Source organism: Cinclus cinclus, chromosome 4 (genome assembly GCF_963662255.1).
Source record: "Cinclus cinclus chromosome 4, bCinCin1.1, whole genome shotgun sequence".
NCBI classification, from domain to species: domain Eukaryota; kingdom Metazoa; phylum Chordata; class Aves; order Passeriformes; family Cinclidae; genus Cinclus; species Cinclus cinclus.
This window is the reverse complement of record NC_085049.1, coordinates 44,922,137-45,184,510: the sequence shown is the minus strand read 5'-3', so window position 1 is coordinate 45,184,510 and position 262,374 is coordinate 44,922,137. Positions and strand designations below refer to the sequence as shown.

Below are 262,374 nucleotides of genomic sequence, written 5' to 3'. Positions count from 1 at the left end.
AAAATTGTTTTTCTTTTTATTTCAGGTATGTGTGCTATAAACATGTTGAACTGAGGACTTTCAAACAGGAGTGCCGTCAAGCAGTGATTTATTTCAAACCAGCTTACTAAAAAGCCCAGTGTCAAACCAGCTGATATGGAATTCAATCCCTAAGGAACCCCCATCTGAGAAACAACCAACTTGCATCCATCTTTATATAAGACAACCTCTCAGTGAACTACAGTATCGTGTTTTATTAAGGTCTGTTTTCCGTTGCTCAGTAAAACTTCCAACAGGGGAATCATTCACAATACAAGTGAAAAGGAGCTGTGTGCACAATGCAGTTCACCGAAAAGAGAGAATTTACCAGCTGTAAATCTCTGCGGCCTTTGCAGTGCAACTATCAGCTGCCAAAAGGTCTGAGGAATCAGCAGGAAAGCTGGTTTGAAGAAGTAGAGAGCAAAGAGAAGGGAGCCCTATCAGTCTAAGATACAAAGCAGTACAGTATTGTATTAAATTTTATGTTTGGTGATGCAACCAAGTGTATTTTGGATGTGGATTCTCCTGACTTTACTTGGAAGCAAAGGTGCTGAGAAAACATGAAATACCTTTTGGCTGCAGGTTCAGTAAATTAGTGGATAATAGTAATAGTGGTAAATTAGTGATATACTAGAGTATAAACAGAAATAATATCCTATAAAACCTCACTTTTCAGTGGTGTGGTTTCTTTCTTTGCATCTAGAAAACTAAAGCGTGATACAAAAATAGTGCTAGCACCTTTCACTTCATTCTGGTATGTCATGTGTTTACACATTTGCATGAGAGTCTCCAGAACATAATTGCCTCTTGGTTTAACAAACATGAAGAAAAGCAAGATGATTGCATATCACTGATTACTCTACAAGGCTGTCCAGACTACAGCAGCACAATGAACATGGGCAGCAAAACTGTGAGCTGTGTGTCAACTGCACCTGTCCTAAGAGCTGGTTATGTCCCAGTCATGATACCAACATGGCTGAAAGACCTCTGAAAACTATTCTCTGTCTGATTTTACTTTGCTTGAACTGGGGGAACTCTCCCTCTGACTACCATCTGTCCTTTCAACATCCTCCAGTTATCTACAAAATGACAAGGTTTTCATGCCCGCTTCTGTCTCTGAGATTGCAATGTTAATGTACTGGGATATTTCATGTATGTGCATTGTACTGGAGCATTGGGATTTCTGTGTATGGAAATCTACAGCTTTGCATCCTTGCTCTGGCAGATGGGCACAAAATTCGACTTTGTGGCTTCTCTTTTGGTATGGAGGTATTTAAGATTAGGAGAAAGTACATTCAGTGGAGCAGAGTACAGAAAAAAAGCCTTCTGTTTGGCCATCCTGAACTCTGAAGCAAGATTTATACACTCTCAAAAAGTCTTCATTGTAGTTTGTATGTCTGTCTGTTTTCCTAAAACTGTATCTTTTTGAATGGCAAAGTTTTTTTCCTGAAACTTTACTGGTTTAGCTCTGAGTGTCCTTCCATTTTTATTCATACATAATATGATTTTGAGTGCTTGTAAACTCATAGATTGATTACAGTTACAGTGGAATATAAACGACAAATAAGCTCAAGAGAGAGAAATTTTAGAATAGATCTGGACTCTCTGTGTCTATTACTACAGTAGATGGCACTGTGACTTAAGTCAAATGAGTAAGTCCTCTGGATTGGGGATCTCACAAACCTCGAAATAGTATTCTTTAAGCAATTTTAAAGAACACTCCAACAAGGAGTAAGTATCAGGCTTTTGGCATGCATCTGTGCTGTGGCTGAATTCTGGTTTTAGATTTTTCAGGTCAAATTGTTTCCTTAGGAAAACTCTGAATCATACATTTACATAACAGTTTTTCCACCTGCTTGCATTTCTCAACTTGGAGAATTTTTTGTTACTTTTAATATTTCACCTGAAAACGCATGCATCTTGTTTTCGTTATTAATTTCTGTTACAATTTTGGGCTGTTTTCAGCAACATAAAACATAATGATTTAAATTTGCTGTCTTGTTATCACTAAATGAAACAGTCATGTCTTGCTGTTAATTGAGAGGATAACATCCTGGAAAGATACTTCAAGCACTTGGTATTTACACATTAATAGAACTTATCTGGTCTAGAGTTATATATCTGTCTCTATATGCCTAATATTGGAGCACCCCAAAATTGTTTACTGTTTGGGATCTCCTAATACCCCAGGAGGAAGGATAGCAGTGTTATTCATATTTCTAAATAGAAAATCAAAGAGGAGAGAGACCAAATAACTTCACCTCATTTACACAGGGACTGTGTTACAATGGAGACATGCATTATATATGGAATATATCTTTATCTCAGCTATACATAGAGCATGTTTTGATTCTTCATATCTCATTTGAAGAAAAGTGCACTTTTCTCTACACTATTATTTAGGTTATTCGGGTGTTTTACAGAATGAAGGCTTGGTGTAATGTGATTGTTGCTGTTAAGCCATATATACTTTGAAAAAGGCCTTAATGTTGGATATCCAAAATAAAGATGGTTAGACCAACCAAAGGCATTTGTAGCAGTTACTAAACTTCTTTATTGTTGCTAAACTTCTTTCTGGTGTATTGAGAAAAATCATAGAGCTGTAAATAAAGCAATTCTCTGGCTTAATATATATAATATATTATATGTAATATAATATATTTTAAATACAAGCTGAATCTCTTCAAGGGGCAGAGGATGAATTCCACAAGAAAGCATAGAAGATGTAAATCTTCCCATGATGTATCATTTTATTGTCCAGTGTGTACTGAAATACAGCTGTGGCAGCTGCTGCATTCCATCAGGGTCATCACCTTCTTCAAGATAATTTTAGTTATGTATGGACCTTTGTTTCTTCACTAATACACAGCCAAGATGAAACCAGACCTTGAGGTGTAAAGTTTTCTTCCTAGAGTTCAAAAAAAAAAAAAATCCAGAAAGGACTCTAGGATTCTTTACCATGTCTTGTTGGCATCTGTATGTCTATGTTCATCAAACCAATTATGCTCCTAGTAGTACTTCCTATAATGCAAGGACATGGTTTTTTCCAGTGTAACAAAAATAATTTTAAGACAACAACTAAATATGAAAGTCAGGGAGAACAACATATTTCTGTCTTAGGAATACTGTTAATTTGGCAAAGACTTCACAAAGCCTTTCCAAAAGCTAAATCTTCTGTGATTCATTTGCACTGGGGTACATGAGATTGCCAGAATTAAAAAGTGGAGAACACACTTTCATACGAAGAAGGAAAATCCTCAGAACTGCTATTCATAATGTATTTTTTTCTTATGACTGATTTGTTTTTTCTTACCTTGGCACTTAAACAATCATGTAGGAAACCTCCAATGAGCAACTATTCAAGATGCAATTTGACACTGTAAACAATTTGACTTGAATAAGATAAATAGCTGAAACAGTAAAAGAGTAAATCTAAATAAGTGCAAACTGCAGGCATGGATTTTATTCCAAAAAGAGCAGTTATCAAGGGCTATTTTAAAATAAAAAAATTGTAATTAAAATACTGAAGGAAAATATGTCCACTGTTGTTTTACAGGTGCTATTTACTTCATATTTAAACTCTTTGCATAATTATTGGTGATAGGCTTCTAAGCAAGATCTCCTGAGTTAATGTTCAGAGGAACCTTACCCACTCCATTAACAGGGGGCTCCAGAAATAGGTGCCTTAATTCAAACAGTGTGAATGTTCTCCTTGGGCTCCTATAATTTTTAAAATCTATTTCACTGAAACATTACATAAGTAACTTGTTTATCAGATGATACAGTTACATCATTAAACTACAAATATTCAATAAAAGTATAAAAATCCTTAGATCCAGGGTGCTGCTTTAACTCTGAACATTTATAGTTTATCATAAGCCATTTATATTCATAATTGAAAGAATAATCTTGAAGATTTATTTTTATAATAATGGTTATATTCATTTTATAGCCAGAATTGTTCTGTTCATCTGGACATAACAGAAACTAAAGCAAGCTTGCCATGTATGTACTCAATTTCTGTTTGATTCTACTCTGCCAGAACTTATATTAAGTTTTTTATTTCTTCCACAAGTCCTGTGAGGTTATGAAAAGACTTGAAAACAAATTATTTAGTATACCAACTCCATATGGGTAGACAGTGTAACTCTGCTTTTTACCCTTTGAAGATGCTGGGATGACTCAGACTAACAGTTCTGCTTATGGGAACATTCCTTTTAAATTGTTTATCTCACATTTTAAACACATTATTTGCATGTATTTTTTCTAGGCCCTCAAAACTCGCATTACAGTTGTCCTCCTAAAAAAAATAGATTAATCAAGAGATTAATGCCTATCACTGATCTTTACTTACGTCTTCAGCTTTCTCTTCATTTGAGGCTGGAAAAAAAATTGTCCTTTATATTTCTTTTGCGGGAATGGAACAACTATGAAAAACTGATGTAAAATTGAAGCCTTATGTTTTAAAATGTTTTCCAAGAGCTAAATTTGTGTACTGAGCAGCTATACACTCTGGCTCAGTTTTAATCTGATAATAAGTGAATTTTTTTATCTATATGTTTAGGGAAATGTGGCCTACAGATCAAAATGAAATTTTTTCTCTTTCCTATTATGGGGAAGAAACACATTTTCATATACAATCAAAGATGTTTCCTAATCTAGGATTTTTTTGTTTGCTTGTTTGTAAAGTAGAAGAAATGCTGAATGTTTTATACTGCATTTAGTGCACTTGCCATAAATAGTAATTTTACAATAATAATTCTTTGATTTCACATATTACCCGATATGTAACCATATTGACCATGACTGACATGGGAGTTACTGGCATTTTTTGTGAATTTTTCTTTAACTTTTACAGGAAATTCAACATTTAATTACTCAGTAGCTTACTGTTTTCTTGTAGGCATGTTGATATTACACCTGCTATGATGAATTTAACAGCCATAAGCCAGATGAAGCACATTCACTTAACAGAAAAGCTGAAGAAAGCAGCAGGGAAGACTTCAATGAAACACTTTCATTTGGAGATGGCAGTAATGGGCAGCCACATGGGGTATTTGCTATTGTAATGCTTGGTGCTGTGCCAAAGCTATCAGAGTTTTCAACTGTTTTTTTACCCAACTTCAAAAGCTTCTCCCAAATCCTCAGCAAACTCTTCAGCCTTAATTGGAAACAACTCATTGCCTGTATTTTCTGAAATGAGAGAAAAGATCAAAATATTTATCTTAGAGACAAAATATTGGATCAAACTGTGTCCTGTAGATAATTTGTTGGGACAATAGGAAGCTTGGCTGGAAAAGGGAGGCGATTATGTAAAAAAGATTTATGACTTACACAGTTCTCTGCACTGGAGTCAAATCTCCAAGTAAATGAACATTTCTTCAGGTTCTATCTTACACTGAGTCATTTTAGTGTCTGTGTGGATGAAGGTGAGAGGAACATCAGGGAGAAATATCCTGAAGAAACAGCAGACCTTTCTGTTTGTTTTCAGGTATTTTAGGTAATGCTTTACCAACATAAAAAATAGGTGTGAACTTTTAATAGTTAGCTGGATCTCAGAATAGGCTAAGCATGAGATAAGCAGATAGGGAATGTAAAGTACCCCTAGAAACTAATAAAATCGTTCTGGTGATTTAAATGCAGCAGCTTTTGAAATTCATGCAAACCTCAGGAAGCAAAAGAGCATACTGGTGTGATGATAGGCATTAATGGTTGATTAAATCTAACAGGGGAATAAAAGGCCACTTCTTTAGGAGATAGGCAATACTTCTCCCAGTTAGAGCAGAGTGCTTGAGTTTCTTAAATGAGCTTTTGTTGTGTTCATGCTCACAAGGGGAATGCTTAATGTAGATAATCTCTCTAATCACTGTGCAATCTGAAAGTTTATTTTTTCTGGAAAGGGCACTGCAAAAGCTCGTGAGAGAGGATGAAAAGGGTGTGAACTCTGAGTAGCTGTAAACTGAGGGGCGAGAAAAATGCTGTCCTTGCAGGGCTGTGGAAAAGAACAGAAGAAGGAAGGAATATTAACCTGAGAACAATGGGTAACACAGCAAACCTTACAAGAGGCATCGAATGCTTTGTAAGGGAATCAGTGGGAGTTGTATGCTGTGTCTATGGCTGGCAACAGAGACTCTCAGGACAGCAATGAACAGTATTGAACTGAGGGAAGACATGACCAGATGTTTTTTCTCCTCTCTTGCATTCATCATTCTTTTGTCTGTTCTGATTTCCCTTTGGCTTATAGCCTGTACTTTGACCCTTCTCTGTGTGAGCAGGTAGACCTCTAAAAGCATTCTTAGTCCTATATACTGGGAGCTTGGAATTATAATAACTGGAGAGACTGAAATGTTTTCTCTGTGCATTCCAGGGTGGGTGGGGAGGAGAGATAACTTTAATGTGTATCTGTAGAGATATTTCGCAAAAATATTTAAACTCTCTGCATTGTTATTTAGAATAGTTAAAATTAAAGCTGCAACTTCAAGGAAAACAAGGATATTGGATGGATTTCATGCGTTTACACAACCAGGACTTATAGCAGTGCGTAGATTATTTAATACTTATCCCCAAAGCCGTTGAAAAAAAATTTATATCTCTCTAACTATCCACTACATAGTCCTAGAATCCCAGGATTACCCAATAACTGAAACTGGAAGACACGTCAGGAAGTCTGCAGCCCAGGGGCTGCTCAAAGTAACATGAGCCATGAGTTCATAAAAGGTTGCTCATGGGTTGTTCCACTGGGTCTTGAAAACTTCAAAAGATGGAGGCTGCCCAGCATCTCTGGAAAATCTGTTCTGTTGCTTGACTTCCCTCAGTGTGAAAAATGTGTGTTCATATCCTGGTGTGCGTGGAGTTTGTGAGGCAATGTTTTGGTAGCAGGGGGGCTAAAGGAGTGACTTCTTTAAGGAACTGCCATAAGCTTCCTCCATGTCCAACAAGGTCGATGTCAGCCACGCCAGGATGGACTCAGTGCTGGCCAAGGCTGAGCCCATCAGTAAAAGCAGCTTTGACATAATGTGTTTAAGGAGGGGAAAGAAACAACTGCACAGGAGCAATTGCAGTCAGAGCAGAGAGGGGTTGGAATACATGAGAGAAACAGCTCTGCAGACACCAAGGTCAGAGAAGGAGGAGGAGGAGGTGCTCCAGGCAGAGAAGAAGATTCCCCTGCAGACCGTGATGCAGCCCAAGGATGAGAAAGGCTGTGGCCCTGCAGCCCATCGAGGGCCACCTGCAGCCTGTGGAGAGCCCACACCAAAGCAGCTGGATGCCCAAAGGAGCCTGTGAACACATGGGGATCCCATGCTGGAGCAGGGTCCTGGCAGGACCTGTGGCCCTGTGGGGGACCCATGCTGGATCAGTTTGTTCCTGAAGGAACAACCTGCTGCAATTCACAAAGAACTGCTGCCTGTGGGAAGGGCCAACAGCAGATAAATTAATGCAGGAATGTCTCCTGTGTGAGGGACCCTAAGTTGTAGCAGAGGAAGGGTGTGAGCAGTTTTCCTCCTGAGGAGTAAGGAGAAGCACAACCAGCATGTGATGAACTGACCACAGCCCCCATTCCCCATGTCCCTGCAATGTGGAGGAGGTAAAAAACTGGGAGTGGAACCGAGCCCTGGAAGAAGGGGGGATTTGCAGAAAAGTTTTAAGGTTTAGTTTTTGTTTCTCATTATCCTACTCTGATTGGATTGGTGATAAATTTAATAAATTTCCAAAAGTCAAGTCTGTTTTGCCTGTGAGAGTGATGAGTGAAGGCTCTCCCTTATCTTTTTCCATGAGCCTGAGAATGGGAATGATGAAGAGGCTTCAGTGGGCACCTGGCATCTAGCCAGGGTCAACCTAGCACATGGTGCATGCCAGTGAGCCAGTATTGTTTTCAGGAAGACACACAGGTCTGAAGTATACAAGGCTTCATGTCAATACTTCAAAATAGTCATACCAGAATTCCTGAATCATATCTTTTAGCTGTTCTGTATGTATGTAAGTATATATACTTGTGGAAGGATGAAGAGAAAGCAGAGGATTGCTGATTAAATAGAGTGCCTCAAAAATGTCCAGCTGGCTAACACCCAAACCAGATTAATGTCTAAAAAAGGCTATAATCTGTACATTCAGGTGAGTATTTTATGATATGTAATACAAGAAACCTCTGTGGCTCCAGCCAGCTTCTCATGAAAGGAAGTTCTGATTACAAAGCTGTCATAGCAGTCTAATGCTGATCTTTATACTTAATGGAAATTTCAAGTAGAGGGGAACACTGAACAGTTCTTACCCTCTGGAGGTGGGAAGTGATGTGAATTGCAGCTCTTCAAAACCCCAGAGACCCCAGAACGTGATGATTCATAAGAGTAGTTTAAAAATAGGGGGATTAAAAATAGTAAAAGTTCTTTTTGTTGGTATGCTAGTTTAAATCCATATAGTTCACATTTTCTGGCTACATAGGCCTGAAATATTTTGAAAAAAGCATCTACTTAAAAAGCATATAAATAGAAACTGAGGCCATTGTATAATCCCATAAAACTATGAACTTGGTTTTATACTGATGAACAGGGTTTTGACACTGAAAATGGGCCCTGGTAAGGGTCAGACTCAGGAGCTTTTTTCCACTCAGATCAATACCTTCTACAAGAGGGTGATAATTAAACCCACAAAAGCTAAGTTAGGCATGACTTTCTGCTTTTTATTAACAGGAATCTTGGCTGAGAGTAAAGCTGATGATTTAGTCTGAAACACTGAAGTCCTGATCCTGCTGTACAGATCATTCCTCTTTCCTAAGGCATGTAAAGGGGCCAGCGTGAGAAGATGGTCGGGTCTGACACAGACAGGCTTCTGCGTGCTACCCTGCACACCCTGAGAGCTTGGCTGACATCAGTGGTGTGTGCTACAACTCCAGTCTGTCCTTGAAATGCCCTCTGCACTGGGATTTGGTGGGGTTACTGGTAAATGGTCCTACAGCTGTTTTCTTGAGTGCCTGTCTGTGCTGCAGAAACCATCCCAGTTACAGAGTGTTTAGGACTCTTCCAAAATACTTTTCTTTCTTTCTTTTTCTTTTTTTTTTTCAGGGTGAAAAGGTTTTAGGGTGCCAGGGAAGATCTTGTGACAAAGCAAATCCTACCATCCTTCTTCAGATGTAATTTAGACTTGACCTAGTCAGAACTCCAACTGACTTCACTGAGCTATTTGAGATTTGGTGCTTGGACATTAGCACATTGCAATCAGCTATGAAAGCAGCAACAGAACTGAATCCCATAGAGTAACATCAGAGTAACATAGACTATTTCCATCCAAGTAAAAAGGTCTTCCATGACTTGCTTTTCTGGCCAAATCTAAATCTAAGCACATTATTCATCTGTGCACAAGTCTGTTTGCTTTCCAAGCCAAAACTCACTAGAAAAACAGGAAATAAGATATAAAACTAGGTTGCTCTGCTCTGTTAATTTGTCAAAGCCACAAAATGTGTTTTTCATTAGCTTTCAAGTACAGGGTGAAATGTTTAGTGCATCTGTCTACTCATCCATCCATCCATCCATTCTTGCATCTCATTTTTTCTGAGCAGAGCAAAAGTTCAGCACAGTTTTCAGCTATATTGCTTAGCATCTTTTGTTTAGAGAAATCAACTGACACCAAAATTTTGATTGTGTTTTGATCTTACAAAGCATTTGTCCTTGTGAAAGGGGAGCAAAACTGAGTCAAGAAACTCATGCTTAAATATGTGGATTTGTTGGTGACAATCTCAATGGTTCATTCAGGATGCACCGTCCTTCCTAAGAGCAGCTGAGAGCAAAGGAAATTAATCAGAAAAATGCCATCAATTTCCAAGTGCACTACCTCACTCCTTAGAAAACAGTGTTCACCATTTCCACACCCCTTAACTTGTAATCCCTTACCAAACCTCTATGCAGTAAGACACCCCTCTATCTCTTCATCTATTGACTGGGTTTTCAGAACTGAATGAAATTATTTGGTGACTGATGACTTTTGGTAGGTTCTTAGACAGGTTGTAAAGGTATGCGTACTGCATTTAAACCTTAGAAACTGGCAATTTTGGAAGTCTGTGCTGAAAATGGAACTCTGTAAATTCAAATTTGCTGTTTAATTTTGTAAACTCCAAAGTTGTATAGATGTGAGAAATGCTCATCACCAAGTCTCAATACACCCAAACACTCAAATTTTAAACAATTAATTTTATTAGAAATACGTGTTTCACTTGCACAACTATATTCACTGTGTTTTTAAGGACTACATATGAGAGATCAGAAAGTTCTATTTACTTGTAAGCATATTAATCCTAACTATAGACCTAGGCAACTCTAGGCAACTCAAGTTTTCCTCTTAATTTACTCAGCTGTGTGTTGCTAAATACCACACACTCCAAAGAGTGTCCAAAAGTCTTAAGCAATTCCACTATTCTTCACAGAAGCAGGGTTTCAAGATTGAACTCAGGAGCAAAGCCAAAATATGTCCCAAATTGTACCTAATTTTTGTTTCAGGAACATATTCTTTCAATTGTAATTGAGATGTGTTCAGATACAGTGTTGTACTTTGCCCTGGATTTTTCAAATCTGAACCATCATCTATTGAAGATCACATCTGTTCCTAAGGCTGGAAGACCAGATCATGTGAATAATTTTGATATTCACAGCGGACCATGAACACTCGCACCCAAAATTGTTACTCTTCAGACTAGGGCTGAGATATCACATCAGCTGGGAGGCCTCTGAAATCCTTGGCTTTTCAAAGGTTCTGAAGGTTCAGCCTCTGGACATTTGCAAAAAGACTTCAATTTTGACAGCACTTTGTTTTCTGTCTCATGCATGTACTGCTTGTACCTCACCAGAATTCAGAAACAAGAGTTTCTGTGCTGAGCTGGGTCTGGTGGTCTGCTCTCAAAGCCTCCTCTCTCACGCACCAGTAGGCACAGTATTGGCCACTGTTTCCACTTAAATCATGGTGACACCATCACCCCTTTTTCACAGGACTGCCCCAGAGTTGCAGTTCTCTCCTTTGCCTGGGAGCATTAATAAACTCCTATTTCACATCTCTTTTAGAAGCTGCCTAACCACTAATCCGTGGCTTACTCCATCTTCCAGTTGAGTCTGCGTCCCTGTGAATATAAGAATTAATAATTTCTGATGCTTAAGAGAATACTCAGACATAGCCTGGCTTTGTGGGCAGGATGCAACTTGTCTGTCTGTTGGCTGTACATGAGCAATACAGGAGCCATAATAAGGCCAGTATGGGAAGGGAACCTGCCCTAGAGGCAGCTCCTATGATACTGGAGAGAGACCAGTTCTCACCAGCTGCTGTTTCTCCAGACAGTGGCTGAGACTTGCCGCTGGCAGCAGTGGGACAGCTGGAGAAAGCTGGGAAGAAGGATACTGAGGGGGTGTGGGAGCATGGAGGGTGGGCACTAGCAGCAATTGGAGGCAACTGGAAGGAGCTATAAGGAGACAGAAAGTGTATCAGAAGTATGAGTGTGCCCACTTCCCTCCCCATCCTCTGCTCCTTGCAGACTTGGTGACAATCACAGCAGTGTGGCTGGACCTGCTGGCTAGGGAGGAAGGATATCAGAGTCTTGCACATCAAAGAAGGCAGAATCAGTGAAAGACACTGTGGCATTGGTTAAACCACAAACAGCTTTCTGGGAGCAGTTATTGGAGCTGAAGTGGATGCCAACCTGGACAGCACTCCCCCTTCCCACTGGTCTTTTGGCTACCTTTGGATGTTTCCTGCACCATTGGGTGCTGAGCACTCAGGTGGTGAGCACACTGTGCAGATACATCCACACTTCCCAGTCGTGGTCCATACCCGAGGATGTGTCTGGCCATTATGTTGTCTCTGTGATTTATAATTTTCCAGACTGAATACTTTCATCAACATCCTTGTGTTCCCAGTGAGATGTTATGTGCTGGGGGAGTAGGAGGCTTCATTGGAGTCTTCCTTCCACATTCTTCATAAGCAGGCAGCCTCTATCCTTCTGACAAACAAAGCAAAGGTTTAACTATCAGGGGAAAAATCTGGGATTAATTGTAAACTTTTGCAGGAAAAAGCATGGTCAATTAAGTCCAGTGACTGATTCTTTATTACAGACTTTTCACTCCAGGTTCATGCATGGGAGATCTGGAATAATATGGTGCATGAAACTGAGCAAAGGAGCACAGAGAATAAGAGATTAGACCAAAGGGAGGACAGGGTGGTGAAAACCATGGGAGGGGTGAAAGGGAAGAGCATGTGGGAAGAAAGAAGGGAGGAAGAAAGGGGAGATAGGAAGGTACAGGCAGTTGAAGAATAGAAATAGGTTAGTGGGTGATTGTACAGATGGTGTGAATCACCATGTGCTGATCTCTTCTTCCACTCTGTTGACTGCTGGAGCTATCATTTAACATTTTTTCATGATATCTTACTGAAAATAGAAGTAACTCACCTGTTTCCAGGAGGTGAGCTGTTGGAAGTTAAAGACTAGCAACCAGTGGCTTTTGGAAGAGATGCAGCTCCTCACTGATCTGAAAGTAGAGCTCAGCTGGAAACTTCATTAAGGAGTTTATGTCCTTGCCACCTGGCAGATTTTGTACTTTTTAAAGGGGTGATTACAGTCCCATAAAATATGTTTTGCTAAATTGCAGGAAATTATTATTTTTAATGTGGCATCCCCAAAATAATTATTTTGACTGAGCTGTATTTTTTCACTCTCATAGTTTGAGATGTGTAAATATCAGTACATGGTATTTGAAATTGGAGCCAGGTGCAGAGCTTTTCCTGATTTAAATTCATCATCTCCTAAGGCATTTGAGCACTTTTGTAAGGAACAGGAGGACAAGCTTCAAGGGTTTGTCTTTCCTTGTGGGCAGTGGGATTTGGCTAGTTCAGAGGATATATCTGTCTGAAGACTTTTCTGGATCTGGGCAGGGACCTCTTGTACTTCATTTTCCACCACAAATATCCCCCTTGAGGTTAATTCCTCTGTCCCAGTAGTGCTGCCAAGAAGAACTAATTGAAGTAACATCTAACAGCATTGTTGGACACTGTGATTTTAATTTCTAAAGTGACTACTGTAATTTTTTTCAGCTGGGCCTTGCTGCTCTTGTTGGAAGCCACCTTGTTTGAAATGATGACTCCTCAAATTTCTTGTTGGTGGTATTTTTAAGTCCTGAGGCACCAGCTGTTCTAGTTTGGAGGATTTAGATGAAATTTCTGGAGGTAAATGGGTATCCAGAGACATCTGGCCCTGGACCTGGAGCCCCTCCAGCTGTGCATTGAACAGAAGGTGGCTTTATTTTGCTTTGGCTGCCAAGTGTAGCAGCAGCCTAAAGGCAGGTTTTACTATGTGATTGTATAATTTCCTATACGTCATCATTTAGGGGAGGTTCTCTTGACCTCAGTTTTGCTGATGAACCACCAGAGTCACGTCAGCTATTACAGGGAAAAAAGCCCCATCAACTAGATCACCATGACTGTATCTGTAACACAACCATCTGTTAGAAGGAGCTATGTATGAACATTACAGGGGGATCACCAGGCAAAGCTCATGCACAAACCAAAACAAGTCAAGCCCACCCAGGTACTGCTGGTAAGGCAGAGCAGAAACAGCCTCCACAGTCTTTGTGTGTCAGATTTACCTCCGTGACTTTGGAATGAAGAGTTCTGGAAACCAAAGAGATGTGTGATCACAGAAGCACAGTTAATGGCATATTTCCAAATAAAACCAGAAGACTCATCATATTAGAGCATTTAAATTATTTATGTCTTCTTCATTAAGTTGATTTCTCTAAGAATGAATTTTATCTGTATCTCATTAAAAAGGATTAATACCTATAGTCATGACTGGATGGATAATGTTGCATGGGCAACATTCTCATGACTCCAATATCAACATGTAGAACTGCTGTAATCCAAACCTGGAACTGTTCACTAAACAAAAACTGACCCTGACTTTGCTCTTGGTATTTAAACCTGATTGCAAATCCCTTTCCCTGCCCCCCCCCCCCGAATGCTGTTCATCATTCCAGTAAGACTGGAAATCTTAATTAATCAGTTATAATTTATCTCCAGGGAACAGTTTCATGCTGTGAAATTTATTTCCAGGAACAGTTTCACAGTTATGCCTGCTGTCAGAATTTTTCAAACTGGAGATGTATTAACTAAAATGATATCATATGTTCCTCATAACTGTATGTGTTGTGACAAAAAGATAGAAGAGGAAGATTTATTGGAAGAAGATTGCCAGATGCTGTCCAGAGAGTAGAGAAAGCTCTGAACTTGGTGAGTCGCTGTTCTTTACAAAGCAAGTAAAATCCAGGCATTGGAACTAATGCTGAATGTGTATTTGAAGGTTTGAGAGGAAGACAATGAATAATAAAATATCTTAATTTGTTGGGAATAGAATTAGCTTCAAAAGTCAAAACATAATGGCTTGGGGGTTTTTGTCAAATTAAAGCACATCTCATTATATATATATAGACATAAAAAGATCTTCTGCATTCCAATTTTATATTAAAAATGTGTCTTTCATAATTTACAAAGGCTGTGAGTTTTAGAAATCTGTTTCCCATTTATCCCCTTGCTGCTGCTGGAATAAACTAAAACTTTGAGTTCCCAGGTAACAGCTAGGTAGCAATCACCTAGTGATCAGTGCAAGTAGTTCATATGAAGGATCAGGCTTGTTCCTGAGCTGACCAGGCTGCTGTCTCCCACTAAACACACAGACCTCTCAGGACAAGAAAGTAAATTTTCTACTCCCTGCTAGTGGAGTAAAAGGCACAAGAGAGACACCATGTGAGAAACTACCAACAGGAATACAGAAAGCTATACCAGCCTGGAGAAATATGAGCATGTAAAAGAAAACCTCCAGAGAAGGGAATTATCTAGAAATTATACAAAGAGTTTGCCTGGGGCCTTCACAGTAAAAATTTAATCACTGTTAAGTGTTCGCCATTCTAGTGGAATTTTGGGGTGAAAAGTGAACAAGAAGTTCTCGGAAGTTGCTGCATACTGGGATCTTCTTTTATTAGATGCCAGATATTGACTTATCCAGCAGGATGATGAAAAAATCTGGATACAATACATCTATTCTGGTCTCAAAAAAAAAAAAACCCAAACAAAAACAAAACAAAAAACACACACAAAAAAACCAACCAACCAAAAAAAAAAAAAAAAAAAAAAAAACCAACCCAAAAAAAAAAAATAAAAACAAACAAAAAAAACCCCAAAAAACACCACCCAGAAAGGAAGAGAACCATATACTTTTATTGGGGTCTTTTTTTAAATCTTTTCTTTTGCTGATTTATTTTTGCATTCATGGAATCTGTAACATGGCTTCCAAAAAGTTTTGGAAGAAAACGAGAGCAAAAAAGTTCCCCGTTGCTAGCAAATTTAAGGCAATTAAAATGAGGGGTTCAAAGTAAGCAAATCTGAAAGCTATCACACACATAAAAAATTGTTCAGGCTTAATGACAGTAGTGTTATGAAAATCAGTAATATTTTTTCAATTAAATATGTGAATACATGCATAAATGAGATCTGAGAGGAGTGTGTACATCAGCAGCACAATAGCCAGTGGAAGGAAAAGAAAGGCATTTAAAATGAGAACCCAAGTAAGTGCTGTTGATACTGAAGTGATTACTAGCTGAGTGAACTGTGGGGATAGCATTATGAAAAAGAAAAGATGAATCAGTTAATTATAGAAATGCTTGTTATGGTAAAAAGTACTTGGTGTAGCATCATGTGCAGTCTTGTAGCATTGAGGCTAAAAAAGAAAGTCACTTAGTACAGGGCTATATTGAGGATATTTTAAAATTTTTATGGGAGTGAACTGATGGAAAGGAAATAGATGATCAAAACACAGATGATGTGTGTTTTGGAAGGTTTTTTGGGGTTTTGGTTGGTTGATTGGGATCGTACAGATGAGAATCGACCTGCTTGCTCAGGGTGTGGTAGCCCAAAATACGTACTGTTTTAACCTTGTTGTTTATCTCTCAAGATGGATTAGAACAAGATAAAGTTTTATGGATAGTTTTAATATCCAGATATTGCTGTCTTAAATTGCAAATCTGTGTAGAATATCTGTCAAGTCCCATACCTACAGCTGTCAGATGATTGCTTGTATTTTAACTTAATAATATGTGGTTTTATAGATTGTTTAGAAATGGATGAGTAGTGTATGTCTATCTTTGAAATGCAAGAAGTGACAAAAATTTCTGTATTTGTTGTAAAGTCTCCATGAAGGATCATGATTACAGTTATGATAGGCATAGAAATTACCATCAAACTCCATCAGATAAAAGCAGTTTTTTGTTAACTTTATACTAATGCCTTTAGCCTACCTGCTAAACTACTGAGATACATGCTAAAACATCCTACCTTTACTGGATTCATCAGCTAGGTATCTTTCCAGAAATTACAGATTACTCATATTGCAGCCATGGTGGGAATCCCCATCCTCTCTCCTAATGGTGGATCCCACAGCTGCAGGCATTTTCAAATGGAGCTTTTTCTTTTACAGCTGTCATTTTAATTGTAATAAGGACTTTGTTAACTGTGTAAATTGTTTTGATGATAAAAATGAAATGCTTAGCAAAAGGAGTAGGTGATGGTGGTCCACCAAAGCTCTGTGTTCCAGGCCATCCACAGGTCAGTGGGACTGTCATTACAAGACAGGACCAAGTAGGAAATAGCACATAACTCCTAGGAGATCTTTTGCTTAGTCCTGATCAGAAACTTTTAGCTAAAATGATGCTTGCAATATCCTTTCTGTTCTTGTGTGTGACAAAGCTTACAGTTTGCAGACTACCAGAAGGGGAAGCTTTGGTTGCCCTTACTAACACTGTATATGAAATGTTAGAAATAATGCCTGCTGTCAGATAGGGGACAGCGATGTCATGGGTTGTCCCTGCAATGGTTTATCTTGTAGTCGCAGACTTCTCTGCTCATCCTTGCTTTTCAGAGCAGCAAGTTTGTGATGCAACAGGACAGATTTTGTAGAAATTTCCCTTCAAGTGGAAAAAAATATTCTAAGGCCAAATTCATGTGTACCATAATGGAAAGGCAGTGATGGTGGGAAACAGTGTCACAAAGCATATAGTCAGAGAAATGGAAACAAAACTGCAGTGTCCAAGACCTCAGAGCAGTCCAGATAGAATTAGTGAAAGGACAAGATTGGCTTAGAGTGATGTGCATCCCAGAAAGACAGGACAAAAGCCCCACTGTAGCTTATTTTGGAGTACAGAAGACTAACACAGTAACAGCCCGTACCAGAAGGCAATAGTGCTGTGTTAGTGGCTTACAGACAATGTTAAATCTTTCAGAACATAGACAAATACCCCTGCAAAGCAGGGTGATTTTGAAAAGGCTGCTAGTGAAGGGTAAGGGACCCTGATGTGTCAGTCTTCTCGGGAAATTTGTTCAAAAATCTGTCTAGAGAGTCTTTGTCATTAGAAAGATATGCAATACCTAGGATCAGCTTGAGGCAGCCCACAAAGCCACCACAGATAGAGATGGTTATTTTTTGATGAGTGACAACTGTTGGGTGATTGTTCACTCAATGTGTTCATTCTTCAGAATTATTTGCACCATAGTTTTCAAGAGCCTGGTGTTCCTAACTTATCCTCAGCAGTCTTAGCATGACAAGCAGTGGATTTAACAATCTGTTTCACAGGGGAATTGAAGGGTCACCTTAAACTTCTGCATCAGGGCCTTATCCTGTACTACTGGGCAAATAGACTTCTCAATTGTAACAACACTTTTTGGCAGCTGTAACAATATTTTCAGACTAGTGAATCCTCCCGAATAATATGTTCACACATCTTAAATCCCCTGTCTGCATTTTTCTTTCTCTGCCTTGCCTTACCATTTGTGGGGCTACAGGAACATCAGCAGAGCTGCAGCGTTTATTGCAGAATAAAGTGGTGTCTGTAAGAAAAGACCAAATTGAATATGCAGCAGTTTAGGCAAAACAGCAACATTTTAAGCACTCCATGCAGGGCTATAATAAACTTACTCTCTTTTTCAGGGCTGTTTTCAGGATGTAACCCCAGAGTCACTATATGCCTCTTATGTATTATAATTTAGTGTCTCATTTTGCCAAAGCATTGGGCAGAGCATTTTGAAATGTTTCTATAACTTGTGTTTTAAGCAAACAGAGAAATTTTGATCTTTGCTTAAATCTGCAAGTGGAAAGAGCCAAAGGTGAAACAAGACTGCTTCAAACTCTGTTCTGTGCCCTGGAGCAATCTTGCACTAGCAGAATAAGCAGTTTATTTGATGATTCAATTTGAAGTATTTTCTGAGTATAGTGAACTGACAGTATCATTTTGTGATAGGAGAGTTTGTTATAGGAAATTTTAATGAAAGGCTCTTTTGTTCTGCATTTACTATTTGTAAAATCTGTCAATTTATATCATGCACAGCCTAAGTGTTTTAACTAGAGATGAATCTAAGGTTTTCGTTTCAAATACTAATGTTTTTAGTATTTTTGGAGTAGGATGTATTGAGTTTGTTCGTTTTACAGAGAAAAGGATGAGTAAAGAAAGCTGGTTCCGAGAGTGCATTTGGTCTCAGGGTCTGAATTCCATGATTCAGCAAAAAATTTAGTCTATTTGCCTTGAGTTTTAATATTCTAATATTTTTCCATCATTAATAATTGAGTATTTTTATTTTAGTGTCCTTATAATGTCATTTCTCCACATACATCCAGCCATTCTTTATATTCTAATATTTAATATAAGTACTTTCTAATCCAAGTATCTCCTTCTTTATGAAACATATGCTTAATCTGTTTCAATTAACTTCAGGCCTTATGTAAGTGCATATATGTCTCAGGAACTTGAGGGTTCTTGCTTTCATTTATGAAAACTTGAATTTGACCAACTGGAAGGAAGGAATAAGTAAAAACAAGAAGCTTAGGTCATTAGTCATGAACCATGTCATCACAGAGTGACACTTCACAGGACAGAACATCTGTTCCTTGTTTAGGATTTTTTGTGTGGAAGATTAAAAGTCCCTTCACTAAAAGAGTATCATTGAAAACTGAAGTGCCCATGCAGCCTTTTCCTGGATTTTGCTTCACACTCCACAGGAGTCACCTCAAAGGTTTAGGATTTGTGGCCCTTTGCCAATTGCCTTGACAATGGCCCCTTCCTTAGAAGGTGATCCCAGGTGCTTGGTTTCCCTACCCTCTAATTCCAGGCTCCTAGCCCTGTTACCCAGCATCTGAGCAATCAGTTATCACCTGCTCACCTGGCTGATGGCTGAAATCTTTTGCATATCCCACAGCTCTCTCAGGGGTAGGGATTGAGTGCTTCCCTCTTGTTCTGCCTTTTCCTCCTGTTCTTGTGATGGCCCTGCTTTGTTCTCCTTTACTAAACAAGCACTCTTGTGCCCACTTCTTCTGGTGAAAAGGGGTGACTGACACTGCCAGGAGTTGGTGCTCTGGTTCATCTGCAGGGCCTGGGGCCAGGGTTGGAGTAGCTGCAGTGCCTGTCACTTTCTCCCTGGATTTGATGACATCCTTTTTCCTTGAGGGTCCTGAATAGTGTTGAACTGGGCTCGGTAGGGCTGGGCCAAGACCCAGCATATTGCAGTGATTTGTGTCTCTCTGGAATTGCCAGGCTGATGGCAACCTTTTCCCAAGTATTTTCCTAGTTTTTCTGGATCCTGCACTTGTTTAGGGGGAAATTCCAGAATGCTGGAAGTGCCCACTGTCCTAGGCACTTGCCTACACTATCCCATACCCCTGTCCACTCAGAGCCCCCTGTCCAATCTCAGCACAGATCTCTGGGTGGCTTTTTAAGTAGTTGTTCAACAAGACCTGGAACACAGTCAGGAGACACAGCAATAAAACCGTGCTGGTTTGAACATCCCAAGGATATTTGAAATTTGCAAGAGCTGTGGTAACTAGCCTGGTGGAGAAGGGAGGTGTCTTCCCCATGGATTATGTTCCCCCACAGTGGGAAGAAGAGGAGAATCGGTAAAAAGGTAAGACTTGTGCATTGAAGGAACAGTTTGGCAATTGCAATGAAGTAAAAGATGATGATGATTGATGATGATGAATAGGAAGATAAGAAGAGGGAGAGGAATAAATCCCAAGAAAGACAAGGGATGCATAATGCAATTTCTCACCACCCATTGACCAGTGCCCAGCAGTGATCAGCCCTGATTGACCAATTTCCCCCAGGTTATATACTGGGGGGGAATAACAAGACAATCTGTGGTATGGAATATCCCTTTGACCAGTTCAGGTCAGCTGTCCTGGCCATGCTCCCTCTGGCTTCTTGTGCATCTCTTCACTGGCAGAGCATGAAAAGCTGAAAAGTCCTTGACTTAAACTAGGTGCTGCTCAGAAACAGCTAAAACATCATTGTGGAATCAACAATATTCTCACACTAAATCTAAACCACAGCACTCTACCAGTTACTGCTTGGCTATGGTCTTTGCAGAATGCCAAATGATAGTAGACATATTCTCAGCAGCCCAATCAACAGATCACTGCCAAATGTATGGAAAATGCTGATTTATAACTTTTGCATACTCTTCAATTACTCCATATACATAAATGATAATATAGGACAATGCAAAACTGAGAGTTTTGGGAGTCTAGAATCTTGAATGGAGCAAAAGAAAAATCATTCCAAGTTCTTTAATTCTCAAAAAATGACTGGACCAAGATCTTTTTTTCGTGTTAACCAGCCCTGAATAGAACATAAACAGACAAAGGAAAAAATCTTAAAACACGATATCATATTTTAATCAGATAAAATGTTCCTTTGAGACAGCAAAAGTTCATAAATCTCTATTGGCCTAGCAACTCACAAACTTTTTGTTTCAAAAGAGTATGGGAGAAAATAATGATGATCACAAGATATTATAAGCCCAAATCATTAAAAGAAAACACAACAGAAATTATAGATACCTATGTCTATGGATCATCTCTGTTTTAATATAAAGCTATATAAACTCTAAAGGAGTTAGAACTCTACATTTCTGGAGCAGTAGAAGCCCCAGCTATGAAAGTTCCCAAGTCTATTCCATCTCCTACATGATAGTGCATATCATCTTAACTGTGACTGAAATCAAGACAACCTTAGCATAATTTTAAAGTTGTTGAACATATGGTTGTGTGATTACTGGCTCAGATTCTCTGTTTACAGCTGGGTAAAGGCTGGACAACACATAGAGATAAAGATCTTTTTTGTAATTCTAGATCTAGACAAAAGTACCTAAATTACCAAGGGTAATTAGGAAAAAACTGTCTGGAGAGGAAGAAATAAATTTTTGTCCTCTTATAAGGAATAATGTCCTAGATATAAATTTACACAAAGGACAATATATTTTGCAATTTCACATGAAGTGAAAAGAAATAATTCTTTGTTTAAAGATAAAGAGGTTGGATAAAGTGATCATACATTTTGGTTACATTTAGGCTACAAGGCCAAATTTAAAGGTCCAATCTCAAAAAATTATGAATCCAAGAGAACCAAGAAAAATTAATAAACTGAGTTTACATTAATATAACTTACGTCGTAGGATCAGGAGAAGATGCAAGTTCTGTTGACTCAGATTCTCCTTTACATTTAGTCCAGTCTTTAAAATTATTATAGATAAAACAAGAACTCTCTTCAGTTGACATGAGAACTGGCTAACATTCCAGTCCTGTAAAACATCTATCAGCCACCATGTATCTAAAGTCTGTGCCGTGACTCTGCAGAGCAGCAGTCACATCAGCCTTATATTGTAATACATTTGTAATTCTGATAGTGACTTTGAAATAATGCCAAATCCTGGAGCACAACAGATCTTTGGATTTTTTTAAATGATCAAATAACTATATCCATAGCAATCTATGGAAATGTTTGTAGTATACAATGGAATTTGAAGTATCAGCCCATATATTGATATTTTTAAATATCAAATACTTCTCTCAACAGTTCAGTAATTGATCAGACTCTCAAGAAGTTAGGCTTGCATGGGAGCAGTCATGCAAAGGAGAGGCTCAAAAAAGCTACTCTCTGTATAATGAAAAGAGTAGATCAAGGCTCCATAGATATCCATTAAAAACACTGTAGGATGAATAATAAGTAAAATTATATGGAAAACAATTGACTACCAAAATGGTTTTGGCAATCTATGCAGTTCATGCAATATTCAGCCTTGCTATCTGCTATAGGGATTTGAATACATGTTTTGAAATGAGGACATCTTTCAAGTTATCTTAATTTAGAGATATTCTTACCACAGGCTCTCTGGGGAATTAATGTTTTTCTTGCGTATTTTCAGGCTTCCTGTGTGTGAGACTGCCAACAAGGATTACTAATGCAAATGAGAAGAGGCTACCCTTTCTTAAACTCTTGAAATCCTCATTCCCAGGGGAGAATTTTATATTATATTTTCACAGCCATATATAACAAAAATAAAAATGAAGATATCAAACCCCATTGAAGATCTGTGTCTTTCTGTATCTGGTGCAGGAAATTGTTCCAGTCTGGGGCTTGCTCAGATGTCAGTTTGGTGCCTGATGACTCTGCTCAAGCCTGCTGTAATATATGTTGTTTTGAAACATACATAGTAAAGATGTGCCAAGAATGCTAAAGCATCCCTTATCCTATGTATCTTCTCTGCATGTGGATTTGAGAGGCAAAATTGCTGATGGGTTACTTTCAGGGAAGCATTGTTGTAAAAATGTTTATTTTTTCATTATCTAGTTTAAGTACAAAACATTTCAAAGCAAGAAAGCACTTAAAAGTACTTGTAAATAAATAACACTGGAAGTTCAATTGTATACAAACTCAGTGAACAATACAAAATTAAAGCTTACCTGGTCCTTCTTTCTTCAAATTCATATAAAATATTGCCTACTTTTATAGTTTTATAATAACTATGTAAAAGATTAACTAGCAGGGAAAAAATTCTCTGCTGTCAGCAAAACAACTTTTTTCATCCTGATTTTGGATTTTCTGATTAAGATACTCATGACCTCAAATAAACGACCTTCAGATCCTGGGTATTTAAAGATCCTTGCTGTACAGGTTTTGTCTTCATAAGAGCTTCTCTTTAGCCAGCCTCCATAACCCCCATGGGAGAAGCTTTTCTTTCACATACAAGCATTTGTGAATAAAAGTTATTATTTCCAGTGCCCTTTTATGCAGGCTGTTGCATTTGTAAATACTGGCTGTATCAAGATAACCTTAATATGGCTTCTGTCATGACAGTAGTCTTAGAAAGCTCATGTGGCTGGAAGAACTATTCATATATTTTCATCATTTTCTATACCAAACAAACAATGATATCAGACTAAGGGTAGAAGAAGTTTTCATATCTTTAAGAGGGTTCTGTTTCTCAAATTTCTGTTTAATTTGCATTACAAGACTGTTTGACAAGCACAATTAACCTATAGTTAAATTCAGCATTAATATTTGCATATCATTAGTGGGGGAGGAGAGTGACAGGACATAGTGTATCTTTAAGGGGCAAGCCATTGCCAGAGGAGAGGCAGAGCACCACAGTCTCTCTTATAAGCTCAGTTTATTCTTCCAAAGAGACTCTCTTTTGACCTGTGGCATCCTATATATGCCTCCTCTTAGCCAGCAGTTCACTCTCAGTTCACTCTCCTCTCCAGGAGCCATCTGGCTCTTCTGCTGCCCCAGCAAAAACCAGTGCCTACATGGATTAGGGAGGTGAGCCAGGTGAAAACAGATTCTTTGGATGGTTTGTGTGTGTGTGCAGATTAGCTTCCAGATGCACCGCTTCCCCAATCCAAGGGACCACACAGCTGTTTGAGTGCTCACACTGGCAAAAGGGAGGCAGCAAGGGTGGCCTCTCTCAGGGGCAGCTCAGTTTTAGGTTACTTTAAGCTGGTTAGAAAACCATACCCATATCTTCAGAGAAATGAAGCCTACACAGAGCCATATGGTTTAATAAATCACAGTCTAGCCAGTACAGACTAACCCAAGAAGTCTTGCCCCATCTGCTTTCACTCTGGTTAAACAAGTGGCATCTTTGTTTATTGCACCACTAAACATTCATTTTTAAACTGCCAACTAGCAAATTCACAGCTATTGTATATCTGGAAAGCTCCTTTTTATTTTTTTTTTCCCCAGGAGAAAAAGGTTAATGCAAAACATCAGAATATGTACTTTTCACTGATGGGAGATTTCAGTGCACACTGTTTACTCGGTTGTCTTTGTAGAGGCCCCCTATGCATAAATCAGTGCAGAGAAATAAAGGATTGTTTTGTTACACAATGAAAATTTCCAAAAAAATATATTAATTTCCTGTTCAAGAAATGGCACCATTGTTTACTTGAAACAGATATGCTAAGTGGCCTGGAGGAATTTTTTTCAGGAGACACACTTGCCACCATTGTGAGTAAGAGTGTTGCATTGTTCTTGAAAATCGAAACAAATTGTTATTTGAAGGTAATTAGCAAAAATGGCAAAACACTATTTCAAAGCTTGACAAATTTTCCAAATGGCTAAAGCTGAAATGAGTCCAGTTCCTGGGATAATTTTCAGATTGCTCAAAAGTATTGCTTAATATCAACAAGAAATCAGCTATGAAGAATCTCTCTAAATTCCTTGGTATTAACTGGAATGCATTTAATGTACAAATTACCAGACCTGACAAGATGCTATGTCAACATCTTAAATTCCTCCCATTTTGTTACCCCAAAGTCAGATTAGCAAGATGTTAGTGAGCAGAAAGACTACTCAGTCCTTTTCCCTATGAACTCACCTGCCAAATCTTCTCAATTGCTTTTTCTCTCAACCACAGTATCCATAGCCCTTCCACCTTCCAGGCCACTCTCACCTCCTAAAGACCTCTATGGACACTCCTCACCTTCCATTCTTCCCTGAGATGAATCTGTCCCTAGGCCACTGAACTTCCCACCAAATCTTTCTGGTTTTCCCTATTCTTAGTCCCATGCTCTTACCTACCCAGGGACATACATGTAAGTCTCAGATGCAAAATTAGGTTCTGCCATTCCAAGGACAATTTATTTTCAAATTACATCTAGTTCTGTCTGGACTGTTGAAAGGGCAAGTATAAGTCAATTTAAGAGAAGAAAAATAAAGCTGAAAAAACATTACAGTTGTATTACAATACCCAAGACACAACACTTAAGACCTTTGTCTTAAATGAGATCATGTTTCCAGTTTTCAACTCTGCGTGGAGCAGAACTGACCTGTTCTACCATAGCACATGACAACGTGTTGTCATACAGTAGCTCAAAATCTCTGCTGTATGCAGATCTTGCTGTTTGCAAGATGGGATGAGTAAGAGGATTTTCAGGCAGCTGGTTGTGGTTCCAGATTCTCCAGCTGAATCAGTGCTTGTCTGGACAGCTCTAAACAATACCAGCTGCTAATAGTTCCCCTTGGGATAATTTTCTAATTGCAGACTACCAGACACAGCAGGGCATCCCTTTCTTTTCCAGGGGTAGCTCTTCTGCTGGGATGGAGGGGAAGAGATTTATGAACTAGATATGAGGAGAGCTGTCAGTATGGTAGAGAAAACTAATCAGTTGGTGAATGTTTGAGAGATTTCAGATATTTTAGTGCTCTTTCTTACAGGGAATTTTTTTTTTTTTTTTGGCCATACTAATATCAGCCTGTTAAATCATCAGTGCAGATACTCTACACCAGAATGGCTTCCTTGATGTTTATTCAGGTGATTTTTATCTGGGTTTATGCTAATCCAGGACTGTGCTGTCCTATCAAGTTCATGTGTCTGTGTCATCACTTGTACTGAACTCACTTGTCTGGTCCATCTCACTTGAGAAATGCTTTATCTTGTGATTTCCCCCCAGAGGAATCTGATTGTCAGGTCCTTAACGTTACATCAAGGTAAAGAATATGTAGCTGTAGTCTGTATTCCTAGGACATGATTTCGGGTGAGAGTTTCAATAGCAGCGGTAATTCTTTAAAACTTAATCTTTGTTAGTGACCTCTTTTTGAATTTCTAGCCAAAATTATTTTGACACTTCAGTTATAATGTGGCGTGTCTATTTTTTCTTACTGATACTTGCAAAGATCATTCATTGCAGGAATCCTGCATGAAAGATAACAAAACACCAAAGCCATAAAATTTTCCAGAAGATCCTTTTGCTGCTGCTACCTATCTCATCTGCGTCCGTGAAGCGCCAGTCCTAGGGTGGTTCCTAACTACTGAGTGAAGAGTGAAGAGCTGCTCGTACCTGCTGCTGCTCGTGGCAGGAATTTCTGTGCCTGTCACTAGAGGGCAACGCAGCTTCTCTCAGCATCGCCCCGGTGAGCCCCAGCCAGCTCCCTGCTGACATCACGGATACGAAGCTCACATAAAGACTTGAGGGTTTTTCTCCACAAATCCCATGCTCAAGTGCCAGCCTAAGCAATTACCAGTTGAATACTTCTGAATGGACGTTCCGGAATAACGCTGAGAGGAGAGTAATTCTTCTTAGAGCAAGAGGAGTTGTCTTCTCTGTGCCTGTCGCTTCTCTTCTCGTAAGGATCACTGCCCACTGCAGTGCTGAGAACAACTGCAATCACTTTCGGACATGTAGCCCCTGATTTTGAGCTACTGATGCAAACGGGAGATTTACTGCCGGTTTAGTTTCCTGCAGGATTTGATCTTTGATACTTTTACCCACAACTGCATTTACCAGAATATTACTAGCCCAGGCTGGATTAAATGAACCTTATGAAAAGCAATTCAAGTTTATCTTTGAATTTTGTGCAGGCTGGGGAGGGGGAGGTTTTTGATTGTGTCACATGTAAATCAAATATTGCCAAACAGGCTGGCTTGTCTTAACTTGAAAGCACCTGGCATGGAAATGATCTATCATTTTGAACACTCCTATATGCAGTAATACTCTCATTTAACCATGACTATGCTGGTTACATTAGAGGGTGGTGTAATTTCCAAATGAGATAATGCTTCACTATCAAAGTCACCTTTGATACTGGGTAATCACCCACTATCAAAGGTGACTTTAGTTGTTTCACTAAGATTAAGTTTTTACACCCCTTGTGATTTTTACCGTGTTGCCAACACCCTACTCTGTCTTGAAGTCAGAGTTCTCTGATTTAATGTGATTAGCTTGGGAAGGTTTCCAGGTATGTTTATGTGGGATTACCACCTGAGTGTATTCTCTTCCCTGCTTACTCAAGTGGTGTGTCCAGATCATCTTTCTAGAAGTCTATAAGTATGTATATTGTAGCCAAATAAATTCAAATATGCAGCTCACATACTCGATTTCTTCCTCCTGCTTCTCTGGAGGTATATTTGCAACGTAACACCACAGTTTCTCTCCCATTTCACATAGCAGGGTACTACAACCAAAATCAACTATCAACTTTTTTTTTTTCCTCAGAATGTTAAAGACATCCACATTTAAGTTTCGCAAGAATTTTGTGAATAAGAGAGAAAAGGTCTTGTCAAGTTATAAGAGTTAAAATGAAGTGGAGTCAGTGTAGGGAGAAAGGCTACAGGTCTGTCCCCTCCCTTAGAATACCATGCTGAAAGGAACCCTATTCAACATAAATATATTATTACATAACTCTTTTATTCAAGCAAACATAATTTGCATACATCCCTTTGTTGTGTGTCATATATTATATGGAAGTCCCTCCCATGAACTAAGAGGAGTCTGGATGTAGACATCTTGCACTTTTAGATATATATGCCTCTGGTACATTGGGATAACACAGATAGGTACATTAAAATGTAATTTTAACATTTTTTTTTCCCTTAAAACATCATGGTTAAAAAAAGGACACTTTTTAAATTTAACAGTAACTTTTTGTTTAACAAGAACTTTTGCTAAATACAGTGTCTTTAATTGGAGTACAGGGCTTGTTATTTGAGATTAACTTATATGTTAATTTCCTTTAACATCCTTTTCTGACATTAATCAGCATAGTAAATTTCAGAAGAAAGCAGATGAAGTCCCACTGGTGCTTTTAACTTTTTTTTTCCTTAGTAAAATTATACAGAATTTACAAGTTGCTGTATTCTAACACCCAGATATATCCACATTCATATTTTAAATGAATAAAATTAATGCAGACACTCTCCTAATTTTTGTTGCTGGAAGCCAGCTTAAGTTTCTTTCCCTTCGCTCTTTTCAATCTTCAAGACAACAAAAGGTGATGAAAAAGTATTTGTGGTGAATCCCAAGACCAATATATCCCCAAGGCAATGTGGTTAGTGCAGAACCAAGAAAAGCACTTAATTCCGTAGATAGAATCCAGTCCCCTAAGTAAGAGAATACAAGCCTATTAAAAACTCATCTTCAAACAAAACAAGCCAAAGCAAAACCAGCAGCAGGTAGAGATTTTGTTGGAGCTGCAGGTAAATTCTCTCACGGCACATGCAGCAGGTTTTGTCTCCGGGGCCCAGGTGCTGCCGTCCTGATCACACGCCACGACCACACAGGTGCCGAGGAGGAGCTTGGTTTTTATTTAAGAGCCCTTCTTGCCAATCAAAACAACACCAAAAGTCAAAACGTGAGCGTTCGCACCCCTCTCCGGCTTGTCGTTTGGGGTTTTTTTTTAATCCCCACGGACCCCGCTCGCCCCCTCGGGTAAGGAAAAGGAGGAAAAAGCAGCAGCGACGGGAGCCGCGCCCGGCGCAGGTGAGAACTGGGGCGAGGAGGGAGGGAGGGGACAAGGGACAAGGGCAGGGCTGTCCCCGCCGAGCCCTGGGCGGGCCAGGGGAGCTGAGTGGATGTGTCCCGTGTCAGTCAGGGGCAGGGCCGGGCCGGGGCATGGGGACGGCGGCTCCCGCCCGGCGCGGCCCCGCAGTGCTGGAGCGGCGGCAGCGGCAGCATGCGGGCGGCGGCCGGGGTAGGGCGGGCAGCACCTGCTCCCGGCAGGGAGCGAGCGGGGAAAGGACGGAAAGGAAAGGAGGGAGGGCGAGAGCGAGAGAGAGCGAGAGAGAGAGAGAGAGAGCTCTCCGCGGGCTGGCCGCTGTCCCGGCGCTGCTGCGGCGCACGGCGACAAGCCCGCGGAGGGAGCTTCATCTGATTCTTTCTAGGGCGCGGTGGGCATCCTCATCCTCTGCCTGGTTTCTGCGGCGGCAGCGCTGGACTTTAAGTACCACCACAGCGAGGAGCTGGAGGAGTACCTGAGGGGGGTTCACGCCGCGTACCCCTCCCTCACCCACTTGCACAGCATCGGGCGATCGGTGGAAGGTAAGGGCGGCGGGACGAGGGGAGAGAGGCTTTTTGTTCTCATTAAACCGGGACAGGTGTGGGTGAAGGTGGCGTTTCGTGGGCGCTCGCTGGCTGCGGGGCTGCTCTAACAAACCTCTGTGAAGTTTCGTCTTCCTCTTGCTTAAGCGTGAATAACACACTCTGGCTGAAGCATCGTACGTGTTATCAGGGTAAAAGTTCTCCCAGCGCTTGTGTTTCTGACAACTGGAAACGTCCTGAGTGGCAATTTCAGAAAGAGGGCTGTGTTTATGGAGCGTAGAATTTTTGGACCCCTTTGCCGAGTGCCCGTTCTGGGTGGGACTACAATTCAAAACGTGTGTTTTCTAGCTTGTGGTTGTGTTAAAAATACCTTCTGGTACAAGGTCCTGTGCTGTAGATGAAGAATAGGATTTCAGTATCAAACCTTACAGGAAAATGTACTGAAACCAATAATCGCCTTTCTGACCTTATATTGATATTTTAATTTATCTCGCTATGATTGGTACTTTCTTACCGTAAATTTGGGGAGGGAAAGTAGCTAATTTTAAAAAAGATATTTAAATGTTAGTGTTTATTAGAGTATGGACTTTAATGTATATCTGGTTAATTTCAAGCAAAAAAAACCCCAACAAAAACAACCAAACTGCTTTATTAAATTTCAGTTCAAGAAACTAAGTCACTCTGAGAAGAGCTATAAAACTAAATAGAAAATCCCTTCTTTAGGAACACCATCTGTTCCTCTAATCTCATTTTGTACCACTGGAAGGAGACATTTGTGGCATCTATTATCAAATCCACGCTTGTGTTTAAAAAGCCAAAAATCTGCATTCTTCTTGGTAGACGATCACGAAGACATTTTCATACCTTTTCCTTTGCTTTACCATGTATCTCAAAGTAGACAAGGAATCACAAAATTATTTAAACTGTGTTGGTTTTGGTTTCATCAAAGACAGAATTAGATTGGGTTATGTTATTCATCCATGCAAGAGGTTAGTTCCTGTAAGTACAGTTCCCTCCAGTATAAACTAGCAATTATCCACATCCTCATTTTCATACCTTTAGAGAACTTAGCTAACGTTCTGATGCTAGGACTCGATTAGGACTTTTCTGCCAAGAACTCAGCTGGCTTATCTTTGTGGGGATAAGCAAAAACCTTTTATCCAACCCGAGAGATTGAAACTTTGGCTTTTACATACCTAGATTCCTGAAAGCTGATAACATGAGGTGTTCAACTTGTCTGAGTTCCATCAGTATGAAAACTGGAAAAGCATCATCTCTTGATTGAGCAATGCACTGAAACATCATTCAGATTTTGATATATTGCCTTCTGCTTTGCCAAACACTGAGAAGAGGTCTGTGTGGGCTCTCCTTGTTATTACTCTCAGTGCCATGTAAAGCAGAAGGGCAGTGAAAAATGTTAAGTGTTCCTCTATTCTTTCAGTTTTTTTCTAAATGTTAGGAGATTTCTACCTTTGTTGAGGAATGAGCTTTCAGCATCACCTGGAATATGGTAGGGGATGGTACTGAATTAGGATCTAATCTGGGGGATTTTTTGCTCATACTAAAATAAATTTTTTGTGACAACAGTGGTTATAGAATTTTGGTGAAAATGAAGCTTCAGTTTTGGTCTGCAGGTTGAAGTTCTGTTCCTTTGTTCTCAGTTAAGCTGACACAAGCAAGACTGTCTGTGCATGCACACACTTGTATGGGTTTACTAGTGTTGTCATCCTGCCAATTAGCTAAACCATGATAGCAAAATCTACTTCTTGATGATGAGAAAACAGAAGTTATTTTAAGTACTATAAAACTGAGATCAATGTGATGTAGTAAGTTGATACTTTGGATATGAACGCTCTTGATGATGAATATAGTACCCCATGGGTCAAAGTAACACCTATAAAACCAATGGACATTATTTTACTGTTATCACAAATGGCTCTTGTTCCTGTGTTATTTGTTAATCTATGTATTACTCCAATTTTATAAAATAATCTTGTATTTTATACTGCCATCTAGACTTGTATTATTAATAATGTGAAGTAAAGGCTTGACTTTTGGTAGGTGTGATTAGGTTCAGAGCTCTGCAAACTCTTAGAAGTTGTGGGGGGTGATAGGGACCTTTGTATTACCACTTGATTGTATGTAGCTCTTTAAAAGGAGTATCTAAACACTCTTCATGTCAGAAGCCTTGCCTACTTCAGGCAGATCATAAAGTAATTTAGGTCTGGAGGCTATCTAGTTTGAGTTCCTGTCCAAAGCCAGGCTCACTTGAAAGTTAATGATAATGCTCAGGGCCCTCTCCACGCTACTTCTGAATATCTGCAAGGGTGGAGGTTCTACAGAGTCTCTAGGTTCTTGAGCCACCTTCCAGCCCTTTGGCTGCACAGCTGCAGCTCAGCCAGTCTGTAGTCTATACCTGCATGGGGTTAGTTTTTCAAGCTGATAATCCAAATATGGGGCTTTTTTGTTCCAGCTGCAGGATTTTGCATTTATCTTGGTCAAACTCCATGAGTTTGCTGTCAAGAAATTCCTTCAGCTTATCAGGGGCCCTCTGAATGGCAGCCCTAGCCCTGATGAAGGTATTCAACAGCATCAGCCCCAGTACTGACTCTTGAGGAATGCTGCTAATAATTTGCTGTCTCTTGAACCGCCAGTCATTCAGTCCAGTCAGCTTCTGACCTTACTGTAGTCTGTCCCTCTAATCCATATGTTCCCAGCTTGTTTACAAAGACACCATTGGATTGACTAAACACTGGAACAGGTTGCTCAGAAAGCATCCTTGGAGTTATTCAAAAGCTATCTGAACACAGTCCTGGGCAGCTGGCTGTAGGTGGCCCTGCTTAAGGAGAGGAGTTGGGCCAGGTGACCTCCAGAGGTCCCATGCAATTCCTCAATCTGTTGTTCTGTTGAAAGCCTTGCTAAGGTCAAGACTAAAGAAATAGGGTGCTTTGCTCCATTTCACTGAGTCAGTCATTTCTGCATAAAACCCAGTCAAGTGTGATTTGTCATGGATATATCTGAGGTGATATTTACATAGTGCATTTATTTGATGCATGTAGACTGTAATAGTCATGTTCACAGCAGAATCTGTACCAAGATCCTTAGTGGAAAACAAATGAAAAGATGCCTGATTTGTTTTGTGGTGGTTTACATCGCCTGCCAGATTACTAGGAGCACCTCTGCCAAATTACTGGGCGCCATGTGTTCTGGACTGGCAATGGCCTGTTCAGTCTCCAGATCTGATTTGGAAGCTATGATATTTAATTATGTATCTCATCTGCTAAGCTATTATCCTTAAATGAGGGGCAAAAGGAGCTTAAAAGATGTTGGCTGACAAAACTGAGCGTTACCTTTTGGCCTAATTTAGTAGGTATCCTCACATCCCTCAAGATTTGTAGGTGACTTGTCTGTGAGAAATTAGCAGGTAGGCAGAGGTGTGTGATGGCCCAGAAAATACCTTAATTATTTTTTTTATTGTTTGTGTGTTGTTGAATAAAGTTATAAAAGCTTTTTATCAGGAGTTCAATTTTCTAATTTTGCCAAATATCCAACCTGAGACAGTGTGTGCACTCTATAATAATGGAGGAATCTGCAGAGCTGCATCAGTCTGGGATGGGAGAATGGGACTTGGTGTAATCATATTAACCCATCCTGCCTACTGCCACCCCAGTGAAAAACAGACTGACTCTTCAGCAAGAAGGTCTTAGAGTGCATTACCAAAGGGACAGTAGTCATAGTGTATGATCTATGGCTTTACATTGTTCAAGATGCAGAGCTGCTGTTATTCTTTGAAAAGAAAATGAAGGTGGTGGGAAGCCAACTTAAGGATTCTAACAGACCTGATGACTTCCTTAGGAGCACAAAAACAGCCAGGTATTGGAAGAGTGAAGTAACTTTTTTAGTAGATCCACACTCTAAAAAGTCTTTTCAGATACACTCTGGATTGAGATAAAGTGATAGCATGCTAATTACAGCTTGGTTTAGATCTAGATTTTATGGAGGCCAGTCTGCATTTTTGGAATTCCAGTCAACTTGGGGTAGTTGTAAACATCCTCAGGCCAAATTCTGCTCACTGAGGGAAAGGTTGTGTATGGTTAAAGTACCGTTGTCTTTACCTGATGAAGTTTCAAGGTTGACTTTATATATTAATATCCCTCTGCCAGATTTTATCACTGGAGAGACAAAAAGTAAAACAGCTGATCAGATTTCATTCTGGGTCCACTAGAAATTGTCAGAAATACCTTCCAAAGAGCTGTCCTGAAAGCTGTTTTGGTTGAGAACTATGTGGTTTAGTCATCCAATTCTGATGCTTAGTGAATGCCAATACTCAGTTGCTCTCTCTGTTGCCCTTAGACAAACACATTCTATCCATTATTCTTAAACACTTTGCTAACTTTGAAGGAAGTTTTTTTTGTTTTGTTTTCAAGTGGTGAGTCTTGCTTATTAGCATTTTGCTATCCCTACTCTGTAAATAAGAGTGGCTGAAATGTTCAGGGGATGTGTGTATGTTTGCTGTGGGTTTTATAGTTCGTGCAGGACTTGCCCATGTCTGCATGCATGGATTGTGCTATGGACTGTAGAGAAGGTGTGCTCAGCAGGGCTCCCAGGAGGCCAGGTTTCTCAGTGACTAGGAGCATATTATGTCTCCTTTCTGCTTGCATTCATGTGTTTTCCTCCTTGGAAGACAGGAGGGAATGAGCATGCCCAGGTTTCCATCTGATAAACAGCTGTGACTTCAGCAAAAGGATGTGCTAGGGATTAGGACTAAGGATTAGCAGTGCTGTGTGCAACATGCGCCTGGTAATGCAGTCAGTAGAAAACCTAGGCAATTAACCTAGGTGGTTAATCCATCATTCCTCACCAACATCAGTGGAATGTGTGCCCAAGGTGTGCCAGAGGTCAGCTTAAATACAGCTCGACTGATGCCTTCAGGCACTTATGGGTGGTAACTGAACAGGGGAGTACTGATCTAAGGTTCACTGCACTTCTGTGAAAATATTTAATAACAGAAGGCCAGGTATTGTACTTGTCTCATCTACACATTAATAGTCTGTGTATGTAGCTGGGAAATAATAGAAACTCATTTTAAGTTATTTATTGTGACACAGTATGGAAGGAGCCTGAGGTACTACTGTCAATAGTACATTGGAAATTTTACTGAATTGACATTACAGACTTTTATATTCTGGATGTTTTTACTTTGTTTAAAGTACTAGAAAATAAATTTTACTGCTGGAGAAAACAAAGCTGAAATAAGTTATCCAAAAAGTGTTTGTATTCCACTGGCATTATTATCGGGTTGGCTCTGGGGTTCTGGCACTGTGCAAAAATAGAATGAGAAGGTTATATACAGCCCACTGTATTTCGAGGTAAGTTTCTCAGTGTTACCCATTATTAAATGCTAGTACCAGTGTTTTTAAAAGAAGGAAGGAAAATGAAAGGTATTATACTTATTTTTGTCTTAAAATAAATTACCTAGACAAAAATCCATAGCAATTATGTTGCCTTTAAGGCTATATTGCAGTTATTTTTATGTGGTTACATTATGTGAGGTGTATTTGTGTAGAAGATTGTTACCTTAGGTTTGTTCATTTTAACTGCTGCAGATAACTTTCCTCCTGTCTCCAGGCCCTGATAATGTCTCTTCTTCCCTTCCCTCTTCCTTTCCCCCACCCCACAAACATCCTTACGGGCTCGTCATGCAAGTATGGTGTGAATAGATAATACAAGTGCTGAGGTTTTTTAAAGTTTGTTTTTAGAAATAAGAATGAATGAGCCATTTTCCACCCCGAGGGCCCCATGATGAAAATCCTACTAAATTTGCTTGGCTCCAGTCCAGAGTTCCATGTAAAAATGGGCATTCTAAAACTTACTGTGATAGTTAAATTTTTATCCATGCTTGCCCACTTCTGAATTTTTTTCCTGTAATGTGTTCACTTGCTCTTTTTTGTGTCTTTCCTCATAACTAACTTTGTTCTTGTCTTTGACAGTGTGTGGCATATAAATGTATGTTAACAAGATTCTAAGAAGGTTTGCATGTTCATTTTATTATTGAATTGGTGCTTGGGTTCACGGATGGGCTTGATATTAATAGTTTTGTAAACTCTCTTTGCAGCACATTATGTGAGTCCCTGTGATGGGAAGGGGAAATAAAACAGAGAAGGAATACTGGCTCCTTTGTGTTTTATCTAGTGAAAGCCAAACCATGACTTTAAAAACAAGAAGTATTAGCTTGTATTCTTAAGTCTTCAGCTCTCAGCTGAGCTTTGTTCTAATCATGTGTTTAAATAGAAGTCACCATTACTATATTAGCTCTAATTCCTATTTACTCTAACTGAAGCTAAAAGTTCTTTAAATGCCGAAATATAGATTCATATATTATCTGTCTGCATTCTCTAGTAGTTTGACTCCTGTGATGCAGCACAAGTAGTTTGTGTGCAGTTGTCCAATGGCCAAGTACTAAGATTTTATCTGATGATAGCAAGACTTAACTTTGCTTTCGTGTCAGTATAACTATGCTTTTTGCATGAATCATTTATAAAAAGTGTGTCATTTGGCCAGTGTCAGATGTTTAAAAGATTGATAAGGCTAGACATTAACTCTTGGAGATGATCACTGATTCTGAACACATTTCTGTTTTATTGCAGTGAAAGTCTTTTCTTCTTTACACTTGCTGTGAATTGGTCAATCTTTTTTGTCCTGCCTTCTATGATTTCTCCTACTTAAATACACTTCTTGCAGAAAATTTTGTGGGAAAGTTTGTTCATTGGTTTGGGTTTTTTTTTTTTTCCTGTGGAACATGCTGTATTAGAGATTTCTGTCCCAGGCTAAATAAATAAGTAAATAATTAAAAAAACTGAGGGGAACCTATCCTAAAAATGTAGATCAAATATTTCTCATACATAAACTGTTATCTAGTACGGAAATTTAAGTGTTGTAATTTCAAAGTGGAAAGATCTGATCTGTTTAGAAATAGTACACTGTTAATGTAAGTAGCATTTATTTAAAGCAGACTTGTGGGAAAGTTTTGTTCTCCTGCTTTCTCGCCATCTTTTGCTTTGTAGTTGTCTGGTTGTAGCATATATTTGTCAACCCATTTTTCAGAGCAATAGAGGTCTTAAGGCTGCAGTCATCCTGTTTTCCATCAGCAGCTTTCTGCTTGTTTAGAACTAGCCAGAATTGACTACAGGATATTATAATTCACACTGAAGAAGTTTGCAATGCTCTGGAACTTGTGTAACAGAATCACCAATTGCAGCTGGTGGATGCAGTATCCTTATCCTTTCATGGTGTTGAGGTAGTAAATATGTAGGAGACTTTATGTTTGGGGATTTAGTTTGTTTTAAAACTAACTGAAATACAGAGCTCAGGATACTAACAGTGGTGCACAATGGACATAAATGAATGTCTTTTTTTCTCCCTCACTCCTTGTAGGATTCTGCATTTAGAGCACTGTGCATACATTTTTAGCCCTGTAAATGAAATGTGATCCTAATCATAAACTTACTTAAAGAAATAAAAGTCTTATCTTGTGCCTCAGTTTTACCCAGATGATGAATTTGTCTGCATTCTCCTTTTAGCTTGAGGAGAACTTAGTAACACATCCCTCCTATCCCACTTCAGACAATGAGACTTTTTAGTGGAAAAGTGTTTCTAGCAGCTTTCCTTTCATTTCCCAAAAAAGAAGAGCAGTGTGCCCTGCATCCCTTCTGCCCAGCCTTTCTGCCTAGGACCTCTGGCTGTAGATCCTTGAACGAACCAGTCTTGCTTATTTTCAGGACTACATAATTAAAGGTTTGCTGTGTGTAGCTATGACATATTTTGTTCACTTAAGTACATGGAGACCTACTTGTAATACATTAATTAATTGTTTGCAAGACTTCTTATGTCAAAGTGTTTGATCCTTAGACAGTTGTTCTGTACATGCTTTTTTGTGTAGAAGAGATATCTAGATTGTTTTTAGGGCTGGGATATACATACGTATCTTTTTTTATGAAATCTGAATGTGCATGTGATTTCTAAAGTTTCTGAAAGTTCTGCCTTTGGAACTTTTTTATTATTTAGAAGATTAATTTTATGAAGTGAACAGAGAAAAAAGATAATGCATAGGACTGGCTATAGATCTTTTTTCCCTCACAGCTGAGAGAATACTCTCCCTGTAAAATTGTTCAGTCTTGTAAGCTATACAGTGGCTCAAATGTGAGAAAGAGGTTAGAGGATGTTTCTAAGCAGATGATTCTGCTTTTTGATATCTAGGACTTACTTGTAGTTATGGGAAAGGTCAGACCATGGCAGTCAGAGTTAGTTAATTAAATTACTGTAGCTGCTACATAACATGCTGAGCTCGCAGTGGATTTAGGACAGTTGAGTTACATTTCCTGTTTGTCCCTAGCCAGTATGTTCTACATCCATGGTCTTGCAGTTACCTGGGACATTTAAACAGAACTTGAGCACACCTAAAAACGTAACTCTTATCCTAAATCTAAAATAAAAGAGAATTCTGTTCTCAATAGGAAATGTAGTCCTACAGCTTCAGTTCAAAAGTTCAGTCTGGTCCATTATTCTGTTTTCCAAAGAACATGTAGAGAAAATTACAGGAATAAGGCATGCACTGCAAGCAATATGCAGCTAGGATAATTCTGATGAAGCATGTTTCCTGATCATGGTGTGCCTGAAGTAAAAAAACTCGCTTTGATACACAATTGTGTTGGGTTGATCTCAAAATCCCAAGAATAAACAAAGGCCACCAGAACATGTTTGTTCAAGAGACTAGAGACCAAATGACTCTACTTGTAGGTGGTAACACAGCCTGATTCTTAGTTGTTGCCTTGTGTCTTTTGTTACTTTTCCTGAAAGCCAGCTAATGTTTCTACAGAGACATTTTGTTACCTGTTTTAGGAGAGAATCTGGAAACCACTGGTCAGGCTAATGCACCTTGTTAACTAAAACAGAAACAGATGATCACAACGGAGACTGGATTATTTTTAAAAAGTTAATCTAGCCTCCATTCTTTCACCCTTAATTGAGTATAAAAAGGAAAAAAAATAGGGGTGGGGGAGAACCACTCAGTGTCTGGATTTGAAGGAGTCTGCTTGTCAGTGTTGACATGTGTATGGTTTTGAGCTTCCTATTCTTGAGGCACACGTTATGTCTCAGATCTGACAAGGATTTTTACAAGATAGGTGTAGCAAGTCTCTTGGTGAGGTACTTCAGTGAACTGAAATCCTCAAAGTGCACCATTAACTTCTGAGTCACCTATGGACCACGACCTCTGGTGCACTCCCTCTGTTACCTTCAAGTGGCAGGAATAGTTCTGACATCCTCTGCCGCTGGAGGTAAAAGTGTAGGCTAAGCAAAACTGTTGATTCTGGATAAATTGCACTTTAAAACAAACCATCCCTCTCCCTTATGGTCTGCTTGTGTTACAAGCAATCACTTTATTCATGATGATCCAATGGTACTGCTGTGAACGGGTAATATTTATTACTTCCATGTATACAATAGTTTTTCTGAAAATTACTAGATGCATACCAGTTTCACAGCTTTCTCAGAAAATGAAGTACACCTTTTTAGAACTAGGTTTAAAAACCATTTGTTAATAGAAATAAGAGTTGGTGAAAAGGGAAAATAGTCTATTTGGTTTCTGGGTGTAAGTATGAAACCAGTCAGTGTAAATAGTAGAAAAAGCCTGCTCAGGTTATTTCTACAGGTCTGTGGTGTTCTTATCTTCTCAGTGAGTAATGCTAAATAAAATTAGTATATCTTAATTTAAAATCAGTATTCCCTCTGGGTTGTTTTCCTTTGGCTTTTACAAATTTATTTTTATTACTTGATTTTTGTTCAAATAACCTATAAGGTACTATTGTAGAGACTGTTCTCTGCATTGGCAATTTTTTCATGGTTTTGTGTATAAAGAGTATATTCAACTTGATTATGAAAGCTGGAAATGGTACAGTGATGACTCACATGTACATAGGAAAGAAAGGGTTGCTGTTCTCCTAAGATACAAGTCTTGTGAAAGTGTCCAAAGCAGCTATGGATGTCCCAATCAACCAAAGATTTGTAAACCTTTAGGAAGATAAGCAAGCATGTGAACCATTAATTGTTTTGACTCCCTTCCTTTCTCAAGTGCTTTGGATGCAAATAAACAGTATCTATTGTTTTTTTTTTAGTCATTGTTTATTCTGTCAGTTCTACTTATATGGTGCTTACTCTTATTTAGAGGGACTGGTTTAAGCTCTTGGAGTAGATAGGAACTGATTAAATAGTGGGAAATTGATACTTCTATTTACGTTTTGCCGAGAGAGAGAGAGCGCCTTATGTTTGTAATAAGGGATCCGTGGGAAGAGGCCAAAAGTATTAAGCTGAGCAGTGGCCCCCACACAGTGACTCAGTGGCTGTGTTAGATCTGCAGCTGAATCTTTTGGCTTTCTTCTGCTTACCTAAGCACCATGCTGAATATTGCCAGATATGCCTGGTTGATGTATGTGATTGATTGTATCTCTTTATTCTTTAAAATACCTTGAAGACTTTCTTATATTTAAAGTGTCCTAGCTTTTCTTGGCATATCAACTTTGTTCATTACTAATGCCAGTGCTGCTACAGGCAAAGTCTTTAGATAATCCATTCTGTCTCAGTGGATCTTGGTATACCTGAAAGGAAGGATAAATGCTCACAAAAGAATGTGATGTACTGTTGTTCTTACAGATGTTTTTCTGATATCAACTTCAGGTATGCAGCTTATTTTAGGGGATGTTTTGCTCAGTCTGGCTAGATTAAAATCACATATTTGTTCATGCTTGTAAGGCTACTTCTGCAATACTGCTACACCAGTTATTCTAATTAACCATTTCTGGTTATACGAGTAATGTACTGGTACTTTCTGTTAGAATCTGAATGAATCCATGTGTGTTATTGGGCAGTCCCCTTGCAGAAGAAAAGTTCCAAAATGGCTTTAGGCTTTCTAGCTTCAATCGGTGGTGACAAATCAGAGTACCTCAGGGCATGGGTGCTGCTGGTGATAGTTTAGCAAAAGAATTACTCTTGAAGTCCTTCATTAGCTGTGGTAGTGTTTTGCTGGAAGACAATGTTGCCCTGAGGAGACTCATCTGCCTGGAGAAGAGAATGCTTAGGGGGGAATCTTATCATAGAATTCTAGTACTTGGAGAGTGGTTACAAAGAGGATGGATCCTTTCTCTTTGCAAGGAGCCACATGGAAAAAAACAAGGGGCAATGAGTTCAAGTTGCACAATGAGAGGTTTCATCTTTTCACCAAGTTTTTTACAGTGAGAATCATTCACTGGAATGACTTTCCCAGAAATTAGGTAGAGTCCTCCTCACTGGAGGTTTTAAAGATGCAATTGAACAAAGTGTTAAATAATCTTTTCTAGGTTTCCTTTCCCATGTAGGGTTGGACCAGATGATCTCTTAAGGTTCCTTCTAACCTGGGCTGTTCAATGTTTCTGAGATTGGTTCTATGATTCAATTGTTCTGGGACCTTGCATTCTAATGAGAGTTAATTTCTCTTCCTCTCTTCTGTTCTGCATCTTTCTAGGTGGGGACTGCTTTAATACTGCAGTTCCCACCCATGAAGCCAGTGTGTAACTCATGGCCAACCCAGGAGGACTGTAGCCAGTCTATTGCTTTTTCTTGGTCAAAGTGGTCCTCCCTGTGAACTCCTGAATCAGTACCCTAGCCTGACTGGTACTGACAGTGGGTCTGAGCCATTCCTCAGTCATCTGACTTTATTTCCTAGCCATAACCTTCTTTGAAATGACAAGTTTTTCATAAATGAAGCTGTAAAGAACAAAGTTGAAGAAAAGCAGGAATAAAATGCAGAACAAAAACAGGGAGCACAATCTAGACTCCCAATATCTACAGATTGATTTGCTTTCTTTCCCACTAGATCTGGAGATCAGTTTTAATTCTTCCTTTCAATTACTGATTTTTGTACATCTGTTTAGAATACTGACACCATGTTGTGAACTATTGGCAATGCTAAAAAACTTTTTAAAAAGTTAAAAAGGCTTCTTATTCTACTAGAAGCTGTGTGGTCTGGCTCTGCTCCAATGCAAGTCTTGTTACTTGTCCTGAGACAAACAGAACCACATCATCGGTGTCTTCATCACTTGAAATATAGTTCACTAATTAGTTGACGTCAGTTTTGGTTTGGCAATTTGGCAGTGAGAAATGGCTTTTCAAAGCATGAGAGGAAGCTTAGCTGTTCCCTTCAGGTACCAAACCAGAGTTATCTAGGCTCTGATGATTAAAGAAACCATCCATATGCTGAATCTTTTTATATGCAGTTAATTACAGTCGTATGAAAAGAAATCTTACATCATCCCTCATAGATACACTATCCAGTACTGCAGGCTGAGCAGACCCAGGAATGTATTTTAATTGTTAATGGAAGGGTTAGTACTTCTTACAAGCTGGAAATGCCAGGAAGTATTTGGTATCTCAGTTCATTGGAGTGTTTATTATGTAGATGGCCCTCACACAAACTAATCAGTCAGAACACTAATGTAGGAAAGACCAATTTACATCAGTATTTAATGTTAGTCTATACTTAGTTCTTCCTTATGTTTCCCATGAGTGCAATTCACATTAAGAGCAGCAGGAATAAGTACTGCTGATGGCAAGACACTGGAAGTATTATTTTACAATTTAAGATCAAAATACACTATTATTTGTAGAAAATCTTAAATGATTGAAACATCTAGAGCACTTTAGCTTTACTTGGACTCTTTGCTCAAGTAATATATTGTGAGTTGCATGTTGTAGGCTTGCAGTAGCCACCTTTATGTTTGGGCTGTGGTGAAAAGGCTGCAGTCACTGCTGCAAGCAGGGATATTCCTCTTGGTGCAGAAGTCCACATGGCAACTGACACCGAGGAGGGATGTCTGAACTTGCCTTCCAGTAGATGGAATGAGAGCTGGGAAGCAGGGCTTAGAGGGCATAAGGACAAAGAATCATAGGAGCATCCTGTAAGGACTCCCTTGGTAATTCATTGGAAGTTGCCCTAGGATACAACTAGAGAGAGAATGACACATTGCAGGGTTGGAAAGTAAGTTGAGGTTGTTGTCCACACTTGATTATGAAGGACAGTTTTTTCACTGCTAGGATTGTTTTCAGTTCCAAACATATGCTATTGCAGCAAGACTTGTCATCTGTTTTCACAGAGCGGCAGGATGGTTGAGATTAGAGGGGACCTCTGGAGGTTTTGGAGAGGAGAAGGGCTAGAGTGAGATGATTTGTGTGTTCTTTCTTTTCCTTTTGAAGAAGAATGTAATTAAAAGCTAGTACCTTTGGATTTTCCACTCTGCAACTTGTCTAGGCTTACAGAAAACAAGCTTTTTTTTTTTTTTTTTTTTTTTTTTTTTTAATGAAGCAGTGGCTCTGCATACAGCAAGGCCAAGTAACTAGTTTTTTTACCAAATCAGTTGCCAAAAAATTATTTCTAAAAGTATGAATTACTTGCTCATATGGTCCTTAACGAAAGAGTCAGTAGCATCATCTCACAGCTTTGTGCATAGCATGGTTACAGGGGTTGAACACCAATGTCTTCAAGAGCAACTGCAAAACCAGGGGATACTGGTTTCACTCTGAATCTGTCAGCTCTCAGCACTGTCTTGCTGCTTCTTGGTCCTAAGCCTAAGACTCTTGATTCTGTTAAAACTGAAGAAAAACTGAATTCTTAGTTATGTCTCTACAGCTATTTCAGTGCATCTTGCAGTGTTGCTTCAGTCCTCTTCAAGTTTTTCTCCCGTTCCCAAAGTCATGACCCTTGCGGTACCGCTGCTGAGAGTCACATAGCTAGAAAAGAAAACAGAAATGCTGTCGCATGTGTGTGACTACAGGGGTCATGCCTTCACAAATGGGAAGTTGATATGCTCCAGAGTTTGTTTACTGCAGATTTGATGACCCACAAAGATTTAGGAATAAGGCTTTTTATAGTACTGCATGTAGCTCTTTATAGCACTGCATGTTTCCTACAAGAAGCAGTGATGGCTGGGCTACTCTCAGACGGGTCGTGGGTCCCAACGAGCCCTGTGTAGAGCTGGGGACAGCTAGCACACTTGTGAGGTCTGGGCATTAGCAATCTATAACCTGTCACTGCTATTGTCAAAGAGCTGCTCCAGTTTCATTGCTGCCATCTACTGAAACTTGAGTATTTCATCTCACTGAGCAGACTAGTAGGAAGCACAGATTTGCAGATGAGGTCTGAAATGCCACAATATCACTAAAAATAATAACAAAAAATGTCCTTCCCTCCCCCCCTCCCCCCCTGCTTAAGTATGGACTTCCATAATGTATGTATCTATGTTTATTTTGTTATTTGAAGTTCAGCTTCTTGTGCACCTTTAGTGGTCCTAACTAATGCTCTTTCTGTAGCTATTAATTCTTTCCCTGCTGTTACATTTGAAATGTGTCTCTGATACAGCTCTTTCTGGTACATCCTGTTTTCTGAGCAGTAATGCATGAATGGGTTTAGCTTTTTTGTGTTGTCTTTAGTACAAAACCAGATGTTCTTTCTTTATAATCATAGAGACTTCTGTATATATTTCAGAAAAACTTTATGATTTAAAATTGGGTGGGGTTTGGGGGGGAAGAGTGGTCCTGTTTGCTAAATTTAATTTGAAAAGTATTTATTTAAAAAAAAAAAAAAAAGGAGCCTTCTTTTCTAGTCCCGCTTAAATGCTTTAGAAATTGCAGGGTTTATTACATACTTGGGCAGAAGGCAAAGCATATTTATTCCTACAACTAATATTGCAGATAGTCATGGAATAAAAGAACCCCACAGTCTACTTTGATATGTTATGTAAAGGACTGAGTGGGCACCAGAGAAATGTGAGAATTTGTACAATGGTCTTAAGGACCAACTCTTTTTGTTCTTCTAAGGCTTGTATGACTTTACACTTGTTTTATAAAATGTCTTTTCCCCTTCCCCTCTTAAAGGTAGAGACCTGTGGGTTCTTGTTCTGGGAAGGTTTCCAACCCATCATAAGATTGGCATTCCAGAGTTCAAGTATGTTGCTAATATGCATGGGGATGAGGTACGTTTCAATTTTTGCAATGTCATTTATACTAAATACACTTACCAAAGGTTTACAGTGAGCTTCTCTCAGGCATGTGCTTCTTATTATTGAGGTATGTGATAACTCAAGGAAGACAAAATGTGTGTATTTACTGAGGAATTTTCAGAATAAAGTTCCCTTGTTTTGGTGGAAGTGCCTTAGGAAACCTTACATCATGGTGAAGAGTCCTACTATTCCACATTCAAGACCTCTCTTAAGTAGAGAGCCTTTTCTTCTCCAAGTGAGTAAACCCAGAGGCTTTAAGTTTCCTGGCAATGAGTCAGATGCAGCAGTTTGCTTGTACATTGTTATTGCCTAGGTGTGAAATATGACTGATAGAACTCTCCAAATACATCCCAAGATTAAATAATAATTGTTGTGAAGCATCAAATTATTTATTGTAGGAAGAAAATTTATCTTGGGAACCTTAAGCTTGGAACAGCTAGATTATACCTGAACTAGGTGTAACTAGGAACACCTGAGATAACAGAGTACAAAAGAAAAAGGAATGCCAGAACAATAAACTGCTCTGGGAAGAATGCCCACTTCTTAATGATCAAGGAGAAATTATGATTATGAGCCTACCTTGTGCAGTATCTGAATCTGAAAAAAAATCAAAATTTCGCTGTTTTCTACAGTACTTTTTGCTTTATATTTCTTTTATTCTTTAGCATTACCTGATTATACGAGTCATCTTCAGGATAAGTTTAAAATGCACAATGTGTTTTTATGCAGTCTTTCATGTGAAGGTCAAATAATTTAACAGGAGTAGCAAGATATATATGTATTTTTATGTGCTAGACTATGAATTCCCAAAACTAAGAAAAATATAATGGAAAGTGTATCTTGTGCAAAGGGTAACGTGTCACAAGTTATTGCTGCTAACAATAGTGTGTATGAGCACTTGCATGCCTACAGGCACTTGTGACATTATGTGCCAAGAATTTTCCCGAAGTTAGACTAGTTTCACCTTGTTCCACACTGGCCTTGCTCAAAGTGCTGCTGGGACTTTGGCTGCTTGGGAGTTCTGCTGTGTGTGGGAGGAAGCTGATTCACGGTGTCAGATGGGTACGTTTGTTACTGGGTGCCCAAGATAGGGCTTGCAGCTCCTGGAACGCGGCGTGCGCCACCGAGGCCCCGTACTGCAGTCCCTGCAGGCTGCCGAAGGGGATTGCAAACCTGTGACTGTAAATTGCCCAGCTTTGATGGGGAGGAGGTGGAAGGCAGGATATGATTTCATCTGGACTGGGCTGGCTTGCAAAGCCAATATTGTTGGACTGCAAAAGGCCACACATCCTGAAGTCTCCACAAGGAAGCACCCCTGTCATTATCACTGCCCAGCTGGATACGCATAAGGAGCTTTGACCATAGAAACACACACTGTTTGCACATCCACAGGGCTGGGAGTTGATGGGGATTGGCAACTCGGACCACTGCCTAGGATCTCGGGGTTTTTATTGACTTCATGAGGAAATGAGGCAAGGTTTTCTTTTAAAGTCAGACACCGTGCCAGACAGTCTGAGCAGGGTTGACCCTTGAGCTGCCTAGCTAAGGCATCCTACATTCCAGTTGTTTGTCAGACCAAGCTCTCACCTAGGGAACATTCCAGAAATAGAACTATTCCTCCTTTTCAGGCCCTCGTGATGATTTTTGCCATATGGGTTCTTTTGTACATACAGGTAGCACACTGTTGGTCTTTGGTGTTTTTTTTATCTGCTCATAAATGTATTTCAGATGGCAGGAAATTAATTCCTCATATAGAGAAGAGTTGGAGAACTTGAATATTTTTTCCCATAATCTAAGATTCTACTGGACTAGTCACTGGGGATAGATTCAACTACCCCTGAAATATATTAAGCAGATAGGTTTTGCACAAATTATGCAACAAACTTCAACTTGTGTGCCAGAGTCTTTAGTAAATTGAAATTGCAGGATTATGGCAGTCGGGTTTTCTGTGCTTCTGTGACGTTTTCCACAAAAGATACAAAATGAGAAGTTCTGTTCTCAAGTGATGTTTGGTGATACTGTCCTTCTGATACTTTAACTTTGACTCATCTGGCCCACTGCTCCAGAAACATAGAAGTTGGGGTGGAGCCCGAATTACATGTGTGTGGGCTGTTCACACGTGCTGCTGGAAGAAAATCTAGGTTACTTGGAAAGCTGCCCAATAAGGAAGTTCTAATAAAGTAATGTGAGTACACAGTATCAGAAGAGGAGGTTTGTTTTTTTCAGAACTGAAGAAATTTATTTTTTTAAGCAAGTTCATTTTTCTTGATGCTCTAAGGCATAACCAGCCAAGATTTAAAAGACTTTAATTTGTGTTCACTGTTGCCAGATAGAGTGAACTTTTGCCCCAGGTCCACTGAGAGGCAACAAAAGACTTCTCCCACTCTGTGTGTTCTCTGTATGAAGCTGGACACCATTTTAGCAGTACTTTTTGTTTAACCTGAGCCAAATTAAAATGGATTTAAGCTGACTGTAATCAGGATAGCAGTAATTGACTGCACAAAATACATAAGCCTGTGAAATTATAGTAAAGTCTGTAGGGGGAAGGTGAGGGAGGGGTTGCCTGATCTTCTGGGACAACTCCCATTCTCAATTAGACAGCAGCCTGTCTTGTCTCAGCCTTGTACTCTTAAAAGATCTTTTTCTAAGTCATACATTCCTCCCTGGGGAACAACACCTCCTTAATATCGACCACAACCAAACCCCTAAATACTCCTAGGTCATAAATGGAGCAGAACTATCACCTTTGGACCCTCTGTACCAGTGACTGAAATCTGTTCCATACAGCTGAACAAATAGAATCTAATTGGAAGTCTGTTCCTAAACCATGTATATCACTTGTAGGGAAAAGCACATCTGAACAAACTGTAAACTTCCTGTGTGTTTCTGCTTTCCCCTTTTAATGTTTCGAGTATATGGCTTTAACTTTCTGCAGCTGTAGAAAGAAACTGGACCATCACAAGAAACTCAGGATGACAGTGCTGGTATCAGTCCTTTTCTCCTAAAGTGTCCACTTCTGATTGCTTTATTTTTTCAGTATATAAAATAACAATGCAAATAATATTAAATAATACAATAGTTAATTTAAATAAACAATTATTTATAGTAGTAAAACACTAATATAAATAATAATGTAGTAGTATAAAATATTATTTAAAATAGTAGTGTTTTTCCTCTTTCATTTTGTGAAACTGAGCTTGTACTGATAAGTCTGAACTAGCCTATGTGAAAGGATGTGTTTATCTGCTGCCTTATCTTGTGAAATAAGTTAAAGCAGCTCTACCCTATTTTCCATGTCATCATAGACATAGTCATATCCAGAGTAGGGTTTCCTGAAATAGTAGGGCTTAAGTCAATAAGGACTGGAGTAGAATTTTTTTGATAAATATGATGGGATCTTAAAAAAAACTAGTGAGTCTTGTGTAGAATTTCTTACTCTTAATCCTAAAAAATTAATGGAAGCTGCATTTACACTATCAAAATACCACTGTGGAAAAAAGGCTGTTTTTTTATCATCCATTTGCACAAAAAGAATGATGCATATACTGCACAACTTGCTATAAGGAATTGTAGGCCTGTATTCCTGTGTCCTTCGTGATATTTTATTGAAGTGATATGCAGGGAAACAGTATTTGCCTTAGGAAAAAAAACCCTATTGATAAAAAAATATTTATTGCATAGTGAACTATTTTCCACCTAGCTTCAGTATTAGCTGATATAATGTGAAAAATCCCAGAAGCACCAGAGATTTCAAAATTCAAAACAATCAAATCTTGATGCTATCAACAGACTTTGGAAAAAGCTGGATGTTGCTGAGGTCTGTTTCAGCACATTTTAACACTGTCTTGCTGCAGTTACTTTTTTCCTTATCTTCCTTCACACTTTTCTGAGTGGGAAAAGAAAAAGCTCTCCATCTCTCAGCCAGGTAAATGCGGGTGGTAACAACTTACACCAGCTCCCAGTTCAAAAGCAGGCTCTATGTGGCCGTCTCCTTCTGTGACAAATCAGAGAACTGCACTCCCCTGTCACACACGTGGCATTTTTCACACACCTGCAGCGATTGCTGCTGTGGAAATGAAGGGGTGTGTGCCAAACTACTCACGTGAACATCCACTTGAACGCTGGTGTGTTTTAGCCCAGAAGGACAGCCCCAGCGGGCTGTGTCCTAGCGGTGCGTAGTCATTAGTGTGTACAACTGTTAAAAATAACATCTTGCAACTGTGGTGTTCCAGTGGGAAACCAGGATGGCCTGCTGGTTGCTCTGCTTCCTTAGGTGGGTTGTGCCTGGTGTGCTGAACCTGGCCTGTGGAGCAGCCAGGGCTGCAGCAAGGAGATGGGCAGCGCTGTGTTGCCCTGAAACAGGTCCTACCTGATGGTTTGGATCTTCCTTTCAACATCGTTCAACTTTAAAACCAGGCCATGTTTAAGGAAAGAATTTTAATAATAGAAATGGACAGAGTCTATCCACCCATAGTCCCCTGGTGTTGTTAGGTCTCTGTCATGCGGTAACAGCACTGTTCTAAACCCAGGGCTGATGCAGGGCAGTGTTGCAGTGCAGGTGCAATTGGAGCTAACCTGGATCCCCTAACTGGGCTTCTTGAGCAATCCCTGTGGTGCCTGAGCAGGGTGCTGACACAGCCCTGCCAGCAGGCACTCAGGAGCTTTAAAGGATTTGTGTGCAGAGGGAGAAGTCACGCCCTTTTCTACAGCATTGATCCATGTCCTGACACACACACACTTCTTTATTCAAGGCTTCCCCTGAGGATCACTTGAAAGCCTTTCCTGCTGACTTTCTCCCTTTGGGGCACGGGAGGAAGCTGGCATCTGAAAGTGCACAGAGAACCTTAATGTCTAATTGTACCCCTAGAGGTGGGAGAAAGGGATTTCCTTTGCTTTTCTGTTACCCTTGGTGTGAAATACAGTAGCACAATTCACTTTGGCATCTCCCTTGGGATACTTCAATCAAAACTAAATGTTTATGTCCTCCCAAAGCCCCAGAACACATACATGCTGTCCCTTGTTCTTCTATCTTCATATTAAAACTGAGGCAGGTAAAAGTGTCTGTCCTTGACTTTACTGTCAGCAGCCTCCCTTCAGTGTGTCTAGAGCCTTTATTTGAAGCTCTAAAATAAAACAAAGTGACTCATAATTTTTATCCACAGACACACCTGACCTCTGTAGTGACAGGGTATAAAGTTTGACTGAACAACAGATGCTTTCCAAGGGCTTGGTCAAAACTTGACCTTGAACTTGAACTTTCCCAGAAACAAAAACTTCTTCTTAGATACTTGCAGATGTATTTTCCCAAGCAATGCAGGGTGCTCTGGACCAAAACAAAGCCACCCCTCTGTTATCACACCAAAACACTGGTAATAAGTATGCTCTTCCCTCCCTGTGCAATGACCCAAGTACCAGCACTCTTATGATAATCTGAATTGTCTAGTGTCCTGAGTACAACAACAGCTGTACCAGGAATCCTGTAAAATACTGTATGTGTAAATAAACCTGGGATTAACTTCACGTGGAAAGAATGTAATGTGTGAGGATCTGATCATCTTTCATTCTTTGTAAACATTGTTCTTTACTATCACATTCTTTTGTTAATTTTCCTTTTTCCCCTTTCTGCTCCTGCTTCTCTACCCTTTCTTTTTGGGATTTCTTTTGGTTAGGCACTGAGGAGAAATACAGTAGGAGAAGAGAACTTTCCCAATTTCTCCAGACAGCAGTCCAGTCTTGTCTGTAGTTTAGCTGTGTCTGTGGTAGAGTTATTCTTGCTGATTCTGAGTCTGGTAACTTCATCTCTCATGCCCAGGGCCATGATCCTCTCCTCTCCTCTCCTCTCCTCTCCTCTCCTCTCCTCTCCTCTCCTCTCCTCTCCTCTCCTCTCCTCTCCTCTCCTCTCCTCTCCTCTCCTCTCCTCTCCTCTCCTCTCCTCTCCTCTCCTTCAAGATGTCTATCACCCTTTTAAAGAGCGGCCTGTACAAGACAGGTCCTGTTGCATCCCTTCTTAAATTTCATAGAGTGTATTTATCAAACCTGCAGAGCAGTCTGTTTTCACATACTCAGGTGCTGATTTAGATCATATTGTGATATACCAGGCTTTGTTCTTGGAGATAAAGTAGAGATAAGTTATCTCTAGAACTCATCTACTTGCAAGTCTTGGTTTGTTCCCTTTCCAGAGAGGGTTTAGGAACCTAAAGCACCCTTGAGGTATGGGTCACAGTGCTGTGGAAAGTGCCCCTGGAAAATAAGGTCCACTGAACACTAGCAGTGGTTTCTGGGGTAGAATAGGATTGTCCTTAACTCTGGATCTGGTACTTGACACTATACTAAAATCTGATAGACTAAAGGGAGATGTCAGTTTTTATGCATTACACAAACTTATATGAACAAAACTACGTGTTTAGCTTTTTCTCTGCCACTGCTTCTCCTTGACCTAAAGCCCATATCCAAATGTCTTTCCATGTCTTTTTCTAAGGATTTATTTGTTTTCCCCAATGCACGTGTTCATGACATTAAAAATAGAGCAGTAACAGAAGTGTCTATGTGGCCTCTTTGATCTTATATTAATATTGCCTTCCTATAAAAGAGGATCAACAAGAAAAAATCCTGCTCGGTGGCATCCTGGAAAATGCGGAGGACTTGTCCTCCCTTCCTGCTGAAGCACTACTGCCAAGTGGTGCCACACAGTGCTGGTACTCATGTGCAGGGTTACTCGGGCACCAGCACAGAGATGGGACGCTGCAGTGGGTCTGAGAAAACACAGTGGGCTGTTCCCAAGCTCACATGATGTTTATCAGGCAGCTCTAGTTTTTGTTATAGCTGTTCCTTATCCATGCAAGATTTAAGCAGTGCATCTGATACAGTCAGTTTCCCATCATACAAAAAGGTCTGTTTGATCTGGGTTTAAAACCCTTGTGAAAACCCTCCAGTGATTCCTTTAATCTATTCAGTTGCTTTAAATGCATTTAAGGGAGAGCATAAAACAAAGTTGTGTTGATCAGTGTGCTCTCATATGCCTTGTATGTCTGTGTGGTCCACAAGAAAAACCTGGTAGTTCAAGGTGGTGGATCTTTATTTATTTTCTTCTTCTCCCATGTCAGACTTAAAGTAAAAATCTGCTTTTTTACACAGACTGTTGGGAGAGAAATCCTGCTCCATCTGATAGATTTGCTGGTGACCAGCTATGGACGTGACCCAGTTATTACCCGGTTACTCAATAATACCAGGATTCATATCATGCCAACGATGAATCCTGATGGATTTGAAGCTACAAAAGTGCCTGATTGTTACTACACACGAGGAAGGTAAGGGTGGCTTAGGAGGGTGGGAGAGGTAAAATAAATGGGTGGGGAATAATAATCACAGCTAGCCAGAAGACTGAATCATGCTTGGTGGAGAGCAGAGTCCACAGGATGTGCTAGGGCTAATTTTTGCCTGTGCTCTTCTGAAGACACATTGTTATGGCATAGAGTTTCTGGAAGACTGAGTCAGACTGGTGTTTATATGTGGTGTAGCCAGAAAAAATTGGTCAGAATGGCATAATGACCTCATATTTTAGGCAGGAGACCCAGATTGTGAACACAAGTACAATTTCCTATTTTGTAGCACCTTTAGAGTGCTACAAGAAAAGAAGGAAAATTCCACCCACAGGAATCTATTTCAGTTGGAGAATTCTGTAATGCTTCTTAATGAGAAAAGGTGTGTCTAAGCTCATTGAATGGACTTTAGCAATGTATTTAAAAATAATGTTGCATGTGGATTTAATAAGAAGGAGGAGTTGCACAAGCAGAGCTGGCTATAATGGGTTCTGTGCTAATAGTGATGGTAGGAAAAAAAACCTACACAGAGGAACATGCAACTCTGCATTGCATCCTGTGCTACTTTTGCATTCTTTATTGTGACTATTGCAGAAACCAAAAAGGGGATGAAAAGCTTAACAGGCTAGCAGAGGGAAAGTGACAGTGAGAAATGACAGAAGAAATGCCCAAAGGACAGATTTGGAATGTACAGAAAAAGCAAACCCATGAGCTAGAAGTTCTCTTGGATCACTGGCCTTGGCAACATCAGAAGCAAGTGAAAAGAAAGTTTGGGGAGTTTAGATGTTTAGGTGACCAGTGTAGGCCATCCTTTTTATTGAGAAAAAATGTATTCCTCAGCAAATAGATAGGACTTGTATGGAGGGGGTATTTTCTTTATTCCATCACTGTCAAATAGATAGTTTAACAGACTGAGTTCAAAAATTAACACAGTCAAGGGTGAATACCCTCTTTATTCCTGTACTGACCTGAGTGAAAAAACAGGAGCATTTGAACTGAGCTGGGCATTAAAGACTCAGGGAAAAGAAAATGCATCGTGTGTTTGACTCGATTTTTTCTGTCTGTTGAGAGTGACAATAGCCCAAGGGATACAGTGTTCAATAGTTACCTTAGTCTTCTATACAAGCAGGAAAAACAGATACAGGAGGAGGACAAAGTCCTTCTGATCTGGCTCTGGTTTCTCCAATTCACTTCTGAGTAGATGTACATTCTATGTGCATATAAATATTCTGTTTCCACTTAGAATTGTTTTATTGTGGCCTATGAAGATTCCAGTGCTGCCAGAAAGCACACTGAAGTCCATCACCATAATGCTTAATAAAAAATGGTCATCTTGCCTGTTCCCTGAAGATGCTAGCACACCACAGATGTGCTTGTATCTCCACAGGAGTGTAGTGGGAGCCTGGTGAAGTGGAAGTATCCACAGGCAAAACAGTAATGGGAATGTCTTCTTTCTTTCTAAGGTATAACAGGAATGGAGAAGATCTGAACAGAAATTTTCCTGATGCCTTTGAAAATAACAGTGCCAGCATTCAGCCAGAGACTCGAGCAGTAATGGACTGGATAAAAAATGAAACATTTGTTCTTTCAGCAAACTTGCATGGGGGTGCCCTGGTTGCCAGTTACACTTTTGATAATGGTAACCCAGGTAAGCTGGTGACAAACTGTTCTTCACAACTGACTGGGTTAAGGAATGTTGGCTGTACCAAAACAAAATTTATAACAAAAATTATTCCTGCTATGTTCGCTTAGTTTTTGAGCTGGAATGGGCAGAATTTGATAAACCCCATCAAAATTCACTGCCTAATATGGCCATTTGGGAGATGTGTATCATGCATGTAAGTAAGCCAACATTGTGTGTTTTACCCGTAATGAGAGTTGCACTATGGTTATCTTCACTCTGCAGTTACTGGCTCTTTGAAAGGCTATAGCAGATCTCCAGATGATGATGTCTTTATTCACCTGGCAAAAACATATTCTTCCAACCATGCCAGCATGTACAAAGGGACGGGGTGTGACAACAGACAAACCTTCCCAGAAGGCATTACCAATGGGTACTCTTGGTACCAGCTGGAAGGTAAGAATGTCAGCTGCTTCTGGTAAGATGTTCTCACTTTCTCCTGCCATCTCTGATGATGAAAGGGCAGTGATTTTAGTCAGAGTAGAGGGCTGATGAAGAGCGCAAGTCACCTTGTTCCTGCAGATCCTGTGAGCAGGACCTGGGTGTTTTCAGACTCTTCCAGACAGCAATTACACAAGTGAATGAGGCACTTGCTGCTGTTTGCCTGCTTCTGTGCCCTTGATTAAGGCCTGCAGTAGCTGTATACATTGTTCACATGAACACACACTACTTGGCATCAAGATCTTCTCCTTTCAGAAAGAATACCAATCTTCTATTCATATGTCATCCATTTTTTAATGTTTAACTACTGAAATAAATGTTTTCATTATTATGTGTAGTCAGATAGAATATGGGGCTTGTGCACTGTGTATGTTGCTTTCATCGTATTAATTCAAATACTTAAAAGGGTCTTGGAATGGCTTTGGCAGTGGCAAATCCTCTGCCAGCCTATCTGTCCCTTTATAGTTGGGAAAGCTTGAATGAATTTAAATCATAGACCCACCCTTTCTCAGCCACAATCATCATTTCCAAATGAAAACACACTAACTAGAGTAAATAATTAAGTTGGTTTTTCACAGGAGGCAGTAGATACAAGTGTGGCATTAAGGAATAATTTATTTTAATTACTTTTCTTACAGGTATGATGCAAGTACCAACTTTTAACTCTTCTATTTGTCTTTTAGTTTGGCCACAGTGTTTCTTTGCAGCTGAAAATCCTTTTATTTCACTTTTAAGGTGGAATGCAAGATTACAACTATGTCTGGGGACAGTGTTTTGAAATTACATTGGAGTTGTCATGCTGTAAATATCCTCCAGCAGACCAGCTGGAAAAGTTCTGGAGAGACAACAAAGTTGCTCTGATTGAGTATATCAAACAAGTGCACCTAGGTGGGTATGCAAATGTGGGCAGAGTGAAAACTGAGGCCCCCTTAGAGGGGACTCCTCAGCAGCCTGGGTCAGTGTCACAGCTCACAGGGGAGAGATCTGGTGTTAACCTGGAGCTTCTGAACACAGAGTGCTACAAAGCCAGGGATGGCTAAGGCAGGAGAACTTACAGTTGTGTCAGGCGAGGGGCGATGGGTGCTGCTACAGCTGTGCAAGGGGCTTAAAATGTGCTGGGGCAGGAGCAAGGGACAGGCTCTGGGGGTTGTCTGACCATGCACTCCCCCTCTCCCCTCATTTTCCTGAGCAGCCTTGGGACAATCATTAATTTCAGAGGCCTCTTAAGTGTATGTGTACCTCAGCACAGCAAATGTCATGGGTCTTCTCTGCTTGGATTTTGTAAATTTGAAAGGCTTCTCTAGGTGTGATCTGACTTCACATTTGGAAGAGAAGTGCTGCTTAGTGAAGCTGTGGTGCTTTATCATGAGTTGAAGGGTTTGCACAAACCTGTTGCTTATCTTGCATCTTGTTGCCCTAAAGATCTGACTGCTATTTTATGTCTGCTTAATGCCTGTGCTGCCTTGAGGATGGTGTGTGGGAATTGAGGGAAACTACTTCATAAGCAGACATTGTTGGTATTCTGCCTTTGGAAAGTACTAGACAAGAGGCAGACTTATTTTAAATCACAAAAAAGAAGGGTGTGTGTGTGTGTTTGTGTGCAAAAACTGCCAAACCCGTACTGAAGATCGAAGCCCTTCAGTAAAGGACATACAGTAAGTGTGTATGATGCCTTCAGCAAATGAGATTTAGAAGAGGAGATTACAATACTGCTTTCTAATCTAACACGAGGGTAAACTACTAACAACAACAGCCAAGGATTTTCTGGTTTAATTCCCTTGAGCAAGGCCAAAGGGACTAGTAATAATATTAGATGTGCTGGTGGTGAAATAGTCTTTGAGTGCATCCAGCAACAGTCTGCCTTTCTCAGAGGAGGCTCACCAGTTACAGTTCATGATCTTTCCCTCCTCTCCCTTTTCCATAGGTGTCAAAGGCCAAGTTACTGATAAGAATGGGAATCCTATTCCCAACGCCATTGTGGAAGCCAAAGGAAGGCCACACATCTGTCCCTACAGAACAAATGAACAAGGGGAATACTTTCTTCTCCTTTTGCCTGGGACATATGTGATCAATGTGAGTATGCAGCCTTACTGAAGTATTATTTCTAATTGCACTGAGTTCCTGAGCACAGTGAGACTCTACAGCCTTAGAGGTGGGTGAGCTGAACTGCTCAAGTCATGGATACGAGGTGTAAAGACTCTTCAGTGGTCTTTTAAAAAACTATATATTTAAATATTAGTCTGCAGAAAGGAAATTTTTTATACAGTCCTTAATGTCCAGAGATAAGAACTTGGACCTTGATGGTGGAGCCAGCTGGGCTGAGCATCTGGAACACAGCAACAGGAGCTTGAGATGTTTGAAACAAACCACAGAGCTCTTGCAGGGTGAGGGGGTGGAGGCTGGGATCTGCAGCACCAGGCTGACACCACCATCGTGATTGTCATTTCCTTGTGTAAAAATGGTTTCGCTGTGGAAGTCCAAAGAACATCCATGCCCTGTAGGCTCTGTCTGCTGCCAAAGGCTTATGCTTAAGCATCACTGCAGGATTCTGACTCTTATACAGCAAGAGTCTTCTTGCTATAACATGAAAACTTTACTCTTTTCCCATTCCACGTTCTTAAATGTATCTTTGCAACATTTTCCCCTGTACATTTGAAGTGTAAACAATGATTGTTTCACAGTTGAACTCAATGTTTCAAACAAAGAACACTTTCGTGTTTCCTCCTAGGCTACTGTACCAGGATTTAAATCGATGCTGAAGACAGTGGAAATACCTGACAATACTAGAAACTTCAGTGCTTTGAAACAGGACTTCTCTTTCCCAGAGGTCTCAGATCAGATCAGATCAAGAGTTGCTTCATGTCCCAAAACTCCCCTCTACCAAGAGCTCACACGGGCTTCAGCTGCAGTAAAACCAACCATACACATCTTGGTTTTAATGACCACTATGCTTGTAATTTTCAAATAAGGTCAGGAATGACAAAGGCAAAGGCAAAATCTTCCTGCACAAATGTGGCTTTTCAAAGAAGGAATTGTATATGCAAAAGAATGTATGTTTTTACAAACCAAATTCTCAGATTCACAATCATGTTTACTGTATTTTATAAAATACTGGCTTGACAATTCAATGTTTTACTTTCATTATAGTACACATATTTTTAATTGTAACAGACATATTTTTCTATGTATTTTACTCTGAACAAATTTTGTACAGCCTATGGAGGCAACAGTAGAATTTTGATGTAAAAAGTGCAAATACATTTTGAAGACTTTTCCCAAATTCAAAAAAACATTGGATTATACTGCAATGTTTCATGCAAGCTCAGGTTCTTCACTGAGCCAACAGCCCAGGTGCCACACAACTCTAAGTCAATCAGCTCAATACTAATTCCTCATAATAAAGACACTGTTATAAATGATGAATGGCATTTTTAGATATGCTCTTTCTTACCTGGACAGATGAGACTGCTCAGGACTCAAATGAGGTAATGACCAGTAACACAGGCATGTTTTAAGACAAGAAGATGAAAATGAAATGTGGTATCTGCTGAAGGTCATACTGTGGAAGCTGGATGATAATCTGCACCAGCAGGGAAAAGGGAGGAAGTGGTGGCTCTGAAAACAGTGTTCTCCTATGAGAGAGCTGCTGAAAACAATGTGCAAAGAATCACAGCTTTATACATTGTCCATTTTCAATTGAATTTGTTGTGGCACATAACCACGTACAATTTAGAATTCTTTGAATAGTTTTAGCAATGGCTTTATACTGTTTCACCAGCTTCACCGCCATGTTACTCCACTGCTGGGAGTGTTTAACTGCCATGGCAGGAGCTGGCAGGCACACTCAGCAAGGCAAAAGCCAGTTCCAGTTACGGAGGGTGGTTTCAGTGTTCCCCTGGCTGGGTTGTACAGCAAGGCAGGATTAGCAGATTCCTTTTGCCTGGCCAGTTGCAAGTCATTTTCAGGGCCCTTTGAAGCTGCCCAATAAAAAGAAAATTTATCAAGAAAAGCCAGTTAGTACCACCTCCTCTGTTTATTTAAAGCTTTATCTGCCAGTAATTTTCTTAAGCAATTTCAAAAGTAAGCCAGCAAATACTACCTTTGGAAACATCAATCTTTTCCTGTATACAGTAAATAAAAAAGCAGGAATGCAGTTAATCCTTTAATGCTTTTTTAAAATCTTTCCTGAGGCACTGCTGCCTGTCACACCAAGCCCTATGAGCTGGGCTGTGGAGCTTGGGCATCAGCCACTTGTCTGCCAGATGCCACATCCAGTGTGCAAATCCACTTCAGGACTTGAAACAGCAATGCCGATAGCAATGAGGGCTGTGTGTGCAAGAGACTGTTTGTTGAATGTCTTACTCACATCCATTTGCATTTTCTACCTTTTCTCACCCTCTGATCTGCTGTGGGTTGTTTACCACATAGAGAATTAATTATGCACTAAATCCCGTCACTGATCCTGCCACTTGTAGCAGGAAGAACGAAAGATTCCTTGAGTTAAAATTTCCCAAACCAAAGAAATCTGACAGAAGTCAGCTGTCCAGCAGCTGAGTGGGGGCAGAAAGAGCTGTGTGCTGGCTCACTAAAGTAAGAATCCGTGTGAAAACAAAGTACCAGAACTTGTAACAATCAAGTAATGAAAAAAAAGAGCACCATGGAGTAGATATACAAACCTTTATTTAAAGCTTTTAAATGGAACACAGTTCTCACTTTTCATCAGAAAAGGAAAAACTGAAAATTGAAAGATAAATGCAACATATGTGAAACTTCTCATACATGGGTCTACACTTTATGCAATTGGAATGGATACTTGCATTTTAATGGTTACTGACTGTGGTCATACATGCACTGGGCAGCTGGAAAGTAATGCACCCGGTCAAGCTCTTGAAAGCGTGTTGCATAGTTATTTAACATCACTATGAACTACTCTATTCAACAGTCATCCCAGCTATGTGTAGTCAGACAACAAAGATTCTGGTTTTAGAAAAGTTATTGGTATTTTAGGTGCTAAGTAATCATCATCCTGACAGCCACTACTATGGCTCAAGACCAAGAACTGTCCTTTAAAAGCAAAGTGTTAAGCTACAACATCTACCCAAAAGGGAAGCCACCACCTTTTTAAGTATCACTGACAAATTTCACACGTATAATATAGCTATGGATACACTAAAGAAGCATTCACTTGAAGCTTTTCAGTGGCCCTGTGCTTAAAAAAAAAAAAAAAACACTAGCAAAACCCCCACACTTTAGTTAAAAGCAACAATTTTTCACATTCGGTAAGTGCAATCCTTTGTTAAAACCTTAAGCTGGGTTTTGTGCTTTGCTTGTGCAACCTTTAAAGAACAAGACGTACCTTGGACTCTGGCATGGAGGACCTGGAAAGGCAGGGCAGGGCGGGTAATCCCCTAAAGAGGAGAGGGCTGATGCTCCAGCAGGGCTCTGCTGTGCTGTGGGAACAAGGCCACACTACAGCCCCTCCACGACAACGCTGCCTGTGCATGTCCCATGAACATGTCCAATATGCTCCTTCCCACAGGGAAGCTCCACAACAGCAAATGCCCCTTCTCAGGCCAGATGTTGCACAACAAAATGCCAGATCTTCCTGGAATAAAGGATAACTCCTGTCCCACCATGTGTGTGGCAAGTTAATATGCTGAATAAATTACCTGCTTCAAAATGATGAACTCTAACCTAAAGAAAGTGATGCTGTAACACAACAGCAGCCTTCGATTAAGATGGGGAAGAAAAAAATCTTCACCCTATTTTCATCTATTTATTTGGTTCATTCAGTTTCATTAGGCTCCTAATAATTTTCTAATCTGTTTTGTAAAATACAACTTTCTGAAACAATTATCCTTGTTGACACTTTCTGTAAGAACGAGGAATTTTCTCTTCCTCGTATTAGTCATAAAAGAAAAAAAAAAATCTGCCTCAAGTCCTGCAAGCACCTTCACACACAGACACTTCAGAGACAGTGACATTTGAACAAATGTACAGCAAACAGAACTCAGTGATAAAAATCGTACCACACTCTTAGAAGAAATGTAAGCTTTTTGCCAGTGAGCATTCTGAACCACTTTTACCCTTTTTAAAACACCTTCTAAGGGGAGAGGCACAGGATGGCACAGCCCATGATCCTGCCAGTGTGGGGTGAATTTCAAAACTAATATAATGTCAATACTAACAAATAGGTCAATAGTTCAAAACTTGTATTTAAACAAATAGGTTTATTGTACTTTCTAAAAACTAATAAATGCAAGTTCTTGCACTATTTGTACATAACTATTGTCTGCCTGATGTGCAAGAAGCAAGAGACTAATAAAATTACTGAAAATCACATACAATTGCATCCTGTGGGCTTCTGGCATCCCCTGCACCTTCTTGGTTGTGTGTCTAAAGGCAAAAGCCATTTCCACTTTTGCAAATTAACCTTAAAGCCTCTCATCACTGTCCTGCATCTCCCAGACCATCACCCTCAAAAGCAGTCTGTCAGCTCCTTGCCTGTATTGAGGGATGCAAAAACATTCCAAAGGAAAGCAAAACACCACCAAAACATTTTCACTATGCTAATGTTGCACCAGCACCATCCCTATTTAATAAATCTTGTTCAGGTTCAATGCAGAAGTTGTTTTAAGGAAAGGGAAAAGGGGAACATAGCCACAAACCTTTCTGTGCCATTCTCAATCTGAATATAATACAAGTATTTATCTGTATTTTAATGCTACATTTCTTAAAATACTTTTCTTGTGCCTGTGATTTACTAAATAAACATATTTATATAACCAGTAATTAATTCAATAAATTAGAGCTCAAAACATCAAGTGTGAGCACAAGGATATTTACAAAGAGCAATAAATTAGAGATTAAAATATGTGTGATATTAAATAAGGATCTCAAACACCTCACCAAGAAGGAACTTTTGTACCAAAATTTTGCCGATTTTTGTGCCAGAACAAGCAGGGTGCTCACCGCTCATGCCTACACGTGGAGCACGGCCAGGCTGGGAGCAGAGGCGGAGGCAGAGCCAAAGGCTCCGAGCCACAGGCGGGAGTCACCACGGAAGTCATTACAGGAGTCACTGTGACACACCCCCGGGCGCCGGGCCTGCACTTGCACTGCCTCCCAGCGTCCCCAACAGGAACAGGCGCCAATGCCCATCACTTCCTCTTGGAAGGCATGCACCCACACCAAATAAAGTTGTGCAAGAAGTCATTAAGAATAATATTAAGACATAAAATGTAACTCAAACCAAAACACTTGACACAGTGATTTGCAGATGGAGAAATTAAAACTCCCCATTTCCTCACCGTTGTAGCAAGTGGAAGGTATTTCCAGGGCTATTCTCTGCAACAGAAGGCACGTGACTGGAAAAGAATGCCAAGAGCGGGATGGTACAATTTTTCCCAACAGGAACTAGATAAGGACACCTGCTTCCCCAGCACTGCAGTTACACAGCCAGGGCAGCAACTGCAGAGAAGGCATCGTGCTGAGGGAGAGGAAGACATGGCAGACAATGCAGGGGACAAAGCTCCGTAAGAAGATGGAACCTTTTAGGTACAGTCCCCATGTTACTGATGCTTCTGCATATACACATCTAGTTCTCTCTCACCTACAAGTGCAATGAAAAGCCTCTGCAAGCCTCTCTGCAACTAAATTTATCAAATCAAAAATTAAAAAAAAAATTAAGTAAGGCAGATAGCCCTCTATTAGTATCCCTACTTGAAAAGATCAACAATCTGCTCAAAGGCCTTTTCTATCTCAGGCTGAAGGATTATCAAATCCTATAAAACCCGTGAAAGGTTTCTGCTGATCAAAAAACTTCAAAGAACTTCCAGCTACCCGCTGTCCCTTTATAAACTGCAGGAGGCAAGAGACTTGCAAGTAAGAATTTGGATGTATACAACTGGTGTGTATATTTAGCTTAGTTAAAATGAACATTGTTAGAACTTCAGGTACACCACTATCTTTTAGTGGTATTTTTAAAGAAATAGCTCAAATATATGAACAAAATATGAATGATCCAAATAATTCAGTATTTACCTACAAAGTAATTACTTTCGGTACATCCAGGCATTTGCAGCCCTGGAATTGAGAACAACAGAAGTCTCTGTTCCAGCACACAGTCATCAGCAATTTTATACTGCTGGTGTTAGGGAAGCTGTTGAGCCTCGGCCTGTAAAATAGTAACACAGCACAATTCCTGCACTTGGACTACATCTCCATTCGTGACTTTGTATGCCATTCCCTACTGGGCACACAATCAGCAACTACCTGTAAAAACAACAGGTGCTAAAAATATACAACTCCTCTTGTAACATAGTTTTCCAAAGGAATAAATATCACTGGGTACAGAAACTCCATGTGAAAAGCAGCTGAGTGACTTTACCACATCCTGGCTCCCACACTAGCTGAAGATCCCCAGAAGGGAGGCAGGCAGCAGACTTCCTGGGCACAGAACTGCTAAGTTTCACAAAGCTTTTGACAAAGTACAGTGAGGAGAGACAAGAGCTAGAAGCAGTAAAAGACAGGTCCAATGAGACAAAATTTGAGCTGGACAAACACTTTGCAAAAGATTTTCAGAATTCTTGTGATACAGGTAAGAACAGCGAGTTGGAAAGACTACCACACTTAAAGAATGTGAACTGGAACTGTATAGCTGAATGGTTTCTGCAGATGAAGGTGGTTTTGTTTTTTTTTCTACTTTTATTAAAGTGAATGTAGCAATGAAGCTGAATGTATTCTGCTAAGTCAGAAACAAGTGCAGAAAAAGAAAACAGCTGTCCCTAATAGTGCCTGACATGACAGCTCATAGCATATCCTTCATTTATCTTGTCTGCCTGAGACTTGTTTCATGCTGCTAAATTAATAATAATAATTGTCATCATAATTAGTACAGACCTCCAAACCAACAAATGCCAGTTTCTCAGGACATTTGAGAGGAACTGTATGACTGAGCTTGGATCAATGACTTCTCAGGGGACACACAGCCCTTATGTTTACAATGCACACTATAAAAATAAAAGACACACAATACCCTTTTCTGTTTCCAAAGTATTAACTATTTTTTACCACATCTTTCCCTACTCCCTTGTAAGACCTCCCATAGAATTTGGTTACTTGGAGGTATTTAAGAAAAGATTCTATTTATTCATTTTATTGACTTTTTCACAGGGGTCAGATTGAGCCTTACGTCTTCACCAGGCAACAAAAACTGGAACCTAGATAATCATCTATTTTCCTTAAATGAGGAACTTGCAGAAATAAACACTTCAACATATCTCTCCTCCAACAATCACTGAATTTGGTGTTTTAATGAATGTATTTAATTCAATAAAATGAATAACACTAACTAGCATGGAACATTAAACACTTGGAGAGGCAGGTGGTTTAGAGGACCTGGTTACTTCTACTGAGAAAAAAGATTTAAAATCTCCCAGATGACTTATGAATATTAGGCAAACCTCTTAGTAACTCCAGTGCATTTATGTCAGCAATTATTTTTCACACAGAATGCCAAGAGACACAAAATATTAATTTTTCAATAAGCATACAAAAATAATTTCTTACTCTCTTATCCAGTTCATGAATTCTTTTGCAGCTTTCCAGTCAATATGTATCTAACTAAAATAAGTTAGTACAATCATTTGTATGGGCTGCCTGCACACTGGGCAGGGTTTGTTCCTCTTCTTGAGCTTTTTTGCACACGTAAAACATGACATGAGGTGTCCTGTTTTGCCATGTACTATGCAGCCATTTTTAGGTCTGCTCTGACATATGACACAGGGCTCTATGCTGGTAACAGGCAGACTGGATTCTGTGCTTTCCTCTTTGTCTTGCATTTCTCTCTTCTCAGGTTCCTTAAAGTCCTCCTGACTACTACAGAACATGCTGCTTGACGTTGATGGCTGGGAATAACCTTCACTTTCTTGGGACTCACAAAGTTGTAATGCTTTATCCTCATTCTGATCAACAGCTGGTTCTTTATCTTCAGTCATTTTTGTTTTCTTGCAGTCAGGAACATCAAAACCTTCTCCAGACTCTGCAAGAAAGGAGGCTTCTAATTTGCTCTTTTCCAATTTCTCGCTCTTTTCCAATTTCTCGCTCTTTTCATCTGGAAGCCAGTCCTCACGAAGGGCCCAGCATCTATGGCAATGTCGTGGAAGTGGAGGATTCATTTCATTACATTCGGGACATTTCCAATAATCCTTTAGTGAATCAAAGGTTGGAACAGCATAAGCTACTTGGAGCACTTACAACTGAAGTATTCAGAGATTATAAACAATTTATTACTGCCAAAATAATTATTATGTTGAGCTATCAACTTGTTTACAATTTTAAAATTCCATTCAGTGGTTTTGGCCCCATTTTACAGTTCTGGATTAAAATGGCTCTTATTTTAAAAGGACTCTGGTTTTCCTTCGTTTTGCAGTAGGTTTGTGAATAGAACAATTAATTATTTCTTATGCAAAAACTGCAGAAACCAGACCACAAAATTCTACAGGGGCCCCCATGAAAAACGTGATTTCCCTTCTTTTCGACTATGGCCTTCTGCAACGGGAGCTACTCAAGACAGAGGGACCCTCCCTTCCCCTGCGGTTTGCTGAGCTGCTGGGGCACACAACGGCCGCGGGAGGGCCTCTGACACAGCTGCGGCAGAGAAAGCATCCAATGCAAAAACACACCGCAAGAGGTGGGGAGAGGGAAAAACATGAAGGGCAAAAAAGAGTGGAGCATCAGCCTCTTGGAGGTTACTCCATATACCACAGTGAGAATAAACCACTGTTTCTTTAAAAACATGTTTTGTTTTTAGGGACAGAGACCCTTCTTGGATGCAAGCTGTAGGGGAAATCAAATCATAACAGAAACAACCCAAAACTTATTTACACAAATCCTGAATAACATCAGTAAGATCAAAAGATTCTAAGACCAAATTTTAAATCCTAAACATAATGTGCTGGTCTCTTTTCCCACACATAAGCCCTGCTATGTTTTCAGAAGGTGGCCAGCCCTGTCTTTAACAAAGTCCCTCAGCCCTACAGACTATCAAGGGACTGGAACACCTCACCGTTCCAAAAAACAGCTTTAATTCAAGTGTCAAATGTGAAAAGCAAATATAAATAAGGAGACAGCACACACTAGAGTCAAAATGCAGTGTTTTTTCACAAACATCTCCATACTTTGCCTCAAGACTGTAAATTTCTTCCCACTCTTCAAGAACAGTCTCAAAGAATGCAGTCAAGGCCTCTTTCTCAGTAGGGCTCTGAGAAAAGGTTTGCCTTCCTCTGTATGTTACAGATACCTTCACTCAAGCTGGACAATAAAAGCAGGTATTCTGATTTACAGGAAGAATTTTTTAAACAGACATGACTAAGATTTTGTTTCCGTTTTGTGCAGAAAGTCAGATTTAGGCTCCAAATATTTTTCTTCCATTAAGTCGATGAAATGATAAATTAGTGTGGGATTGGGTTTATTTTTTTAACGGACTAGGAAGTCTATTAATAATTAAAAAAAAAAAAAAAACAAACCAAGATTCCTTAATAATCACATGTTCAGTAATCAAAATAATTGTATTGAAACCTTCACACATAGCAGAAAAAGTCAATTTAACTCTAAAAAAAAAATCACTGGTAGCAATAGAATTCATCCATACTTCATCTATTCTAAGTCAAGTTTACCCAATATATGATGCTTCACCAGACAAGTTTTTACTCACAGCTAGAGAAATCTCTGGATCTTCATCAAATGAATCACCATCACTATCTTCATCCTGGTAAATAGTCAGCTGATAAACCTGGTTTAAATTTAAAAAAAAAAAAAAACATGTAACTGGTTTTGGCATTTAATTAAAACCCTGAAGTATTTTTAACCTGGTAAGATTTTCAGATAGCAAGCTACTTGAGTCTCCAGGGATGGGCCATTAAGATTATTAACGGATTAGAGGAGCTCTCATGTGACAAAAGGCCGAAACAGCTGGGACTGTGCAGCCTGGAGAAGACTCAGGGCAGGAGGTGTCTGATTAATGTGGGCAAATACATGAAAGGATGGCATCATGAACATAGAGCTATGCTCTTTTCAATGGTGTCCAGTGGCAGGACAAGAGGCAACTAGCACAAAATAAACACAGGAGGCTCCCTCTGAATACCAGGAGACACCTTTTACTGTGAGGATGAAAGAGCACAGGCATGGGTTGCCCTGAGCATCTATGAAGCCTCCATCCCTGGAGATATTCAAAAGACATCTGGACATGGACCTGGGCAATCAGCTGTGCCTGAGCCAGGGCAGGTGGGTAAGACAAACCACGAGAGGCCCCTTTGAATACCTGTCATTCTGCAATTTCCAAAACTACTGTCTGGAGCGAGGGCACACCTCAATCCTTTCTTCCTCCAAATTACCATCCTCTCTCAGGGCGCAGCTCTGCACTACCCAAAAACTTGGTGTACATCAGTACAGTCAGCCCCATTCAGACTCTGAGGTACCACAATCCTGCATGTCCCTGGTGAATTCTGCCTCTTGTACTTACCCAATCTTGCCATGAGCTGATTAACCTCTCTAAAGTAACAGAAAACTAACCCAGAATGAAAACCTCACATACATGTCACTTCACCCCCAACATTCCAGAAATCTCTTGAAAATCCTGGCAATCCAAATTTTTCTGCCTTCTTGCCTACTAATAAAGATCTCTTAACTTTGGTTCAGCATCTCTGTGAAACACACTAACAGAGGCAAAAAACTTGGACACATCCTTTTGGAAATAGTTACTCAGAAACGTTTCCTTTGTTATCAAGTGTTGTAGAAGCTCAATACATACTTCTAGAATTAAAAACGCAGAAAGACTAAAGCACACATGCTGTCACAGACTCCAACAGCTGGTGAGAAAAGTTAAGCACCCAGACTTTCCTATCCAGACTGTTTCAGAGCCTGCAGAAAGCCTCAGCTCTCTTTCAGTCACCAGCTGGTAGGTTGTGTAAGGGTGACCCAACAGCACTGATGTGTTATTTGATTTAATGAGTAACTGGGTGCAGGTTGTGACACCAGCACATGCAGTTCACAAATATGCCTGAAGAGTTCTACTTAGAAACTTAAAGGAATTTTTCATGTTGAAATTACTTTTCCTTCTCATCCCCTCTCCCCAGGGTCAAACAAGAATAGCAGATAGTACCTCATCATCTTCATCTGTGAGCTCCTGCCCTTCTTCATTATGACTATAATCTTCTGAATAAATAGACTCAACTTCAAACTCGACACTGAACTGGTCTGATACAGAACTGTGGTCAAACCAATCAGAGTTTTCACTTAATGAACTAGCGTCAAGATCCTGAAAACAAAAAAAAAAAAAACAAAAACAAACAAAATGGCACACATTCCACCTCACCAGTCCATATACATAACATTACTGTTAAAACAACTCTCAGGATAAAACTACTACTCAGTATAATTAGCTATAGAAGAAAAAGGACCAGCTGCTGTGAGACAATTTATGAGATAAATTACAGGTGGGTAAAAATAAAGCTAGGTCTGGAAGCCTTTTGTTGGCTCTGTAATAAGAAACTGCACTCAGCCTACAGGTAGCTGAAAGGCTGCAGTTACTATTTCAGAAAGTCACTCTGAAAAAGTGAAAGAACAGATGCAAGAAGATGGTGTCTTCTGACTGCATGACATTATCTATTCTCAGAAACTTTGTTTAATCTGAGACCATGGTTTAACATATACAAAACAGGAAGACTGAAGATACATTATTAGTTCTGCCAATTTAGAATACAGTATGTGACTAGGAACACTGTTAGTTCAGCTCTTCATGACTTAATCTAACCACAAATAATTTGCCTTGGTGTTTGCTGAAAACAATACATAACTTCTAAGTAGTGGCATGGTAAATTAATACAATGCACCATCAGCACCCATTCCACTGGGTAGAGTTACCAAAGCTGTACCAGAACTAACACCTAACTGAATTATGAGATGTCTGTGATTTTTTTTGTCTCTTAGCATTCTAAGAAATACTTATTTTAAATAACACAAAATAGGTCTGACATTTTTCCCCACTGTGTCAATCAGTGAGCATCTTGGGTTTTTAAAGAATATTCAACATTAATATTTAAAATTTCACTTCAGCTTTGCCAGCAGATCTATGAAAAACCCCACTCCACCCACACACCTACTTTTCTTTCAACCTCTTTTCTTTCCTCAGACAACACTGAAGACACTGCTGCATTTAATTAAGAACACTGTGTTTTCAAATGCATGTTTGCACTTGTGGCATCTGCAAAATTTGTACCACAGAGATATTTTACATTTCTATTTTGACTTACAGGAATGGAAAGAGAATCTGTTGAATCACTGCTATTGCTTCTTTCACGGCACAGACCACTGACTACACACCATGAGAGACTTTCATCAAACGTCAACGAGATGCTGTCTGACTTGTGCCGCTTTCTTCTGTCACTGTGCTGATCATCTGAAGAATTTTCTTCTGGGCATAGTCAAGAATTTTTTATTACTCAAAAACATCTGCGCAATGTGCAGTTTTGAATATTCTTAACAGAAACTTAAAGTAAAATTTACTACAATAATATAATAAAGTAAAATATTTCAGTACTTTTTTATGGGGCAAAAAGGCACTAAGACTTATTTAAAAAGACAGAGTAACACTTATACCCATATAGTGGGAAACATTTCTGAAACCAGTATTTCAGGGGTAGGCTTTCCCCACTTGTCCCAACAGCAGAGTTTATGAATGGCAGTCTCCACATGGAAAAACAATTGCAAATTTGAAAGAATTTTTACTCCACACATGACATGGTAAACTCTTCCTAATTTTAAGAAATAGTTAGAATCTTACTCGTCCTCGCTCCCGCTACAGGCAACAGACAGAAAGGCACTTTCAGAGGGCTTGAGTCCATCCCAGAATTTGTAGGGAGATAGAGTAATTAGCTCCCAGGTCACATGCATACAGAACACCTTGTTCTAAGCAAGGTAAGTTCAGGTTCAAGTTTCAGACACCTCAACGTATTTATTGGTGAACAGTTGCACTATATGTAATTGTATTTACTCAACAAGATTTCTGTAACCAACTTTTAGAATTTCCATTACACCCTAGCAAGGAAATCTTCAAGACATACGATGCAAAAGCTGAACTCTGAAAGCATTGCTTTAAGCTCTGCTTACTAAGCATGCTTGGTTTGAAGGCAAAAAGACAATGCTCTGTAAATGCATCGTGTTTTGGGACAATCCCCTACAGCAGCAAAAGGACCTAAAGGCACAGTATTTTAGGGGTAAGTAAGTAAAAATTCAGCTCCATTGACTTCTAGAGCATTTAGTAAAAGACAACTTTATATAAAAATGTGTTGTAAATTCAGAATGTCAGTGCAGCGGAGTGAAAACCTCCCAAGATGCCAACAAGTTTTAGTTCAACAGGCCTCAGTATGAGCTGGGGCCCCCCCACAGGTGCCTCTTGCACCCACTCTCTGTTGCCCAGCTTCTCCCTGGCCTTGCAAATCACACTGTGACAATCCACAAGTCTTCAGTCTTGAATCTTTCATTGTAAAAAAAAATAAAAATAAAAAAGGAGAACAAAACACTTGTACATACTTTGAGACTTCTCTTACTCTCCCCTTGGTGCTTCTTGGCTCAGCCCCTTTATTTTCTTTTTTCCGCCCTGAGAGCCCCACCAAACTTGGTGCCCCCAGGCACAAAGGCTGCTCCTGTCCATCGTTGTCCTCATTTAGTTGTCATGGCTCCATGCCGTACTGATACTGATCACCACAAGGTCTCTATACACTATCAAGTGGCTCCAAAGGAGCCGCTATCATCCCAATTTAACAAGAATAGTAGTTTAAAGGGAAGATTTCCTATAAATTAGAAAAAAAGTGTATATAAAAACACTATATTAAAAGAACTCTTAAGGTTGTAACAAACTAATAAATGGATGCAAACCCAAGAGTTAATAATCAAACCTACAATAAGTAAGCACAGCACAGGACCTTACATGCTCTGTGTCATGCCTAAATATTACAGGTTGTGATGTTTAACCAAGACTTTCCATCCTTTCATCAGTTTTAGTTACAACATTAAAGTGTTCTTTTAATTTAGTGCAAACCGCTCAGAAACGCAGCACTGGTTTGAGACTGACTTAACGTAACAGTGGCCTATGAGGGACACAAAAAATACTACTTGAAAGCTGAGGAACTGAAAAATGTTCCTGAGCAAGTGAAGAAAAGGAGCAGTGCAGTGACAGGAAGTTATCACCGCCCAGGTAATTACAACTACCAAGTCATGAGGCAAGACAGTAAGTGAAGCAACAAACTAATGAAAGAAAACCCACAGAATTGTATTTTAGTAGAACTGTAGAGAATGCTTCCATTGAGAAACTTACTCAGGTTTCTGCTCACCAGATTGTTATTGCTACTGATGAGAAGGAACATTCTGTATTTTGAAAATGCATTTGCCAGTGATTATTGAATAACCACAGTAAAGATGAAGGGGAGGCAAATATGATGCTTAGGTCACCAGATGTTTTAACAAGTGCTAAATGAATGGTGAGGTGCCTGAATATATCCAAAAACCATCCTGTGTTACTACCATACCTTTGATGCCTCCCACCACTTGAAATCCAAAGAAAACTGGCTTTAGTGAACAAACAAAATGTCAAATTTTGTGGCTGTCTACAGAGGGAATTGAAATTAATTTGATGGTATCAGTCGACTAAAAACAGAAGTGTTTTCATCATGAAGATAACACTACGGATACAGCCCTACTGATGTGAAAAAGAGAACTGTGGAGCAAGTTATTCCATCATCTTACTAGCAATTCCAGAGATCCAAACTGTAATGTGACACTGGAGCAATGCAATGAATTGTGTTTTTCTTTCAGACTGAATATTTTGTTTTAGATAAGCAGAAAAACATGAATAGCATTTGTCAGCATCTTTCAAGTCAGCAAGGCACAAGAATGCAGCTTTTCCCCCTAAGTGGCCCTGCTACTGAAAGCTCTGCATCATAAATCTGTAGATACCAGATTCACTGTGTGTCCTCCTCCTAGAGGATGTAGTTGGTCGAGAAGTCACGTTTGATGAAGTCTGCTTCTCTTCCAACTCTTGCACAGACTCCTGATAACAGAAATACTGAGTAAGCCTGAGCATGAATATGAGGTAAACTGCTAAAATCAACTTACTACATTAAACCATTAACGCTACCATGCAAAACTGAATAGAATGTACAATTCAGAAAATTCATTCAAATAAAATAAAAATAGCACCTTAATAACATTTTCTTCATCAAGCTGAGATGTGGCATCATCCTCAGGTGTGTCACCAAGGGTAGAGTCTGAAACCAAACCAAAATAAAACCCGTAATACAATATAGCAAAAAAGTCCATTTCAAACTCAAAAAATAAACTCTAAGTAAAATCTAAAATCCAGACATTTTGCAACAATGGAATAAAACATACTGCTCCTTTGTTTTTCAGGTGTGTGCAGCACCTTCCTTGTAACAATACTGAAGTGGAAATGTGGGGAGAAAGAAGAAACGTCAACTGAAAGCAGCTCAGAATTCTATTATAAATGGCTTCAAATGAAGTCCGTGCATAAACTGTGGTTCTGCAGATATTAAAGAATATAGGCATGAAATGCAATTACTTTCTCCTCTCCAAAGTACTTTTTACTACTAATCATCTACGACAACCCTGAGTTAAAAAGACATACAATAGAAGAGAAATTAGCTGTTAATGATATATGCTTACTGACAGACAGACAATGAAGAATCTTTCATGAAAAAAAGAACTGAAAGATAAATTTGAGTTTGCAGACTTAACAATGAGGATGACAAAGAGAGCAAGTTTCCCATCTTTTCAGCAGCTGAACGCTTGCCTTTAAGAAAAATCAGAAACAAAGGGTGTCTTTATACAGATTTAGAGGCCAATTTACAAAATGGCTTCCATTGTTTAACTTCTGTTTCATACCCTGCATTAGAGAAAAATTACAGCTATATTGAGCATTTTTATACTGTGAGACTGTGTATAACAATTCTCCATTCAAGGAGTGGCTATTCACAGCATCACCACAAAGCTACTTTTTGAAAGAACACAGCCTGTTTAAAACAGTGCTGAGTATAGCTAAGAATGACCAGTTCTAAATGTTCTTCATGCTCAGTTTCAAAAATCAAAATAGAACATTAAAAAAAAGGAGCTTTTGCCCTGACTTCATTGCTGGCTTAAGTTTAAGAAGCTATTTTTTCATATTAAAACTTTATATGTTGTTGAGGGCTTTACCAGTAACAAATAAAAGCAAATGACTTGAGTTTGTAATTTAGTAGCCTTTTAGTTCAGCTCTGTGTTTTCTGGTTCTAGTCAATAAAGTCATCGAAATGCCCTGTTCAGAATTTTTTTCTCCTCCTGAAAAAACAAGTGTTTGCTTTGATTCACTCTTTGTGATTGCTCTGGACTATAGTGAGCAAAACCAAATAGCTAAAATTGGAGAGCTGGCTGTTTGTTATCTGATCACTACCGGCAAGATACAATATGTAAATTATATTCTCCCTACTGAAATAAATCAACCTCCTAAACTAGCTTACCTTGTTGATTGATTGCTATCAGATTTCTGGAAATCATTGAATATAGTCTCCTTAAACAGGGATAAAGAAAGAGATGATACAAGTTAGCTACATGTAACCATAAAAGAGAGCTTACCGCCTCTGAAGATGCGAAGAATTAAGAGAGACATATGCATTATGCTCTTCATCATTTCCCAAACAGACTCTCAGAAAAGAATCCCATTTTACCTGTGTTCTTTTACTGAAAAGCTTGTTACTCCAAATAAATCCCCCAGGAGATCATTTGCACAGTGTACAATATGCTGCTGTTTTTCATCATATAATTGCTTAGACATAATATATTGTCCAATATAGAATATTACCTGTGAAATGAACGAAATACATACGTTGAATACCCAGGTTGTTGCTTCAAGTGTAAAAGACAAAGCTTACTAAATACATTGAAATTTGCTCTTCAAACTCTACCTAAAACTCTCTTTGAGACAACAGATTTTCATCTATCATTCCAGAAGAACACTGCTACTAGACTGATCACCAGAAACTATTGTTCAGATTTTGGAGAAACTTGCTAAATATCCAGTTACAAGTCAGTAGAATAAACACAGTGTTTTATCTCAATTTCTAGACAAGCTATGAACAACACTGCCCTCCCCCCCCCACACCATTTACCCAACCCAAAACAATCTACCAGTACTCCATATAGTCTACTTTTAGTGATTAAAAGTTCTCACCTCCTTCATAGTAAAAGTATCCTTTTCAGCACCAGCTAACTTTAACAATTTCAACAATAGTGGCTTTGGCTTAACCTGTGTGTGGAAAGAGAAAAACAGTATGCACTAATTATTCACCAAAAAACCATTATTTATATAGGTTGTATACTTCCTTCTGTATTAATCTGATATGCAAACATATAACAGTATTTAAACTTCATTCAGCTTTTTCACTTTGCAAAGTTCAAACTTAAATGCAAATAATATTAACCAAACCATACTAAACTTCTCATACACCGTACTTCTTAGCTCAAAGCCCAGTCTTTCATTCTACCCTGGTTTCAGCTGGGATAGTTAATTTTCTTCCTAGTAGCTGTTAACAGTGCTGTGTTTTTGATTTAGCAGGAGAATAATGTCCAGAACACACTGATGTTTTTGCTGTTGCTACGTAGCTACACTAAATCAAGGACTTTTCAGTGTCACACACTCTGCCAGTGAGGAGGTGCACAACAAGCAATGAGGGAATGTGGGCAGCACAGCTGACCCCAACTGGCCAAAGGGATATTCCATACCACAGAATGTCAGGTTTAGTGTTATGAACAGGGAAATTGGCCAGGAGGTGCTGACTGATGCTTGGGCTGGGCATCCATCAGCACATGGTGAGCAACTGCATTGTGCAATACTTGTCTTCCTTGGATTTAACGCCCTTTTCTTTACTATTACTCTTATACTTTATTTCAGTTATTAAACCCACAGGTTTTGCCTTTGTTTCTGATTCTCCCATCCCACCACAGAGTTGGGGGGGCAGGGAACAAGGCGCTCCGTGCTACTTAGTTGGCAGCTGGGGTTAAACCTCAAGACACTGGTAAATACAATTTCCTTAACTGGAGCTACAGGACTTGTTTATTAGTTCCAAGTCCACGTCTGGATCCTGGGGAATTGAGCTTCACTCCTTTAACCATTACCACGACTCCCAAATGGGAGGGAGGATGGAAACAGACCTCTGTGACTGTCAGGTCCAGGGTGCAAGTCAGAAAGCAAAACACTAGTCCACCTCTTTTCTTAAGTCTCCTTCTGTGACAGTTTCTGGGGTTTTGGGTTTGCACTTGCCAGCTGGGCTGCTTTACCTCTGAAGACTTTTCTTAGCTGGGACAAGCACACCCTGTCCCTTCCATCATCCTTCACTCACTCCTAGCTCTGCAATGGCCTCCCACCCACTCACCGTGCCAGCAGTTTAATCTACAGTCAGTCTATGACAATTTTTGAGGCAGAGGACGGATAGTTAAATAAGAAAAATCACTTCCCCCATACATACAAACTGCACCATCCCACACAGTTGTGCCAGCACCAGTGCAGCAGACGAGAATAAACTGCAGGGAGAGCCACAACAGCAACGCCTGTGGAGTCACTGATGCTCCCAGCCCAGTATATTCTAGTGTCACCTCTCTCATCAGTGCAACCATTCTAAAAGCAGGCTAATGTTTAGCTATCCTGATACAATACATAAAATAAAATATAAAAGAAAAAACCCATAGAAAGTACAAACAACCCAAACCAACCAACCAACCAACCAAAAAAAAAAAACCCAAAAAAACCCAAACCAAACAAAAAAAACCTCACAAAACCAAAACAAAATAAAATGTAAAAACAAAACAAAATAAAACAAAAGAAAAAAAAAAAACCAAAACAGGGAAATTTGAATAAAATATCGTATATCGTGAGACAAGGAACAAATGTTTAAGGGAAGGGCGAAGGAAGAGAACTACCCTACATTCCATTCCAAAGATCTGCTAAAACCAACATTAAGTTTTAGTGAACTAACAAGATATTAACTGCAAGAATTACACATAATGAAAAAAATAACTAACTTCCTGGACAACCTCGGATGTCCATTAAATGTTGTCCATTCACCCCCTCCTAAGAATTGAATTATGTAGAACATGCAGCATATATTAGTTTCATAAAGGAAGCAAACAGCAACTTATTCAAGTACTACTGACAGCTAAGCATAGCAAGGCACACTTTCAGAACTCTGAATCCGCAACAAAGCCCAGTTTTACTCCCCAGCCTTCTCCTCCTGACTCGTCCAAGTATGAAGTTCTGCAGCCTTGCAGATCTGACAGCAGACAGTAATACCACAATATGATGACGTAAAAAAAATGGAAGACACAAATGAAAAAAAAAATCAATTTTGAACAGTCTGCTATTCTGTAACTTCACTTTTTTGAAGTTCTACTGTCAAGTCCACACTTTTAAGCTTTACCCTTGTACACAAGATAATCCAGTGCAACATCACTGTACATATGCAGTTTTTAAACCTGCATTTCAGGTGTAAAAGACTTCCATCCTCAGGAAAACTAAGGACAGAACAGCAGAATATCACTGTATCATGGAAAGCCTGGAAATGCAAAGCCATAAACACAAATGAAGACTCTTCTTACAACCTTCTTATGAATTCCGATAGAAGAGAAAGTAAAAAATCATCAGATTATTTAATCAACAGCATGTTCTGTACGATTGAGATTTTCCACAGCTCTTCAGCTATGATCTATTAACAATTTCCACCCGAAATATTTACCACGATCAAATCCGATCATAGGATCGTTTTTATTAAAGCAAAAAACATCAAATGTCTCCAGGAAACAGTTTAGACCTGTACCATCACCCTGTACTCTCAATTATTATTAAGAGTTGCTTACTACAGAACCAAAGAGAGACCACCCTTACTGGTTGGACTTCCTGGCTTTTCTCCAACCATCGTCCCTAAGCACAGTGATTCTTCTGAATTATCTGCTAAAAACATGCAAAAAAACCCCACACGCCCAACAGAGCTACTGACCAGCGCCTCTTGCTCCGAAGCGGTGACAGAGGCATCCGTAAGGGAGGACATCTTGGTATTGCACATTTGCCTGCAGTTAAGGGGAGAAAAACCTCAGAACGCGGCACTCAAAAGACACAACCCGGGCGGGCGGCAGCCGCCGCGCCGGCGGGGCCCACTCACCTCGGTGCCCCGTCCAGCCCACACGCTGGACTCCGGCGGCGGCGTCTGGGCCGGCTCGGGCAGGGCCGGGCCTTATATAGCGCTGCCAGGCGAGGGCAAGTCAGGGCTTAGCTCCCGCGCCGGCCCGGCCCGGCCCGACATGCCTGAGCATGACCCGCAGCGCCGCCGCCGAGCCACCGCGGGGGGCAGGCGGGCGCGACGGGCCCGGCGCTGACTCACCGTGCCCGCCGAACGCGGAGGGCTCTGGCGGCCTGGAGCAGACGGACCCCGGGGGAAGAGCGGCGTCCCCGCGATCCCCCCCCCCCCCCACACACACACCCGGCCGGCCCCGTTCCCCCAGCGGCGGCCCCTCCCCCAGCACCGAAGGCCGCACGAGCGACAAGCGAGAGCCCCGGCGCTCCCTCGGCCCCCGAGCGAGCCGCGACCGATCCCCACGCACCGCCAGCCACTCCCGCTCCGCTGCCCGGCCCGCGGCGGGCGGAAAGCCGGGACCGCCGGGGCCCTGCCCGGAGCCTCTACCGCAGCCCCGCCGCGCAACGCTCGCCGCCCGCCGCCATGTTGGTGCCCGCAGCGCCGCCTGGCGCGCCGAGCTGCGGAACCTCCGAGGGGAGAGGGGGCCGGAGGGGAGAGGGGCGCCGGAGGGGAGAGGGGCGCCGGAGGGGAGACGGGCCCCGAGGGGAGAGGGCGCCGGAGGGGAGAGGGCGCCGGAGGGGAGAGGGGCCCCGAGGGGAGAGGGGCCCCGAGGGGAGAGGGCGCCGGAGGGGAGAGGGCCCCGAGGGGAGAGGCTCCCCCGGCACCCGCGCCAGGGCAGGAGCGCTCGGACACAGGGGTGCTGCGGCCTCCGGGGACCATTTCCATTTCCTGCGGTCGCTCATGCCTTTTAAGTTTTTTGTTGTGTGTTTTGTTTTGTTTTGTTTTTTCAGATATATTGAAGTGATGACACTAGGAGAAAACTCTGCATCCAAAAATAACTGGATGTTGTCGTCCTGTGTTTCTATCATCTCCCGCTCTATAATTTTCTCTATCTTTTAAATGTGCGGTGTTTGGAAGTATGTTATTTAAACACGTAGTTATTAGTTACTACACTTGAACTGCTTAGTTTTTAGTCCAACTGCCTTTTCTAATTCCCAGGTTTTTTCTCTGCTCATGGTGACATTTTGAAATTATTTTTGAATGATGAAAAGCTTTGTCAGAGAACATGAGTGCTGCAGACAGTGTCTAAAGATAGGCTAAAGCAGAGTGTAATGCTACTTTTCCATGACAACTAACTTGTCCAAACAAGCAGTGGATAACTGCCTGGACTTGTCTGTTGGCCAAATACGGCTTCTCAGCAACCATAGCACCTTGTAAAAATTCCAGCAATGGTTTCAATCTAGATGTTTGTATGAGGATGGATTTTCAAGATGACCTTGTTATCCCTCTAGAGCATAAAATGCAGTCTAGTGAGGGACAACTGAGAATCTGCCAGAATTTTGCAAAGCCTGCTTATGTCCTTTCAGTGCTGGGATTTCAAGGCAAACAGAAATCTCTTTCAAGTCAACTCAGGAATATCCTGCAGCAGGCAAAGTCAGATAGCTGCTCTTTTCTACCCAACACCACAATTCACGAGATCCTTAGCTAGCTAATTTCATTGTTAGGAGAAAACTCCATCTACACAAAAATGCAAGAGGGTGGTAAGTGAATGGCTACTAAACAGCTCTGCTATTAATGCTCAATCTTGTCCTCATACAGAGGACACAAAAACTATTTAATTCCAACACAAAATTTATTTTACTGAACTGAAACCAAACCGTTTATGCAGTTCTCCCCAAGATAGCTCATTATTGATCCTAGTTTTAAGCACAGTATCATTTTGCTGTGGCTGTGTGGAAATTAAAGAGCTTTTAAAATTAGCAGTAAATTTTCTGAAGTCCAAGACTTGCCAGACTCATGACTTGACAAACTATTACTTCCTTTTTCCAGTTCTCTACCAATAAGCATCTTGTATTCAATAACTTTGAGACTGAGATTATTTAAATTTCCTTTACTGATTCATTAACTGATAAGGATAAAAAAACCCCAACTGTTTCTGTCTAGAATTTTTATCAGTCTTCAAGGACTATCTTATCTCTTTTTTCCAACAGACTAATCTTTAAGGGAGATGGCAAATAGGTAAAATATGCTGTCTGTGCTGTCTTAGAGAAAGAGTGGGATATTTTCTGATATGCAGTGCTGCAACACTTGTCACTAATACATTTAGCGTTGCTGTGTCATTAACATACATCATTATTTTCTTCTGCTTGATAATTCAGGACAAGTATAATCAAAAAGTTTTACTTGAAGAATGAGTAATAAACTTGTACAGTTATGAGAGCTGACTTCTTCACTATTTGAGGCTTGTAAAAAGAAAAGGAGATATCACCACATCTGTGTATTTTACTTATAATGTGCTACAGAGAATACCTGCAGCATTATAAGTAAATACTTGTAACACTCACTTTACATTGTGGTTAACTAACATTGTATGAGACCCTTTTTAATATAAATTCAGATTCTGTCTGTAGACATTTCACTGTTTAATGCTTAAAAGCTAAATTATTTCCTGAGATGCATCTGGTCTACCTATAGGCACATGTGCCAGAGGAAAGGCAGGCCTCTCTCCTGCAGGAGTGCCCAACTCAAGTGAATGGATGGACCATTAAAAGACTTCAATTTCTGATTTTTGTTCCTCGCTGTAATTTTTTCCCCCCAACATGTCCCACTTAACCCTTTCCTGGCAGCTGCCTATTCAGCAGCTGGCACATACACAGTATGGTCCTTGTCAGATGCTGATCAGAGGCATAGGTAGCCTGGGTTTGTCAGGTCTCCAAGCTATTTGCTCCTAATCAGATAGAATAATATCATACTATCTATGAACTGCTCCCAGACCAAAAAATAAATAAATTCAAAGCAATCCTCCAGGGTTTTGCACGGTGCTGATTAATCCTTTCTAAAGCCTTGGACTGCATCTCTATTACTGTAATATAGAAGGCATGTGTAGTATGCTGCAGATTGTCAGGCACCTCAAGGAAAAAGGACAAAAGAAGAAAGATACTGAAGTGCCCCCATGCAGCTGGGGCATGTGTTCCCTAATGTGGCTTTCTGCCAGGGCTGTGTGCTACAGCTGTGACCCCACGTGCCAGACAGTGAGTCAGTACAATTCTGTACAAATACAGGAGAAAGAGTTTTGTTGTTTTCTTGATACTCCTGTTGTGTGAGAAAAAGCACAGTGATAAGAAATCAAGCCAATAATAGCATATTTGATTCAGGGAAATTATATTTCACAATATAACACTTATCCCAATGGAGAGGTCTGTCAGCACCTCCACCAGAAATTCTTACTAGAAATGACAATCAGGTTCTACTAAGTGAAAAGCAGATGCAGCCTTCCTTCAAGTTTGAACAGACAAGCAGGAGTCAAGAGTATGGATCATAGCAGCAGTGGGAACCCAAAAACCACATGCAATACTACTGTAGCAGTTTAACAAGGAACATTAAACTCTCCTTGCTGTCCAGCTTGTATTTTCCTGGTATGCAGGAGCCACATTTGAGCTTCCCAGGGCTGCACTGCCCTTCCCACCTACTCCAGTTACTCTGCAGCCTGGATGGCACAGCAGGCATTCTACAGCTTCACCTGGGTGTACACCCTGGGCTGTGGTGTCTTATCACAGAATCACAAAATATTCTGATTTGGAAGGGAACCCAAAAGGATCATCAAAGTCCAACTCCTGGCTCTGCACAGGACACCTCCAAGAATCGCATCATGTGCCATGTGGGTGCTTTGGCTACGTGATTGTCAGTTTCCTACATTTCCATAACTTCTGATGTTTATTTTGAAAAACGTAAAATTACTTCAGGTGTTCTAGAAAAGAGGGTCTCAAAAATCTTTTTCTAGCAGTTGTTCTTGAGCTCTTACCTCCCTCCCACAGGCACTCAGTTCAGGTGTGTCTGCTCTAGAGCACATTAACTACAGCTGCCTCAAAACCACCTGGAGGTGGAATAACCCCACATCAGAAAAGAGCAGCTCTTCTGCTTTTGTTTAATTGGTATAATTATTCCTTCATCCATCTGGGAGACATTGGTAATCTGTCTGCCCAAATCTGATTCCTATTTAGGAGCAGTGAAGTCAGCCATAAGCACAATTAAACAAAATAATAGTGTATGCCTTCTGAAGGGAAGCCAACTGGCAAAAATATAAACCAATTATTTTGAACTTCTGCTCAATGTCTAACACACAATGAAAGGGTTGGGTGCCTTTTCCCCACTCTAATTTTCTGTTTATCTTCACTTTTTGAAAGAAGTTCATGGAACAATTCTAAAGAAGTGAAAGGGAGACATCTCAGGAAAATATTCCTCTTACTGTCAAATAGATTTTGTTAAGCACATCACAGTGAAGAAACATGCTTTTCTTCTTAAGCAGGGGTGAAATATGTGACTAGGTTATGACCATATCCTGCTTTACTAAACTGTGAAAAGTAAACAATACAGTGATCTCTCCTTTCCTAGAAGTACTTGATTGTATATAATTAGATCAGAAAAGCCCAAGTATAATCATGCTCATCTGCCTTATTTAATCAAACTAGGATGATGCCAATTCAGTTTAGAATTGTTCTTTTAATTCACTGCTCATTTGTCATTCAAAAGTGCTGTTCAGTCCAGCACAAAAAAAAAAAAAATCTCTGTTCAAGGGAATGGCCCAGAAGGGTGAGTGGGGTGTGCCCAGGCTAAGAGGACTCATGAGAAACACTGAGGTATCTTTCCGTCTGAAACTGAAATGTATTCAGGGATAATCTAGCTCCAGGAGAAGCTGAGAGCAAACACAGCATGCAATCCAAATCCAGTCTGTTTGGAATGCTGTGCATGGAGACAACTACAGCTGATGATGAGGTCAGGCCTGAAGTACTATTCAAGTCAGGCTGCAGTCTAGGTTACGGGAAGAAAAGACAAAAAATTTTTTTAAGTGTCCGGCTGTTACTTGAACTGTTTGTTTCTGACAACAAAACCCAGAAGGGATTTTATTACACAACTAGCTCCTTAAGTCAGACCCATTTTATGTACCTGATCATTTATCTCCCAGAATTGTCCCAGTCTTGCTGACCCAGTTGTTCACATCTCCTCTGCATGCTCTACACTTGCTTTCTAGCTGCCTGTTATACAAAGAATATATGCTTTGCTTTGGGTCACAGGATCTATAACACCCTTCCTTGCAGACCTTCTTACGGTCCACATTTAATGTTTGGTTCATGCAGTCTTACTGACTGGTATATGATTTTACTTGACACAGGATGAACCATCCATTCCTGAAAAAAGCCTCAGTCCTCTTCCTTTCCTGATGAATTACAAAGTCACCTTTCTGCTGGCTCTCTATCCTTGAGACCACAGCTTCCTCAGTACAACTTTTAGCATACAATTGTAGCACATGCAGTTAAACAACAGTGCAACAAAAAAAGGACTTTGGAGCATTTACTAGAGCCATTAGTGTTTGATGTAGCCTTGACCTTAAGCCCTCAAACCTAATTTGAGTAGTTTCCCTCCAAGAGTTCATTGCCATCACAAACAGGACTAACTTATCAACCTTGGATGTATATTCTGAAGCCCACTTTGGAAGCAGATTTGCTGCAAAGGGTTTCCTTGAGATTAAGTGTCCCCACAAATGAGGCATAGATCCATGTATCTCCTGAAATAGATATATCTTGCTAAGTCATCCTTCTGAAAAACTACATTGCTTACCCAGTGTCTTTTTTCTTTTGCTCCTATGCCCTCTCTTGATTCAGATGGATCCTGATCACAAGTCACCTCAGCACCCAGGAGCTGGTATGCAATAACTTCTTGTCAAGGGGGAGAATTTTTACAATGCCCAGTTGCCTGCCTGTGAGTTAATACCTGTTTAAACACAAACATGAAACAACGGCATGTAAGTAAGGAGCACATTAATGACACTGAAACTGAAACAGTTGTCTCTGTGGAGCAAGGGAATAGAAACCTCAGCACAGCACTCAGCAGAGAACTGGTGTAGAACTGGGTGTTCCTGGGAGGAGTTTTGTTACCCACAGAAATGCAGCACAGTTCCACTGCAACATCAGGGACGGTTTACCTGCTTGTTCCGAGCTGAGTTCCAAGGCCCTGGACCATGATAGTCACAGAAGTCAAGGGAAAATGTCATGTTTTCCCCCTGGGTCAAAGAAAAAGTTCTCACCCATGTTTTACATTCGCACATCTGCAGTAAGAAACACTAAGGAAGTGGAACTTTGGCATCCTGCAGTTCAGGTGCCAGACATTGTTTGGGATGACCAGCAGTGTCCTGAGCTTTTTTCACATTCACCTCTGATTTTCTCCACTTTGCCTCCAACAGTGTTTTCTTCCCAATACTTGCATAGTCCTGTATTCTCCTCCACGTAATTTCTTCTTTTCAGATTTTGTTAATATTTTCACAGTATATTTTATATATATATGCACATACACGCTCTAGAGATATAAAAAGTAGTTTCATACAAAGAGCTCACAAACTATTCTGCAATTTCTCTTATGTGTCCTGATTTATGGTAGTTATATGTGAAAATGTTTGTAGAATTGGATCAACAAATAAGCAAATAGCAAGAGGTTTTGCTCCTTTATAAAAGTGTTTTAATATCCATATATTTCACACTCTGCTTTTCTTCTTGTATTGTAGAGTTTTAATTTTTAATAGTTTCCACCTGAAACCCAGCTGGTAGCAGTTTCCAATAGTAACAGGTAGTTCTTGTCCAAGTCCATGACTTGGTTTTGTTACCAGAATATTTCTTTTTCTTTTGGTAGGGGTGGTGTTGGTTGGTGGTTTTTTTTTGTTGTTTGTTTGTTTGTTTGTTTGGGGTTTTTTGTGTTTTTTTTTTGTGGGGGGGGGTTTACTAAATATTAAACAATAAAGTTAAGGGAAATCTCCTACCCCAGCTGCAAATATTAAACAATACAGTTAAGGGAAATCCCCTACCCCAGCTGCCTCACAAATTGAAACCTCTTTCTAAGTACCAGTGGCAGATGAGGATAACATCCAGAGTCTTTATCAGGAAGGCAGTATTTGAAGAGAGGAGTATTAAGTCAAACGGTACATGAATTTTTGAAGGCTGTATGTGCCACTAAAGCCGGTCTGACAGTCACCACTGCAGTTTCGGAGCCTTTGGACTCAGAGCCCCCGCTCCGCGGGACTAGGCAGTAAATTCGCTGGTGATTGCGCCATCTGGTGCAGAAAAGGTTTTTTCCCACTCACAGCACCCAATAAAGGCTCTTGGATAAAAGTTGCACAAATCCATTGATGCCACTGGAAAAGCAGGACACAGACTAAGCTCTGACTGCAGATGATGAAGCCATCCAAAATACTATTCTATGCTTTGTTGGTTCCATGGAATCATTCATATCTCAGTTATCTCTTGCCTGCACAAAAAGCAAGCGCACCAACTTTTCAGTGTTCCTTCATTCAGCTGGTTTTGCAATATCCATCCTAGCATCTTAGTTCAAATCACCTTTGTAGTTTAAAAATAAATTGACAATTTCTTCGCATTTGTTTATTTGTTTGGAGAGATATACAGGCACTGGGCTTTAACATCTGACTTACCTTTTTTTATCTTAACTACTTGTTGTTCAGCTGTGAGCCAAGGCCAGAGGGTAGGACACCTTGAGAGAAATATACCATGTAGTGCTACTCACAAAGGAAAAATCACAAATCCACTGTTGTAGGACTGTAAGGTATTACTGCAGCATGCCTTTGCTGTCAGAGGACAGGCTGCAATTTGCTCACATAAGCAAAACAAGCCTCACACAAACATACCCTGAAGTGCACTGCAGTGAAACATCTGAGAGCACAGATCTGGTTTTCATGCCAAAATAGAGTTTCAAATAGATTCTCAAAAACACCTGTTTTGCCCCAAGTCTATCGAAAAGAGTCTGTTAAAATACAGACTATACTTTTTGGCAGACAATTGCCAATCCTGATATTTAACTCATTCAATGCAGAGGATATGACAATATCTAATTTCCTCTTTCTTATTAGATGGAGTATAGGTAGAGCTGCAGGGAGTCATTGACTTGGGCCTGTCTTACCCTCTCTTTGATCCTTAATCAGTAACGTTATCTGATCTGCTCAAGAAATACAGCAATTGTGAGGCTTACTTAGCTGCAGAGCCAAACTAAAGTGGTTGTGTTTAATGGCAAGATGATGAAGACTCAGCATGCATCTCTTTGTAAACGGGTTGGTAGCATGTTACTTCACAGAGATCTGTTCCCAGCCATTTCTTCCATTCTCTTGCTGCCCCTTCTGTTATTTGTGCACCTATGGTATAGAGTGGATAAAGTGACCTGGCACACCTGAGAAATAAAGTGATTTTTTTTCGCTGTAGATCAGTTCCCTGAGGTAGTCCTGAGCAGCTACACAGCAGCTGGCCCAGGACATCGCTGGAATAGCAGCACACAGGTAGGCTGGGAAAATGTAGGATCTGCTTCAGCTATCTTACATAGCGGCGTTACTGAAGAGGAAGATTACATTAAGCTTGGCTGATTTCAGGGCACACCACTGCGAGAGAGGTGTTCCATTCTTCTCCTTGTCTCCTCACTTACAGCTGCAAGCTGATGGTGAGAACGTTTTTGGAAGAAGTGTGGTGTTGATTGCCTCAACCTCCTTGTACTGTTTAGTGATGCAGCTGAGCCCATCAAGCCCATCAAATGCCTCACCAAAAGAATGTCCCAAGCTCATCTAATGCCCCGTTGAAACAATGGTCTTGCCAGGAGCTGTGCATTCCTAGTCAAGTATTTCTTTGAACTGGCTCTGGCTCCTCTGACCACAGATTTATCTGATTCAACAGCAGGATATTTACTTGTATTTGCTGCTAGTATGTCAGCTTGCTTTATCAAGAACACATAAGACATAATAAAGAAAGCAGCAGGGACACACAGCTGGAAGCAGAGAACTGGAGATGGAAATAGGGAAATAACTCCTCCTGAAGGCATTGAGCCCTTCAGTGGTCTTTTCCTTATCATCTAACCACACCTTGAATATTATCTCCTGTATAAGTCACTTGGGTTAATAAACCATTTAAAACTGGACCATATTCCTAGAAGTATCCCTCAGGTGTTACTCAGGGAGAAGCAAAGAGTGCATGATAGCACTGATGATTACTTTAGCTACCCAAAGCCAGCTTTTCCTGTGTTGCAAAGGTTTGCAAGATGAGTTATGCTGATACTACCAAAGGAGGCACTTATGATGGAAATTTGAAGGCCGTTGTGTTTTATAATTCATTTGCTCTGTACTTCAAACTGCAAGTGTTCTTTTCTGTGAAAGCTGTTTTAAAAATACAAGACGTCACTCCTTTCTGCTGTTGTTTGGACTTTGTGACAAAAGTTACTGCCTTTGCAACACAATTTAAGTTGGAGAGATTGTTGGAAATGATACAACTTCTAATATTTTTAATGTATCTTTAGTGAGGGATTTGCTCATCTTTGCCCAGGGGGAAGGAAATTGAAGTTTCTCTTCAAAAGACCTTGTTCACAGAGTGGGGTCAGCTGAGCTTAACATCTACAGACTGGGAGTAGCCAGAAGATGCACAGGAGATAAGCGAACATGAAAGAACATGATCCGCCCCGGTGTGGTAGGAGACACCGGGTCAGGGGAAAGATTGCTAGAACAACCGAAGAATGAGGACCAAATTAGCATTAAAGGCGAGGGGATCAATAACCAGTAGGAAACAGAATACTAAGATTTGTGTAATTTAAGACCAATGAATGTGAATTTCTTTGGGATTAGTCTGTATAAATATGTTAAATATGTGGTGAAAAACCATTTGTGATGGAATGATTTTCACTGCACAACCCAGGCATGTGTGGACGAAGTAATTTCTATTGCACATCCTGGCTGACATAACATCTTGGCCAGAATAAAGTACTGCCTTGATTCTCTAACAATGCAGAGATGTTGGAGAGTTTCTGTTTTTCCCTGCAGTCTCAGTGACAGGATCGCTACCCACATCTCAGTTCTCACTCTGGCATTTTAAACTGGTACTCCAAGGATTGTATCCAAGGGAGACCAGAGCATGGGTGCACATTCCTCTTTACTGATACAGACACGAAAAGGACAATGGTCTCTGGAAAAGCAGAAACCTGAAGTAGCTGGGGAGTAGTACTGATGCACACCACTGGCAACCTCTGCACATGGACTGGGTCCTTTTGCTTCATGCAGCCATACAATTATTTTATGCAACAGTAAAACGATGGGTGCACTAAACAAAGAAAACAGTGTGGTTGTATCTATGTTTTATATGTTGCATATCAGCTCTCCACTTTTACTAGATTCTGGTTCCAGTTTGCAATTGAAGCAAGCCCTCTTTAGAGCCCCGTGTCTCTGGCTTCTACTACAATCCAATCCTGCCAAACCACTTCTGCAGCAAAGTCTTTAAATAAATTTTTCTTCATCTCAGTCATTCTTAGCACCCCAAATTTAAATCTCATTAGACAAATAAGGACATCACATCATAAAGCAATTTCCTCAGACATCTTTGCATACACTGATTTACATTCATTTTTAAAAGGAGGCTCTGAATATGAGGGGACTTGTTTATCTTACTTTTACACTCAATGAAAATACTGAGAATACTTAATTTGAAGGCATTTAAATCCTGGCTTGCTTAGGGACAAGTAACTGATTGGAAAATTAACCAGCCTTTATACATAATATCTCTGTGATTTGTGTGATATCCAGTGAATTACTATAGGCTATCAAAGAAGCAGAAACAGATGATGTAGCACAGTCTGGTTCAGCTAAATAAAGCACACTGAAAAATAGGATCAACATACAACTTGTATTCCAAAGATCTTCCCTTTATACGGGGACAAGGGGAATAGAGAACTGCCAGTCCACAGGAGGCTGCAGAGGCTGGAAGCAAGCCACTGAGGCTCAGGGCCAGTCTCCCAAAGACTTCCAGACCACTTAAAGGCTCATCAGTATCTTGAGTGCTTAAGAAGCTCTTTGAGAGCTTCGGTCTGAGAGGCTGGTAGCCGTACATGAAAATAGTACTTTCTCACCATTTCGTGTATGTGTGACACTTCCTCCTTCAAAACCTGTCTTCTGATTGTGGGCGTGCGGCTGTTCCATCCGGACGGTGGAAGAGGCACCTCCCGCTCCGCCGCGTTTCCCCCGATGCTGTTCCTAGCCGTGTGGTGTCACCCTTCCCTCTTGTCCCACATGGACTCTTGCCTGCCTGCCTGCACTGCAAGGCTCTACAGCCAGTCGTGGCTATTCTGCCTAGCGGAGGGCATATAAACTTCCCAGTTCAGATAGATCAAGGGGCAGAAGCAAAACCCTAAGCTAGGTCCACAGGACTTAGGCCTTTAAGGAACATGACATTCTGCTGATGCTGCCCTCTCGTATAATCTGTGCTAGGAGTGTGTCTTCAACTACATCTGCTAATTTCTCAAAGTTTCTGAACTTACATTTCTGTCTTCAGTATCCAAGATGAGGTTTGAATGACATTCAAATACTGGACGATTTGCTTCTGTAAACTTGCATCTATTTCTATAAAACCAACTTGGTGCAGGTGCTCAGGCAATCCCAGCTCAGTGCCAACCTCCCACGTGTCTATTCATATGGCTGTCAGCTGGAACTCTTTGAGACTGTAGGTTTAGGGGTACAGAATGAAAGTTCATGTGTCCATCCCAATAGAGACAAAGTTATGAATGAACTGGAAAATGCTTTGTGGAAAAGTTTTGCTTAGGCTTTGTATGAGGAAAAAAAACCAAAAACCTACCACATCTCTGGGGAATTATACTAGCTGAAAAACATTGGTACATTGTTAATCCTGATCAGAAGAACCACCTTAACAGTCAGAAAAGCAAGACTCTATGTTTTCGGAAATGTATCATCATTTCCTGTAGGGCATATGATCACCACTGTTAGTTTCTTCCCTCAACTGGATTAACAAATAGGAAACCAGTTTCTGACTAACCACCACAAGAGATGCACTTAACAAGTAAAGTACTTTGAATCCCGGATTTTAATGCTGCTTTGACGCTCTGGAGAGAAGAATCTATTTCACAACTGTTGATGCTGTATAATAGGAGCTGGAGAGGCTTTTTTCATTCAGTTCAAAGACAGAAGCTCAGTTAAGATGATCTTAATCCAAGTTTTCAATACACAACTTCGGTGTATTGTAAAACAAAACACATTCAGTCACTCAGGCTAGAAAAGTGCACAAATTATTTCCCCAGAGTGTAAGGAGTATTAAAAACATTGTGGGCAGTGCAAGGAAACATAAGAAGGACTCAGTTTCTTGGTTGAGTAGGATACCTAATATAGTTGGAGATAAAAAAGGTCAAACTTGTCAATTATGCATCTTCTTTTCTGGAAATGCTGAGCCAGTGCCATTCTCTATCAAGTTCTCCTGAAAAGGAAGAAGTTCATATTGACAAATCTGGTACTTTTATTGAGCTAATTGTGGAGTTAAGCATCTAAACTTAGACCTTATAATTATAAACCTGCCTAGATGTGTATGTGCTGTTTACTCTTCCCAGTTGTTTCTTAATCCTTTGTCTCACTTTCTTTTTTTTCTTTAATTACAACCACTTCTATGGTCTCAGTATCTGTGATTATTTAATGTGCTTCAGAACACAGCTCCTCTAAACGAGTTTGCTTCTCAGTCTCTGCTTAGTAAGAAAGTAAAACAACATTTTTAGTGCCAAGATCATTAAAAATTACATTCTTGTGCTCTGCTTCAACCAGAGATCTCCTCCCTGCACTTCCTAGATGAGATATAGCCATCCACAGTTCTAAAATAATCCTGCTCTTTTCTGACACACTGCTTAGCCTACATGTGCATCCTGCATATGCATGTTGCCCCCACAGCCAACAGCCATGCTGGACTTCTTGGAGCTCCTTGAATATAACCACATGCCTTCAAATGAATGGCTTGTATTCATGCTCTAGCGAAGCCACAAACAGATCCAAAAGTATCTTTGCAATGCCAATCCTCCAAGCAGCCTTTGCATTGCTCCCCCTACTTGCTTCTAAATATGTAATTTATTTTAATTACATTATGTTTAATCTGCCCATGTCTGTTCCTGCTTATCCATTATAAAGGCAGCACATTGTGCCTGTTTGATACTAAGCAAGTGCAGCTGGGAAGGCACGTGCAACTCCTGAACTAACTACCTCTTAATTCAGGTTAACCTGACAACTCCTGTATTTTAAGCAAGTAATTTTTTCTGGACTGGAAGGCAGACAACGGCCCCCTATGTAAAAAAAAAAAAGCAGCAGCAGTGGGTGAGATCAATGTATTTATGTGAGCCATGATACAATTTCTGCCTCAATTCCAGAATTCCATAAACTATTATAACTATACAGAAAGGAGAGACTGGAACAGGAAAGGGAGCTTATGCACCTACTAAAGGGAAATGACAAAGACTAAAATTGGAAAGTGTTAGAAACTGCAAGGCAACTAAAACAATGAAAAGGGATCACATTTCCCCCTTCTTTAGTCCTTGTACTGTAGATTATAACTACGACCTCTTGGGCAAGGCTGGATTCCCTACTGCTGACTGGACACTGCAGCTACAAAAGGCAATCGAATATGTTCCACTCCCCAGGGTCACAGAATCATAGAACAGAATCGTTAGGTCCATTAGACCTTTCAGGTCGTTTTACACATATAAGGAAGACAAGGGAATGATCCACGTCAGTCAGATGAAAGCAGAAACAGCAGATTCAGTGAGGCAAGCCCCATAGGGAGAGGTGATATGCTTTCATTGGACCAACTGATACAGCTGAAAAAAAGTAGAGCTGCTTTCAGGAACACAAACCCTCCTTCACCAAGCCCAGCATCACTGGAGCAGGGGAGAGACAACAATAGCTCCCTTCTCTCAAGGAAGGTCAATCACTGCTGTGGAACAAGCTTGGCAAAGATCTTATACTGTCTGAATCCAGCTTTTTTATTTTTTCATGACATTTATATTTTCCATTTTATAGTATTAAAAATTACTTTATACTATTTGTATTTATATAAATTTATATATTTTATATATATAAATATTATAAATATCAAATATAAATATATAAAACATACAATATATTTTTATATTTATTTATTTTTTATATTTATACTATTAAATTTGTCAACTACTACAGCACAGTAAGAATGCAAACAATTAGGCTCTTGCATTCTTTGCAATACCTGCTTGGAGACTATACCCACACCTCTCTGGCTGCTGCTTAGCACAGGTCTGTTCTGTTTGGTATGACATCTCTATGTCTTACAGTAGGATTTCTCATCACCCAAGATTATACCAGCTCCCACTGACTGTCTTTTCCTTTGTGTTCTTAACCCTCTGCAGCTGACATCCCAATCATTTTTGCAAGAACCAACCTGTCAAATGGAAGGCTGAAACTGCTATCAGAGGGAGAGCACCTACAGGGAGGGAATGAATTTGTATGAAGCAGAAAAGCCAATGCTTCTTTTCATCTGCCCGATTGTAACAGCAGAAAAACAAAGAGCTGCATCTTCAAAATTAGAAGAGTGAAATTCTTTTGCAAAACAAAACACACTTTCACTATATATGCATAGTAGCCTTTCATTTATGAAAATATTTTTTGTTTTCTCATTAAACAGGGAATTTAGGTTTTGAAAGGCTAAAATAAAATTTTAAGAGAAAGAAACCCCATAACACAAATACCTGCAAGTCTTTAATCCAAACTCTGTATCTTTCATAATCTAGGTAAGACATAACTATTTAACTGGAAGCAAAACTGACATTTTAGAAGAAAAATCTTAAATGTGAACCTGCAAGCCTATTGTTAAAAGCAGGGACATAAAAAGCAGGAAGGTAAAAAGCTCTCACCAATCAGTGAACCTTTTTCCTTTCCCAAGTACATTGGTGAATTTCAGGCCAAATGTTTCTTAGTCACTGCTAAACACCTGAACAGTGTGCCAGTGTCCAGTTTTGCTCAAGAGCAGGCCTTTCCTCAGCAGCCCAACTGTACCAATATATACACCCAGCTATGAAATCCAGCTTATTTTGATAGATTTTGAAAATTTGACAAACTAGGTGTGGGTTAGACATTAGCTCAACTCCAAAATGTTAAAAACCACTATTCTGAAACTCTTTTATAATAAGACATTATAAAAAATGAGATTTTACCTTAATATTTAACCAGCATTGACTACCACTAATATTTTTTAAAAATTTCAATAGAAAACTATGGGTAGCGTAAACAAAGTTTTAATGCTGCTTTAGCCCCGGGCCATTGCTGAGCATTCATTTAATGAAATGAGACAGAGAGAGGATATAGTCCTGCTGAATTGCAGTTCTGTCCTGAACGTTGTAGACTTCCTGCAAGACAAAAATCCTTTTCATACGTGTAACAGCAGCAAACCTCGCTCCATCAACCTCAAGCCTGAGAGGGCAGCTGTTCACCCATCTACAGGAAAACTCCTCTGGCACTCTGCCCTGGAGCCTGCAAGAACTTAGCAAGTTGTACAAAACCTGACGCAAAAGCTGTCAAACAAGTGCCAAGTTACCAAAGTTAAAGGCAACACGAAGTTTTACACTGAGTATCACTTAAATGAAGACATACTTCCTATTGCTTATGGGAAAATGGGAAAACCTTGCGGATGTTGTTCTAAAGTGTTTTTGGGGAAAAGGCTAAGTGACTTACCACTAGTCACTCACATTTTAATCAGAATCATCTGCTCTCATTTTTAAATGCCATCTTGGTATCTACAGTTCCATTTCAACTACATCAATGGTAGCTTTTTAAAGAATGCTAATATAGCAGCAAAGCACTGCATGGCAGAAAAGGACCAAAGCCTATCCAATTACCAGAGTTTAGTCATATAAAGTATGAATATAAAGTAAAATTAAAAGCAGAAAGGAAACACTAGGGCATGTATGGTATGGCTTCAGTTGCAACAGCTCACACAGGGTGATGACTACACATTGCTGAAGATGGCAAGCCTCTGATTTCTCTTTCAGGAAAGCCAAAACTCATTGAAATATACACAGTTAACAGGAGAACACATTCAAGTGATGTAGTGAAAAATAGAATAAGCAAGTATCAGTGATTTTTATAAGACTCCGGTTTTACCTCGGGATTTAAAGTTTCCCTCATTTGAGTCACAAGTCCAAAAAGTTCAAACTCCGCACTGTATTCATGTGGACAGAAATCCATGTGGTAACATTTTGTCTTATACGCATCTAGACGCAAAAAGTTATGTAATTCAAAAGGAAGAAAAAAAACCACAACTCCTCTCTTCTGCAATAAGCAGGTATAAGACAAATGATTAAAAATTTATTCCCGCCCTACAAATGGTATCTAAAGAAACAATACAAACAAAGATCTATCTATCCCACAATTACACAAGCATCCTGGATTTAATATTTTGAACCATATTACAAAGTTCAATATACTTTATTTATTAGATACAACAAGTAAATCTTAAAAGAGATTCTTGAATGCATGAAAAAAAAAAAATCATCACATCACTTAAGCGACTCCCACACACACCTCCCAGCACCAGATTATATTTATAATGTAGTTTTTTAATGATGGTGTTAACTTTCTCTCGCAGATCTGCTCCTCTCCTTACAGAGTCTTTTGTATTTCTAGGCATGGTTCTTAAGTTAATTCTACCACTTTATATACATATTTACATTCATCTCATCTCAAATATTTTTTGTCATACAGGCATGTAATTCAGTTGTTTTCCAGCTGGTTTTTTTTTTGCAGTCTATCTACATCTCAAAAGAACTTGTGCACGGCACAAAATTAATGCAAATGGCTCTCTCAGTGTACATACTGAAGGATATGCATCCAGAGCTTGACATCTGAACACATCTTTCAGTAGTCCAGGCTGTATTTTTAAACTAATTATACAGATCTACAAAACTGTATTTAAAAAAAAATATTATTGGACCAGTACAATGTCCAAGAAACAGATGGTAAAGATGTAAAATTATTCAGGTATTTGTAGCTCTGAAATGATATAGAATGTTACTGTATAAACCTAGGTTACACAGAGGAATAACTTTTTCTTAAATCAAGAACTCTGTAACAGAATAAATATTTTACAAGCTTGAGAAAATTTGCATTGTTTCCAACAAAAAGACTTCTTACCTCTATTGTAAAAAACTTAGTGGAAGTAAATATTATTTCTGTCAGTGGCCGCACAACTTAAATACTTGGTTTTGTCCATACAATTCCCCTCTTTAAATCTGATAGAGGTAGATGAAGACAAAACAAACCCCAGTATGTAAGGATTAAGATACTGCAATTAAATTCTAACCCTGCAAATCTAGTCAACATATGTTCTCACCAGATTTACAGTTATTTTTTTCTTTCCTTTTTTAAACTAGAACAGCACTGAACTTCTTCCATCCACGTTGTCAAAATAAGTGCCTGATACTGTCATAAAATAATTTTCAAAAAATTTTTATTTAGAGCAGCAGGTCCCACCTCATACTCTTCAGTCATTCAGATACATTTCCCAGGACTGTCTGTTAAGGAAATGCTGCCTCACACCCAGCAATATCCAGACAGCCCATGGCCTCTCCCCTGAAATGATGACAACAGACAAACCTGCAGATACCACCTAAGGTAACTCCTGGGGAAAGGCATGGGAGCAAGGGAGGCAGTGCTGAAGCCATGAGAGAGAATTGGGCAACCTTCACACCCATTAAGGACAGTGACCTTTCCAAAGCCTTCTCAAAAATATATTTTAGCATGAGTGTCTGTGTGCAAAGGCTACAAAACTTTTGGTTACTACCACAAAACCAGAGCTTTTATTAGGCTCACAGCTATTTACAAGATCTTGTGTAAAGTATTGGTTTTGGCACCAAGAAAATTATAAAGCAGTAGCAACATTTTTCAAAATGTCAATTACTTCATTAATGTGCTGACAAAAGAAAAAATTAAGATGAACTGTTTAGATCTGATTTCCTACTTTTCCACAGCTTGGCCTGTGGCTTCAAGTTTTCTGCTTTCCCCATCACCTGTAATTTTATCTACTTTCTTAATCTAAAAATCTATCCCTGTGTTGAAGCTATAGATAAGAAAGCATATACAAGAAATAGAAATGAGTCTGGCAGCCTTTTTTTAAAATGACTGGACAAAGTATGTTTCCCTCTCCTTTGTTCATCAGACAAAAATGAGGAAGCCTCACTACGTACCAGAACATCTGCATAAAAGTGCCTCCAAGTTTCTTCACAACGGCAATACTGGCTTGATCACAGAGACAGGATTCTTTTTCTGTCTCTCTCTCCGTATTGTAACTGTAGCCATCATGATCTCATTTGGTTTGCAAAAAAATATAATTACTTCATTATGATTTCCACAGCAATTTGAAGCGTGCCTTTTTCTCTTTTAAGTGAAAGTTTTAGTTTAATGAAAATGATAAGACAGACTGAGATGGCAAAAGCCCAGCATTTTACATCCTTCAGTTTGTTTGGTTTAGTTACAGAATAACAATCCTGGCAGTTAAACTAAAACCATAGATCTAAGTGGATGAGGCAATTTTGTGCATTCTAAAAATCAATGCATATTTAAATACTTGTTTTCCTTCACAACAGTCTTCAGAAACTCTTGCTTTATGGACGTTGGACCAATTTACTCTTATTGCTTTCTTGCTCACTAAGCTTGAAGTGGGTGTAGGCTAAAATTCCAAACAGTGTGCACAGAATCCCAAGGCCTTGGTTAACAGACAGTGGATCCTTAAATAAGAGGCACCCTCCCAGGAGGGTGATGCAGAACTTGAAATGTCCGAACATGTTATACCTAGACATCTGTTAAGGATAATAGCCAATACCAGTATTATTTTTTTGTAAAAAGAAACACTTGGAATTTTCATTAGTTCCACCCAAAGCATGCAATAGTACACTGTGTTGACTCAACTCATACAGTTTTCCCAATCCCTGCAGCTGTTTTAACCTCCACCTAAAGCCTTCCACCCCTTTTCACTGCAGTCTGATGGACATGCCAATACTTCCTCAAGGCAGTCAAAGCGTGAGTTAACATTCCTTGCAGGTATGAAGGTCAGTGAGTGAACAGCCATTACCTACACAAATCCCAAACAAAGAAACAAAATACACTAAAACATGAACCTGCTTTTCCAGCTTTGGCATTTAAAATAAACCAGGAAGGTTATCAAACAATTTTCCCACATAAATCAGCCCAAATGAATTTCAACACAATTAATCTGGAAGCAGGAGAAATGACCAGTGCTACAAAGGATACGTGACAGGCGACGTATTTCCAATGATCCAATAAATAGACAAGTTTACCATAAAGGCTATTATTCCAGACAGCAGTACCATTATCTGTGGATTAATGGATACAGTCAGTAATCTGACTTGCTTTTGGCAATCTGCAGATACATTCCACATTATTTATTTAGTTTCATTTACTTTCAAATGCAAAGTATCAGGCAAGAAAAACATACGGAGAAGAAAAATAGAAACAGTTTCAAATCAGTACAGACACTGGTCATGTGTATAAGCAGCTCAGGGTATGAAATACATAAATATACATTGATAAAGTCACAGGCCTTTTCTCCTTTACTCTTGGTAAACATTTAAGAGTGATTTGGAAAATCCAGATACTCATTCACATAGAGGTTGTATTCCTTAACTTTGAGATAAAGTCTTATTTATGGCCACAACAAAAACTATTTTAGGAAAATATCTGATTTTATGACTGTGAATACTCACTATCCTGTTATTGCAATGCTGCAAGACATGACCCATGACCGAGGGACACAACCAGCAGTACTAAGAATATGCCACCAGCTCTTTTTTTGGACAGAAGGATACAGAGAGAAACTATAGTATTCTTGGTGAAAATAAACTACTAATTCTAGAGAACAACCAGTGTTGGCATCCTTCTGCAGAAGAGAAGTTGAGAGTGTCTCTTTCTCTGAGTGGACAGTCAGACCAAGAACTAGAGCACTTAATACACTAGGAGAAGCTTCTGGATTTTGATAGATTTTCCATTTGTTCAGATGCCCTCTAAACAGAAACAAGAATAAGGAGATAAGTCACTTGACAGACTTGCTCTTCTCAGAGGAAGAGGGGCAGACTCAACTTTTTGTCCTGCTTTTTGTCCTGTACATGCCCCTCTCATCTCCCCTTAGCTAACAGCTGTACAAAAGTCTGTTTCACAAAGAAAGAGACCTTACTATCAAATTTAACTGCATCAGTGATAATTATTTAAATAAAGTCAATAAAAGCCTTACCACAGCAGAAAGCGTCCAGGGCCCAAATATTCCCCCTTCTCCAAAGACTGGCTCGAAGAAGGGTATGATGAACAACAACATAGCTGAGGACATTGGTGCCTGATAGTATAACAGCTGCATAGAGTTTACCTGCAACTCATGCTGCTTAGCACCTACCCACTAAAACCAAAAGAGAAAACTGTTAAACATGAGGAAAACCAAACCAAACCAAACCAAAAAAAAACCCAACATAAATCAAAAAACCTGAGCAAAAGCAAACTGGCTACTAACAGAGAGGGAGTCACCTGTGGACAATACTACTTAAACAGGCTGCTGAGCCTCACCTTTGCCTCACTGAGGGCCCTATGTGTTTGTCTCTTCCAAGTGAAAAAGCCATGAGAGGAGAAAATCATATTCAGGGGCAGTAAAAAGATTGCTTAAACCTTCCTTTTCCCGTAGCCTGGGGGTAAAGTATCATGCTAGAGGAAGAACAAATAGCAGCTCCCCTTTATCATCATCACAAATTCCAGATCCTGCCTGCATTGGAGCTGAGTATCCTTGCCTAAGCAGGGACTGGATTCCATTTCTTTCTTCTCATTTTCCTGTACATACAAGCTAACAAAACCAGTACACATTTGTCCTTTGTCAGTTTATTCCAGATTTAATGGATTTAATTTCAATATTGATTATAATTGAATCTAACATCAAAAGGTTGCATGCTTTCACAAATATTACTTCTCTATGGCTATGCAAACAGATGTTACAGCCAAAAGGATGTGTCTTTGTGTTGTGCTGAAAACTGACATTTAATACTTACTTAATTCACATTAACTGGTAACATGGATTCCAGGCATATAAACTTGATCAGGCTTTTTTATCTATATAATTTTACCCGAGTACCATTATTTCTCCAGTACATACACCATTACTTGGTGCTATTATACAGCACCTCTTTCCTCCTCCTGCCCCCAAAACAGGTCAAGAGATCGTTATTTATCATCTTACACACTACGGGTCAAAGAACCTTACTTTTTTTTGAGGCACAGTACACCTCACACGAAGAAATTGACATGACAGGAGTTTCTAATTTAGGAGGCCCTTACAGTCATGGTCAATAACAAATCCGGTGAGCTACTAGTTCAATGTTACAGCAGAAAGGGCTGAGACAGTCCTTGGACATATGGATTTTTGAAATCATAATTATCCAGAGAGGTTGTATTGTGTGTTTATGTATTAATTCGCCCTCTACAAAACCACTTAAGAACGTGAATAGTCAAAACTGAAGAAGGATACTGTTAAAAGGTAAATAGCTCAAGGATAAACCACGGGATTGAAAGACTGGAAAATAGCCTTTCTAGGGAAAAAGCTCAAACACAAGGCACTCTCTTCAGCAAGGAAAACATCTTCTCCCTCTAGGAAAAAAAAATGAGTTTTACCGCTAAAGCAATCGCTGCCCCTTGAAAATAACGCTCACGTTAAAGATGACACCCCAATGTTTAGCAGCAAGGACGATCAACTCCTTAATTTATCAGGGGTTATGGTGGATTATGATAATTTGGTGGCGGTTCAAAAAAAGAAATAGCGGTGCACGGAAGTTTTCCTGGGCGGCTGGGTGCTACTTCAAGGCGATCAAAGCAAGGGGCAGCAGCGGGAGCCCAACCACCCCAACGCCCCCGGCCCCGCGCCGTTACCCACCACTTGATACAGCGAGGTCACCAGGACGCCCAGGGTGGCGAACGCCATCCCCAGAACGCTGAACTTCACGTCGTAGTAGGAGTTGAGGAAAACACCCAGCGTGATGGGGACCTGTGCAGGGGGACACGGCGGTTTTAGGCAGGGTCGCCGCCCTCAGCGTTGCCCCTCCCCGCTCCCCTCGGCCCCGCCGCCTCCTCACCAGGGTCAGCTTGATCCGCAGAGGGAAAGTCTTGCCGTAAGCCACGCTCTGGATGACCACGATGACCGGCGTGGTCATGGCCTTGGCCAGCTGGTAGGTCCCGATGGTGTTGCTCTGCAGGGAGAGGTTGGTGAAGACGACGAAGCCGCAGAAGCTGAGGGCCAGCGGCAGCACCTGCGCGGGCTGGAGGCTCTTGGGGGAGAAGGCTCCGAGCGCCTGGCACAGGTAGAGGCCGAGCCAGGTGATGGCGAAGTGCACCAGGGTGAGGCTGAGGTTGGGGAAGCCCAGCCGCACGTACAGCCATTTGTTCAGGAAGACGATGCAGATGGAGGCGGCCAGATTGACCAGCAGCCCTGCCGCCAGCCGGCCCTGCGCCGGCAGCCAGCCCATGGCTGAGGCAGCCCGGCGGCCGCCCGCCCACCGGCCGGGTCCGCCCGCCCCGCCCCGCCCCGCCGGGACACGTGGGCTCGCGCCTTCCGGTGGCCCCGCCCGCCCCGGGCGGCGTGGGTGGGTGTGTATGTGTTTGTATGTCTGTGTGTGTGTAGGTTTGCGTCTCTTTCTATGTCTGTGTGTCTCTGTGTGCGTGTGTGTGTGTGCGCGCCTGCCCCCACCTCCTGCCCAACAGCCCCCACGCGCACAAACGCACCTCGGCTCCACGCCGCAAGTACCTGTCCACAACTGGACTGGGCATTTCCCCGAACACAAACACGGCCTTTAACCTACAGATGGACAGCGCAAAGTACTGTGAGAGATGTTACACAGTGATTCGTGTCATTATGGAAACGCACCACGGGAGCAGTATAAGCAAGAATACTGAACTTGAAGCATGGGCACGAGACAAAGGAAAATAGAATTATTTCATTATATTCGTTTAAATCACTTTGCTGTGAATTGCTGGCTTTTGCTGTTATGTATTTTTCTTTTTTTTTTTTTTTTTTGCCACTATAATTATGAACTGTATCCATTTTTTATGTATAAAGAAAACGTGGGCTTGTTTGGACATGAGCAGGCTTGTCACTGCTGGCTGTTCCCTGCTTGCTAGGAGTGTAACCTGAAAACATGCTTGAGCCTTGTCCACACCTGGTGGGGTCTTGTAGCCACTGCTGCTTGAGTGCTAGCCAACATGTTCGGGCTCACTGGGACTTGTAGCCCAGCACAGGAGGCATGGCACAGCCCACCAAAGAGAGCCTGTAAAAGGGACAGTGACCAGGGGCGGGATGGATGTGTTGGTGGAGCGCAAACTCCCTGTGTCCCCAGTACTGCTTGCCTGCTCCTTATCAACGAATAAATTGCTTTATTGATTGACCAACTCGATTGTGCTGAATAACTTTTGACACCTGACAAAACATATTGTTACGAGACACTGACTTGGGTGAAGGAGCCAAAGTCCTTGCCTGACTGCACTCCTTGTCCTCTGCACTCCGTCTTGTTAAAGGGCAGCTAAACCTGTGCTTACACATCTAAATAGGGGCAGAACAAGCTTTCAAAATAAACTACAAAATCTCAAACGGAGTTTTCAACGTATAATCGTTTTTCTTCTGGTTTAGGATTTCATCAGCATTTTAGCAACGCCTTCATGTACAGGAGAACAGCACAAGCCATGGAGCAAGTCTGCCTTCTCTTCTGAAGGGCTGGAAGTAACTCCTCACTTTTATTTTTTGTTTTTCCTTTCCTTCACTCTGTCTGTTTTCTTCTCCCCAACTTTCTCCATGCACCTTCCAGCACTCTCACTTTTCTTCCCCCTGTATCTATGCACATTTTACTACTAAGTTTCTAGTCTATGGGCAGCTCTTTGTGGCATGTAGCAAATAGATTAAGGAGGTTCATACAATCACCAAATTTATATAATGACGTTTTAGATTAGAATGAACAAACATTTTCTTTTTTTCAAGCACTTTTATTAGGAAAAAAATGAAAAAGGTTGTATAACAAATAACATCTCTGAAGTTGGTCATACTTTTTCAAGTTTAAAATGAAATCTGAAGGTTGGGGTTTTTTACCCCACAAAAAGAGAACACTTTGTCCAAGTAATGATGCTGTTGGGTGTCTTTTGTTTGTTTTGTTAATAACCAGAATGTCCATGCTTGGAAGTTTTTGCAAATATCCACATGAAAACTTATGACTGAATTTCATATCCCAAAGGATCAAGATCCTGGTCCAGAAGTATCAGAGAAGATTCCCTCAGCTTCTGTAGAAGCTTTCGGAGTTCTTCTTTTGAAAATACCTAAGAATAAATAATGAAAAAACAAACATCATAAAGTTATACTTATTTGCAACGAATAGCACTGATACAGAAAAGTAAGTGGTGGTTAATTAAGTTACTATTTTTCTATTTGATTATTTATTTTTATTTAATATTGTGTGATCATCAGGCATTTCAGAAGTACATTTAGTAAGACAAAGGAGGTTAGTAGCAGCATCCAAAACCTGTAGGGAGGCTCAAGATAGCTCTGTCTCATTTTGGGGTTGTTTTTCAGGCTTTTGGAGGCAAAGACAGTCACAGGTAAAGCAAATGCTCTAAACCAAAACTTGCTTATATAGTGTTTGAAATGTAATGGAAATAAATCAATTACAATTCCACAGCTAAACTTAGAATCATAGAATCATCTAGGCTGGTAAAGACCTTTAAGATCACAAAGTTAAAATTCAGTAGCCCCCATACAAAAACTAGTAACTGCAGTAACCAGAACTGATTGTCAGAACACCAATCATTATCCTCAATGTTTCAAAGTTAACTCTTTCATTTTCCTTAAGTCATAACACATGGAAACCTTTTACAACTGCAGCGAATGGGAAGCGATAAAGAAACTTCTGATGTTAAGGAACATATGGTATCTTCCTCTCTATATAGAAGCTTTTTCCACAGCCAGCCCACAGAGCTTTTAATGTAAGCCAGGCTGCTTGCAGCCCTGCCTAGCTCACCGTGTACAGCTTGTGGCGCTCCGAGGCGACCATGTCAGCGAGGCGCAGGCACTCCTGGTGCTGCCCCGTGCTGTGCAGCACTGTGTGCAGCAAAAAGCACATCACTGGCAGACACAGCTTTCGCAGCAGGATCATCTGGTGTGTTCGCTCGGGGTCGTCCTCGGCATCCTTACCGGAGCAAAATAACATTGGAGTTGTGAAAATCTACCTATAACAGGCAACTCAGCATAACCACACAATTAGTACTGTCAGAGGCAGAAAACTGGCCTAAGCAGCCTGGAGTGGACTGTCAGATATGATCTGGGTGGCAACTAAGGGGAGCAAGCTCTAAATGCTCACAGCTAGGCCAGAGCCAATTCAACAGGAACACATGAAATTAAATTTCACAAAGGTACAACTACATGTGATCTGTGCTTTGTGGTCTGCGTCATGATATAAAAATTAATTTTACCTCTCTGACGTCAACCATCCATCCTCCATCAACAAACAGCAACACATTGTACATTTTTTCCTTAACATCAGCTGTAAGAGCATCCAAGAGGCCTTTCCAAATGCTATAATCCATCTGGCAAAGAAACAAAAAATAAACTACTGCAGAACAGGATAATTTCCAAGGCTATTTTAAAACAGACTGCAACAGGCAGTGCAGCTCTGATTCAAATCAGAATCTTCAGCCAGTGGCTAACACTTAAAAGCCTGCTGCTAACAGCTATTTCCATCCTTGCTTAATGTCCTGTGCAAAGAGTCAGACAGGTTGTTCAGAAGCAAAGCCACAAGAGGAAGAAAATTTTAAACAACCTATTCTGCCATGCTTATAAAATAAATGCTTATATTAACTGAATGTAGTATATTTTTACTGGCCAGACCTGCAAAAACAACTTCAGTCAAAACAAAACTGCAGCATCTTTTAGAAAACAAAAGGTGATAGTACTTAATAGAGTTAATAGCAAAGTCAAGTGCTCACATTTATTGATAGCACTGACAAACAACACATGATATTACATTACAGTATTACTACTACATTGCAATATTTTTATGTAAAGCTGAGTCATAAAAAACCCAGAATTTATTGTGCACTGGCCATATTATTCTACTGTCTCATACTCTCTCAACATAAAAATAATTTATAAGAGTCCTTAATATGAAATAGCAGTCTTCTACTCTTTTTCATTAAGCTAGACTGCCTCTAAAGCAAGAACATAAAAAATTACAGTAAATAAGGTGGACTTCCACCTACCTCATACTTCTTTTCTTTATGTTCATGGGCCACTTTTTCAGTGAAACTTGCTTGTGGTAACAAAGAAGGCTTCTGTGGAGCTGAGTTCATGTGTTTAAACCATTCATTAAAGGTTTCATGGGCTTCCTGGATTGCATTGGAAACAACGTTTGGGTATTTTTGACTCATCTAATAACAAGAATGTCATTACATGCACAGGTTTAATGCATCAAAGAATCAGAAGTTAAATCAAATGGACAAAGCTAAAGTTCCACCACCAAGGCAAAGCCACCAGTATTTCTAAACAATAACCTGGAATACTGCATATTTGAAACTCACCAAATATGCACGAATACATAAATGTTCTCGGATAGCATTGTCATCTTCAGCTGGAAGTGGAGAATCCATTCCCTGTTCTTCCCACTGGTTATATATTTCTGCTATAGAGTCTTGGGGAATCTTCACGAACACATCTTTTGCAGCTTCATGTTTCTTGGATGCTATGAGAATGCAAACTGGGTATCAGAGCTTTGCAAATTCCATACCTTATCTTCTTAAGCTGGCAAACCCATGCTTTTAAATAGACCAGATACAAAATTATATCAAATGTAGTGCCAAGAGCCAATGAGAACAAAACCAACACTTAAAAATAAGTCTACAATATTTGTGAAGCTTAGTACCCAAGAACTTCCTCATGATTGCATTGCTTTGCTTAAGTGCTTCTGCCCTCTGTGCAGGATCGAATACGAGCCAGTCAATTACATCTATTTTCAGCTGATCTGCCTGTAAAAAACAACACAGAGATTCATCACCATTTCAAGCACACAGCTGATGTAACACACATTAGATCTAGTTAAGGAAATACACAAGTTTGGAAAACATTACAACATAGTAACAAGGATCGCTTCAGTCAAAACTCAGAAATTCTCTGCCATGTGGAATAATAAAAAAAATAATTCCTAAGTGTTCCCAAGATGTTCAGAGCATCATCTCTCAACATTTTCTATGGATTATGATGCATTTCCTCCAATTTTAATATGAATACACTGTAGCAACATGTTTTATGGAGCTTTTGCTATAATCTTCAGGAGCACCATCAGCCTGCAACCATAGTTTTCCAATTCTTGTGGATAAACTATACCTTTTTGTCTTAGGGAGCTAAAACTTTGTAATGAACAGCAAAAACATTACCACAGATTTGAAAATGATCAGTTGCTTTCTAAACAGTACTTTTGAGCAGAGCCTATTAACATTACCTTGCTGACCCTAAAGCACTGATTTGGATCCAACCAATGCTCAATAGCAGTGACAAGGAAACTGTCAGCAAAGGCAATGTCTGCTGTAGCTAGAAATGCCAGCATCTTAAAAGGTGCATCTGAGATCCAAAGTATTAATCCTCATAAAGCGTAGAGGCTACAACAACATCCTACTCCCAGCTATAACATAGGGTGCTGCAGTCATTTCAAGGGCCTTATCTTCATGTTTGTATACAGGTAGGGCTGCTGATAAGCACACACCCAAAGAGAAAGGAGAAGTAGAAAAAGAGTTACATATTTGTGCAATATCACCCCTTGTCATGTGAAAATGCATTTCCCTCACAGGCTTTTTCAAGGCAATTTTCACCATTGTGGATACTAAAACATGGCTCATACATGCTCAAAGACTCCATAGTTGATTGCAAACTGGACTATCTGCTCTTCAAAGCACTCACCTCTGTTGTGCCTGTGTCTAGCATGTGGTCATGGTGGCTGAACTCCCCAGCGTCCTTCTTGCGGATGTTTTCAACAACAGTTTTTGTTATGGTTGCAACGTCCAGACCTGGGTTAAAAGAGAACTGTGTTAAAAACTATAATGAATTCAAACTTGACACAAACTGAATTTCAGACTCCAGTTGTTGATCTTATTCCTTACTAGTGGTAATTCTTATCAGACTGTTCACACACCCATCATCAGAATATATGATAAGCTTTTGTGCTATGTAATTTATTGCAGGTATTTTTACAAAAATGAAATCTGATGTAACAGAATATCAAATATCAGAATAAGGCTAGGTTTTTCAGTCTGTGCTGAATACAGCATATAGATATATCTGCTAAGATCACTGATTCCTACAATTCTGACAGCAAGACTATGATTTGACAGGAATGTACCAGGAAAAGCTCAGAACAGTTCTTTTACAGATGCTTAAGCAGGATGTTTTATTTTTGAAACCTTAGCTGAGTTTAAAAGAAAATTATTGGAAAATGACTGAAGAGATGATAATGAAATTTTCAGGAAATCTGCTTCTTTGTGTATTCTGAGTGGCACAGAGGCATTGTCAAGCAATGGACAGTGTGCTGCTTCATTGTAATCCCTTATAGTCTAATGTACAGGCCTGGAAGGAAGTTTACAATTAATGCAAGCATCCCACCACTGCTAAGAAAAAGCACTATAGATAAGACAAAAATTTAAGATACTTACAACCTTCCTAAATCCCTAAAGAAGTATATATAATTAATTCTCTGAAATAATATGATTCACATCAAGCTTCAGAACATATATTTGAGACAGGCAGTTGGCATTTACTTCCTGGTGTGTTTGGACATAACCCAGAAACAGTGATATTTAGTTTAAAAAATTCCAGGTTAATGAAAACACACCAATACACGTACGTGAAGACGTGATCAGCAAATTGATTTTATTTAACTGTAAAACAGAGACAGGGGAAGGAAAGAGTATCATATCCATAGCTAGCTTTTGGAGCAAAAACTACTGAAAGACAAAATAACCCGGGATATAAAGTGATAATTGGACTATCAGGGTCTCTCACCTGCTTCTTTTGCTAATTCAAGGCAGTGGTGGCGTTGTTCGCTCTCAGTGACATCTTCAAGAAATAAAGCATACTGAGCCACAGCCAGCTCTGGGGGCAGGTGGCTGACATAAAATGCTATTAAATCTGTGTGCTTCTCAGACACCAACCTCTGCACAGTATGAAGCAAACATACAGAATGAGAAGCAAAGATATAAGAATCAAATATAGAGAAGATATCCACTAATATATAAATATGTATAACAGATATGCACACTATATTCCTAAGTAAAAACATGTACTGGGTAAACCCAAAAACGTGTAACAAATTTCTGATTAATTTATTCTGATACAGGAAGATTCCACTCAGCTTCTAAACAAGGATCAATAAAACAGTCTCTCATTTAAGAACTGCTGACAGAGACTTTGTGTATTAGGCAAGTTTCCATGTATCTCTTGAGAAAAGAACATTAGCTGCATCATAGCTCTTATCATCCTGTAACCGTAAGACTGTTTTTCTTCCTCCTTTACATCTAAATTATATTAGAGAAAACAAACAGTATTTCTGAAAGCTTACCTGAATGTAGGTCTTTAGGACTTCAACAGAAACTTCCTCCTTATTACAAAAAAATATAAATTCAATTTTAAATCAGATAATGTGGAAAATAAAATAAAATATACTTGACAGGCTATCACTATTAAAACAGACACAAGGTTATTTGCCTATTCCTGCTTCAGTAATCTACACAAGCAGGCTCAACTGGAAGAACTGTTTCTCTTGGAGCATGGTTAAAAAAGCATGTCTTCTGATTCAAAGATTTAGTGTTCCAAGGATTTTGTTTTTCAGCAACTGAATAAATACAGTTTATAGTTGATATTATAGTTTATAGTCTAACTGGAATGTTACTTTTAACATGATTTTTAAATCTTTCCATTTTACCATAATTTTTAAAATTAATAAACAAAAATGTCAGGTATATAGATTACTATTGCAGTGTACTACATGCCCTGTTTTATTATAGAAAATGATAATGTAACAGGGTATAAATATCACCTAACTCATCTGGAATAGCCTGTACTAAACAACCACTATAGTCTGAGCACTCAAAACTGATTTAGCCAAGACTCATGTGTTTGTTGCTGTCAGGTATTACCATTTTAATTTTATATGTGTGAATTGAAGACCTTCATCTAAGCATATATCTATATAAACTGTATACAATCAATATACAATTAACATCGTAAGAGCTTGCACTTCTGCCTCTTCCCCACGAAGTCTACTGAGGGTTGATCCAGTAATCATACAATAAGTTCATCCACCCCAAAACTATAAAGGCAGAATCAACTGTTACAAATTCCCACAATGGATTTCATGTAGGAAATTGTACCTTTTTTATCCCCTCTATCAAACATATGCTTATGGCTAGTTCTACTGCACTTTAGCTTAAAGTCCTACTCCATAACATTTTGAGTCTGGCTAAAAAATTTGTATATATACATACATACATACATACATACATACATACATACACACAGACACACACACATGCAAAAGAGGCTACATTCAGAAACTAACTTGATTCATAACAGCTTCCAAATTTTAAAATAGTAGAAAAGGACTACTACCCAAACTACTTGTGACATTGTCAGAAATGAGTAATTATAGCTATGTGACTCATCTGGCTATTTAGCATAAATAGGCCAGGTAAGTAATAGGCTATACTTACTTTATACTTGGAGATAATAAAGTTTCAGCTGGTAATCATTACCTCAAGCAAAAGCATTTGTGAGCTTACAGCAGCAATAGGTACAGTTTCAGCAACTGTTTATAAGAACAGGTTATATTCAAGACATCTTGGCTGCTATGAATAAGCCTAACACTGAAGTTTGACCCCGGACCTTCTTAACAAAGGGCTTCTGAGTAAAATCCACCATCCTCAAAACCCAATTTTTAAGCTCAGCTGGAAGCTGAAGCTCTGAAGCTCTCCTTCAGGCCCCAAGATCAACAAATACACTATTCAAGCATGCAGCTCCTCCTCAGCCTGGTAGTAATTTACCATCACTCTATGCTGTCTACGTATTTTCACACAAGCATTTCTACTTCAAAGACTGGCTACTGCTATGACAGCAAATCAAATGTAAGTGAGCTGACCTTAGTCTGCATACCCAAAGTGCGGAAAAACAGAATAAGATGGGTCATGAAACGAAGGAGGTGTCCTGGGAGCACACTTCTGTCTTTGGAAAGCCACCTGCTGACTTCTTCCATCAAACCTATAACCACCAAGGAAATGTCTGCATTAGCCATACGGAGAAAAAGAAAAGAACACCTAAGAAATATTTCATAATTTTGCATTTATTCAACAAATAGAAGTCCAACAAAACAGGACAGCAACAATTTCAGAAAGATGTAGCTTTTTGGCTTAAAAATGTACTGTATGTATTCTGTAATTTCTCAGAGGTTATAGCTATAGTCTGGCATATATCCTGACACATTTACATGATTTCATTACTTCTTTGAGAACTACCTTTTAGGTAAAATTGAGCCTACAGTTCTTGATCAGAGCATAGCTTTAATGCATAGCTGGCCTACTGTGTGCTTCTAAAAATCCTGGAAAGGTCCCTCAAAGTAATGTAGTCCGTTGACAATAAAAAAATAATTTAGAGAAATGCTTACCATCCACATCTCCAAGTATAATGAATTTCTGAATCACATGATAATGCTCTTGATTCTCCTCTATAACCCTCTAGGGACAAAAAAAGAAAATTCAAACTTTGAATAAATCTTCTGGCATAATGTATGAAGAAAACAAACTTATATATAAAGCAGAAGTTCCTCAGGGGAAAAATGCTATCCTATTTCAAAGGGTAGTCTTCATAAAGAGCAAGAGAAAAGGCACTTCCTGTCTCCACATCAAATTACAAGAACATTGACAAACTGAAAGAAAGAACTGGAATATAGATCAGTCCAGTTAATACTTTCATGGAAGATATCCAACACTTAAGGGCTTTTTGCTCTGAGGAGGAGAATAAACAATGATGTTACAGATAAGATTTACAAAAATCACAGAAGCAACAATGTGTATAAAAAGAAAAGGCCTGTGAAAGTTACTTCAGGAAGGAATTCCACCATCTCCCCAGAGGAACTGATGCATTAATGCATGAAATGCAATCCAAACACATCTGTAAATTTGCTTTTTGGCAAGGATTGCACTATATTGCAATGGCAAATACAGCTGGGTATATCTGTAGCTGACTGCATGTCTTTGTTTTAGCAATATGATAACTGCTATGTGTCCATTCCATCAAATAAAAGTAAGTGTAGTTTCAATTTAATCACTGCAAAATTAACCTGCAAGTTATGTGTCCCCATCTTACATTGAGTATTTTGGGTGGTAAAAGCAACAAAGAATCACAGCCAAAAAGTAAATAAGTCTTTAAATTTTGAAAGGCCCATTCTGAAATATGCACACAAACCTCCTATGAAGAAAATCAATTATGAACATTTTACTGAAGCATCGAATAGCTGATTTACTCTGTCTGCTTTGTATGTCTGACAACATTTGACAGTCATCTGTTTCTTTAGCACACCCAGATAGTTTGGCAGACACAGGGCAGGGCACAAAACCTGTATCACTTTCACTGTTAAGAGGTAGTAGCATGAAGAAAAATCTATTTGAATTGGGAAATCGTACATTTTTGGGCATAGAAAATATGAAACAAATTAGTCATTGTGCATATTTGAGTATTTCATTAAAGAGTGCAGCAAAAAGTAGAATCTACTGAATAATTAAAAATGGTAAGCAGTGAGGAGAAACACTGCAATTATTACGTACCCTTTTGTCTGTTGCCTGAAGTTCTTCAAAAACTTTTTCTGAAGTCCAGCTTCAAAGCAAGATAGAAAAAACAAATAATGTTAACTTGAATATTCCACACAGATTCCATACAGGATGCTCTGTTGAGTGTGGCAGCATAATTTGACTTGAAACTTACTTTGTTTCTAAATAATCTCTAGGGAGCTCTTCCATCTCCTCTGCAGTTACTACTGAGGTTCGTATTTCCTGCTCGACTAGAGTGTCCACCATGACCCTGAAATATGCCCAAACAGTATCTTCCCAGGTATCACAAACTGGAAGAAGCTACATATTAGAAAAAACAGAGTAAAAATTACCAAGAGATGAAGAAAAATCAAAACTCAAATAGAGCAACTATGATTTAGACTTTCAGGCACCAAAGCAAAGTAGTAAACAGCAGCCTTCCCTTGACTGAAAAGTCTATCGTACATTTAATTAAGACATGTCAGTACTACAAAGAGCATGTCTACTAATAGCAATGTTTGCTATTGTCCTGTTAACTAGATCTTTAAAAGTATAGAAACCAGTAACTACAATATTTCTGATGATATCACTGTCACATATGAGAAAGGAAATACACAGCTACCAAACACTGCTTTACTAGGGGGCTTGACATACCTGTTTGAGGTTTCCACTCAGGGCTGCATAGATTGCTCTTTCATATCTATTAAACTGCTCCTAAAATAAACAGTAAAACCACACAAACTTTAAATGACAAAGCATTTAAGTTTTCTAGTCACTTTACATTTTATTAGAGATTAATCCATTGCAAAATGTTCCATCTAACAGATTCCAAGTACAGGTGGAAATCACAGAATACACAAGGAGCCAAAATAAGAATAGCAAGTGACTTTCCCTTCACTAGCATCCCCTTGTAACTTAACTGAAAAATTTACATTGACCTGGAAAGAAAGCTATGTTTTCTCTTTCCCATTCAATTAAGTCAAGATGAAAGTCAGTGCCAGTGGTTTTACTTTCAACCAGAAAAAAAGGCAGACGTTTCCTGAAAAAGTGGTGCTGATTATGTACATTTCTCACAATACATCAATATGGTATTTCAGAAGTCCTCTTAGAAGCATTAATTGTGAATCCTCTAAGCAGCAAACACAGTGGGTATGTTTACTTTAAATCCTATTTTTAGAAAAGTTCAAATTTATGTATTAATAGAAAGAAAAGAAGCATTGTCTTACCTCTTCAGCCATGCGCCAACAGCTTATTTTCCAAATGCACCTGTATGGATTGCCTTCAACAGGCTCTAGCTCTTTTCCTACATGCAAAGAATAATAAATAAAAAAAAAGAAGGGGAAAAGGAAAAAGAGAGAAAGTGTTATTAAAAAGAGGGAATCCAGGAAGATCTAAAAAACAGTAAAGTCTATTTTCTTTTCATAGCCCAATTTCAATCCCTTTAGAACTCTTCCTAAAGCATTTTGATGTTTTTGACTGGACAGCAAGATGGTTTTCTGGTTCATTTGGTGAATTTGCATCTGTAAATTATAGTCATTTAAAATCTTGGCTGCTATCTAGCTTTCTAAAAAATACTACTTTTGACTGTAACACATCTATAGTGTCTAAATTTGGAAAAAAAGAATTTTTATACTCAAATCAAAACTTCTTAAAAATGTCACTGCTTCAGTGCTGCTATTTTGCATGCATCTGCATGGGCATTTATACCTGTGAAAGAACAGCTGAGGTAGGCAGACTCAAAAAAAAAAAAAAAAAAAAAAAAAAAAAAAAAAAGCTAGGATTTTAGTATAGCATGCAGATAAAGGCAACATGCTGTCAGGATTTAAAAAGTAGGAAAGCATTAAGCTTTCCACACCCAGCTATAAACAACACTTAGACTCATTCTTAAATTCCTTGCTAAATTCTGCAATGTACTGAACAGAGGGAAGCAAGGTACTGTGTTATAATGGGGAAGAATGTGCAAGGAACCAAGAAGGAAGGTACTTTACAATTTTCAAGTATTTTAAAAACATCTTGTTCTCCTGCCTTTACATTTGCTGAACTCTAGTCCTATTACACCTTTTTAAAGCTGGGTATATAGCCCAATTTGAGTCTGTAAGCAACAAAATGTGCTAGGTGGCACAAGCCAGATGTTAAGAAAATACAGACCCAATTATTATATGGAGGTAGAGAAGAGCTGTAGAGAACTCTGAGACATCTATTTCCTAGTGATTACGTCTGACTTTAAGAAAGAAAGTGGCTTTAGCATGTGTAGATGGATTCAATGAACTCGCCTTCAACTAAAACAATTTCATGTTAGTTTTCACATGTTCAACAGACATGGTAAAATATTCCAGATACCAAAAAAGGCTCATCAGGTGAAAAGAAAGAACTATTTCTCTTTGCCACAAACAGGTCCTATGAGATCTTAGTATTTTTATGTCTGTCTCAAATGCACTTTGGAGCAGATACCTCCATTTATGTTAGGATCATGGTACAATTTCCAGCCTTCCAAAGTTGCAGCTCTCCAGGCCTGACCACATCGTTTGCATAAGCGCTGTGCCTGAAAAACAATGCAGTTTGTCAGCAACAGATTTCAAGGCAGGAAAACCTCCAGCTTCTTTAAAAATGCGAGTATTACTAAAATACTTAATTTGTGTAGAGATTCTACTATGTGGAAAATAAGCACTGAGGATCTCAAACACAAAACAACTGAAAGATTTAAAAGCAAATATTATTTCACAGAAATATTTAGTTTTTCAGTCAGTATTTACAGCAATGTAAGAAATGTGCTACAGCTCCATCTTTGTTAGCTAAACAGCTGTTATACATCATTCTTGTAAGTTAAGTGTAAAGTGTAGCCCTTCTGCTTAGATGTTTAATCATTGTCTTCATGCAGTCATCTAATTTCCCAGTTCACTTAGCCTTCCCAACCCCAAGTGAAGCTGCCAATTTCTACTCACATTGCCCTGCAGCAATATGCTCATGTTCCCATACCATCAGAAAATGAATATATGTGCACAATATTGGAACAGAATATGATCAAGTAACCACAGTCCTCAGTTAAGGTCTTTGGCAGGAGAATCTCAAATCCCCTTTCCTCCCCATTACTCAAATGTCATTATCTATACATGTCTGATAATCCAACAATGATTAGAGACACAATTAGGAAGCTCTTTAAAGCATTCTGTGTGTTTGTCTTGGTAGTATTCAGCATCAAAACACAACAGTGAAAAAATATTGTCAAACAACCCAAACACTCAAAACTGTGTTTTGTCTATAACATCTATTCTACATCCAAAATTACTCAACTAAAAGCAAGTTTGATTAAAATACTGGTTTGGCAGTCAGTACTGACAACAAATTGAAAACTGAATCACTACAAGCCAAACTTAAACACACATTGTAGTACACACCTTATTACCTTTAACAGTAATACATTTATGTTTACGTCATTAAAACTTGCACTACCTCATCTGTCATTCCTGCTCTGATTAGAGTGAAGAGATACTTCAATAACCTTGCATCATCTTCTTGGTCCAAGTCATCAAGTGGCAGTTTCTGTCGAATAGGAGCATCTGGATCCTGCAAGGAAAACATTATCACTTGTCAACACTTTATGTCTCTTCCAATAATGTCCTGCCCTGTTTTATCATTTGGAGTCACTTTTTCATGTTGGCACAACAATCAGTACAACCCATATAATATTGAGCACGATACTTCTGTTTTTCCCTTAATTTCTTTTATTCCTCTTCTGTCACTTCTATCAGAAGGAGTCAATGTAATTAATTTACTCCACTACCTTGTTATTTGGCCTAAATTTCTTATCTTCCAGCTCTTCTCACCTTCAAAAATCCTTTGTCCTTCTGTCTATCTGCCTACCAGACTGTTTCTTCTCCTCCACCTTCTATCTGAGAAGGTTTTTCACAACAGCTGCACTTGTTTCTATTTAATCCAAAGAGATTTTCTAAGGCCAATCAATACCTCAGATCACTCCCCAGGTTAATCAATCTTCTACGGATGCTTTGCTGTCACTGAGGCAGTTCATCACCCCGTTCTAATGGACAGGTCTTTCTTTCCTTGATTTCTTTCCTATTAGCTTTTATTGTAGAGCTATCAAAGTACTGTATTAGGACTTATTTTCATTGTACTAGTTACTGCATAAAGACAGCATTCCTTTATCTGCAAAGGCTCCCAAGGCTTCCAAGGCTTTTCTGGTTAGGAACATGAGTTTGTTTCAGACATAACAAGTCAACAAAGCCATTACTTTACCAAATAGATCACAAGTACCTGTGGGGGGGTAGGAGCATGGAAGTGATTGCTGAAAGAAAACAAGTCCACAGTGATCCTGAAAAGAATTTTTGAGGTGCTCTGCCTCACAATTTCTGTAGCAATTTTTAGATGCTACAAATACTTTTAGATAGCACAACTATCCGAGAACTGGTGGGAATCTGTGAAGAGAGCATATATACTCTCTCTAGCCCATTTTGAAGCCAACCTTTATTTTTATTTAATACTTACCAACTCTGTTACCAAAGGACGAGAACTTCCCATGTACGTACTTGACTGTCGCTGCTTCAGGGCATGCAGTGTGTTATCCCTGAAAGCAGTGAAATGTTCTATAGAAAAATGTTTTTTTTAGCAAGCATCTTTTAACAAGACAAATATTGAAAGATATATTTTGTCACATGGAGTACGTTTACAGAACGGACACTTGGTTTGGTTGATTTATCAATGGACTCTGCTAACGCTGTGAAAATGGAACATTTCACAACAAGTACAATATTAGAATTAATGCACCAGTATTTGACTTCTTCCAAAATCATACATTATTTCAGTCATTCATGTATTTAACTATTAACTGATTTCTGCATAAGCAAATTTTCCCATTAGCATTCACTACAAAGTCAGTCTAGGCCAGAAATGTAACTGAGAATAAAGACAAAATTCCAAAAGCCTGTATTGACCAGCCATCAAAAGTAGGTTTATTCAAGGCATCTAGCATGAAAGGTAGTCTTTTGTCCATTCTGCAGTAAAACCCATTAGTGTAATACAGGTGACAACAACAGCTTCTGGTGAAGGGTCAATGACACAAAATGATAAGAATTTAGGCAAAAACTAAAGCTGGACAGAGATTAAATTAAAATAAGTTTGATGGTTTTTCCCTTCATCTTTGCCTCCCAAAAGGCACTAATTGACTTCTGAGATTTACTTCAGTGGATGGCTAAGAAGTCTCAGTTTTTACTGAGAATTGTATGAATGTATGAATTTAAAGAAAATAAGTGAATGAAGAGAACAACCTAAAAGGACCACTTCTTTTCAAGAGTGATTCTGTGACTGTGAAACTTACACTTGATGGGAAAATGTACATAACCAAAGAAAGTCTGAACTCACCAATACACCGTTTTGGCATAAAACTCAATATTATCAGAGAAGTCCCCAATTTCATCCTTAGCAATGCTCTCTAGCCAATCCACCACCAACTGGAATGAAATTAAATTGCATTTTAAAACATGTAACAAATAATACTTTTACTGCCTTCCTCTCATCTCTAGATCCATTTGTTATCTAAACAGCAACCAAAAGGCTGACAAATCCAGAAGATTATTTCACTGGCATTTTAGGTATCCAACATGAAGGTGGCTGGCACTTGATCTCCCTTTTTCACTGGATACTGCAGTTTGATACATTGCTACTTAACAGCTTATCAATCACCACCAACAGTAACAGATGCTGCAAATGGGAACAGTTCTGAGCCTTTCATCCTCTGCAAAATAGCCTGAAAAACCTTTTTGCTCTTTATCAACTAGGGAGCATCCTTTTTATGCATACAATTAATACATTCTTGAGTGAATATTATGAATTCATAATATTCAAAATATTACGAATACTTTTAATATTAAAAAGTATTAGAAACAACCCCAAAAAGTGCATAGAGCATTAGTGTTATAAACATTTAATCTATTTTCATTCTCACATTATAAACTTTTCATCATACCTGACTTTGTCGAACAAGTGAATCTTTCTGAAACAAGTTTTCTACAGTCGTTTTTTCACTAGCAGTTAAAGCCTATTTAAGAAAAAGCTGATTATTACTTCATGGAAAAGAAAGCTTCCACAAAACCAGAAACATCAAATCGAACACATACTAATTCAGAGATTTGCTGCAAGTTCAGTATGCTATCTTTCCCCTCCCTCTTTTTAAAAAATACATGCCTTACATATGATTTTATTTGATCTTTTACATCCAGTTACTAAAAACTGTAAAAATCAGGCTTAGAATATAATTCAGAAATATATGAACACAGACAGAAAGATTCCACACAGTAGATTCACTGATTCCTTGACTGCCTGTATATTATCTTAAATCTCATTTGTTACTTTAAATTTAAAAAATAACATTTTTCAAGGTCATACACGCATTTAACATTAAAAAGTGTGAAAAACAAATCAAATGCCAACCCCAGAGCCCTGATCCTTCTAAGTGATCCCCTGCATTAATTTAGCTTTCATTAGACTTGCAATAAAAAGAGAACAGAAGATGCATTTTTGTAAAAAACACAGGTAGGAGGAAACTGGGTATTTTTTTGGCAGAACAGTGTTTAACACTGACAACTTAGCAGTGGGATTTGTACAGGAAGCTATTTTATGACTGAGAAGAAAGATCCACAATCAAATTTTACAAAGGCAGAGTCACTTTACTTATTGCTTTGTTCTCCTAAGCATATTCTGGCAGCAAAGGCTGGAAGCACTGTATTGACATAGACAAGATGACTACAGCTGAAACAGGAATGCTAGAAAATTTGGTTTTCTCTTGAGATAAACTGGAATCAGGGCTGCAAAGACTAGACAGTTTGAGACCATATGTTCTTCTTTTAAGCAAAGCAAAATTTTCTCTGACCTATGGGATTATCACAGCTACTGATGCAGCTTTTAAAAATAAAGAAGTAATTATTTCTAGTGAATTTAGTTTAGGGTTGTCTTGTGCACAGCGGGAGTAGGACTCAATGATCCCTGTGCAGCCCTTCCAACTCAGGATATTTAAGGAAACAAAACAAAGAATCGTTTACAAAAATATTACACTAACATAACTCTTTAGAACTGAATATTTGTATTTACTCTTCACAATAGATTAAATAATTTAATAATTGTCTTCATAAAAATCAGTCTCATTTTTCACTTTTGAATTTTGAGTGACTGCCACTTTGAGATTGTAAAAGTAAAATACAAGCATTTAGCCTACATTTAGCTTATTTATCTTCTTACATAACTTAAAAAAAAAGCCAAAAGAGTCCATGCTTACAGGGATATCAAATGCAGTTTCATCTTCCAGTGCAGACTGTATTCTGTCTCTACAAATAAAAAGTGCAGGACACTAAAGATTAAAACAAATACTGAGAAAATCTAGCAAAATGCATAAATATAAATGCATAAAAAAAACTTTACAAAAATATTCTTAAAAATACTAGAAGTTGCAAAGGTAATAAGAACACTCCTATTTACAACTTTCATTTTCATAAATAAATAATGAATAGACATATATATTAGAACATACCTCTATAAACAGCTTATTAATAGGTATTTAATTGCTTGACTCCCTATTTATAAACTCATAAAAAAATTATCCAAGAAAGTCTTCTCAGTACAAAAATGTAGTAGTGTGCTTTTCAAAGGAATTACCTATAAAGTGAGGACAGGAGTCTCCAAGTTACCATCTCCTGCTTGAGAAGCCACAAGACACTGGCAGTTTTGGAAAACTTTTGCTGTCCAGGAGTTGCCCGATAAACTATTTTCCCTAATATATTCACCTGAGAGAAATAATTTTATACAGAGTTAATATTGCCCATCAGTGCATTTTTTTTCCTAAACCATTACAGCAATTCTTTTATTATCCTGAATGTTTCTAAACAAACGGGTTTAATTACCATCTCTTCAAATGATGATTTTATTTATAAAATAATACAATGATTTAATTTACTTATATATGAGAGAAATAAGTACATTTTAATCCATCTTATTAATAAAAACATTTATACATCTGCTAATGTTTATTGCCACCTGACACGTTCAGTGAAACAGCAGCCAGATGCCAATTTTAGTATTCAGCAAGCTACACCATGGGTATTCTTGTGCCAAGGCAGTGTTTGAGGAAAGTGAGATATTAGTCCATGTTAGTGTTTAGTGACTCATAAGCTGGAAGATTTAAAGTATGTATGTTAAGCACTGTGACTTCACAGCAACACTGCTTTGGGAAGGGAAAGTAAAATAAAGTAAATAAAAAAACAAGTAACTACTTACTTGACTGTTACAAATATTTTCATACTCATCCACAAGATCAAAAATGGTAGTTGATGTATGCTTCAGAAAGGAATGCAGAAAGTCTGAGTACATGCTCATAGTAGCTAGGACAGATGCAAGAAGAAACAGCCATATTAGTGAGACATAACTTTGTAAAAAAGCCCCCACTGCACTACAAAAACATCCTTCTCATGAAAAGACATCTCATTTTTGCAAATTCCAATGAGTACAATGATGATATGAACCACCTCAGGAAGTCAGAAGTATTTATCAGCTAAGATAGTAAGATATACTGACGCTATGAGCTTCATAGCTCTGAGTTATATATATGAGCTATTTCATGTCAGTTATAAAACTTCTGTTGTATATAGGCCACCTGCAAGAATTTCAACAGCAAACTCATTTGTGTATCGCCACAAAATGAATCCAGTTTGCTTCCCACATCACTAGAGGATCACATTTTTTCCATCAGACCAGGTTCCATAGAAAGCACAAACTCACAAAATTCCAATAAACTGGAACAGCGTAGTTTTCAGAACTTTTAAAACTAGACTGTTTTTGACTAAGAAATACCAGCAAAAGAATACAGAAAATTTTTTTAAAGGACACATATATTTATACCCCACAAATCAGAACTGATCAATTATTAGTAAAACTTCAAATTGTCTCACCAGCTTCCCCAGGATCATCCTCACGCAACAACACAGCACTCATAGTGACATCTTCTGTCATGTTGGACGTGTCTGCATTTGCAAACATTCCTGTCTGCTGAGGCGAGAGTGCCATTGTCCAGCCACTTTCATCCAACTAAAGCCATAAGAACATAAAGAAAATATATTGTAATCTCAGTTATTACAAGCCTAGCTACACCTTCTTCCTTCTGTATGAATGCTATAAAAACAGAGAATCCTAAAAAACTAATAGTGAAATAACTGCCTTTAGATAAGGTGCAACTACGCCTTAAAAAGTTACCAGTGCTAAGAGTCCTGTATACACATTGATCAACTAGGCCCCAGAAGCTGATAATTTATGAAGAAACAAATGGCCTCTGTCAAACTACAGAAACAACTAAAAAGGAGAATTGATTGAGATGTAGATAGAAAAAAACACCTTAATGTCGAGTTAATTAAAAAATAAATGGAGATATGATACTTCAGAGTTCCCTACTGATAACTTTCCCAATCAGTGTTTTTCCAAAGACATTGCAGTAGAAAATAATCAACGTCATCTAAAAAGTCATCAGAATAGCTTGTTCTTTGAAGTCTAAACTTCAACACTCTAGTGAAGTCTAATACTGGAGAATGCTAAAATAACAAAAATCCCAAAGTTCTAAATTGCTAACAATTATCTTTCAAGAATTAGCAAACAAGCATAATCAGGATTTTTGTAGTCACAAACTGACATTATGAGGACTAGTTTAATACACATGGTGTATTTGCAAAGTCCTTGGAAACCTCTATTTTCCTCACTGCATCATGTCAAAGAACAACACAGTAATAAATATCAGCAATAAACAACAACAGCAGTAACTAGCAAGCTTGTACCACTCACAATTTGTCTTTGAAGTAAACAACACGGAAACACTAAATTTGTAGTTTCTTATGTTTCACAGGGACAAAAGATAAGAAGATGCTCTAACCGTCTTACCATTGACAGATTGCCAAAAAGTCCAGAAGTTGGTAGAATGAGAGGAGATTTCCCTCCTGTTCCCAGGATGGCAGACATATCTGATGGCTTTATGAAGCTGCGATGTAATGCAGTACCTGAAAGAGAAAGAGGCTTTTCTGAAAAGAAAAAGTATTTAAAACTACTCTGCTTTATCCAGAAATTCCAAAAGAATCCTTTAACAGAGACTGAAGTACTTAGGAAGTGTAGATAGAAGCCTGAAAGCAGGCTATATATATGCACCAAATAGGCAACATACCTTCAATTACTAGAGCTCATTGTAAATATACCCAAGCATAAAGAACAGTACCTCCCCACTCATTCTTTCTTGAAAACTGGTCTTCAAATCCTTAAAGCAAAAGGCAGCCCAAAGGTGTGTCAACTAGAAAAGATTGCTCAGGACCTTGTCCAGCTTTATTAATCTCCGAGGACAGAGATTCCATAGATTATCTGGGCAATCAGTTCTAGCATTCAAACACCCTCAGAGTAAAAAAGGGGGTGTTTTTTTTTTTTTTTTAATGTTTGAACACAATTCCTTGTGTATGCTGTGGTGTCTACTGCCTCTTGACTTTTCAGGCACCAAGAAAAACTTGGTTCTTTTTTTACTCCCTCCCATTATATATTAATACATATTTACAAGATCCCCCAACCTCTTTCCCAGGACAAACAATCCCAGCTCTTCTCAGTCTCTCCTCATATGTCAGATACTTAACCCACTAATCAACTCTGTGGGCCTTCACTGGATTACAGCACATCCAAGTCCTTCTAATGGATTGTTAATTATTAAGTACAAGCACATAAATCCTTTAACTAAATAGTAAACAAACAAGCAAGCAGTCTTACCTGGCTGGTGAAGTAATGAGTTAGGAGTTCGGGAGAGAAAATGGCTTTTGGGTGTCATGTTTCCAATAGTGTCATCCAGGGATGTAAGAACTGATTAATAAACAAGTTAAGAAACACTCTCCTAAACACACTTTTGGATCTTTTCTAAATGACTGTGACTACTTGGAAAGGAAAAATACTTTGTTATAACTCAAATGTTACGAAAACTATACATCTTGTCTTTCAGAGTAAGACAGAAAGTTTCATAAAATGTTTCATCAGAACCTTAAAGAGCTGTAGGATTAAAAGGAAAACCACAAAGTAAAGTTCAGAAACATGAACACAACAGGTCTGGGACCCCTCACAGCACCTCAGATCGAAGAAAGAATCCTTCTGCCCCATGAGGAGTTGCTTCATGCTACATCAACCATAACAAGAAAATCTGAGTCTGAATGCATTTTTTAAACCATTCCCTCTCTCGGTTCCAGGTGCTCTGTTGCTCTACTTTTCTTCTTCCTGTCAGCAACCAAGTTCAGTGCTCTAGGTATGATTTACCAAGAAGTAGTTGTATAAAAGTTTCAGTAGCTTGTGTTATTAGAATTCAGAAACATCTTGAATCTTAGGCACAATATAACCAGGGCAAATATCTCACTACCTTTATTTCAGATGCAAAACCCAGAAGAGCAAGCAAATGTACTGGATTCCTTTCCTATCACAACCATGAAAATACCCTTATCTTAGCTGTCAAACTACATGGTATGGGGAGGTTTCTTATTGTAAAAAAGCAGGGGAGAAAATTTCTATAGAAACTTAAATCTATGTCTGTGCACTACTCTTGCTATCACAGTGAATGGATACAGTGGATGAGGTACACTAGATCATCATAATACCCTGATACTACAATACCTGCAAATAAGCACAAAACCATAAAATACAGATATAACAAAGAAAACGTTTTTCTTCTCCAGAAGCTCAGAAATGGAGTCAGCTATGGCTCACATAGCTCTCTGGGTGGACAACCAGCTGAGTTAATACCCAGGAAAATCAAAGTAGTATTAAAAATATATACCTGGTGAACACAGACGTTAAAGACAAGAAGTCTTTACAGAAAAAGGATACTAGAAACTCTTTTCTGAGAGCCTTGCTTCCTTCCAGGTCTGACCATCTCTGGATCATGGGGGGATGGCATATCTTCAAAACCATTTCTACTAAACAGCAACACAGAAAGAAAAAAAAACAAGTGATTTCAAGCAGGACATCTAAGATCTTACTATCACGCCAAAGTAACTCCACAACCAGGAATCTTAAAGCGTTAAGTCATCTCCAATCTTACTACTTATTTCCAGCTTCCTCTGCAGAAATCTAGCACTGCTTATTAGCTCAGGGAAACAACTGAAAGAACGGCATGCTTTCACTACATGGTTGTTTCCTTCGGATAAAGCAATCACCACAGACCGGGGAAGCTCACGTGTCCTGCCAGAAGGGAGAATGTCCATTCCCAGGGAGCAGAGGGACCCGCTCCCGGTGGGCTGTGGGGGCAGCTCGGCCACGGCTCAGCAGGCCTGGCAAAGGCCGGGCCCCGCGACCCCTGAGCAACTCACAGCGCCCGGTTAATCCAAACGTGTTCTCAAGAGGCAACGGCCAGACTTAGAGCTCCGGGTGACAAAAAGCCTCCGCTAGGCTCAGAAGCCGCTGCAGGCCCCGCTGCGTTTCGCAGCCCGCACTGTGCGCCCCCGCTCCCCGCCGCCGGGGCTCGTCTCGCAGCGGGCGCGGCCCCGGGTCGGGGGCTCCGGCCGCCGCCGCCCCTCACCTGTCCATGGCGACGGCCCCGGCTCGGCCCGGCCCGGGCTCAGCGTTCCCGCCGCCGCCAGCGCCGGCCCCCGGCCCGGAAAGACTCGGGCGCTTCCGCCCGCGCCGCCCATGCGCCCCGCGCGGCCGAGCTGGGCCCCGCGCTGCTCCCCTCTGTCAGTGCGCGGGACCCCGCCTTCAGTCAGAGCCTAAAGAACTCTCCGTAGAGTAGAAGTGTCAGGTGCTATTGGAGTTATCTCGCCGCACAGGAAAGGGCTAATCAGACGCGCCAAGTGTTTCATACACTCGGCTGGCCTTTGCAATGATGAGTTTTTCACCGAGTAGCAAACGCGCGTCTGTTTCTTCCCCGCTTCTCCCAGTGTAACTCAATCTACTGGCACCAACGTTCAAGGGCAAAGTAAGCACCATGCGAGTGCTTACTTCAAGCTCCAACCTTAAGCATCAACCCTTCAAATCTGGACAAATTTAACAGAATTATGAAATCACCTCTCCCTTTCCTTCAGCAAATGAATTCTGCCTACTTTGTAACTACAGAAAAACTTGTTACTACTTTGTAAGTACAAACTAACGTGCAACTGACCTGGTTCGTTTAGCTGTGCTCTAGGACAAGGAAAACTGTCCTAACTGGATCTCTTACTGTAGATAGGCGAGTTCTGAAAAGCACTTGCATGTACTTGGGTATTTTTAGGGCTGTAGCTACAATGGGGTACTTCAAGCACATTGGACAGAAGGATACACCTGACAGCAGCTGCGAAAGGCAGAAGTGCAAGGCGTGGTCTGAAGTCCTCCAGCTTGCTTGAGATACTGATAAAATACACGATGCCCAAGCATAGGGTCTCACTGAAGCTGCCAGAGAGCATAACTTCAGAAGGCTTCATGAGAAGAAAGCTGATGAAGACTGGGTATGCAGAAACACAAGCAAGAGAGGACATAGAGAGAGTGGATTAGTCACTCAGGAAATGTAATTCTGGACTTTAAAAAAAAAAAAACTAACAAAGAAAGGTCCTTCTATCTTGAAGACTATCATGAAAGCACAAAGGCAACTTCATGATAGAAAACGAAGAGAGTGTTAAAGGAATTTTTACATCCTAGCTCAGTACTATATATTTAATAGAGCTTACCTCTCAACAAATCCTACTGAAACAGTGTAGTATTATAATCTCTAGTGCAGTGGGAAATGGAGAGTAATGCACAAATCAGTATCTGATTTAATCGTTTGCTAACAGCTCACACCCTCAGGCTAACCCTGCCTCAGGGCAGAGAGTAAACCAGACGTGTAATGACAGAGAAGATGCTTCCTTTGTGTGCCATCTCAAGTTTATTCAAAGCAGTGACAGATGAGAACAAAGGAAGTAAGTCTGAAGAGAAATTGAGAGGGCAGGATGCATACTTAAAAAAAAAAAAAAAAACCAAAACCAAAACAAAACCCAAACCAAACAAACCTGTAAATGTATATGAAAGACTGGGGCCTTTGAGAGAACGTGTCTTAGAATGTACAGCCTCTCAAGTGCGGACTGGGGAAGCACCTTAGAGGCTCCACTACGGAGACAAGGCAGAGGGAACTGGGTAAAATCTGGAGGTGCGTTTCATTAACTTTTTGACTGGTATCCCATTTCATATTTATCTACCAAGACAGAAATAAGGGAAAGAATGAAGAAAAAAATTAACTGAAAATACCATGAAAGCATCTTATGCTTCCAAGAAGCAAAAGGGAATGTTTTGGGGTTTTTTTCAGTCAGTGATAAAAAGGACTCTAAATTCAAATTTATAATTAAAATTCCTAAATCTTACAGTTTCACATATTTGCACCAGACACACTGATCTTAATTCCAGTTGTTACCATATCAAGGGAGGTAGCAATGCTCTTTACTTAGAGGCAGGACACCCAAAGATGACCCTGCAGCCAGCATAGCTAACACAGAAACCTGGCATATTTATTGCCAATGCCTAAGGTTCCACTGATCCCTACTACCTTTCTACAAAGGTAACAGCTTACAGGATGTGCTGGGTTAATTTCAATCTAGTAGATCCTGAGCTTAAAACAAGTAAACTAATTCGAAATTCCCATTACCCCTTACGAAACACGTTTAAAGACAGCTCATAGTTTTTCTTAATGCCCTGCTAAGCTACATACATGCCATCTACATATACAAAATTGTTAATTCAGAATTATCAAAAGCAAGAGCTTTTGCAATGTGTGACAGAAACAGAACTGTACCTAGTACAAAGAAAACTGGAGAGAGACTACACTATACCTTTCCTTTTTGTAAGAGAAGCAAAGTTGTTCATGTTTTAGCCCATCTTTTCTTAGCTGAAACACATTCGTGGAAGTGTGTAATTTTATTTTTATTTAACTAAATGGAAGCTTTTTAGAAACCACTCTCAATAATTTTAAGTGCTCATGCGATTGCTTAGTATTTAAAAACATGTTGTCTCTCTTTTCTCGGGTTCTTACCAAAACAAATCGATTCTCATGCTTTCTATTGAAGCAGCTTAGCTAAAACCATTTTTTTATTAAACAGGAAAAAGAAAGAGACAAATTTGTAACTTATTTTATTTGTGTCTGAAAATCATGACAGTACTGCCAAGGGTCTTTGTTGCTACTGGGTGCATTACAAGCAGTAAACCCAGCTGATAAGAGCTGGAATTTCACATGAAAAGATCTTTTTGTACTTAATATAGGAGTGAAGCTACTGAATTTGCTCCCTACTAAATTTGGAAGTTTAAAATGCCACATAGTATGAAAAAGTAAAGCAAAGTAACAAAAGAATGAACTGTAACACCCACTAGGATTTCACTCAGTATTCAAGGTTGCAGAAATGCCCCACACCTCCAAGTCCATGGTAAACAAAAGACATTACATAAATTAATTAGAAATTACAATGGTTCTCAATGAAGTTCACCCCAGTCACAACTTCAATGAAAAAAAATCCTGGTGGTAGTAAACTTTCTTAAAACAATGAAGCTGTAGTTTGTTGTTTGGCAGAATTAGGATCTCTTGAGACTGAAGTGAGTACAGTGGAACTGCAAAGAGATTATTTTATCCATTAACAAATCTCCACCTAAAGACAACTCTTAGAAAACAGGAAGTCACTCTCTGCTTGATGACTCAGACTTCTGAAAATAAACGCGTTGGAAGTTATTTAGAATGAACAAACAAACAAACAACTCCCCCCAAAATCCCAAACACATAAAACACAGCAAAATCCACATTTATGTTGTTTGAAGCCCAGATTTGAAACACTGTGAACAAAATCAAGACTACGAAACAACTTGGCTTGTCTTTTAGTTCAAGACTCAGAATGCAGTTTTCCACAAATAGAAGTGGCATTCCAGAGTTTATAAAATGGAAAAGGTAGATGAGGTTTTAGAAGTCATCAAGTTGTTCATAAGCCTGTGAAAGAAAAGTATAACATGCTTGAGATTCAGAAATAAAAACCTAATTTAATAACTCGTACTCTAATGCTACCTTAGAGAACAACTTAAAATTGCATTTGTTATATATTTAATCAACTTTTTATTTGTCTTTATCTTTCTCCCCACACACAGGCAAAATAAAAGCAATAAATTGAAATATAGCCTAATGCTGTTGGGACAGCATTTTAAAATTGAACAAAAAGCTTTTTGTCTACGCTTGGCTGCATCATCAGATTACAATTTAAAAAGTGCTACATAGCTGTACATAGACTATTTTTGACCACTCACACCTAGTGTAACTTTCTACTGTTGGTATGTCTAAACTGAAGTATATCTAGAACTAGTACAGTATTGTGGCCAAACTTCTTCCCTATTTTCAAAACTGGCAAAGTTTAGAAAACTTAGCAAAAAAATTAATGATGTATGATTCATCCAGCTTGTTGACAGCATTTTAAAAGAAAAATTCTCATCTTCACTCTTCATCCATAAGAGAACTGCAATTCTACTAACATTTTAATCCCAGTTTCAAACTCCTGCCACCTTTCATTTCTAGCATCTCAGAATCAGTACGCCTCATGAAACAACTGTAATATCTAACTCTACAATACTTTTCCAGAATTTAGGTCTCTTATGCAGGAGAGCAGTAGCAGTTTGAGCTTACACAGCTCATTTGGACATCTGAAAACATCTTGCCATGTCTCAAAATAGTCCTCTAAGATAGGCAAGTGACATTCATTTCACAGAATAATTTGAGAATGAAACAGGGTACTAGGATAAGGTAAGATATTGCAAGAAAAAAGTCCTAATAGGAAGAGTGCAATTCCATTAAATAATACTTCTGTATTTCAGGACATAAATACTACTTTTTCCATAAAAGGCTCAGACTTTAAATACTGACATATATCAGTTTCAGATTAGAGAGGAAAGGAAGCAGTGTGCACTGTAAGCATAGGCTAACTATACAAGCAGTAACATGTATTAACACCAAATTTGCAAAAACGCCTGCAATAATTCTCAAAATGTGAGTTATGCATGTTTTCATCCAAAGCTTTAAGAGAAGTGTTCCGTTTCTGTACAAGTACTTCAAGTGTGAACTTTTTAAGCATTGGTACATAATGGCATTGTCTTGAAGACAAGTTTGTTCAAAAATCTCAGTAGACAGGATACTTTTCTAGAATAGGTAACTGCTTACATTGTTCCAATTCCCATGGGGAACTGGGTGCTCACAAAGCTTTTTACACCACAATTATTTAGAGGTGAAGATAATTCTTAAGTGTTTTTCTTTACATTTCATCAGCAACATTTTTGTCAGGCATCTTCCCTTTAACAATATGGACACTGCTCCCTTCATGCTTGCCTGAATTTTCAAGTGTTACCCGGGTTACAAGGGGCTGGCTTCACACATCTGACATAAGTTCTAAACACGAGGCGGGGGGGGGGGGGGGGTGGGGGGTGTGGAACATATTTCCCTTCTTTAGCACAATCTTTAGATGCTAAGGCCTAGAGATTCTGTAATTTTACTTCCTTAAGGATTTGAGCCAACTGAATACCTCTAATGCTGAGGAACAGAACCACCAAGAATGTTTCAGTAAAGAGCTTTTCAGGACAAAGCCTAATCTTCCCTGTCAATAGTATTCTTTGGCTGGACATCAAGACCAGACCAAGGCCCTTTCTTATAATGTTCTCAAAGACGTTTTCTCTCACTCCTACCCAATGCCATCTGTACAGCTGCCTGGAAAAGAAACACATTAAAAAGACCAATAAAAGGACAGCTGGGACATGAAAATGTTACAAGACTTGGATAAGCAGAGGTTGGAAATGAAAATAAAAAAAAATTCTGATTAGCTCACCAAAGAAGGTAGGTACCTAGTGAAAAAAGAAGTAGGACATCTAGTGCTCCAGTCTCTTCTACTCTGGGGACCAAGCAGGATGGAGATCATCACATCTTAGAGTTTTTAATGATAAATTAAAAGGAATTTGAATCTTAAATCTGGCTCTGCACAGTAGAAGTATATTACCTCCATTAAACAATGGTGAAGACTGATGAAACTACCAGCAGGAAGGATCAGCTGGACTCCTTAATTCACTTTGGGCAACATAAACCATCTCAAAGCTTACCCGTATTAACTACCCTAATCTGTTTGAATTTGCAGGAATGAATTTGAACAAGCTCTCTGACAATTCTGTGCCAGAGAAACAGGAGGTACCAAGTATTTGGGTGTGACATTAATTTTCAGCAGCACAGCCAAGATCAGGAAATCATCTACAGTCCATGCATTCCAATTCCCAGTCCAACACTATTAACAGGTATTTCAAGTCTGCAAAATTCTACAGTCAATTCTGTAAGAATGCCCTTCTGCAGATTTCCTTGAAACCAAACAAAATTTGGTTCATGCAAAAATAATGCAGGAAAAGAAATCATTCTGTCATATTTTTTTTTTTTTGCTAGACTAAGTAAATTTTAATAATTAATTCTCCCTGGAAAGAAGGAAAATAGCAGGTGACATATTTTCAAGTTTCCAAAACAGCCACTGATAGTGTAACCTTTGAAGACAGGTATTTTTCTGTTAGACTGTTTCTTTTGTTAAAGCTTGGAGTATTCCAAGTCCAGAAATAAATGGAATTTCATTCAGTCAGAAATTCATTCACACTAACACATGGGATACCATTAGAAGAAATATCTATGGCATGTATTTTTCAGAAGACAAAGACACAGAGGTTCCTCTTCATCCTAAGATGTATGAATCTGCACTGTGCAAGAGATTTAAAAACCAATACTTACTAGCACTACTAAAACACAAAACATTCAAGTAGTATAACTGTAATGCAAGCCCTTGCATGGCAATCCAAATTTATTGAACTACTGATGCTAAGTCATACAAAATTGCACCACTTTAATTAAGGCTTTTAGTTTACATTTGGCCACCTCAAAGCAGTTGTAACATTAGGTTGGTCAATTTAAATACTGTGGCTCCCTGTTGGATATACACACAATCTTTACACCCAAACGTTAATGCATACAAAGCAACAAGGCATTGTTAAATAAATCAGCAAAAGTTAATTACTGCAACTTAGGCCCTGTGACCAATTACACATGATTAAAATTACTTCCCACATTCACATCCACAGTACTCTTCCACCATTTAACATCTCAACCAAAACGTTACACATGTAAAACAATCACTAACAGGCAAAAGTACTAAACCTGTATATTTGGTATTGCAAATACACTTATGCATGAGCAAGCAAGGGAATTCACAGTGAGAATCTACAGCTGCAGAAGCCCGAAAATGATTTACAAAAAATTGTTAAATCATTAAAAAATTGTTTTAAAATATACACTTCTTGTTGTAGACCCCCACTGTACACACAACTATAAACATTGTTCCCTATGTAAACAAGGAAAAGGAAACATACAATAAAAGGTTGAAAAGTCTGGACATTTCCTTCCCAACAGATATTAAAGGCCATGTCTTTAGTCAGACATTATACTGAAAGGACTCAAAGACTAGGTCACTGTCTCCACAGGTTTTTCCTAAAATTAAAAAACTATATAGCCATTGTGTTAATCAAAGCGCTTTTGTACAATAAGATGATGATGATGATGATCCTGTACTTCTTTAAAAAAGTTACAATAAGCTACAAATACCGATGAAGCAAAGTTATCTGGAGTAGTCTATATAGGAGCTCTTTGGACTTTCTTTTATTATGCTAAAATAGTGGTGCTTTTAGGATTTACATTATTGTACTCTCCAATAGAAAGTGGGGATTGTTGAAGTATACAGTACACAGTTTTCATACATGTACAACATTGGTGGATGAACAATGTCTCTTTATCAGTAATACTGGATGTAGGCTCTGGTTTTACCAGTTGCATACACAGAATATTTAGAAGTAAAAATCTCTCATGACACTGGAAAGTGATAGAATGTGCAAACTGATGTAGCTTTCATCCATTTCTTAAAGGGTACCACCACAGGAAAGTCCATTTAAGATGTTGGTAGGTTTAATAAAGTTGGAATGCTGGCACTGTTGAATTGGGCAACAGTTCTTCAGACCTGTAACAACAAAACAAGGCATTAGTACTAGTAACAACTATTTGTCCTCACTCTTTACTTAAAACAGTTACAGCAGGAACTAGCAAAGTTCAGAAAACACTTCTCTAATACACTTCCTACCGTACACGTACAAATAACAGGCTATCTCAATTACTATCCTAACTGGATTAGGATATGTAGAGAAATCCAGGCTGCACTGTGGAAGTAATATTTGACTGATGGGACTAGTTCTGCTAGTTTTACAGCCTGACAGTTCCCATGGCTTTAAAAACAAATGCAATTGAAAGATCAAAGCTCCTGAATCAAAAGTCCAGTTAAGGCAATGGAGCAACCATTTCTGCCACCCTCAGCTAATGCTTTTGGAACCATCTTACTTTTACTTTTAACTGATCAAAGTTGTTCAAACTGAGGAGGTTTTAATATACCAAAAGAAGAGTTACATATACCACTACCTGATTCTTAATAAAAGCCTACAATTTCTGACAGTGAGATGCCCTACTAGGATCCTTCAGTACATCTAATAGGTCTATTGGATCAAGAATGGATCACAGTACTGAAGTAACTGCACCACTGCACATTTACTAACACTGAAGGAAAGGGGCCTCCCTTTGGTAAGGGAGGCAACTTTGATGATGTCAGGCCAATCAAGACAGACCTCTGTCCATACTAAGGCTTGGAGATGGAAAAAGGTAAACAACCTGCCCAGAAACAGCAACAAAAAAAAATAATTTTTGCAGAAAAAAAATCCATGCCTCCTGACTAACTTCTGGAAAGGCTTGCTTAGAGAGCAGGCTGGAGTTTGCTTTATCCTTCAGCACCATTCTTTGTGCACATAGTAGGGCATGTAGAAATTCAGCCAACTGCGAACAAGAAATTGATCTACTAACCGATAGCTTCAGGTCAAATATTTGGAGTGTTACAATGATCACTTCACCTTTCTCATCCAAATATACTAATTACAATTTGGCCTCCAAAATATCCACAGCCTCAAGGAAGGAAACTATGACATCACACAAGCATATGCAGGAGTCCAAAACAGAAAGAGATGCCACTGTGCAAACTAAAATATTGTACTGTGTGCATTCCAGATAACTGAGCTCTTGCAGTACATTCTATCAGGCTTTAAAAGAGAAAACTGTTTCCAAAAGCTTTGAAATATCTGAGGAAACACTGTTAATTTGGAAAAAAAAAACAAACAAAAAAACCCAAAAAACCCCAGACTACTGTGTAAATCAGTAATTTTCAATGCTGTTCTGCATCAACAGTTACGACAGCTGTTTCAGTTTTTTTTTACTTGTTGCTTTGTTTGTTTTGAATAGCCATAATGAACAGGAAAGTTTAAAATGTTTACCTGGCTCAGAGCTACAGTACAGCTAAGCATTAAAGTAGCTGACATGATGACTTTTTGCGTGCTTTTCCAGGCACTGGAGTTTTTCTGTTAATTTGTCGCACAAGGTCATAAAAGATCTGAAAAGATAGAAATAAGTTGATGATAGATATTAGGAGGATATTCTCTTATAACCTTAAGCCTTGAATCTTCACACATATTATACTGACATACTCAAGAACCCCTGAAAATATTTAGTTCCCTCAAGCTATAAAGTTAAATTGTACACTTATTTAATAACTAGTTGTGCTTATTTTCTTGCTTAAGATAATTGTCTGCCAAGGGTTCGTTTCAATGAAGCAAACTGGAAAGGCATCTATAACCCAGAGCTATTTAATCTCTGGGTCAAACTCATATGAACTCACATGAAAAATGCCACAGTGATCAACTACTCTATGGTATTACTTTGCAGTTTAGCAGTAAGGTCAAGAAACAGGTCACAGCTTTCTTCTAACTCAAATCACTCTTAGGATATTATTTTAAAGAAAATTCTACTTTAAGTTTTAACTACACATTTTTCATGGTGACTCATATACACTACAAATTCAGTAACAGTCTCTCATATTTGAATTATATCATGCTTTTCCAGACAGTCAAAAAATACAGGTCTAAAGAACTAATTCCACCTCTCTAGACCTACAGCATGACAGCATAAAATTTCTTTAAAAAGTAAATTATGGGACTCTCACACTTCGAATATCCTAGAATTCTAACGAGAACATGATTTTTTTGAAAGGCTAATTTAAAACAAATCAACATACAACATTTCAACAGCATCTGTTTCATTAATAATTGACATTGCTCCAATTACTTCATCTTGAAAAATAAGGAAGCTCTCATGCTAAAGCCATCCTGGCATTTTCCTAAGCACTGGCTGCAGAGCAACTAAGGCTTACAGTATTTGCTGAAAGTTGCAGTTTATTGAATGTATGACTTTTATACAGTTACGGTGATTAATTCAAAATTTAAAAAAAGTCAACAGCTTCCAGAAAATTTCCAACTAATTAAACAAACATTACTTATTTTAAAAATCAGCTGTGTTAAAACAACCATATTGTTTCAATTACTTGCAAGTCTTGCACAAAAGCCCTTTCAACTTGACTGATGCTGCCAACAATGCTTTCCAGATGACCTAATGAACTGTAGGATTGATCATAAAATTCAAGCTGTTCAAGAAATGTAAATATTAACACAGCTTCTTTTTCTAAAATTTTTGTATCCCTTTCTTTATGCTGCCATGTCCCACTGGATAAAGAAGCATGCATTATGGCAAATCCCCAAAATGCATGCATTTGATTAATTGTCTATCTCTTGTTAAAAAAACAAGTAGATATATAGTAGAGAGGCTTTTGCATCCCTTCTACTTTACAGAAAGCTAATTTTAACTAAATTTTTAATAGTCTTTGTACTTACCATCTCAAATAGTGTTAACACCAAATAACTTAAACCAAATAGTTTTAGTGACTTAACTCCCTTAAAGGTCTTTAAAAACAGGTCTAGCAGTATAATCTCAATTGATGGAGATTATATCAACTAAGGAATGGAGCATGAGAGAAACATTTATCACAAATTCATACAAAGATAATTTGAAAATTACAGTAATTACACTAAAATCAATATAATTTGAAAAAAATCCCATGTCAAAGCTCAAGACAACCCTTAGCATAAACATCTCACAATAGCAGGGTACATTTTTGTCCATTATAGTGAATATTATTCATTATTTTGTTAGTTTTTTCCGTGACAAACATCAAATGGTTATCAGACAGTGTCCCATTCTTCTACCCTGATACTTCTCCCCACCACAGCTAATATGCCTTACCTCGTTAACATTTATCTTTGATTTTGCAGAAGACTCTAAGAATGCACAGTTATTCCATTGCCTTGCTAGGTTCTGACCTTGTTCCTTTCCCACAACTCTTTCATCTTCCAAGTCACACTTATTGCCAACCAGAATCATCGGCACCTAAAGAACAATTCAATGCCAGCAAAGAAAGAATTAAAATTTTATAATAGCACAGTGTAAATGCACACCTAAAAGCCACCTGATTCCTTAGAGGATCTGGATTTTCAGAATAATTAAGCTCTGGTATAACTGAAACTTAAGTTTACTGTTGTGTGATATTTCAATTTTCAAATGAAAGTGACTGCATTTTGGCTGGCTTTTGGCGGGCAATAGGGGGAATGGTCTGAGGATTCAGTACACTGCCAATTGAACAAATTTCATGGTTTTTTTAGATGACTTAATGGGATTTCATTTTTAGATGTTTGAGGCATCAAGAAGTCCACTGAAGAATTTACCAAAAAATTCTTACAAATTCCAAAATCCTGGAAACAGTGTCCTGTGCTGGGTACAATGAAGGATGCAAAAGCTCCTTTCACCATTCCTCTACTCTCAGCATATCACACAGTTCTTATTAGCAAGCTGCAGCATAGAGACAAAAGGAACATGCTATCTTACCAGCATTCCAACTACAGAAAATGGTGAACTGAACTTTGTAGCAAGAAAATGGTATAATTTATTTTTCCCCCCCTTCCTTTCCTTTACTAATTTAAGAACACAGCTGAAGTCCTCACAGATTCAAGTGATGAAAAAAAGTTTATGATATTTTGACCATTTAATTTCCTCCCGCCAAGAAAGCAAGTCATGCCTAGACTTTGGCATAAGAAAAGCTTTTTCTGTGAATTCTGATGGAAACTAAAGTTGCAATTAAAGATTATCTTTCCCCTGATACTATGGAATGCCTTTCAGGACTGAAGGGTGTCTTCTAAAAATACGATTCTAAGGAAATAGCTCCAAAATGACCCTAATCAGTGCAAGTATAACACAAAAGGTAAGATTTTAAACATCATCATATTTATCTTGATTTTATTGTACAAAACTAATTTTATGGTAAACAAGGCTATAACTTGGTAGGTTGTGGGTGGGAAAGGTCCACGCCACTTAAATATTAACCTTTTGAAATACATTTGTGACAATGGGTAATAAATTGCTTCAAGAAGAAATCCGCTGAACATAGGCAAGTGCTTATGGTCAAGGAAGTGCGAGGTGGTTTGTATTAAAAGAAGTCTTAATACACTTCCCTGAAACTGAAATGGTTAATATATTCTGTGTCTGCTGACAGCAGAAGCATATGCAGATGAATGCAGTAAGGAAGGTATCAAAGTTATCAAGCTTTGCATAAACACAGTTTAAGTGAGATGATCACGCTTAAAAACTGTTCATTGCTTATTTTTTTTCTTCATGAAGGTAGGTTTTTTCTGCCTGAAGGTTACAAGCTACAAGGCATTTCTGTTAAAAACACACTCTTACTGCTGATTTCATATTTGAAATATTTCTTTCCTTTATTAGGGGACCAAGCATTCACTTCCTCCAACTGCTGTAAGGTTCTTTTCATCATTAATAAAATATGTTTTAGCCTCACTTTATAGCTTTAATAATGCTAAGAGATGCATAATAGAAATTGTGTGGAAATAAGATAACTGAACTTAACTGTAAGCAGACAAAATGTAAAAGCTACATAATGTGCAAGTTTAAAGGTTACAACTTAAAATTTTATGCTTTTAAAATATCATAAATAATAGGGATATTGAGCAGAAAGTTTCACTGATAATAATTAAGGCAAAAATAGTTGTTTATAAATTTTTGTTGCAGTCTAATGAATAAGGTTATATGAGGTTTCAATTAAGATATTTTAAAGAAATAGATTAAACAATTCTCCATATAATACATGACAAGTTGCATTTCTCCAGTTTACCTTAAGAGTTGCATTTCTGTACTATGCATCTACTAGTTCATACATCTTAACTTAAAACTTGGAGACCACCTGACCATGTTGTACACTGCAACATGCTAATGAAAACTTTAAGTATTAGGAATTTTTGGAGATCTTACATCATCAGTGTCTTTGACTCGAAGAATCTGTTCTCTTAGATCCTGTAAATCATTAAATGTGGACTGAGCTGTGATGGAATATACTAATGCAAAACCTTGTCCATTTTTCATGTACAGATCTCTCATTGCTGTAAACTGTTCCTGTAATTAAAAAAAAAAAATACAGATGTTGCATTCAATTTGCATTTTACTTGCACAAACTGCTAGAAACTTTAGGTCTAGTTTAGAGAAACTAGAGTAATTTCACAGAAGAGAAGTACAGTAGAAGGTATACTGTAATCTGTAGATTACAGAAGCTAAACTCCTCCTGAATCTCTCCTAACACACCAACATTTTCTCCATATCCTGATAGTTCCTTAAAATGGAGGTAAATAAGTAAATAAAGTAAATAAGTAAATAAAGTAAATTCATCCCTTTTCAACCAATTTTGTCATCTAGGCAATTTCCTACGATAAATTCTACATTAATCTTCAAGGAGATGGACTAGAGGATGGAGACACTCAATAGACTTGTCACATTTCCATGACTTCAGTGACAACTGGTATTGCATATAAAGACTCGTTGGTGCACTCTTACCAGTACAACTGTAGGATGGCATGTGCCTCTCGCATTGGTGACTTGGCTATCTGGGGCCTGATCAATCACTCCCTGTCCCTTGCTGTATGTCAGATGAAAAGTGCAATTTATTTCTAGATAACAGCCACTCCATCTTCCTGTATATTTACAGAGTATTAATCTAATAGGGAATTTAAATAAGTTATTATTGGACCAGATTACCGCCACACTTCAGAGAACACATGTTAAACTCCAAGATTCTTTTAAACTTACTGGAATCAATAAAGGAAATTACTGGTTTCAGTAATTTTGGAACTTGTCAGAGAAAAACCTGACCAAAGGGTCAGCATAACCCTTGTGCTTTGAGCTCCTATAAGCTGATGAAAGCAACACTATTTTTATCCCAATGTCACAGTACATCTCACACACAAAAAGGACATGAGAAGAAAGCACGTATTCTCTACAGTAACACAAATCAAATCTCAGTGGCCAGTGGGTCCTGATTTTTTTCTGGGCAACAAACTTAAAACAAGAGCACAATCTCTTTTTAAATGCTCTATTTCTTTCCTGTTACAGAATATGAGCTCATGGGAAACTTTCAATTAATTTTATGCTGCAATACTCAAGTGTTTTGGTTTTTTTTAAATACGCTGTATATCACTATTTAGAAAAGTTTTTTACTTACCGTTCCTGCAGTATCTAAGATTTCAAGCATACACTGTTGTGCATCTACTTCAACTTGCTGTCAAGAGAGAAAGATAGGGTTATAATTTTTCCCCTTGCAACTCTCCTCTCCAAAGACATCAGAAATGGTGTGATTTTTTTATAAGCAAATTCATAATGCATAAAGCAATGTAATGACTTAAGAAGATTGTATGGATATACACTTTGAAAACAGCAGGAAGAAGCCTTTCAAAGAGTCCCAGTGACATTTTCAAATGCAGTGTCAGCAGCCAAGTACCATTTTGCAAAGTGATTAGGGATTTTTGATTATTTAAAAGGAGGCTGCTAAATTTGTAATGATGGTTATCAGCAACTAGCACAACTAATTTCCACTTGTTTTAGGGATCATCACATATTGAAAGAGAAGTACAAATGAAATAGAGAAAACTAGATTGGCATACTAAGGCTCATTTAATAAGTAATTTACATCTACAAGAGAGTAAGAAGTACACAGCAAATGATTAAACAGCCGCCACTGAAAGTCATTCCCCAAAACAAGCCTTTAGGAACACTAATTAGAAAAACTGACCCAGCTTAGAAAAGTCTGCAAAAAACAGAAGGTTTAAGAAGACTGAACAATTTCTGTATTCATTCCAGAGTTCTTCTATCTAGTGGAAGTACCTTAAGGAAGGGCCCTGAGGGTTTCAAAGGACATGGAAGGACAGAGGACATGCCCTCAAGGTGACAGCCCAAATTTAAACTTTCTTTTTCCTTCAAACTATTGACAAACTTCCCTCATTTCCATTTGCACGTGAAATTCCTAATTAACAGATTACCTCTTCTCCATTTATGCACTGTCACTAGTTTAATTTGCAGCTTTTCTTCTATAACTAGAATTGAGCTGGGGACAGGGAAGGGAAGTATTTCCCCTCCTCTCACACCTCTCCCATGTCTCCTATGGATTGTGATTCCTTAAAAATAATCACTACTTTAACATGCATTGTTGCTGAAGTTATTCAGCTAGTTAAGCAGCATTTATTCACTTTATGAAGAAATATTTACGGAGTAAACCAAGGCTTAAGGTTTCAAGACTTCAAGCTCAATTATTTAGACAAACAAGTCACATCCTCTCAATTTTAAATAGTATAAAATTACATTAACATAAATAACATAGAATTTCAACTGACAAACCAATATATTTTGAAGTCAAGAAGCAAGTTAGAATTGTAACTAACAGTGAGAAGGTGAAAATGACTACATAAAGTGTTGTCCAGACTTTTGCAAGACTTGAACAATCTGGCTGATTTGAAAAGAAGGATACCCACAATTATTACCAGTTATTTCAGGAACAAACCTGAAAGGAATATTATAAATCTTTATTAGGAGCAACAACAAAATAATGTAGTTAGCAAGCGGCAAAATTTCTTAAGATGTCATTACTATTTAGGCTCCATGAAAGCAGTCTTTGGAAAAATTCACCCAACAAGCATGATTCTACTATGGCCTAAAAAATGCAAATATATAACAAAGGAAACACTTCACTTTAGATCACCCTGTGAATGTTTTTTGGAGTCATTTACTGGGCCTGACCCAGCAAACTCCTGCATCAAACACTGAGACATGGTGAAAAATTCCTGCTTTTCTAATATAGACGTAGTCAACATAGAATTTGATTCTCCTATTGTGTGTTTAGTAAGAGCTCTAGCTTTGACTGAAAGTGCACATACCTAAGACAGACTTGGGTTTTTCCAACATACAGTTTATATGAGGTCAAAGAAAAGAGGTATGAAATTATTATTTTGCTCTCACTAATTCCTCCTCTGTTCAGAAGAGATTCTGGTGACTATAGGCTGCAACAGTTCATAATGCACCACCTGGGTTCCAATACATATGTAGCTCAGTGCTGAAAGAGGAGTTAGCCCATTCCCAGCTAGGGTTTGTGCATTTTGCTTCCCTTGTACAGACACCAACATTTTTGTGACCACATGATGAGCAACATCAGAGTACCAATGTATAGGAAAGTAATTGAGCTAAAAAAGACAGAAAGATTAAGAAACTGACACAGCCAAGAACTTATCTCTTGCATCAAATGGTTAATGGTAGAAGCTAGGATATAAATTATCTTAGTCTGGAATCTTAATCCTGGTCTCAGGTGAAACTGAAGAGTGAGCAATATGGAGATTCAAGATGATGGAAACAGAATTAGACCTTTCAGCCTGTCATGCTGAAGACAGGAAGAAACTAACAGGCCACTTGCTGTAAATGCTTGTTCATTTATGACAGGTTTATGTTAACTTATTAATAAAACAACAACCCATCTAATGGAAGTATATCTAGCTATCATTTAAATTCTTATGGGTACAGTATGACAGATGCCTCCAGTGTTCTAAGGGTGTGAAGTTGTTTTCAGCTATTTTCTAGCAGCAAAACAGCTTAGTAGCTCCAAGTCCAAATCTACCTGCAAATAGTAGCACACAAACAAACTAATAATAAATATTATAAAACTGAAAAGTGGTAATGTTTTTTGCATTTTTTTTTCAATCCATATTCCCAACTCTGACAATAAAATAACTATTTTTTACTGACTAGCTAACAAGGTATTATGCTTAAATGTTAAAAAGTTAGTCTTGAATTATTCCTTTTAAACAAACTTTAGGAAAACATTTATATTTCAAACTTGCTATCTGGTTTAATATGGCATTACAAGGCATATCCATTTTCAAGCACTAACTCAAATATTTGACAATATATATTACAGCTTTGTTTCTGTAACACTAGAGTCTTTTGTATATACCTTTCTGTAGGAATCTTCTATCGTAGGATCGTATTTTTCAACAAATATTCCTTGAACAAACTGCACAGTCTGCAACACAAAAGTTTTTGTTAGATCCTCTTGCATAGCAACATTTTGTAAACATTGTACACAAATCACTGTTTTAGGTATATACTATGTTATCCATAGCATTTTTAAAGCAAATCAAATGACTCTGATAATAATTTTAAGAAACTACAGCAAATTAGACGTGCATGCCTATTAAACTATTTAACCATTAGATGAAGCAATGCTACACTTTCCTTTATCCACTGTCACATGGAGGGCAAGAAGTAAAGCATGCATTGATTTAAGGTTTGCCTAACTCTTAGGATCAGAATTAGTTTCTAGTTGACCAGGATACAATACAGCTGTACAGCTTCTACACCTGTATTTAGAACTACATCTTCTGCTACCTATCTGCCGGCACAGAAATTAGTCAAAAAACAACTGCCAGTTTTAACTACACTCAGTAGGCTGTTCCTGTGTACTTAGCACAAAGGATGTTTTTAACACAACTCAAATGGAACTTAAGACACAATGGTCAAGTCAGAGCAGGCACATTCAAAACCAGAAATGCTGCAGTGAGATAAAGAATTCAGAAGTGAACAAAAATCTTCTTTCACAATCCAACACGATTTGTCATTTAAGTTTTTCATTATGAACCACTGTGTTAGAGAATACTTCTTACTCAACAGAGTGGGTAATCTCTGGAGCTTTCTTTACAGTAAGGTACACAATTACATGGAAAGATGCAAAGTTCTTAGGTGGGCTAAGAACATAGTATTTTGTGAATTTTTTTCAATTCTACTCTTGGTCAGACTAAACCATTCTGTAATCATTTAATTGTAAATAAAAGAACTCATGCATTTTAATAATCTACCTGTCACAGTTATACACCTACTCTCATAGAAAGGATACAGCAAACACATTAAACTTCCCACCAACAGGCAAATCTGTATTTCTATCTGCATAAAACTACTAGTGCTAAAGACACTGCTATCAAACATTAAGCAAATAGCAGCCTGAAGACCTTTCTAGAGACAGGATTTACAGGGGCAAGCTAGTTCATATTCTTTGAGAGATTCACAAAGGAGCCTGATTTCCCACAGACTGATAGCTGGTTTATCTGTCAAAGCCAGACACCCCCATAATGCTGCAGCTCTGCACTTCACTGCATGAGACTGATCAAGCACCATCAAGCAAACCCATAAGAAAACAGCAGCGTGTGAGAATGCACCAATGGATGCAGATGCACCCAGTAAAGGATCTACCTACTAGCCATAACTGGGCATTACTAACACCCATATTTATTAGTGCACACTTACATAAAGAATCTCTCCTTTAGGAGACAGTGTATTAGAGAAAAAAAAATACAATAAACTTAGAAAAAATGTACTTGAACTGCCTCATACTTACCAGAGCAGACTTTCCAACACCTCCAGAACCAAGAACCACTAGCTTGTATTCACGCATGATGCAAGAGATAAATCACCCTCAATACCTAAAACACATGAAACAACAGACTGATTAAAACTTAATCTATATGCAGGAAGTATAATAATGACTCCACAAACCAGTTCACTAAGCAGGGTTTGATAAAAATTCCTTAGTTAACTTCTTTAATACAGCAGATATTTTCTAACCATCAACTCTTAATGCAGCTATAATAAAATACTGCAAAACATCAGATATAGCATTTGCTCTACCTCATTACTGGTTCTCCCATAAATATTGACTAAACCCTACTATACTAAAGCTAACAGCTCCTATTCATAAAAAGTAATTATCTAAAAGGAGATAGCATGTATTGTATCATTCTGAAACACTTAAGCACTAAATAAAGAATCACAGAGACTTTTACCAAAAAAATTAAGTCTCCTCTTCCCAGCAAACAAATACTTCTTAAAAAGAACAGCAGGACCCCAGAAATCATTTTTCAAAAAAAATCCCTTCCTTAGTCTGAAAACTGTTTAATGTTCCACTAGATCTATTATGACTCATTTAATGAACAAATGGAAGCAACTAAAATAGTATTTTGAGACTGTACCTCTTCTACAAGCTAGATCTGCTTCTCTATTCTACACTAGTTATTGTGGCTACCAACAGCAAACTATGAGATCTGCTTGCTCATCTTTGTTGGAAACTGACTCATCAAACCAAAACAAGGCCACAGATTTTGGGACATGTCTTTGGGTCATACTGCTCAAAAACCCCACACCCCCTTCTCACAGTTCTGCTGGCAACTGAGCTAGCAGGACTATTACTGCTTCCCCAAGAAGAAGTTCTCAGTTCCTTTTCTGCAGGGACTCTAGCACTAGGCAGATTGAGTTACCCTTTTTCTCCCCTCTCCACCCTCAAAGAAAGATGAAACCCTCCCCAAGTAATAAATAATCTACAGGCCAGGGAAAAGGGAAAGTGCAAGGATCCAACACAGGTGCTTATAAAAGGTTAAGCAGGGAGTAAAAGGAAAGTAAGGTAAGAAAGACCCTTCTTACCAGCAGTAATTTGACAGCATCTCTGAAGCCTCAAACACCATCTGTTAGGTGTTGAGCACAAAATGCTAAGATGATTTATGCAGAAATTAAACCACCATGGTACAGTCCCGCCTTTACCATCACTGATTAAATCTAGCGATTGTCAGAAGACAGAAATCAAGAGACCAGGTCCTATGTCTTCTTGCAAATGCATAATATTTCAATTTATCTAAACTGTCCCTCACAAAAGGAACACTAAGAGAAAGCCTTAAGAAAATAATTGATGAGATGTCCAGCAAGAGATGACTCCACAGGCTTCCATTACCAATATATTTTGAGACTAGTGATTTTCTCACCTCATAGGATATCTTTTCACTCCTGACTTAAAACCTCTTTCCTTCCCTACAAAATTTTTGCAAACATAGATCATGAGAACTATTCACACTGCAAGTTTTATCTATTTGGCACCACTGTAAATGTTGTTAGATCCACAAATCTGTAAATTGTCTAGTCTTTCTATAAACAGGATTTTTTCTAACTGTCCTAAAAGGCACCTCTCAAACTCATGACAAGGTACTACATTACTGTCATTTCTTTAAAACAAACATTCAGTTATCATTTTATTTTTAAAAGGGTATCACTAGAACAACATAAACATAGTGGATGTAGTGGAAATCCCAGTACAGTAATCTGGGTGAACTGCAGCAATTTCACTGTCTTTACAAGAGAAGTTTAAGCTAAATTTTCCAGTCCTCAGACTGAAGTTAGCAACTAAATATGGAGATATCAATTATGAAGGCTGACAGTAGTTTCAAAGTAACAGAACTTCAGCAGCAGGTACCACATACCTGTTTTAAGTTATTTCTGACTTATTCAATTATCTACAATTCCAAAGAAAATTCCAAATCCTGAAATAAACTAACTTGGTTTTAGTGAGAGACTGCCAGTTTCATTTTTGGCTCTGGAACAGCAATTCAGGAATTTCATGCCAGCTGAAGTTTCTTTCAGCATCCAGATCTGGAAGTTCAACCCTAAATATCCAATCACTCTACAACATTCTGGAGCTGATTTTCCTACTTTAAGTGGTGGCACACAATTAAAGCATATATATATATACATATATACACACAGTATTACAGCTTGGTTAGGCAATCTTCTTCATCAGTGACCACCTAAGCAAAAATGCTTTTTAAGATCTTTGAGGACAAAGCCAGATTACAGTAGAGGTTAAACATTTCTCCGAAATGTTTAACATTGTCCATTGCCAAACTCAGGCAATGGACAATACAAGTACTAACTTCTTTCACCATTACATATTTTTGTCATTTGTACAGTTACTCTAACTCATCAAGAACACAGAGTAATGCTTTATATATGCACACACGCATATAGCATAGAGGTATCTTGGCATCCCTGTACTGATGTTATCATCTGGCCATTACACCTTGGAATGGAACACAAGCAAATGTGTCCTCTAAAACACTTTTAAGAAAGTTAACCTGGACATCCCTAACACAGCAGACAGCAGAAGCACCATCCACAGTCTTCTGCCACTTACATCTACCACCCCACTGCCTTTGAGCAATAGTACTCATGTCACTTCACCTTTCTCTTACTGTTTTGTAAGAGAAAAGAAAACCTCAACTCCTAGCTAAAAGGGCTTTCCTGAGAAAATTTTCCTGCTTTGCCTCCTCATCCATGAAACCATTGGATCATGGAGGACACTGCCATCTGCTACACTATTTGACATTGCTAAAGCCTAGCACACACTTTTTCACTGACCAGTATGCCTGATAGCTGCAAGCATGCCTCAGACTGAGCTTTGGCTCTGATCTGTCCTGAGCTTGACTTTCCAGTGATTCCCAGATAACCTGGCCTGGCTCTGCTCTTGATCAAACCTATTTTTCCGTATCAGATCTTGTAGAAAATGCTTGCATCTCAATCACACTCTTACTTTATTTTTCAGTTGACACAATGCTTGACTCTGGAACTAATAATGTATCCAGATTTCATCTAGTGCCAACATAATTTCCTTTTTATTCATTAATGACAAGGGAGTGGGAGAAAAGGCAGAAGACAAAGTCTATAAGAGGAGGTGTTATGCCATAACACACTGTACCTGGCTGGCATTTCTAAAATAAGTTAGGGTCAAGTCCAACAACAGTATCTGTCTGTAGTCCCCCTATCACTTCAGGGACACAAAATGAGTATACTTGAACAGGCACAACAGAAATGAAGATACTAAAATATGCGAGCAAAAGATAAGCAAGACATTCCCAAATTTATTGGACACTTGGGAAATATCTACCTAACTACCCAACAATTACATACAAGTAAATTTAAACTTAATCCTAGTGAATATACCAAGCAACTTATTTGAATCCCCCTTTTCATTTAAAGTAGTTTATTTTAAGGAGGAATTTTGCTTTAAACATTCTCTACCTATAAGGTGACTGATCTGCAAAAAGTGGGCACAATGCCAACTTTCCTTTCTTTTTTTATTTCTCCATTCCCCTATCTTTAGGCAGGAAAATACTGTCAACTACGGCCCATATGCAGAGACTAAAGTGGAAGAAGATAGGAAGCATGCAAAAAAATAAGACTTCTTTTTTCCATTTCAGTTGGAGCAGGCACTGCCTTTTAACAGCTGAGTCTTTATATGCACAGATATATCTGAAATAACTGAACTGTAGAGACACCTAATGTAATATTTAGCTAGAAAAAATGAGGGAAGCTACTCTTTAAAAAACAGCACTATCACAAACTTGATTCTAATGCTGTCTCAACTACACAATCTCTCAAAAGTACAGAGCTCAATTCTAGATTGCCTCCATTGCACTCCACTGCCAGTGACACCCCAGGAACTGCCTTACACACTTCTCAAGATGCAACTGTCCATAAGATCACCACGTCTGTGCAACCTCCCTCACTAGTCTGTTTGTATTACTTTTTGTGCTTAGTGCATTAGTGCAGTGTATTAAGTTAACAGCTTAATTCTACTTCTTCATGGCATACTTAATAAACTAGAAGAGTACATGCACATACTTGATATGCACATGGACACTCTTCTAAATAAAGATTCTTTCTGAAGGATGAGCAGCACATCTTTGAATAGGCCCATTAGAACAGAAGAAAGAAAGGTTAACCAGGACAAGTCACTAAAAATGCAGCATTTCAAAAGTTTCACATCTGACAAGGACTATGAATGTGGAACTTGCTTTCTGCTTCTGTCCTTCTCAAACAAATCAGGAAAAGTGCCTCCTGGGCATCTTCTTCGGTAGTTTCTGAAGCATGTCTCCAGAAAAATGCAAACCAAAGATGATGCTAAGGAAGTTGAGGAACAAATAACCTTACTATAGAGGTGAATGGAAAAAACTGCACATTTACTTGTAAATGCTTGTAAAGCTTTTCTAAAAAGCAACCACGTAATGAAGAATTCAAGGAAATTCACATATCACTGGTAATTGGACTTGATGTGATAGTTGTGAAAGTGGGCGGGTTTTTAAATTTCGTTTTCTTTCAACTCCTTCAGTTTCAAATTTTGGGTTCTGACTGAACTTTGTTATCTAAGGGACAGGAACAATAATAATCCTATTTTTTCAGGTGATATTAATCCATATGAAGCTGTAACTCGAGCTCAGCCCCAGGCCAAAGGCATGAACTAAGTACAGTCACTAACCTGAAGATATCCCCAAGGCTTGCTTACATCTTACATGAACTAGTTGTTCAGGTATGGAATCGAATAAACTGGCCCTCCCAGAAGCCTTATCATTTTCAGAAGGGATCATGATTATTTAACACTTCATAGACACTGTGATTCTTGTTCAGACCCTGACATCTTGGTTGCACTGCATTCACTAAAATTTTCCTAATACTTTTGCCTCAGAACATTTACCTCTCTGGAAAAAAAGACTTTGTTAGAATCAGCTTGAGAACAGCACTCCTAAATTAATCCCAACTATTTGCATTAAAAAAAAAAATTAAAAAAGCAAAAAAAAAAAAAAAGGACTAGATTGACAGATAAAACAAACAAACTGTCTGGTTTGCCTTTGCCTGCCTACAATTAGCAGTGGTAGGAAAAAAAATCCAAACTTTTTCTCAGAAAGGGCATACTAGCCCTGAGAAGAAACAAGATAGCAATGGTCAGACATTTGGAAAAATATCGCTAGTTCAGCCACAAGACCAGCCAAGCTTAGAGGATTATGTCTTTCCAGACTTGTTTCCCTATTCTGATACTGGAGTAGTCTTAGACGGCCAAACCATCCAGATTCCACTATGTTTTGAATCTCCAGGTTTAGAACCTTCTCCTCAGGTAAACAACTAATTAAGAGATAATGTGTGCTGTTCTTAATATTCCCCAAATACTTACATGTGAGATGTCCTAAATTCTTATCTCTCAACTCTGAGGAAGGCTCCCCCCCTTCCTGAATAATTTCAGTGCATAAGCAGAACTTTGAAAACATAGCCCAAAGTGGAAGCCTGTTCATTTCCACCTACTTCTAGAGGCTTTAAAAATTAAAGCAATTCAGATAACCCTTACTCAACATGGTAAGCTTACCTCTTATAAAAGAGAAATTAAAATACTCCTGAGCTGACTTCGATACATTTATTAAAAATATTATTCAGAAATCAATTCTGAAAAGCTGATTGAGGTCTAATAAAGACTTTCATACTTTCATCCCATAAGTACAGCTATTTCATTACTAATGCAGACTCTCTGGAAGCAAATCAACTGTTCAGTAAACAAAGCTTCAGAAGCAATTTTTATTTCTAGTTTTTACCTGCTTTTCATAGTTTTTGATCTTGACAAACATGTATTTCATCAGTTGAACAGCTAGTTCTTCTGGGCAATAATACTGTAGTTTTTCTTGGACAAAAACAGCTCTTCAATTATGTTCAAGTATTTTAACTGATGTCAGACAATCTTCAGAGGATTTTCAAAAAGCTGTCTGGGTGGTTAAGCTTATTCAGTGGCATGAAATCATGCTAACCACCTGAGAAACAGCCAGAGACCTGTGAACAAGCTACTGCAGCACAAACACGGCACCAAGGTTTAACCTGCCCTTTGAACCGTCCACTGGGACACTTACACAGAAAAGGCTTAACCAAGTTTTCCTCCTCCCACTGAAGGGAGCTACCTTGATTAATACTGCACAAAGGGACCATTTCTGCAAAGCAGCTAACAGCACCTGGCCTTGTGAGACTAGTTCCACTGTCTATAATTAGTATAGCTGAATAAAATCTAATTTTTCTTTTCTTAAGTCAAAGTTTAGTCCCAGCTAAATGTTAAATTTAAGCATAAATTTAATGGATGTTGTAAGGGGAAAAACTGCCTACTTAAAGACACTGGTATGTCAAGATTAAAGTTTCCTGATGTGAGAGACTAGCAATCATGTGCAACTTGTAGTAGATTCACACAAAATGTAAAAAGCATTTTCAAAGCAACTAATGTAATGAACGTTCTTACGCTACTAAGAATATGCTATGCGTCAACACTTACTGAGTTCAAGTTTCAATTTAGTGCAAAAATTCTAATGTGTCAATTCAAATGTGGAGTACCTTATAAAGCCTATGCTATAGAATCTATTTAAGCTCCAAATGGAATTGGTAACATTTATCAGATATATTCTTAATTTTTTTGTGTCTGTTTGCCATGATTTTTCGTTTTCTCACTATTCCCGTCAAATAGTCACCGTGCCCAGGAAAGTTGTTTGTGAATGTCCTACGAGTCAGACTTACAGTTATAATTGTAACCTCAGAATTCCTGAAGAAACTGAACTGCAAATAGTTTTTATTCTTGCAAAGAAAATCCAGGCAGGTAATAAACAGAAACAACATATTTTTAAAAATACTACAAGTATTTGAAATTCAGAGAATGTATAATTACCATGTTACAATATCTGGCTATGCATAAGCTAGATACTCAACCATAAAGCAAGTTTTGAGAACTGAGCCAGCAATTTGATGCTGTGAATTTGGCTCTCTTGTCATTACAGAGAAGTATCAGTATTTAGCTGTACAATTTTTCCAAGTTAACGGATTGCCACATCATAGTATACACAACATGCTTTACCTGATATGCATCCTTATGATTAAAAGCAAATGTAAGTATTTGTTTGTCTCTATAATTACTACACTAAATTTTATCTTTCAAGCTTCAAAACAAGGTAAAACCCAGCAGGACTACAAGTAAGGCATGGAAGTTTTCTGAGTTAAGGTATTTCTTTTATAAGTGCAGTTTGGACATAACTTTAGGCTTGCCAGCTGGCTTAAGATACTCTTCTTTGGAAAAAAAGGCATCTTAGTTTCTCTCTCAGAAGCAAGACCTAGTCTCAAATTCCAACTGGTATCTGCTTAATATCTGGCAATCCTAGCTCTACTTTGATTGTGACACTGGCTGCTGAAGTAGTAAAGCCTTGTATCATGTTTCCTTCTACAGATGTAAGCCAATGCTGGGTTTAACTGCAATTCCAGGATTACCTTTTGTCTCTCCTGGCTATTTTTCTCCATAACCTATACATCATACACACCCCTGGCAACACCAGAGCTTGCATGCCAATACAGCATTACTTGTACTGTCTTCACTATAAGAAGTTTAGGTTTTATGCAGGCTTGTTTAGATTACTAACACATCATCAAGCCACAGATATAAACCTTTCCTCCATCATTATATGATGTTTTGCTACTGGCCATTTAAATGCAGCTAGTGTAGTCCTTTTATGTACAAAGTACCCTTCTACAGAACAATTTACAGTAATTCTATTACCAATCAGTTTGGTAGCCAGAGAGAATTCTTACAAATTCCCATACATCATTTCAATTAAGATTAGGAGTTTTATCTGTTGAAAAGACACCGATTCTGTGCAAATTGAGACTACTCACTACTAATATTCATTAACAGGAATAAAATTAGCTCTTTCATGATAACTGAACCATACCAGCAAAGTCCCAAGTAATTGCAACTCATGTTAAAACTCTGTTTTGACTCTCAATCGACACTTTGCTAATAGACACACAGTATTTGAACATAAGCAACAAACCTCACTCAAAGTCACCGAAATTATACCTAATTTCACCAGTGGTTCTTTTGTTACAGCTTCAGACATCTGCCCTGAAGGTAACTGACACCCAGCAACAGCTACTATTTTCTGCCAGATGGTTTTGCTACTTGTGCAATGATGGAGGTGCAATGTTAACAGCTTCTTTTCACAATTAACTCAATTAGCTGAATCCATGGACAAACATGAGTTTCTAAAAGGCATGACATGCTTAACTGAAGAGGGTGAAACTTGGGCAAAATATTCTGTACTGTTTCTAGCAGCAAGGCAGTAGCACTTTGAACCTAGGGATGGTTGCTCTGCAGACAATGTCCAACCCACAAGCAAACCTTGACTAGAAGGTGACAACTGCAGATGTTGACCTTCACCCATCTCTGCCTATATGGAGATGCACAGACAACTTGGTTGTTCCTTAGGCAATTAAGTTGCCACAAGCTTCAGAAGAGGGTACTTAAGAAAAGCCCCAAACACAAAAAAAAACCCTCAACTGACTAAAACTAAACCCCACAGAAGAAAACCCCACCCACTTAATTCCCCATCCCATGTCCACCCCTCCCCCCCAAAAAAAACAACAAAAAACAAACAAAAAAACCCCACCAAAACACAAACAAACAGCCCCCATAAAAAACAAAGTCTAGCTAATATTTGCATGCAAAGCTACGAGCTGCCATAGCTCTGCATCTGCTCTGTGAGCAGCCGATGCACCTTAGCTCCCCAGAGTTCTCATTTAATGGGTTACAAATTTTCAAGAGGTAAAAGATCTGTAAGTTAGGAGCATAACCCCAAAGGTAATCAATTCACACTTGCAAGCCTGAGCTCATGTCCTCTCCCATGAGGACACCTACACAAAAAGCTGAATAATTTTAACCAAGTGAATTTGAATCACACTCATCCCCACACCGCTTTCAACTACATGGACTAGATCTTTAGTACAGAATTACCAAATTAATGAGGGTTAAGCTTGTTTAATCAAGTCTCCACAAGATTCTATTTGAATCTTCTTAAGATCACTCTAGTTCATGTTTAGACCATAATTCTTGGTTCTTCTGCATCTTCAAAGCTTGCCATTTTCTGGAGAAACCTGTCAAACCTCAAGATTCACTTTGCTAGAAGTCAAATTTTATTTGGTAATGTTTTGTTAGTTAGGTGGCTTCTGTGCAAAGCTGCCAGAAGCTTCCCCCATGTCCAACGCCAGATGGGCTCCAGGACAGACCCACTGCAGGCCAAGGCTTGAGTCTATTAGCAACAGTAGCACCTCTGGAACAACATATTTAAGAAACCGGTTAGAGGGGTGAACTGGCAGAGGAACAACAGCAGCAGAGAAAGGAGTGAGAATATGCAAGAGCAACAATTCTGCAAACCCCAAAGTGAAGTGAAGAAGGAGGGGGAGGAGGTGCTGCAGGTGCCGGTGCACAGATTCCCCTTCAGCCCATGGTGAGACAGGCTGTCCCCTGCAGCCCATGGAAGTGCACAGGGAAGCAGAGATCCATTGGCAGCCCACAGAACACCTCAGGCAAGAGTAGATAAAGGGCTGAAGGAAGCTGTAACAATATGGGAATGACATGCTGGAGCAGTTTGCTCCCAAGGACTGTACCCACAGAAGAGACTGCTACTGGAGAAGTTTGTGAAGGACTATCTCCCATGGGAGAGACTCCACACTGGAGTAGAGGAAGAGTGTGTGGAGTGCTCCTACTGAGGAAGGAGGAGAAGCAGAAGCAGCATGTACATTACCAACTGTAGCCCCCATTCCCTACCCTACTATGCCTCTAAGGGAGAAGTGGTAGAAAATGTAGGAGCAAAGTTCCCAAAGCCTGGGAAGAAGGTGTTCTTAAGATTTGGGTTTATGTCTCATTAGACTACTCTGATATGATTCATAATAAATTAAACTGATTTTCCCAAGGTAAGTCTATTTTATCCCCATTACAACAACTGGCAAGTGGTCTTCCCTGTCCTTATCTTGGCCCTCAAGTCTTGCTCCGTATTTTTTCTATCTGTAGTGAGTTGACCTTGGCTGGATGTCAGGCACCCACCAAAGATTCTTTATCACTACGCTCCGGCCTGGACAAAGGAGAGAAAATATAATGATGAGTCAAGGTAAGGACCAGAAGAGATCACTCACCCAATGCAGTCAGAGGCCAAACAGGCTGAAATTAGAGATATTAACTGAATTTATTACTAACAAATTCTGAGCAGGATAATGAGAAGTAAAGTAAGACCTTAAAACACCTTTACCACACCTGTTCCTCCTTCCTAAGCTCTACCTCCTTCCCCAGCAGCACAGGGAGAAGGGAATGGGAGTTATGGTCAGTTCATCACAGGTTGTTTCTCCCATTGCTCAGGGAGAGACCTTCCCCAGCTCCAGTGTGGGGTCCCTCCCACAGGAGGTAGTTTACTATTAATTTCTCCAATGTGAGTCCATCTCACAAACAGTTCTCCACAAATGGCTGCACTATAAGTCCATTCCGTGGGCAACAGATGCCCTCAAACTGCTGCAGCAAGGATCACTCTTCCATGGGGTGCAGTCCTTCAAGGACACGCTGCTCCAGCATTGGTCCCCCACAGAGTCAAAGGACCAGGACACTTCTTCTCCACTGTGGGCTCCTCTTTCCATCAGTCTGCAAGTCCCTGCCAGGAGCCTGCTCCAGTGTGGGCCTCCCACGGGTTCACAGTCTCCTCTCAGGCATCTGCCTGCTCTGGTGTGGGTCTCCTCCACATGCTGCAGGTGGATCTCTGCATCTTCATGCTCCTCCTTGGGCTGCGGGGGCACAGCAGCATCACCATGGGCTGCACCACAGGCTGCAGAAGAATCCCAGATTTGGTACGTGGAGTACCTCTTGCCCCTCCTTCTCTACTGACCTTGGTGTTTGCAGAGTTATTCCTCTCACATATTCTAACCCTGCTCTTCTCTGGCTACAATTATGACTGTACAATAACTTATTTTTTCTTTCTTCTTCCTAAATCTGTTATCACAGAGGCATTTACTACCATTTCTAATTGGCCAAGTTTTGACTAGTGGCATGTTCATCTTTGGAACTACCAGGGAATGGCTCTGCCAGACATGGAAGAAGCTTCTAGCAGCTTCTCACTGAAGATAAGGCCATACAGGGTACATGCTACCAAACCTTGGCCATGCAAACTACCCCATGTAGATGAGGAGGGTAGTGATAAAGCAGCTGCGGTGGGCACCTGATGTCCTCCCAGGGTCAACCCAGAACAAACCAAACACACTGATAAGGTAACAAAAGATGTCCAAAGCTTACTGAAATGTAAAGTTGACTACAGAGTTTTGGATGGGCAGACCTTTCTAAATAAAATCTGCATGTTTGTCTTCTAAGAGTCATCTATTATTTGGACTACGACAATCACAATCACCACAACATTTGAATGCACATCACCACTACATCCTAAATTTGAATTCTGAGCAAAGCCCAAGCTGAAGACCCTGACTGTTCCAGCGAAGTAAGTTTATCCTTCAGGAAACCAGTCTTTCATTCTCACATTGCTCAAGGTGCCTGCAGTTTACCTAATGTTTACTCTGTTTAGGTTCTTGTGATCTATGACTTTAACCTTCTGTAGGCAAGTCTGTGAACAGTTCCTTATTTTCACTTCTACCACAGCAGATTCAGCATTCACCTCAGAAGAAAGGCTTCAGCTTTTTTCTCTGCGAAACTTATAGCACCGAATTTAATTTAAAAAGTAGTCTAACAAGAAGATTAAATATTACTTGTAAATGCAGTACCTGTAAATGCAAGTATGTTTAAATTGATGTATTTTTCTTTGAAAAACATTTTTGCAAACTACATCTTAAGATCTTGCCTTTGGCTAGAAGAACTACTTAGTAAGGTTGCACATTGTTTGAAATATTGGTTACACCAGTTTAATTATGTTCAAACTAATGTGCGCTTAATGTTGCTTTTCCACCGATCTCCTCGCTAAACAGGACTCAGATTTTTAGCAGAAAAGGAGAACTTCAGGACATTTTTGTTCTTCAAGCATAAAACTGGACAACCTACTACAGCTTTCTTTTCCAGGCTCCACATGAAATATTCTTTTGTGACTCTAATTTTTACTTACACTGATATAGCACTTTTCTTCTGAGATTACTCTTAAGAGTTTGATGAAAAGTAACACACAGATCAAAAGGATGCCAAAAACAAGCACATACAGTGGCCTAAAGCATTTGATTGTAAAACCTCATTTTCAACTCCTCAGTCTTTGCAGAATTTGAGCTATCACACTTAAGTTTTCGATGCAACATTTCTGGCCAAACCTCAATTTAGCTTTGGGCAGTTCCTGAAATAAAAGGTTTAGGGAGATCAGGAAAAAAAAAAACAGTATCATTAAAAATATAAACAAATATTAAAATTTAAGCTCAAATATAAAGAAAGATGAAAAGGTAACAATAAAATAAGGGCATACAATAAGTACAGGTATACATAGCTATGACTGAGAAATGTTTGCTTCCCTCTCTAGTATTCAGATTCAGAAGCAAGTAGAAAATTGCACACAAAAGTAAGAACATTTGAAGACCAAGCATCCAGATAAAAAACTAGTTATGAGTGCTTGCTTATTATAGTATTACAGCTTCTCTCTATTCATCTCCAAACTTACTCAATGCCCACAGAGATTAAGTGCCAGGGTGTCTCTTCTTTGGTGAAGTCCCATCTAATCTGCTACTAAATCAAAAAAGACGTATCAGAAAAACAGAAGAGTTATATTCTCCAGCATGACAGTCAGCCCCTACAGTGCTCCTCGATGCCACAGGACTACTACAGTCTCTTTGAGTCCACCAAGTGACAATTTGATGACAATTTGGCATCAGTTTCTAAAGCATAGCACACTCTTATCTTGGTAGAGGTTGGATTTTTGAATGTAACATTTCACAGCACACAAAGAACACAATTCCAAGGCATCTCGAACTGTATACTTGCTGATATAAAACTACCTTGGAAATTCATCTATGGATTGGTATTATATTTGTAAGAATTCTGAAGGTGAGTTCACACTTGCCACATACTTGTTTTTGATGCTCCTCATTATAAAACCATGAAAACACATAGCATTTTCTGTATACTTCTACCAATATAAAAAACAGACAGTAAATAACAAAAGGACTATTCCCTGAACGGGAAATCTACTGCCCATCAAATCTCCATTTTAAACAAGTCAGAAGGGTCACAAAAAGACAGTATGATATATCCTTATTCATACTAACTATAGAAATATAACTCCAGAAGTGCAAGAGTGAAGATTTTGCAAGCTGTATTAATTTATACACTCTCCCAAACCAAAAGAAAATCCTTCAGCAGTATTTTATGCAAAAAGCAATCACATGAAGCCAAGTAGGTGACATTTATGGGTCAACTTGTACATCAAGCTTTCAGAATGTTACCTTGTAGGTAGCTTCACCGTGAAAGATGACTGGAGGGTTACTGATCCCATCTTACAAACTCTAACAATCCCCCATAACTGCTTCACATTTAAAAGACCAGTAAGAGGGTCCTGTACATTGGCGGGCCACCCTCAGACATACCTGGACACAGCCACACACACAGAATGGCTTGAGCAGAAAGAGATGTAAAAGGTGGCATAGTTCCACCAGCCACAGACAGGGATACCACCTAGACCAGGTCACTCAGGGCCCCATCCAGCCTTACTTTCAACATTTCCAGCAGTCAGGCATCCACAACTCGGTATCAACAGCAAATGTCACCCATATAAATAAATCTAGTCCTAAACACTGCATTGCAGAGAGGTAAGTAACTTCCACTTCAATCTCCACTGGAGATTACTTCCAGTCCATATTCCAGTTTACCCTTCTGAAACAGTTCACAACTTTCTACTAGCCTTCTAACAAATCACTTCTACAGGAGGTATTAGACAAGATGATATAGAAGTTTGATTAACTGCAAACAAGGATTATACAGTTTCACAACTTAACTATGGCTATTATCTGGGTTCTGATGCAGTCCAACTACTGTTCAGCATGCTATCTTCATCTCAAATAAAAAATACTGACCACACATGAAGCCTCTAAAAAAACGCAAAGTAGCTGGTCTGACTCTGCAGTTACCAAAAACGCTTTCACTACAGAAGTGAAAGTGTTTTTGAAAGCTTAAGTGCCACTCCTAGTAACAGGTCCTCCTATCTCCTGTACCTCCCTTTTGGAACTCCACATAGATACCTCACAAGTGTCTATGGCTTATCCTTGACAGAGATGTGGTGGTACTGTTTTTCTTTTTTTCTTTTTCTTACTCCTGATAAATAAGCATGCTTTTAAGAAACTTTTCTTGACTGCAGACATAAAATAAAAAGTGAAGGCACAATTGGTTAGGTTTCAGAAACAGAGACTGTGAGTGGGAAAAATAGGACAAGACTTCAAAAGCTAAGACAACTAATGCAGAGAAAGAAAAAGAAACAGTTGCATGGATCTGTGTTCACAAATTATTTCAGATTAATTGAGTATGAGGTTAGACTACATACATTATCTCGGCAATAGTTAAGAAGGTTATTTAAGTAAAAACTTCTGCCATCTAATGTCACAAAAAAAAGTTATAGAGTAAGCCATACTAATGGAAACGCTGAATTATGTATTTTCCTTTAAACCAGATTACCTACTTAAATTAGGTAATAATAACTGCTATAATTACAGCAAGTAAGAGTCACTTCAATGTCAACAAACCTTGGTGCATTGAACACATTCTCCTGAGTTTCTATGAAAAAAAAATTAACTACAGAGCCTTGCTTTGCCTTCAGTCATGAAAATAAACTCTTCCCCTTTTCCAGGTCTTCAAGAATGTCCAAAAATTTAATGATTTCTCACAGCTCTACAATTAGGGTTACATTGAAAATTATTTCATGAATGAGTAACAGTGGCACACAGTATCTTTTCTGCAGAAGACCTGGTCAAGTCATTTAGATTTAGGCCAGCTTCCTGTGTTGCAACAGCTGCAGGAATGATACCAAGTGATCTAAGACAGTACAGATTTCCTGAAGAGAATTTCAAGCTGGGGAGAAACACGAGATGTTGCTTGTCTGCCACAGGATGCAAACACCAATCCACTAGAAGGGCTAGGCTGTTCTACTCCGGCACTATGGTTTAGCCTTCCTCCCTTGGACAGGAATGAACTAACCATGTGGACTTACTTGGCAGTCTCTTTTCGTAGTTGCATAGCAGGGATTTACTTCAAATAATATCAAGTCCTTGGATTAATAACTATAGAGTGCTGCCTGGGACAGTGTACAAGATATTGTCAAACGCCTCTCCTTCCTGGTTCACCTCTAAAAAGTTTCTGTAATTCTGTAACACACATTCCTCTAGGGTCTTATAGTGACTTTCACTCTACTGCTTCAGTAGTAAAAATCACTATTAAAACATTGTTCTTGAAAAAGAGGCATCCTGAATAGCTAGAGGGTCCCCAAATAATTTTATATTTCAAAAGTTGCCCAATAGGCAGATTTCCAACCTGGTGTTTACAGCCTTCCTCCCTTTCCTTAATGCTAGAAGAGAGGAACATGCAGTATGTCAGGAGCTCACAACAGCATGCATGAGCAGGCAGCACACATAATAAAAAACTTTTTCACTTTTAGTTGCCCAGCATTTCTTCACACATTCTAAAGCCTGAGAGATAAGAGTTTCAAGCCATAACCTACTGCTACTTTTGAAGGTAACTGCATTCAACTGCTTCATGAAGAAACAGTCTGTACCAGCAGACAAGGACTTTGACTTTCTCCAAATAGCATTTGCCTACTGCAAGCAAACTGCCATAACTTCATCGTCTTACTTCTACTATGTCTGTCTCATCCAGCTGCCTCATGGATGACAGGCCTTAAGGAAAAAGCCATACATTAGATGCTCTAAGGTACTAAAGAACTACTACACTCACTGTTAAACAACTTTGAAAACTCAGTCAACTTGAAAACAGGTCTATTAATGGCATTCAAGTACAAAAGCACTTTTTTTTTCCCCTGCTTTATGCAAGAAGAATAGAAACAGACCATCTTAACCACATCTGAGCAGGAAAACAAAGTTTGCCTTGAAATATGAAGGTGTAGTTACTGTAGATATTACTTTAATCTCTCTGAACAAGGAGGGTGTCTAAAATATTCCTCTACCTGACCTAGATGCAACAGAACACAGCAGAAGCTTGCCCCAACTCAGCAGGGATTCAGCACACTGACACCACACGGTGCACTTCGGTCTGCTTTTTGATTTGTTCTGAGGTAAAGGAGTAGCAGCATTCACAACCACAGATTCCTGTCACACAGCTTATGCTGAGGGATCTGTTTTACTAAGAGAGCAATTTTGATTAAAACTCACAACTAGAGCCTAACCTGACACTCTCAAATGTCAGCTAGATATCTGAAAGTCATCTAAGCATTATTTAAAAAGGCCAGTTCATACAGGAACTGCCCACCCTCTAAGTATACATCCAAGGACAAGAGGACCTCTGTTTATTGGTAAGATATTCTTCTCCTTAAGAGCACCTTTCTGCACCTAACCCTGAGTAGCTAGCAGAGCTCTGTGCACGACAGGATTGGCACGGTAGAAGTAAGCATCAAGTACTCAAGTACTTCTGTGACTCTTGCACTTCCCACACCCCAGACGATAGGTGGACAACTGTTTATTTTAGTTCCCTGCCACATTTACTGACTGTGAGATCACAAGCTACAATGCAGCCTTCAGCAACTTCCTTCCTCAGCCATAGAAGCAATTTCTTTCTCCTTTTGTAGGCCCTCACCTAGATTCCCATCTGTTTGCCTCTGCTCCAGAAAGCCTCTCAATTAAAAAGACAGTCAGTTTTACTCTGCAAAAACTGGCACAGCACAAAAAGAACTGTCATGGCTCACTTCAGATTTATTTTTGATCTACTGTCCTACAGGAGAGCTTTGGAACAAAATAGCACAATTTAAATTCCACTCAAAAAACTTATCTGGTGCACATATATAGTTATGGAAGCACAGGTACAGACAGTAAAAAGACTATTGGGCTTTTCTCCCCATATAGAAGTTCTAGTTTTACTTTTCTTTTGGTCTTTCAACTCTGTTTTGCAGATTATTTCACCCCCAGGCAGACAGGTGCTCCAAGTATGATCACCTTTGCTGCAAAAAAGATACATGGCACTTATACTGCAAAGTGTAATTCCAAACTCAGTTACTTGGGTACAGATAATAATACAGTTTTACACTACATCTCTAAGTTAAACCTGAAGCAGCTCATATCACTACAAGAAGCACCCCTGAAAACACACAGGTACCAAAGGAATAAAACATCACATCTAATTAGTTAAAGTTTATTTCTGCAAAGCCTTTAACATGAATAGTACAAGTATCCCCTACTACTCACTCAGTTCATTCTTATCTAGAATGAAGTCTACAGGATAGATTTTGAGCAAGAGTAAAAAAATATGCAGTGAATAGTAAAAAGACTCAACTCCACCAAGTTTGGTTGGGTTTTTTCCCCTCCCAAAAGCTTGTGATTTTAATGTAGAGGCAAGTAATCCAAAAGATAATAACTTACATAATGTTCAAAGTTTTTGATAGAGGTAAGAGACTCATTCCAAAGGGAAATACACTTGTTTTTGAATGGTTATTCTTAAAGGCAACGTGACTGCCTCATTGCCTTTTAATTATAATTCATGGAAAGGAAGAGTGTCATTTGTCTCCTTTGCTTATAACAGTAATTTCAACATATACTTCACTGTGAAAGAGTACTGAAAAGTCTTTGTCATACACTGTCTACACATCTCCCCTGGGGTAAGACGTAGCTGTTTTATGCGGAAATTTACAATTACACTAACCAAAACATCTAAATGCAAGAACTCATACACAACCTATATGCTTTTCAGGATGGGCATCTGTGACATACCCTCTCTCTTGGAACTGCACTACCTTACTATCGTAGCCCAAAGCAGTATAGAGAAAGACCTTCCTTTTTTTTGTTTCGTTTACCCTGAGCACTATAACCCATGCCTTCAAGATGGAAACAGGAGTAAGCACGTTATTCTTTTTTCCACAGGAAATCTTGGTTTTCTCATTCTCTTTTGTAATCTAGAGCCAATGCGACAACAGTCAGATGTGGTTTTGTTCTCCCATCTGCAAACTTTGTCTTCCTTCCACCACTTCTTCACCAACGCACGTAGAAGGGTGCAAGGATCTCAGGCTCATTAGACGGGTTTGGCGCAGGAAGTGTCAGTCGAATTCTTCCATTTGCTTTGACACGGGTGATGGTGGGGTGTTTAAACGAGGCGAACATCCCTGTCATTTCATTTTGGGATAAGCAGGAAGGGAACTCGCAGGCCACCGCGCCGTCTATTCGTCCCACTCCGTGGCCACCCCAGGCACAAGCCCTTGCGGGCTGCCCCGGCCGGCCGCGCCCGGCCTGACCCCCCCGCCTCGCCCCCACACACCGGCCGGAAAGAGCGAGCGGCTTCTCTCCCGCGGCCGGACTAGGTGGGGCTCGGCTCGGACTTCCCGCTGACAACGCGGGCGGCCGCCGGGCACCATCCCCTTCCCCGCCCGCGGCGGGGCCGAGCCGGGCGTCACCCGCCCCTCCCCGCGGCCGTCCGGGCCCCACGTCGCGGCCCCGACCCGCGGGGTTACAACTTTCCGCTTCCGCTCCAACTTCTGCTCCGAGGACCGGAGGGCGGGGGGGCCGGCGGCGAACGGCAGGCCCGAGCCCTGGGCCCGGCTGCCCCTCAGCGCCCCGCTCCCCCCACCCCTCGGGGTCCCACCACGCCTGAGGCCGGACGAGGCGGCGGCCCCGGTTCCACTTCCGCCATGTTCCAGGCTGGTGCCCCTTCCCTCCGAGCGCGCCGCTCCCCGCCGTCGCGGCCGCCACCTCCCTCTCGCCGCCGCCCCCACCCACCCCGCCCCGCCACCTGTACCAGAGACGCCGCGCCGCTCCCCGCCACAGCGGCCCGGCCCACGCTACCCGCCGCTACCCACCGGACAGCGACAGCGCCTCCGCTCCCCGCCGACCGCGCGCCGCCGCCTCGCCGGCCGATCCCGCTGCGCTGCGCTGAGCCCGCCGCGCTCCGCTCGGCTTCGCTCGCCGCCTGTGCCGGGGCGCGGCTCGGGGCCGTCGCCGTGACGCCGCACGCCCAGCCTCGCTCTGGCGCTGCGGGGGCGGAGGGAGGGGCGGGCGCGGGGAGGGCTGACCCCGCGCGCCGCCCCCTGCGCAGGCGCGCGGCCGCCCCGCCCCACCCCGGCCCGGTGCTGTGGGGGGCGCCGGGGCTGGCGCTGCTTGGGGGAGCGGGGTCCTTTGCCCGAGCTCTTGTGAGCTCCAGGTGCGGGCTGACGCTGGGTTACTGCTCTAAGGGTCGCCAAAAGCAAGTTAAGGTTGCCTGAAGCTAATTAAGAACGTAAAGAGCTGGAAAAGTGAATCCCAGAGCAGCATTTCTTGCGTTTCTAAAAGGGTGTTGGGAGCCACTGGTGAAGGGTGTTTCGGAGATGCCGCGTTCTGCTGGTGTTACGTGGATCGCTGTGCCTCTGGATGTGAACGGTCTATCGTTAGTCTTGCTGCATTCACACAGCAGCATTCCCAAAGCCTGCGAAAAACTACTGTATTAGCTTTTCTGTTATTTTAGTCCTAAAAAATATAGGTAAATCGCCTTTTTTCCTCCTCTGAGTGTCACTCGCATTTTGCAGTTACGAAGGGTTTAGCTGATAAAGATTAAAAATAAATGAGCATTTGTGTTTCCAGGAAACATTTAGTAAGTAAGTAGTTAACGTGGTGCTTTCAGATAAAACTTGTTCTCAGGAAGTCCACGGCACTTCCACACTTACACAAGCGTGTATAAAACTGACAGGAAGTTGCAGTGAGGCTTCTGGCAAGGAGAGTGGGTGTGGAGGAAGCAGAGGCTTTCTGTTTGTGGGACAGAGAGAGAAAAAGGGAGACCATCGGACTTCGAGCGAATCTGTGGGAGATGCTAAAGCTCAGAGCAGAGTCAAAGGATGACCAGTGAAATGAACTGACCTTGGTAGGGAAGATTTTATCAAGATACAGGGCATCCAGAAAGCGATGCACTTCAAAAAGTATTTTCCTTTTACAGTGTTGCTCCCAAATCCTGAACGTCATAAAATCTCTTCCAAAGTCCAGACAAATCTCTTGGTGTTTTACAGCTTAAACCCGTGTGCAGTCCTTTGATAATGAATCCCTGTAAATGATGGCTAATACAAGAGAGCTCTGGTTGTGAGAAATCAAGTCCATAGAAACCAGTCCTTTCTCAGCAAGGCATCCTATGCAGGACAAAAATCATTAATGAGAGGAAGAGGTGAAAAACAGCCTTTCAAGTGAAAGTCAGGAGAGCATTTTGTGCAATTATTAGCTGTGTAGCATATTAGCTCACCAGACAGAAAATACTTGTGTTCTTATCTTTTTTCTGTCAATATATATTATTATCAGCACCCAGAAATATTCAGAGGAAAAGAACAAAGATATATATCCTCAGCCCCCACAACTTTCTTCAGTGAGCTAGTTTAATTACAAAAAACTTGCAGTGTTCCAGGAACAGATACAAAGCATTAATGTAATAGTATTTTACAGTGTACCTTTAATTGTTCTGTGTTTTATGGGCTCTGGGGCAAATCCTCCTCTTTGCTATACTATAAGAAAGGAGGAAGGTGGCCTCTGAGAGTCTTGAGTAAATCTCTGTGAGCGGATCCTGGTGTTTTGAGTTTCATATAGGGCTATCTGGAACTTAGTATTTTACAAGAAGTGTGTATACACATATATAAACATCTGGTTTGCTTATTATGGACATCTTTGGAGATTGATCACTATAACCAGAAGAAATAGGCGATTAGGATTCATTCTAAGCAAGAGACCAAGTGTTCCCCCTCCCTAACTCTCTCAGTCACATAGTTTGAATGCAAATTGGGCCCTTAATTTTGGATTTTCCTATGACTCATCCAGCTAATCCTCAGCACAATTCTTAAACCAGCTTTATTCATATCAGTATGACTGGCAAGTAGCAATTGGTGTCCTTGTTAAGCACACTCACCTGGTACCTCACAGGGCTTGTTCTGCTCAGTTTGCTCTGAGTTTCTGTGTGCCTAATCACTGATGGTCACTGAAGCAGCTGAACAAGTGCTGAGGTTTCCCTATGATAGAGCAACTCCCCGGAGAACCAGGAATATGGGTGATATTAGGGGCATATGGCTACACTGCTGTTGTGTTGAATAGGAACAACACAGACACATCAGCTTGCTTTAGTGGGCCTGGCTGTGCCCAGCATTGATCTGGAATTTTTAAAAGAAGAAGGTAGAATACTCAGCTGCCTGTTTACTCAACAAAAAGCAGTACAGACCAGCTTATGCACATGAATCTTAAAATCAAAGAGATGTTTCTTCTTCACCTTTCTAAAGCACTGTATCACTTGTCCTTTGTGCTATAATCTGTCCACCAATTTACCAGTTGCCTGCATGTACTTCAAAACTCTTCTATTTCAATGACCAGTGCTTAGCTGGAGGTAGTTCAATCTGCTTATCACTAACACAGTAAACCATCTGATAATGTCATGGCTCTTGTGAGGAAGGAGAAGATAGAATATCCCCTCTAAAGGAAGATGAGGAGGAAAATACTGACAATTTCATGGAATTGGTGGGGGTTGATAGATTATTTGTGGAAAACAAAGTAATATTTTTTTAAGTGATTCTTTAATAAAAGCTTGGCAGGACAGCCTTTGGTCTCCTCCATGTAATTTTTCTAACTTTGCCTGCATTGTTTTCATTGGGACTGCATGGGTGTTGGAGTGAAGAATGTGGCACTATGTGTATTGCAGTTTCATTACTGCTGAAACACAGCCATCTCTGGGACAGAATGCAGAGCTGGCTTGTGCCAGCAAAGTCTAAAGTTAAATGGGTATGTGGTGCCAGGGACTATAGTGCTGCCTGCATGCCAGCTAGCTATGAGCTTTTCTAGAAATTTGTCGTGAAGGGAAAAGAAGCACCATTTGGTAAATCCTAAGAGGATACTTTGCTTTCAGAGGGGAAGCAAATTTCTCATCTTTTAAGGGGAATGGATTGAAAGGGATCAGTTCTTAGTTCTACAACTTGGCTGTTCCAGCAAGAGAATGGTTACTAGTTCAGAATGTGCTTTGGATCATGACAGCAATAAAGAGAAAACTTCTTCAACACTAAAGAAAAATAGCATATTCTTGAGACACAGGTATGAGACTCAATGCAATTTCTCTGTGTCTTCATGTTGATACGGCTCCAGCCTGAGGTTTTTCACCTGATAATTATCAGTTCTACTCCTCCATCATTTTCCCTTCAGACATAGCTTCCATTATGCAGTTCTTAATGTCTCTTCATTGCATCTTCTTGATATATTGAAGTTTGCTAATCAAAGTTGTTTAAACATTGGTTTAATCACAAGCTCTGACTGAAACTTAATATGAAGGTCTTTTTCTCAACCTTATATTTTTTGCTTTCTATAAGTTTACGTCACTGTTGAGGAAAATTCTGCCACTAGCTCCTCTTCCTCCTCTAAAATATCTTTAGTTAATGTTTTTTCTTATCTCTGAGTGATCCTCCATGAGTCTTCAATTTATTGTCCAAAATCTCTTGCTGAGCTAGCCTTTTTCCTTATCCTTGGCCAAAATCCTATTATTTGTTCATACAATAGTCCTCCCTTTATCTTGTGATTTGTCTCCTTCCCTACCCTGTGATAACTACTTTGAGGAGCAAAATCTACCTTTGTGTTTTTAAGCTGGGAAAGAATAGGCAATGGACGCTACTGTAATTTAAATTGTAAATGTCAGCAATTATTTACAAAGGTCCAATATTTTAATCGATTTTCTTCTGTCTTTGAGAGAATACTTTTATATCACTGCAGTTACTTCAGATAAAGCAATGGATAGCTGTTTCACAACATAGCTGTTGTGAAAGCACAGTCCTCTGAATTTCAGAGGAATTCAAGAAAATGCCCTGAGCTCTGGAATTTAAACTCTTAAAAATAAGGATTTATTTAGTAAAAGGAAAAGCCTACTTTATTTTATCCTCTGTGGAAAAGATCTTTCAAATTGCTTTGGACAACCAACTCATCAGATAAGGAACAAGACTGTCACAGCAACTTAAATGCTTTAAAAGTGTAAATGAGGAATAATGTATGTACTTTAAATCAGAGAAGGAATGTAATTACCTGGAGGACAATCTGTCCAGGATATGGGTGACTGTTTCTCTCAAAAAAAAAAAAGCCAAAAGTCACACACATATTTTCACAGTTTCAAAGCTTCAGAAACTTTTTTCCTCTCTTCTCCAGGAGAACACTTCTAGCAGCACTCGATGCAGTAAGGAGGTTACTATCTTTTGAATCAACAGCTGCTGTGATACCTGGATAGTTCTTCAAAGTCTTCCAGAAAAGGGCTGGGTGCAATGGCATTGTGAGGACTGATCACAATGTGTCAGTATAAAGTTTTAAACTAACAGTTTCCTCATATGTAATTCCACACTATTCCCAAGAATGTCCTTCTTCACCCTATTACCAGATATTTTAGAATAATGCATTGAGCAAAATAGAACAGCCTGATCAAAGATAGCACTGGGTCCATAGTGGTAGTGCTATCAAGTACAGGGAAAGTGGGTACTTTTCACTCAGCTTTAAGAGAACATGAAAGTACAGAATTTTTACTTGGTAAAAACATGTTTATAATTATAATTTAATGCCAGTAATGACATTTTAACTGTTGTATCCTTCTTTTCTTCTTTGTTTTTTTTTTTCCTTTTTCATTGCTACTTGTTTTTAGCATACTCATTTATAACCAGATTCTGACTACTGGAAATGGAAGAAAGGTTCCTGTTGATTTTAGTGAGCTTTCTACCAAGACCTAAATTCAGCCCTTGAAAGATGTGCAACATTTAGTAATACTTGCACTTAAAATATATGTTCACTTCTGATTCATGTCAATATTAAGATAGGAGCAAATATATTTAACAATGACAGGCCTAAAAATACTCTGTGTTTTTGTTCTGCTTTCCCTACCAGTGAAATTATATCCCAATTAGTACAGCAATTTACACTGACATATAGATATGGAAGTGACTTTTCATTGCTTCTTTTTGTTTCTGTTCACTTCAGAATCAAGCCTTAATGAACACAATGGGTATTGTGAATGGCAAAAAGCATTCATGGTAAAATAATTGTTTACGTTAGTAATTCATTAGTTTTGGTACTCAATTTGGTTAGAAAAACAAAATGTACAGCACAGAAAGGAGAATTTATTTCATAACTTTGCTAGATAATTTTCTTCTTAGCTTTCTCTGTATGTGTGGCCTTGTTCCTGCTAAATCTTTCCTCTGGCCATGGAAACTGTTGCTGAAACTACAATGATGAGAGAGTTCTTAATTAGTATAGTTAAAGTCTACACCAAGGAATAAACATATTCCTTGACTTTAAAGCTAGCCAAAAAGCAGGTTAATTTTTTTCCTGCTTTTTTTTCTTCTTCAATATGAATGTGTTGTGGCTTTTTTAAATGATAAAAATTTCTTTGTTTTACTCCTTTCTTAAAAAGTCCCTAAATTGCAAACCTCTGAAATAGTAATTTCATTAAAGTGTTTACCACTAATCCAATGGTATCTATTATAGTTAGAAGAAAATATTTTAGTGAATTTTTTTATCCTCTAAATAACAAGTGTAAAAATAAGGAAATGTTGATTTTGAGTAAGTGCATATATTCAAACAATCTCCAGGTAAGATGTTACATCCAGCACAGGCCATGGTTCACAGTCTGATCTGGAAAAGTTTGGATGTTTTTTCGTGTTGTATGGGTGCAGTGATAATCAATGGCTTCAGACCTGTGCAGAGATGTTGTGATGCCCCACTCTGCTTCCTCTTGCTTGCTCCCTCTCATACTGTGCAGCTTGTTTGCTTCACCTTATCCTGACTTTCAGGGTGATTTATCAGCTAGTAGGCCTATAACCTATTTGCCCCTTTCTGCTGAGACCTTTAGAAGGACTCAGGGTTTAAAATCCCTTCTTGTTCTTTAACTGTCCTGAAAGACTGAATACTGCAATAGATTTATTTTATGAATAATTTCATTTTACTTCTGCTGTACTATGCAGTTTTGTTGAACTTCAAATTGAAGATTTCATAATATCATATTCACATGAGATATCTTTGTTGTTATATTCACTTTTTAGCAATTGAAACATGCATTTGAAATTAAAATGCTATCCTCTCCCTTTCTTAGAAATTCAGAAGACCCAAGACTTTTTTGTTGCCTCTGCACTGCACAGAATCTTCTGTTTCAACCTCAAGCAGCATAAAATTTGGACTCCAGATAGGATTTTAATGTTCAGAGAAGGCTGGTGAAGAAGAGGCCTGTGAATCACTACCAAAGATAGGGACAGAATGGAAGCTGTTGCCCTGGTGTTGCATTTCCTTCTATGAAAAAGATACTCCTGTTGCCCTGGTGCTGTGTTTCACATGCTAAGGTGATACTGCATGGGCCATGCTAGTTGTGCAGCCTGTTTGTGTGTCCCGTTTGGCATTTCCAAATTCAATTCAAATTGAAGAAGACACAGGGCCATGATTTTAATGAAGTGACATAAAATAAAAAATTTAATTTGTTTTAATGTTGTTGCCACCTGAATTGTTAGTTTTCCTCCCTGCTTTTCCTAATTTTCGTTGTTTTCTACGTTTTTCCTTTTCCATTCTTCCTTAAAAAATCATCAAATTATATGTGTTTCAGACCCCAGAGAGGCCATAATGAATTGAAGTAATGGGTTTCATGCTGTCTTTCTCTAACTCCTATAATTGTGTCTGTCCTTTATTCTACAGAATCCTATTATTTTATAAAATAGCAAATTTTCCTTTCCCCCTTCTTCTCTTTATCTTTTTTCTCCCTTTTTTTGCTTTTACACAGTAGTTAAAGACTTCAAGTTAGTACTAGGGTGGAGTTGTGTGATATAATCAACTTCAAAATTGTATTTCAATTTCCTTTCATTCACTACAATACTGAAATTTATGCTCAGAGATCATCATTTACTCTTACTGTATTTTTTTTATGCTCCTTCAGTGTTATAAAGAGTGGAGCGTAGTTTTTTTGCTTGAAAACACTCTTAGATTAGTACCTTGTAATTTAACGATTCTGGTACATAACAGTAGATTCAGGGAAAGAACAGTGCCTTGTAGATAACAGTCATTTTATAGCCAGTTCTTGTGAATAGCTTTTTATCATTTAAGTGATTTTTTTTTTTCCTATCTCTGACATTCAGTAATGGAGGAAAAGTCCTCAGGGGGTAATCCTTCCCTTTATCAAAGAAATTCTAAGGTGCTTCAGGCCTTCCCAAGTTAGCTCATTTTCTACTCTCCCTGTACCTGCCCTGTTTCAGGCATAACATTGTATTTTAGTTCCCAGAAATATTCAGTGCATGGTTTAGGCTGTTCATGAAGGCACATGGACTCCAGAAAGCGAACGCAATTGCCCACTGTACTTAAGGTACAGAGAACACTGAGTGTCAATAAGTCACAGGGCCAGTAATTCTCAGAATTTTCCATACAGAGGATTTTTGCTCATCTAGCCAAAATGTGATTAGATGGCTCTCTCAGATGACGATGTAGGAAGGCCAGTCAGTCATGACTCTTTGCCTTGTATGTGCCACCCATGATAAAAAGCTGAGCATGTACTTGTCCAAGTTACACTCTGGGGATATATTTTTTTAACGCTCTATTATAATCTACCTATGCACAACAGAGTAATGGACAATTCTGTCATAGAGATGTCTGTCAGCTTGTTACAGCTTGTTCCAGGTTTGCTAGTATATGTCCAAGGCAGCGTAGTCCATAATTAGGAAACCTAAACACAGCTAATAAATCTCAGCCCCATTTTCTTTCAGAGTATATCAGTGACAAAAAGCTTGCCAGCTGAACCTGTATAGAAATTACAGTTTCCCTAAAAGCCAATTACAAACATATATACTTGGTGTCCTGTCGTTTGGTACCAGTATCACATACAACAGGTTCCATGTAGTTACATGGAATTTGTAAGATGGACAGATGAACTCTAGTTCTGACCTTCCATATAAGGAAAAGCATAATATGTAAGTGAATAACAAAATTCAAAGAATATTTTTAAATGCATTTCCAAAGTTAAATTGATTTGGTTATTTGCTTACCCACGCACTTCATAAACATATACATGTAGGCAAAAGAGCAAATCCACAATTTCGATACATCAGTTTCCTAATAATTTGTCTGCAGTCTAATGGATTTTCAGTGACAACATAATAATATTTGGGATAATGCACTCTACCTATATACATGTAAACATTTAGTTAGAATTGCTCTGGGAATCCTATTTTTGAATTTTCACCCTTCTTTGCAATGCAATGTTTGACCTTCATGATGTATTAACATAGAGGGTTTTTTTTAATTTAATATACCGATGAAATTGGGGCAGAGAACACAGATGACTGCCTCTGAGCCCTCAGGCTCCTGATTATCTCAGGATAACTGTGCCTTCCTGGAGTTGCTCAACTGCTGCATTAACAGTCTTTACTGTGAAGAAAGCAGTGTTAGATAAACATCATTCAGAAGGGTATCTCTAATTGTTTGAGCCCGTGGAAATAATGTGCCCCAAGCATCAGCAGTAGATAGGTGTGGTTTTCAGATCATCAAGAAATATCTTTGGCTAGTATCAGCTCAGTGCTGTGTCATCCTCCTGTTTTAATTGACGCTGAGTGTGTCACTTGCTCATTCTAATGTATTTACACGTCTTGATTAAGTCACAATAGTTAAATGTCAATATATTCATAGCTGCTCTATAGGCTAGGTAGTTACCTGCCCTTTTTTGTGTTTGAATACCTCATGCAGAGACAGTAAAAGACATTTATTTATGCCTGAGTATTGGCTAGTTCCAGCAGCAGCTGCCAGCAGCTGAGGGTGGCACCAGGAAGTTGCAACACTCAACAGAGGCATCCCAATGGGTATTGTCACTCCCCTCCCCAGCTGAGCAGCTTTTCAAAGCCACCATCCCTGTGCTTGCAGTCATTACAGCCAACAAATCCAGGGAGTGAGGAACTTCCGAGCCATTCAGGGCCACCACATGGATCTGAAACTGGACGATAATTTCTCTGGAGCTGGGGACCTTGTGGTTACCCTCTCTGTGTGTTATTGATAGGGAGTGTTTTGAAGATTACCGTTTTTGCCTCTTGTATCTTCAGTATGTTTGTTCATTTTTACACATTCACCATTTTCTCCTCCTTGGGTATGTCACCCCAATCTTTTCATAAATATCCTTCAATTCTCCTTGCTCAAGTGCAGAGGCTGTGTACCCTGTGCCACTACACCTGCAGTTCACAGCTCATGTAACTCCAGCACAGAAAATAGATATATATATACCCGACAGTAAACTTGGTGAAATGAAAGTGTTGGGGTGATTGGAAACTCCAACTGGAAGGTCTGTATCACATAAATGAGGCCACTATTCCAGTAAATTGCATCTATTTCTGCTGCGTAAAACTAGGGAAATGTGGTTTCTTGGGACCTTGCCATCCTTCCGGATTAATTGCATCCAAATTAAATTGAAGGTGCTGATATTATACTACCAATATCAGATGGTCTTGTTTCATTTACTGAATATACATATATAAGTTCTGTTACATCTCCCCATGAATGACAAGTGGTCTTGTGACAGTTCCTGAATAGGTTGGAATCTACCTGAATACAGTGAAAATCAAAGTTATTCTAAGGGTGAAGGAAAAGAAAATATAGATTGATTGTTGATTACCGTTTTCTTTTTTTGTCTTCTTATTTTTATTTTTTTTGTGTAGTTTTATCCTAACTTGTCCTTGAAAATCTTTTAAAAATTTGGATATTAGTAGAATATCTTTACCATAGCTCCTTTTTCTTATTTCTCAATTTTTTATTCATTTGTGCCTCAAACTGTGATACTGTGTCAAAGTACCCATCACTGCCTCGTGCATATATGTATCAAATAATGTATATACTAATGTTTGCTATTTACTTATACAACACTTTGTATACATGAATACATTATTACATAATACATTATTGCAACAACATCATGCATATACTAACACATACCTGTACCGTATGTAATTATTATACAGAGCCATGCAATAATAATAATTACAATTGTGTATAAATTGTACATGATGAGAAAGATCATAAAAGGATCATATCAACATCCTAGCTATTGCTAGTGGTACTTATTTACAAGGAGAAAAATAATTAAAATAATTGAAGTGGATTATGTGTGCCTGGAAAAGTAGTTTGGAATTGGCATATTTTGCTTTAATCCAGAGAAATGTTATGAGGTACAGACACCTCCTTATTATTATTAATAGCTTCCCCACAAGTCGTAAAATGGATGTAGTGAACATTTATCTGCCGACTTCTGACAAAGACAACACAGAACCACAGAAAGGCGTTAACACTTCAGCTCTAACACTGTGGTTTGTGAACACTGGTGGCTTTTGAAGCCTCTCCTCTTTCCAGGGCAAACGCTCACAAATCTTCTGTAAGAAGAGATAAATACTAGACTTCAATCCTAGCCTGTTTCCACTCCTCCGAATGGCTCATCCAGTAGCACTCGGCTTTACAGACATTTTATCCTGAGGGCTTTTATCGCTGAAAGGAAGTGGGGACTTGATTTCCCTGTTCCCACTGCCAACTCTCCAGTTGCACACCGATCTGCTGCTACAGTAGGCTGTAGTCATGTTTCAGCAGCAGGCATGAAACAGGCCATAGGTACAACAAACAGAGAAAGAGGAATAATAATGACAGCCTTCTCAAGCTGACATAGATCCACCAAGCGTTGCTGGTATTTTGGTTGCAAGATGATGATACATGAACTTGTTAAAATGATACAAAGTAATCCCCTATAATTTTACTGATTAAAATGGGAAGGATGCAGACCAGGCACTCTTGCATCATAGATATTGTTTGTGAAGTTTTAATGTTTGAAAATAATTTGTTCTATCTCAAAAAAAGAGTTTCTATCAGTGCAAAGTTTAGCAGTTCAATGATACTTTCATTCTATGAAACACATAGTCCTCTATTTAAACACATCAAGGGTCTGATCACATATTTACGACCAAGCTACAACTTTCAGAGCTCAGAGTGCACAAGGAATGTATAAACAGATTTTGGGAGACTCAGTTCTACAGCTCACAGCTGCCTTGAGTATCCCTTAACAATATGTATTCCTAAGGCTTTCTCCCAGCTCAGATGGAGTGGAAAAGATATTAATTAAGGGTGCTATGCCAGTTCATACCAGACTGAGATCCAACCTAATACTTACAGTCCACAATAGAAACAAGAGTCTTGATGGAGATCACCAAGATACAGATGCTAATTACCCTGAAGATAATTACTGGGTGCAGTGGTAGAGCATGATGAGTACTCTTTACTCACAGGAACCTGTAGGCCAAATGTAAATTGGTGCTGGCTCCTTTCCTATGTCTGGTAAAGTATAACAATCACAGACACTCAGCAATGCTAAGGAAAAATCCATGTATGAAAACTGCATATACATTAACCAGCAACTCTTTGGAGCAGAGCAGGAATGTTCATATTTATATTGGTAGTCAAAGTGGGTGCAAGAAACTGGCTGCTGAATTCTAAGTAGTGAAAACTTTATCCCTTTTTCCTGCCATGTCACAGAAATCTGATCGGTTTTCTGTGTTTCTTCAGTCCTTGGGTTCTATATTGTGCTCACAAGGTTTTCTCTTGCAATCAGAGATGTCAATCTGCTGGAAGGATTCCTCTAAATGTTAATGTAAATTGGAACCTTATTTTATGAACTGAACTGCTGAAAACATATCTCCTTCTCTACCATGCACATTTAAAGAGTTCTGGCAAAAAGTAAAATATCACATCCAGAATACTTTCTGCTCCCCAGGGGTCATACAGCACCTCCAAAGTATCTTTTGCTGTCATTCTCCCAATCTGTTTCGTACTTCTGTTGAACAGAGCTTGTACCTTGGAGCAGTTCTTCCAGAATGCTACATGACACCTATAGGTTCTCCTGTTGTTTTGTTTGTCTTGAACTTAGCGCTCCAGGGACATAAACAGATTTGCCATTATGAGTATATGCAGTAGAAGGTGATATAAGTACAATGGCAGGAAAAATTAGAAATAATTCTACATTGTAAGAGAAATGAAGCTGTTAATTATTTAGATTTCATCACCTGCATTGGACAGTAGAGCTTTGTGACATATTAAAAAGTTAATTTTATTTTGTATTTTGTTTCCAACTTAAACAATTATTTCCACCACCCCTATAGGCCTTTCAGCCCCACATTCTGTGCACTGCTCTGCCCTGCAGGCACAGTTTCAGGGAAAACCACAATCCTTTTATAAGCTATATATTATTGAAAGATAAGCCTACACCATGAGCTATGCTCTTCATAGTTTTGCTGTGTGCGGGGAAAATGCCAATGCTCTCAGCTTTTCAGTATCTCCTCCATTGCAGAGGGAAGTTAGACCTGAGTCCTTGTTTTCTCCCCAGTGAGGGAGCTGCTTCATGCACTAAAAAGAAATACTCCCTGTACGAGACCTTCCTTTAATTTTTTACTAGGGTATCACGGGAAGGTCAGATGAAATCTGGCCCTACAGCATTTAATCTGACTCATTTTTTTGTACAGCTTATTTCATGTAAACAGTACATTAAAACACTTTGCAGAACAAAGGAGTATTTGAGAGGCCTGCTAAAGATGTTGGGTTCATTAGATTCACATAAGGCCAAATTCTGTTCTCCAGGACACACCTTTCATTAGGAGTTAGATCATGCATCTGGGGAATGGAAATTATCTTTTAATGCAGTCATATCAAAGAGATTCCATTTGACAGTTTTTTCATTTCTTTCCACAATTAGAAATGCTAGCAAAAGCCCTAGAACAACTTCATTTTTCCTTTGATTTATTCTATGTCTCAAGCCTGTTGCTTAATTTTTTAATAATTCTGTATGACTGTAGGAGAGCCCTGTTTCTGTTGGCAACTTGCAAATGGCTAATTTTCCTCTCCTGCCTTTGCCCTTCCACAGAAACCAGTTCTTCAGTTTCAAACTATTTCTTGGAAGAAGAAATGTTGCAGAGCAAGAAGGAAGACATTGTTCTGGGAAGGGACCCACATGCTCTCATTCATGGCTCAAGGTCAGTCTCTGAGTCAGCTGGGCCTTCCTTGTCAAGATGATGGAGATGGGAAGGCACTGTTGTGTTACACAAGGGATATGAGAGGTTGGGAAGGTGGACTATATCAGCAGGACAAAAAGAGGTGGGGCAGATTTACGCATAAAAATGTCACTAAACTTGCTAACAGCACCAGGCAATGCACCATCAGGTGTGCTACAACAGCAATTCTCTTGTTGGGAGATGTAAAAGAATGGGAGGCAGGAAGTGTCTAGACTCACATGCCCACCATGAAGAACATCTTCCCCTGAAGACATCTTCCACTGGACACATAGTACTGAAGAGCATGTATCATTAGTTTGACTTATTGGGACATTTCTGGTGTTTTTAATTAGGACCAGATATTTGAAATAATTATTGTTTTTCAGTGAAATTTTAATTTACTCGGATTGTAATAACCATCAGGAATCAAATTAAATAACCAAAAGTTGTGTTTGTCCTAGTTTTCATTGCCACAGGATGTGTTTCTGTCTTGTAGGTGCTTTTTATTCTTCATTTACAGCACGTCATATAACAACTATAGAAGCCTCAGTCTATATTTCAGGGGTGGGGGAGCGGTGCATCTAAAAGCCACGGCTTGATGGAGAAGAAGGGAGAGTGAGAGAGCAGAAGAGAGATAATGTACCAGATGTGGGCTCTTTCTTGTAAAATCCAAAATTTCTATTCAAATTTAAAAGAAAATCTATGTTTTCTTCCAGGTAGAGCGTGATCTAGTCTGACACACTGAGTTTTTTCTGACTCATCTTCTGTTATCAATTTGATTTACCTCGCTTAATCCCTTTGGAAACTGTATCTGACCTAATTTTTTTCTGCAGTGACTCTTACGGCAAGAACAAATAATAGGGGTGACTCTGTGCATTCCTGCCATATCTCTTTCTCTGTAATGTGGATCACTCCAATTTCAATTCACATTTGTCTATGAAGAGACAGATCAAAGTCAAAGATCAGTTCAAAGCAGCTGATACATTCTTGCAAAGTCACATTTGGCAGAGCTCTAAGTGGGTAAATATTGCCAACATGTATTGATTGCTTCTTCTGCTTCAGCCAACAGACCCAAAGTTATCTGCCAAATATATTGTTGTTTTGCAAATGACACCTCATATTGCCTGATGTTGCATGAGCTGTATCAATTTACTCTGAACCTCACCTGCTCTGAGAGTGTTGCCTCTGCAGAGGATTCTTTTTTGACAACAGATTTTGTGATTTCCTCTTTAAGACAAATTTAGCAGAGAAACAGTCTGCTAGTAGTGAGACTTCCAATTATGGCCATTTGCCACATTTTAGGAAGCTGTCTGTCTTGGAATTTGCTACGGCACTTGAAAGTGGAAACATTATAAATTACTTCTATCTCTCTTGGGTGCTCTTTTGGGCCACTTTTACTTTTCCTGTGTGTGTATGTGCACTTGTGTTTGTCTGTGGGTGTACTTGTGTGTATGTGTGTATCTGATAAGATGCCCTAAAGTCTGTTCTGTTAATGGGCCTTCTGTGTTGCTCCTGCTGCAGCCAGCAGCCAAGCTGCCCTCACTGCTTGTGGTGGGTGATGGAGAATGGTTAGAATGCAACTAGTGTCTGCTGGCTCAGCTGCTTTTTTATCCATGACAAAAGCAGGCTGGCAGTGCAGAGGAAAGTGTGCTGTGCTCCAAGGAGCAATATTCTAGGCTGCTGGTGGTGTTGACGGAGAGGCTTTCTTGGATTCAATGACAGACAGGGAAAAAAAATGTTCTCCCAAAGAAGTTCCTTCTCTTTGCCAGAAACAGGTCTGCTTAATGAAAGAACTGTGGAGCTGGATGCTGTTGCATCACCAGATGTGGAAGCTGAGAAATATTTTTATGCAGTTATATTGTACTTATAAGGATTATAAAATAATTACTCCTTCTACTATAATGAGGTCTAATAGGTCCAATATCAATATCCTAGATATTACAGAGACATGGCAGAGACATAACCTGTTTTAAGAAAAACACAGGCTGTTTCAAGAAGATGTAGAAATCCATTGCTGCTGATTTTGACCTGACATTAGTGGTTATTGTGAAGACCTATGTGAATAAACAGTCAATAATGCATTGAGAATACCCCCCTTTAACAGCAACCGTTGCATAAAGTAGTTTATTTCAGAATGCTTTGCCGAACTGGAAGGTATACAGTGACTTATAAATACTTTCACTGCTGGTTCTTTTTCTGCAATGATCATTAATCAACTAAAAGTCTCATTTGGCTGTTATGAGGAGAATTATGCCTCTTGTATTGCAATAGCTACAGCTTGATGGGGGAACTTCAAACTGTTCCTTCTCTCAGCAAAGTCTTCCTCAGTGCCTCTGTTCAGTGACTTAGTAGCTCCTGGCCCAGAGAGTATTACTTCCTTTAGTTAGTGGTACTGAGAATTACCCATCTGGGATGTCAATTGGAAAAGGCTTGAAAAACACCCCTTCACCTCACCCCACAATGTTTTGGTTCCCTATTCCCAAACTATGGGCTTGAATTAGGAGCAGTTTAATTCTATAATGAGATTCCTATTGATTGGATCAGTCTCTCAAACAGAAGAAATATCATCTTCAAATTTAAAATATTTGTGGTACTAAATTCCTGGGTTTTATTTTGTTTTTAAATGAAATGAAATGGAGGCAGAAAGGAACAGCAGCATGAGGGACAGAAGTTCAAGACTTCAGTAGAGTGGTGCTCCCTTCATTTTTATGCAGTGGGATGTGGAGGTCCTCATGTGGGGTCCTTGTGATAGGATGGATAGTGCAAGATGCTGATTGACTGTTTTGAACAGGCTTACATGTCTGCAGTTGGAGGGCTAATGGTAAGGAATTATTACCTGCTCTTGGATCTCAATTATGCAATTTTTTTCTCTGGTCTTCTGTGAAGCAAGAAAATTGAAGAAGAAATGAAATTTATTAGCTGCTTTATGAATGTGGTAAATGCTGATGTCTTATTGCAAATGAGGCATTTGCTAAATAGAAATGCTTTTAAAAGAGTATAATCCTTCACTGTCCCTCCAGGACAAACAACTGGAGAGCAGTGATTGCAGAAATCATTTAGGTCATGCAAATCAAACTCCAGCAGCAGTGTTACATGCAGTGAGAAGGGAAAGCTAGACTGTCTTATTAAGAACCCTTGTAATGATAAACATTATTAAAATATCTTAGGAGAAATTACCAAGTGGGGGTTGAAAAGGGCTAAAATGGGCAAGCTGATCATGACAATGTGTTTTTAAGTGGACTAATTCCAAAGAAGTATGTTTATCATAGTCAGACATAAATGGCTGAACAATAATCACACCAAAAAGATGTAAAAATCATAGCCCTTACAAGGTCTGAGGGTAGTTTAGTAGCTTTTTATAGACAAAGCTGATTTACATCAAGTGACATAGGGGCCTAAAATTCTCACGTAATGTTTTCACAATGATGACAATCAAAGCTTTCTTCTGGACTTAAATTTAAATGTCACTTGGAGGAATATCAAGTTACCCAGTATTGTATGGTGTAAGCAGAATGTAACAAAAGGTACTGCAGCTAATACTGCTGTAGTAAGCTGTATTGTACAGGGGCCAGCTCTGTCATTTGGATATCCTGAATTCCCTTTACAGTGGTTCTGGCCTGCCAGTACAGCTGAATGAAGACAGTAATTTTTTTCTTTAATGAGGCTAAGTAATCTGGGGTAGTTTTTATGTGTGGTAGTACCTGGAGGAAATGTACCATCAACCAAACACTCTCTTTGGTTACAACAGGTTGTGCATAGACCCTTTGCAACTTAGAGAGCACTGAATCCTCAGTGTCACTGCACAGCAGAGCTGGGAGGGACCTCTTTATAGGCTAATGGTTATAAGCCAGATTGAACAGCAAGCTGTCTCTTGGCAAGCACGGAGGAACATCTCTGTTTCTCCTCCTGCCTCCTTTCCAGCCACCCCTTATTTCACTTCTCAGAATTATTTCTATTTCTGTCTTTCAGAAGTTTTGGTCCTGTGGGCCCAAGGGTGGTTCTGGTGTATGCAACTCCCTGAAGTCAGTGGCACCAGCCTGAAATCACACATGCGCACAACTGCTGAAGCTCAGCTTCAGACTTGCCAGCTCCAAACTAGGTTTTGAGGAATGCAAATTTTTGATGAGTTACCAAAGCAGGAAGCTGGCTGGCTCTTAGCTGCTTTCCAGTCTTCCTCATTGAAGACATGTAAGAAGGGTTTAGGAGGACAATGGTGACTGCTAGCACAAAGGGAAAGGGACAGCCAAGGCTTTGTCCTTGGTCTGGCCATGGAGCTGTAGCAGGGAAATTGAGAGGCCAGTTAGATCTCTACCCCAAAAGGATGATGAGGAGTACCCCAGCTAATTACGTGGAGTTACTGTGACAACCTGGGAGGCGGCAGCACACTGAAAACAAAGTATGGAAGTGTAAAGCTGAAACCAGGGAAGGGAGAAAAGGGAAAACAAAAAAAAATGGAAGGAGAAAAGAAGTACAATAGAAACAAGAGCAAATGAAAAGGTCAAAATACATTTTTAAAGGATAGCAGAAAAAGAAAGTAGGTAGGTAGTGAGGGGGGCACCAAGAGAGGTGCATGATCAGAAGAGAAGTGTCTGATAACCCAGCTGACAAACAAGATGCCAGGATGTAGTATCTTCACACCAAAGTCTCAGAGATGTTTTTGGACTGGGTTTTTTAATCTGACTTTAACCATCTCAAAGTTAGATGTTCAGCCTGAGGAGGTTTCCTAGGCTCTATCAAGCAGTTTGCAGAGAGAAACAAGTACCAGGGGAGGTTCAGTCATTCTGCAGACAGTGTAGATGTGGTGGCTCCACAGATGTTTGCTGTCAGCTACGGCTTTAATTAAATCACAGCTCTTTTGTCTTCCTGCCTTCTTCCTCCTCTGCCCTGCTGTATGACTGGTGAAGTTGTTGTTGAGGGACGCAGTGAATTATGTTGGGAAATCAAGAGAACTCTTGTTAGTTCATGTTGGTTGTTCAATCTGGTGGTCACAGAGTAGCACAGAGTTTCACTGAACTGCTGGAGTCTTGTGGAGCCACAAATGAGTGCCTAAAAGAAATGGTGAGACCTGGTTATGGTGTCACTACCAGTGGAAAATCTGACCACTTGCTGACAATAGTGGCTTGCTTGCTGGAGGTGTGCCAATAAGGAGAGCTCCTGTGGCTAGTCTGGGCTGGCAGCCTCGCTGCTCTGCGGCCCTACTCTGTAGCCGGTGCTTTCAGTCAATTACTCATTGCAATAATGGTCTATCTGGACTGCTATGTGTATGGCAGCAAAGTTAGCCTTGTGACAGAGGGGGCCAGGAGAGTATGAGGTAGCTGCTCCCAAGGAGTATTGGTGGGTTGTGGTGGACCACGGCATTGCTCACCAGGGAGGTGTTGCACACCATGTGATTGCTGCATGGCTCTGATCAAAACCATCGCATGCCGCTTCATATTGCAGGAGTTCACTGGTCTCAGTCTTCCATATTCCTCCCTGCTCATTTTCCTACTGGGCTAGTCACTTTGGCAGCACCAGTACAGAGACCACCAGTGTCAGCTACCTTTCACATTTAAACGCTCTTCATAGATACAAATTTGCCAGTTACTAATTACAGAAAGGAAACTCTGATGCAGCAGCTGTCAGACAGCAGTGAAAATTAATGGGAACTAGCTCAGAAAAAAACAGCTTCCACTTGAAACAGTTAAAATGCTCTGTGGATTTAAGTGTCTGGCCATGCTGGAGTAAGTAATCTGCGCTGGGCACAGACCTTCAGCAGTCACTGGGCTGCTAATGAGAAACAATTCTCTTATTATAAAATCATTATCAGTCAATAAAATGGGCTCACACCACAAAATAGGAGCAAAGTTCAGGGTTCTAAGAATTCATAATTTAGCCCCATCAGTGAAAATGTCAGGAAGTTAAAAGAAGCTTTATGTAAGTCTCCACAGTGGAACCCAACGCACAAAAACAATTCCTGAGTGCGTGGCAGCTCTTATGGGCTCTTCTGAAACAAACTGCTGTTTCTAAGGTGAAAGAATGAGGCCTTAATCTTTGCTCCCAGCTCTCCATGTCCACCTTCATCCCATCAGTATGGCTCATGCAGCTGCTAATGCAGGCAGGGAAGACAGAGGTCAATGCTTGGCTTGAAGGAAGAAGAGCAATGTGGTACCTAAATTATGTCTTAAAGGCATACAAGAAGAGAAAACTATAAGCTAGCATTATGCCTACAGGTGGGCACAGTTCCCCCTGAAGGGCCCCCACTGCCTCTAGACCTGACCTGGGCTTGTGCAGAGCTGTCTCATGAATTACCAAGAGCAGGATGAATAATGATAATTAGTGATGGCCAATTGAGACCTGACTCTTATTGAAGTTTACGGTGAAAGTGCTTGGTGATTTTTCTCAACAAAGGTTATATTGGAAGAAGAGTTTATTACATTACAGCTCTCCTTTGATTAGGATCTGTTTCCCAGGACTTGGCCTGACTGATGTTTATTCAGCACCTTCTTTCCCTTCAATTTTTTCAAAGGAAAGAGGTCACTTTTAGGCAGCTTCAACAGCTGCATACTGTGTTTGTTCTGATCCCTGCTTCTCAGGTGACCCTTGGTCTGCCTGGTTCTGCTTCCTGATATTGTGGCTTTCTGGTTGCCTGGAGTACCATCAGGCAGGCCATTGTGTTAAACACAGACTATTTGCAGCCACAGAAGGCATTGCTGCGCTGGTTGATGATGGCATCAGCTTCAAGGTTACCTTTCTTGACCATCAGGAGAGGAGCAGGTATCAGGGCAATTCAGGGTCTAAACCAGAGTCCCAAAAAGGGAATCCTTGCAAATTCTAGAGCATGTCAACAGAAAATATTGAAAATGTTTTCATAAAGCACAAAAATCCATATAAAGTACTAGTAAAAAGAGAGGAAATCTATGAATCATAGAAGGTAGAGAGATAGGGAGACAGATAGAGAGAGAGATTTGAAACACAGCAATTGAGTTACTTAGAATAATGGTACTTAACTCTGCTGTACAACTCTTTTATTTGTAGTTTTTAAAATTCTTTATAGACATTAGGGAGGGAAATGTACTTTTGTTTTGCATGTTACAGATATCAGGGGGATTGAATCACAAAGAAGCTTAATGACTAACTCATGGAGAAACAGAGTTTTTGTCTGTTTGGGCCTAGCCTGGACCTTTTTGTATGCCAAAAATTATCTTCATCTGTAGGTTTATTGGAACCTGATGTATGTCAGAGACTACTGTAAGAAAGCCTTGGGTCTCTTGTACATTGCCAAGGCTGTAGTCTCAGACATAACATATTTAGGATGCCTCACAAATGGGCTAAACTTGTAATAGATACTTACAAACTCAGTAGCTAGGAAACAAAAAAAAAATCCTAAAAAACCTCTCAGGTGATCATCAAATTTGTCTTAGGAAACCCTTGTCCTGCTGTGCAACTAAAACCAAGAGATGGTCTTGCAACATAATTGCATTTTATCCTAAATTAAATTGTCTCATAATTCATATATCTGTGTTATCCAAGTTTTACTCAGAACTATCAATCTGCATCAGAGAGCCAAAATGCTAATTTTCATAGCATTTTGCCTCTTGTTATTAAATAACTCTGTTATCTATATAGTAAAGCAATCTGGTCTAAGCAGACACATTTTATTTCATTGCATCTGACTTCTCTATTGTTAATGAATGAAAGCTAAACGAGTAAGCATAGTTCTGGGCTTTTTCTGTTTTTATGTATTTCACTTTGTAGATCCCAAGAGTCATTTGGATTTACTGTTTTGAATATCCATGGTAAGACACAGATCACTTGTAGTGACTGCAGTCCTTGTCAGAAAGGTTCTGCAGAGGAACCTTTGCTTACTTCCACCCACCAAGCTAACCCCTAGTTACTACCTGCTATTCTGAGTCCCAGTGACCTTCAAGAAGTTTACATGAAGCAGATGTTGTGATGCAATGCAGTGGATGAGCTCTCACAGAAAACTCAAGAAATCCAAAGCCAAATTTCTTACATATATTTACAAACAAGCCACAACAAGACACATAAAGTAGTAAGGTATCTTTTTTAAACCTACATATCCCAATACTAGGAAATAATAGCTATTTGGCTGTTGGAATGATGACATTGAAGATTGAGCAGAAAAGTCAGGTTCAAAATATAATTAAATGCTCTGAACTGAACTGAACTGAAGATGATAAAGGCCATAAATAACATAATTATCTGACATAGTAAATTATCAATTTTGATGATACCTATATAGCTTTAAAAAAGAAAAAAATCACAGTATAGTGTAAGAAACCACTTCAAGAATATTGTAAAGAAATGGAGCAGTGTTTACATAGACTCATCTGTTTCTGCAGAGGGTTGAAATACCTCCTCAGGGAACAATTCCTAGGCAGAAGTGCCAGTGTGAGATGCTCAGTGTGACTGGAGCCAGGACTAAAAATCAGGCCTTTCTTTCTGGATATATCTGAAGTAACATGTGAGCAGTTCAGGAATCTATATGTCTTTCCAGAAAGAGATTAGTGATTACCTGTTTTCCAGTGGTTTGTTTCTTACAGCCAGGCTGTGTGGAGCAACTCTTATGTGTTACATCCTGAAAGGTTTGCTATTTGCAAAACATTTTACCATTTTCCACTTCAGAAGTGTCTAAATTTAGTAATGGTGCATAGCTCTGTCTCCCCAGGGACCTGCAGTTCAAAAGTCCATCTCTGTTTTGAATGTAAGTTTAGAGCAAACAGCACAGCATGATGTAGTGGATGAAGAACAACCCGTGTCTGTTCCTCGGTGCAAAATCTTTAACCGCTCAACCTGAGAATGCAGGAACCCAGGTGGGGTACTTGGGGGTGAGACAATTGAAGGCATTTTTTCTTCACAGACACATGGGATGTTCTGTTCTCCCTCTGAACAGCTGTGGCCCTATGCCTTCTTGCAGCTCCCACCTCTCGTCTTGCCAAGAAGCAGTCGGTGACGAACAACAGCCCTATGGTCTAATCGCCCACTCTTCCCCTGCAAAATCCTGCTTGCTGGGCTGGTATGCATGGAGTCATTCTGTCCCCTCTCCTCCTTATACCCGCACTGTTCACTGTCCCATGGCTTCTGAAGCCTTTGTGTCCTTGGAAGGAAACAGAAAGCAGATCTTGCCCTCCTTGAACTGCAAAAGCAGAATCTATTAACCTGCACTGCAGCAAAGAGCAATACACTGGAGAGATGGACTTCTGTAAAGGGGAATATACTTATACGTGTTAGTGCAAAGTCAAAAGTATGACCGTTTGACCCTTTCATTTATTATTATATTTTTTGACCCAGATCTTCAGAGAAATATTTTGGAAATTATAAAGGATTTTGGATTGCTTCCAGTCACTTTCTGTTCCTAGTTAGTCCCATGCTGGGTCATATCATATTGAATGTCTGCCATCATACTAATTTCTATTTCTGCTCCTTCCAGCTCCTTTTTCTCTTCCAAGTTACTGCACAGATTCCATGGGAAAATTCTCACTGGTCTTCCCTTCTTCTTGTCTGCCTTTGACCCAACACAATTTCATCCACCTACACAAAATCAGGTGACAACCCTGTGGGTATCTTGGACTTCCACCTCTTTGCCAGAGCTTTCTGTCCAAATCTCAGCACCTCACTCTGTAGCAATTCCTGGACAATGTCAGGTAAAACTGGGTATGCCAGCAGAGTGCAGTGCCTATTGCCAGCTAGGCTGTCCAAAGCCATCTCAGTGCTTCAGTGTTTCCTCTGTTTCAGACTTTTTTAACATAGTACAAAATCCTAAATGCTTTAGAAAACTTCTTTTTTCTTTCAGTCTTCTCAGCAGTGGAACAATTTTCCGAGGAAAAAAATTAGAATTATGAACTCTGGATTTAAACAAGGAGCATTTTTATTAAGTAGAAAATAGAAGGCCTTTGTTTGAACACAACAATTAGAACTAAAGAAAATACAGATGTATGCGTGGCCAAAATTTTCACCTTCGTATTCTGTCAATAAGCTATTGGTAAAAGAATTTTTCTTGCTGAGCTTAAAGCTTGTGCTGTATGATTTTAGATACGCTTCATTACCTAATGGCACAAAGGATTTGTTTTTCTCAGTATACAATAGAATTCATGCTTCTGTTGTGAATTCCTTTGAATATTATGAGGAATGGCACAGGGAACTGCGTCCTTTGGAAAGAAAAAATGGTGGAAAACAGGAAATTCTGGTTATGAAATTCCATGGGAGTGAGTCTGTCTAGCCATACTGCAGCATAAATTCAGTTCAATACTTAATCAAAAAGCAATATATCTGCACAGTCCCACTATGCAGCCAAGTTCAGATTACTTTTTGATAAGTTTTCTAATGGATTCAACTGTGCATGACAAAAAGCTTGCACCTGAAACCAGATTCAAGTACTTTCACTGTTAAAAGATATGCGACTGTTTGGTTTAGTTATGGTAGTTTTTTTGTTTCTATAAAGGCAGAGGTACATTTGTCTGATCTTCTGAAGGGGAATCATATCTGTTTCCACCTCAAGGTCAAAGATCAACCTTCATTTGTCAATTCTTGAAATATTTCCTGAAATATCTTCTTAGTATATTAAAGCCAAAAACCTTAAGTAACAACATAGAGGAGAAAATGCTGAGGATGTGACCCCCCTCACCACAAAATGCTGTAGATGAGTAAAATTACATGGGTTCCAGAGTGACTGGACAACTTAATGAAAGATGAATCCATTGGGGGCTATTAAATGCAAAATCACCGTGTCTGGTTCAGGAGTCCTCTGAACCACAAATTACTGTGTGCTCAGTAGATATTCTGGGAACAGCATGATGCACTTGCTCTGTTCCTAATTCTTTTCTATGCATTTGCTGCTGCCCAGTGCTAGAGCCTGGTCTGCACTGATGTTGCTGGAATTGGCGTCCCTGTTTCTACATTTTGAAGTGTTTCTGTGGATTATTTCACATTTCTTCACAGGAAAGGTGGGAAGAAGAGAGGAATCAAATGATAATTCAGAAAGGAAGGTGAATAGAGGTAACGAAATTGAAAGAGAAGTTGTAAATATTGTCATACTTTTCAACTCCCTTCTACAACACAGTTAAGATGTGGGGAGAGGCAAAGCCACTTTTGGATACATTGTGTGTAGCCTGATGATTCTTAGAAGAGCAAAGAGCTTGTTGGGAGTTCTGATCCTCTCCCAGTCCAAACAGAGTCTCCCAGCCTGCTTCAGAGTCAAAAGAAAACAATGTGGTCAATCTCTCTTGCTCTCTTCACATTTGCTAGTGCTGCTAAATGGGTTATTTAAAAAGGCACATGTAATTCTAGTCAGTCATGCTTTAATTAATTAATATAGGAATGGAGTACCTGTCCCCTGCTTTCCAACTTTCAAATAACTTTCTTTTCTTGATAATTTTTGTGATATCCCTGTGTGGTCATGAAAGCTGAATATTTTGGTCCCTATTAACTCAGACCTGTTGTTTCTGCTCTTCGTCTGCTAAACCATCATTCTTTCAATTCTATTTCATTAGTTATGAGTTCCTCACCCTGCTGTTCCCTCAACTGGTGAAAGTAAAGACAGAAACTGTAGCCTTGTTTTCACAGATTAGTGTGGAGTAAGACCTAAAGTTTGGAAAACAGTTGAGTTAGTTGGCAGCTATTGACTGCTTACTGACATGCAAGGAAAATCATATCCTGATTACAAAAACAATTGGGTCTGACCAGACTCAGTAGTTTGGTTTGTGTTAGGAGTAGTTTGGTCAGTTAGATAGCTATACCATATCTAAAGCAAGTTTGTCACTGAAGCAGCTCAGCCAATTTTGTACATTCTGTACACTGAACTACTTAATCCCATCAGAATGAAACTTTCTCTGAACAGAGGCAACTTGGGTGTCCCATGGTCCAATGTGGATTTGCACCAAGCCAGCTTCAGTTTAGCAAGTCTGGCACTAAGTTTGAGGTAATAAGTCCAGCTGGATCTGAGCTAACTCCTGCAGAGCCCTGAGTACTGCACTGTGCTTCTCAGCCAGCTCTGAGCATCCCTGCAATGTGGGACATGGACAAAAGGCCCCATCTGTGTGGTCCTGAAGGAATCAACATGAACCAGAAGGGCATATTAGCACTAATATGGCACCAGCCATCCTGGCTGACTTCACAGCAAACCATTCAAAGGCCTTGGCACCAAGTTGCTCTATACCATATTGCCTGCAATTTTCATTAGCTAGGTTATTTCAGGCCTTTATTCCTGCTCTTCTCTCCCCCTCAGCTCTGGATACTGGCAAGTTGGCCACAGCATGAAAGCAATGATTTTGTATGTATTATCAGACCCTGTAACTTTTATGGCTATTGAATGCAGTCTTTCCATTTTTGTCCACCCTTTTTGGCTAGGCAGATTGCATTTCAGGACCTTAGCCATGGAGCACAATGAAATTACTGGTTAACTCGTCCCTGTAATAAGCTGTACTTACAAGTCCTGTCTGTGGAATATGTGGAAGGGATGGGCTAGAGAGCTGGAAATAGGACTTCACTGCATACAGAGAACCACAACAACGAGCACAATGTTGCTGTTTAGACAGTTAAACTCTGTAGCATGCACACAAAATGAAAAGCAGAAGTTACCAGTTTTGATAAAGATGGTTCCCACCAAAACATGTAGTTAATTATGTGTAGGAATTTTTTCCTAAAAGAAATATCAAGACTAAACATTGTTTTCAGAAAAAAGATGTAATTGTAAAGTAATACATTAAAAGTAAAACCAGTGAAATGAATAAATATTAATTTAAAAATTTGTTTTCCTTTTTCTACGCTGAATCAGATCTGAAAAGTGGCCAGCACTGTGTTCTTCCTTTTAGATGGTACAGTATCTTGGCAGCATTTCCTGAAGGCTTTTCGTGACCTCCTACCATAATTGCTTTGAAACCTACAGCAATCTCTGTAGAGTCTTCTTAAAAGAAAGTTAGTAATGCAACTATTTTTCATAGATTTAAAGATGAAAGGATCATATTTTCTGATGTTTATGAGAGTAAGATATCTGCTTTTTAGATCTACCTAATTTTCCTCTTTGTTTTTTTTTTAATTCTTTCTTTAAAACATAATAGGTACACAAAATTGCACAACTATATCAATATTTCAAAAGCTACCAAATCTTGCACATGCAAAAAAGGAAGCTTAACAATCTTTGCTAATCTCTAATGCAAGATGCATCCATTATTTATGAAGGCCACAGACAAAGGGGAACTGCTCTTGAATGGAATCTGAAATGCTACACAAGAGAAGCCCACAGCACAAAATTCCCTGCTATAAAGTTACTGACCAGTCTCTCTGGAGGTTAACTATGAAACTTACTCTCCCAAAAATTTTATACTGGTTGTCTATGAGCTGGAATGATATTTGTAAAAGATGGAAAGAATGAAGATAGAATCCTGCTGTCTAAGCATCATTTTGTACCAACATTGACTGAGTTACAGCAGGTCAGCAATTTTTTCCCTCTCATCTCAGATTTTCTGCTTATTTTTTTGTGTGTGTGTGTGTGTGTGTGTGTGTGAGGAAGGCAAATGACCCTTAGTGGTGGAACACTATGGTGGAGATCTTGACATGGCAGTTAGGGAAGGTCTGGATCCCACAGCACCTATAATTTTTCTTACTTCAGGGTGGGTATTCACTTAAACTGGTGTGTCTGGTACTAACCTTAATGCCTATTAATGCTTACAAATGGCACAATGAGGCTGAATTGCTATTTCCTGAAAGCTGAGCTTAATAGATCTTTGAATACTGTTTGTTTCTGCCATGGCTGTTGAAGGTTTTCCGTATCGGTATTCCATATTGAGTTGAAGAGGAAAGGTTTGACATGGGTGGGATCTTTATCTCATCCATACAGAATCCATTTTGGGATATTCCACTTCAGAAAAGGCAGAATTAAGGGCAGATTTTCATGAGATGAACAACAAGAATGACCAGTGCTCAAGAAGTAATGAGGGCACAGACTCTGAGGAAAGGCAGGTTATTTTCTGTGGAGAAATGAAGAGGGAGGAGTGACATGATGTCAGCCTTCAAATGTCTTTTTTTTCAGACACATTGAGGCCTGCCGGGGAGAGGACAGGAAATTGCCTGACCTCTATGTACACGTTGGATAAAACCAGAAAAACTGTGCTAAGGGGGATAGTGCACATGCATCACACAGTTTGGACGTTAGTGAAGGTTTTTAATGGTAAGGATAGTGAAGTATTAGAGTATATGTCCTAGGAAGCAGATCTCTAAGAGGAAGCTGGAGAAGCATCTGTGGGAAGTGGCATAAGTAAGGTTTATCCTGCTATAGGTAACAGGACGGATTAGAGGACCTCCCAAGTCCCTTCCTGCCTGCTATTTGTGACTCTACTGCTATATATAAACATTTCCAGGATATTTCAGATGGAAACATATTAAAATACCTCTGGGACATAACTGAAACTACTCTTCTTAGCTCTTTTTTGTGATGAATTTTCTTCCACAGTCCACACAACAGGAAAAAAACCCCTACAAAACTCTGGAACACCTGGATGGGAGCCCAATGTGAGGACAGCAAGAAGTACGATGCCACACCACTGAAAATGATGGGAAACCTTTAAAACTTTTTGAGAGGAGACTGGTGTCCGCCAACTCAAGAGCTCAGTTATGGATCTGAATTAGTTCTTAATTTCCTTCTTGCTGTATTATGTTCAGCAAAAATAATAAAAAATAAAAAATACCAGGAAGAAAAGCACAAATGTAACAGAAAATGCTTTCATCTCCCTAAGGTTTTGAAATGTTCAAACTTTTTAACAACTGGGGAATAGTTCTCAGGGAAACTGTTTTCACCATTTTCCCTTTGTCTCATTTGCTAAAAAAATTTGGTGCTTTGAACTTAAAAGGAATCACATAGAAATGATGGGTTTATGAACATGAGAAGGAGAATGGTGTCCGACATGTTTTTTCCCTTAGAAGTATGTTCTGGTTTTCTCTTTGTGAATTTAGACATGCTAAATTTTCCATTCCTTGTTTTAACCATGTACTAAAAACACTGCCTTTATAGATTATATCAACATTAAGTATAAGCCTGATCTTTGTGCTCTGAGCAGAATAATTCTCTATGTCAGAGCCTTACAAGGAGTTTAACTTCAGGGGAGCAAGTTCTTAAAGGAAAATTACAAAGCACAGAGTGCTTTTGTGCCATGTAGTGAGCTAAAGGGTGGGATGTACACTGAAGGGTGGGATGTACACTGTATTCTGGGGGGCATTTAAGAAGCCATGGGATAATTCTGTAAGTCTTTTTTCCTCCTTTCCTCACCTTCTGCTCTTTTCTCCTCCTTCCCCACTATGCTTTCTCCCCATTTTGTGACCTCCCACAGTTGCCCTGTGCAAGTGCTGCATGGTCTGACTGGGGTTCACCTTCAAACAATTACTGAAAGGGAGTTTCAAATGGTCTTGAGCATTTTGGCTTGAAATCTAAAATCTCTTTTGAAAAAATATGAGTACATTAGTTTTATTGCTAAACCAACCCATATTTTCAAATACACTGGACTTTCCTTCAGTGTTATTTTTGTTGTTGCTTCTAATTTGCATATCTTTGTCCTTACCTTTAGATTAGAAGACCAAAGATGGCACAAAGACTTAGAATCATAAAACAGCTGAAGATGTTGGCTTGTATTCTCCCTTTTTTCCTTTTTTTTCCACCTTAGGTTGATAGCACTACATCAACTTAGTGTCTTACTTATTATTGTGTGAAAAATTCAAATTAAGGAAATCAGACAGTTGTAAATTGCTGGCATATGTAGTAGTAAATTAAAGAGCAGTCATCAACAGAAATAAAAGCCTGAAATGAATTTGAGTTCTGAGGATGCACTGAGAAACTGAAGAAAGACATCAAAGCCAGCAGGAAAAAAAATTAACAACTTAGCAAGGAGAACTGGCTTTTAAGAAAAGACATTGGATTCAGCAAAGTGGTGCATGGCCCAGAGAGGATAAAAATAATGAAGAAGAACAGCAGGGACTGCAATAAAAATGGTTGGAAATGAATACACCCTGGAAAGTAGTTTGTACAGTCTTTGCCAACAAAACTCATAGCAATTTAGCAATTATAAATGCTCAGGAATTGTCTGAAGATGAGATGATTTGCTATTTAATATTGTTAGAATGTTGCTTACATGTCAGGGAACAACTGGCCTTTTAAACCAGACAGATCATGAGATTCATGAACTGGCTTCAGAGAGAAATCACAAGGGATCCCCCAAAAGTTTTTAATAGTTGTATGATGGCCTAGAGAGTAAAAATAAAAAGAGTGTAAGGCATTAGTAAAATTATGTCAGGGATTTATCTTGTAACCCTTACCTGTGCTTTTAGTCTCATTGCCATTATGGGTTGCACATATTAATTGTACATTTGAGAGACTCTCACACATCCTATGGTAAAGCAAAACGTGTTTTCCAGGCTGTAGATCATTTTGTTGTATGCTCTTCCATGTGGATTTGGGCTCCTCTTAAATTCTGAGAGCTGTTATTTTCACCCTGATGGCGAAGAATTACATGGGAGTTCACTCCAAAATACATGTATGACCAGCAGCACCTATAACATCCTTGTACAAGTTTGTGAGCCTAATTCTGATCCCACTTAGCCTAGTTTTATGCCAGGGAGCTTCAACAGAATGACTCTTAGTTTGCTGCCGTATAAGGGAGATCAGACCCAATGTGACTCAGCCCATCACTTGCCAGTCTATTCTAAGCAAGACTATAATAAGAATTTCCACAAAGGAAGCTTAGTTTGCTAATATGCAAAAGAGAAAAAAAGAGTAGCAAAGGAGTGCCTTTATAGACATTTGTTCCACATTTTTATGGCTTTTGAACTGGATATGTCTACATAGACTATAAATATTTGCTCAAGACAGATATGGCATACTTATGAGCTACCTGTGTTAATTTTAATATACTTCATGCAGTGGTAAGGATATAATAGCAGAGTCTGGCTACTGGAGTAGAAGTATCCTGGGCACACATAGCTGTTGCTTGTCCATGCCACCACTTTTTCTTCACTTGCTATGTTAACACTAGTCTGGATGTTATAAAATCACTTTTCCTGAAGAGGCCTGGGGCGTGTAGAAACCCTCCTGAAGATAATGTTTTGGTAGGAAGGGTGCAATTGTCAAGTTCTCGGAGTCACTGAAATCCAGTTGTTTCCTAATGGACCCCTAATCAGGACAAAGAATGAGCTTGTGCTTGAGGAAAGCACTCCTGGTGCACAGCTAACCTGACATTATGCCTCTGAGAAACATTACTTTGTTACCTCAGATTTTATAACAAAGGCAAAAGTGTTTGTTTATTAATGGAAAAGCTTATTAACTCAGTTGGAAAGACAGGTTATAAAACAATTTCCACGATGGCTGCAGCTATGGGGCTATAGCCAGCAAATGCCTTAGGCATGCAGCTTTACCCACTTGGGGCTGTTTTGTTCAGGTGACTGTTGATACTGCATGTGCTCTACAGCAGTAGCCCTGTCACCTCTACAAGGTCATGCTATTTGCCTTGAATGCTGCTTTTAGCACAAAACCACTTTGAATGTTAGAGGATGCTCAGCTACTCACGTAAGAGGTCATTCTGAAAGCAGTATGTTATCCTGTAGAATATAAATCAAGTTATATGCATGTATATTTTGCTCATCTGAGAAGATTATTGCAGCTATTGCCTTAAGGAGTCACCAAGGTCACTGCTCCCTTTGCTCAAATTCCTTGTTGAAATGTACATCTTTTAGAAGGCCAGTAAGAAGCCAGAATATGCATAATAGGCAAGTAAAAGAGATTTGGAGAATGTGTAGATGACCAGCAATTTACATAAATCAGAAGTTTATACTTCTCTTCATCTATTGCTTCCCTTTTTTGAGCAGCTGAACCATGAGTAAACACTGGCTTCGGTGAATAAAGATTTTTTAAAAAATTAAAATATATGGGCAGTTTTTACTGGATCTTTTCGGTCAGCCATAGGAAAAATGGCAAATGCACCATGATGATTCGTTAAAACTTAGAGAAGAACAGAATGCACTTCTAGCCTCAGGCTTCCGATCTGAGCCATGGGTCAGAAAACGGGTAGTTTTATAGGGTTGCCTTTAGAGGCCTTATTTTATCTGTGCTTCTGTGGCTTTTTAATTTGCTTTGTGGACAAACAAAGAATTTCAAAATTATTTCCTTCTCATTTAGCATTTACAATCTCTGCTCTGTTTTTTGGTTAAGGTCTTCTTTTGAGCCTCTTACAATAACATCCCAGAGTCAGATTCCTGGGATGAAGGTGCAAAAGTTTACTTAATTTGCAATTTCTCCTCCAGGACTTTAAGCTTTGCTCCTAGAAAAAAATGTAGGACTGAAAGTTTTTCCCCATCTCCTTACACCCAGTGGTGTAGGATCCTCTGTGTGTGCTCGTAGGTGCTTCTCAAAGCAGCACTGGCAGTAACTATCCCAACAGGGATGTGAAGGGTGGGAGGATACGTAGAAAGCTACTAAAGTGTGAGGAATTTGTGAGGAAGTAGTGACTCTGGAGGCTGGCAGTGAGTCTTTACTTGAGGTACCTCCCCAGGCTGATGGTGAAGCTCTTGGTGACCTTGAATGTGATATATGGCATGACTAGCCAAGTTCATTGCTTACCATGTGTAGAAAGGGATAATTGATAGTTCACCAACAGACTGCCCTGGTTCCTGGCAGACCTTAGGGGGAAAGGCATTGCATTTATCTCTGGCTATTTTGGAGCTAAATAAAAATAGATTTGTGTCATATAATATCCTGGTATTTATATTTCAGGAAGCAGAACCTAATTTCTTAATTAATCTGAGTAAATAATTAAAATTCTCCCAAACACTCCAAGAGAAAAAACATTAAAATATCTTAGGGTATATTACATAAAAAACCCCATAAGCAGCTACTCATGCATTGCCATTTGTTGCTATTGCTGCCTTGTCTCCCTTGTTAAGTGAAAGGAACATTTTCCCTTCTTCTAAGCCTATCTTGTTTTATGTTTATTATATCTTGTCACCTTGTGGCATATCCAGCTAGATTTGTTAGAATTGGATGTTGATATTAATAATTACTTGTCTGAACTAAATGAAAGTGCTAATTAAGTCAAGGCCCCTCTAGGGGTAAGGTCTGGGCTTCCAGTACTATGAAGGTGTAGGATTTTTATGAAGAAAGCTTGCATTATCTCCCCAAAAACACTTCTCTCAAGTGATAATACACCATATAATCTCCCTTAGCAAACAGTAACAAGTGCTACAGAGCAGAAAGAGATTTTTGAACATTAAGGAGGAAAAATAAAATTGCCGCAAACTACCCAAAAGCTATGGAGCTTAACTCAGCATGTGGCTGAGCTGAAGGCAGTTCTATTTTAAATAATTGATAGTGTTGTAAATGTTCATGATGTGGTACAGGAAGAGGTCAGTGCCTAACATGTAGCAAGCCCTTGCCCCGAAGGGTTTGTAGCTTGATAGTGCAAGTGCAGGAGAGCTCTGGTGCCTCATCAGAGGAAGGGGCACAGCCCTTGGAACCCAGATGTCTGAAGGAGCGTGGGGGTGCCAATTCAGAGATGAGGCCAGCAGCTAGAAACGAGCAAGGGGTGCCAGCACAAAGTCAGATGCAGCTTGGAGGAGGCAATCAGACAATTCAGTGCTGTGCCATTTTAAGCAGGCTGACTAAGACACACTGGTGATTCAGCAGCAATGCTGGCATGCCAGCAGAGCCTTGGGAGCTTGTGTGAAACGAGACCAGATCCTCTGAACCAAAGGTCTGGTGTGATTGGTGCAGATGGAGAATCCTGCAGCTGAGACCTCCTCAGCTCAGACGTAAGGTGGTCAAGGCAGTGGGTGGAGGGCTCTGAAGATGACACTCCTTATCTGAAATATTAGGATGTAGGGAGTATTACACCACAGGGGTGAGAAAATTAGTTGATATTTCTCACCACATTACCCCTGGACAAGGTATAGTTTGACCCGTGTTGCTTAGTCCAGAGGGAAACGGTGACACCCAGAAAGCTTTTACAAGATAGACTCAACCTTATGGGGCTGTGCAAATGTGCCCTCCGCAGACCTCTCTTGTGCTGTCTCTCAGAGTGTGGGACACCTACTGACTATATCGAAGCCTCAGGGGGCAGGGAGAGCGCTGCCAGTGAGACAGCTGGTTGCCATTACATTATTTACTCCTTACCCTGGAACATAAAAATAATAATGAAATTAATGTTACTTGAAAGAGGGAGAAATCAGCAAGCAAACAAGATTTTTTTTTAGATCTGACAGGTTCAGCTCTAACACATTTGCATCTTAAACATCAGTCTATGTGTAAAGAATTTTCAAGCATTTGGATGCACAGAATCAAATCCACTTCAGTGCCATACTCAACAGCTGCTATAAGCATTTTCTGATACAAATAACTCATAGTTGTTAAGTAATTTACCAATATTTTAAGAAGAGGTGCTTTTGATAAAAACACCCTTCTTCTCTTCCCTATTTAGCAGAGATTTTTTGAGGACAGTTTTGAACACCGTTTTTTAAACAGAGTTCCCCATTGCTCTCCATAGAGTCCCAGTTCTGAAGAGTGGCGTGGTACCACCATATGTCAGTTTCTCAAAAACGCCGTATTTAACCAAGCAACAAGAAGTCAGTTTTGTGATACAGAACAAATGTAAAAACATATGGTGAGTAGACCTGCTGGGGGAATACCAAACTTTCTGGTATACAGAACAAAAATATCTCAGTATTTTTACTGTCTACTGCCTAGCCTGCTTCCAAGAGAGCCTGTAGAAGCAAAAAGACATATGGGGCAGAATACATCTCACCCAACTTGAGTCATCTACAATACAAAGATCTATGTCTGAACTTGGGCTGTGTTTACTATCAATAGAGACAGGCACTTTGAAAATGCTTGATGTATCTATTTTTTAGATGTCCGTGGTAAGATAAGATTAAAACTTTTTTCAGAAGAAAGTTTTAAATTTTTTTTTTCTCACATTTGAATTGGTTATGCAGAAACTTTAGGTCACTAATTCAGATGAAAACGTTCCCATAGTACACATGAATGTTCAGAACAATCCCACTATGCATGAGATTTTTGGACCTAGAGGATGCTGAAAGTGTCCAGAAGTGCAGATGCATGGTATGATATCCACAGAATACAGAAGAATCATTCTTGTAGGAAAAATCATGCCCTGATCATTGAAAATATTTTCTGAAAATTTTAACTGAAATATTTTATTGAATTTTTGTTTTCTCAATATCCTCTCTCTTAAAAAAAGCCCCATCAACCAAGAAATAGGTGAATTTGATGCAGCTCTACAGTGTTTGGTAGAATTTGCTGCTCTGATGGAATACAGGCCCCTGTGTGTTTCTCTAACATTGTACTCTGCCATGTGAAGCCTCACTGTTTCAGAAACATTCATATTGCTTCTTGAACTTTGCAAGATATCCTAATGACAAGATGAAATATATATAGCATGAGCTGACTTTGGGAAAGCTTGGAAAACATACATGAAAAAATGTCTTTGCAAAGTATTGCTTTGCAAAGAATAACATTTTATGACATAAACTCAGTCACCAAATTGGAAACCCTCTTTATTCTGTTAAAAAATAGCCGAACAATTTCTATCTTTGAGCTTCATTCTTCAGAGCATTCCCAGACATGCACATTGTTTTGCTGCCACTGTTCTTGTGATGGTGACGGAAATTTAGCATTCTTGGTAAAGAGAACTCGTCTGGAGCCAAAAATAACTAATGAGGAAGCAAGGAGGAGGTTGATAATACCTACCCCCTGCATGGAAGTAGCACAGGCACTACTGTGGCTTAAGCTGATATCCTTTGCTTTTAAAACTGCTTAATTCTACTAGTTCTCCTCACCCTCTCTTCTTTAAGGCCCACCAAATCATATTTTACGTTTTCCAAAGAGTGAGGAGACGTTAGGAACTCTGTGCCTCCCTCCCCACGAACAGCCATGTGTTCTGCATTTCTGAAATTGTATTTCAGCAGATCAAGGAGGAAGAGGCCACAATATTGATTTGGAAAACTGCATTACATTAATGGTTTTTGGTTTAATTATCAAAAGCAATCATGAATACAGATCTGTTCTTGTATCTGTGGAAAACTGAAACTTCACTGAAAGCAAAATTTAAGCTCTCATTGCTTAGGCAGTCAATGAAATATCCATTTACATCTACATTTCTTGTAGCAAGAGTAAGGAATCCTATAAATAAATGAAAGTACAAAATGTTACACTTTCAAATAGAGAATGGATCAACAAATATTAATAGGTCAGTACAAAAGCATCAGGGAAACAAAAGCCTCTGCAGGTGGGAAAAGAGAGGTGATGTGTGGAAGGCACAAAGATAAGGCCCACACCTGCCTTCTTTGCACAGGAGTTTCCTGCTGCCCTGGCAGGATTTTGTCATGAGGACTGTGGTTGAGGTGTTTAGACTGTGTGTGTTCCCTGAACTGCACTTTCTTGTACGTAACTTTATGTAAATAGACTATGCACTTTGGTTTTCTCCCTTCATGGGATCCCTGAGAGCATCAGTAAACTCTCAACATCAAGAATGTCTGGTCTAATCACCTTAGAATCAGAGGCATGAAAACCTGTACTGTGTAAATTCAGTAGAATAGCCCATTTACATCATTTAACATCCCCTTTTCAAATTCTAGATGAAACTTCAGTTTTGAAGTCAGAAAATCAATCCACAGTCTATCTACACATTGCATATACTACCACATAAACTAAACCAACATCAGGAAATGACAAAACAACAGCTCTTCAACATATGGGTAGAATGATTAGCTAGGAGGATATTTTTAAATAAAAAGCCCCCTTTATCTGTCCTTAAAGTTCCCAGTTGTTTAGAGGATCATTTTCTGATGCTGCTGTCTTTCTTCTGAAGCTGTCTGTGCACACTTCTGGACCATCCATGCAACATTCAGAAATGTATACACCTGCCTAATTAAGTTGCCTGCTGACTATTTCTGACACACACAATTCTTCAACATAGCAAATTCAGCAATAAAAATACATCAAAGGAAGTAAAAATCACAGAATGAACTCTTAACCCCAAATATGAATCAATCAGATTTAATTGGGAAAAGAGCACATTTAATTTTTTCCCATAGGATCAACCACAAATAAAACACAAATGTAAATATTTGTTTGAAAAATGGTGTCTCTGCTAGCAGCTAAGGCTAAATGCAGGGAAAATTTTGCTTTTAGTTTGCAGCAAAACTACTGCTGAAGTCAGAAGGAGTACTACAGGTGATAAAAAGGGTCTTTCAATCTAGAAATTGTTGTGTGCAAGGCTGCACCCCACTGAAGCTGGAGGGTATGAGAGAGAACTTTAAAAATGAGAGCCTCTATAAAAAATCCAGGAGATCATAATCTATAAGGAAGGCCTAGATAAAGTCTCTGACAGCCTACAGGATGACACTTTTGCAAGTCAAGTGTGTTTCAGAGATAGAAGTAACAGTGACCCTCTCCTGGCCTGCCAACAGAGGGACAGAGATGGTGACAGCACAACTGAAAGGACAATGCTTGAACAAGCTTTGAGAAGAGCCTAGCGAAAGATCTGCTCTTTGATTCACAGGCAGCAGAATGATGACTTTTTTGGAAAAATCCCTTAGTATAAATATCTAACTTTTAAAGATGTTTGGAAGTAAAGAAAGACCTAGGACCTTCTCCAAGGCTTCTTATCAAATCAGCAGACGTCTCACTTCGGGTAATGGCTCAGTTCAAGAAGTCATAAGCAGAATCAATCAGATTATTGCTTAATATTTCAGTGAAGATCTCCTCACACAATATTGGCCAGCAATAATGCAATGCATGCTCAGAGCTCCTGTCATCAAGGTATCAAAATTACTTTCTTAGAAATGATACCAGCTTCATCAGCAGATGATGGACGTGGCAATGTGCATGTATGCTTAGACAATGATACAATTAAACAGCCATTTAAAGATAGAACCAGGACATAGCCCAGCCTTTCTGACTCTCAGTCTCCTTTCAACACCATCTGGATAATTTTCTTCTGTATTATTTGAAATAAACAATTCAGCTGATTGTCAATACTGTATGGCAGTTGTTTCCAAAATTTGTGGATAAGATACTGTGATGGATCTCCAGCAAATAGGATAAAAATGCCATAGACCTGGGGGCACTCACCTTTTTGTACACCTTCAGTGGTAGGTACTGGATTTTCAAAGGTACTGCAGCTTAAACACAACTGAGAGCCACACTTGCTTTTCATTCCCTCACCAGCCCCCTTCCTAGCATTCTTCTAGGACAGTATTGGCACAAGTGTACAGGTTTTACTACTGTCTTCAGCAGCGCTTTACTCAAAGGAGTACTTGCTGCTGCCAGTTCTGTGGATTTTTTTCTGTGTTGTCAACACCTCATAAAGGGACTGAAGGTGAAGAATCTTACCACCACATACTTTTGGCTCATGCATTTTCTCCTCTTGCATATTTGTAGGTTATACATTAAAGTATAGTCAATAGGTCGAAGAAACATGGAGTGACTAAGCCATTTTTAAATACTACTCCTTGAAATGTCTCCTTTAGTTGAAGCAATGCTAGCTAAATATAAGTATTTAGACAGAGAATGATGAGAGTGGGCTTCCTTTTTGAGCCTTTGCATGTACACTCCTCAGATAGTTCATACAATCCATTAATGGTAAACTAATGGGACAGAGCCTTTGGTGCCCAGCTTCCTGACCTACACACTGCCCCTGCTTCCTGAAGGCCATGACACCACAATTAGATACAAGGACTTTTTTTTAAAAAAAGAACTGTGGTACTTTAATCTACATAATATTTTTAGCAGAGGACAAACACACTGTTGATACAGGGGACTTATTAAAAACACTCACATTGCATGTGATTGACCCAAATAGCACAAATACAGATTCTGACTGAAATGTACTAAACTGCATGTTTCTGGTCCACCACTACAGTTTACAATTGAATAAAAATATCCCTTCACTGTGCAGATGGTAGAGATCATTTAGTCCAAAAGAGTAATGAAGAAACAAATTTTAACGGTAACATGGGATTATTTTTTTGCTTGTATGTTCCAATAGTTTTATAAGGTGACTATAACGAAGAGAATTAGGAGAAAAAAGTGCCGATAATTTTTGTGTGGATGGTAATGCTGTAGTCAGGACGGCTGTCAATTTTTTTTTTTGATCCATCTGTGCCTGAACTTTAAGAGAACTTTTTTCAGGACAGCATCCTGCCAGAACCTCAGCCCTGCACAGCAGCTCCTCAGAGGAAACACAGACCTTTTTGGTGTCAGGGAGAAGAATACCTCCATTTCTGCAAGATGAGTGAAAATACACACTGAACGTGGGGTCCCTAGTGTGACACGGTAAAGTTGTTGCTTCCTTGCAACTCTAGTTCCCTCCTGCTTGCACTTTCAATGATCTGGGCTGTGCTTTGACCTGGACATCTGGCAAACACATGGATAATCCGACTAACAAGGTCAAATCCAGGCATCTATCTGGCCTGACTTCAGGGTTGTTTCTAGAGCTGGAAGAATGTGGAATAGTGATGACTCTGACACAAATTTTCCCTTATAAAGGACAATAGAGATAATAATCAGAACAATTATGCAAAACTCACTAAAACTTTCAGGAATTTACAAGTAGGTGCTGGTAAATATTGAAGTAGCAATTGGTAGGATTGCAAGAGCAAGTCCTTCTTTTTTAATCCAAACAAAGCAGAGAACAAACACCAAGGGACCATGCAAAAAGTGGCTACACTGATACAAAAAAAAAAGTGCAGCTGAAGCAGGAAATGGTTGTTGAATGTTAGAAAATCCAGTGTGGTAAGGAAGATCTATGAAAATAAGTACCAACAAACAACAAAAGGATAAATGGGGAAATAAAATTCTCAAGTTGTAGTTAAATCTTTAAAAACATCAGAAGGTAGATCCAGTACCTTCTTATTGAATTGTAGGCAGAGAAAAAGCTGGTTTAGAAACACTGGAAGACTTTGTGTTTATACTGCTTTTACGGAGTCCTTTTCCTCAGCAGTTATTTGTCCATCTGTTTCCATTTCAGTTTTATAGCTATTTTTGACTCACAGCAGGTCAAAACTAAGGGGGGCTGTTTCGTTGTTAACAGACAGTGTTTGCAATGCTCTAAGGGATTGTCTCTGTCTGTACCTTCCTCCTGTGCCTGGCTGGGGGTCAGGGAGAAGCATGGCCAAACCTCAACCTATCTACCACCTCCTTCAGGACTGAGAAGCCCATCTGTGTCTTTGTCTGTGCCAATACCCATGGCCTCCTGCTAGCTTTCCTGACACATGCCTCCATGCTCTGTCTCTGGCTGTCCCAAACACTCAAGAGAAGTTCTTCCTGAAACAGCTGCATAGCTGCCTCATAATGTCTCTTCAGTTCTCCTTTAAAAATATCCTTCTTTTCATATTATCTCCATGAGTTTGCATGAGACTGATTAGACTAACAAATATTTGTTTTATCACTTCCTTGAACTTGTTCTCATCTTCTTTTCTGCCTATCTACTGAGTCTCTTCCTAGCTTTAAACTGTCGAGTGTTGAGAGACAGTGCTGTTTTCTCATGTTCTACTTAAAGAGGATCTGGTATAAAGACTGTCATTCCTGGCATGAACACCTCTTGTCTCTCTGGCATACTACAGATCAGATGTGGTAGTGGTCAATATATTAAATATTTTTTTCTGGATTTAGATCTCCCCATAGAGACATCCTTATGATGAGAATCAGGGTTTAACAGACTACTGAGGTCCTGAGAAATGAACCATGGTTTGATGTACTTGTAACACCTGGATGATGCAGGAGGCATGTCTGTCCTGCAGAGAATCTTCCCCATCACTTTCACACTTTAGAATAAGTTTAGTGTCAAATCCATGTCATACATCCCTGTGGGCAGGCCATTATCTAAGAAACATCTAAGGGCTAGACCCTTAAGGGCATTTAAGTTCCTAATACCTATTTAAGTGACTAATATACCCCAATTCCAATAGGAAAGGAGGTTTCCATATATGAGTTGTTTTTTTTTTAAACTGGTTCTCTCTTGTTACTCAGACATTGTACAGTCAAACAGTAAATTGAAGACTTGGAAAATGTTCATTTTCCTGAAAGATCACAAAAGTTTCTAGTTACATTACAGCCCTGGTGCTAAAAGGGCTCGCTTTCCCTTCTTCTCAGGGTTGCATTAGAAGACATCTGTGGAGGAATCCAAAACAGCGACTGTCATTGCCTCAGCAGTTTTTTGCAATCCGGTTTTGCATTCAGAAATGCATTTGAGTCACAAAAATCAATTGTTACAGAAACTGTGGTGCCTTGTGGGAAGGACACAACAGTGAAACAGTATTGTGGGTGAGGTTGGGTGGGAGGTTAGAAGCAGAATACTATCAGTGGGAAATGGATTCTCTGGGTCCTCACTAAGCAATGCGCAGGTTTTTGTGGATGGATGATGTTGCCATTAACACCACAGACTCTAACCCCATTTTGCACCCTTGCTTATCAGATCCTGCATGCTAATGCAAGATAACTGTCCTTACACCAAACAGACACAGATGAGCAGCTCTGCTAAAAAAAGAGATCCAGCTGGAGCAGTTTTCTTCTGAATTATGGCACAGTGGTGGCGAAGAGCTTCAAACATTTTTAATAAGAAAACCTGTGAACCTCTTCCCTAGTGATCCACCTATGAACACGGACATAATGGATCTGTGAAACCAGTCAATTAAAAATCTATTGGCCATATTTATTGACCTGCCCGATCAGATCTCAGGTTCACTTTAGAGGCACAGCGCACACTGCTACAGCTGTCAGCAGCACCTGCAGCCCAGCCCTGCTGAGGACGAGCCTGGGGTCAGATTTCCTAGGTTAAAACAAAGACCCCTTGCAGCGCTGGTGCACTTTGTTTTTGTGTGCACAAATTCACCACTGAAACCCGACCCTTGAAATGTTACTGTTTATTAGAACCTGAAGGGCTTGCTCTTAGGTAAACACAACTAAGACTTACGTACCTGAGACTGTTTGACCCCTGCCAATATTTCTCTGGATTGTGTTAAACTTTGTGAGCATAATCAGCTACTTTTCCTCCAGGATAAACCTAAAAAATGCCACCAGCTCTGGAAAGGAAGGCACCTACACCCCTACTGAAGTCACAGTGGAGCTGGAGTGGGAATGCCCAAGGGTGTGCTGATGCAAGAGGACTGTGCAGGAGATAACCTCTTTTGTGCATCTATGTGCCTACAGGGGCTTCAGCAAGAAAGATTACAGAAATGCTGGAAAGACAGGGAAGACATGAAGACCACAGGAAAAGCCCCAGGTCCTTAAGGAGAGCAGAATAAGCAAGGTTTCCTGACTGACAAGCATCGTGGGTGCACTAACAGCCTTACTGTCCCTGCCCTGCCTCTCCAGGGACCAGACCTGTACCCGCGGGCCCCATTTCAGCCCGTGCTTTTAGACTTCCCTCTGAGCTGTGATGCTGCTCTACAGCTATGCCTGGTCATGAACCCTCTTGACCCTCATGGACCCTGACCTTTAGACTGGCTTGCCCTTAGACCTGCCCCTCCACCATGAGGTGCCAGTGATCTGGACTCTTGGTGGAACCCAGCTGTCCCTGCTGTCCCGCTCCCAGCCTGGGGTGCAGTCCTGCTCCACCATCCCCTGGTGAGACCCTGCAAGCCCTGGCCCCCAGGAAGGTGCTGGCCCAGCAGCATGCTGGGGAAGCCCTGGCAGGACCATGGACCACAACTCCCCATCTTGATTGCAGCCGTGCTCAGGGAAGCATTGTGTAGGATCTCTGTAAACAGGGGACCTCCTGCATCTGGAAATGTCTGCTTTTGTCAGTAATGTCTCAGATAATGCACAGAATCCTGAATGTTATGTAATTCAGAGTAGAAAAACAGAGGGTTGTGGTGCCACCATGGTGCTGTATGTGTATGCTGACGAGAATGTGAGAGGTGCATGTTTTAATGGGAGCCCTTATTCTTTGTCTCACAATGTTCTTACTTTGGTCTGTCCTTGCTGAAGAAATGTAGACCCCCAGTTCTTCAGCCTAACATGGCTAATAGCTGGTTAACAACTCCTGTTAAAGAAGTGGCATCTGTTTCTCAGTAAGGTCTTAAATAGTATGAAACACAGGAAGACACCAATCTTTAGGCTGGTCCCTCACTGTTTCCTTTCACAGTTTGGTTAAATTAGCAAACCAGCAGAAGACATACCTCCTTTAGCTCACATTTTTTCATTTTGAAGTTCATGGTACTTTGCAAAACATTGGTAATATTTTTGCATTACCTTGTAGAAAAAGAAGGGGTTTTTCCCTTTTTTCTTTTTTTAAATAAACACTTCTTTTCCCTTTTTATCTAGTTAGAAGTGATCTTTAGATTTTCGTGTTCATTACAAACTCCCACAGCACTGAGGGTCTTCTCAGAGGGATTTGATAGTGCTGATACTTACTTATTGGTGCAAACTGCATTGGTTTCTTGATGTCTTCTCCTTACTACTTTATGTTTGGTAAATGAACTTTTTAAAAATTACGTTAGGAGTGTTTTTAAAAGCTGCTTGGAGCTGTGAAAAGAGTGTGTCAGCAGTAAGGAGTAGTGATGTAAATGACAATGCTTGTGCCAGGCAGTTCTCAGATACAAACAAGATGGTAACAGCAGTCCCCTGAATACTTGGAGCCATGGAAGTTGAGAGAAGGGGGGGCAGATGGGCAGAAGGTGAAAGAGATGGTCAGAGCTGTTCAGTCAATTCAGAACAGAAAAGCAAAATGAGAATGTTGTCACTTCACTGCTGGTGTCTAGAGCATTTCATGTCCCCTGACATGGTGGGTAAAATCTGCTGAGCTGCTGCTGGGCAATTCTTGAAAATTCTTTAGTGTGCACTCTGTTGCTTTCAGCTGGATTAAGGCATTTAGACAGAGATCAGTATGGTGCCTTTGTCAGAAGGCCTGTAAATAAAAGGGTTTAGATATATGGATACTAGCTCTAGAGGAACTGGTTTCTGCAATTTTTGTCAGGGCAAATGGCCATAATTCTAAGGGAGAATTTTGCTTACTGCCTTAGGACGTGTTTTGAAAGGTATTTAGGTGCTGAAAGATAGTTTTAAATTTCTATTAAGACTTCCAGAAATATTGCCTGCTTCATAAAATCTTACTTGGCATTCATCTGGTTTGTTTGGTACTTAAATATTCTGGAAATCCAGCAATGTGCATGTAATAAATGCAGAAAAATAATGGGAGTTCAGATTAAAGAATAGCAATTTTTTTACAGTATTAGGATTGGTACACTGTTCAAGTGTTAATACAAATAAGTCAGGATCTCTTACAAGGTGCATGGAACTAAAAAGTAAAGATAAGAATGGACACCTAAAAAATAAAGATAATTAAGAGAATGGATAAAATGCAAAAAGTCTATAAAGACCTTATCATGCAGATTCAAATGATTTACTTTTGCCTTTTTTTTTCAATCATTTCTCTTGGGAATTATTAGACGAATGTAGAATTTTAAATTGAGTATACAGTTCTTTGTACATTTGGAGAATGAGAGATCTGAAATCACATAATCAACATTCTTCAGATTGGTAGTTTGGACAGTTACTTGTTCAAGAAAGTTAAATATATCCTGTAATAGTGAAGAAATCAAACTGAGGTGTTCTAATCATGAGTAAAACCCTCCAGTTTAGTTGACTTTCTTTTTTTTTTTCTTTCAAGGGTAAGAAATAGCATGGTTCTTGAATATGTAGATCAGTATAATTTAATTAGCTTTTATGACCAGGAATCCTCAGAGATAACCATAAAAGTCAATTAGACTGTATTAAAATGCAGTGATTTTCCTGAAGGGCTGTGAAACAGCCCTTACTTATTCAAGAAAATTATAAAAGTCTAGATATCTAAATATGATATAAAGAATAGCCACTTAGAAAGACATGGCTGTTATTGTTTATAATATAACTGACTTCTTTCTTCACTATCCCAGTGAAATGCATTGCAAGGTACATATCATACCTCAAGTTAATGCTGTCCTGGCCAGCCAGGGTTACAGTATGATCTCACAGTCTGTTTTAAATTGGATTTGAGGAAGATTTTAGCAAAGTGTAGTGCCTCAGGGCAAAAGCTGATTATCTGCAGAAATCAGAAAGGACCATGTCCCAGCTGTACTCCCCGTCCCAGATGTTACACACACAGCTGGCTGAGCACACAGGAAGATGTGCAATACCTAACCACACAGTCAGATGATCACATCTTAATTGATGCCTTCTTTCCTCACCCTTGTCCCTCTGTATTGTAATCAGTTTTCTTCTATGCTGAGTTTAAAAGCAGTGCTGAGGTGGCATTCAGTGACCATCCAGCTTGGTCTGTGTCCACCCACCCTCCCACGTGGCCAGTTAGTCTCTGCATGATGGCTCTCTGCCTCAAGATGAAGTTGCCTCCTATGAGTTTCCAGTGCACCCAAAATTTCAGGTTTCTGCTGAAGTGGAGGCTTTTGAAGGCAGGAATCACAATTGCATTTTGGTGTCTCTAATGAACATCACACACATATATGTCTACATAACAGAGTATTCAACATTTAGTTTTTCAGTTTGTACTTTTTCCTCTGAACAATATATTCTGGCCATTCCAAAGAGCATGATTCTACTTTTAAATGTCCTGATGAGGAACACACTCGCATAAATATTAGTAAACCTAATAATGACAGGAATTATTTATATTATTATATATTACTATTATTCCTGCAGGTATGGATTACCCAAAGCAGACGTGGGGAGGGGTCAGCAGCCCAAAGCTTGCCCACAGTATCTTGCCCACCAGAAGTTTGGTCTTTAGAGAAGGAATGGCAAAGCAGCTGGGCAGCTTCCCCATCGCTGCCACACACATCTGACCCTAAATTCCAGCTCAGCCTTATTTATTTCAATTAGCTCATTAGATGTTTCAAGCCTCCATGCTTATCTCAAAATTAAATATTTGCTGTACAGCACGTCACACTACCCAGTATTATGTTCTCAGCATAAAGAAAATCTTTGCAAAACACACCACAAAGAGCTTGTTTTAAATCCATTATGAGAATCTTCAGCCTGTCTTTGCCTGATTTTATAAGATTAAAGTCTCAAAATTGACGCTGCATTTGTGTGGTGTTTCTGTGGAAATTATTGCATTTCATAATTATGTGCTCAAGTTCAAAAGGAGAGAGACAAGTGAGAAGTAAACAGAACTCTTACCAAATTTGCAGCACATAAGAACAAGCATTGTCCCAAAATCTCAAGTTCTTCTCTCCTTTTTTAAGGCATAAGGAAAAATATTTGAGAGTTAGAAACCATGGCACTGTGTTGATGTTCCTTTGCATTGATGTAGTTAATCTATCAGCAGTTCCATCAGCAAACCTATTTTTCAGACCTGTTAACTGTGGTCTGAAAATCAATTCCAGACTTAATCATGGACAAAGGGGAGCATTCCATATTCTTCATGCCAGCGATACACATATATCACTTGGAGAATATATTCCAAGGTCTCAGACCATAAGAAATTAAATGCTTACAATATTTATGACAGAATAGCACCATTGTGCTAAAGAGTGTGGAAAAGTAGACAGAATAAGCGATTCAAATGCAAAATAGTTTGAGCGTCTGTTTAAAATTCCCTGGCCTTCGTCCTTATGGTACAATCCAAGGCACGTAAAAATTGTGCTGAAATTTGCCTCTTGTCATATTTCATTGCTTAATTATTAAACATGCTTGGTATGGCACAGTTGCTCTATAATGAAGTCTGTCATTACCTGAACAAACAAAATTCCTTGTGCTATTGCCCTCATAGGTAGTCAATACCTGATAAGGGCCAGGGCTGCAGCTCCACTGTGTGAAATGGCATCACTGGGGCAGTGCTGGCACTCACAGAGCTACCAGGCACTGCATTTTCAACTCCTTATTGTTTTCTTCATGAAGGAGCAAATCCTGCAGCTTTCTGTCCTGCTGGACAGACCAGGAGAAGAGGACAGGACAGTGATCCTTTGGCAAAACAAATGCCAAAGCCTTTGGAGCAAGGGGCTGGAGATAAAACTGGCAGTGATAGCAGGTCAGACACCAAAATTACTGAGGGTCCTGCACTTCTCAGTACACTCAGGGGAGCAGACAGAAGAGCAGAGCTTAAAGGACATACTGCATGAGTAGGGAAAGAACACCCTTTCTCCTCTATCCCTGCTTGCCCAAACCCAGTTTCTCAGGATGGGTGTGAAAAAAAATCTGTCTGAGGCACATACGTGAAGCACTTCTGAACCTGGTTATTTTTAGGCTTTCCACTTGACTTTAACCAAGGACCCTCCAAACTAGGATCAGTGAAACAGACAATGACAAAAATTTTCATGTCTGTAAGCCCTAGGCTTAGCACCCGTGCAGCCCCTATCAGACACAGCCTCCTTCAGTTTTGCCATCACCACTAGCTTTGTGTACCCCTACTTTTTGTTTCCAAATTTTGGTTTGCTTGCCTGTTTTCCCAGATAGGGTTTGTGAGGCACCACTCTTCCACTGATGCTTGTTGGAATGGTGCCAGCTCCTGGCCATGAGTATCAGTCACAGTCCAGCACCTCTTTGTGGGTACCCAAAAATTGAGACAAGATATATCGAAATTAATGGCTTTTCACTTCATCAGTTTCACCATTTTCTGTGTGAGTGCAAAACAGCCCCTTTACTTAGAAAGGGAGTGAAAGAGGTGTGAGGCTCAAATGCTGATGAGAGACACACTCTCTGTCCACCCCTTCCTTGGCCCCAGCCACAAGGTGTGAGCCCCCCCACGAGAATGTGCAGCCCAGCACAGGGCCAGGCAGTAACCCTAAAGCTGTACAATGAAGTGCCACGAATGTATCGCGACCTCAGGTCCCTGCAGCACCTTTTCCAAGGTGCCTTTAGCTGCAGGGATAACAAACCCATGGGAGCTCTGCTCTGGTGCAGCAACGGGATTGGCTCAGGGACATGCTGAGCTGCGGCAGCATCGCCGAGTTCTTTATGAAATGCAGGGTTTTCCTAAACAGAAAATTGCATCTGGGGGCTGCCTGGGAATGTCTGTAGGGTGCTTAATTTTACTTTTGCTCCTGGGTGAGCCTGGGGAGCAAGGCAGTATGGCATCCTGGGAAGCTGAGAAAGTGGGCTGATGCTGTGGGCACTTCTGTGGATGTGATGCTGATAATTTATCTTCTTCCGTGGTTTGTTTTATGCAGCATCCAGCAAACTGGGGCAGCTGAGGTGCAGGCAGACCCTCTCAGCCATGAGAGCAGTTCCCTCCAGTGCAGAACCAATGATGGCAGCTGGGAATGGTGACTGTGCTGGTTGAGCAGCCTGCCCTGCCTTACAATGGGGTCCTTCCTGCTCCTGGCTCAGCTCCCTTGAGGCTTCTCCCACTCCTCACAGCCACTGTGGGCCCCTCAGGGCTGCTGGCAGCTGCAATCACCACTGGGTGAGCTCCATCCACGCTGCCTCCGCTCCCAGGACTGCAGGCATGGGTTCCTAACCACCTCTGCCACAGAAGTGGCAAATTTTGGCAGAGGGCAAGGCAAAAAGCTGGAGGGAGCTTTTATGTTGGGGTCTTATTGATGGGGATACAATTTTTCCAAGGCAGTCAAAAACCGTATCCAGGAATTCTACAGTTCTGTCTCATCTCTAGTGCAAGTTGTGCACAGCAATGCCATAGCTTTACAACCATATAATCTAGCAGTATTTTCTAAAGAGACAGACTGGGAGTATTTAAAAAAAAAAAAATCTTAGAAGTTAATTTCTTTTGAAGCCAACTAACTGAGCACTTGCAAACCTAACTTTATAAAAAGAGCTGTATGCTTGACCATGGGACATCCCACCCCACAAAGCTTTTAAATGATCTGGAAATTATTTCTCTTCAATGTCTTGACCTCAGGGCTCAAAGGGGCCTCTCTCAGCAGCTACATACAAAAGCCCAGGTGGGAAACATTTAATTTCCCAAGATTTTCTCCCATGGTATTCATGAAGAGGAATTGCATCAGATATTGCAAGTTGAGTTTTTTGAATCATGAAGCTTTGCCAAAGTAGGGGTGAAATACAAACAAACAAGTAAATAAGTAAATACGTCTCTCCTTTATCATGCACTTGGAGGGTAGTATGGACAAAAATAAAGGTCCTATACAAAAAAGTTGATGTGAAAGCCTATTTGAGAAGATCCTTTAGTTTTATCACAGAATTTTGTCCAAACACTAAAGGTCTGTGTAAGTCCTGGCTGTGTTTGCTGTGTGCAGGAGCCCTGTGTTTGCAGGGGGAAGGGAGGGTCTAACCTGCATTGCCTGGAGTGGGAGCACACACTGCTGCAGCCCACAGCCTGACACTCCCCTGCCTCCTGTGCAAATACATTAACTCTTGGGCTCATCTGTGACCTCTTGAGATATTCTGTCTTTACCATTTATGCTTTGCCCATCCCTATCCTCGGAGGAAACCATGAGCTTTTCCCATTGTGAATTAAATGAATAGTAAAATAATCTAGGGAAAACTGGCTGTTCTTTGGCTGATTACCTTTAGTTATCCTCCTAGCCATGTTCGGGTTCAGCACTACTGAAAGAATGATCAGTAATCTAATTAATATGCTTAGTGTACTAGACTAGAATCTAAAGACATATTCAGCTTGCCACAGCATGCACTTTTAAATTTTTTACTCGGCAGTAGCATTAAAACAGCCAGACTTTCAGCCCTGCAAACTGTGGATAATGAATTTATTTCATCCCAAACAATTTACTCCCCAGTGTATTAAAACACTTAACCAGTTCAGTTGTATTTTTACCAATGCATGCTCTTACTTGTAGAGCAATAGAAAAAATGAACAGTGTGCAGTAATGATTATTTACTTGGTAATTTTTTTTCCTTAAAATTATAGGAAAAAAGTCACATATTTCTCAGTCACGAGTGAACACTGTTTACACAACCAACATGAATAATGATAACAAGTATATTCCCTGCTGCCCTCACTCTCTTTGGATGCTATCCAGCATTGACTGAAGTCAGGGAGAGCTCTCTGTTGACTTCTCTGGAGCAAGATGGGATTTGCTGCCTGCAGTCGGCATTCCCCTCAAACAAGCATAGCTCTCAAAATGCAGTGCAGATGGAAAAATCCCGTGGACATGGCAGAGCTCATCGTACTCAGGGTTAGTAGGTTCACCCTCTAGGCCCCAAAACAGGGTCAAAGTCAGGAGGAAGGGGAAAAAAAAAGAGTTTTAAAATAAAAGTTTGCATGCTTTTTTCCCTGCCATTCTAGTTTCTGAGGCATTTAGCTATATTTGGTTGTACTTTTAGGCTCTGTTCCAAGAGCAGATTGAAGAACCAAAAACTTTATGAAATGAAAGTTAGGATTTCTGCGTGATCACTACACTTCAAAAGCTTATGCTCAGAAAGAAATCCCCCGCCCTGCCACACTTGTTAAAGTACAAATGTTTTGTACAAATGCAATTTTAAGCTAGCCACATGAATCTGATTTCAAGAATATAATTCTCTGCTTTTAAAATTTGATACAACAGCACGGAAATGACATGGTAAGGAGCCCATCCTTTCATCATGAGTGTTTTGGGGTTCAGTTCCATGCTCTTTTGCAAACATGCATGGGATTAGGGTTCAGTTACAATGCACATGCACAGTTTGTTGAAGCAACTCCCAGAAATGCAGTTAATCATTCCAGCAAATTGGAATTTAGGGACAAGCCTTCTGTCCTTAAGAGAAATGAAGAGGAGCAGGGTTTGGCCTGTGGGGGTGGGATTCATCCTGGGTGAGGCGTGATGTGGACTTGAAACAGGCCCAGGTTGTCAGCCTTTGACTGTAGTGGTAGCTCTTAGCAAGCAAGAGCTCACGTGAACTTTTCATTTGTGCATCTATAAGGGAAGAGATTTGGTTTTGGCTGCCAGCCTCTTCAGTCCTTTGGGCTCTCTGGGGTGGTTCCTCTTGATTTCAAAGTGTGTCAGCTGGGGGCTTTTCATGCAGTTGTAAAAACAATGTGGGTTGATGAGAGTCACTCCCCATGAGGTGACCCCTGGAAAACCTGCTCAGTCAATGGCAAGAATTTTTATCCCATTTTGGCTGGAGAGAGATTAAATCATTAGACTTTTTCCCATCATCAGCATCATTGTTGTGGAAACGGAGCAGTCAATTTTTATTGTGGTTCAGCAGGGCTGTCCTCAGCACTCCGTATTTCCTTCTTGGCATCCACCTTCCTCGCTTTTAAAGTTCATTACTGGTAATCTGCTGTGAAAGAGAATATTGAACCTGTATGTGTTGACCACCCAGGTCTATACATTCCTACTGTCAGATCTATATACTTCTGCTGTAATAAAAGCACTGGAGAGCAGAGCATAGGATAAAGTGCTCCTGAGCAGATCACTGAATCTTAATCTTTGTCTTACACCTTGTTTAGCACTATTTCTTCTGAAGCTGTGCAAATATCTGTGCAGCTGTATATTTTCAGCACATGCCACTGCAAAATAAATTATTCAGGATTGTTAGATTACTTATAAGTTACACCAATCAATTAACACCACAGCCAGCAGTCTTTGGGGCTTTTGTCACAGGCCAGGATGGTACAGCTCTCGACTCCACATTTCCCAGTCTGAAGGATTATGGTAATGACAGCTTATTTTCATTGAATTTTAAATTGATGAGTAGTATCTCTGGTTTAACTGTGCTCACATTAAGTCTAGGGAGAATTAATCTCTTGAAGGAGAGCATGATACAAGCAGAGCTGCCCTTCCGCAAACAAAAAGTCTCATTTACACGAGGCATGAAGCAACCAAGTGAGTTTGCTGCTGTCAGTTGTCAGAGTCTTTCACAGTCCTTTGCAATGAAGATTTGTGCCTTTTCCTTACACAGGGCTGCAAGGCCTTTGAGGACACCACACACTGACATGTGCTTCGGTGCTGCCCTGAAACAAGGTGAAGAAAGTAGGGTGGCTCCAGATCATGTGGAACAAAATGAGCAGCAGCCTCTATTGATCCCTGGGCTGAAGATGCCACGATTCTTTGTTTGTGGGCTGGAAAAGCCCCAGGTCCCCTTCTTCTGCATCACTGACTTTTCCAGTGTTTCTGCTGGTACTACCAGCACGGCCACTGGAGAGCAAGGTCTACAGCCCTCTGACACAGAAACAAACCCTAATGCTGGCTACAAAGCCACAGAGCCATGAAATAAAATGTTTGCTTCCCTTTCTGGAACAAATAAACCTGGGATCCCTTTGTCCTTCCAAAATACCCAGCTGTTGGCCAGATTGTGTTGGTGTGTGCTCATGGTGGGGGTAAAGGGTGACCCATGCAGAGAGCTGCACCTAAATGCTGGTAAAGAATAACAGACGATTGGTGTTATCCATGTTGCTTTAAGGAGCAGTGAAGCTTCATGATGATGGATAAATACTATTATCACGCATTAAACATGTGTGGCTAAAGAACAGAGAGTAGTCCAACACCAAGTTTTTCAATACAGGTTGAACATGTCATTGAACTGTTTGTTTTATATTCAAATCTTCCTATCCCCACTGAAATGAGGCTGTTCAGAGTTCAACTGATTTAACTTATCAAAGACACTGAGAATAGTTAAAAATTATACATTGTATGCTGACATGGATTAATTCATTAAGGGTGATGGTAGAGCCTGAATTCGAAGGTGCAGTGAAGACGATGATAAATTTTAATGTGGCCAGTGGCTACTGTTCAGCAGATATGAAATTGGAAATCAATGCTAGCTATTAAATACAAATGGATGCTTTACATCTGAAGCAGTCTTCCATTCCTAATCTTTCAGTGTGCCAGAGGGATGCTGGAATGAAGAAAGGAAGCCCAGCCTTGCAAGGCTCTGCCAGTGCTGCTACCTGTACTTTCTGTTTGTAACTGGAGTACATCTCACCCTCTGTGAAATGGATCCATAGCAAATGCTCCCAACTGCCCCCATGCTGGATGTGGAGGCTCTACTGGGTCTAAATCTGTCTCTCTTTCTGGAAGCTGCATGGTTGCATCTGAACAGAAGCTCATGCATATCTCTAGATCTCATGGTCAGAAGGCAAATCTGTGAAGGGCAATGACGCCATAATGGATGCAATGATGCCTGAGCCCGCTGGCACCCGGAAGATTAACCCAAGGCAAATTACAGTGCAAACTCTAAAAGCCAAGAGTAACTGCACTGATGCTGGAAGGTGTTGCTGGAGGAGTATGACATCTCAGGCCACCCTACCCTGGCTCAGGAAAATGCTGTTGGATGTCCCCATGGGTGCTAGCATGGTGCCAGAAGTGGGTGGTAGGTAAGTCTCTGCCTGCTAGAGAAGAAAACTCCCCTGCCAGTGCAGCTCTGTGTAGCAGTGGCGACACTATATGTCCTTGGGAGAGCAGAGAAAGCCGCAGGGAACTCTGTGTTGTATTCTGCCTAGGACATAAATTTACTATAATCCAGCTGTGTTGCCATATAATGCTGAGACAAGGTGTTTTATCTTCCTGTTGCCTTGCTTTCTACCATCCCTCTTTTCAACACACGCATGGACAATTGAAATAACTTGGCTTTTTTGCTTCATTATAAAATGCTAAATGGAAAGACAGACCCGAAATTGTCTTCTCCCCCTACAGTAAAGCAATGAAGAAATAAGCATGTCAATTTCATTTAAATATTTGCTGGCTCTTTTGATACTGGAGCATTGAGCTAAGTCCCTAATTAAATGAGAAAACAAAAAACACAGCTAGTAAACTGGTTTTCAAACAGTGTCTAACAAAATGAGCGCTGTATTTTAAGTGTTCACCCGCTAGATCTCTCAGGCCTAATCAGCGATGTTTTACATGTCCTTTATGAAAACAATGTTTCCTTCTCTCATGCAGGAGCAAAAGGGAGAGAAGCTGTTCCTAGGATGTGGACCACAGATTGTACCTGTGCCCTGGAAACAAACAGATTCTCCTGTGTGAGCATGACAGTGGTATTGGCGTAACAAATTGGTCTTCTTGGGAAAGCTAGCACAACAACTGGATCTAATTCCCAGTGAAGGGTCTGGGTGACATGCCCACCCAACACAGGAAAGTCAGAGAGGTAAGAACAGGATTACAGGATCTTCCAGCCCAGAGACTGGCTTTTAGCATCAGCCAGCACGGCCTTTTGCATTAAGTCCACAGACAAGCCCCAGCCAACACAACTGGTTCACAGAGCTCAGACACCAGCTCTAGTAAGGAGGGACAGCTGCACTACCTTATTTTTTCCCCTGTGTCAAAACTTGTCTGACTCCTGAGAAACATCTCCCATTATGTACTATAATTTTACCTAGCATGTCATCCTTAACCTGTGATGGCACAACACATCTATCTCTCCTTGTGTATAGCTAATGTGTATAAATTTAGCTGGTAAGGTATTAGTGATTTGCAGCCATTTTGGATGACATTTTTATACTATGAGAGGCAGATTTCAGTTTGATGTTCATTGGAGCTGGTGCTCAAAAAGCAGGGAAGGGCAGAAGTGTGGCTAAAGCATCTTCAGGAAGCATCCATTTTGTGAACATCTGAGATTTTTTGTTGTTTGTTTGTTTTAATTGATATTTGACATTTCAGCCAAGCCTGAAACCTCCAGGATTTAATTGCAGTAAAATCAATGATACACCAGGAGTAATGAGGTGTACCTGAATTATCCCAAAATAGATATAATTGCTGTGTAACTCACCCAGCAGGTCCCACTTTCCCCAGCCACAGTCAGTATCTCATTGTTTTCCAAGTGAAAAATGTCAGTGGGGTAGAGCATAATCTGTCAGGGTGCTCTTGCTGTTTTGCTTCTGAATATCATGTAGCAAACAGCATTTGAGAATAGGAAAGGGTGCTGGAAGAAGATGATGGTTACCTGGCACCCTGAGGGTGCTTCACACTCAAGTGGTGGGGAAGATGACTGTGGAAGTGATGCCAGAGTGGAGCAAGCACTGGTGCAGAGGACTTCATTCAGCTGGGAGGTCTGCATAGATATGAATGGTGTTCTCATTAGAACTGAGTTTTGACTTTCACTGCAGTACAGAAAAATCCTTGCTACAGGCCAGGATGAAATGCTTTGTAAATTATCAGGTGTCACCTACTGGAGTCACAGCTCTGAGCCATGGTAGTCCATGGATATGAGGGACAATAAGATACCTGGCCAAGAGAGCTATAAAAGTTACTGCAGCTAGGGAGGCTGTTCTCCTAGGGGATGTTACATAGGGGTACATACATCTCTGTTCAGGAATTCTTGCAGCCAGATCTCTGCTTCCTTTCTTTCTCCTGAAGAGAAACATTCCTAAGATGTGGTGAACCCAGGCTGGATGTTTTCTGCTGCCTGAGGATGCTTGACACATCCTCTGCTGGAGACCTGCAACACACCAGGTTTCAACTTCTTTTACTGCACTGCCTCTTCTACTGCAGAGGTTTCCTTACACACAGAGTAACTCTGCCTTAATTAGGGCACTCAGCTGGGAAGGCAGGATATGCAGCCTGAAGGTGTGATTTGGTGTGGGCCTTCGTATTGCTGCAGCCACTGAGCTACAGAGGGAGCCTCCATGGCCCCTCAGAGTTATGTTAGATTGTCAATGAAACTTACTTCATTTTTGAAAGACAAATAATTTGGTAATTTAAGACTTTTATTTTTTTTGAAAGCTCAAGGAGATGTAATGGGAATACAGAGTCATCTGGACTTCTACAAAAAATAATACGAGATAAATTTACCTAATGAGTTCAGCGTGCATATATATCTTAATAGCCTTCCCCTGGTAATTTTATACTGGCTTCTATCATACATCAATGTTTCTTTCAACACATGTAAATAACACACAGGGCACAATTCAAGTTCCCATAGAAAGCAACTTGCATTTAGTCACAAACAGAAATAAGTCCAGCAGCAATTACAGAGATGCATTCAGGCAATAGATCAAAAACTGGGCCAAATTCTGCGCCTTTTGCTCACAAAAATAATCCCTGCTGATTTCCTAATGTTGCTGTGATAAACTGGACTAGATTTTATGAAAGAATTTATGTTGCAATATATTTCATATCAGGTCCCAATGCCAAAGGCATTTTTAAGACCTTCCATATGCCTAACTGAAACACAGTGGATGTGTTTCCTACACTAATAGAGAACACAACCAAACAACTAGTATAAAGACTCTCTCTCCAAAAGCCTTAGTCATACATCATCTAACTGAAATGCTGCAACTGCTAGACTTTCAAAATAGCCTATTATTTGTCAACAATGAGAAGATTTTAATGCAAGTACCCTGTATCCATCAGTGTAGCTTAGATGAGCCGTTTGGATAAAAATTTGAGGTGTAAATTTAAATATGCTATATGCCTCTGCATGGTGAGCTGGGCTCAATCTTTGAACTTTATTTAATTATTAACTTTATTTATTTATTCCTATGTTGCTCAAAGAAGCAGAGCAAAGTGTGTCCCACAAGGCCACGTGCAATGTTCACTTCTTGCAGTGCCCATCTTAATTCACAAGTGTCACTGGGAACCACAAACACAACAGCCTCCACACCACAACTTAATGCTAATTTAAACCTGAGCTTTTACTGTGGTCATGTTTGCAAGCTGGACTTGCAAAAGTGTGTGAAGAAAATAATTTTCAGGTAGACCACCTTGAATACCAGTGTCCAAGGTGGCAAGGGTAGCAATAACAGCACAAGTCTTTGTTTCTGCCTTGAGATCTAAGCAATTAAGCTGTGATACATTTTCATTTTTTTCACTCTGTTTTCTGTTTCTGTAGTGATGTCCCACTTTCTTATCAGGAAATCAGGAATGAGCTTGTAGGGGTAATGTGTGAGAAACAGATATTTTCTGTCTGATCCTTTGTAACAGCATGGCTTCTTCCAAAGTATTTTTATCTGGACAAAGCACTATACACAGTTTACTAGCAGAAAAGGGCTTTCAGTATGAAAGTGTGAAGCAGAAGTAGTATACGATTATCTCCTTCACCTTGGTCTTAATCTGTATCTTCAAGGTTTGATCTTGTGCACATGAAGATTCTGCTGTTGACTTCTGTGGAATCAAGTACTGGAAACACACAGAAGGAATGATACAAGAAAGTGCTTTATAGCCAGTCCGCATGGAAGGAATTAGAAATACCAGGTTCAAGTTCAGGGAGAAGAAAGATGCAGATGTTGCATTTTCTCCATTTAGAAACAGGCATCCAAAAATCAATGTTTTTTTTACATAGTCCTGAAATATGCTGCCTAAGGTGACTTGGACACTACAGTGATGTGTGTCCTCGAAATCAGATCAATACAAACATCTGCTCCAAAGCTCTGCCTTAGTCATAACAAGTGCAATTACTGACTCCTCAGGACATGGGCAGCTCCTGCAGAAAGTAAGCACAGACATGGTCAAGTGTGTTTTTTGGGGATAACACTTCAGGTACAGTTTGCTTACTAATTTACTCATTATGGGAATTCCAGCAGAGATCAGACATACTTTGGAGATATTCTGTAAGAAGTAGAAAAAAATATAGTCAATGCAGCAAATTTTGATGATAAATATATGCTGTATTGTTTCATTCAAATGTATACACTTGTTCTTTTTCTTCTCAAAATCTAAATTAATTGTGCAGGCATATGTAACAAATGTACCAAATTAACAAGGTATCTTTCCTAGTACCTCTTTTTTTTAACATGGCCTGACAAAATTTTCAAATTGAAAAATGATGGGAAGCAGCGAGGCAGAGTTTTCAGATCAGCTGTTTTAAGGGCAATGGAAAATTTCTCAGGCACTGCCAAAAATATCTCCATAGTCAAAGGAATTCCTTCTATCTTGAAGTGAATATTGTTCCAGAACATTTGCCATTTTATGACACTCTTATTCATGTTCTGCCAACCACCAGCTTTCCTAGGAAACCCATGCTTAACACTTAAGGTTGGATTTGTATACCTGTAGAAATCATGGAGACTGAACCTGTAGGAGTACACACACCTGTAAAACCTTTCTGGCCTTTTGTGTTTCAGGTGAGGTGAACTAATAGAGATTTTGTTCTTTTCTACACCAAGGAAAGAAAAATTTGCCAGAAATTCACATACTTCACACAATAGAGAAAAACAGAAGAGGAATTTCATAACCCACTCCCAATCCCAACTGGTAGCACACAGACCCTAATTATTTCTACAGTAATGCATAGACAGTCTCACATCAGCAAATTCCAGGCTTCAGTAGGGAATGGCTACTTAAAGGAGACCATTTTGTTATAAAATATGTTTTTAGAGGCCAGTTAAATGGCATGTCCAAAAGCACCATTCAAATGTGGCATGATGCCACCTAATACTTTTATATAATACACCAGCAAGATGGTATAGTTTGAAAGGATTATCTGCTACGTTAAAGTCATTTTGCTCTCAGGAACTAAGGCACATTGCATTTGTTTTACTAAAATGGTTACCCTTAATGAGCCTGCAAGGAATCTATTTCTGAGAGGGGCATATTTGAGCCCAGCACTATTATTTCTAAGAAATTAGTCATATTGCATCACCAACACAAAACAATGAAACTAAAGGGCCAGGGCCATAATTTGCTCTCACGCATACTGGTGTAACTCCACTGGGTCTGATTTTTGGGCACACCCGAGCTGAGTAGGGATGTGTCAGAAAAGCCAGTTATAGCCCAAAGGCTGCTCTGCTCTCCTGAGGAGTGAGTGTCCCGCTAGACTGGATGACAGATGGGATGGTAGCACCATAGGCTTGGCCATCTCCCTCCCTGCCTTTCCCCTTCTGATGCACCAAGGGTACGTGGCAGCTTGGTGCTGGACGAGAGCTCCCCAGAGAGAGGGCAGTCAGGTCAGGAGACTGGCTGTTTCCCACCTTCCTTTGTCCTGTGGGGCTGATGCAAAGCATTCAAATATTGGATCAGACAGAATCACTCCCCTTTCCTGGCATAGAACAATTGCAGAAGCCCATGGTTTCTTATGCCTGTGGAAAAGTAAGAAAGAAATCAGTATATTGTGGTAAACTTTGGAGACAGATGCCTTCTTTGTAGTATTTGTAGTTCAAATACTGTAATACTACAATGGTCTGTGTCCTGATTGACCTTTGCAGTATTAACATTTTTAAAACATATTTTTAAATTTAAATGGGGTGGAACAAATTTCCATTCTTGGTTCTGGATTGAGTACTTTGATTCACACTACTCTCAGTGAGGTTTCCAACAAAACATTCGACCAAGTGTGGAGCTACTTCAGATTTCCATTCAGAGAATTAAGATCAAGATCTACCTTTGACATGTGAGCCTTCCTCCAGTTTAGATCAGGAGTTTTGACACTGGTCCATGTTTAACACTAGAATCTCATTCTGTTTTTACTATCAAAAACCCCTCTCCTGTGCTCTTTTAGTAACTCTACAACTTTATGCTTGTGAATATTCTGCAGAGAGAAAAGCTGAAACTAGTAACTAAAATAGCAGGAACACAATCTACTAAACAGTATCATCTAAACACTTCTCTCCCCTTCCCCCACACACCAGCTTGTTCTCAAGTATTTAATCACATTGGGAAGGCTGCCCTACAAAGGAGCACCTGAGGAAAGCAGCTGTAGTATGCTAGGGCCACTTACATCCCTACGTGTGTACTCGGAACTGTGACTTGATGAGGGTGAGAAAGCTACGTGGGCAGGGAAGTAATTAGAAGTAATCACAAAACAGACTTGCATAAGTGAAATGATGCATACAAGTAGTCTTTGGAGATTAAAGATATTTGGGTTGGGAGAGGAGCTTTAATTGGAATTGACCTTGTAAAACATGCTGCCTTATGTTCAGGCTTATAATCATGGGTGGGCCATCTGATCTATTTATAAATGCCTGGTTCACATTAACCACCCAGGTTTTAGAGACAGTTTTTAGATGCTTGGTGATATCACAGAGAACAAATTACTGTGTTTGAATATTGATCCAGTGCACTCGCAGTTAATGGAAATGAGTACAGATGTTTAGTGTAGCACCTTAAACAGCACTATCATGCAATGTTTTGACCTAAGAAAACACTTTCCTTCAGGAATATAAAATACTAAGGATCCTAATGCTTCTTCTAGGACAGCAGACTGCCAGTTGCTGATCTCTAGATAGATTTTTAGCTGTAACAGACAGAAATATCTAATAAGCGCAGCAATTGTCCTAGGAAGATTTGGTCAAAATGAGTTCCTTTGATCTGTAACACCGATCCAAATATAATAGGGCCAACACTAACAAACACGCCATTTTGTTCGGGAAAGCTGAGCAAAAAAGAAATGCTGTATCTTTGAGCACTCTGGGTTGGGCCATATGAAGGGTGGGGCTGGAAAAGGGAAAAGCAGATTTTTATGCGGAAGTCCAGGGCTGCACTTTCCAGGGTCTGGATGCAATGACTGCCTCTCTCTTTTGATCTCAAAAATAGCACACACCAATTGTCTGTGAAACAGCCCAAATTCCCACCCCTCTTTAGAAAGGAAGAGTGTGAATAGTGGATGTTTTGAATTTGCAGAGTTTTGATTGTGCATCCCTGATGTGGACTGGCAGGTTTTTTTGTTTGTTTGCTTGTTTTAATTTATTTGGCAAATACTGAGTCCCAGCAATTCACTCTGCAAGAACTGTTTCAGGTCTGTTCCCTGGGCTGTTTCCTACCCCCGTAAATGCCATGGGACCAGGGAAGCCAGCTGTCTCACAAAGGCTGGGTACTTCCAATGGGAACTAGGGTGAGACCAAGTTCTGCTCCATAGACACGGGAATAGGATGGTGAAACAACTCTGCTTGAGCTGAAAGCCTGCTAGAAACAAAGGTCCTTGTGCAAACTCCTGCCCTGTACAAGCTTCAAGATTCAGGGTTTTTAAGTGTCCATGATATGCCTGTTGCTAAATGGCATATAATTGACAACTGCGTGTAAATTGTAGTCCTTCTCGGACTTGCAGTGTGAGAAGACACAAAATGCCTTAGAATTAATTGAGAATTGGTGACTGAAGTTTGTATTAATGTAAAATCAGGTTTTAGCAAAATGAAGTTTTTTCTCAGAAATAGTTTGCTTTCGTCTATGTTATATATAAAAGAGTATTTCCCCCCTTTCTTATGTCATTGGTCAAAATTGAGAATTTACTCTGTTTTCTGCCAAAAAAATCAAGTTTCCTGTAAGGAACTCTTTCCTTCTTACCCCCGCAGTTTCTGACTGGTGCATAACCTCCTTGACTGTAATGTCTGGGTGTAGCATCACACTTCCAGGAAACCAAACCAAATTGACATTTGACACAAATGACTCAGGAACTTAGAATAATATATTAAAGTATGCTGTCTATGTAAGAAATGGGAACTGTTAAACCTATTTTTAAAGGAATAGTCTCTGATCTTTTTTCTTCCTGCAACCTCAGACTTCCTTAAAATATTTTGACATGCCTCAATTTTTTTTCAGTCCTCTGTTGCTAACCTCTCTGCAGGCTTTCAAGTGGATGCTGTCCAGAAATCCTATTACAATAAATTTACTGTATTAAAAAATCTGAGGAGGAAATAAGATATGGTCATATTATTAAGTCTGACTGCTCACCACTGCCAGCTTTTCATCCAGCCCTTTGTTTATTGTCATCTTATCCTGCACTTAATCTCATTTAAAGCATAGGTGCTTTAGAGCAAGGATCTTCCATTTTCTTTATTTTGAGTGCCTTCTGCATATATGATACCACATCTAAAGAAGATATTCTCTGTCTTTAAAGTGCTTTCTACATTTATGGTACCATAGAAATAAATTGTTACAAAAGCTTAATCAAGACTAGCAAACCTAATCAGAATGTATTTCTGTGGCTCTTGGTCTCCGTTGTTGTAAATAGCAGGGACAGCTTTCCTGTACTTTAGGAGAGCTCAATTACCATATTTATCTAGAAATGCTGCTTAAAGGAATGTATTAGATACTACCAAACCTGAGTAAGAAATCAGTAGTATACTAGAGTGCATATCCCTAAAGAAATCTTGAGGATCACTTGTTTAACTTGAATTATCTTGGGATCTCTAATACCTATTTAGAGAGCCGTAATGTGGAGTCTTCCAGGCTGACAGTCTGCTCAGAGGACACCATGGGCGCAGCTCTCCCCAGAGCTGCAGTGCAGGGTCAGTGCAGACCTGGAGGCAAAGTGCTGCTGAGATACTTCACTTTAAACCCTGGGGCCTAAACGCTGAGTGAGCTCTGTGGCCACAGCCAAAGGGAATGGGACCACAACAGCAGCCAGCTAACCTTATTTTATGATGTGGTCCTAGCTGTCCACATCACTGCAGCTCCAAGTGGGGGGGGGGGGGGGGGGGGGGGGGTGGGTGGAAGAGTATGCTTGAAATACTTTAAATGCTGCAGAAACAGAAAAAACCCTTACTTATTAGCTATGGATTTTTCATTTGCTTGGGGGGAGGAGGCAACACTGAGGTTCTGTTCCAAACACGTCGTCCTTCCCCCATTGCTCGGAAGACATTCCGAATGAAGCGGGCTCTGCAGACGAGCCCTGCGCCCATGGCCAGCGCGGTGCCGGGGCTGTGCTGCTCCTTCCCCCGGCTGGATGCAGCTGCCCGGCAGCGCACGGAGCGTCCCGCATTTCTGGAGACGCTTTCTGCTGCATCAGGTTCCTGCCACCTAGTGGTGACAGTCCCACCCTCTCGGGCCCCTTCGGCAAGGCGGAAAGCGGTTTTCACATCTTTTCATGAAAACAGCGACAGAAAAATCGGAGTATACTTTCTAAAGCACAGTGTCCTAGGTTATTAATCAGCACACTGGATCCTCCGGTAGGTTTTGTCTTTCATCTCCAAACCACACATCAGCCCTTAGAAGACTGCAAATGATATCCTTGACTTCGGAGAAAGAAAATGCCAAAGTCATGCGTTAACATCTGTAAATTTGACTGCCCGCTCCAGCTGGCTCTGCCTGTGTGTTGAAGCCAGAGGCAATGCAGTAATAAAACAGAAGAATAGAGGAGCACTTCACTCGGGCAATTCTCACTCATTGCCATTCCTTCATCTGCCCAAGTCATCATACAGTTATCAACAGTCCATGCGTTGCCTACAAGCCCTGGGAGGTGTAACGAAAAAATAAAGCTTTCTAAGCAGCTTTATTTAACTGGTCTTGTCTTTCTTTGATTTGTGATTATTGTCTTAACCCAGAATAAATAGATGTAACAATCAGTTGTCAGCAGTAAATTTTAAATTAAAATTCTTCAATTTGTCCGTGTTCAATGACATTTTCAGCCTTGCTTAAGCAAAGTACTTATGAACACTTCTCATCTTTTTGGTTAGACAATTTAATTCAGGGAAAAAATAAAAAATACAGCACCTATCCACATTGCAGCACTGGAGTTGTACCAGGAATGAATCTGGAGCAGCAGATTTATTGACTAAAACACAACAGAAGAAATTATTGACTTCAATCTTTCTGCACTGATTGAGCCACAGAACAGACTTCAGTGGAAATTTTCTAGTATTGTGCATTCATTGTACAGTTTAATGGATCCAGGCCAATACTGAAAAGAAAGCACACAGATCTTTAGAGAAACTGTCACGCCATAAAGTCTGCATTCTTCCCACTCAGAGACCAAAGATTCCACTTGCCCTGGTGAAGAAATAGGAAGAAATCTGAAACCCTGAATTGCTTTACTTCCAAGGAACATGGAAAAATGTGGCACTTCTGCCACTCTTTTCTGGAAACTTTTAGATTAACTTTAAAATAATAGCGGATCATCTATGAGTTCTTCTGATAAGAAATGTTGATAAAACCTCTTGCTAACATGTAACCTTTTAATATGTAACTCTGGAACCTCAGTAGATGGTCCTGCTATCTATGTGATGTGTGGGCCCTGGTCTTGTTTTCAGCCATGCATCCTTCTTCCAATAAGCCTTTCTGCCACTGGGATTACCCAAAGTACCCAGGAAGAAAAGAAAACTTCTGAATGTAGCAGAAATTATAGTATGTCAATAAAAGCTTTTTAGTCGGTGCTCCTTAAATAATCCAATTCAAAACACAATGAGAATTATGTTTGAGAGATGAGCCATGCATCTTAAGGAATGTAAGAAATGGATTAGAAAAGCATAATTTATTGAAGATTAAATATTTTATACACAGTAAAAAATGTGATAAATACGACTTCTTTAAACTTTCTTAATACAATGCTTTCAGTGTTCAGTGAGCACTGGGGGTGGAGCAAAAATGCAGATATAAATTAGGAGGAAAATTACCTGGAAGAGCTTCTGCATTAGAATTACATTTTAAAGTTGTAGTCAGGATAGATGCAGCATGTTATGACAGAAACTGATATAGCAGCTTCTTTAACAGCAATTGTTTATTTGAAGATGACTATGTCTGGGAGGGAGAAGAGGGGAAAAAACAAACACTAAATCTCAAATATTTTTTCTAAGTTCGAAAAGGCAACAACTTCACAGAGGCTGCCAGCATGACCCACACTTGAAGGACAGACTGAAAAATGGAGAAAACCCCAAAAATATCATTCTATAACCTAAGAATAATGTATCAGCTGTGATAATGCAGTCAAGCTGAATTGACTTCTTGGATCCTGTTGGTAGTATTCAATTAACATGCCAAATGATTCTCAGACATCTTCCTGGTATTATTTTTACAAAGTTTAATTTCTGATAAGACCAGAGCAGACTGAAACTCTCCTGGTTTTGTTTCTTTTTTCAACAAAAATGTAAAATATTTAGAAAATTTGATACTTTTCAATTGGAAAATTTAGATTTGCTTGTCATCAGGTTATTGCATATGAAATATTTAACGTCCAGATATTTTCCACCAGAGAAAATACTCTACGAGAAGTTAATGCCACACTGGAGGCTTGCCCTGGACACTTTTATCCCAATATAAGGTGGGAGATAGTTTTCTGCTTGCCTTAGTGGACCCAGAAGTCCTGCAAATGGGTGTTAATTAGCCACAAACAGTCTGTCTTTACCATGCTGCTACACTGGACACTGTGTAGTCAGAGAGATATTTACCCATTAAAAAAAAAAAAAGTTAAAAATTAGGACCACTGGGATATTCTGAAAATGTTAATTCTGCTTCTCTGTATATGCAAATCCAAACCCAGATGCAAATTTGCAGCATACATCAGCCAAAAGAAAGAGGTTTTTCCTACACATTTCTCTTTTACAATGGACATTTGGAAACCTACCTACTACTAACATGGCTTCTCTCCTGCAATTTTACATCCTGGTACAGATGAAGGACTGCTTTGTCTGCTAAGATAATTTCAACTTGGCTATGGTAGTAGAAGTGGTAGAACACCTGCCTGAAGTAACCTTTAAAAACAATTAAGTACCATGACATTAAAACCATGTTGGTTTTAGTTCACTGTGACATTGCTCTTTAGGTTAATGTTTTCACCATTCTTCCTTCAGAAAAAGATAATTTTTCTCCTTCTCTTGAGATTATCAGGAATGTTGGTCCTTACATCAACAGAACTTTCAGGATATGATCGTTTATTTCCTCACCTGATATTCTCATTGAGGGTCAGATTCTGACAGCTCATTGCAACTGATGATGATAACACCCAGAACATCTGCAGGTGGAGATTTTAATCACAAAACCTTTTTCTGCCATTCCAGATTAAAAATCAACAAAGTTTCTTAAGATTTTGCCAAAACTGACAACTGATGGCTCTCATGAATGACATCAAACCACCAATCACATGGTCAGGTTCAAGCCACTGACTAGAAAATAAGAGATTTTAAGACATACTCCTTTTTAGATCTCTTAACAGAGATGATCAGCCAATGGCCCTATATTTAGATTTGGTCTGTGGAAAGGGATACCTTCAGCAGACTGTACCTCTGAGTTTGCTCCACTGATTTCTGTGGGAGCCACCCAGGTGAAGAAAGTTTCAGCATTTTGTTCCCAGGTACTGTTACAGAAAGAAAAACCCTAATGAAATTATCTTTGGAAGTGTACCATAGCAAGTCAGGTATTTTGAAATTAGTCCAAAGTATCATATTTAATTGCAGATATTTTCTGAAAGCTGTTAAGCACACAAAGCTCTGGATTATCTGAAATTGAAAAGGCATCCAAGACTAAATTGATTGAAACTTAAATTTTGGGTACTGAGACTGAGCAGCTGCGATAAGGACCAGTTGCTGGTCGAGGGGCATGTTCCTGTTCAAGTGGTATTGGAAACTTTATATTTAGACACAGATTGAAAGAAAATACTAGAAACCATCTTATTTGTGCAGACCAGCTGTAAAAACAGTGCCCATTTTATAAAGGTCCCGAAGGCTCCCACCACCCGGAGGTCTGGCTGCCAGGGCTTGGGTATGATGCAGAGTCAGTGCAGCCAAGGCAGAGGTCCCCAGGCAGTGCCATGGGGAAGCTACAGCTGGGACCCAGCCCTGTCCTGGGGGAGCTGCTGCCAGGCGAGTCTTTATCTGAGAGACAGTGCTGCTGCCTGGCCTCAGCCCATCCCAAGTGGTGGTTTTCCTCTGGCTGGAAACGTGTGGAGTCAGGACCAACTGTGCAGGTCTTGCATTCAGCAAATCTCATTAACAAGTCCCCAGAGAGCAGCAGGGACCACTGGGCCTCTCCCTGGGACCACCGGGGGTAGGGCCAGGCTCAGCCTGTAACTCCACACCTGTGTCCCCTGCAGCCAACACAAAGACATTCTGTCTTCAGCCAGAGATGAGTAAGGCCCTGCAGGAAAATCCTCAGCTTGTTCAGTTTCCCTGGTGAACATTACCTGGAGGAAATAATTTTTTGAAGACACTCAAGATATATGTGTCACAGTGACATTGCATCTGCTGTAGAAGGGACTTCAGGATTTTTGCCAACTGCTGTTTACACAAGACATTATTAGAACGGTGTCCCTGGGGGACTGCAGATGGAGAAAGAGGTAGAAAACAGCTGTGGTAGTAAATATTAGATTTCTTTGTGCTCATATGTGTGTCAGACAGAAGTGAAGCTCAGACAATTAAGGAATTACATCTTTAGTAAGGACATGCTGACAGGATCATTAAGATTTGATTTGTGTGGCACTGAATCACCTACCAGGCAGGAGCACATGATGGCACTTCTGGTGAATTATCCAGAGTACAGAGTTTGTAATTTATACTGGCTTTATATGTCTGGGGGGGAACTGGTATGGTATGGATAAAACATGCTCAAAACCAATAAAAACTGGGACTCTCTTTTATCACATTCAAATCATGTGCCTGCAGCACTTTGCGCCATAAGGGTGCAGCGTTTCGATGCAGTATTCAGTGCCCTAAAATATTGCCTGTGTATTGCCTAACATAATTTCAACTGTAAAGCTGATCTGCAGTAACCAAAGGCTTATACAGAATGTTCAGAAGCTCTTGTCCTTGTGAACAGCCACAACCATGTGTCAGAACCAGCTACACAGTCAAGCAGATTTCTTGCAATACATAAATACAGGGAAGAAATGTGTACACCAGTTGATGTGTGAGTGCCTAGGACATACAAAAGCCAGGAGAACAAGATTTTCATTCTGTCCTACAGGGCTGTTGAAGTAGACTTCTGTCTGTCCACCTCCTGAAGGATGCTGCCAAGACCAGCAGGGAAGAGGATAGCCGCTCCCATCCTGATTCCAAAACATAAAGAACAATCTCCTTTGGACAGCATGGCTAATTTGCACTCCCTTAATGAGTCTTCCCTTCTAAATGGCTATGAGTCAGCATCATGGAAATGTAATTTCTTACTGATGTATGCATATAGCACCAATAGTGTGATAACTGATTACTGTTACAAATGGCTTGCAGAGCAAAGTAAGAAATGAAAAATGACAAAAATAAAGCTCAGTATGTCTCTTACCAAAGGTTTTCTTAATACAACAAAGGGAATTCTGTCTGTCTAACAGATGGTCCTCTGCAGTGACTATCACCTTATTTGCCTTCCCTTTTGAGCTTGAGCTGCATTCCTTTGCCAACCCAGCAGAGCCTGCCCACCAAAGCCATGGTACTTGAGGCCCATCTCATCATTGTTACAGTGCAGTTACCAATCCATCAGCTCATCCCGGGGTAATACTCACACATCCTGTCTACAGGAGTTACTCCCTGAGGGCTTGTCAGAACAGATTATTTATGCCAGCATTGCACAATTTTGCTACTGCAGTGCACAAATTTATGTACCTTTAAAAACCAAAAGGAGATTATTTCTATAGTATGAACAGTCATGTTGACTGGTAATGACTGAGCTCATAGAGCTGCACATATATTACAAATTAATGCCCTATGCTCCCTACAAAAAGAGAGATCACTGTATACAAAGTGGGTGCAAGCTCCCTTGCTGAAGATGAGCAGCTTTGGCTTCTCTGTGCTCTTCAGGAAAACATTAGATCAAAATGATACATGCTCTCCTACTTTCTTTTTTTTTCATCTAATATAAAAAATGAAGTTGGCCATGGTTGCCCTTGCATCATCTATACACATTTGAGATACATTGTTCTGCTTCTGAACCAGAATTCTACACTTGTAGAAAAAAACTGCCTTGTGCTTTTATTAAAAAAACAACTCTCATGATTGGCAGATATCAAGCCATAGTTAGAAATCCCATTATTCTCACTTTAAAGAGGGTGGAATCATGGGCTAAGGATGCTGATTTCCAAAATGGTCTGATCTAAGACATTTTAAAGATCCAAGACCACCTTGGGTTGCCATGGAGGTTGGCAGCCCTTGGTTATGGAAAGCCCTGCTGTATGTGTCTGGCCCTGGGGGTTACAGTTCTCAAAGGCAGCCATCACTTTTGACAGTGTTTTGCCCTAAGAACATACAATGCACACATTAGTAGATGGTAGGTTGAGAGCTGTATCTGTCTATCCATATTTCATGTTTATGACCTCTTCTACCAGTATAAAGAAGAACTATATAAGCTTTTTTGCTTTTCAGAATGCAATTGTACCAGAGATGCATGATAAGATGGTAAGAGTTAATGCTCTTGCCAAGATCAGGGACATGAAGCCAAGATATCTTCAAATCCAGACCCCTGTAAGCAACAAAACACTGCCCTTTAATGACTACTGGATCAGCTCTGTCACTTGAAAAAGGGATTGAAATGAGTTCCAAAATTAAAGTAGTTTTAACACTGCAGTTTCTAAATGGGTTGCAAAATAAGCTGGGACAAGTTCGCACAAGCAACATTTGCTCTTATGAGGAAAAACCATGGAACTTAAGCCAGGCCAGCTGTGCTACCACTCCTCCTTTACTCCTGTATCAGTGAGTATAGCTACAGGCTACAGACTCTGGAGGTAGAGAACGCATTTCATTGCTCTTGTTTGATCCCCTTTAGGCTGACACATGGAGTAGAGTTGTCAGGCTTCATGGCAAGCTGCGTCTAGCCTTTTTTGGCTGCAGGTAGGGCTGCTGATACATCATGCTCTGAGTTTTGGCAAGAGACACCACGAGTGTTAAACCAAAAAAAAAGAAACTTCAGGTTACCAGCTCCCTAAAGGAGGGTTGTGGCAGTATCCGAGTTTACAAGCAGTGAGAGAAACAGGTCATGGGAAGGTCCCTATTTAGTTAGATGTAATAATTAGCTGTTCACAGGCTGAAGTTCAAGTGAAAGTTGCTCAAGTCTTGAAATCAAGACTCAAGAGTACGGGTGTCAAGAAACAGAAAAGGTCAAACATTAGGTCTGGATGTGTAGCAAGATGTGGTGATGCTAATGGGAAAACAAACTGAAAAGAAAAAAAATATGGGTCACAAATTACTCATCTGAAATTATACACATAAAAATCAGAAGAATTTTTGTATGTGGTTTATCAAAAGACATTGCATCTTTTGATTAATCTGAAGAATGGCAAAAAGATAATTTATATCTGGAGTAAGACTCAGCAAGGCAAATTAAAATATTTGTATTTGCTTTATAGGAAACAAAGGAAGAAGACTGTAAACCTCTCAAGTGTTACAGAAATGTGAAGTGACTTGAACTCAAAACTACTTAGATATCTAATGTAGCAACACAAGCTTTAAATGCTTATTTGTTTAAACAATAGGATCCAATAAATTATACAGACCAGTTACTGACGGATACATCATTCTCTGCAAATTTATGTTCCAGAAAACGGGAAACAATCCTTTCCTCCTTTTCCAGACTGTGAATTTGTGAATGCAGTGCAACCTTTTCTATACACAGATCCATGTTTATGTTTTCATTATTCATTTATCAATTTATTTATTCAACCTTCATATGGAAATACTGGTACTTGCCTAAGCATCTTAGCATTCTTACATCATATTGCCTTGAATACCTATATGTTCAGTAATGTGTATACATTGGACCTGAAGCGGCCGGTATACATCAGCAGTGATAAAAAAAACATGAGGTAAAGACACTAGTAGCTCAATAGTTGACATATTTATTAAAGTCGTATTCCTATCTCATAGCCAGAAGAACATCTAAATGTGACTTAAATCAATCAGTGCATAACGAGGAATGTGAATTTCATTGTTTCAGAATAATTTATTGTGTTTTATCTTGAAAAAAATAAAGGGACATGATGAAATATAAAAATCTGCGTATCAGGATGGTATGGCGTCCTACTATGTTTCTGCACTAAAGTACCAAACCCATCTCCAAATTCAGACAGCCCCAAACCATTTATAAATGCATCACTGTAGATTGGTAAATGAAAAACATCCTAAAAACATACGGAAATTATGTTTGGCCTAGTTTCCATACATATCAAAGAGGAAAGATTCCTGGCAAACCTGGAATATGCATTTTGAACATTGTTTTTTTTTTTTGCCAGCTGGCTTTGCACATTCTGTAGCAAGTTTGCACATTACTTTAGAAAATGAACTGAAGTAGACCTGATTGAACATTATGAAATAAATCACTGTAGTAACAGAACAAACAACTTTTTATGGTGGACCTAGCAGTTCAAGTGTAATCGGCAAGTAAATGATACCAACATTGTTGTCTTGATCTTGAAATTCATGAATAAAGATGTGTGAAACTTCAAAACACTATCGGTGCAGCCCCTTTTTTTCTGTTTCCCCCCCCCCGCTGTTCACACCGCAGAAGAACATTTTACTTAGCTCGCAAGCTTTTCCTTATAGATTGGTGCTCTCCCCTGTCTCATGTCGACAGTAAAAAATAGTTGCTCCCCATTGTGCAGGGTCCCAGCGGACCCAAACTCCGCCTGGGTGAGTGGGTCCGGCACTGACATTGCTGCCGTGCCCGGCAGGGCGCTCTGCACAGGTGACAAAGCCCTGGTGGAGCAGCTTTGCCCAGAACAGGCGCTGGTGACGGGGAACACGGGGAGGGCGGGCAGCCACGGGCAACAGGGAATGCAAACACCCCGTCCGGGCTGTCCTGGGGCGGAACGTCCGTCTGTGCACTTGCGTTTTTATCACCCTCTCCGTTCTCTTTAACGCGATACAGTCAAAACCAGTCAGGATGGAGATTAGCCGGGGAAAGGCAGTCAGAAAAGCGACCCCCGAGGGAAGATGTGAACAAGAAGGTGGATTAGGATCTCCCGACCGGGCGGCGAGGTCAGGGGAGGTGGCGAAGGCGGACCGGCAGCTGCCACGCCATCGCAGATGCTCCGGAAGGGTAGGAAACTTTTTTGTTGTTGTTGTTCCCTTTCTCGAAACGCTGTTTTTGTAGCAACAAAGAGCTGCATGCGTGGACACGTGATTTATTTATTTTTCTTTTTTTTTTTTTTTTTTTTTTTTTTTTGTAACCAGACGCCGAAGCTCCCCCAGGCCTTGCGGTGCATTAGCACCGGGTGTCTCCGCGTTGTGCTTCCCCCCCACACACAGCGCTGGCCGCACAGCCGACCTGTTACTGTGCACACCGCGGCGACAGCGCCGGAGCTGGCTGCCGCCATGGCCCTCGGGCAGGGCCGGCAGGGGAAGCGGCCCGGCCCGGCCCGGCCCGGCCCTCCCTGGGCAGCGGCCGCGCAGGCGCCCGGCGGGCCGAGGGGAGGCGGCCTGGCCCGGGCCCCGGCGGAGCGGTGGACGCAGCTCCGCCATGCCCGTGCGGTTCAGGGTGAGCCCAACGGGAGCGGGACCCGGCGGGCCGGGCACGGCCGCGGGCTCGGGGGCGGCAGGAGCGGGGCTGCGGCCGGTCCTGGGGTAGCGGGAAAGGGAAGGCCCCGGTTCCACGGCACCGGCCAGTCAAGACAGAAGGAGTTGTGTCGTGCGGGTCCAGGCTGTGTTTGTTCCTGAAACCGTTCATTTGAAGGCACACGATGCGTGTTTTTGGTTTGGGTTTCTTAACATTTTATATTAATTTTTTTTTGGTGCGTGAAATGCTTCCACGTTTTCTCAGCAGTACTTTTTGTTCTCCGACGGGGGTGGGTTTGGAAGATGAAGGGCAACCTGCCAGCTTAGCTCATCCTGCAGCAGCGTGTTGGTGTTTCCCCCTTCGGAGATTTGTTACTGCAGGAGCGGTGAAGCAGCAGATGCACCGGTGGCTTGACAGACTCCTTTCTGTTTGCTGTAGGGGCTGAGTGAATACAAGAGAAACTTCAAGTGGAGAAGCCCAGAGCTTTGTAGCCCGTCCCAGCAGCAGAAATCCTTGTGGGCAGGACTTCGGTCGGATCAGTTTGGTAAGTGCCCCCTTGGTTGCAGCCCAGGCCCCGAAAATTTCGCTGTGATGAGTGCATGCCCACGGTGAACTGGTAGTGTTTACAGTTTGTGCACTTAATAATCAAAAGTATAGTCTTGGTTATCGTTTAGATAGAATATGTTTTTGAACTCCATGTTCTTTATGGCTACTCTGAAACTTTCAATTAGTGCTACTTATAGAGACCTTTGGAGAAAAAAAGCATAAGCTACGACCCAAACATGAAACACAGGTGCAGTGTTAACCCATTTAGGGTGTGTCGAGGGTGGGATTGGGTTATCTGCGATGTATGAAAATAATAAATAAAATTCAATTTTTAAGGGGAGACTAAATTGGAGCAAAGTTTGATAAAGTAAAATCGTTATGAACTTACACATACAGCTAACTGAAAGAGAAGGTCAACCACTACAGCAAAAACCTGTGATACTGTAGTGTGGGATTTAGGGATTTTAGACGTTATCATGATGGAGAAATGTGGGGCTAGAATGCAAGATGAGAAGGAAATAGCAGTTGGATTGAAAGGCCAAGGTAGGGAGCTGAGGAAGAGAAGTAAGCTGAAGAGTGATGACATCTGCAGTGCTTTGAAAAGGAGTAGTAAAAAATAGTAATTATTGTAGTGGTGCAAGGCAGAGTGAAAAAAAATCGGTGCAGTTCACTGCAACTGAACTATGAAGTCTCTGTAATTAGAGTGCAATGCATTCATTCCTACAATAATTAGTGTTCTGAATTACGGCCTTGTAATTAAGAGCTGACTACTGGCAAGAAGGCTTTTTAAAGTCAAGGCACTTAAATAAATAATTTAATCTTGCTAGAAGTTATGATTTAGATATATTACTGCTTTCTTCCATTACTGCAAAATACATTTTTCTTTAACCTTGCTTTCCCTAGCACATGGATCTATGTATGGATACCTCTTATTGAAGACTATAATCATTATGAATTCTGAAACGCTTAAGCATCTAAGCATTCTGACTTCTTTTTAAAATGACAACCTATGCTTATTTTCCCGTCAAACTGCAAATTTTACAAGCCTTGCAACAAACTCATACCGTAGCCATACAGCAGTTCCTTCTCTTTCTCACATTGATGGCAGTTTTGTGCATGCTTGCTGTAGTTTTTCTACATATTTGTGTTAGTTTTCACTCCCACCTCTTTTTTGGCCATTTAAACACACACATCTTTAAGTGTCACTCTTGGGACCTCATAGGATTTGCAGATTGTTACTGATAATTTGCTTACAATTCTTCCTGTTAAATGACGTAACTGGCAATTTTAGGAATCACTTGGAACATTAGAGCAAGAACTTGACAGCTGCAGGTGCTTGGAGTGCCCTTCTGCTACTTTTCCACTGGAATGATTTTCCTATCCTGTATGTGTAGTCAGACATATGGACATTCTATATACCTTTCACCATAGGTTGTTCTCTCTTTTTACATTGCTTCTTCATGGGATGGGAGTGTCTCTCTTGTGGAAGATATTTTTTTCAGCCAGTTAAGGGCTTCACTAATTCTTCCATTGTAGTTGAGCTCTTTGAAGTGGATTACAATTTCCTTGGTATGATTTTCCTCTTCAAATGTATGCAGTTGTTCAATACTCTTAAAATAGTGGGGTAGTTTTATTTTCACTTGCCTATGTAAAACTCAGCAATTCTTAAAGTAACTTGATACTTGGCTTTGTTGCAAAATATTTTTCTGTTTTTGGAAATGTGTTTTGTGTTCATATTGTAAAAGTTGTCAGTTGTCTGACGTGGTCTTAAATTGCAAGTGGACAGAGATCTGTCACAATCAGAGGGAACCTGTTGAGCAAGGTGTGTTGTGCATGTGCAATGAGAAGTGCTCGTAGCATACTTTCCACAGGTTGGTTACTCTGTACCTGTGTTATCCACATTCTTTTCACTGGGTGTATGAGTTTTGTCGTTCATCTCCCAGAACCAATTTGCACAGGATTTTTGCTTTATAGGGTTTAATCCAACATGGTTCTGGGGCACCATGTTTCTGTCTCTTTAGTGGAAAAGCAAGTAATTTACAGATAGGAAAGAACCCAGAATTTCGCAGCCACGCCCATAATTCATAGTCTGTCACTGCTCCAAGCTCTCTAGTAATCAGTTGTATGATAAATTTTCAGTTTATTCTTGTTACAGAGTGATACTTTGTCATCAATGAATGTTTCTGTTAAATCTAATATGGCTTTTTCTCAGGAATCACAAGAGAACCAAAATTCATTTCCAAGAGAAGGGTACCTTACCATAATCCACAGATTTCGAAGTCCCTTGAATGGACAGCAGATTGTGATTCGAATGACCCTCTGGAAACTGAAGCTGCAGAGTTCCACGCTGACCACAACAACAATAATGTGAATCAGGAAAAACTTGAAACACCAGAAGGACCCAGACTGCCCCCAAAAGTTCAATCACATGTGGTAGATTCTGGTGGTGAAATAGCTCTTGCCCTTGCAGAGACCAAAATGAAGAAATCACCCTCGGAAGCTGCACTAAATCAAAATGAAGCATTTTCACCTCCAAGAAAGGAACCAGAAAAAATGGGTAATGGGGTAAGGGAATAGGTCCTTTTTTAAATTGACCAGTCTGAAAATTACTAACAGTAATTTCACACACAGGCTCAGACTCTCTTGTTGAACTCTTTCCTTGGGTTTGTGTTTTGATACTCTCTTGTAGCTTCTTTGTTGGGAGAACAGTATGTTAGAGATCAGATTTTGGTGCTATTTAATTCAACAGAATTAGCTCTTCGTTTGCATCTTCAGAATGTGTCATCACTTCTGATTTCAATTAAACAAGATTTAATCAATGATGTATAGATTTTGTTCTTGAAACTAAAACCCAAACCACTGCTTCAAAAGTGTGTGTTGAAAGATATTTGAGTTGCAGAATATTGTAGGAAAGGGAACAATCATTGTTATTTTTTCCTTTTTTTTTTTTTTTATATTGTTAGTTTCACAGAGCCCTTCAGAGGAAAACAAACTTAATTATCCCCAGAAATTCTGAATATCAAAGCCAGTTTGTCTGGAAGAGTCCTCATGAAAAGTCACCAATACTTGCAGCTGAACAGGTAACATTATAGAATCCAAAAAGCAAATTAATACTTTCTTTTATATCAGCAAAGTTTTCCTTTCAAAAAGATTTCCTTTTTTTTTTTTTTTTCTCTTTCAATGGGGGTACAAAACTTCAATGTTGATACAGTGTTTTTTCTCTCTCACTGTACAAAAGTGTAGCTTAATTGGGTTTGTTTCCTTGTGATTCTTTATTGTGGTTAGGCCTAAGTATTTGTTCTCCTTAGGCCTTGTATTTCATTCTTTCTAACAGGGTCCTGTTCTTCTGTTTGCATTAATTTATCTGTGTTGCCCAGTTTCTTATTCTCAGTCTCCATCTCTGTGCACATACACTTCTAAGTCCTAAGGTGTGTCTCTCTAGTGTTTTATTCTTTCATGAAAACAACTTATATTTAAAAGTGGAGTTTTCTGATTTTAAGATACTCTTGTGATGTTTTAATAAATCTCACGAGCTTTAGGGTTTTGTTGGCTTGAAAATACTGCTTTTTCTGGTGAGACCACAAAGAGTAACTGAGTGTGAGACTGCTTTATGTTTTCAGTTACCTGTTACTAGGATCAGGACCTAGGACGCTCAATCTTTTGGTCATTCTGCAGTGTAAAACAGGCACTTCTGCATTTGCCTTCTCTTTCTTCACTAGAAGCATATACATTAGTGGGATTCCTAGAAATGTGCTCTTTTCATCCTCAGGTGGTGGATCTATTCAGTAATGTCTTTCAGAGGCAATAAACGTTGTTAAGTAAGATAATCACTGTCCTTTCTTTTTCTGTTGGAATACCAGGCAGGGGGATTTACTGCAGGATATGTTTCCCAGCAGCCCCTTATCCAATGAAAACTGACTGAAGTACGTGACAGTAGTATAGAGAAGCCAAAGGATCTTTTGAGGAAGAGGCAGTTTCCAGAAAGTCATCTTATGGAAAAAGTCAAAGAGAATTCCATTTGATTCTGTGTCCAGTCAGTTTGATAATTTCATTATTAATGCTTGTGAACATAATGCTTTTTTCAGAAGGAAGATTTTTTTTCACAGTTTACATAGAAGAAGAAGAAGCAGTGAGACTAAGTCTATAGACACTATACATCCATGGATAAGTAGAATTTAGGGAAAAATTAATGATAAAAATGACACATATGAACAAATTGTTTTTCTTCACTGTTGATACGACTGAGAATATGCCTCAATACTGACAATCCCTTTCCCTTTAAGAGATTCTGTGAAAATGTCAAAGTTATTGAGGTTAGGTTGTAACTCAGACCTTAATTCTCATAGCAAATCTATGGAAAATACATGCTTCTCACATATGGCATAGCTTTGAAATTTGTAACCCCATGAGGAGATAATACATGACCACATAATAGGCAAATTCTCTACCTTTATTTATGGTACTGTATTAATTGAAAAGGAGTAGATTTTAATTTGCCCAAGCTGTAAGCATCCAGCTCTAAAACTCAGAGCAGTTTTCTGTTACTTATGGACAGGACATGAGCTGAGGACTCGGATGGAAGTTTTGTGGCATACCTTTAAAAAAGCCATGATCCTACATACAGCTCTGAAGGTGAACAAAAAATAAAATAAACAAACAAAACCTCTGATAGTAGACTTCAGTAAGTGTTTGATCACAGGTTTAACTGTGTCTGATTTGGTCACTCTTAAATGTATTTAAATTTGTCTTGAATTTCTCCTAGAAGTTCATTAGTCTACACATGCTGTGTTTGTAGAGATAACTGTCTGTCTGCTCATATGTAAGTGAGTGTATTTGTGTGAATAAGTTAACAGATTTTGAAAGTTTAGCCTTAAGGTAAATAAATCACACTTTTTTTCTTCTTCCTTCCACTCAGCTGATTTGCAACACAAAGAAATCCATACCTCCGGTTAAACCTCCTGCCATTACTTCTGAAACTGCATATGAGAGAAATTCCAAAGGGTCTCCTCCTGTTAAGAGTCCACAAGAGAGAGGTGGTTCAGAAGAGAAAGAATTTATGGTGTGTTAACAAGCAAATACTTCCCAGAAAGAAAAGCTTTAGTAGTACTTCTGCAGTTTTGATCTATTCTATATGGTGGTGGGTTTAGGTTGAAATTATTTGGCGTTGCTAGTCACACTGGATGCAGTAGTGGTTTTGCTGTAAAGTCCAAAAAGAATTCTTTACAGCTCTGCTCTTTGGGGGTTCTGCAGTGGGTCCTCTGTAGAGCATTTTTTTCAGTTAAAAGTTTTAAGTTTCTGAGTTTTGAAGTGTTTTTTTTTTTTTGTTTGCAATTAACACTTTGTTTTTAGTAATTAGGATAGTTTCTTCAATCTAAATTTTTGATTTATGCTCTGGTTGGTACCAGTGTTGTGTCTTGGTGTGCAGTAGGGCTAGATAGGAGGTCTGGAACTTTTTGAATGCTATAAATCAGAGATAGTGAATTTTCTCCCCACAGTGGCAAGCAGTAGCTCTGTATTGTTTCCATGTCACCTGACTTGCTTCCACTGGGCATACATCTTCCTTTTTCTTGCCTTTATGAGTCAGCTCCCTTAGGAGCTGTTCCAAAAAGCTGTCATTCTGTTTTTTTAGGAATCTTCTGGCCTGGGTTGTGCTGGCTGTGTGATGCTCCCAGTTAATCTGAGTCTCTTCACTACCCATCTCTGTTGCTAATAGAGCAGAAAGGGCTGTTGACAGACAGGGTGTTCATTGGGACCACTGCTGAGCAAAAGGTGTAATTAACATGGCAGTGCCTTGGCTTAAACTAAGACATTGCTGCTACTGAGGGGATTGTTGGCTTGGAGATTTTATCATTTAAAACTCGGACCTGCTCAGTTCTTTAAATCCCATCTATTGGGGATGAGAAATTTTATGTCCCCTTTTGCCTCTTTAAGTAGATAGGAAGAAAGCTTGAAAAGCCTGAGGCTTTCAGGAAGCATTTATCTGTTTTTTATATTGGAAGTTCACGTCGTTTTTCAAGAACAACTAATAAATGAATTAAGAGGAGTCATGAGAAGGGAATTTTTGTGAAGGTGCCTAAAAACTGGTTGTTTATACCAATACTTCATCTCTGATGAATATATTGAAAAAGTTTTTGGGGGATTTTGGTGGGCTTTTAAATTTTTTAAAAATTGAATTTGAACAATAATTGTGAAGATCTCTAGCAGAATCAGAAGTCATGCACTGGATTTCTGAAAGAATGAAATAATCAGGAAAAAATATCTTTGGTGTAAAACCCAAACAAATAAATCTAAACATTCATAAAACAAAATAAGTATTTTGAAATTTGCCTTTTGCACTCAGGTTAGAATGTGCAGATATTGTATTACTTTATTTCTGTGTTTCATGTTGAATTAATTCTGTAAAGTGGTCAAAATGGACATCTAGCTAGCAGAATGTTGCACTCAATCTTAACTTTGGCATAGTGCTAGGTTTTTTTTTTTTTGTGTTAGCAAAAGAATGTGATGTTTGTATTAAATATTCCAAACAACTAACACTAAAATTAACTATTTGCAAGTGCTTGATGTCAAAAGAAATATGAGGGTTTTCAGATTGTTAGCTAATGTGGTATTTTTAAAATTATCTTTGCCTTAGAGTAAGAGGGAAGAACCGTTTCAAAAACCAACAGAAGATGCAGCAAAACAAGGGAAATCAGAACAGAAACATCCTAAACAAAATAATAAGCAACATATCAGTCCAAAGCCCCTCACTTTACATACAAGTCGTGGGTATGTATAAAACAGGAAAACCTAGACTAGTGAGTAGGTGTACAGCAGCCCAGTATTTAGAATGATGGACTGTGGACCTTTAACCACACCCATGCTGCAGTTAGTTGCAGGGGAAAATGCCCCTTGCAGTGCTGAGATTGAGCTTCTTGTGGGTCCATCTAAACCTGGTATTAATTTCCATCCTCTTCTTTGGGCAGTGGAAGTGGAAGCTTTGTAACCTCCCCTGTTCCACTGAACCTTGTGGTGCAGTAATTAACGCGTACAACGTGAATGAAATAGAATCAGTGCAGTGCTGCTGCTAAACTTTCAACAGGTGTTTTGGAAGACAAAGTCACTTTTCAAACTGCTTTTTCTACTGTGCCCGCTCCATGCCTTAAAACTGTGGCGATTGTACTTGATGTCTGCTTATTCTGGTCTGTGAGGCTTTGTGTGCCTGAGTAGCAAAAGCAAACACATGAGATAAAAGGAAAAAAATCTACTGTTTAGAGTAATCTGGCAAGCATGGAAATGAAGTGAAATTGTATGTTATTGAGTGCTATCAAAGTATCTTTTTATTTCTGCCACATGCCTACATTGCAAGAATTGAACTTGAATTTCCATTTCATACACATCTGAGATACGTCAAGAGCAGTAAAAGCCAAGAAATAGGCTTTAAAATGCATAGATTAATCCATCTCTCCTGTGTTTGTGCTTAATGTATGCCTTAGCAATTGCTTTCATTCTCTGTGGCAGTGTTAGGGCATTAGATAAAAGATGGGAGAGGAGACTTACCTGTCTGAATGCAGTTGGATATTGGGAGTTGGTTACAAAATGAGCACCCAAAATTCGATGAAATAAATTTGGTTTATGGAAAAGTGAGTGGATATAGTATAGCTAAAACTTTTAACTATTTGGTTTTCATACTCTTTGCAGTAGATCGTAGTCAAATTTGCAGTGGGTAATTTGCAAAATTCTTGATCGTTTGCTGTGGCTATTTTCATCTCAGGGCAAATTTCTGCCTCTTACGACTTCAGTGTAGTAGCACAAGACAAAATTCCCTAAAAAAATCGCTGGGCAAATAGCTGTCAAAATGTGCAAGTTCTCGATGTGCAGACAGGATTGTTACTTGAATGCAAGCTGTGTTGCAATGTGTGGCCTGCTTTTGTGGCAGACTGCAAATGGAATCGAGGCACAGCACTATTGTGTTTTTGTGCTAATTTTGGTTTTGCAACCAAAAGTGAAGGATTTCTGTCAGCTTTAAAGAAAGGGACATATTGAGAGAGATTTTGAATATAAAGGGTTTTTTTACCTTAATATTTTTCTTTTTACAAGATTCTTTTTATTCCCTGACTTCAGGCTTTTATGACTTGTTTCTGAAGAAGGATTGAAAAGTAGGGCTTTTCCACCCTGTGCTGAATATATTAAAATTAAGTTGCTAATGCTCTGAAGCGTGATTAAATCCAAAAATATCTTTAGATTTAAGCTGATACATCCACAATTCAGTGCTTAAGGACTTGAAGTACTACTTACTGCCTACTATAGGTTACATGATATTAATTTTTCTCTGTATGTGTGTGGCAGAAGGGAAAAATGAACCCGTCTTTTCAAGTACTGAGGCTTTTTGAAGATTGAAGCCACTAGGACATAGATGAATTGTACTGACCAGTATTCTGGCAGTCAGATGTTTCTAGCCCCAGCAGCTTACCCCACCCATATGCAGAGTGCCTTTAAAGTGGAGCTCATAGAAGGAAATGTCTCAGACACATTAATGCCAAAACAGGCATTTTTACTTCAACGTACCTTCTTCAGTGACTTAAATCAAGGTCCCACATTTTGCATTGAAGTAATTGAGGTTGATGTGCGTATTATGTTCTGCTTATTGGCTGTCAGGGCAAAAGCTTCTGGTGGAAGTGTTGCAGGGAGAAAAACAGTAGGAGTAACTACTTGAAGGACCACCAACTGTGAATGGGTATTTTTCACAGCTTTCCTAGTTGTGTTGGTTTGAATTGTTGTTTATGCGTGGTTTTTTTGCATCTCACTGGCATTTAGGTACAAGTATATTTATGCTTGTTGAGTAACTTTAAAAGTGCTCTTAAAGAGTATTCTGCATATCAAACTTTACTTTTTTTTCTCTCCTCATTCTTGATTTCTTAGGAAGATGAACACTGAATATAGGTCAAAATTTTTGTCTCCAACCCAGTATTTCTACAGAGATGGAGTTTGGTCTCGTATTAAAAGTAAAGCTCACAACCAGGTGAGTATTCTTAGAAAATCTGAAGCCTGAGTATGCTTTGTATTTTGACTTTTAGATGCAAAAACTTTGAATTGTGGTATTTATAAGATACAGCTTTGAGATTGTAATGCTAATGACTCAAGCTCCCAAAGGTGAGTATACAAAGACAAGTAATTCTGACAAGTCAGTATAATACATAGGGAAAAAGAAAGAGATGATGAAACTTAAAAGAAATATTAATGTGACCTCCAAAGTGCGGTAAAGTTTTGTTTCCCATACAATCAGGGTCATTCAGAGCAGAGTCTCTTGTGACAGATAATGTTGTTCTTGACGTTCAGTCCAGTTGTAACAAGCAGAAGTGTTCAAAATACAGAGCTGAATGATAGGAGATTCCAAGGGAAATAAAAGCAAAAAGGACAACATATATCAGCCTGGGCTGGCTTGATGGTCAGGCTCAGTTTGTTAGCTTACCATGCGTGAATTTGTTCAAAGCAGTCAACTGAATTCTGTCATACACAAAATTGAGAACCTTTCTTGCCAGTTTCAGTCAGTGTATTTTCTTCTAGTTTATTCAGCAATTACAATCCATATTATGCTACGTGAAGTCATTTGACAGAACGATGAAAATGCTTAGTAGCTTCAAGACCACATTTTTTGGCATTATTAAGTGTGATTTCTGCATTAGTCAAGGAAATCAAAACCATTAATAGTGTGTTAAAAAACTGGTAGAGCTCGCTCTGCAACACTGATTTCAATGAATTGACAGAGTGTTCTCCCAGCTGATAGAGGGAGCCTTTGTGAGACACTATGCTGTTACCTGTGTGACAGATGCTTGGATATGTGAGTTTCCTCATCAGTTTGGTCCATGGTGATGTGGAAGGTAGAACTGGAAGAAATGGTCCTAGGGTGCTGGGCTTTGTGAATGTAGATTCTCTTTGAAAATAAGGTTCTCTAAGAATTGCAGGAGTAGTCTGGTAGCTTTCAGTTTTTTGTTTTCTTGCTAGATTTAATCTAGCAAGTGATTTTCCTGTTGGCAAAAATAAATAATTATAGAATACATGCAAAACATGCAATGAGAAATAGATCTCAATATTTAAAGCATATTAAAGTATGAGATAGAGTTCGTGTATGCATGCATGACATAATCCATTCTGTGTAAACAGCCTCAAGTGGACGTTAGAGGACTGAAAAGAATCAATGTTTAAATTTTTATATACATGGATAGATGCATCAATTTACTGTAACTAACATTGCACAAAGTTGTGAACTACTGCATGCAGCTTAAGTGGTATGCTGATTGTTTCTGTAGGCTATTATGTAATTTTTCTGGCATATAATACTTTAATTTGTTGATGTTGCATCATGAAACATTCAAACCAATAAGGAGCAAGCTCAGCTTCAAGAGCAATTGGCTGGTAGGCAACTAAAGGCTGGGCCCCGGGATACAGTGTGTTTGTGGCATGGTCAGCTGGGAGGAGTCACTGCAGTGCAGTTGAGGGAAAGAATGGGGAGACTGAAAGTGGAGGATAGATGTTCAACTTTACATATTTAATTAGAGTGTATGAAAAAATAAAAGATTTCCCACACTTTCAAGATACGTTTTGAGTGCATCAGACTTATCCACAGAGATTTTCTTGCTGAAAAGGGAGTTGCAGGAAACTAGAAAGAGGTTACTTGGCATGTGGGTGACTTTCTGTCCAAAGCAGGCTTACTGGAGTTCTGAGTCCAAACAGGCAAATGCCATAATGCAATCCTGGTTTGACCTTAGCCATTAGTGATTACTTGTAGGCTGCTTCTCTGCAATTTATTATTAAGGGTTCTTTTGAGTAGTCGAACAAAAAAAAGTCTTTTCCTATTATGCTTTTGAAAAATTAATGTGGGCAATTCATAACTGCAGTAGGACTCTCCAGGGCCTGTGTCCTGCTGAGTTAATGCTGCCTGCTGAGTTGCTGAAGGAGATGGTTGTCCTTTGTGCTTCACAATTCACTGGAGACTTAGTATTCCTCCTCCTCCTGTGGAACCCTGTTGCTCTGGATTTGCATTCTTTCTGTTCTGGCTATCATAATTAATTTTTTATTCTTCTAGTTAAAGTGAGTAATCCAGTAAATCACTTGCACATCAAACTTGAAATTCTCCTCTGAAAATGACAAGCAGATATTTTTAATGGGCTATTCTTTGGAAGTTTAGTGGGTCAAATTGTGGGATGTTAGCTGGATATCCATCTGCTGCATCCAGTTACTTTTAGTGGGATTAACTGAGTTTAGCCCACTAACTCTGTTCTTAACAGTAGGAATGATGTGAAATCTAGCATGAAGGAAGGATAAAAAAGAAAAGCTGTGAAAATGTGGTAGAGGAAATGTCAGTATTACTTTCCTGCTCTTTGACAAAGTACTTGCTTTGTATGGAGCATTTTTTAGTAAGTCAGAATTCACACTATATCATAAAGTTATTTTTAATAATTTAAACATAAACCTATTGGTTCAGCTTTTTCTCCCTGCACTCTAATTGTGTTTGGGTGAAGGACACAAGACAGAAAGTGTTTAAATGGTCTGAACTGTAAAAACGATGGTGCATAATGTTTGAAGAGGGAGGTTATCACTTTCATTGTTTTGGAATAGAACTGACACCTGAACAGTTTTGTATCTCATTCTTGCAGTTACTGATATCCTAGAAGGAATAATTTTGATACTATGTCTTGCACCCAGAGTTCCTTTATTAATCTCAACTTTTCACTAATACTGATTTAGCTAGAGACAGCTGCAGTGTTTGCAGCATACAAACTCAGTATTACACATACACATAGATCTGTTGGCTTGAATTTATCATAAATTAGTGTAGAATGTATTTAGAGACTTTATAGAATGTATTTTTGAGTGTTGATGTTTAGAAATCTAAATTAATTTCCTCAAGCTTGACAAAAAACTGGTGGAATGCCAGTGCTTACTGTACTTGAGAGCTTTTTATTGAATCTCAGGGAGGCAGCATAGAGCTATGTTGACAGGTTTTTAGTATTTAATTTCTTACTTAGACTGAGGTAAAGTTACAAAGGTAATAATAACAATATCGCTCTTGAGTGTTGAGAGGAAGAAATAAGAAATTTAAAAATAACTCTGTATTTTTTTCTTTAGGCATCTCAAAACACCCTAAATTCCATGTGGTATATGGAGGTTGGTTGCATCCAAGTTCCTCTTTCAGTGTATGGAGCACTGTGTCTGGCCACTGATGGAAAAAACTAGAATCCAGCACTAAACTTACTCATAGTTACTGCATACATTTCTGTGCTCAAGGAATGAATAATTGACAATTCTGCTTTGGCTTCATGGCTCAAACATGCTTACTGAATATATGTTTACTTAAATATATTATTTTTGCTTTCCTCTTACATTTACTGTGGCATGCAGTGTTTGTGCTGTGGCTGGCCCTGTGTTGTGAGTAACTTGCATTTCTCTTCTAGCTGCCATTAGCTAATGCAAATATTTATAGTAGCCTAATAGTGAAGTTTAAACAACTGTGAAACTTATGAAACCTTGATGTACATGTAGGTGAGAGAGCTTCGAGAAAGAGCGAAGGCTTACAGGCAAAGAGTAGAGGGAACACACTTCTCCAAATACCATTTCAATCAGATCCTATCAGATAATAACAGTCTTTGGGATGTGTCCTCAACTTCCAGTTCAGAAGAAGGAATCAGCAACAACATCAGAGCACTAGATCTTGCCGGGTAAGGTCGTCATTCCTGCCTGTTATTCTGCAGCTTTGAAACTGGGCACAATGTTGAATATAGGCTTGTATGGAAATAGTTGTTTTTTGAGCCCTTCTCATAATCTAATTTGCTGTTTAAATTGAAAATACAGCCCTATTTTGCATTGCATTTTTGGAAACAGTAGTATAGAAAGAGTCTTCATAAAATCTAGTTTGAAAATGGGATGTACTTAGGCATCAGATGAAACTGCAGTGGCAATTTAACCATTCAGCATGTCAACTTTTTAATGTGTGAGCTGTACTTCTTGAAAAGAACTGAATTGGATGAGTGTGTTCTATACAGACACATGTATATTGTGCAAATCAGTGATACAAAATGCAGTGTTCTTTCTTATACAGTGTTTTTGAAAAAGAAGCTGCACCAAGCCCTGAAGTGCTACAGCAGCCTGACTCCAGAGAACAACCGCATCAGGACAGCACAAACAAAGACACGTCAGATGCTTTAGCTGTTCCAGTCAAAAGACGTTTAGTTTGGGATGAACAAGAAGGTACTGAAGAAAGAAAAAATCCACAATCAACAGAAGAGAAAGAGGAAGAAAGGCCAGATGAACAGGCTGCAGTCATGGCCCAGCAATTAAAAGAAAATAAGGATGCTAAAGAAAATGAGAAAACTGAAGGGTAAACATGAACATTTTTTTGGATATATATATATATATATATACACACATATATATACACACGTACATACGTGTGTGTGTATTTTCACTAGCACATCAGAAAATTGTAGATTAAATACTTTTTGTATTTAACAGGGTGTAAATTGGTGTGGTAGCACTTCTGTTTGAACAGTATGATAAAGAATGAGAAGGTTTAAAAAAAGCTGAGTTTATGAGCTGGTTTATGGAAATGGACCTATCATTAAAAATACTGCATTTCTAACTTGCAAGACAGGAGTTTGTAGACTCATGAATGATTCTAATGTTTTTCTCCAAAACTATGAAATATGCAGTATGGGCCTCTTATTACATTGAGTAGACTCTTCATTACACAGCAGCCAAGTTTAGTGAAAATTAAAACTCATGATTTGCTTCAAGTTGACAGTGTGGAATTTGATAGGACAGGATACATGCTGATATTGTAGTTAGGCATTTGTTTGTCTTAAAAGATTTCATGGACAAAGGTAAAGGATATAGGATGAAGAAAAAAGCTAATATCCTGTAATGACCGGTGGTTATGTTACTAAACATGGGTGAGAAAAATATGGAGGGGTATATGCAGATAATGGGAGATCAGCTCAGAATGTGCATAGTACTGTATGTGACATTTGAGAGATCCACATAGTATCTAGTTTCAGACCTCTCTGGCTTTTTACTGTGCAAATTTTGCATACCTTTTTTGTAGAACAATATTTTAGTTTGATAGACATTTAATTCTGAGTAGCTTTGACCTTTGTAACCATGTCAGCTGCACATTTATGTTCCTCATTGCATTTTATCTTTGGTGTTGCAGCACTCATCAAAGGTAAGAAACTGTAATTGTCTCCATTTGGGATAATACCGTGTATTCAAACCAGGCAAAAAAAAAAAAAAAAAAGGAGATGTTAGACTCCAACAGATATTAAATGCAGGCTTTCAAAACCATCATCTAGAAACCTTTCTAAGTTTCTGTTTAATTCTAGAAATAGTCTAGTTCATAGATGTCTCTGATTGACATTGTCAATTTTCTGTCATCTTGCAGTGGGGTTCTGTGTGTTCTGGGATGTGCACTGGACTCAGCCATGCAGAGCAGCTTAATGCTTGCATGTTACACCTTCTTGAGAGCTAGAAATGAGGAATTCTTTGCCTAGATGTGTCTATCATGTCCTGATAGAATCAGGTTTCTCAGCATGGTGGCTATGCTTCCACCTCCTTTTGAAATGCACCTGGAGGCAGAAGACTGAAGTGGTAGTGCTGATGTAGATTATATATACAAATACAAAGTATGATATATATATATATACATATTAATATCAGGATGTGTATTTAATAACCTAGGGGCTATAGCAGTTACATAAATTTGGGATCTTTGACTTCAGTTCCACAACATTGAGTGAAGAATGTCAAACCACACTCCCATTTCTAAGGCAGCAACCATATTCAGTTTTTCTGGGTTCAGAGTTTTCCAGCTGTCCTGTTGAGCCTCTGTATTGTGCAGCAATAAACTCGGGATTTTTCAGGACAAAGGGAGCCTGGATTTATAGCTTGAGACTGTTTAAAATACAGAAATTGAGGCTTAAGGGCTGGAATCCAGGACTGCCCTTGGTAAGCAAATGTTTTAGCTACAGGCTGCTGGGTGTTAAGGCCTTAACTGTCTTGCCTTAGGTTTCATTGTAGGAGTGGATTGGACACAGAAAGCTTGATTGCAAGGCTCCTGAGCCCTTCCTTAGCTAATCCTTTAATCATTATTCTTTTTTTTTTCAGTGAGAATGCCTTTATATTGAACACTTCTGCAGCTGTGTCAGATTCTTCTGAATCCTCAAGGAGAGGCAGCAGGACCCCAAGGACTCATCATGATGGCACTACCCCAGCTGTTGGTAAAAAAAAGACTTCTAAATGCAAAGCAGTATTTCAAGAACTAAAGAAAAAAAATGTAATTGGATGAATTTATTAGGTTATTTAATTTAACAAGGCATTTTTCATCTTTTGCAATACAATAGGAAGTACTGTTCTGGTGTCTGCTCCAAAATTCAAGTCATCTTCACCTCAGAGAAAGCGAAACTTAGCAACAAACCCTACAAAAAAAAGATCCTTCCAGGTGAGCTAGAAAACAGAGTTACCATTATGAATTTCAGGAATGTGCTTTTTAAGTGATAATGAATAATTTATTTAAGAAATATTTCTCTTGAATTGTTAATTGCTGTCTTAAGGTTGTTAATATCTGTAACTAAAGAAGTCATGTCTGTATGCATAGTTTTTTTGGGGTGTCAGACAAAGGAGTTGAGACTACTGGAGTGAGATTAGATGTGCTTCACTTTGGCTTCTTTGGCTAAATGCATGGGATCCATTTACAGAAAAATAAAAAGGTTGCCAGTAGGATTTCCTCTTAATGTTATTGTAGCCATTGACATAGGGCACAACTCCAGATTGCTTGAGATCACATGCTCTCTCCAAGACAGAGAGGTTGGGTGCTTACGTAAAAGATAGGTTAATGTGCCATAATAGTTTCACATTTCTTTTCCTTTACTTTTGTGTTGCTTTTACTTTGTAGCTTGAGTGGTTATTAAAAGAAAAATAGGAACATTTAGGAGTTGTTATCCTCAAAATTTTGATAGATTTTTGTCAAATTTTGCTTGCGCTGTGTTGTACGAAGAGAGCTGCCATTTAATTGCATACATCCTCTGTAGTAATTGAAGTAATAGAAGCAGACAGAATTGCATGAGAAGTTGGTTATGTTGTTATAAAATCGAAAACATCACAGTTGTAGAAAATAACCTCTTGATTTGACCTGATTAGATTACTATCAGTCCATGTTAAACACTTTTTATTAAGAACAGATTTTCTTCACACTCACAGGCTTGGAATGCTTTTTCTTTTAGTACTTGAATGAGAAGTATAATAGTGCAAAGTCAACATTTGCTGCATATTTGAGAATCTGTAGTTGGAGGCTGTGTATGAGATGTGGTTTTGTGCTTTTGTGATCCTTCGTTTTTTTCCTTTCTATTATGTTGTAGCCTAATGTGAAAATGGAAGCCACTTCACTCTTTAACTCTGCACCTGCTGGGCTGGGAACTGTGGATCCTCTGCCACTTAGACGGGATCAGTTGCCTCCTAACAGGGTTGCTGATGAGCAAGTTCCTCTTACTTCAGCCCATCAAGAGCAGTCAAAATCAGCAAAAAGGTGCTCTGTGCCTTGCTGGAGTCCCTCTCATCGTATTCAAGGGACTCTTAAGGATCCAGAATTCCAGCATAATGGTGGGTTTTGTTTATTAAATCTGTGTTATAGTGATGCAGGATGTAAATGATTGTTGTGCACTGCTTAGGCCTAGAGGTGCTGAACTTGCTGCCTTATAGTATCTATAAAGAATCTGCTCTTTATAAACAAAAGCTTTTTAACTGTATTGTTGGTTGGTTGGTTTCTATGAGGAAATGTGCATGATATCCACCTTAGTTTCAGATTCCACTAATACTACTGTATTACAGGGATCAGTTTGTTGTCTGATTTTGTTTTATTAATTTCAATAAATACTAGTCATGGGAATAATTTGGTTTAGCATGAACAGCTCTAAATTTTAATACTTAAGCTGCAACTGGATGGTGTGACACTTTTCCAGCTGCAGTTGCTAACTGCAGTGTGGAAGTAGTACCTTTATGATGTAGTATTATTTTGAAAGAGTCGTGGATTTATGAGAGGTAAGCTCCTTAAAATTATTTCTGTGGGATAAGGAAACTAGAAAGCTTTCTTTAGAAGGTTTATTGGATATTGAGAAAAACCTTTTCTTGGCTGAGGAGGGATTTGTATTGAAGCATTTCAAAAGTTTATAACAATGTTTAAGGGTACTGGGGATGTAAATTTGATTAAAAAAAGACTCTTTGTCCACTTAGTCTCCATTCCAGAAAGACTTTCTATAGCTGCTTAAGGTCCCACAGGTCTTTGATTACAGAGATGAGCTAAAAAGTAGTATTTCCGTTCTAGATCAGAACAAGTAGTTGTAAGGTAATTGGGAAGATGAAATGCAGAGAATTTCCTCAGAAATATTAGAATGGGTGCTGGTTTCTAGTTCTGCACCTTGAGTGAAGTTCATTAAGTGACTTGTAACATGTACTAAACAACGGTGTCTTGAGAAGAATGCAGTGAAGCAAGATTGTCTTAAGTCAGGGTAAAGCAGTCTGGTAGAATTTTTTTTTGTGTGCTATGTATAAGACTCTTGTTTTGGAAATAATGTTGCAACATTTTTAAATGTTCTAAAATGAGATATTATCCTTAGTCTGTTTTGAAATTATTCAAAACTATGCCTTTTGACTTCTTGTTGTAGGCAATATTGGCAATCCAAAAGTGAGAACTTTCCAATTGCCTCTTCGGGAAAGAAACCATAATGATGAAGGTATTTCTTGTCCCAAAGTATTACTGTATATCATGTATGTAACCTAAATAAATTTTAACTTTTGCATGAATGTGAGATGTTTCTGAATGCAGTAAACAATAGTGGTTTATGTGTTTGCCTGAATAACTACATTGTATTTTCATCAACCTAGCAATCTGAAATATGAATCTGAATGTAGAAGGTAATAGGAATAAAACATTAAATGTGGCAGAAAATTAATAGACCATTGTGGCTCTTGATATGGTTACTATAGCTTGCTTAGTTCCATACCTAAAATTATTTCCTGCCTACACATTTTTAAGCCTTTGTGTTGATAGCAACCAAAGTCAACTGTAACACAGCCCAAATTGTGGCTGGACTAACTTTGGTTGCAATTTTAAAGGTCCTGCAAACTTTAAGATAAAGGTTTTGCATGGGAGAATTTAGCCCCAGATGTGCAACATAACATGATGCCTCTGACTTTAATTTTCCCACCTGTCATTTGCTCAGTGTGTTTGGGGTGCTTATGGCATGCTGCTATTCTGATTGCTATTTTGGCCTTTCTTTTCTAAAAATATTTATTTTAAAGTTAATCTATGAGAGCACCCATTGCACAGCTGCAACTTCTTGGGCTTTTTGTGGGCAGACACAAATAAACTCTTTCAGTAGCATGAGTCAACCAAGGGCAGTGTATCTGCCATACACTTTTTCTTAGTGTGGTGTCTGAGGTTGAGCCTGGTGTGGTGTTGTGCCAGTTGTAATCAGTTGTGTTTGGTTCAGAGTATGGGCAGAGCAGGTTTATATCTGATTGCAGTTTATTTATAGTTATACCCCAGAGCAACCAAAAGCTTGTTTCTGTACCCCTTGGTGTTTCTTTGCTCCTTGGGTTTTAACCAAGGTTCAGACTGATTCTCTGTTTTACTCATTGCAGTTGGCTGAAAAATACGTGGGTGATGCAGATGGCTCAGCCAAGCTTCTGTGCAACTTTATAAAACATGCAAAATCCTGTACTCTGCAGCTTGCTGTGCACAGATTGCTGCACGCAGATTAAATGCTGTAGCTGCTCTTTCTTTTTTATTTTTCCCTGTGATCTGAATGATAGTGTATGAACTTGCAGAAGCTGGTGAAATGTACCAGCTCACAGATGTTTTGTATCCCCATATTTGTTCATATTTATTCAGGTTCAAACTTGGGAGTTATTCCAACGACATGTTGCTTTGCAGAAGTGCAGTTCACAGTTTTCTCTCACATGGGAATATAGTTGCTATACATAGTGTGTGATCCTGTTACAGGCTATTAGGATTACTGTATTTTAAGAATTTAGAATTTAGAAACTTTGCTGAAAAGATAATTCAAACACTGATAGAATACTTGGCGCTATTTGGATTGCATTGAGGAAATTTTTCTTGGATTTGTTTTTGTTGCTGAGGGGTCTGGAAGCTAGTGATGCAGTTCTTTCTGATCCATTGCAGGAGAATGGGTGTAATTAAGGTCTTTTTTTTGTAGAGAGCATCTTGACAGACCTGTAGCAATATTTTAATAATGCTGTTAAAGATCTGTGATGTGCTTTATCAGGCAAACAATATCAAGACCAATTAGTTCTAGGAGCTTTACTGTGTGTGAAATGGACCCTGTATTCAAAAGGAAGACCCTTCAAAAGTATAATTCTAAAGCCTGCTTCTTCTCTTTTTGGCAAACTTCTGTTTTCTTCAGAAGACATGCTCCTTTTTGCAGCTTTTGGCACACTAGCTCGATTTGGCACAGAAGGACTCTTTTTCGCAACATGGGTTCTGATATTTTAGTCATATTATTCTAAGGTTGTCTGCTTTGATTGAAGCAGTGGGTTTCTTTCAAGAATATGTCATTACCAGAGTCTAGTCTATATAGATTTCAGTGGCAGAGGAACAGTTTCTGAGGTCTTCTGACACAGTAGAGCAAAGATCAAGATGACTTGGAGAATTGGGCAGTTCCCAGGTGAACACAGGTGTCTCATTCTGGAGTTTCTCAAGAGATGGGCACCTAACTCTCTTAAACTTACCTAACATACTAGAGGCTTCCTTGTGAGGTTCTTCTCCAGCATGTCCGTTGACAAGTAATTGAATTGAAGTGTATTGTGTTACTGTTTTAGCATCTATTGTGAAAGAGAGCATAAAAATTACTCAAAAAATGTCAGCTGTTTTTGAATATGTATGTTTAATCTTCCTATGTACTTTTTTCCCTTCTTGCTTTTCCCACAGATGACAGGTTGTCTCAGATTTCTGCTCGCTCGGCAGCATCTAGTTCTCTTGCATCTCAAATACTGGAACGAGCTCAGAAGAGGAAGGATTTCTGGGGCAAGGCATAGTTTCTCCTTCCTGTTGTATAGAAACTACTCTGTAAAATGATGTATTTTGTATAGCTTGTAATGTACATTTTAAGAAATTGTGATTGTATGTTTCACACAGCATCCTTTCACTTACCATTGATATGGCCCAAGTTTTAGGACTTGCCATCCCAATTGAAAATCAAATATTTAAACTGATGTTGTTGAAAATTAATGTTCTTTATATCTGAGAGTTAGGTCTTAATTCACTATGTTAGAACAGTCTTGCGAGGCTTTATTTTTTTTAGAGTGGCACCTTCTAAACCTGAGATAATTATTTTTCTGTGGAACCTGTGTGTGACTTTTCAAGATACTCTGCTGCAGTCATGCAGTATGACCTGGAACAGGATTCAGGGGCAATACCGTCATTCACCAATTACCTCAGTTGCTTTATTTTATCAAGTTACCTTAAGGGCAGCTGTGGTGTATGTGTTTGTGTTACTGTATGAATTGTCAACATAGCACTGTAACAGAGAGTTGCTTTTACTACTTACTGCTTTTAACCTTCTACCAAAAAATTCTGATTTCTTAATGCCCCTAACATAGAGTGTCATTAACTGTAGAACAAAGAGGAGTTTAAGAAAAGCAAAGCATTATGGTTTGTTCATTGTCCACAGGTTTTTGGCCAGGATGACTGTCAGAGATCAGAGTGTACAGTACTGCAGTTTGTCAGCTATATTGATATGAATACTTGTCTTGTAGACTAAGACCCATGCTTAGTGTTAATTTCAGCTTCTCTAGAAAAAGCAAATTCAGCTACCATAGCCAGTGATGTTCCTCAGTTCCACTTCAAACTCTGGTATTTAGGACTAGTGATCTCTTTAAGTAAACTTAAAATAATGTTCTTTTTCCTTGACTTTGATATTTTAATTACCTCTTATCTTAGTTTCCTGTTTCAGGGAGACTGATAACATGATGATTGTCACAGTGAAAAGTGTGATTTATGCTGACAGCTCATTTTGTCTTTCCAAGTGATGCAGACAAGTTAAAATGAAGTAGAGGAAATAGGTAGCTAGAAAGCAGTTTAGTTGTGTGTGGCTTCAGGTTTTAATACTGCTTCATTTGAAAATTTTATGCAAGAACAATTTGAACTTTGTACACACTTGATTACATTTTGATTTTGTATGTAATTATGTATGCATATTACTGAAAATAAAAACAGTTGTTTGCTTTGTTTCTATCTAAGTTATGCTGGATAATTTGGAAGAGCCTATTACATTGGCACTTCTCTGTTTAGTTCTGTTTCACCTGTTCAGCTGGAATATCTGCAGACTTAAGAAAAACAAGATGTTACCTCAGAGCTGATCTTCAGAAGAGTAATTTATTGAAGCTTGATATGTTGACGCTAGAAATCATGATTGACTACAGATCTTTTAAATGGTGACTCAAAGCAGGTGGGTGCTACACAGGCTGGAAAGGCTGCAATGCCCAAAGGGTCAGTCCCCAGCAAATGATTTAAAGAGTGAGTGAATTAGTGCTGTCCAGTACTGATGATGTTCGAAAAGGGTTTTCCCTTCTTCCACGAAATTGTATGTTACAGTAGCTTGCTACCAGTGGAATTGTTTTAAACAACTTTTAAGATAAAAGGGCTCAAGGGCTTCTGGGATTGTTCTGTGGAGTGCACTTAACATGTAAGTTATAATTGGTAATAAAATTTCTACTGAAAGGGAAAATGTGCAACAGCATTTATGAAAATTCCCATCTTTCCTCTAAAATGATAGTTTTATAGTGGGAAACTTAATGGCTAAAAGAGGAAGTATTTTTGTTCAGGGTGGTATGTTACTTATATGGGTGCGTTAATTTTGCTGTGTCTGTCTACATTATTCATATCAACATGTTCTTGTTTTCCTGGCCAAGAGCACTCATCATCCATTACTTCTCTGTGATGCCTGTTAATTGGTTTCTGTGAACTGTATTATCTTTTTCTGTTTTTCTGTATTTGCCTGGGTTTCCTGGCTATCTGTCAAGCTGTGCAGGTCTGATTTTGAGGCCTGTAAGTCATAGATGTAACACCATATGTGCCAGTTTTGCTTATATTGTTGACTGTACTGGTACAGGTGGGTCTGGTACATCTTAGGTAGCTCTGAGTTTGTTAGATGTGTGCAGTATGGTACATGTATATTGATTTCTGCCAGGGAGAGAGTACGTATCCTAAGGAAGGGAGACAATTTTGTTGCAGAGGGATACACACCAATTTAGGTACTAGAATGAAAGTTCATGGTGTCTCATACATCACTGGACAATATTTCCCATCTGCACAACTTCTAGTATTTGACTGAAATGTTCTAATTAAATTTACTTTTGGGCAGAAGTTTTTAAAGGGAAGTGTAGACAAAATACCTGGTTTTGAGTTACCCTAGTGCAAGGCATCTGAAGTGTGTTCTGTAGTCTTCAAGGCAGATGTAAATGTAAAATTCTTTATGCCTGTTCTCTGCTATTGTTTATCTTGTTCAAGAGGGTCTTTGGTTTTTCTAAACATTTCAGACCAGCCTTCAGACATATTTCCTCTTGTGCTTTCAAGCAAGCTGAATGTGGAAAAGAATATTCAAAAGTCCACCCTTTATTAATATTTACAAGTATGTGCTGTGCACTGAATGTGTATTGTTTTCTGTCAAGGAAACTTTAGAAGCCGTGAAAGTGGAGAAACCAAATAGATAAATAAGGAGGAAGGCAGTTGCCAGTAGGAGGTGTATTTCAGGAATAAACAACCCTGTGAGCTTGTCAACTTAAGGTCAAGATTTTCAAAACCAACGCATGATTAACTGACCCAGTCAGTAAGTGTTGAATGTCTTCAGCTGCTGTTCCCAACTTGTCACCAGCTGGTCAAGGGAGATGAGGGAAGACCTCATTGCAGTCTGCAGCTTCCTTGTGAAGGGAAGAGGAGGGGCAGACAGTGATCTCTTCAATGTGGTGCCCACTGACAGGACCTGAGGGAATGGCCTAATGCTGTATCAGAGGAGGTTCAGGTTGAATATTAGAAAAAGGTTCTTCACCCAGAGGGTGGTTGGGCATGGAACAAGGTCCCCAGACAAGTGGTCACAGCACCAAAGCCGACAGAGTTCAAGAAGAGTATGGACAATGCTCTCAGGCACATGGAGTGACTCTTGGAGATGGTCCTGTGCAGGGCCAGGAGTTGGACTCGATGATCCTTGGGGGTCCCTTCCCGCTCAGCTTACTCTGATTCTCTAACTGGTTTTGCCTAAACAGTCTGAATTAAGTCACAAAGCCACTCAGTAAATAGTCTTCTAGTGACAACTTTAATCACTATGAATATGTTATAGGGATTTTTCAGCCTTTTTTGATTAATAGATCCACATCTACTGACTTGCTGATGGATTCCTGTGTGGTGAGTAAAAACCTTCTGAAAACAGGTTTGGCTTCACCAATGTCTTGCAAGTACCTGGAATTCCCTCTGCACCCAAGAGCCACAGCCCTGAAACCCAATGTGTGTTGCAGTAAGGTGAAAGGAAATGAAATTATTTACCAGTGACCAGCTTTCTCCTTCACTCAAAAATTCTTGGAGCCCATGTAATACATTCTCCTTATCTGACTTTTGGTGTCATTGCTTTCTGGCCAATAAGAGAAAGAACAAGAAGGGGTTTCCAAATCCATAAGGCTCAGTGAGCAAATCTGTAGTACTCAAAGATGGGGTAGGAAGCACAGATTCTTTAAAAAATATAGTGTGTGTTTATTCGTGTGGTGCCATGTTGATTCATTCCATCTTCCTGTTCTGCAAGGCTGAGCTGACACCTAATGTTCTGGTGTCACAGCGATTCTTAACCATCTGGTAAAATTTGTCAGCAAAGAACCCCATCACCATTTGATGCAAGTAGAAGTTTTACTGTGACCTAGTTGACCAATTTTTACTGAGGCCTGAAGAAAAATGGTTTAATTACCTAGATGCCCACAATTGTGTGATAAAGAAAATAGGCCAAACAGTAATTTTAATTGTAAATGGCCTAAAATTAATGTCCTGATTCTAGCAGTTATTCAGACCTTTGCAGACTGGAGATGGGGAAGAGAGAGTAACATGGTAGAGCTGTAGTTAACTTCTAGGTGTGCAGTCATTTCTTTGTTTTTTTTTTTGTGCTCTGGAACCCAGTGGGAATGTGTTAATCACAGTAGCAGTGATCACACCAAAAGTGAAACCTGGAGGGCAGTCAGTGGATGGTAGGTAACAAGAGAACTCCAGTTTCATGGAAATCCAAGTTTCAGTTTGCTTTTCGATTCAATTTTTCTGTTGTGTCAAAGAAAGACATCTGGAGTTCCATGTAGAAATGTGAATGAACTTCCTAAATATACCAGTATTTCCTACAGCTCATCAGTGTGGGATGTGAGATGACCTTGTGAGGTTTTTCTTTCACAGTCTGTGTCCTAGAGAAGCCTGTGGAGTGCCTGAAGAAGCCTGAACTTGGCATGTCAAACATGCTGTGCCTGGGAAACTGAAGGATGGCGCTTGGTGGTCCTGTGTGATGTCATGTTAGGGTGGAGGATTGAGAACTGCACAAGATTGGTGTGAAGAAAGTAAGCAAGGCCTGGTTTATGTACAGCTTTCACAGCTTCTGTTGGATTGCTTGTTCCATTCATGGGGTCTCTTAAAACTGTAAGAGCAAGAGCACTCATTTGCAAAGAGCTTGCACTTTGCAGGGAGAGTTGGGTGGTACAGCTGGGGCAGCAGATCTTGCTTAGTGTAGATGGTTCTTCAGTGGAGGGGGCAGAGGACAACTCAAACTTCTTACTCCCCACTTCCTTCAGAGGTCATGATAATGTTTTCTAGTAAAGCATGTCAGCTTTGTAAGTGTGACTGACTTCCATTTATGCCAGGTAACCTTATGCCAAGGTAACTAAGGTAAATCTGTGTAGATTTCAAGTGGACCTCAGTTTTTCCTTTTAACTGTGCTTAAATCTGATATGCACATATGCTCTCTGTGGCTGTGTATGTATGAATGTGTGTGTGTGTATGTGTGTGTGTGTGTGTGCTGGAATGGACTTATTTTTTTCCATAGTAGCTAGTATGGGGCTCTGTTTTGAAATTGTGCTGAAGATAATGTTGATAATACAGAGGTGTTTCCTTTATTGCTGGGCACAGGGTCAAGACCTTTTCTGCTCCTCACTGTACTCCACTAACATTTAAGCTGGGGGTGCACAAGAAGTTGTGAGCAGACACAGCCAGGACAGCTGACACCAACTGACCCAGGGGATATCCCACACCATATGGTGTCACGCTCAGCATATAAAGCTGGGGAAGAGGAAGGAAGTGGGGAGATATTCTGAGTGATGGTGTTTTTCTTCCCAAGTAACCGTTACGCATGATGGAGCCCTGCTTTCCTGGAGCTGAACACCTGCCTGCCCATGGGAACTGGTGAATGAATTCCTCATTTTGCTTTCCTTGTGTGTGGATTTTGCTTTACCTATTAAATTGTCTTTATCTCAACCTACAGGTTTTCTTACTTTTACTCTTCTGATTCTCTTCCCCACCCCATTCCAGTGGGAAGTGGATGAGTGTCAGAGTGGGGCTTGGTTCTGGCTGCAATTAAATCACAATTGTGTATCCATATCCATATCCATAATATTTTTTTTAAATTCAAGGTGTCTTTGTGTAATACTCTCATGTGCTGGGATATCTCCAAAGCACCTACTTTAGGATGTGAATTAGGAGTGGCTGGCAGGACTCAGAAAGCAAGTACTTTTGGATTTCTCCATTTCTAGGCCCTTTTCTGGTTACTGGATTGCTGTGACACACAAATTTAATCTGCAGATGCATCCTATTCTGGAGAACTGGGCGCCCAGGCCTTGCTGCAAAGTTGGCTGTGTGCACTGGGGAAATCTGCTGAGGCTCAGTGCTCCCCCCAGCTAGAGTGGGCCTGTGAGTTCCCAGAATGGTGCTCTTGTGAGGAATGCTTATTTGTGTTTCCAGTGGGAAGCTGGCTCCAGCCTGTTGTGTATTTTAGCTTACACGACACATGGCTAAAACCAGATAATCCAGGAAAACAGCATCATAATTACTTTGCTATTGCTGTTTTTTTTCTGGCTCCATAAATCTCACATTCTTGACAACATTTCTATTCCAGGGGGAAACTCATTGACTCACAGAGCCCTCTTGGGACATCACATCAGCAATAGCATAACCCGGGTCCATGGAAGGGCTGGGGCAGGGACTGTTGGCTTCCTGGGGATGGACACAAGTTAGAAAGCTGCTGTTAGAGACATGAGAACTGTCACCTTCTCTAATGGCTCTGTTATAGTGAATAGCTGAGCTGCCAGGGGCTCACTCTCAGGAGATGCTGAGCTCAGAGTCTCAGTGGAAGTGCTGGTACATGAGCAGTGTCTGGCACAAGTACTTCATCTTAAATAACATTGCTTCCATTCAAAACTACTACAATAACTCTGTTACATGATAAAACTGGTAGTACTTGGTCAGCCAAGGTGCTGGGGCTATTTCTTAACACGAGTGACTGTTTATTACTGGGTTTTTAATTATAAGCCAGTTTTTAAAATTCTGCTCCCATTTAGAGTGGTTTTCTTTGAACTACACTATGTCATTAATTCCACTTCATCATGTTACTGAGTCACGGCTGTGCAACCACACCACACATTAACAGGAAGCTCAGAAGTTTCAGTTCACGTGATCTGACTGTTCCCAAGACGTAGTTGGATACATGTAGGTCACTATATAAAGTGTCAGAGTCTTATGTATGTGACTTTACACACTGAATTAAAAGAGTTGCCATCTGGTAGAAGGGTTAATAGTGGTGCCTTTGATGCTGTGAGGCTGTGTGCACAGACATGATCTCAATTCTCTTTTTTTCCTCTGTGTGAACTGGGTGTTGACTGCTATTGATAAGTCTTATTAGTACTTCTTATTAAGTCTTATTAATACTGATGTTGGCAGGAGTTTTCTGAAGAAGCAAGACTGCTGGACTAACATCTATTGCAGTTACATTGACACAGTTTTTTTTTTTGTTTTGTTTTGGTTTGGTTTTTTTTTTTTGGTTGGATTTCTTTGGTTGTTTTCTGTTTTTATATTAATGAGTTTATTAATATTATTCCTTTTTGGGACTGCAGTAGAAGTCACTACCTCAGTGATCCTGGTAATAACATGGTATTAACGCATTAAGAACACTGGTAGCAGCAATATAGTGTTGTCTCAACATATCTCTGGGTTGCTTTCTCTTGTATCGCCACTATATTAATGTTTCTGAGAATAAAATTATTTAAAACAGAAGGGTTTTTTTTTGTTGCTGTTTTTTTGTTTGTTTGGTGTGTGTGTGTGTGTGTGTGCGTGCGTGTGTGGCTGTGGTTGTTGTTTTGTTGGTTTTGGTTTGGGGGTTTTTACTTCTTTTTTTTTCACCCCAGAATGTAACTTAAAAATTGATGCAATGAGTTCCTTTCCTCTTGGATGTCTTAGGATGTGAAATACCAGCTTTCTGATATAGCATCTTATAGTTGGGAGATCTAAAAATGATGTAACAAAACCAAGTGAAGGTCAGAGGCAAAGATATTTGATGAAGTATCAGATATAAAAACCTAAGTGTTACTGTCAGAGGAAATGTGTTACTCTGTGTTACAAAAATGTTACAGCCAGGAAAGGTAGGAAATCACACCTGGTCTGCAAAAACCCTGACTCAGCAGTGCCTGTACTGTAAGCTGTCCCCAGAGGGTTTTGCAATCCTCTAATATTCCCAAGCTAAGCAATTTTATTAAGGCTATTAATTCTTCTTCCAAAGGACTCACAATTTCTTACGTAACATTAAATGTATTATAAAAAAGAAAAACAACAAACCAAACAAAAAAAGATCCCAGAAGCCAAAATATAACGGTCAAATGCTACATGTCCTCTCCCAGTCTCTGTATTGGTACCATTTCCTCTGTAGAAATTGAATCTCTTCTGCCTTTTCTAATGATCGTGCCCAGAAGACACTTGTCTGTGTACTAGGATGTTTCCTTAAGGAATGGCTGGATTAGAGAAAAGCTTATTTTCAGGTTGTGTAGAGAAGTGTTAATTTCCATTACAGAGGTTTTCATTGATGGACAGAGCGCTGATTAAAATAAGACTTTACTGGAACTTTAGCTGAAACCATTCTGTAGTCTACTTTAATCTTTGGAAGTTTGAAAGTCTGGATGAAGGCAGAGAACTGAGATAATACGGACCTGACAGCTTCACAAATGAGCGGGAGGTAAATGAAGGGATGAGTGTGACCTGAAACCCGAGATGGAGTGGTCAGTTTTAGGTGTTGCATGACCTATGGCCCATTCTTACAAGTGGTTACGGGGGGAGAATGTCCATGCCAAGTAAAAGACCCAAGAGCACAATACACAGGCTCGCTTTTTCACATGCCAACTCTTGACAGTATTTCTAGCCCAGTGGCCAGTCCTGACACTTCCAATAATGCAGGGTAATCCTGGCTCATTGAAAATGTACTAAAGCCCAAGAAAATTCCTGCCTGCTAGTGTGTTGCTGCTGGTACCCAGCAGTTGAACATCAAAGTACAGTGTTGGTTGTTCACCTGTGACCTCATTCAAAGTCAGAAGGAAGTGTCTGTGGCTTTAGAAGCAGATGTGATGCAGAGTTCCAATCCTCCTCAAAAAATCCTCTGTCTTCAAAATGGGTCAAGAAGTCATTGTCGAGAATATTTACCACTATGGTTTCTTAATGAATTAGGGAAGTTCCATGTAATTAGGTTTCAAAAGTTTGTAGGTGAGTTAAGTGATAGGACAGGTGCTTAACTCTTGGGGCAACACAAGGAGAAAAACTGACCTGTGAGCAATTTCAAAATAATTTTCTCAGTTAATTTTACTTGAACAAAATGCAAAGAGTACTTTATAGAAGATCAAAGGTCTTTGGTAGTTTTTAAATAAAATGAAAGCAGAGGAGATCTATTTTCTTGTAAGAAGTTTGCATTTTAAACATTTCTACTAGGCTTAAACATTAAAAAATATAATTAAACCTATTAAAAATCATGAAATAAGAAAAGGAAATTACTTCCCTGTAGTTTTTCAGATTTATTTTGTCCAGCTTACTCTTTCTCCACAAAGCAAGACCCTCCAGTGATGGTTTCATCCAGAGTACCACATTTTAAATGAAAGGCAGCTTTCTTTCCTCTGATCTCTCCTGCTGTGCAGTTCTGGGTAGCCCATTTGGGAAGGGGAATCTAACCAAGCAATTTCCCTGAGGCTCACCCTCAGTGCTGGTTCAAGACCTTCTTCTTCAAAAGTCTATTGTATTTTGACCTCAAACAAGAATAAAAAAACCCAAAACCCTTCCTCAAATGTAGCAGAAAATACAGAGCTGAAGTCTCTCTGGACTTCAGCTGGTGACTGGAGTGAGATCCAGCACTAGTGCAGGTTTTTACACCCTCTTTCCAAAGGATGTATTGCTGGATGTCTGTCTCCCATCCAGGGTGTGGTGAGCCAATGGAAAGAGGTGGTAACTGTGACTAGTCTTTGTTCAGTGAAATCTCATAACAGAAATACAAGACCCTGGGAATGGGAGGCATATTTCCACTTCCAAAGAAATTCTATTAACGCATTACAAGGAATCACTGCAGCTGTGACTGTGGCTACATCATAGCTCTGTAGTACATCCAGGACCATCAGGCCAGGAATGGTCTCGTGAGCATGGCAACTGTAAAGTCTGCTTGTGTTAGTGTCTGGTAGCATTTTGGCTACTTGCTTTTGGGCTCGACCATACTCAAAGTGAGCTAGAGGGATAAAAGATAGTTTTAAGTCACAGCTGCGAACAAAAAGGTAAATAATGCAAAAGCTTTAGGAATGTAATGAAAACAGAATTTGTAAAACATGAATTAATGAACTTGAAATTTGCATTTCAGCATCTCAGTGCCTGGAAAATAGCAAGGTAAACTAAAAAACAGAAGCAGCCTCAGAAGGAAGACATGATGCCACAAAAAGTGGCATGGCTGAGATGGCTAACAATACAGATGGTAGGCTAACTTAAGGTTTTCTATGAAAATAGGTACATCCTAGTGTAGTGTGTGTTTTCAAATAAAAAAGCAGGAAGGCCAAAGACATCCTGCAATTACTGCATAGGAAGAGGCAGAAGAAAGATTCAGCATCTAATTCCTCATTAATCTGCCTAATTTTGTTTAAATATCCATCAGTACTAGGGACTAGGTCTGCTCCTCATAGTGGTTTGAGCTGATGGGTGTGGCACAGCACCTACTTACATCATGCACTCTTTCCATGGGATTGGAGCCACAAAACGAGATCAGACAAGATGGATCTGTGTCTGATGAGTGAGTGACCAAAGGGATGGAGAGGTAACATCTGCCAGAAGGATAAGAGGACAAGGGATATGAATGCCTGTCCACAGCTCCTGTTCTGGGTGTAGGACTTCAGTTCTGATGGATGAGCTGGTGGAGAAACCTCAGTTAGAAGAAAACTTTGGTTATCAGACTGTGTTAACACCTGGGGAGGAGTTAGTAGAAATTCATTTCACAGAGTGTTAATACTTCAAAGCAGGATTCATCAGGATTTTCTCTGTTTGGTCTTTAATGTCTGTCTTTTGCTTAAGTAAAACTCAGCCTTTCATCTTCTCATTAACCTCTACCCTCCCTGGAGCTATTTACTTGAAATATATTCTTGAATACCTTCGTGGTACATTTGGGTGTGAACTAGACAGCTGACGTCCTGGGTCCAGACTCACTTTCTGCTGTCTGCTGCAGTCAAGATGCTGTTGGAGGCTGGTCATGGGAATGGGTGCCTTAGAGGGGCACGGAAAAGGAGGTGGTGATGGTGGCTTCAGGGCACAGCTTCAAGGGCACAGCTCTGTGCAGAGCTGATGTAGCAGGTGTCTAAGGAGAATTGATGCAGGACTGAGACATGGAGGGATAAATTCATGCTGCAGTTGCATCAGAGGAGGCTAAAGAATAAACCGCATTCCACGCGGATGTTAACTGTTTTCTTTCAGGTGAATGAAAAGGATCTGGGCATTTCAGACCATGAGGTTAGGTTGATAATGGCTCTTGTCCTGAGAACTTGAGACACAAAGAATGGAGACCAGCCAAATGGATGTCTACCCTCAGATCTCTCAGATATCCACTCTCAGAGGCAGAGATGAAGCCTTGGTTTTCCAGATCTGTTTTCTCCTGTTTGTCACCTGTGTACTTGGTGGGTATTAGAAAACCAGTTTACATTTGTACCAGTTGTGTGTTCTCATGCGTTACTGTCTACAGATGGGTTGCAAATTGCCATCTAAAGAATGCAGTTTCCTGTTTGGAACACTGCATGGGGTTTCAGACTGAAGGTGCAGCACTGCTTTCATGTTAGCAGAAGAGCCTTGGGAACGTGGAAATCACCTGGATAAGTACATGACCACAGCTCTGGTCATTATACCCAATTACAGCCTTAAATACAAATAATATTATTGGAAAAGGGAATTTGGAAATCAAGCACGTGATAAATGTAGTGTTGGTCCTACACAGTTTCTGTTCTCTCAGAGAGGATTGCACAGTGATGTGCAGATGGCCAGTGACTCCAGTGGGTCACTGTGTGGGAAAGGGTATTTTCAGGATAGGAGCCACAGGTGGTCAGTGCTTTGGTTGCGACATAGTCCCTGATCCCTTGTGTGCACCAGTCAGCAGCAGAGAAACCAGTCTTACTCCACAGAAGATTTGATGGTTTTCTGCCATCAAATTGTCAGTCGTGAGTGCATTATAATTGGGACAGGAGGCACGAACTCATAAAATTCTCAGATATTTTTATGCAAAAATTTCAGGATTCCTACCCTGGTAAAAGCCCCAGCTTTGCCCCACATTACTATTTGGGTTTTTTTTATAGGAAACTGAAGATTATGATGGCCTTGAATTTGTATTTGTGGGTTTTGAAGTGGTTAGGTAGTTCTCAGAAGAGGATACTGGAAAGTAAGAGACTTGCTGATGTCATTTTATTTCACCACCAGTACCCCCCCCCCAAAAAAAAAAACAGCTGAGAGAGATGTTGGTGGCCCTATATAAGGTGCAGCTCACCTCC

General features: G+C 39.6%; 6 protein-coding genes across 11 annotated transcripts; 2 read left to right on the top strand and 4 right to left on the bottom strand.

Annotated features, from left to right (window-relative positions):
• The first annotated feature begins 44,199 nt into the window (after positions 1–44,199).
• Positions 44,200–56,665, top strand: CPM (carboxypeptidase M). The gene is made up of 7 exons (XM_062491184.1): positions 44,200–44,229; positions 51,391–51,563; positions 53,039–53,223; positions 53,482–53,652; positions 54,433–54,585; positions 55,622–55,770; positions 56,426–56,665. The coding sequence occupies exons 1-7, from the start codon at positions 44,215–44,217 to the stop codon at positions 56,663–56,665; spliced, it is 1,086 nt and encodes a 361-aa protein (XP_062347168.1). The 5' UTR covers positions 44,200–44,214.
• Positions 56,666–58,359: 1,694 nt separating this feature from the next.
• MDM2 (MDM2 proto-oncogene) lies at positions 58,360–77,464 on the bottom strand. Of its 3 annotated transcripts, none has more exons than XM_062492014.1 (11): positions 76,396–77,464; positions 75,795–75,864; positions 72,977–73,051; positions 72,474–72,607; positions 72,267–72,316; positions 70,954–71,021; positions 70,711–70,804; positions 68,010–68,170; positions 66,860–67,015; positions 65,414–65,491; positions 58,360–63,905 (listed from the first exon to the last, which is right to left on the bottom strand). In XM_062492014.1, the coding sequence occupies exons 1-11, from the start codon at positions 76,812–76,814 to the stop codon at positions 63,318–63,320; spliced, it is 1,893 nt and encodes a 630-aa protein (XP_062347998.1). In that variant the 5' UTR covers positions 76,815–77,464; the 3' UTR covers positions 58,360–63,317. The 3 variants fall into 3 exon arrangements, with proteins under 3 accessions (XP_062347998.1, XP_062347999.1, XP_062348000.1); XM_062492015.1 differs by having other exon boundaries at positions 68,010–68,167; XM_062492016.1 differs by lacking the exon at positions 76,396–77,464 and adding an exon at positions 76,176–76,207.
• Positions 77,465–91,763: 14,299 nt separating this feature from the next.
• On the bottom strand, positions 91,764–98,484 carry SLC35E3 (solute carrier family 35 member E3). Of its 2 annotated transcripts, XM_062492012.1 has the most exons (5): positions 98,082–98,484; positions 97,883–97,993; positions 96,209–96,367; positions 95,212–95,294; positions 91,764–94,752 (listed from the first exon to the last, which is right to left on the bottom strand). In XM_062492012.1, exons 1-5 carry the CDS (start codon positions 98,469–98,471, stop codon positions 94,566–94,568), a joined length of 930 nt encoding a protein of 309 aa, XP_062347996.1. In that variant the 5' UTR covers positions 98,472–98,484; the 3' UTR covers positions 91,764–94,565. The 2 variants fall into 2 exon arrangements, with proteins under 2 accessions (XP_062347996.1, XP_062347997.1); XM_062492013.1 differs by lacking the exon at positions 97,883–97,993.
• A 1,487-nt stretch (positions 98,485–99,971) lies between these two features.
• Positions 99,972–121,463, bottom strand: NUP107 (nucleoporin 107). 2 transcript variants are annotated; one of them, XM_062491183.1, is made up of 29 exons: positions 121,397–121,463; positions 120,706–120,794; positions 119,608–119,697; positions 118,747–118,862; positions 118,096–118,104; positions 117,771–117,906; positions 117,100–117,203; positions 116,482–116,609; positions 116,105–116,153; positions 114,800–114,871; positions 114,196–114,284; positions 113,323–113,401; positions 112,273–112,386; positions 111,274–111,364; positions 110,049–110,125; positions 109,477–109,536; positions 108,998–109,143; positions 108,841–108,889; positions 107,682–107,751; positions 107,160–107,278; positions 105,585–105,623; positions 105,029–105,179; positions 103,931–104,037; positions 102,900–103,002; positions 102,559–102,719; positions 102,241–102,366; positions 101,455–101,568; positions 101,004–101,171; positions 99,972–100,305 (listed from the first exon to the last, which is right to left on the bottom strand). In XM_062491183.1, exons 1-29 carry the CDS (start codon positions 121,402–121,404, stop codon positions 100,198–100,200), a joined length of 2,772 nt encoding a protein of 923 aa, XP_062347167.1. In that variant the 5' UTR covers positions 121,405–121,463; the 3' UTR covers positions 99,972–100,197. The 2 variants fall into 2 exon arrangements, with proteins under 2 accessions (XP_062347167.1, XP_062347166.1); XM_062491182.1 differs by lacking the exon at positions 118,096–118,104.
• A 2,468-nt stretch (positions 121,464–123,931) lies between these two features.
• RAP1B (RAP1B, member of RAS oncogene family) lies at positions 123,932–158,801 on the bottom strand. The gene is made up of 8 exons (XM_062492011.1): positions 158,665–158,801; positions 139,602–139,686; positions 138,165–138,233; positions 135,393–135,449; positions 134,153–134,293; positions 132,080–132,223; positions 130,222–130,337; positions 123,932–128,870 (listed from the first exon to the last, which is right to left on the bottom strand). The coding sequence occupies exons 2-7, from the start codon at positions 139,656–139,658 to the stop codon at positions 130,251–130,253; spliced, it is 555 nt and encodes a 184-aa protein (XP_062347995.1). The 5' UTR covers positions 139,659–139,686; positions 158,665–158,801; the 3' UTR covers positions 123,932–128,870; positions 130,222–130,250.
• A 70,339-nt stretch (positions 158,802–229,140) lies between these two features.
• Positions 229,141–251,556, top strand: MDM1 (Mdm1 nuclear protein). Of its 2 annotated transcripts, XM_062492008.1 has the most exons (15): positions 229,141–229,725; positions 230,182–230,287; positions 232,502–232,854; positions 233,253–233,369; positions 235,205–235,348; positions 236,921–237,054; positions 239,188–239,287; positions 242,395–242,433; positions 242,809–242,984; positions 243,365–243,643; positions 245,425–245,537; positions 245,661–245,758; positions 246,675–246,915; positions 247,977–248,045; positions 250,262–251,556. In XM_062492008.1, exons 1-15 carry the CDS (start codon positions 229,708–229,710, stop codon positions 250,366–250,368), a joined length of 2,094 nt encoding a protein of 697 aa, XP_062347992.1. In that variant the 5' UTR covers positions 229,141–229,707; the 3' UTR covers positions 250,369–251,556. The 2 variants fall into 2 exon arrangements, with proteins under 2 accessions (XP_062347992.1, XP_062347994.1); XM_062492010.1 differs by lacking the exon at positions 242,395–242,433.
• Positions 251,557–262,374: the final 10,818 nt, after the last annotated feature.

Coding starts and splice junctions, on each gene's coding strand:
- RAP1B (XM_062492011.1), bottom strand. CDS start 139,658: ATGCGTGAATACAAGCTAGTGGTTCTTGGTTCTGGAGGTGTTGGAAAG. Junction 138,234..139,601: donor GTGTTGGAAAGTCTGCTCTG/GTAAGTATGAGG, acceptor TTTGTGTTGCAG/ACTGTGCAGTTTGTTCAAGG. Junction 134,294..135,392: donor TCTTAGATACTGCAGGAACG/GTAAGTAAAAAA, acceptor TTTTAATTACAG/GAACAGTTTACAGCAATGAG.
- NUP107 (XM_062491183.1), bottom strand. Junction 117,204..117,770: donor GGATGATCCTGGGGAAGCTG/GTGAGACAATTT, acceptor CATCTGTCCTAG/CTACTATGAGCATGTACTCA. Junction 105,624..107,159: donor CTTTGGGTATGCAGACTAAG/GTCAGCTCACTT, acceptor TTTTGTAATAAG/GAGGAAGTTTCTGTTGAAGT.
- CPM (XM_062491184.1), top strand. Junction 51,564..53,038: donor TGTTACTACACACGAGGAAG/GTAAGGGTGGCT, acceptor TTTCTTTCTAAG/GTATAACAGGAATGGAGAAG. Junction 55,771..56,425: donor CTGGGACATATGTGATCAAT/GTGAGTATGCAG, acceptor GTTTCCTCCTAG/GCTACTGTACCAGGATTTAA.
- SLC35E3 (XM_062492012.1), bottom strand. CDS start 98,471: ATGGGCTGGCTGCCGGCGCAGGGCCGGCTGGCGGCAGGGCTGCTGGTC. Junction 97,994..98,081: donor TGCGGATCAAGCTGACCCTG/GTGAGGAGGCGG, acceptor CCCCCTGCACAG/GTCCCCATCACGCTGGGTGT. Junction 95,295..96,208: donor CCTGGACGCTTTCTGCTGTG/GTAAGGCTTTTA, acceptor ATTAATCCACAG/ATAATGGTACTGCTGTCTGG.
- MDM2 (XM_062492014.1), bottom strand. CDS start 76,814: ATGGAAATGGTCCCCGGAGGCCGCAGCACCCCTGTGTCCGAGCGCTCC. Junction 71,022..72,266: donor GATAGCAATCAATCAACAAG/GTAAGCTAGTTT, acceptor GTTTGGTTTCAG/ACTCTACCCTTGGTGACACA. Junction 65,492..66,859: donor TCACAGATGAAGATGATGAG/GTACTATCTGCT, acceptor AATTTAAACCAG/GTTTATCAGCTGACTATTTA.
- MDM1 (XM_062492008.1), top strand. Junction 230,288..232,501: donor ACTTCGGTCGGATCAGTTTG/GTAAGTGCCCCC, acceptor GCTTTTTCTCAG/GAATCACAAGAGAACCAAAA. Junction 246,916..247,976: donor TCCAGAATTCCAGCATAATG/GTGGGTTTTGTT, acceptor TTCTTGTTGTAG/GCAATATTGGCAATCCAAAA.